This window comes from Saccoglossus kowalevskii, chromosome 20 (assembly GCF_978046115.1).
Source record: "Saccoglossus kowalevskii chromosome 20, keSacKowa6.1, whole genome shotgun sequence".
Classification (NCBI taxonomy): Eukaryota; Metazoa; Hemichordata; class Enteropneusta; family Harrimaniidae; genus Saccoglossus; species Saccoglossus kowalevskii.
In genome coordinates this window covers 14,686,225-14,974,582 of record NC_140660.1, presented here as the reverse complement: position 1 = coordinate 14,974,582, position 288,358 = coordinate 14,686,225, and the positions used below count along the sequence as shown (strand labels likewise).

The 288,358-nt window shown below is 36.7% G+C and overlaps 5 protein-coding genes and 2 long non-coding RNA genes across 7 annotated transcripts; 5 read left to right on the top strand and 2 right to left on the bottom strand.

Moving 5' to 3' along the window:
- The first annotated feature begins 61,915 nt into the window (after nt 1–61,915).
- Nucleotides 61,916–63,130, top strand: LOC146730040 (uncharacterized). Its single transcript, XR_014927866.1, has 2 exons — nt 61,916–62,018; nt 62,785–63,130. It is a non-coding gene; the product is annotated as an uncharacterized LOC146730040 (long non-coding RNA).
- A 9,217-nt stretch (nt 63,131–72,347) lies between these two features.
- On the top strand, nt 72,348–152,687 carry LOC144343544 (uncharacterized). Its single transcript, XM_085494395.1, has 13 exons — nt 72,348–72,412; nt 94,595–94,799; nt 100,723–100,852; nt 106,727–107,844; nt 107,988–108,176; nt 132,128–132,367; nt 135,273–135,442; nt 139,678–139,720; nt 142,801–142,922; nt 143,554–143,769; nt 144,422–146,324; nt 147,703–147,776; nt 150,550–152,687. The coding sequence occupies exons 2-13, from the start codon at nt 94,737–94,739 to the stop codon at nt 150,677–150,679; spliced, it is 4,398 nt and encodes a 1,465-aa protein (XP_085350521.1). The 5' UTR covers nt 72,348–72,412; nt 94,595–94,736; the 3' UTR covers nt 150,680–152,687.
- A 7,298-nt stretch (nt 152,688–159,985) lies between these two features.
- LOC100369743 (uncharacterized) lies at nt 159,986–177,286 on the top strand. Its single transcript, XM_085494182.1, has 9 exons — nt 159,986–160,073; nt 164,481–164,499; nt 166,551–167,192; nt 168,647–168,733; nt 169,285–169,485; nt 170,763–170,906; nt 173,929–174,021; nt 175,247–175,426; nt 177,110–177,286. The coding sequence occupies exons 1-9, from the start codon at nt 160,020–160,022 to the stop codon at nt 177,184–177,186; spliced, it is 1,497 nt and encodes a 498-aa protein (XP_085350308.1). The 5' UTR covers nt 159,986–160,019; the 3' UTR covers nt 177,187–177,286.
- Nucleotides 177,287–185,829: 8,543 nt separating this feature from the next.
- LOC102805834 (monoacylglycerol lipase ABHD2-like) lies at nt 185,830–217,133 on the bottom strand. The gene is made up of 7 exons (XM_085494747.1): nt 216,802–217,133; nt 201,074–201,249; nt 199,720–199,887; nt 196,250–196,433; nt 194,931–195,149; nt 193,386–193,455; nt 185,830–189,980 (listed from the first exon to the last, which is right to left on the bottom strand). Exons 1-7 carry the CDS (start codon nt 216,957–216,959, stop codon nt 189,726–189,728), a joined length of 1,230 nt encoding a protein of 409 aa, XP_085350873.1. The 5' UTR covers nt 216,960–217,133; the 3' UTR covers nt 185,830–189,725.
- A 5,902-nt stretch (nt 217,134–223,035) lies between these two features.
- Nucleotides 223,036–263,086, top strand: LOC100371592 (uncharacterized). Its single transcript, XM_085494691.1, has 15 exons — nt 223,036–223,099; nt 242,781–243,000; nt 244,282–244,439; nt 247,130–247,271; nt 249,204–249,364; nt 249,919–250,178; nt 251,243–252,114; nt 252,635–253,667; nt 254,415–254,841; nt 256,267–256,310; nt 256,972–257,137; nt 257,450–257,633; nt 258,410–258,504; nt 259,849–259,945; nt 261,315–263,086. The coding sequence occupies exons 2-15, from the start codon at nt 242,944–242,946 to the stop codon at nt 261,366–261,368; spliced, it is 3,750 nt and encodes a 1,249-aa protein (XP_085350817.1). The 5' UTR covers nt 223,036–223,099; nt 242,781–242,943; the 3' UTR covers nt 261,369–263,086.
- Nucleotides 244,281–276,888, bottom strand: LOC144364563 (uncharacterized). The gene is made up of 3 exons (XR_014927983.1): nt 276,813–276,888; nt 269,417–269,567; nt 244,281–244,554 (listed from the first exon to the last, which is right to left on the bottom strand). It is a non-coding gene; the product is annotated as an uncharacterized LOC144364563 (long non-coding RNA).
- Nucleotides 266,988–281,096, top strand: LOC146730039 (uncharacterized). Its single transcript, XM_085494692.1, has 9 exons — nt 266,988–267,141; nt 269,440–269,591; nt 271,749–271,896; nt 274,165–274,322; nt 275,432–275,700; nt 276,205–277,424; nt 278,158–278,577; nt 278,982–279,076; nt 279,429–281,096. The coding sequence occupies exons 1-9, from the start codon at nt 267,103–267,105 to the stop codon at nt 279,460–279,462; spliced, it is 2,535 nt and encodes an 844-aa protein (XP_085350818.1). The 5' UTR covers nt 266,988–267,102; the 3' UTR covers nt 279,463–281,096.
- The last annotated feature ends 7,262 nt before the right edge of the window (nt 281,097–288,358 follow it).

The window sequence follows — 288,358 nt, the reverse complement described above, 5'->3', positions numbered from 1 at the left end:
AAATATTTAAGGATACAATTGATTGACCCACCACCAAATATTTAAGAATACAATTGATTTTCAAACCATTCATCGAATACCCACCTAATATGTAAGGATACAATTGATTTTCAAACCATTCATCGAATACCCACCAAATATTTAAGGATACAATTGATTTTCAAACCATTTATTGACCCAGCACCAAATATTTAAGGATACAATTGATTTTCAAACCATTCATTGACCCACCACCAAATATTTAAGAATACATTTGATTTTCAAACCATTCATTGACCCACCACCAAATATTTAAGGATAAAATTGAATTTCAAACCATTCATCGAACACCCGCCAAATATTTAAGAATACAATTGATTTTCAAACCATTCATCAACCCGCCACCAAATATTTAAGGATAGAATTGACTTTCAAATCATTCATCGAACACTCATCAAATATTCAAGGATACAATTGATTTCCAAACCATTCATTGACCCGCCCACCAAATATTTAAGGATACAATTGGTTTTCAAACCATTCATCGAATGCCCACCAAATATCTAAGGATACATTTGATTTTCAAACCATTCATTGAACACCCACCACTAAATATTTAAGAATACAATTGATTTTCAAACCATTCATCGAATACCCACCAAATACTTAAGGATACAATTGATTTTCAAACCATTCATCGAATACCCACCAAAAATTTAAGGATACAATTGATTTTCAAACCATTTATTGACCCACCACCAAATATTTAAGGATACAATTGATTTTCAAACCATTCATTGACCCACCACCAAATATTTAAGAATACAATTGATTTTCAAACCATTCATTGACCCACCACCAAATATTTAAGGATACAATTGATTTTCAAACCATTCATTGACCCACCACCAAATATTTAAGAATACAATTGATTTTCAAACCATTCATCAACCCGCCACCAAATATTTAAGGATAGAATTGACTTTCAAATCATTCATCGAACACCCATCAAATATTCAAGGATACAATTGATTTTCAAACCATTCATTGATCCGCCCACCAAATATTTAAGGATACAATTGGTTTTCAAACCATTCATCGAATGCCCACCAAATATCTAAGGATACATTTGATTTTCAAACCATTCATTGAACACCCACCACTAAATATTTAAGAATACAATTGATTTCCAAACCATTCATCGAATACCCACCAAATATTTAAGGATACAATTGATTTTCAAACCATTCATCGAATACCCACCAAATATTTAAGGATACAATTGATTTTCAAACCATTTATTGACCCACCACCAAATATTTAAGGATACAATTGAATTTCAAACCATTCATTGACCCACCACCAAATATTTAAGAATACATTTGATTTTCAAACCATTCATTGACCCACCACCAAATATTTAAGGATAAAATTGAATTTCAAACCATTCATCGATCACCCGCCAAATATTTAAGAATACAATTGATTTTCAAACCATTCATCGAACACCCTCCAAATATTTAAGAATACAATTGATTTTCAAGCCATTCATTGACCCACCACCAAATTTTTAAGGATACAATTGATTTTGAAACCATTCATCGAACACCCGCAAAATATTTAAGAATACAATTGATTTTCAAACCATTCATTGACCCACCACCAAATATTTAAGGATACAATTGATTTTCAAACCATTCATCAACCCGCCACCAAATATTTAAGGATAGAATTGACTTTCAAACTATTCATCAACCCGCCACCAAATATTTAAGGATACAATTGATTTTCAAACCATTCATTGACCCACCACCAAATATTTAAGAATATAATTGATTTTCAAACCATTCATCGAACACCCACCAAATATTTAAGGATATAATTGATTTTCAAACCATTCATTGAATACCCACCAAATATTTAAGGATACAATTGATTTTCAAACCATTCATCAACCCGCCACCAAATATTTAAGGATAGAATTGACTTTCAAATCATTCATCGAACACCCATCAAATATTCAAGGATACAATTGATTTTCAAACCATTCATTGACCCGCCCACCAAATATTTAAGGATACAATTGGTTTTCAAACCATTCATCGAATGCCCACCAAATATTCAAGGATACAATTGATTTTCAAACCATTCATCAACCCGCCACCAAATATTTAAAGATAGAATTGACTTTCAAACCATTCATCAACCCGCCACCAAATATTTAAGGATACAATTGATTTTCAAACCATTCATTGACCCACCACCAAATATTCAAGAATATAATTGATTTTCAAACCATTCATCGAACACCCACCAAATATTTAAGGATATAATTGATTTTCAAACCATTCATTGAACACCCACCAAATATTTAAGGATACAATTGATTTTCAAACCATTCATCAACCCGCCACCAAATATTTAAGGATAGAATTGACTTTCAAATCATTCATCGAACACTCATCAAATATTCAAGGATACAATTGATTTCCAAACCATTCATTGACCCGCCCACCAAATATTTAAGGATACAATTGGTTTTCAAACCATTCATCGAATGCCCACCAAATATCTAAGGATACATTTGATTTTCAAACCATTCATTGAACACCCACCACTAAATATTTAAGAATACAATTGATTTTCAAACCATTCATCGAATACCCACCAAATACTTAAGGATACAATTGATTTTCAAACCATTCATTGACCCACCACCAAATATTTAAGGATACAATTGATTTTCAAACCATTCATTGACCCACCACCAAATATTTAAGGATACAATTGATTTTCAAACCATTCATTGACCCACCACCAAATATTTAAGAATACAATTGATTTTCAAACCATTCATCAACCCGCCACCAAATATTTAAGGATAGAATTGACTTTCAAATCATTCATCGAACACCCTCCAAATATTTAAGAATACAATTGATTTTCAAGCCATTCATTGACCCACCACCAAATTTTTAAGGATACAATTGATTTTGAAACCATTCATCGAACACCCGCCAAATATTTAAGAATACAATTGATTTTCAAACCATTCATCGAATGCCCACCAAATATCTAAGGATACATTTGATTTTCAAACCATTCATTGAACACCCACCACTAAATATTTAAGAATACAATTGATTTTCAAACCATTCATCGAATACCCACCAAATACTTAAGGATACAATTGATTTTCAAACCATTCATTGACCCACCACCAAATATTTAAGGATACAATTGATTTTCAAACCATTCATTGACCCACCACCAAATATTTAAGGATACAATTGATTTTCAAACCATTCATTGACCCACCACCAAATATTTAAGAATACAATTGATTTTCAAACCATTCATCAACCCGCCACCAAATATTTAAGGATAGAATTGACTTTCAAATCATTCATCGAACACCCTCCAAATATTTAAGAATACAATTGATTTTCAAGCCATTCATTGACCCACCACCAAATTTTTAAGGATACAATTGATTTTGAAACCATTCATCGAACACCCGCCAAATATTTAAGAATACAATTGATTTTCAAACCATTCATTGACCCACCACCAAATATTTAAGGATACAATTGATTTTCAAATCATTCATCAACCCGCCACCAAATATTTAAGGATAGAATTGACTTTCAAACTATTCATCAACCCGCCACCAAATATTTAAGGATACAATTGATTTTCGAACCATTCATTGACCCACCACCAAATATTTAAGAATATAATTGATTTTCAAACCATTCATCGAACACCCACCAAATATTTAAGGATATAATTGATTTTCAAACCATTCATTGAGCACCCACCAAATATTTAAGGATACAATTGATTTTCAAACCATTCATCAACCCGCCACCAAATATTTAAGGATAGAATTGACTTTCAAATCATTCATCGAACACCCATCAAATATTCAAGGATACAATTGATTTTCAAACCATTCATTGACCCGTCCACCAAATATTTAAGGATACAATTGGTTTTCAAACCATTCATCGAATGCCCACCAAATATCTAAGGATACATTTGATATTCAAACCATTCATTGAACACCCACCACTAAATATTTAAGAATACAATTGATTTTCAAACCATTCATCGAATACCCACCAAATATTTAAGGATACAATTGATTTTCAAACCATTCATCGAATACCCACCAAATATTTAAGGATACAATTGATTTTCAAACCATTTATTGACCCACCACCAAATATTTAAGGATACAATTGAATTTCAAACCATTCATTGACCCACCACCAAATATTTAAGAATACATTTGATTTTCAAACCATTCATTGACCCACCACCAAATATTTAAGGATAAAATTGAATTTCAAACCATTCATCGAACACCCGCCAAATATTTAAGAATACAATTGATTTTCAAACCATTCATCGAACACCCTCCAAATATATAGGAATACAATTGATTTTCAAGCCATTCATTGACCCACCACCAAATTTTTAAGGATACAATTGATTTTGAAACCATTCATCGAACACCCGCCAAATATTTAAGAATACAATTGATTTTCAAACCATTCATTGACCCACCACCAAATATTTAAGGATACAATTGATTTTCAAACCATTCATCGAATACCCACCAAATATTTAAGGATAGAATTGACTTTCAAACTATTCATCAACCCGCCACCAAATATTTAAGGATACAATTGATTTTCAAACCATTCATTGACCCACCACCAAATATTTAAGAATATAATTGATTTTCAAACCATTCATCGAACACCCACCAAATATTTAAGGATATAATTGATTTTCAAACCATTCATTGAACACCCACCAAATATTTAAGGATACAATTGATTTTCAAACCATTCATCAACCCGACACCAAATATTTAAGGATAGAAATGACTTTCAAATCATTCATCGAACACCCATCAAATATTCAAGGATACAATTGATTTTCAAACCATTCATTGACCCGCCCACCAAATATTTAAGGATACAATTGGTTTTCAAACCATTCATCAAATGCCCACCAAATATCTAAGGATACATTTGATTTTCAAACCATTCATTGAACACCCGCCACTAAATATTTAAGAATACAATTGATTTTCAAACCATTCATCGAATACCCACCAAATATTTAAGGATACAATTGATTTTCAAACCATTCATTGAGCACCCACCAAATATTTAAGGATACAATTGATTTTCAAACCATTCATCAACCCGCCACCAAATATTTAAGGATAGAATTGACTTTCAAATCATTCATCGAACACCCATCAAATATTCAAGGATACAATTGATTTTCAAACCATTCATTGACCCGTCCACCAAATATGTAAGGATACAATTGGTTTTCAAACCATTCATCGAATGCCCACCAAATATCTAAGGATACATTTGATATTCAAACCATTCATTGAACACCCACCACTAAATATTTAAGAATACAATTGATTTTCAAACCATTCATCGAATACCCACCAAATATTTAAGGATACAATTGATTTTCAAACCATTCATCGAATACCCACCAAATATTTAAGGATACAATTGATTTTCAAACCATTTATTGACCCACCACCAAATATTTAAGGATACAATTGAATTTCAAACCATTCATTGACCCACCACCAAATATTTAAGAATACATTTGATTTTCAAACCATTCATTGACCCACCACCAAATATTTAAGGATAAAATTGTATTTCAAACCATTCATCGAACACCCGCCAAATATTTAAGAATACAATTGATTTTCAAACCATTCATCGAACACCCTCCAAATATATAGGAATACAATTGATTTTCAAGCCATTCATTGACCCACCACCAAATTTTTAAGGATACAATTGATTTTGAAACCATTCATCGAACACCCGCCAAATATTTAAGAATACAATTGATTTTCAAACCATTCATTGACCCACCACCAAATATTTAAGGATACAATTGATTTTCAAACCATTCATCGAATACCCACCAAATATTTAAGGATAGAATTGACTTTCAAACTATTCATCAACCCGCCACCAAATATTTAAGGATACAATTGATTTTCAAACCATTCATTGACCCACCACCAAATATTTAAGAATATAATTGATTTTCAAACCATTCATCGAACACCCACCAAATATTTAAGGATATAATTGATTTTCAAACCATTCATTGAACACCCACCAAATATTTAAGGATACAATTGATTTTCAAACCATTCATCAACCCGACACCAAATATTTAAGGATAGAAATGACTTTCAAATCATTCATCGAACACCCATCAAATATTCAAGGATACAATTGATTTTCAAACCATTCATTGACCCGCCCACCAAATATTTAAGGATACAATTGGTTTTCAAACCATTCATCAAATGCCCACCAAATATCTAAGGATACATTTGATTTTCAAACCATTCATTGAACACCCACCACTAAATATTTAAGAATACAATTGATTTTCAAACCATTCATCGAATACCCACCAAATATTTAAGGATACAATTGATTTTCAAACCATTCATCGAATACTCACCAAATATTTAAGGATACAATTGATTTTCAAACCATTTATTGACCCACCACCAAATATTTAAGGATACAATTGATTTTCAAACCATTCATCGAATACCCACCTAATATGTAAGGATACAATTGATTTTCAAACCATTCATCGAATACCCACCAAATATTTAAGGATACAATTGATTTTCAAACCATTTATTGACCCAGCACCAAATATTTAAGGATACAATTGATTTTCAAACCATTCATTGACCCACCACCAAATATTTAAGAATACATTTGATTTTCAAACCATTCATTGACCCACCACCAAATATTTAAGGATAAAATTGAATTTCAAACCATTCATCGAACACCCGCCAAATATTTAAGAATACAATTGATTTTCAAACCATTCATCAACCCGCCACCAAATATTTAAGGATAGAATTGACTTTCAAATCATTCATCGAACACTCATCAAATATTCAAGGATACAATTGATTTCCAAACCATTCATTGACCCGCCCACCAAATATTTAAGGATACAATTGGTTTTCAAACCATTCATCGAATGCCCACCAAATATCTAAGGATACATTTGATTTTCAAACCATTCATTGAACACCCACCACTAAATATTTAAGAATACAATTGATTTTCAAACCATTCATCGAATACCCACCAAATACTTAAGGATACAATTGATTTTCAAACCATTCATCGAATACCCACCAAAAATTTAAGGATACAATTGATTTTCAAACCATTTATTGACCCACCACCAAATATTTAAGGATACAATTGATTTTCAAACCATTCATTGACCCACCACCAAATATTTAAGAATACAATTGATTTTCAAACCATTCATTGACCCACCACCAAATATTTAAGGATACAATTGATTTTCAAACCATTCATTGACCCACCACCAAATATTTAAGAATACAATTGATTTTCAAACCATTCATCAACCCGCCACCAAATATTTAAGGATAGAATTGACTTTCAAATCATTCATCGAACACCCATCAAATATTCAAGGATACAATTGATTTTCAAACCATTCATTGATCCGCCCACCAAATATTTAAGGATACAATTGGTTTTCAAACCATTCATCGAATGCCCACCAAATATCTAAGGATACATTTGATTTTCAAACCATTCATTGAACACCCACCACTAAATATTTAAGAATACAATTGATTTCCAAACCATTCATCGAATACCCACCAAATATTTAAGGATACAATTGATTTTCAAACCATTCATCGAATACCCACCAAATATTTAAGGATACAATTGATTTTCAAACCATTTATTGACCCACCACCAAATATTTAAGGATACAATTGAATTTCAAACCATTCATTGACCCACCACCAAATATTTAAGAATACATTTGATTTTCAAACCATTCATTGACCCACCACCAACTATTTAAGGATAAAATTGAATTTCAAACCATTCATCGAACACCCGCCAAATATTTAAGAATACAATTGATTTTCAAACCATTCATCGAACACCCTCCAAATATTTAAGAATACAATTGATTTTCAAGCCATTCATTGACCCACCACCAAATTTTTAAGGATACAATTGATTTTGAAACCATTCATCGAACACCCGCAAAATATTTAAGAATACAATTGATTTTCAAACCATTCATTGACCCACCACCAAATATTTAAGGATACAATTGATTTTCAAACCATTCATCAACCCGCCACCAAATATTTAAGGATAGAATTGACTTTCAAACTATTCATCAACCCGCCACCAAATATTTAAGGATACAATTGATTTTCAAACCATTCATTGACCCACCACCAAATATTTAAGAATATAATTGATTTTCAAACCATTCATCGAACACCCACCAAATATTTAAGGATATAATTGATTTTCAAACCATTCATTGAACACCCACCAAATATTTAAGGATACAATTGATTTTCAAACCATTCATTGACCCGCCCACCAAATATTTAAGGATACAATTGGTTTTCAAACCATTCATCGAATGCCCACCAAATATTCAAGGATACAATTGATTTTCAAACCATTCATCAACCCGCCACCAAATATTTAAGGATAGAATTGACTTTCAAACCATTCATCAACCCGCCACCAAATATTTAAGGATACAATTGATTTTCAAACCATTCATTGACCCACCACCAAATATTCAAGAATATAATTGATTTTCAAACCATTCATCGAACACCCACCAAATATTTAAGGATATAATTGATTTTCAAACCATTCATTGAACACCCACCAAATATTTAAGGATACAATTGATTTTCAAACCATTCATCAACCCGCCACCAAATATTTAAGGATAGAATTGACTTTCAAATCATTCATCGAACACTCATCAAATATTCAAGGATACAATTGATTTCCAAACCATTCATTGACCCGCCCACCAAATATTTAAGGATACAATTGGTTTTCAAACCATTCATCGAATGCCCACCAAATATCTAAGGATACATTTGATTTTCAAACCATTCATTGAACACCCACCACTAAATATTTAAGAATACAATTGATTTTCAAACCATTCATCGAATACCCACCAAATACTTAAGGATACAATTGATTTTCAAACCATTCATCGAATACCCACCAAAAATTTAAGGATATAATTGATTTTCAAACCATTCATTAACCCACCACCAAATATTTAAGGATACAATTGATTTTCAAACCATTCATTGACCCACCACCAAATATTTAAGAAAACAATTGATTTTCAAACCATTCATTGACCCACCACCAAATATTTAAGGATACAATTGATTTTCAAACCATTCATTGACCCACCACCAAATATTTAAGAATACAATTGATTTTCAAACCATTCATCAACCCGCCACCAAATATTTAAGGATAGAATTGACTTTCAAATCATTCATCGAACACCCATCAAATATTCAAGGATACAATTGATTTTCAAACCATTCATTGATCCGCCCACCAAATATTTAAGAATACATTTGGTTTTCAAACCATTCATTGACCCACCACCAAATATTTAAGGATAAAATTGAATTTCAAACCATTCATCGAACACCCGCCAAATATTTAAGAATACAATTGATTTTCAAACCATTCATCGAACACCCTCCAAATATTTAAGAATACAATTGATTTTCAAGCCATTCATTGACCCACCACCAAATTTTTAAGAATACAATTGATTTTGAAACCATTCATCGAACACCCGCCAAATATTTAAGAATACAATTGATTTTCAAACCATTCATTGACCCACCACCAAATATTTAAGGATACAATTGATTTTCAAACCATTCATCAACCCGCCACCAAATATTTAAGGATAGAATTGACTTTCAAACTATTCATCAACCCGCCACCAAATATTTAAGGATACAATTGATTTTCAAACCATTCATTGACCCACCACCAAATATTTAAGAATATAATTGATTTTCAAACCATTCATCGAACACCCACCAAATATTTAAGGATATAATTGATTTTCAAACCATTCATTGAACACCCACCAAATATTTAAGGATACAATTGATTTTCAAACCATTCATCAACCCGCCACCAAATATTTAAGTATACAATTGGTTTTCAAACCATTCATCGAATGCCCAACAAATATCTAAGAATACAATTGATTTTCAAACCATTCATCGAATACCCACCAAATATTTAAGGATACAATTGATTTTCAAACCATTTATTGACCCACCACCAAATATTTAAGGATACAATTGATTTTCAAACCATTCATTGACCCACCACCAAATATTTAAGAATACATTTGATTTTCAAACCATTCATTGACCCACCACCAAATATTTAAGGATAAAATTGAATTTCAAACCATTCATCGAACACCCGCCAAATATTTAAGAATACAATTGATTTTCAAACCATTCATTGACCTACCACCAAATATTTAAGAATACAATTGATTTTCAAACCATTCATCGAACACCCTCCAAATATTTAAGAATACAATTGATTTTCAAACCATTCATTGACCCACCACCAAATATTTAAGAATACAATTGATTTTCAAACCATTCATCGAACACCCTCCAAATATTTAAGAATACAATTGATTTTCAAGCCATTCATTGACCCACCACCAAATTTTTAAGGATACAATTGATTTTGAAACCATTCATCGAACACCCGCCAAATATTTAAGAATACAATTGATTTTCAAACCATTCATTGACCCACCACCAAATATTTAAGGATACAATTGATTTTCAAATCATTCATCAACCCGCCACCAAATATTTAAGGATAGAATTGACTTTCAAACTATTCATCAACTCGCCACCAAATATTTAAGGATACAATTGATTTTCAAACCATTCATTGACCCACCACCAAATATTTAAGAATATAATTGATTTTCAAACCATTCATCGAACACCCACCAAATATTTAAGGATATAATTGATTTTCAAACCATTCATTGAGCACCCACCAAATATTTAAGGATACAATTGATTTTCAAACCATTCATCAACCCGCCACCAAATATTTAAGGATAGAATTGACTTTCAAATCATTCATCGAACACCCATCAAATATTCAAGGATACAATTGATTTTCAAACCATTCATTGACCCGCCCACCAAATATTTAAGGATACAATTGGTTTTCAAACCATTCATCGAATGCCCACCAAATATCTAAGGATACATTTGATATTCAAACCATTCATTGAACACCCACCACTAAATATTTAAGAATACAATTGATTTTCAAACCATTCATCGAATACCCACCAAATATTTAAAAATACAATTGATTTTCAAATCATTCATCAACCCGCCACCAAATATTTAAGGATAGAATTGACTTTCAAACTATTCATCAACTCGCCACCAAATATTTAAGGATACAATTGATTTTCAAACCATTCATTGACCCACCACCAAATATTTAAGAATATAATTGATTTTCAAACCATTCATCGAACACCCACCAAATATTTAAGGATATAATTGATTTTCAAACCATTCATTGAGCACCCACCAAATATTTAAGGATACAATTGATTTTCAAACCATTCATCAACCCGCCACCAAATATTTAAGGATAGAATTGACTTTCAAATCATTCATCGAACACCCATCAAATATTCAAGGATACAATTGATTTTCAAACCATTCATTGACCCGTCCACCAAATATTTAAGGATACAATTGGTTTTCAAACCATTCATCGAATGCCCACCAAATATCTAAGGATACATTTGATATTCAAACCATTCATTGAACACCCACCACTAAATATTTAAGAATACAATTGATTTTCAAACCATTCATCGAATACCCACCAAATATTTAAGGATACAATTGATTTTCAAACCATTCATCGAATACCCACCAAATATTTAAGGATACAATTGATTTTCAAACCATTTATTGACCCACCACCAAATATTTAAGGATACAATTGAATTTCAAACCATTCATTGACCCACCACCAAATATTTAAGAATACATTTGATTTTCAAACCATTCATTGACCCACCACCAAATATTTAAGGATAAAATTGAATTTCAAACCATTCATCGAACACCCGCCAAATATTTAAGAATACAATTGATTTTCAAACCATTCATCGAACACCCTCCAAATATATAGGAATACAATTGATTTTCAAGCCATTCATTGACCCACCACCAAATTTTTAAGGATACAATTGATTTTGAAACCATTCATCGAACACCCGCCAAATATTTAAGAATACAATTGATTTTCAAACCATTCATTGACCCACCACCAAATATTTAAGGATACAATTGATTTTCAAACCATTCATCGAATACCCACCAAATATTTAAGGATAGAATTGACTTTCAAACTATTCATCAACCCGCCACCAAATATTTAAGGATACAATTGATTTTCAAACCATTCATTGACCCACCACCAAATATTTAAGAATATAATTGATTTTCAAACCATTCATCGAACACCCACCAAATATTTAAGGATATAATTGATTTTCAAACCATTCATTGAACACCCACCAAATATTTAAGGATACAATTGATTTTCAAACCATTCATCAACCCGACACCAAATATTTAAGGATAGAAATGACTTTCAAATCATTCATCGAACACCCATCAAATATTCAAGGATACAATTGATTTTCAAACCATTCATTGACCCGCCCACCAAATATTTAAGGATACAATTGGTTTTCAAACCATTCATCAAATGCCCACCAAATATCTAAGGATACATTTGATTTTCAAACCATTCATTGAACACCCGCCACTAAATATTTAAGAATACAATTGATTTTCAAACCATTCATCGAATACCCACCAAATATTTAAGGATACAATTGATTTTCAAACCATTCATTGAGCACCCACCAAATATTTAAGGATACAATTGATTTTCAAACCATTCATCAACCCGCCACCAAATATTTAAGGATAGAATTGACTTTCAAATCATTCATCGAACACCCATCAAATATTCAAGGATACAATTGATTTTCAAACCATTCATTGACCCGTCCACCAAATATGTAAGGATACAATTGGTTTTCAAACCATTCATCGAATGCCCACCAAATATCTAAGGATACATTTGATATTCAAACCATTCATTGAACACCCACCACTAAATATTTAAGAATACAATTGATTTTCAAACCATTCATCGAATACCCACCAAATATTTAAGGATACAATTGATTTTCAAACCATTCATCGAATACCCACCAAATATTTAAGGATACAATTGATTTTCAAACCATTTATTGACCCACCACCAAATATTTAAGGATACAATTGAATTTCAAACCATTCATTGACCCACCACCAAATATTTAAGAATACATTTGATTTTCAAACCATTCATTGACCCACCAACAAATATTTAAGGATAAAATTGAATTTCAAACCATTCATCGAACACCCGCCAAATATTTAAGAATACAATTGATTTTCAAACCATTCATCGAACACCCTCCAAATATATAGGAATACAATTGATTTTCAAGCCATTCATTGACCCACCACCAAATTTTTAAGGATACAATTGATTTTGAAACCATTCATCGAACACCCGCCAAATATTTAAGAATACAATTGATTTTCAAACCATTCATTGACCCACCACCAAATATTTAAGGATAGAATTGACTTTCAAACTATTCATCAACCCGCCACCAAATATTTAAGGATACAATTGATTTTCAAACCATTCATTGACCCACCACCAAATATTTAAGAATATAATTGAGTTTCAAACCATTCATCGAACACCCACCAAATATTTAAGGATATAATTGATTTTCAAACCATTCATTGAACACCCACCAAATATTTAAGGATACAATTGATTTTCAAACCATTCATCAACCCGCCACCAAATATTTAAGGATAGAATTGACTTTCAAATCATTCATCGAACACCCATCAAATATTCAAGGATACAATTGATTTTCAAACCATTCATTGACCCGCCCACCAAATATTTAAGGATACAATTGGTTTTCAAACCATTCATCGAATGCCCACCAAATATTCAAGGATACAATTGATTTTCAAACCATTCATCAACCCGCCACCAAATATTTAAGGATAGAATTGACTTTCAAACCATTCATCAACCCGCCACCAAATATTTAAGGATACAATTGATTTTCAAACCATTCATTGACCCACCACCAAATATTCAAGAATATAATTGATTTTCAAACCATTCATCGAACACCCACCAAATATTTAAGGATATAATTGATTTTCAAACCATTCATTGAACACCCACCAAATATTTAAGGATACAATTGATTTTCAAACCATTCATCAACCCGCCACCAAATATTTAAGGATAGAATTGACTTTCAAATCATTCATCGAACACTCATCAAATATTCAAGGATACAATTGATTTCCAAACCATTCATTGACCCGCCCACCAAATATTTAAGGATACAATTGGTTTTCAAACCATTCATCGAATGCCCACCAAATATCTAAGGATACATTTGATTTTCAAACCATTCATTGAACACCCACCACTAAATATTTAAGAATACAATTGATTTTCAAACCATTCATCGAATACCCACCAAATACTTAAGGATACAATTGATTTTCAAACCATTCATCGAATACCCACCAAAAATTTAAGGATATAATTGATTTTCAAACCATTCATTATCCCACCACCAAATATTTAAGGATACAATTGATTTTCAAACCATTCATTGACCCACCACCAAATATTTAAGAAAACAATTGATTTTCAAACCATTCATTGACCCACCACCAAATATTTAAGGATACAATTGATTTTCAAACCATTCATTGACCCACCACCAAATATTTAAGAATACAATTGATTTTCAAACCATTGATCAACCCGCCACCAAATATTTAAGGATAGAATTGACTTTCAAATCATTCATCGAACACCCATCAAATATTCAAGGATACAATTGATTTTCAAACCATTCATTGATCCGCCCACCAAATATTTAAGAATACATTTGGTTTTCAAACCATTCATTGACCCACCACCAAATATTTAAGGATAAAATTGAATTTCAAACCATTCATCGAACACCCGCCAAATATTTAAGAATACAATTGATTTTCAAACCATTCATCGAACACCCTCCAAATATTTAAGAATACAATTGATTTTCAAGCCATTCATTGACCCACCACCAAATTTTTAAGAATACAATTGATTTTGAAACCATTCATCGAACACCCGCCAAATATTTAAGAATACAATTGATTTTCAAACCATTCATTGACCCACCACCAAATATTTAAGGATACAATTGATTTTCAAACCATTCATCAACCCGCCACCAAATATTTAAGGATAGAATTGACTTTCAAACTATTCATCAACCCGCCACCAAATATTTAAGGATACAATTGATTTTCAAACCATTCATTGACCCACCACCAAATATTTAAGAATATAATTGATTTTCAAACCATTCATCGAACACCCACCAAATATTTAAGGATATAATTGATTTTCAAACCATTCATTGAACACCCACCAAATATTTAAGGATACAATTGATTTTCAAACCATTCATCAACCCGCCACCAAATATTTAAGGATAGAATTGACTTTCAAACCATTCATCAACCCGCCACCAAATATTTAAGGATACAATTGATTTTCAAACCATTCATTGACCCACCACCAAATATTCAAGAATATAATTGATTTTCAAACCATTCATCGAACACCCACCAAATATTTAAGGATATAATTGATTTTCAAACCATTCATTGAACACCCACCAAATATTTAAGAATACAATTGATTTTCAAACCATTGATCAACCCGCCACCAAATATTTAAGGATAGAATTGACTTTCAAATCATTCATCGAACACCCATCAAATATTCAAGGATACAATTGATTTTCAAACCATTCATTGATCCGCCCACCAAATATTTAAGAATACATTTGGTTTTCAAACCATTCATTGACCCACCACCAAATATTTAAGGATAAAATTGAATTTCAAACCATTCATCGAACACCCGCCAAATATTTAAGAATACAATTGATTTTCAAACCATTCATCGAACACCCTCCAAATATTTAAGAATACAATTGATTTTCAAGCCATTCATTGACCCACCACCAAATTTTTAAGAATACAATTGATTTTGAAACCATTCATCGAACACCCGCCAAATATTTAAGAATACAATTGATTTTCAAACCATTCATTGACCCACCACCAAATATTTAAGGATACAATTGATTTTCAAACCATTCATCAACCCGCCACCAAATATTTAAGGATAGAATTGACTTTCAAACTATTCATCAACCCGCCACCAAATATTTAAGGATACAATTGATTTTCAAACCATTCATTGACCCACCACCAAATATTTAAGAATATAATTGATTTTCAAACCATTCATCGAACACCCACCAAATATTTAAGGATATAATTGATTTTCAAACCATTCATTGAACACCCACCAAATATTTAAGGATACAATTGATTTTCAAACCATTCATCAACCCGCCACCAAATATTTAAGGATAGAATTGACTTTCAAACCATTCATCAACCCGCCACCAAATATTTAAGGATACAATTGATTTTCAAACCATTCATTGACCCACCACCAAATATTCAAGAATATAATTGATTTTCAAACCATTCATCGAACACCCACCAAATATTTAAGGATATAATTGATTTTCAAACCATTCATTGAACACCCACCAAATATTTAAGGATACAATTGATTTTCAAACCATTCATCAACCCGCCACCAAATATTTAAGGATAGAATTGACTTTCAAATCATTCATCGAACACTCATCAAATATTCAAGGATACAATTGATTTCCAAACCATTCATTGACCCGCCCACCAAATATTTAAGGATACAATTGGTTTTCAAACCATTCATCGAATGCCCACCAAATATCTAAGGATACATTTGATTTTCAAACCATTCATTGAACACCCACCACTAAATATTTAAGAATACAATTGATTTTCAAACCATTCATCGAATACCCACCAAATACTTAAGGATACAATTGATTTTCAAACCATTCATCGAATACCCACCAAAAATTTAAGGATATAATTGATTTTCAAACCATTCATTATCCCACCACCAAATATTTAAGGATACAATTGATTTTCAAACCATTCATTGACCCACCACCAAATATTTAAGAAAACAATTGATTTTCAAACCATTCATTGACCCACCACCAAATATTTAAGGATACAATTGATTTTCAAACCATTCATTGACCCACCACCAAATATTTAAGAATACAATTGATTTTCAAACCATTGATCAACCCGCCACCAAATATTTAAGGATAGAATTGACTTTCAAATCATTCATCGAACACCCATCAAATATTCAAGGATACAATTGATTTTCAAACCATTCATTGATCCGCCCACCAAATATTTAAGAATACATTTGGTTTTCAAACCATTCATTGACCCACCACCAAATATTTAAGGATAAAATTGAATTTCAAACCATTCATCGAACACCCGCCAAATATTTAAGAATACAATTGATTTTCAAACCATTCATCGAACACCCTCCAAATATTTAAGAATACAATTGATTTTCAAGCCATTCATTGACCCACCACCAAATTTTTAAGAATACAATTGATTTTGAAACCATTCATCGAACACCCGCCAAATATTTAAGAATACAATTGATTTTCAAACCATTCATTGACCCACCACCAAATATTTAAGGATACAATTGATTTTCAAACCATTCATCAACCCGCCACCAAATATTTAAGGATAGAATTGACTTTCAAACTATTCATCAACCCGCCACCAAATATTTAAGGATACAATTGATTTTCAAACCATTCATTGACCCACCACCAAATATTTAAGAATATAATTGATTTTCAAACCATTCATCGAACACCCACCAAATATTTAAGGATATAATTGATTTTCAAACCATTCATTGAACACCCACCAAATATTTAAGGATACAATTGATTTTCAAACCATTCATCAACCCGCCACCAAATATTTAAGTATACAATTGGTTTTCAAACCATTCATCGAATGCCCAACAAATATCTAAGAATACAATTGATTTTCAAACCATTCATCGAATACCCACCAAATATTTAAGGATACAATTGATTTTCAAACCATTTATTGACCCACCACCAAATATTTAAGGATACAATTGATTTTCAAACCATTCATTGACCCACCACCAAATATTTAAGAATACATTTGATTTTCAAACCATTCATTGACCCACCACCAAATATTTAAGGATAAAATTGAATTTCAAACCATTCATCGAACACCCGCCAAATATTTAAGAATACAATTGATTTTCAAACCATTCATTGACCTACCACCAAATATTTAAGAATACAATTGATTTTCAAACCATTCATCGAACACCCTCCAAATATTTAAGAATACAATTGATTTTCAAACCATTCATTGACCCACCACCAAATATTTAAGAATACAATTGATTTTCAAACCATTCATCGAACACCCTCCAAATATTTAAGAATACAATTGATTTTCAAGCCATTCATTGACCCACCACCAAATTTTTAAGGATACAATTGATTTTGAAACCATTCATCGAACACCCGCCAAATATTTAAGAATACAATTGATTTTCAAACCATTCATTGACCCACCACCAAATATTTAAGGATACAATTGATTTTCAAATCATTCATCAACCCGCCACCAAATATTTAAGGATAGAATTGACTTTCAAACTATTCATCAACTCGCCACCAAATATTTAAGGATACAATTGATTTTCAAACCATTCATTGACCCACCACCAAATATTTAAGAATATAATTGATTTTCAAACCATTCATCGAACACCCACCAAATATTTAAGGATATAATTGATTTTCAAACCATTCATTGAGCACCCACCAAATATTTAAGGATACAATTGATTTTCAAACCATTCATCAACCCGCCACCAAATATTTAAGGATAGAATTGACTTTCAAATCATTCATCGAACACCCATCAAATATTCAAGGATACAATTGATTTTCAAACCATTCATTGACCCGCCCACCAAATATTTAAGGATACAATTGGTTTTCAAACCATTCATCGAATGCCCACCAAATATCTAAGGATACATTTGATATTCAAACCATTCATTGAACACCCACCACTAAATATTTAAGAATACAATTGATTTTCAAACCATTCATCGAATACCCACCAAATATTTAAGAATACAATTGATTTTCAAATCATTCATCAACCCGCCACCAAATATTTAAGGATAGAATTGACTTTCAAACTATTCATCAACTCGCCACCAAATATTTAAGGATACAATTGATTTTCAAACCATTCATTGACCCACCACCAAATATTTAAGAATATAATTGATTTTCAAACCATTCATCGAACACCCACCAAATATTTAAGGATATAATTGATTTTCAAACCATTCATTGAGCACCCACCAAATATTTAAGGATACAATTGATTTTCAAACCATTCATCAACCCGCCACCAAATATTTAAGGATAGAATTGACTTTCAAATCATTCATCGAACACCCATCAAATATTCAAGGATACAATTGATTTTCAAACCATTCATTGACCCGCCCACCAAATATTTAAGGATACAATTGGTTTTCAAACCATTCATCGAATGCCCACCAAATATCTAAGGATACATTTGATATTCAAACCATTCATTGAACACCCACCACTAAATATTTAAGAATACAATTGATTTTCAAACCATTCATCGAATACCCACCAAATATTTAAGGATACAATTGATTTTCAAACCATTCATCGAATACCCACCAAATATTTAAGGATACAATTGATTTTCAAACCATTTATTGACCCACCACCAAATATTTAAGGATACAATTGAATTTCAAACCATTCATTGACCCACCACCAAATATTTAAGAATACATTTGATTTTCAAACCATTCATTGACCCACCACCAAATATTTAAGGATAAAATTGAATTTCAAACCATTCATCGAACACCCGCCAAATATTTAAGAATACAATTGATTTTCAAACCATTCATCGAACACCCTCCAAATATATAGGAATACAATTGATTTTCAAGCCATTCATTGACCCACCACCAAATTTTTAAGGATACAATTGATTTTGAAACCATTCATCGAACACCCGCCAAATATTTAAGAATACAATTGATTTTCAAACCATTCATTGACCCACCACCAAATATTTAAGGATACAATTGATTTTCAAACCATTCATCGAATACCCACCAAATATTTAAGGATAGAATTGACTTTCAAACTATTCATCAACCCGCCACCAAATATTTAAGGATACAATTGATTTTCAAACCATTCATTGACCCACCACCAAATATTTAAGAATATAATTGATTTTCAAACCATTCATTGACCCGCCCACCAAATATTTAAGGATACAATTGGTTTTCAAACCATTCATCGAATGCCCACCAAATATCTAAGGATACATTTGATATTCAAACCATTCATTGAACACCCACCACTAAATATTTAAGAATACAATTGATTTTCAAACCATTCATCGAATACCCACCAAATATTTAAGGATACAATTGATTTTCAAATCATTCATCAACCCGCCACCAAATATTTAAGGATAGAATTGACTTTCAAACTATTCATCAACTCGCCACCAAATATTTAAGGATACAATTGATTTTCAAACCATTCATTGACCCACCACCAAATATTTAAGAATATAATTGATTTTCAAACCATTCATCGAACACCCACCAAATATTTAAGGATATAATTGATTTTCAAACCATTCATTGAGCACCCACCAAATATTTAAGGATACAATTGATTTTCAAACCATTCATCAACCCGCCACCAAATATTTAAGGATAGAATTGACTTTCAAATCATTCATCGAACACCCATCAAATATTCAAGGATACAATTGATTTTCAAACCATTCATTGACCCGCCCACCAAATATTTAAGGATACAATTGGTTTTCAAACCATTCATCGAATGCCCACCAAATATCTAAGGATACATTTGATATTCAAACCATTCATTGAACACCCACCACTAAATATTTAAGAATACAATTGATTTTCAAACCATTCATCGAATACCCACCAAATATTTAAGGATACAATTGATTTTCAAACCATTCATCGAATACCCACCAAATATTTAAGGATACAATTGATTTTCAAACCATTTATTGACCCACCACCAAATATTTAAGGATACAATTGAATTTCAAACCATTCATTGACCCACCACCAAATATTTAAGAATACATTTGATTTTCAAACCATTCATTGACCCACCACCAAATATTTAAGGATAAAATTGAATTTCAAACCATTCATCGAACACCCGCCAAATATTTAAGAATACAATTGATTTTCAAACCATTCATCGAACACCCTCCAAATATATAGGAATACAATTGATTTTCAAGCCATTCATTGACCCACCACCAAATTTTTAAGGATACAATTGATTTTGAAACCATTCATCGAACACCCGCCAAATATTTAAGAATACAATTGATTTTCAAACCATTCATTGACCCACCACCAAATATTTAAGGATACAATTGATTTTCAAACCATTCATCGAATACCCACCAAATATTTAAGGATAGAATTGACTTTCAAACTATTCATCAACCCGCCACCAAATATTTAAGGATACAATTGATTTTCAAACCATTCATTGACCCACCACCAAATATTTAAGAATATAATTGATTTTCAAACCATTCATCGAACACCCACCAAATATTTAAGGATATAATTGATTTTCAAACCATTCGTTGAACACCCACCAAATATTTAAGGATACAATTGATTTTCAAACCATTCATCAACCCGACACCAAATATTTAAGGATAGAAATGACTTTCAAATCATTCATCGAACACCCATCAAATATCCAAGGATACAATTGATTTTCAAACCATTCATTGACCCGCCCACCAAATATTTAAGGATACAATTGGTTTTCAAACCATTCATCAAATGCCCACCAAATATCTAAGGATACATTTGATTTTCAAACCATTCATTGAACACCCACCACTAAATATTTAAGAATACAATTGATTTTCAAACCATTCATCGAATACCCACCAAATATTTAAGGATACAATTGATTTTCAAACCATTCATCGAATACTCACCAAATTTTTAAGGATACAATTGATTTTCAAACCATTTATTGACCCACCACCAAATATTTAAGGATACAATTGATTGACCCACCACCAAATATTTAAGAATACAATTGATTTTCAAACCATTCATCGAATACCCACCTAATATGTAAGGATACAATTGATTTTCAAACCATTCATCGAATACCCACCAAATATTTAAGGATACAATTGATTTTCAAACCATTTATTGACCCACCACCAAATATTTAAGGATACAATTGATTTTCAAACCATTCATTGACCCACCACCAAATATTTAAGAATACATTTGATTTTCAAACCATTCATTGACCCACCACCAAATATTTAAGGATAAAATTGAATTTCAAACCATTCATCAACCCGCCACCAAATATTTAAGGATAGAATTGACTTTCAAATCATTCATCGAACACTCATCAAATATTCAAGGATACAATTGATTTCCAAACCATTCATTGACCCGCCCACCAAATATTTAAGGATACAATTGGTTTTCAAACCATTCATCGAATGCCCACCAAATATCTAAGGATACATTTGATTTTCAAACCATTCATTGAACACCCACCACTAAATATTTAAGAATACAATTGATTTTCAAACCATTCATCGAATACCCACCAAATACTTAAGGATACAATTGATTTTCAAACCATTCATCGAATACCCACCAAAAATTTAAGGATACAATTGATTTTCAAACCATTTATTGACCCACCACCAAATATTTAAGGATACAATTGATTTTCAAACCATTCATTGACCCACCACCAAATATTTAAGAATACAATTGATTTTCAAACCATTCATTGACCCACCACCAAATATTTAAGGATACAATTGATTTTCAAACCATTCATTGACCCACCACCAAATATTTAAGAATACAATTGATTTTCAAACCATTCATCAACCCGCCACCAAATATTTAAGGATAGAATTGACTTTCAAATCATTCATCGAACACCCATCAAATATTCAAGGATACAATTGATTTTCAAACCATTCATTGATCCGCCCACCAAATATTTAAGGATACAATTGGTTTTCAAACCATTCATCGAATGCCCACCAAATATCTAAGGATACATTTGATTTTCAAACCATTCATTGAACACCCACCACTAAATATTTAAGAATACAATTGATTTCCAAACCATTCATCGAATACCCACCAAATATTTAAGGATACAATTGATTTTCAAACCATTCATCGAATACCCACCAAATATTTAAGGATACAATTGATTTTCAAACCATTTATTGACCCACCACCAAATATTTAAGGATACAATTGAATTTCAAACCATTCATTGACCCACCACCAAATATTTAAGAATACATTTGATTTTCAAACCATTCATTGACCCACCACCAAATATTTAAGGATAAAATTGAATTTCAAACCATTCATCGAACACCCGCCAAATATTTAAGAATACAATTGATTTTCAAGCCATTCATTGACCCACCACCAAAATTTTAAGGATACAATTGATTTTGAAACCATTCATCGAACACCCGCAAAATATTTAAGAATACAATTGATTTTCAAACCATTCATTGACCCACCACCAAATATTTAAGGATACAATTGATTTTCAAACCATTCATCAACCCGCCACCAAATATTTAAGGATAGAATTGACTTTCAAACTATTCATCAACCCGCCACCAAATATTTAAGGATACAATTGATTTTCAAACCATTCATTGACCCACCACCAAATATTTAAGAATATAATTGATTTTCAAACCATTCATCGAACACCCACCAAATATTTAAGGATATAATTGATTTTCAAACCATTCATTGAATACCCACCAAATATTTAAGGATACAATTGATTTTCAAACCATTCATCAACCCGCCACCAAATATTTAAGGATAGAATTGACTTTCAAATCATTCATCGAACACCCATCAAATATTCAAGGATACAATTGATTTTCAAACCATTCATTGACCCGCCCACCAAATATTTAAGGATACAATTGGTTTTCAAACCATTCATCGAATGCCCACCAAATATTCAAGGATACAATTGATTTTCAAACCATTCATCAACCCGCCACCAAATATTTAAGGATAGAATTGACTTTCAAACCATTCATCAACCCGCCACCAAATATTTAAGGATACAATTGATTTTCAAACCATTCATTGACCCACCACCAAATATTCAAGAATATAATTGATTTTCAAACCATTCATCGAACACCCACCAAATATTTAAGGATATAATTGATTTTCAAACCATTCATTGAACACCCACCAAATATTTAAGGATATAATTGATTTTCAAACCATTCATCAACCCGCCACCAAATATTTAAGGATAGAATTGACTTTCAAATCATTCATCGAACACTCATCAAAATATTCAAGGATACAATTGATTTCCAAACCATTCATTGACCCGCCCACCAAATATTTAAGGATACAATTGGTTTTCAAACCATTCATCGAATGCCCACCAAATATCTAAGGATACATTTGATTTTCAAACCATTCATTGAACACCCACCACTAAATATTTAAGAATACAATTGATTTTCAAACCATTCATCGAATACCCACCAAAAATTTAAGGATACAAATGATTTTCAAACCATTCATTGACCCACCACCAAATATTTAAGGATACAATTGATTTTCAAACCATTCATTGACCCACCACCAAATATTTAAGGATACAATTGATTTTCAAACCATTCATCGAATACCCACCAAATATTTAAGGATACAATTGATTTTCAAACCATTCATTGACCCACCACCAAATATTTAAGAATACAATTGATTTTCAAACCATTCATTGACCCACCACCAAATATTTAAGGATACAATTGATTTTCAAACCATTCATTGACCCACCACCAAATATTTAAGAATACAATTGATTTTCAAACCATTCATCAACCCGCCACCAAATATTTAAGGATAGAATTGACTTTCAAATCATTCATCGAACACCCTCCAAATATTTAAGAATACAATTGATTTTCAAGCCATTCATTGACCCACCACCAAATTTTTAAGGATACAATTGATTTTGAAACCATTCATCGAACACCCGCCAAATATTTAAGAATACAATTGATTTTCAAACCATTCATTGACCCACCACCAAATATTTAAGGATACAATTGATTTTCAAATCATTCATCAACCCGCCACCAAATATTTAAGGATAGAATTGACTTTCAAACTATTCATCAACCCGCCACCAAATATTTAAGGATACAATTGATTTTCGAACCATTCATTGACCCACCACCAAATATTTAAGAATATAATTGATTTTCAAACCATTCATCGAACACCCACCAAATATTTAAGGATATAATTGATTTTCAAACCATTCATTGAGCACCCACCAAATATTTAAGGATACAATTGATTTTCAAACCATTCATCAACCCGCCACCAAATATTTAAGGATAGAATTGACTTTCAAATCATTCATCGAACACCCATCAAATATTCAAGGATACAATTGATTTTCAAACCATTCATTGACCCGTCCACCAAATATTTAAGGATACAATTGGTTTTCAAACCATTCATCGAATGCCCACCAAATATCTAAGGATACATTTGATATTCAAACCATTCATTGAACACCCACCACTAAATATTTAAGAATACAATTGATTTTCAAACCATTCATCGAATACCCACCAAATATTTAAGGATACAATTGATTTTCAAACCATTCATCGAATACCCACCAAATATTTAAGGATACAATTGATTTTCAAACCATTTATTGACCCACCACCAAATATTTAAGGATACAATTGAATTTCAAACCATTCATTGACCCACCACCAAATATTTAAGAATACATTTGATTTTCAAACCATTCATTGACCCACCACCAAATATTTAAGGATAAAATTGAATTTCAAACCATTCATCGAACACCCGCCAAATATTTAAGAATACAATTGATTTTCAAACCATTCATTGACCCACCACCAAATATTTAAGGATAAAATTGAATTTCAAACCATTCATCGAACACCCGCCAAATATTTAAGAATACAATTGATTTTCAAACCATTCATCGAACACCCTCCAAATATTTAAGAATACAATTGATTTTCAAGCCATTCATTGACCCACCACCAAATTTTTAAGGATACAATTGATTTTGAAACCATTCATCGAACACCCGCCAAATATTTAAGAATACAATTGATTTTCAAACCATTCATTGACCCACCACCAAATATTTAAGGATACAATTGATTTTCAAACCATTCATCGAATACCCACCAAATATTTAAGGATAGAATTGACTTTCAAACTATTCATCAACCCGCCACCAAATATTTAAGGATACAATTGATTTTCAAACCATTCATTGACCCACCACCAAATATTTAAGAATATAATTGATTTTCAAACCATTCATCGAACACCCACCAAATATTTAAGGATATAATTGATTTTCAAACCATTCATTGAACACCCACCAAATATTTAAGGATACAATTGATTTTCAAACCATTCATCAACCCGACACCAAATATTTAAGGATAGAAATGACTTTCAAATCATTCATCGAACACCCATCAAATATTCAAGGATACAATTGATTTTCAAACCATTCATTGACCCGCCCACCAAATATTTAAGGATACAATTGGTTTTCAAACCATTCATCAAATGCCCACCAAATATCTAAGGATACATTTGATTTTCAAACCATTCATTGAACACCCACCACTAAATATTTAAGAATACAATTGATTTTCAAACCATTCATCGAATACCCACCAAATATTTAAGGATACAATTGATTTTCAAACCATTCATTGAGCACCCACCAAATATTTAAGGATACAATTGATTTTCAAACCATTCATCAACCCGCCACCAAATATTTAAGGATAGAATTGACTTTCAAATCATTCATCGAACACCCATCAAATATTCAAGGATACAATTGATTTTCAAACCATTCATTGACCCGTCCACCAAATATTTAAGGATACAATTGGTTTTCAAACCATTCATCGAATGCCCACCAAATATCTAAGGATACATTTGATATTCAAACCATTCATTGAACACCCACCACTAAATATTTAAGAATACAATTGATTTTCAAACCATTCATCGAATACCCACCAAATATTTAAGGATACAATTGATTTTCAAACCATTCATCGAATACCCACCAAATATTTAAGGATACAATTGATTTTCAAACCATTTATTGACCCACCACCAAATATTTAAGGATACAATTGAATTTCAAACCATTCATTGACCCACCACCAAATATTTAAGAATACATTTGATTTTCAAACCATTCATTGACCCACCACCAAATATTTAAGGATAAAATTGAATTTCAAACCATTCATCGAACACCCGCCAAATATTTAAGAATACAATTGATTTTCAAACCATTCATCGAACACCCTCCAAATATATAGGAATACAATTGATTTTCAAGCCATTCATTGACCCACCACCAAATTTTTAAGGATACAATTGATTTTGAAACCATTCATCGAACACCCGCCAAATATTTAAGAATACAATTGATTTTCAAACCATTCATTGACCCACCACCAAATATTTAAGGATACAATTGATTTTCAAACCATTCATCGAATACCCACCAAATATTTAAGGATAGAATTGACTTTCAAACTATTCATCAACCCGCCACCAAATATTTAAGGATACAATTGATTTTCAAACCATTCATTGACCCACCACCAAATATTTAAGAATATAATTGATTTTCAAACCATTCATCGAACACCCACCAAATATTTAAGGATATAATTGATTTTCAAACCATTCATTGAACACCCACCAAATATTTAAGGATACAATTGATTTTCAAACCATTCATCAACCCGACACCAAATATTTAAGGATAGAAATGACTTTCAAATCATTCATCGAACACCCATCAAATATTCAAGGATACAATTGATTTTCAAACCATTCATTGACCCGCCCACCAAATATTTAAGGATACAATTGGTTTTCAAACCATTCATCAAATGCCCACCAAATATCTAAGGATACATTTGATTTTCAAACCATTCATTGAACACCCACCACTAAATATTTAAGAATACAATTGATTTTCAAACCATTCATCGAATACCCACCAAATATTTAAGGATACAATTGATTTTCAAACCATTCATCGAATACTCACCAAATATTTAAGGATACAATTGATTTTCAAACCATTTATTGACCCACCACCAAATATTTAAGGATACAATTGATTGACCCACCACCAAATATTTAAGAATACAATTGATTTTCAAACCATTCATCGAATACCCACCTAATATGTAAGGATACAATTGATTTTCAAACCATTCATCGAATACCCACCAAATATTTAAGGATACAATTGATTTTCAAACCATTTATTGACCCACCACCAAATATTTAAGGATACAATTGATTTTCAAACCATTCATTGACCCACCACCAAATATTTAAGAATACATTTGATTTTCAAACCATTCATTGACCCACCACCAAATATTTAAGGATAAAATTGAATTTCAAACCATTCATCGAACACCCGCCAAATATTTAAGAATACAATTGATTTTCAAACCATTCATCAACCCGCCACCAAATATTTAAGGATAGAATTGACTTTCAAATCATTCATCGAACACTCATCAAATATTCAAGGATACAATTGATTTCCAAACCATTCATTGACCCGCCCACCAAATATTTAAGGATACAATTGGTTTTCAAACCATTCATCGAATGCCCACCAAATATCTAAGGATACATTTGATTTTCAAACCATTCATTGAACACCCACCACTAAATATTTAAGAATACAATTGATTTTCAAACCATTCATCGAATACCCACCAAATACTTAAGGATACAATTGATTTTCAAACCATTCATCGAATACCCACCAAAAATTTAAGGATACAATTGATTTTCAAACCATTTATTGACCCACCACCAAATATTTAAGGATACAATTGATTTTCAAACCATTCATTGACCCACCACCAAATATTTAAGAATACAATTGATTTTCAAACCATTCATTGACCCACCACCAAATATTTAAGGATACAATTGATTTTCAAACCATTCATTGACCCACCACCAAATATTTAAGAATACAATTGATTTTCAAACCATTCATCAACCCGCCACCAAATATTTAAGGATAGAATTGACTTTCAAATCATTCATCGAACACCCATCAAATATTCAAGGATACAATTGATTTTCAAACCATTCATTGATCCGCCCACAAAATATTTAAGGATACAATTGGTTTTCAAACCATTCATCGAATGCCCACCAAATATCTAAGGATACATTTGATTTTCAAACCATTCATTGAACACCCACCACTAAATATTTAAGAATACAATTGATTTCCAAACCATTCATCGAATACCCACCAAATATTTAAGGATACAATTGATTTTCAAACCATTCATCGAATACCCACCAAATATTTAAGGATACAATTGATTTTCAAACCATTTATTGACCCACCACCAAATATTTAAGGATACAATTGAATTTCAAACCATTCATTGACCCACCACCAAATATTTAAGAATACATTTGATTTTCAAACCATTCATTGACCCACCACCAAATATTTAAGGATAAAATTGAATTTCAAACCATTCATCGAACACCCGCCAAATATTTAAGAATACAATTGATTTTCAAACCATTCATCGAACACCCTCCAAATATTTAAGAATACAATTGATTTTCAAGCCATTCATTGACCCACCACCAAATTTTTAAGGATACAATTGATTTTGAAACCATTCATCGAACACCCGCAAAATATTTAAGAATACAATTGATTTTCAAACCATTCATTGACCCACCACCAAATATTTAAGGATACAATTGATTTTCAAACCATTCATCAACCCGCCACCAAATATTTAAGGATAGAATTGACTTTCAAACTATTCATCAACCCGCCACCAAATATTTAAGGATACAATTGATTTTCAAACCATTCATTGACCCACCACCAAATATTTAAGAATATAATTGATTTTCAAACCATTCATCGAACACCCACCAAATATTTAAGGATACATTTGATTTTCAAACCATTCATTGAACACCCACCACTAAATATTTAAGAATACAATTGATTTTCAAACCATTCATCGAATACCCACCAAATATTTAAGGATACAATTGATTTTCAAACCATTCATTGAGCACCCACCAAATATTTAAGGATACAATTGATTTTCAAACCATTCATCAACCCGCCACCAAATATTTAAGGATAGAATTGACTTTCAAATCATTCATCGAACACCCATCAAATATTCAAGGATACAATTGATTTTCAAACCATTCATTGACCCGTCCACCAAATATTTAAGGATACAATTGGTTTTCAAACCATTCATCGAATGCCCACCAAATATCTAAGGATACATTTGATATTCAAACCATTCATTGAACACCCACCACTAAATATTTAAGAATACAATTGATTTTCAAACCATTCATCGAATACCCACCAAATATTTAAGGATACAATTGATTTTCAAACCATTCATCGAATACCCACCAAATATTTAAGGATACAATTGATTTTCAAACCATTTATTGACCCACCACCAAATATTTAAGGATACAATTGAATTTCAAACCATTCATTGACCCACCACCAAATATTTAAGAATACATTTGATTTTCAAACCATTCATTGACCCACCACCAAATATTTAAGGATAAAATTGAATTTCAAACCATTCATCGAACACCCGCCAAATATTTAAGAATACAATTGATTTTCAAACCATTCATCGAACACCCTCCAAATATATAGGAATACAATTGATTTTCAAGCCATTCATTGACCCACCACCAAATTTTTAAGGATACAATTGATTTTGAAACCATTCATCGAACACCCGCCAAATATTTAAGAATACAATTGATTTTCAAACCATTCATTGACCCACCACCAAATATTTAAGGATACAATTGATTTTCAAACCATTCATCGAATACCCACCAAATATTTAAGGATAGAATTGACTTTCAAACTATTCATCAACCCGCCACCAAATATTTAAGGATACAATTGATTTTCAAACCATTCATTGACCCACCACCAAATATTTAAGAATATAATTGATTTTCAAACCATTCATCGAACACCCACCAAATATTTAAGGATATAATTGATTTTCAAACCATTCATTGAACACCCACCAAATATTTAAGGATACAATTGATTTTCAAACCATTCATCAACCCGACACCAAATATTTAAGGATAGAAATGACTTTCAAATCATTCATCGAACACCCATCAAATATTCAAGGATACAATTGATTTTCAAACCATTCATTGACCCGCCCACCAAATATTTAAGGATACAATTGGTTTTCAAACCATTCATCAAATGCCCACCAAATATCTAAGGATACATTTGATTTTCAAACCATTCATTGAACACCCACCACTAAATATTTAAGAATACAATTGATTTTCAAACCATTCATCGAATACCCACCAAATATTTAAGGATACAATTGATTTTCAAACCATTCATCGAATACTCACCAAATATTTAAGGATACAATTGATTTTCAAACCATTTATTGACCCACCACCAAATATTTAAGGATACAATTGATTGACCCACCACCAAATATTTAAGAATACAATTGATTTTCAAACCATTCATCGAATACCCACCTAATATGTAAGGATACAATTGATTTTCAAACCATTCATCGAATACCCACCAAATATTTAAGGATACAATTGATTTTCAAACCATTTATTGACCCACCACCAAATATTTAAGGATACAATTGATTTTCAAACCATTCATTGACCCACCACCAAATATTTAAGAATACATTTGATTTTCAAACCATTCATTGACCCACCACCAAATATTTAAGGATAAAATTGAATTTCAAACCATTCATCGAACACCCGCCAAATATTTAAGAATACAATTGATTTTCAAACCATTCATCAACCCGCCACCAAATATTTAAGGATACAATTGGTTTTCAAACCATTCATCGAATGGCCACCAAATATCTAAGGATACATTTGATTTTCAAACCATTCATTGAACACCCACCACTAAATATTTAAGAATACAATTGATTTTCAAACCATTCATCGAATACCCACCAAATACTTAAGGATACAATTGATTTTCAAACCATTCATCGAATACCCACCAAAAATTTAAGGATACAATTGATTTTCAAACCATTTATTGACCCACCACCAAATATTTAAGGATACAATTGATTTTCAAACCATTCATTGACCCACCACCAAATATTTAAGAATACAATTGATTTTCAAACCATTCATTGACCCACCACCAAATATTTAAGGATACAATTGATTTTCAAACCATTCATTGACCCACCACCAAATATTTAAGAATACAATTGATTTTCAAACCATTCATCAACCCGCCACCAAATATTTAAGGATAGAATTGACTTTCAAATCATTCATCGAACACCCATCAAATATTCAAGGATACAATTGATTTTCAAACCATTCATTGATCCGCCCACCAAATATTTAAGGATACAATTGGTTTTCAAACCATTCATCGAATGCCCACCAAATATCTAAGGATACATTTGATTTTCAAACCATTCATTGAACACCCACCACTAAATATTTAAGAATACAATTGATTTCCAAACCATTCATCGAATACCCACCAAATATTTAAGGATACAATTGATTTTCAAACCATTCATCGAATACCCACCAAATATTTAAGGATACAATTGATTTTCAAACCATTTATTGACCCACCACCAAATATTTAAGGATACAATTGAATTTCAAACCATTCATTGACCCACCACCAAATATTTAAGAATACATTTGATTTTCAAACCATTCATTGACCCACCACCAAATATTTAAGGATAAAATTGAATTTCAAACCATTCATCGAACACCCGCCAAATATTTAAGAATACAATTGATTTTCAAACCATTCATCGAACACCCTCCAAATATTTAAGAATACAATTGATTTTCAAGCCATTCATTGACCCACCACCAAATTTTTAAGGATACAATTGATTTTGAAACCATTCATCGAACACCCGCAAAATATTTAAGAATACAATTGATTTTCAAACCATTCATTGACCCACCACCAAATATTTAAGGATACAATTGATTTTCAAACCATTCATCAACCCGCCACCAAATATTTAAGGATAGAATTGACTTTCAAACTATTCATCAACCCGCCACCAAATATTTAAGGATACAATTGATTTTCAAACCATTCATTGACCCACCACCAAATATTTAAGAATATAATTGATTTTCAAACCATTCATCGAACACCCACCAAATATTTAAGGATATAATTGATTTTCAAACCATTCATTGAACACCCATCAAATATTCAAGGATACAATTGATTTTCAAACCATTCATTGATCCGCCCACCAAATATTTAAGGATACAATTGGTTTTCAAACCATTCATCGAATGCCCACCAAATATCTAAGGATACATTTGATTTTCAAACCATTCATTGAACACCCACCACTAAATATTTAAGAATACAATTGATTTCCAAACCATTCATCGAATACCCACCAAATATTTAAGGATACAATTGATTTTCAAACCATTCATCGAATACCCACCAAATATTTAAGGATACAATTGATTTTCAAACCATTTATTGACCCACCACCAAATATTTAAGGATACAATTGAATTTCAAACCATTCATTGACCCACCACCAAATATTTAAGAATACATTTGATTTTCAAACCATTCATTGACCCACCACCAAATATTTAAGGATAAAATTGAATTTCAAACCATTCATCGAACACCCGCCAAATATTTAAGAATACAATTGATTTTCAAACCATTCATCGAACACCCTCCAAATATTTAAGAATACAATTGATTTTCAAGCCATTCATTGACCCACCACCAAATTTTTAAGGATACAATTGATTTTGAAACCATTCATCGAACACCCGCAAAATATTTAAGAATACAATTGATTTTCAAACCATTCATTGACCCACCACCAAATATTTAAGGATACAATTGATTTTCAAACCATTCATCAACCCGCCACCAAATATTTAAGGATAGAATTGACTTTCAAACTATTCATCAACCCGCCACCAAATATTTAAGGATACAATTGATTTTCAAACCATTCATTGACCCACCACCAAATATTTAAGAATATAATTGATTTTCAAACCATTCATCGAACACCCACCAAATATTTAAGGATATAATTGATTTTCAAACCATTCATTGAACACCCACCAAATATTTAAGGATACAATTGATTTTCAAACCATTCATCAACCCGCCACCAAATATTTAAGGATAGAATTGACTTTCAAATCATTCATCGAACACCCATCAAATATTCAAGGATACAATTGATTTTCAAACCATTCATTGACCCGCCCACCAAATATTTAAGGATACAATTGGTTTTCAAACCATTCATCGAATGCCCACCAAATATTCAAGGATACAATTGATTTTCAAACCATTCATCAACCCGCCACCAAATATTTAAGGATAGAATTGACTTTCAAACCATTCATCAACCCGCCACCAAATATTTAAGGATACAATTGATTTTCAAACCATTCATTGACCCACCACCAAATATTCAAGAATATAATTGATTTTCAAACCATTCATCGAACACCCACCAAATATTTAAGGATATAATTGATTTTCAAACCATTCATTGAACACCCACCAAATATTTAAGGATACAATTGATTTTCAAACCATTCATCAACCCGCCACCAAATATTTAAGGATAGAATTGACTTTCAAATCATTCATCGAACACTCATCAAATATTCAAGGATACAATTGATTTCCAAACCATTCATTGACCCGCCCACCAAATATTTAAGGATACAATTGGTTGTCAAACCATTCATCGAATGCCCACCAAATATCTAAGGATACATTTGATTTTCAAACCATTCATTGAACACCCACCACTAAATATTTAAGAATACAATTGATTTTCAAACCATTCATCGAATACCCACCAAATACTTAAGGATACAATTGATTTTCAAACCATTCATCGAATACCCACCAAAAATTTAAGGATATAATTGATTTTCAAACCATTCATTAACCCACCACCAAATATTTAAGGATACAATTGATTTTCAAACCATTCATTGACCCACCACCAAATATTTAAGAAAACAATTGATTTTCAAACCATTCATTGACCCACCACCAAATATTTAAGGATACAATTGATTTTCAAACCATTCATTGACCCACCACCAAATATTTAAGAATACAATTGATTTTCAAACCATTCATCAACCCGCCACCAAATATTTAAGGATAGAATTGACTTTCAAATCATTCATCGAACACCCATCAAATATTCAAGGATACAATTGATTTTCAAACCATTCATTGATCCGCCCACCAAATATTTAAGAATACATTTGGTTTTCAAACCATTCATTGACCCACCACCAAATATTTAAGGATAAAATTGAATTTCAAACCATTCATCGAACACCCGCCAAATATTTAAGAATACAATTGATTTTCAAACCATTCATCGAACACCCTCCAAATATTTAAGAATACAATTGATTTTCAAGCCATTCATTGACCCACCACCAAATTTTTAAGAATACAATTGATTTTGAAACCATTCATCGAACACCCGCCAAATATTTAAGAATACAATTGATTTTCAAACCATTCATTGACCCACCACCAAATATTTAAGGATACAATTGATTTTCAAACCATTCATCAACCCGCCACCAAATATTTAAGGATAGAATTGACTTTCAAACTATTCATCAACCCGCCACCAAATATTTAAGGATACAATTGATTTTCAAACCATTCATTGACCCACCACCAAATATTTAAGAATATAATTGATTTTCAAACCATTCATCGAACACCCACCAAATATTTAAGGATATAATTGATTTTCAAACCATTCATTGAACACCCACCAAATATTTAAGGATACAATTGATTTTCAAACCATTCATCAACCCGCCACCAAATATTTAAGGATACAATTGGTTTTCAAACCATTCATCGAATGCCCAACAAATATCTAAGGATACATTTGATTTTCAAACCATTCATTGAACACCCACCACTACATATTTAAGAATACAATTGATTTTCAAACCATTCATCGAATACCCACCAAATATTTAAGGATACAATTGATTTTCAAACCATTCATCGAATACCCACCAAATATTTAAGGATACAATTGATTTTCAAACCATTTATTGACCCACCACCAAATATTTAAGGATACAATTGATTGACCCACCACCAAATATTTAAGAATACAATTGATTTTCAAACCATTCATCGAATACCCACCAAATATTTAAGGATACAATTGATTTTCAAACCATTCATCGAATACCCACCAAATATTTAAGGATACAATTGATTTTCAAACCATTTATTGACCCACCACCAAATATTTAAGGATACAATTGATTTTCAAACCATTCATTGACCCACCACCAAATATTTAAGAATACATTTGATTTTCAAACCATTCATTGACCCACCACCAAATATTTAAAGATAAAATTGAATTTCAAACCATTCATCGAACACCCGCCAAATATTTAAGAATACAATTGATTTTCAAACCATTCATCAACCCGCCACCAAATATTTAAGGATAGAATTGACTTTCAAATCATTCATCGAACATTCATCAAATATTCAAGGATACAATTGATTTCCAAACCATTCATTGACCCGCCCACCAAATATTTAAGGATACAATTGGTTTTCAAACCATTCATCGAATGCCCACCAAATATCTAAGGATACATTTGATTTTCAAACCATTCATTGAACACCCACCACTAATTATTTAAGAATACAATTGATTTTCAAACCATTCATCGAATACCCACCAAATACTTAAGGATACAATTGATTTTCAAACCATTCATCGAATACCCACCCAAAATTTAAGGATACAATTGATTTTCAAACCATTTATTGACCCACCACCAAATATTTAAGGATACAATTGATTTTCAAACCATTCATTGACCCACCACCAAATATTTAAGGATACAATTGATTTTCAAACCATTCATTGACCCACCACCAAATATTTAAGAATACAATTGATTTTCAAACCATTCATCAACCCGCCACCAAATATTTAAGGATAGAATTGACTTTCAAATCATTCATCGAACACCCATCAAATATTCAAGGATACAATTGATTTTCAAACCATTCATTGATCCGCCCACCAAATATTTAAGGATACAATTGGTTTTCAAACCATTCGTCGAATGCCCACCAAATATCTAAGGATACATTTGATTTTCAAACCATTCATTGAACACCCACCACTAAATATTTAAGAATACAATTGATTTTCAAACCATTCATCGAATACCCACCAAATATTTAAGTATACAATTGATTTTCAAACCATTCATCGAATACCCACCAAATATTTAAGGATACAATTGATTTTCAAACCATTTATTGACCCACCACCAAATATTTAAGGATACAATTGATTTTCAAACCATTCATTGACCCACCACCAAATATTTAAGAATACATTTGATTTTCAAACCATTCATTGACCCACCACCAAATATTTAAGGATAAAATTGAATTTCAAACCATTCATCGAACACCCGCCAAATATTTAAGAATACAATTGATTTTCAAACCATTCATCGAACACCCTCCAAATATTTAAGAATACGATTGATTTTCAAGCCATTCATTGACCCACCACCAAATTTTTAAGGATACAATTGATTTTGAAACCATTCATCGAACACCCGCCAAATATTTAAGAATACAATTGATTTTCAAACCATTCATTGACCCACCACCAAATATTTAAGGATACAATTGATTTTCAAACCATTCATCAACCCGCCACCAAATATTTAAGGATAGAATTGACTTTCAAACTATTCATCAACCCGCCACCAAATATTTAAGGATACAATTGATTTTCAAACCATTCATTGACCCACCACCAAATATTTAAGAATATAATTGATTTTCAAACCATTCATCGAACACCCACCAAATATTTAAGGATATAATTGATTTTCAAACCATTCATTGAACACCCACCAAATATTTAAGGATACAATTGATTTTCAAACCATTCATCAACCCGCCACCAAATATTTAAGGATAGAATTGACTTTCAAATCATTCATCGAACACCCATCAAATATTCAAGGATACAATTGATTTTCAAACCATTCATTGACCCGCCCACCAAATATTTAAGGATACAATTGGTTTTCAAACCATTCATCGAATGCCCACCAAATATCTAAGGATACATTTGATTTTCAAACCATTCATTGAACACCCACCACTAAATATTTAAGAATACAATTGATTTTCAAACCATTCATCGAATACCCACCAAATATTTAAGGATACAATTGATTTTCAAACCATTCATCGAATACCCACCAAATATTTAAGGATACAATTGATTTTCAAACCATTTATTGACCCACCACCAAATATTTAAGGATACAATTGATTGACCCACCACCAAATATTTAAGAATACAATTGATTTTCAAACCATTCATCGAATACCCACCAAATATTTAAGGATACAATTGATTTTCAAACCATTCATCGAATACCCACCAAATATTTAAGGATACAATTGATTTTCAAACCATTTATTGACCCACCACCAAATATTTAAGGATACAATTGATTTTCAAACCATTCATTGACCCACCACCAAATATTTAAGGATACATTTGATTTTCAAACCATTCATTGACCCACCACCAAATATTTAAGGATAAAATTGAATTTCAAACCATTCATCGAACACCCGCCAAATATTTAAGAATACAATTGATTTTCAAACCATTCATTGACCTACCACCAAATATTTAAGAATACAATTGATTTTCAAACCATTCATCGAACACCCTCCAAATATTTAAGAATACAATTGATTTTCAAACCATTCATTGACCCACCACCAAATATTTAAGAATACAATTGATTTTCAAACCATTCATCGAACACCCTCCAAATATTTAAGAATACAATTGATTTTCAAGCCATTCATTGACCCACCACCAAATTTTTAAGGATACAATTGATTTTGAAACCATTCATCGAACACCCGCCAAATATTTAAGAATACAATTGATTTTCAAACCATTCATTGACCCACCACCAAATATTTAAGGATACAATTGATTTTCAAATCATTCATCAACCCGCCACCAAATATTTAAGGATAGAATTGACTTTCAAACTATTCATCAACCCGCCACCAAATATTTAAGGATACAATTGATTTTCAAACCATTCATTGACCCACCACCAAATATTTAAGAATATAATTGAGTTTCAAACCATTCATCGAACACCCACCAAATATTTAAGGATATAATTGATTTTCAAACCATTCATTGAACACCCACCAAATATTTAAGGATACAATTGATTTTCAAACCATTCATCAACCCGCCACCAAATATTTAAGGATAGAATTGACTTTCAAATCATTCATCGAACACCCATCAAATATTCAAGGATACAATTGATTTTCAAACCATTCATTGACCCGCCCACCAAATATTTAAGGATACAATTGGTTTTCAAACCATTCATCGAATGCCCACCAAATATTCAAGGATACAATTGATTTTCAAACCATTCATCAACCCGCCACCAAATATTTAAGGATAGAATTGACTTTCAAACCATTCATCAACCCGCCACCAAATATTTAAGGATACAATTGATTTTCAAACCATTCATTGACCCACCACCAAATATTCAAGAATATAATTGATTTTCAAACCATTCATCGAACACCCACCAAATATTTAAGGATATAATTGATTTTCAAACCATTCATTGAACACCCACCAAATATTTAAGGATACAATTGATTTTCAAACCATTCATCAACCCGCCACCAAATATTTAAGGATAGAATTGACTTTCAAATCATTCATCGAACACTCATCAAATATTCAAGGATACAATTGATTTCCAAACCATTCATTGACCCGCCCACCAAATATTTAAGGATACAATTGGTTTTCAAACCATTCATCGAATGCCCACCAAATATCTAAGGATACATTTGATTTTCAAACCATTCATTGAACACCCACCACTAAATATTTAAGAATACAATTGATTTTCAAACCATTCATCGAATACCCACCAAATACTTAAGGATACAATTGATTTTCAAACCATTCATCGAATACCCACCAAAAATTTAAGGATATAATTGATTTTCAAACCATTCATTAACCCACCACCAAATATTTAAGGATACAATTGATTTTCAAACCATTCATTGACCCACCACCAAATATTTAAGAATACAATTGATTTTCAAACCATTCATCAACCCGCCACCAAATATTTAAGGATAGAATTGACTTTCAAATCATTCATCGAACACCCATCAAATATTCAAGGATACAATTGATTTTCAAACCATTCATTGATCCGCCCACCAAATATTTAAGAATACATTTGGTTTTCAAACCATTCATTGACCCACCACCAAATATTTAAGGATAAAATTGAATTTCAAACCATTCATCGAACACCCGCCAAATATTTAAGAATACAATTGATTTTCAAACCATTCATCAACCCGCCACCAAATATTTAAGGATAGAATTGACTTTCAAATCATTCATCGAACAGCCATCAAATATTCAAGGATACAATTGATTTTCAAACCATTCATTGACCCGCCCACCAAATATTTAAGGATACAATTGGTTTTCAAACCATTCATCGAATGCCCACCAAATATTCAAGGATACAATTGATTTTCAAACCATTCATCAACCCGCCACCAAATATTTAAGGATAGAATTGACTTTCAAACCATTCATCAACCCGCCACCAAATATTTAAGGATACAATTGATTTTCAAACCATTCATTGACCCACCACCAAATATTCAAGAATATAATTGATTTTCAAACCATTCATCGAACACCCACCAAATATTTAAGGATATAATTGATTTTCAAACCATTCATTGAACACCCACCAAATATTTAAGGATACAATTGATTTTCAAACCATTCATCAACCCGCCACCAAATATTTAAGGATAGAATTGACTTTCAAATCATTCATCGAACACTCATCAAATATTCAAGGATACAATTGATTTCCAAACCATTCATTGACCCGCCCACCAAATATTTAAGGATACAATTGGTTTTCAAACCATTCATCGAATGCCCACCAAATATCTAAGGATACATTTGATTTTCAAACCATTCATTGAACACCCACCACTAAATATTTAAGAATACAATTGATTTTCAAACCATTCATCGAATACCCACCAAATACTTAAGGATACAATTGATTTTCAAACCATTCATCGAATACCCACCAAAAATTTAAGGATATAATTGATTTTCAAACCATTCATTAACCCACCACCAAATATTTAAGGATACAGTTGATTTTCAAACCATTCATTGACCCACCACCAAATATTTAAGAAAACAATTGATTTTCAAACCATTCATTGACCCACCACCAAATATTTAAGGATACAATTGATTTTCAAACCATTCATTGACCCACCACCAAATATTTAAGAATACAATTGATTTTCAAACCATTCATCAACCCGCCACCAAATATTTAAGGATAGAATTGACTTTCAAATCATTCATCGAACACCCATCAAATATTCAAGGATACAATTGATTTTCAAACCATTCATTGATCCGCCCACCAAATATTTAAGAATACATTTGGTTTTCAAACCATTCATTGACCCACCACCAAATATTTAAGGATAAAATTGAATTTCAAACCATTCATCGAACACCCGCCAAATATTTAAGAATACAATTGATTTTCAAACCATTCATCGAACACCCTCCAAATATTTAAGAATACAATTGATTTTCAAGCCATTCATTGACCCACCACCAAATTTTTAAGAATACAATTGATTTTGAAACCATTCATCGAACACCCGCCAAATATTTAAGAATACAATTGATTTTCAAACCATTCATTGACCCACCACCAAATATTTAAGGATACAATTGATTTTCAAACCATTCATCAACCCGCCACCAAATATTTAAGGATAGAATTGACTTTCAAACTATTCATCAACCCGCCACCAAATATTTAAGGATACAATTGATTTTCAAACCATTCATTGACCCACCACCAAATATTTAAGAATATAATTGATTTTCAAACCATTCATCGAACACCCACCAAATATTTAAGGATATAATTGATTTTCAAACCATTCATTGAACACCCACCAAATATTTAAGGATACAATTGATTTTCAAACCATTCATCAACCCGCCACCAAATATTTAAGGATACAATTGGTTTTCAAACCATTCATCGAATGCCCAACAAATATCTAAGGATACATTTGATTTTCAAACCATTCATTGAACACCCACCACTAAATATTTAAGAATACAATTGATTTTCAAACCATTCATCGAATACCCACCAAATATTTAAGGATACAATTGATTTTCAAACCATTCATCGAATACCCAAGAAATATTTAAGGATACAATTGATTTTCAAACCATTTATTGACCCACCACCAAATATTTAAGGATACAATTGATTGACCCACCACCAAATATTTAAGAATACAATTGATTTTCAAACCATTCATCGAATACCCACCAAATATTTAAGGATACAATTGATTTTCAAACCATTCATCGAATACCCACCAAATATTTAAGGATACAATTGATTTTCAAACCATTTATTGACCCACCACCAAATATTTAAGGATACAATTGATTTTCAAACCATTCATTGACCCACCACCAAATATTTAAGAATACATTTGATTTTCAAACCATTCATTGACCCACCACCAAATATTTAAAGATAAAATTGAATTTCAAACCATTCATCGAACACCCGCCAAATATTTAAGAATACAATTGATTTTCAAACCATTCATCAACCCGCCACCAAATATTTAAGGATAGAATTGACTTTCAAATCATTCATCGAACATTCATCAAATATTCAAGGATACAATTGATTTCCAAACCATTCATTGACCCGCCCACCAAATATTTAAGGATACAATTGGTTTTCAAACCATTCATCGAATGCCCACCAAATATCTAAGGATACATTTGATTTTCAAACCATTCATTGAACACCCACCACTAATTATTTAAGAATACAATTGATTTTCAAACCATTCATCGAATACCCACCAAATACTTAAGGATACAATTGATTTTCAAACCATTCATCGAATACCCACCCAAAATTTAAGGATACAATTGATTTTCAAACCATTTATTGACCCACCACCAAATATTTAAGGATACAATTGATTTTCAAACCATTCATTGACCCACCACCAAATATTTAAGGATACAATTGATTTTCAAACCATTCATTGACCCACCACCAAATATTTAAGAATACAATTGATTTTCAAACCATTCATCAACCCGCCACCAAATATTTAAGGATAGAATTGACTTTCAAATCATTCATCGAACACCCATCAAATATTCAAGGATACAATTGATTTTCAAACCATTCATTGATCCGCCCACCAAATATTTAAGGATACAATTGGTTTTCAAACCATTCGTCGAATGCCCACCAAATATCTAAGGATACATTTGATTTTCAAACCATTCATTGAACACCCACCACTAAATATTTAAGAATACAATTGATTTTCAAACCATTCATCGAATACCCACCAAATATTTAAGTATACAATTGATTTTCAAACCATTCATCGAATACCCACCAAATATTTAAGGATACAATTGATTTTCAAACCATTTATTGACCCACCACCAAATATTTAAGGATACAATTGATTTTCAAACCATTCATTGACCCACCACCAAATATTTAAGAATACATTTGATTTTCAAACCATTCATTGACCCACCACCAAATATTTAAGGATAAAATTGAATTTCAAACCATTCATCGAACACCCGCCAAATATTTAAGAATACAATTGATTTTCAAACCATTCATCGAACACCCTCCAAATATTTAAGAATACGATTGATTTTCAAGCCATTCATTGACCCACCACCAAATTTTTAAGGATACAATTGATTTTGAAACCATTCATCGAACACCCGCCAAATATTTAAGAATACAATTGATTTTCAAACCATTCATTGACCCACCACCAAATATTTAAGGATACAATTGATTTTCAAACCATTCATCAACCCGCCACCAAATATTTAAGGATAGAATTGACTTTCAAACTATTCATCAACCCGCCACCAAATATTTAAGGATACAATTGATTTTCAAACCATTCATTGACCCACCACCAAATATTTAAGAATATAATTGATTTTCAAACCATTCATCGAACACCCACCAAATATTTAAGGATATAATTGATTTTCAAACCATTCATTGAACACCCACCAAATATTTAAGGATACAATTGATTTTCAAACCATTCATCAACCCGCCACCAAATATTTAAGGATAGAATTGACTTTCAAATCATTCATCGAACACCCATCAAATATTCAAGGATACAATTGATTTTCAAACCATTCATTGACCCGCCCACCAAATATTTAAGGATACAATTGGTTTTCAAACCATTCATCGAATGCCCACCAAATATCTAAGGATACATTTGATTTTCAAACCATTCATTGAACACCCACCACTAAATATTTAAGAATACAATTGATTTTCAAACCATTCATCGAATACCCACCAAATATTTAAGGATACAATTGATTTTCAAACCATTCATCGAATACCCACCAAATATTTAAGGATACAATTGATTTTCAAACCATTTATTGACCCACCACCAAATATTTAAGGATACAATTGATTGACCCACCACCAAATATTTAAGAATACAATTGATTTTCAAACCATTCATCGAATACCCACCAAATATTTAAGGATACAATTGATTTTCAAACCATTCATCGAATACCCACCAAATATTTAAGGATACAATTGATTTTCAAACCATTTATTGACCCACCACCAAATATTTAAGGATACAATTGATTTTCAAACCATTCATTGACCCACCACCAAATATTTAAGGATACATTTGATTTTCAAACCATTCATTGACCCACCACCAAATATTTAAGGATAAAATTGAATTTCAAACCATTCATCGAACACCCGCCAAATATTTAAGAATACAATTGATTTTCAAACCATTCATTGACCTACCACCAAATATTTAAGAATACAATTGATTTTCAAACCATTCATCGAACACCCTCCAAATATTTAAGAATACAATTGATTTTCAAACCATTCATTGACCCACCACCAAATATTTAAGAATACAATTGATTTTCAAACCATTCATCGAACACCCTCCAAATATTTAAGAATACAATTGATTTTCAAGCCATTCATTGACCCACCACCAAATTTTTAAGGATACAATTGATTTTGAAACCATTCATCGAACACCCGCCAAATATTTAAGAATACAATTGATTTTCAAACCATTCATTGACCCACCACCAAATATTTAAGGATACAATTGATTTTCAAATCATTCATCAACCCGCCACCAAATATTTAAGGATAGAATTGACTTTCAAACTATTCATCAACCCGCCACCAAATATTTAAGGATACAATTGATTTTCAAACCATTCATTGACCCACCACCAAATATTTAAGAATATAATTGAGTTTCAAACCATTCATCGAACACCCACCAAATATTTAAGGATATAATTGATTTTCAAACCATTCATTGAACACCCACCAAATATTTAAGGATACAATTGATTTTCAAACCATTCATCAACCCGCCACCAAATATTTAAGGATAGAATTGACTTTCAAATCATTCATCGAACACCCATCAAATATTCAAGGATACAATTGATTTTCAAACCATTCATTGACCCGCCCACCAAATATTTAAGGATACAATTGGTTTTCAAACCATTCATCGAATGCCCACCAAATATCTAAGGATACATTTGATTTTCAAACCATTCATTGAACACCCACCACTAAATATTTAAGAATACAATTGATTTTCAAACCATTCATCGAATACCCACCAAATATTTAAGGATACAATTGATTTTCAAACCATTCATCGAATACCCACCAAATATTTAAGGATACAATTGATTTTCAAACCATTTATTGACCCACCACCAAATATTTAAGGATAGAATTGACTTTCAAATCATTCATCGAACACCCATCAAATATTCAAGGATACAATTGATTTTCAAACCATTCATTGACCCGCCCACCAAATATTTAAGGATACAATTGGTTTTCAAACCATTCATCGAATGCCCACCAAATATCTAAGGATACATTTGATTTTCAAACCATTCATCGAACACCCTCCAAATATTTAGGAATACAATTGATTTTCAAGCCATTCATTGACCCACCACCAAATTTTTAAGGATACAATTGATTTTCAAACCATTTATTGACCCACCACCAAATATTTAAGGATACAATTGATTTTCAAACCATTCATTGACCCACCACCAAATATTTAAGAATACACTTGATTTTCAAACCATTCATTGACCCACCACCAAATATTTAAGGATAAAATTGAATTTCAAACCATTCATCGAACACCCGCCAAATATTTAAGAATACAATTGATTTTCAAACCATTCATCAACCCGCCACCAAATATTTAAGGATACAATTGACTTTCAAATCATTCATCGAACACTCATCAAATATTCAAGGATACAATTGATTTCCAAACCATTCATTGACCCACCACCAAATATTTAAGGATACAATTGGTTGTCAAACCATTCATCTAATGCCCACCAAATATCTAAGGATACATTTGATTTTCAAACCATTCATTGAACACCCACCACTAATTATTTAAGAATACAATTGATTTTCAAACCATTCATCGAATACCCACCAAATACTTAAGGATACAATTGATTTTCAAACCATTCATCGAATACCCACCAAATATTTAAGGATACAATTGATTTTCAAACCATTTATTGACCCACCACCAAATATTTAAGGATACAATTGATTTTCAAACCATTCATTGACCCACCACCAAATATTTAAGAATACAATTGATTCTCAAACCATTCAGTGACCCACCACCAAATATTTAAGGATACAATTGATTTTCAAACCATTCATTGACCCACCACTAAATATTTAAGAATACAATTGATTTTCAAACCATTCATCAACCCGCCACCAAATATTTAAGGATAGAATTGACTTTCAAATCATTCATCGAACACCCATCAAATATTCAAGGATACAATTGATTTTCAAACCATTCATTGATCCGCCCACCAAATATTTAAGGATACAATTGGTTTTCAAACCATTCATCGAATGCCCACCAAATATCTAAGGATACATTTGATTTTCAAACCATTCATTGAACACCCACCACTAAATATTTAAGAATACAATTGATTTTCAAACCATTCATAGAATACCCACCAAATATTTAAGGATACAATTGATTTTCAAACCATTCATCGAATACCCACCAAATATTTAAGGATACAATTGATTTTCAAACCATTTATTGACCCACCACCAAATATTTAAGGATACAATTGATTTTCAAACCATTCATTGACCCGCCACCAAATATTTAAGAATACATTTGATTTTCAAACCATTCATTGACCCACCACCAAATATTTAAGGATAAAATTGAATTTCAAACCATTCATCGAACACCCGCCAAATATTTAAGAATACAATTGATTTTCAAACCATTCATCGAACACCCTCCAAATATTTAAGAATACAATTGATTTTCAAGCCATTCATTGACCCACCACCAAATTTTTAAGGATACAATTGATTTTGAAACCATTCATCGAACACCCGCCAAATATTTAAGAATACAATTGATTTTCAAACCATTCATTGACCCACCACCAAATATTTAAGGATACAATTGATTTTCAAACCATTCATCAACCCGCCACCAAATATTTAAGGATAGAATTGACTTTCAAACTATTCATCAACCCGCCACCAAATATTTAAGGATACAATTGATTTTCAAACCATTCATTGACCCACCACCAAATATTTAAGAATATAATTGATTTTCAAACCATTCATCGAACACCCACCAAATATTTAAGGATATAATTGATTTTCAAACCATTCATTGAACACCCACCAAATATTTAAGGATACAATTGATTTTCAAACCATTCATCAACCCGCCACCAAATATTTAAGGATAGAATTGACTTTCAAATCATTCATCGAACACCCATCAAATATTCAAGGATACAATTGATTTTCAAACCATTCATTGACCCGCCCACCAAATATTTAAGGATACAATTGGTTTTCAAACCATTCATCGAATGCCCACCAAATATCTAAGGATACATTTGATTTTCAAACCATTCATTGAACACCCACCACTAAATATTTAACAATACAATTGATTTTCAAACCATTCATCGAATACCCACCAAATATTTAAGGATACAATTGATTTTCAAACCATTTATTGACCCACCATCAAATATTTAAGAATACAATTGATTTTCAAACCATTCATCGAATACCCACCAAATATTTAAGGATACAATTGATTTTCAAACCATTCATCGAATACCCACCAAATATTTAAGGATACAATTGATTTTCAAACCATTCATTGACCCACCACCAAATATTTAAGAATACATTTGATTTTCAAACCATTCATTGACCCACCACCAAATATTTAAGAATACATTTGATTTTCAAACCATTCATTGACCTACCACCAAATATTTAAGAATACAATTGATTTTCAAACCATTCATCGAACACCCGCCAAATATTTAAGAATACAATTGATTTTCAAACCATTCATTGACCTACCACCAAATATTTAAGAATACAATTGATTTTCAAACCATTCATCGAACACCCTCCAAATATTTAAGAATACAATTGATTTTCAAACCATTCATTGACCCACCACCAAATATTTAAGAATACAATTGATTTTCAAACCATTCATCGAACACCCTCCAAATATTTAAGAATACAATTGATTTTCAAGCCATTCATTGACCCACCACCAAATTTTTAAGGATACAATTGATTTTGAAACCATTCATCGAACACCCGCCAAATATTTAAGAATACAATTGATTTTCAAACCATTCATTGACCCACCACCAAATATTTAAGGATACAATTGATTTTCAAATCATTCATCAACCCGCCACCAAATATTTAAGGATAGAATTGACTTTCAAACTATTCATCAACCCGCCACCAAATATTTAAGGATACAATTGATTTTCAAACCATTCATTGACCCACCACCAAATATTTAAGAATATAATTGATTTTCAAACCATTCATCGAACACCCACCAAATATTTAAGGATATAATTGATTTTCAACCATTCATTGAACACCCACCAAATATTTAAGGATACAATTGATTTTCAAACCATTCATCAACCCGCCACCAAATATTTAAGGATGGAATTGACTTTCAAATCATTCATCGAACACCCATCAAATATTCAAGGATACAATTGATTTTCAAACCATTCATTGACCCGCCCACCAAATATTTAAGGATACAATTGGTTTTCAAACCATTCATCGAATGCCCACCAAATATCTAAGGATACATTTGATTTTCAAACCATTCATTGAACACCCACCACTAAATATTTAAGAATACAATTGATTTTCAAACCATTCATCGAATACCCACCAAATATTTAAGGATACAATTGATTTTCAAACCATTCATCGAATACCCACCAAATATTTAAGGATACAATTGATTTTCAAACCATTTATTGACCCACCACCAAATATTTAAGGATACAATTGATTTTCAAACCATTCATTGACCCACCACCAAATATTTAAGAATACATTTGATTTTCAAACCATTCATTGACCCACCACCAAATATTTAAGGATAAAATTGAATTTCAAACCATTCATCGAACACCCGCCAAATATTTAAGAATACAATTGATTTTCAAACCATTCATCGAACACCCTCCAAATATTTAAGAATACAATTGATTTTCAAGCCATTCATTGACCCACCACCAAATTTTTAAGGATACAATTGATTTTGAAACCATTCATCGAACACCCGCCAAATATTTAAGAATACAATTGATTTTCAAACCATTCATTGACCCACCACTAAATATTTAAGGATACAATTGATTTTCAAACCATTCATCAACCCGCCACCAAATATTTAAGGATAGAATTGACTTTCAAACTATTCATCAACCCGCCACCAAATATTTAAGGATACAATTGATTTTCAAACCATTCATTGACCCACCACCAAATATTTAAGAATATAATTGATTTTCAAACCATTTATCGAACACCCACCAAATATTTAAGGATATAATTGATTTTCAAACCATTCATTGAACACCCACCAAATATTTAAGGATAGAATTGATTTTCAAACCATTCATCAACCCGCCACCAAATATTTAAGAATAGAATTGACTTTCAAATCATTCATCGAACACCCATCAAATATTCAAGGATACAATTGATTTTCAAACCATTCATTGACCCGCCCACCAAATATTTAAGGATACAATTGGTTTTCAAACCATTCATCGAATGCCCACCAAATATCTAAGGATACATTTGATTTTCAAACCATTCATTGAACACCCACCACTAAATATTTAAGAATACAATTGATTTTCAAACCATTCATCGAATACCCACCAAATATTTAAGAATACAATTGATTTTCAAACCATTCATCGAATACCCACCAAATATTTAAGGATACAATTGATTTTCAAACCATTTATTGACCCACCAGCAAATATTTAAGGATACAATTGATTGACCCACCACCAAATATTTAATAATACAATTGATTTTCAAACCATTCATCGAATACCCACCAAATATTTAAGGATACAATTGATTTTCAAACCATTCATCGAATACCCACCAAATATTTAAGGATACAATTGATTTTCAAATCATTTATTGACCCACCACCAAATATTTAAGGATACAATTGATTTTCAAACCATTCATTGACCCACCACCAAATATTTAAGAATACATTTGATTTTCAAACCATTCATTGACCCACCACCAAATATTTAAGGATAAAATTGAATTTCAAACCATTCATCGAACACCCGCCAAATATTTAAGAATGCAATTGATTTTCAAACCATTCATTGACCTACCACCAAATATTTAAGAATACAATTGATTTTCAAACCATTCATCGAACACCCTCCAAATATTTAAGAATACAATTGATTTTCAAACCATTCATTGACCCACCACCAAATATTTAAGAATACAATTGATTTTCAAACCATTCATCGAACACCCTCCAAATATTTAAGAATACAATTGATTTTCAAGCCATTCATTGACCCACCACCAAATTTTTAAGGATACAATTGATTTTGAAACCATTCATCGAACACCCGCCAAATATTTAAGAATACAATTGATTTTCAAACCATTCATTGACCCACCACCAAATATTTAAGGATACAATTGATTTTCAAATCATTCATCAACCCGCCACCAAATATTTAAGGATAGAATTGACTTTCAAACTATTCATCAACCCGCCACCAAATATTTAAGGATACAATTGATTTTCAAACCATTCATTGACCCACCACCAAATATTTAAGAATATAATTGATTTTCAAACCATTCACCGAACACCCACCAAATATTTAAGGATATAATTGATTTTCAAACCATTCATTGAACACCCACCAAATATTTAAGGATACAATTGATTTTCAAACCATTCATCAACCCGCCACCAAATATTTAAGGATAGAATTGACTTTCAAATCATTCATCGAACACCCATCAAATATTCAAGGATACAATTGATTTTCAAACCATTCATTGACCCGCCCACCAAATATTTAAGGATACAATTGGTTTTCAAACCATTCATCGAATGCCCACCAAATATCTAAGGATACATTTGATTTTCAAACCATTCATTGAACACCCACCACTAAATATTTAAGAATACAATTGATTTTCAAACCATTCATCGAATACCCACCAAATATTTAAGGATACAATTGATTTTCAAACCATTCATCGAATACCCACCAAATATTTAAGGATACAATTGATTTTCAAACCATTTATTGACCCACCACCAAATATTTAAGGATACAATTGATTTTCAAACCATTCATTGACCCACCACCAAATATTTAAGAATACAATTGATTTTCAAACCTTTCATTGACCCACCACCAAATATTTAAGGATACAATTGATTTTCAAACCATTCATTGACCCACCACCAAATATTTAAGAATACAATTGATTTTCAAACCATTCATCAACCCGCCACCAAATATTTAAGGATACAATTGACTTTCAAATCATTCATCGAACACCCATCAAATATTTAAGGATACAATTGATTTTCAAACCATTCATTGACCTGCCCACCAAATATTTAAGAATACAATTGATTTTCAAACCATTCATCGAACACCCTCCAAATATTTAAGAATACAATTGATTTTCAAGCCATTCATTGACCCACCACCAAATTTTTAAGGATACAATTGATTTTGAAACCATTCATCGAACACCCGCCAAATATTTAAGAATACAATTGATTTTCAAACCATTCATTTACCCACCACCAAATATTTAAGGATACAATTGATTTTCAAACCATTCATCAACCCGCCACCAAATATTTAAGGATAGAATTGACTTTCAAACTATTCATCAACCCGCCACCAAATATTTAAGGATACAATTGATTTTCAAACCATTCATTGACCCACCACCAAATATTTAAGAATATAATTGATTTTCAAACCATTCATCGAACACCCACCAAATACTTAAGGATATAATTGATTTTCAAACCATTCATTGAACACTCACCAAATATTTAAGGATACAATTGATTTTCAATCCATTAATCGAATACCCACCAAATATCTAAGGATACAATTGATTTTCAAACCATTCATCCAATACGCACCAAATATTTAAGGATACACTTGATTTTCAAACCATTCATCAAACACCCACCAAATATTTAATGATACAATTGATTTTCAAACCATTCATTGACCCACCACCAAATATTTAAGGATACAATTGATTTCCAAACCATTCATCGAACACCCACCAAATATTTAAGGATATAATTGATTTTCAAACCATTCATTGAACACCCACCAAATATTTAAGGATACAATTGATTTTCAAACCATTCATCGACCCGCCACCAAATATTTAAGGATACAATTGATTTTCAAACCATTCATCGAACACCCACCAAATATACAAGGATACAATTGATTTTCAAACCATTCATCGAACACTCACCAAATATTTAAGGATACAATTGATTTTCAAACCATTCATCAACCCGCCACCAAATATTTAAGGATAGAATTGACTTTCAAATCATTCATCGAACACCCATCAAATATTCAAGGATACAATTGATTTTCAAACCATTCATTGACCCGCCCACCAAATATTTAAGGATACAATTGGTTTTCAAACCATTCATCGAATACCCACCAAATATCTAAGGATACAATTGATTTTCAAACCATTCATTGAACACCCACCACTAAATATTTAAGAATACAATTGATTTTCAAACCATTCATCGAATACCCACCAAATATTTAAGGATACAATTGATTTTCAAACCATTCATTGACCCACCACCAAATATTTAAGAATACAATTGATTTTCAAACCATTCATTGACCCACCACCAAATATTTAAGGATACAATTGATTTTCAAACCATTCATTGACCCACCACCAAATATTTAAGAATACAATTGATTTTCAAACCATTCATCAACCCGCCACCAAATATTTAAGGATAAAATTGACTTTCAAATCATTCATCGAACACCCATCAAATATTTAAGGATACAATTGATTTTCAAACCATTCATTGACCCGCCCACCAAATATTTAAGGATAAAATTGAATTTCTAACTTTTCATCAAACACCCGCCAAATATTTAAGAATACAATTGATTTTCAAACCATTCATTGACCCACCACCAAATATTTAAGAATACAATTGATTTTCAAACCATTCATCGAACACCCTCCAAATATTTAAGAATACAATTGATTTTCAAGCCATTCATTGACCCACCACCACATTTTTAAGAATACAATTGATTTTGAAACCATTCATTGAACACCCGCCAAATATTTAAGAATTCAATTGATTTTCAAACCATTCATTGATCCACCACCAAATATTTAAGAATACAATTTATTTTCAAACCATTCATCGAACACCCACCAAATATTTAAGAATACAATTGATTTTCAAGCCATTCATTGACCCACCACCAAATATTTAAGGATACAATTGATTTTCAAACCATTCATTGACCCACCACCAAATATTTAAGGATAGAATTGATTTTCGAATATTTAAGGATACAATTGATTTTCAAACCATTCATTGACCCACCACCAAATATTTAAGGATACAATTGATTTTCGAATATTTAAGAATACAATTGATTTTCAAACCATTCATCGACCCGCCACCAAATATTTAAGGTATATAAATTGGTGTAATAACTCCTGTGTCAGCCTTACTTGCTCGACCAACAACTACTTGTTTGAGTTGTGTAGCAACCAGTTGTCTAGGTACAGGTTGATGTGTACCAATGCCCAGTGCAGCAGCAGCAACATCTGTTTCAACACTCTGGTGAAAACGTATGGAGCCGTGCATAACCCGAAGTGGAGCACCCTGTACTTGACTATTTGGCCCAAATGGGCGAATCAAGGAAGTCGCTGACTTGCTGGGTGCATGGGTATGTGCAGGTAAGCATGTCTCAAGTCTAACGAGGCTAATCAATAGAAACAGAGTACGGAGAGTAAAACTATGCTCGATATGTCCAAGAAGCACATACTGATTTAGTCTGCTTAAGTTCAGAACTGGATGCAGCCACCAGTAGTCTTTGGAACCACAAACACTTGCGAGTAAAAGCCCGAACTTATTGCCGGATCCTTACTGTCTACCTCCAGTCGGATTGCTTCCGCTTGCGGGGAACCCCTGGTAGCTTCCAAACAGAGGGTTGTGGACAGGAGAGGTGGAAATTGCAGCGGGATCTTGTAACCGTGTAAAACCACCTGGAGATTCCAGGGGTTGGTTACACGCTGCCTTCAAGCCGGGATACACTGGCGCAATCTGTGAAAAACTACTACTCAAAAGAAATATGGATTATTTCAGTATTGCAACATCGGGGTTAATCCCGAGTAAATAACAGAATAGAAAACGTTCGAACTATGTACGTTCGCCCGCCGTGCACTCTGAAATTAATGCAGAGTTTGCTCGTAAAAGCTGGAACCAAACTACCATAGCAATCATGATTTTTATGCAATAAAATACACTTTTTACATGCATATTTTAATAAATGCCGTCGACATCCGGTAAAAACACCATGGGCCTATACTCAGGGATGTACTCAACTCGTTAAATGTCCAAAAATAGAGAGGTGGGCTTATACTCGGGGAGGGGCTTATACTCGGCGAAGTACGGTAGTTAATATTGTTTAATATAATATTTGTTTTGAAGAAAAAAAATGACTATTAAGTCAACATCATTAAAATTGAGGATGACGTGAGTTTGACCTCCTCCAAGATCTTGTTTCACTGCTTCCTTAATAGAAGCATGCTGGTAATTTGCATACTGCACATGGCCGCCTTAAGAACTATCCATCTCAATCAGGGTCCGTAATTTATTTTTTCTGCTCATAATGAAGATAAATTATGGTAGCTAAACATTGAAATTGCCACCCTGACTTAATCACTACTGAAATAAATAGTGTATTGGGAAAATATCGATTTACCGATAAACTTCAACACCGGTAGGTCCCGGTATCGGTTATGGGTAGTAAGGCACTCTAGTATCATATTTACTTCAAAGGTAATTTAAAAGTGATGATAGATTCATTGATATTGAATTACAGTACTTCTCAATTTCATCATTGCTTTCAAGCAGTCACGTTTGGCCGAACTTGACTTGTGTTTTCTCGATAATTCTAGTCTAATATGTCGTCACAAAACCGGAAATAGCAATCGTGCATAACAGAATCACGATCAACGTGTTCTAAACTTTTACGTTTTTAATATTCCAGTATTTTATATGCCAAACGTTATTCCCAAGCTTCCTAAATGACATGTTTCATAACCAGTTCATCTGTTTTTACAATAATAGCAGGACTGTTTTTTTCTGGCAAAGTGTGACACTGTGCGATCGCTAGTTTCTCACCAAAGCCAGGACACAAAAGGATAAATAGTTCATAATAAATACCATAAGCACAGTTTTCGATTTCCTCAGTGGTTAGACTGGCGCATGCGCAAAAGGTTATGCCAGTTCTCTTGTGAGATGTCGTTAAAACTCAGAAAAACACAATGAAACTTTGGCGAATCAAAAAAATACTTGGCGTGCATATGTATGGCATTGAGAATTACATATGCACCAACTTTGAAAAACATTGGACAGATCATATCAAAGTTAAGAGAGAAAAAAGACGAACGCACGCACGAGCAAAAAAACGGACAGACGGACGAAAGCCAATCTAGAAGCCTTCGTCAGACTTCGTCTGCGAAGGCTAAAAATGTGTGGTACTGGGGTCAGGGAAGGAACCAATGGATCCGGTTGGAGCATAAGATTTGGCTCCAGACCCTGCTGGTTCCACTGCTGTTGGGCCTCCCAGTCGTCAATGAAGTACAAAGGTATCTGTAGACAAACGGAAGGACTTTCGCTCGTGTTAGCACTCCACTCACTTACGCCAAAAGGTTCCCCGAACTGAACATACGATCAACACAATGAGTCTTGGAATACGCACACAGTTCTGAAAATAATCACAGACCTCTGAATCGCAGTTGGCGTACACATCTCGTGGCAAAACCCCGAATCCCAAACCCAGTGACATTTGCTATGGGGGTTACCAATCCGGGAGCTCCAGAGGCAATTGCTGCACGATTGAATCTGTTCTGGGGTACATTCTAGGAGGCGAGGACATCAACAGACTGCGCCCTTTCTCCCTGTCAATTTTGAAAACCACACTAGTAAAATGAACAAGGCATGCATGAGTGAAACAAATTTACAGTTAAAGGCTGACACAAAAAGACCCAACAACGTGGCCGAATGCGCCATCCTAGGTTTTTTTTTGCACACAAAACAGACACGGGCCCCAAAATAAGAAAAACTTATCCTACCAGCCACTACGTCTACTGTTAACAGTTCACAGCTTCTTCAGAAAACTCAGTCAAAAACCCGGAGACTGAATCGTACTGTTTTTGCTATGATTCACAAACAGAAGTGAACATAAGGCAATATGGCATCGCCTGCCTTGCCTCAGTTATGAGGTGCGCGACGTGGAAGAAAATACATTACCTAGATTTCTCTCTCAGTCATATTGCTGAATTGCAGATTAATTTCTACAGTTCAAAATAGTAATTTTTATTTGACTGAAGTCTATGGTGGGTAAATGAACTTAGTAAATTGGCGGCCAAACCATGCGACCAATCACAATAAACTTAAATGTGTATATGAGAACATTTTGTCTGGTTGTTCTGAAGAAGATTTTCCCATCCGTTTTAGAAAAAAAGTCACGTGACCGCTAAAGTTGTTATTGCTTATATCTATTGCTCATGAGTTGTACTATATGCCATAATAAATCAGATCGCCTAGACCCTCAGAAAGTGGTTAAATAGCCATTTCCTGTTAAATTTCAATCCAATATGGCTGCCGAACTATTTGACCAATCACAATTCTGAAAGTTAGGTGCACCAGTTCACATTAGGGACTTTCAGTATAGAGCATTATCAGACCATTCCGTTCAGCGGTTTTCTCAAACGGCTTGCCAAAAAAAGTTACGGAAGAAAGGAAGAAGAAGAAAAAAATGATAATAATAGGGGCATATAGCCCTTGGGCCCCTAATGAAAATGCAATCATTTCCCAGTTAGAAAATACTGTGCTGTTATGTATGCAATAAGTGTTCGGTGAGGTGAGTATCCCACTCTTAATGTTATGTAAGCCTAGGACTTTCCTTAATCATGACAGGCTCTTACAAGACAATACATTTTTGAAACACGGCTTACAGCCTTATAAGCATGACCCCTACAGGTCACACATCCTGGCTCTTTCTGGTGGTATTATGACACCAATATATTTCACATTATACGTCAACTTTTGAATTTTAAAGTTGCATTTCCACTTATGTCATACATAAGGCTTGTACCTTAAAATACGGTACTTGACTAATTGATTATCGCCATGGTGATGAACATTAATTGTTCACACGATATAAGCATTGTGTCCCCTCCAGTATCATGGAGTGTCATGACCAGTACTAAGGATTGCGTCTCTCAGTCATAATTGCAGTTTGCTTGTTTGTCAAACTGAACATTTATTAACTGTTTGCTAATAACGCAGATCTGACAAAATCTGACGAACAAAATGTAATTCACTCATTGTTTTTTTACCATATTTACTCTATTAGTGGTGCAGCAGTTGAAGAGACACATGTACTGTATTTGTACCATTACAAGTACATCTATATTTCATGTGTATAGTGTTTGATCTAGGCTGCGCCATTGCGCAATTTGCGCAAAAAAATCAAAGTTGACGCGTTATTCATAACACTGTGCGCCAGTTTGGGCGCAACATTTTTTTCCTGCCAATTTAATGAAACAATTACGTAGTTGCGTTGTTTTTACCGTAAAGAGGCTGATTGACCTTAACGACCCATTATTTACTTCGTGGCGAAATCTTTTGCGACAATAATGTCGCAAATTTCATCACGTGACCACTTCAAGTGGACCGTGTGCAATTGAAGGTCTCATGCCACTAATTAACCAATGGTTGCTCGTAGCCCTCAATTTAAATGCCCAACAAGAACCAATGAAATTTTTTAAATATTATTTTTCTCAGGTGCTCCCTGTTTGAGGGCGTAATCACCTGGGTCAGAGGTGAGACCAACATGTGGTCTTTTGTTTACTACTTAGCGGCTGTGTACCTGTGGGTTTATTCTGTGTGTTAATGGATGTTCTAATCTTGGTGTTTTTCCAGTGATTTCTCTTGGTGCAATCCAAATACAGTAGGTGTGTCTTGTTTACCTGAGATTTGCAAGAGTTTGAGCTGGCCAACATGTTAGTTTTTTTCATATGGTTGATTACTGGCATGTTGATTTCCCATTTTTGAGCCATATTTTCAACTTTCTTCGTCATTTTCATATAGCAATCTCGTCATATGTTAACATTGTCGTCTATGGAAATTCAATTAGTGGTATGAGCCCTGAAGTAACAGTTTGCCTAGGACCACCTGAGGTTGTTGTTTTAACCATAATTATGGCTCTATTCACTGGAATTTAGTCATTTTTGGCAGATCTCATCTTACATAACCAAAGTTTACTTTGACCTAATTATTATAATTTTTGACCTCTCCTGACCTTGCATAGATCTGATAATTATGAGGTTGTGTGTTCAAGCACACATTTCATGAGATCAGCTCCATTGATTTGGCAGGTATAGTGCAAAGTAACTGGGAATCTTTTTTATTTTTATTTTACCACTTTTCTTGCTTTGTATTCAACTATTTAGACACAATGGAGTAATTTTTTATCCAGAAATGTTATATTTTGCTATGCGTTTCACCCATTTCTGTCAATCTCTTATATCTTGGTTGAAGATTTTGAAAATTTGTAATTCGGTATATTTTTTGCCCTAATCTTATTAATTGGCTGTGGTTGGGCTGTGGTCTGTAAATATAAATGTTTTTATTAAACTGGTCCAAAAATGTTATTCATTCATCAATGAATTATTCATGTCACCACTAATTTCAATGGCTCTAGGAATTCTGAGAAAAATGCTTAACCCCATTTTATGGGTTTTTTGTCTTATTTTCACATTATGGCAGACAAACTTAACAATTTGTAGTGCGGTCATTTCTAATGTACCGTATTCAAAGTTTAATGAGGTCAAAATCCCAAATATTTAAATAAATTCTCAAAATTGTGTTGTGTATCTTGTCACTGACAAGAGATTTGCATACTGTCAGTATATTAGCCAAGTAGTACAACTCTTTCAATTTCACAATTATTGCTCTTTTCTCAGAATTTTTGTGAATAGTTAGCTAATTAATCCCATCTTGAGTTTATTATTGAACAGTGCATGTACCCCCCCCCCACCAATTAATCAGAAATCCTGTTGATTTGAATTTAATTTGATCAGGGATGTGTAATACAAGTATTTTATATTTAGATCCTTTTCTTGTTTGTATATTTTTATTTTTATTTCTTTTTAAATCATAAAATTGTTTCGTTGAACTACTTTTTTTCACATAAGATTTGATTAAGTATTTTATGTTGAGCAAATTCTATGTGTGGCCATGGTAAATCAAACCACTGTTGTGTTTTGGTATATCCAAGGTTGCCCGTCACAGGTCTCCGGCCTAAATGCAGATACCGTGGAATTGTTTTTTTGTTTTTAATTAATTGGAGAAATAATGAGCTGATGAATTGAGACTTTTGATTCAGTAGAATTTTTTTTTTTTTTTAAATTACAGTGATAAACTACTTTTAATTGTCATTATTCTATGTATTATTTCTAGAAATTAATTAAAATTACTAATCATGCCAAACGTTGGTCTGTACTTGTTTGTGGTGAATGAGAACATTATATTTTACAGTACTGCATCTAATAATCAGGCTTATATTCATTGCCTACCATCTATTTTGGTGTTATGCTGAGTGTGTATGTTGCCACTTTCTACAACTAATTGTCTGGGTATAGGGCGCCACCAAGTGGTAGATTTTGATAAATAACTCCCAGGGTTTAAATTTTGGGGATTTTTTTTGCATGGGAAATTACTCGTCTAATGATATTCCATCATATATAAGATCAACAAGAACTTTATTAAACCTTCCTATTTCTCTGAAGGTCTCATGCCACTAATTAACCAATGGTTGCTCGTAGCCCTCAATTTAAATGCCCAACAAGAACCAATGAAATTTTTTAAATATTATTTTTCTCAGGTGCTCCCTGTTTGAGGGCGTAATCACCTGGGTCAGAGGTGAGACCAACATGTGGTCTTTTGTTTACTACTTAGCGGCTGTGTACCTGTGGGTTTATTCTGTGTGTTAATGGATGTTCTAATCTTGGTGTTTTTCCAGTGATTTCTCTTGGTGCAATCCAAATACAGTAGGTGTGTCTTGTTTACCTGAGATTTGCAAGAGTTTGAGCTGGCCAACATGTTAGTTTTTTTCATATGGTTGATTACTGGCATGTTGATTTCCCATTTTTGAGCCATATTTTCAACTTTCTTCGTCATTTTCATATAGCAATCTCGTCATATGTTAACATTGTCGTCTATGGAAATTCAATTAGTGGTATGAGCCCTGAACAGCATGGCGAATAAAAGCCAGCGGTTGATGAATGAGGTCATCTTCGGGCATCAGTTCGTTCTATGAAAGAACATGATACCCCAGAAACAGTTTCTGAGACTTCTGAACGTTTGGAGGGCCGGATAAATATGAGATAACAGATACAACGGTAACTAGCAGTGATACTAGTTCCGATGTTAATCGGCGGCACCCACAGGTACGTAAACACAATCATAACACTGTTACGGTATTCATTGTTTTCAATGCTAATGTTATTTTAATAAATTACACTTTTACTTTGAAAATTATGACCAGCAAAAGAGCCTACTTAGTACTATACCATGTATTATCAAATCAAAGCGAAGTTGCGAAGTGTTTTGTAGGTCAACATTACATTACACGTGAAACCAAAATATAAGACTATTTTTTGAAATAATAATTATCTTTATTGCGTTCGTATCTTTATCAGGATTTTGACTAAAATGCAATACAGATGTGAATAAAGATAAACAAACAATTAAGATGAGAATAAAAATACACACAGGAAAATAAAAACTGACAAGCAAATAAAAGTAGGGAAAAAATAAATTGGGTTGTTTTTCATATTTGTGTTGGTGAATGTTTGGATTACTAATGCATGTACATGACCTTATCTTGAGATAGCTGACTATATTGTTTTCAGTTTTTCTTCTCTAGTTTTGAAACAGTTTTCTATGTATTATTGTATACACACACTAGGCTTCAGAATGCTTTAGTTGGCTATCAGAATTAATTTTATGGCGTTTTTTCAAAATATAATTCAAGAACTCTGGGTGATGTTGTGTTGTTTCTTATAAAAAACGCATAGGTCTTAAAAACTACCCAAAAACCTGTAAATTTAAAAAAAAATATTTTTATTGATCTATGCAAAATGATTTACAGACATAACAATGGTTACAATATTAGAATTTATCTTGACTCTTCCAACTTTCTTTTTCTTGCAGGAAAGGTGGTTATCCCCAAACTGTGTTAAAATAATGTAGCACCCACTGTCAGTGTCACACCAGAACCCATCCATTACCACCTGTAAAGAATTGACATTTCAATGTTATGTATAATAGTGACAAACTGTCAACACTAAGTAAAAAGCAGTGAATTGGTATCCAACAAAGTTTAACCCAGCTGATTTGATTTCTATACCCAAAAATTGAAATTATAAGTATTCCATAGTGAAATGGTGAATATATTATTTTCTCATGCATTTTGTTGCAACATTTGTTTTTGAAGTGTCTTCCCAAATTGTGTTTTGTTGCAATTTATGATAAATAAAAAAATAACTGAAATACTTGCTTACATGTAGTCTTTTCTAGCAAGCACTGGAGCTTCTGCAGCTTCCGTTTGTCAATGTTCCATTAATTGTCCCAGTAGGTAGATGTAAGTGGTCATGAAGAAGGTATTAGTAAAGGGCACTGTTCAGTACTATAAAACTTGTTTATAGGACAACAAGTGAGTGTTCAATATAATGTTGCCCAATAAAAATAAAAATATCATTTTTTATGCATTCAGGCTTATAAATGCTGGAAAATTCTTCAGACCTGTCACTAGATTGCTATATTTCACTTATGCTCCAGACAATCCTGACAACCAGTAAACTGGTTGATTTGTGCCAAGTGAACACTTCAGGGTTATGAGCACGCCATTGCTATGCCAACTTCTGGGCCCCCAGTAATTTTTCATGGCCCTTGTTCTCATACAAGAGGGGCCCCAATGGCCCCACTTAATGAATTCCTAGATCAATCACTGTGTGTAGTACCATATTTACTCTATTAGTGGTGCAGCTGTCATAGACACATGTACTGTATTTGTACCATTACATGTACATTTCAGGTGTAGTACCATATTTACTTTATTAGTGGAGCAGCTGTCATAGACACATGTACTGTATTTGTACCATTACAAGTACATTTATATTTCATGTGTAGTACCATATTTACTCTATTAGTGGTACAACTGTTGTGAGAGACACATGTACTGTATTTGTACCATTATATGTACATCTATATTTCAGGTGTAGTACCATATTTACTCTATTAGTGGAGCAGCTGTCATAAAGACACATACTGTATTTGTACCATTACAAGTACATCTATATTTTATGTGTAGTACCATATTTACTCTATTAGTGGAGCAGCTGCCATACAGACACATATACTGTATTTGTACCATTACAAGTACATCTATATTTCAGGTGTAGTACCATATTTACTCTATTAGTGGAGCAGCTGTCATACAGACACATGTACTGTATTTGTACCATTACATGTACATTTACATTTCAGGTGTAGTACTAGTACCATATTTACTCTATTAGTGGAGCTGCTGTCATACAGACACATATACTCTACCACAAAAATAAAAACAATTATACTAACTAAAGATTAATAATATCAAGAGACCAGATGCCAAACTCAGATCTTACAGTCTATTTAAAAGTGATATTATTCCAGCTAAATACCTACAACAGTTAAATAATAGACAAGATATTAGATTATTGTCTCAATTGAGACTTAGTTGTCACAAACTCAACATAAAAGACCTAAAATCCCATTGGGCCATTCCACTTTATATCTGCACCCCCCTGTTGATGTGGTCAGATTTCCAGCACTGTATGATAGGGAAAATACCCCGGAATTCCAACTGTATATGGGGAAACAATCTAAAAATCCAGACGAGTATGAAAAAAAAATTCCTGGAAATCCAGGCAGTTATGGCTACTAAATAAAATATGGCCTAGTTTATCTGAAAATGAGAGTTACTCATCATACTCTGTATGGTGGCACAAAGGAACTCATCAACACCATAAGTAGGAACTATAGTTTTGGATTTTCATTACTCTACGGTGAATGGTGATTTTGAAATAAAACTTTGTATGACTTATACACCCATGGAAATTATACCCTGTATGAAGTAAACACACAAGCTCATCCACGGGGGGGGGGGGGGGTAAAAACTGGAATGGCCCATTAGAGAACAGGATTTGTGATAAGTGTGGGAGCGACAGTATTGAAGGCGAAGTTCATTTTATTACAGACTGTAGCTATTACATTGATAAAAGGGATATTATGTACACTAAATTTACCAAGGAAATCCCACTTTCCAGTCTGAAAACAATATCAACAAGTTTATTATCCTTATACCATCCTAAACTATTATTGGAGCAGCTGTGATAGAGACACATGTACACATTGGCATAGTCAGGTTAGTGTACCGAGCCCCTTTAGAGAATTCAACTTTTAAATATTTATGCATATACTCAAAAAATAAAGGTATAACTCTGTTACTAGTCACATTGGCTTTTGATAGCGAATGAGATAATAAACAAGCAGACTTTCAACCACGCTGTATACATTGTAGTTAAACAATTAAAAATAGCACTTTTTCTCCAAAATGATAAAAATATTCACTACAATTAGAAAATTAAACTTTTAGTCACAAAATGAAATAAATATCTGTCAGGGGTTTACCGAGGTGTCTGCATAAAAAATATCAAAGCAATTGGGCTAGCCATTTTAACCTTTTTACCACCAGTTCCCTCTTTTTATCACAAATTCACAAAATAGTCCTGTTTATAGTCTGCACTTTCCTTCAGAAGATTGGTACAAAAATAGCAAAATGTTTTGAATAAAAACTGAAAATTTAATTAAATTGTGTCTGTTGGTTCCAAAATTCGGATTCACTACTAAATATATTGAAGAATATAGGAAAAAAAGTGCAGACAAATTTGGGCAATAAAGTCTCATGGTGAAATGGTTTAAGTCAAAAATAGCATTTTTTACTAATTTTTCACTCATTCATTAATTTTTTGATAATTTGCGTTAATATATTTAGAGAAATATTTTCCGCAGATACATGTATACTAACATGTTAAGTGTGGGTGATTGGTTGCAGAATGTGGGTGTCCTACATCCACCTGAATATGGTTGACTTGGCAGATATTAAATACACAAGACAGAGATAAATGCATCACATGACCATTGATTGGTTAGTGATCTGTCATTGTTACAGCGCAAATTTTACACTGTAACATTTTACATTTTCATTTTTTTTATTTAATGGGTGTCAGAATTGGATAGACAAGTCTTTATTTCATTAAATGTTTTAGTTTTTTCAATTTAATTTTATTTTCCATTCATTGCACACACAAACTCACAACTAAGACCAAACAGGTTGATATAATGTGGATTGTCTCTCATCACATAGTTGTAATTCCTTCTGATTGTTACCTGTCTGTATTTGTAAAATATGCACAGATATTTATTGTTGTATGTCTTGATTATTTCAATGTCAAGGTCAATTACAGCTACTTGATTAAATTATTATATAATTGAGTTCATCTCTGACTACCAGAATACTTTGGAACTTTTTACATTAATTACCTCAGTTATAATTTCTGAAAATTACAGTGTTTCTTAATGTGTATAAAGTTCATCCATGTTATGTAGTTGAGAAGACAGAAATAAAGTTCTACGTAAAACTGTGCAATAAACATGATATATAAAGAGAATATAAAGTCGTACGTAAAACTGTGCCATAAACATGATATCTAAACAGAATTTACGACAATATAACGATGATTTGGTGCCATACATTCTGAAGTTGTTTGGTGAGATTACAAGTTTGTATTTGTCTTTCTCATGCTAAGCACAAAAACAGTCTCAAAATTTTTGTTGGTCGGTCTTTTTGAACTCCGAATAGCATATACTGGGTCAGGACTCGAAATTAACTTTTTTTTGGTAGTCCATCTGGGCTACCACTTTTTAAATCTGGTAGCCCAAGATCAATCACTTTTTTAAAGCAGTATTTATGCCGTAAAAATAAAAAAGAATATTTTTTCTATAAACAAATGTCATGTTCAGTAAATCTTTTTGACAGGTTGATAATATTTCATATATTTTAATGTATTGGTACTAATTTCCTATAGACAGGAGAACTTAACTGAAATAAAGAGTTCATGTTTTATAGTTTCACTGCTTTCACTCATTGTGCATTGTGAAATACTGCAAATTCCAAGTTTAAAGTTTTAATGTTAGGCCAGACTTTTATTATCTCTTGTTTCGTGAACCCGCCGAATGAACAGGAGCCGAAAATGAAATAAAAAGAGAATTTTATTTCAGCGTAATTTCTCGCGCAGGCTGACTTAAATTAAATTAAAACTTAATTAATTAAAATTTAAATTGCCACAAGAAATAAATTGTCCATATAATACCCGTACCTCTTATAGGCGCCACTTTGATACATTTTCATTTCTGTCTGGCGCTAATTTGAGGTCACATTTTGGCAACTTTGTTGCAAATAGCGCTTAATTGAGGTCAGTCATTTTTCACACACTCAGAACTAAAACTACGGTAACGTAATTCTGTCTATACAATGTACCGTATTCTGCCGTAAATTCGCCCTTGGCCGTTAAACGGCAGTTCGTTTTTTAAAATAAAAGAAATCGCATTTTTTTATTAAATATTTTGGCGTAATTGGACATTTAAAGGAAACATCAATCCAAACAACATAATGATCCCGAAAGAAAAAGCTCCACAAATGTAGGAAAATGCAAATTTACAGTTTTTTATATCACTTTTCATTCTCTAGATATTCAACTTTATATCAGTATTATGTAGTCAGCCATCTTGATTCTTAAGCAAAGGATTATGGGTAAAGTATGACATCATAGAATCTGTTGTCAGATTCAGAATTTAAAAAGTGGTAGCCCCAAGAAAGAAACTGGTAGTCTGTGGACGCGGGGCTACTGCTAATTTCGAGCCCTGCGGGTATATTAGAAATGTTGCTGTGGACGTTTAACAGTTCAACAAAATGGCGTCTGAAATGAATAGTTTTATAGATACAGTATATACATACATATATAAAAAATATATGTATAATATATATACTTGAATGGTTTCTTTTGTTTTAAGTTTGTTATGTGTCTACCTCATAAAACTCATAAAAACTGTAAAGTTAACCAGGCTATATAGAGTCTTGGTTTGTCATGATAAAATTGAACTTTCATGACCTCTATATATAATTCCCAGTTGAAAATTCTTTTTTTTTTTCTATTTCCAGATTGAGCCATACAAATACAAAATGAAACATACCATAATGTTATAATTAATATGGTCTACTTTTTTAATATCTGACATTGCCTGATTAGAATTGGTTCAAGTGTTTGGTTCATAAGACATGGCAATGCCAATACACAGGCTATGTTTTTCCAGTTATCCATCATTGTCTGGTCTTGATACCCTTAAAAATTCCCCTCCTACAAATGTTAGAGTAAAATTTAAACCTCAGACAAATCTCATTCTACTATCTGTTTTTTGATAATTTTTTTCATTACCAGAAAATTTGATCTCAAATTTGTGGTAACCTTTTGCCAGTAACAGCTTTTAACTCATTTGTGATTTTTATTGGCTGGGCTGATTTCGTCACATATTAGTACTTGGCAGGTAGCTCACACTTGCATTCCAGAAAGGTGGACAAATTTGCATAGCATGTATGCAAGGGTTCCTCTACATGGTAGTTGTGTGTGGAAAAGGTAATGCACATTTTCGTTTATATCGTCTTTAAACAAAATGCTTAAATACATGCCTCTAGATATGGTAAAAGTGTCACAATGCTGTCAAAATGGCTACTATCCACAAAAATACAACTATCATTTTCACGAAAACTAAGTTGGTGATCGACCCCAACTTTTTTTAAGTCAATATCCTTATAATACCTGGAAATACAATTTATTGGAAAAAGAATGAATTCTGGATATTTGCGTTCATGAGTAGGCCACTATACACCGGCCAAGTGATCGAATGTGCGAGCTGCCAATCAGCGATAGCCGGAAGTCGTGAGACTGGGGTGCAAGAATAAGGCAAATAAAAAACATGTCAGTCTGCTGATATTCCATAAAAAGGGAATATTATTTTTGTCACGTCGATTAGTACACCTGTACGCACAATATCACGCGTGTAAGTTTACGCTACTCTTCAAAACGGTATTCTACTTCCGGGAAAGTGGTTTCGGGGGAAAAACCTCCTTAAATGTCCATAACTTCTAAATCATGTATTAAACGTGTCCTGAGACGATATCCTTATAATGCGTTCATGAATACTAGTAGGCCACTATACATCGGCCAAGTAATCGAATGTGAGAGCAGCCAATCAGCGATAGCGTTATATCTAGCGATTTCTAGCAGCAATTATAGATGACTTTCCCAGAAGTCGTGGGTCTGGGGGTGCAAGAATGAGGCGAGTACAAACATGTCAGTCTGCTGATATTCCATAAAAAGGAAATATTATTTTTGTCACGTCGATTAGTACACCTGCACGCACAATATCACGCGTGTAAGTTTACGTTACTCCTTAAAACGGTATGCGCGCGCTACTTCTACTTCCGGGAAAGTGGTCTAGGGAAAGACTTCCTTAAAATGTCTATAACTTCTAAATCATGTATTAAACGTTCCCATGGACGATCCAAGTACATATTGTGTATTGTTACAATACGGAATAATGTCATGGTTATCGCATTCAATTAAAATATGGTGTACAAATCTGTGTAAAAAGTTCCTGTTGTTAATTAGGTCACACCGTCACTGGCGTCAGGGGTGACCTCAGTGGTAAATGTCATGACACAGGAATAGTTTGTTATCTGAAAGTATGTGTATTAACTAACTAACATAAACATATATGTAGATAATTTTACACTTACCTCGTCACTCATGACGGTGTTAGCTGAGTAAATCTGCGTGAATAACTTTGAATAAAACTAAGTAGTACACCTGTATGATTCACACTCGCAGCTTGGTCTCCCACAGCAACAACGCCTAGGGTTTGATTTGTACGCCCCCAACGACCAACGGTTGTACACAAGTTGACCTCATTTAGCACACATTTGCGCCTGTATTTCGGCATTGTGAGGTTTATTTGAGTATTTTCGTATTAACAGACATTACCCCTTATGTGTGTTCAAAGTTAGTGTCGTTTGGAACCTAACTTCTAAACTTGAAAAAACGGTGGTATGTCGTCTTTCAATGGCTTACATAATTTAAAACACTCCCAATCAAAATGACATATTACGGCAATTAAAATGCCGGTATAATTATCAACACTTTATTCTGCAATTCAATTATGATTGGATGTCTCCAACTTCTTTCCTCAGAGGCCAGCGTTTCGGTGTGCATAGAACAGTCAGAATAGAGTGTTTGCCGTAAGACACAATTCAGAGACGAAGTCTTATGGGTTTTAAGGTATTATTATTCGGACGCAATTGCCGCTATTTAGCTAGCTAGCCATTTACACGATCTAAATTATAAACTACAGAGCTATTGAGAAACGATGTCTTGTTACTTTGAAATTATTATTTTTCGGGTGCAATTGCCGCTATTTAGCGAGCTATTTACACGATTTAAATTATAAACTACGGCGTTATTTAGAAACAAATTCTTATGTTGAGGAAATTAATCTATCCAAGACAATGGGCGCATTTAAACTGTGGTGTTATAATCTCTTTTATGCATTAAATGAAATTATTTCTAGTACATGTACTACCAAGCCGCGAATTGGTACAACACTGATTGCTATCACGCATATTTTTAACAAGACCCCGCCCACGTTTTGCTGTTTGATCTAGCTCTAGATGATATTTAGATAGCGCCAATGGCGTCTCGAAAAGTGTGTAATATTATAAAACGATGGTAATGTGACGTCGTGGTAATGATTGTTTTAAAGTAAACATGCAATGAAAATTGAAAGCTAAAAATATAAGTAATAATTTAATTCCAAATTATTATTATTGTCATAAAAGTCCTGCAGACTAATCGTGAAATAATTACTGTATTATTTTCTGAGACTAGAGCTTTTAATATTCAATATTGAACTAACTTTGATTTATGGCTCATATTTTCTGTTATTCTATTTTATATTTATATTTCTGTTTTTTTATGTTTTACTTTCACTCTTGCTTTGTGGTAAATCCGTGTTATACTTCTATAGTTTATACTCATAAAAGTGTTTGAATTGTGCTACTCAAATGTCGCTTTTTTTCTCATACCTCTGACTACTAAATTAATCTGAGCTCATTCCAAGTGAAGTCATACCGTAAAAACTCACCCGAACTCAACTTGTCAAATACATGTTACTAAGCGTGCAACAATGTCCGATTAGCATTGTTTCGGCTCCGCCTCTATGTTTATTTTTCCCGCTGTATTTCTGTTTTATTCGCCCTCTCGTCTTATGACGCATAAATCACCAAACTCGTTCATTATCTATTACGTATCAAGATTAGCATTGTTTCGGCTCCGCCTCTGTGTTTATTTTCCCGCTGTGTTGTTTATTCTATTCGCCCTCTCGTTTTATGACGCATAACTCACCAAACTCGTTCATTATCTATTACGTATGAAGATTAGCATTGTTTCAGTGTGGTGGAACGAGGCTCTAAGAGCTCAAAGTTCTATAACGCGCGATTGCATCTGTACAATAAATAGACAATGGAAGAAAACTCTCCACACTTCATGTCTCAGTAAAATACTGAAGGCAAGTATTTATACCGCTGCCTTCGCTTGGTAGCGAAGCGGATAAAACATACAGAGGCAGCCGAGGTATCATCCCATCCTTCATGCATCCGGCAACAATTTAGCCAGCAATTCATGTGTTTACTTAAATTGAACTTAGTCTAATAAAATAAATTTTGAGCGAGGCTGTAACTTACTGACGTAATCCGAACAACTTATATCACGGGCACTTGAAACCTGCAGCAATATACTAGTAACCCGGTGTTTCCCTGAAACCGTTTTCATAAAAAAACAAAGTAAATAACTAATCAATTAGCTTAATCTTTCGATGAGAATGAAAGCGGAGCATATGCATTAGGCCTAGCTAATACAATTCTGGTCATTATTTTTGGGAGGAGGGGGGGGGGGGTGAGGCATGAGTAGTTCGCGCCAGACACAAAATAGGTATATATTTTTAACAAGCAGTTGCCGCTGCAAGAAAATAATGGATAGGTATTTTTCTTTCCGCATCTGAGCTGTAATCTTATTGCTAGAATGTAAATATGGTTTAACGACTATATATTTCACGTAAAAGTTTGTTTTGAAGATAGATAACTTTTATGCAATTAAGTGGATTATCAGAAACATTAAATTTATTTTAGTTAACCTTATGTTTTATGTTACTTATTTATAAAATAGAGCGATGTTTTCACGTCAGTGACACACAGGTTACAGCCCTTGGCTCTTGGTATAATTGGTTTTACTGATTTATAAACAAATAAAACGTCCAAAAATGTTCATTTCAAAATTCGGCACTACAGGTATAACTTCGAGAATTATCGCTAAAATCTAAATTGTGATTACATACTGCCGATTCGTCAAATTTAAATTACGCCTAAAACCAAAATCTATAGAAATAGATTCTAGAAAACATTATAATGAATTCGCGTGGCCGTCATTGGTCAAGTCTCACTGTGACTTGCTCTACAATTCTGTAGTACGCCCTCTCACGCCGTTCTAAGAAAGGAAATCATGACATCATTGAGGGTCACCCAAGGGTCGGCCATGTTAAAAGTGAGACAGATGGACTTAACTTTCTGTTGGTGAGTAGTCTTCAATTATAGCAGTTTACTCATAAATTTGGTTTCATATTGTGTGACGTCACGGTGGATAACATGTATAGTTTTCAAAGAGTAGCAGAATTGCGTAAATATGTGGTTGCATTTGTGCTGTTGACCTCAACGAAATAACCCGGTGATGTCTGGTTTTTGTTGTAGTTCGGATCGGGCAGTGGGTCGATCACGGTGAATCGATAGTGTAGCTACTTCGTCTCATGTGCAGTCTGTCTGGTGAGGCATCGCTGTCGATACTCGTTCATTAAAGGTATTCTATCGATACTTTGTTTGAGTCGGCAACTCCTAAACTGTTTGTAGGTCATTTCTAAATCACGGCTTCTCAATCCAATCAGCTTGTTGATCGTTGTACACCGGTCTCTGTACAAGTGTATTGGACCGTGGCACAAAGTTTCCCTAGGGCTTAGCTGACTGTCTGCATTGATCTGTATAAACACCAACTTGTTCTGTTTAGTGTCATGTTTATTGATTCACATACGAGTGAAACAACACATATCCAAAATAAATATAAGCAAAAAAAACAACAACAAAACACAGTCCGGGATAGAGGAACTGTGAACAAAAAAACATTTTCTGGAGGTGGGCAATTACTAGTATTACGTCATGGATTCATGCAGGTGGGGAGGGGGGACTGGTTGTATTTGTAGCTAACATAACCTATGTGCCCCTTTCCTTTTAATTTTGTTAACATTACAAAAATATGATAATGTATAAATAATTTATAAATTAATTAAATAAGAAAATAAATTGAAATAAGAATAAGAAATATTTGTATTTGGTTAGCCACATGGTTTGGTTTGACTCTGTTCTTGGCCTGCACAGTGCAATGTTACAGTCAAACCTGTGTTAGTTACCATCTCTATATAAAAACCAACTGCCTATAGTATATTGACTACTTTAACACAGTCCCATGGTATATCTTATGAACAACATGTGTATAACAAAGACATGTCTATGTGACCACCTTTTCAGCAATATATTTTACATATTCACATTTATTAGGAACAAAAATAATAATTTACATTCTGTTTAAAAACCAGTTTTTTAACTTCTTCAATAAATTATGTCAAATGTATGAGTTATTGATTCTTAAAAAAATAACCCGACTTGAGCACCTTTCCAGTGTTCTCCCCAGAAAATTGTCTCAGGATTGTGGCTAATTTCCATGTTAATTTGCATACTAATTAGCATAATGTACACATTTTTTAAATTAATAAGATTTACTGTACACATTAGTTAAATAAAATGCCAATGCATATTTCCAAAAATATATAAGTTAATATTGTAGGTTACAATTATATATATATAGTTCATATCTGTTGTTTTGAAGAAAAAAAACTATGAAATTATCATTAAAATTGAGGTGTGAATTGGGTGGTCACTGGTTTGACTGTATGTATTTGTTCATTCTATTTTGTATCTGAAATTTACATAATATTTTATTTGTTATAAATTAGTACTGTCAGATTTCTATCTCAGCTTCTTGGTATATATTGTGGACTATGTTTTTGGATGTGGAATAATACATTCATTAATTGTTGAGCCTTTATACATTTGATACTGTTATGCTGTCAAGCATGTTAACATATTTTTGGTTACCATGAGAACAAATCTCTATGGCTCATTTGAGTAAGACTTGTGTGACAAATTTCCTATAGTGGGCATATGCTATAGCAATCTGATTAAAATCTGATGTAGTGTACGGGCTTTAATTATTTTGGCTATAAACTTATTTTAATTTTATTTTTTATTACTTTTGTTATTAATAAACCTTTTATTTTATTATTTTACTTTGATTTTGATTTTGTGATTTTTTTTTAATTCCGCCCTACCTACATCTGATCCGACGCCTATGTAAGTCCCGTTCAAATCTCGCGTAAGTAACAGCCAATCACAGCCCCCCTTTTATATAGGCTGTCGGTTGCTTACTTTTCAGTGTAGCGATACTCTACGAGCAATCTTTCTGTATATTTTGCCCACTTGAATAAACCATTAATAGAAAATTGCTAATATATTTTTATTTGCAAAAGAAATTCCACAGCATTTTACAATTTTTGTCATTACATTGAATATTTTTTTCACTTCCGACAAATGTGTACACTTCCAGATACATCTTCGCCAGCCAAGGTTCGTTCATTCAGTCATCGCCTCAATTTTACATCACTGAGCATAATTATCTAGAATGGAAGCAAAAAAATAAGTAAATCGTAATGATTAGAACACTGTAAACAGCTATAGTAAACAATGCAAACTGATTTTAAATTGTATAACGGTCACCGGCCCATGGCATCGACGCAGAAAATTGGAGCAAAAAAATATTTCCTGATCAATTGCGATGTGTTCCAATAAAAAATATTTTATTCCAGTCCAAATCAGCTCAATTACTTTAATAAAGAGTTATTGTATAATGTACAAAATGTTGATACAATTTGATGAATATTTACAGCTACGGCTTCAATACCGTAGACGATGTTGGCCCGATCGTCAACAAAACATCACCCGTCTCCAGGGCAGGCGACTGGAAAAAGACACTTGGTGTTCGGTCGAAACGGTGGAAACAAAATCGTCACTCCCAGAATAACTATGCAAAATAACGATCTAAAATCAAACCATTCGAGCCACAATATTAACATAAAAATGACTTTCCTTGCACTTGACAATCATAAACTTACCGAAAATCCGTCTTATTCTCAGTCGCTAACGTCGGTATAATCCGCCACTTTATTTGAGTGTGTTTGCCACCCGACTCCGCCCGGTGACGTCATCATGTGCGCTATAGAAGGAGGTCTGTGATTCGTTGACTAAAATCGTCGATAGTGGGTCTCGTTGAAATCTCGTTACATAGGCATCGGGTCAGATGTAGGTAGGGCGGAATTAAAAAAAATTACAAAATCAAAATCAAAGTAAAATAATAAAATAAAATAAAAGGGCATTAATAACAAAAGTAATAAAAAATAAAATTAAAATAAGTTTATAGCCAAAATAATTAAAGCCCGTACACTACATCAGATTTTAATCAGATTGATGCTATAGGATATTTCCACTATAGGCAGCTACACAGTTATTTATTACTGATGATTCTAGATACATTTTTGGTAACAGACTACATATTTCACAGTTTGTTATTCAGTCTGTATTATCAGATTTAGCCATGCATTTTTCTGTCAATCTAACGTCCATAAAATAAATTATCTGTAATACATGAAATAGTAACTGCATTATGTCACGAATGTTGACAAAATAGTCAAAGGAAAAAAGTGAAAACAAGAAACACCTCCAAAGACTAAGAAAAATCATGTTTGAAGAGTTATTTTTGATCACTCTGTTGACCCAAAAAAAGATCATCACTGATTGGCTCGTGAATTTTGTGTTCAAAAGTTTTTGACGTCTATTTTGGATCTAAATTAAGGCCTTTCACTTTTCCCAATTGCCTAAATTGCAGTATTTATGTAAAGAATCTGAACATCAGTTTTTTAATAAATCAATTTACATGAACATTTTTTTTACTTAATTTTTTTTATTTTTTTACTCACCCCTTCAGCGAAAATAGTGAAATTAAATTCAGAGAAAAAAATAAAATATTTTACAGTAAGTTAATGACAAAATGTGTTTCTTCAAAAACCAGTAAAATTTAAACCTATTAAATATCCAATTCATTTTATTTGGCTTAGTGAAATTACTGTAAAAGCTAGAATTATTTTGATAAAGTTGTATAAATGTTTGTAATTGTTAGATTGTCAAGCTTCACAGGTAGATTTCTTTTTTTTTTAAAGTTACCGATGTATAACTAAAATTCTTATTATTGTTGCTGAATTGACAAACATTCTTGAGACTTAGATCTATTCACCAACCAGTTGCTTTTGTTGACTGAGGTCAAAGGTCAAAACATTGATAGGGTCAGGTTTCCTTTTACCTTTTGTAGTTTGACTTTGTTCTCCTAAAACAGTTAAATAGACAGTGATAGAGATAGGTACATGCATGTTGTAAGAGAATAAACATACTACAGTGTGTGATCTGTTTACATGTTGGATTACTAAACACTGAGATTGCTTGATGTTGTATCTTCACTTTGTTTTTAACCTTGGATATACATAATTAGGGAATGCATAAACTTGATTTCCAGTCTGTGTCCCAAATTTTTGTTGGCTTTACTGGTATACTGTCCTCAATGATACTTGTTATTTCTGTATACTTGGACGCAGACTGGAAAAACTTGGCAGTGGTGGGATGTACCAGCCTATATTCTGTGCTGGTAATTAACATAATTTTGTATCTATGCTGTGTATCGCCAGCCAATCAGTCTGTGAGACTGCGAGTTTTCAAAATGAAATTAATATGAAATTAATAAATCAATAATGTAAACTAAAGTCAGTGATTTTTCATTGATGTATACCTTCAGGCTATGATCACTGTAACATTGTAACATTGTCAGCTGACTGTATTGTGGTGTGCTGCTGTTGTGATCATTGGTATGTGACTTGTGTCAAAATACACACATTTTGAATCCTCAGTTAATTAGAAATAAAAATAAAAGATTATCTTAGAAATTAAATCAAAATTGAGATGATGGTTTTAAACATCGCAGCAAAATCATGAACTCTGTGGCGCAATCTTGGTTACTTCAATCAGAATTCCCCCTCTCCCATAATGCATTGCACATGTTCAGTAAATACACTCCGATGATAAACTGATTTTCTCTCCCATAATGCATTGTGCATGCTCAGTAAACATGCTAAGAGAACAAACTAAATTTCTCTCCCATAATGCATTGCATATGCTCAGTGAACATGCAAAAATACTAAACCGATTTTTTCTCCCATAATGCATTGCATACGCTCAGTAAACATGCTACGATGATAAATTGATTTTCTTTCCCATAATGCATTACACATGCTCAGTAAACATGCTAAGATGCTAAATGTGATTTTTCTCTCCCATAATGCATTGCATATGTACACTAAATATGCTGCGATGCTAAATTGATTTTCTCTCCCATAATGCATTGCACATGCTCAGTAAACATGCTAAGATGCTAAACTTGATTTTTCTCTTCCATAATGCATTGCACATGCTCAGTCAATATGCTAAGATGATAAACTGATTTTCTCTCATAATGCATTGCACATCCTCAGTAAACATGCTTAGATGATAATTGATTTTATCTCCCATAATGCATTGCACATACTCAGATGCTAAATTGATTTTCTCTCCCATAATGCATTGCACATACTCAGTAAAGATGCTCAGATGCTAAATTAATTTTCTCTCCCATAATGCATTGCACATGCTCAGATGCTAATTGATTTTTTCTCCCATAATGCATTGCACATACTCGGTAAACATGCTAAGATGGTAAATTGATTTTTTTCTCCCATAATGCATTGCACATGCTCAGTAAACATGCTCAGATGCTGAACATGATTTTCTCTCCATAATGCATTGCTCATGTTCAGTAAATATGCTGCGATGCTAAATTGATTTTCTCTCCCATAATGCATTGCCCATACTCAGTAAACATGCTAAGATGCTAAATTGATTGTCTCTCCCATAATGCATTGCACATGCTCAGTAAACATGCTAAGATGCTAAATTGATTGTCTCTCCCATAATGCATTGCACATGCTCAGTAAACATGCTAAGATGCTAAACGTGATTTTTCTCTCCCATAATGCATTGCACATGCTCAGATGCTAAATTGATTTTCTCACCCATAATGCATTGCACATACTCAGTAAACATGCTCAGATGCTAAATTGATTGTCTCTCCCATAATGCATTGCACATGCTCAGTAAACATGCTAAGATGCTAAACGTGATTTTCTCTCCCATAATGCATTGCACATGCTCAGTAAATATGCTGTGATGAGAAACTGATTTGTTCTCCCATAATGCATTGCATACGCTCAGTAAACATGCTACGACGATAAATTGATTTTCTCTCCCATAATGCATTACACATGCTCAGTTAACTTGCTAAGATGCTAAACGTGATTTTTGTCTCCCATAATGCATTGCACATACTCGGTAAACATGCTCAGATGCTAAACTTGATTTTCTCTCCCATAATGCATTGCACATGTTCAGTAAATATGCTGCGATGATAAACTTATTTTCTCCCCCATAATGCAATGCATATGCTCAGTAAACATGCTCAGATGCTAAATTGATTTTCTCTCCCATAATGCATTGCACATGCTCAGATGCTAAATTGATTTTCTCTCCCATAATTTAATAATTTTCTCCCACAATGCATTGCACTTGCTCAGATGCAAGGCATGGTATCAATACAATTCTGAATGTACACAATTCAAGACATCAATTCTGTATTGACAACATTATGAGGTGTAATTTTCATTAACTACTGCAGAATACCTATTTTAGCTTGGAATTTATTTTCGGATGAAAATAAAATCCAGCGAATATACTTTTTTTCCTATATTTCACATTAAACTCATCAAAAATCAGTGAAAATAAATTCCATACAAAACGCTCAAAAAGTCTTTTCAGCGAAAATTAATTCCAGCGAAAATAAAGTATTCCACAGTATTTGAACCTTTCACAAAATTATCCTCATAAATGTTTCCATTTTCTTTTTTTAATTATTTTGTTTGTTATCAAGATCTGCGATAGATTACATGTGTGTTTATTTAATTTAAAGGGCAGTGGTCATCATGTCACGTATGCACCAGATACAGTACAGTGTCAGATATAAAGTAGAACTAGCCTTTTATGGTAAATAGTTTGAAAATAAAGCAACATATGCCCAAGACACACATGGAAATGTACAAGTCAAAATTAAATTTGTTATTAGATCTGAATATATATTGATACTTGATATAAAACCTTTGTGTGGCAATGACCGAAACTTGCATTAGCTTCATTAACTTTTGGCTGAGACTTCCCACTGCCTACCACCCAGGGTAAAAGGTCTGAACTATTAATATTTAACCTTTAGTTAGGATTTGAACTTTGTTCAGCACAGCAACCCACTAACTGACACTCAAGTGTGAAGTAATTTAAAAGTCATCAAAACATATCACTCTTGTGTGATATGTACAATGTCTCATAAATGACCAATTTAAAATAATTTGATAGGAATGTGTGAAAAATAATGAAAACAGAGCTTTTATTGTATTTGAGTTAATTGTTGAATTTACTGAACAATAGTGTTCATGCATATTTGGCATTGAAAGACTTTAGCATGCTGCTCAGCTCACTTATAGGGTTTGGTTATCCTAAATTAAGGGGTTTTCTCAAATGTTTGCATAATAGTATAACACATAAAGTGCAGCTTTTATGCATTCATAAAAATAACGCTTTCTTGTGACATTGCTCATTTATCTTATTTGAGTTATGCATTTATTCATGTCAACACAACATATACATGACACACTGCAGTGGTGATCTCAACTTACTCTGTAAAAACACAAACATTACAGTCTTGAAATGATCAGAAGGTGAGAAAGTGCCAAGATGTGTGAAGTTCAAGGGTCAAACGTCAAACATAAAGTTTACTTTCAACTTTATGGACAAAGTATAAATCATGTCATCCCATGATGCAATGCCAGAGTTTAATCAGTCGACCTATGTAAACTTTTGAGACTACCCCTCGATTTCTGCTCTTTTCATGAGCATCTGACCAGTGATGTTGCAAACACATTTTCATATAAAAGGATTAGGCTTAACAAGCAATGAGTAGCAGCTGTGTTGTTTGTTGCCTGTGTACATCAGCTGATATACAGTGGTGTGTATGGATTTACTGCCAGTGATACTGTGTTGTGTTTTGTACACTACCCTTATTTGAGGTGAATATTCTCTCACTTACTCACTACCATAGTGATTCTAACCTGCCTGTGTACATCAGCTGATATACAGTGGTGTGTATGGATTTACTGCCAGTGATACTGTGTACATCAGCTGATATACAGTGGTGTGTATGGATTTACTGCCAGTGATACTGTGTACATCAGCTGATATACAGTGGTGTGTATGGATTTACTGCCAGTGATACTGTGTTGTGTTTTGTACACTACCCTTATTTGAGGTGAATATTCTCTCACTTACTCACTACCATAGTGATTCTAACCAAAAAGACTTTTTATTCTGTGTAATGAGGTTGTATTGAAGTTGGTATACTGTTTATAACATGTAATGGCTATACTTAACAAAATTGTAAGAAAATTTATTTTTCTGTCATGTTGGCATTGTGACATTTGTATGTGTTCTCTCTAGCCATAGTTATAATTTTAGTCTGTTTGTCTGCGTATATTTGTGATTCACTTTGAGACCAGAAATATATCTTAGGATTTAAGATTTTTCAGCTGTTTTTATAATCGATCAGAACCATAAATGACAGTGATTTTTTCAGTAACCCAACCTTGCCTAGATTTTGCACACCAACTTTATATTTTTTTGTGACTAGACTATAAAGTGGTAACTGGACAGTGCTTACTTACTGTTTCTAGCTGTTTGCTTGACAAATTCTTTGCAGGAACATGTTAGTATGTACATTGTCATCATGTGTTGTTAAAATTTAAAATGCTCCTGTATGGATCAACATTCCCCCAAGCATCTTGACAACAATTCCAAGATTAATACCTACCTACATTGTATTTTTTGTTCAATGTTACGAGAAAATATTTTAACTGATTTGGTAATAAAATGTCTTTATTATAAATAGAACTACAATACTGTCTGAGTGTAACTCAACATTTAGTTTGCTTTTAAAACTGACACATATCAAAATTACGTAACGGAATCTGACTTAATTTGGTAAATACTACAATTAGTATTTGTGACAGTGGTTCACTTTAAAAATGATAAGTTTTATAGAAATGCAGAGCTAGCTTGAAAGTAAAGTTACACTCTGACTGTACTGTATGTACCATAGTGTATATGGTGTATAATCTGGTATAGGTAGTTTTAAAAGGTTGGTCAACTCATCGCAAAAAATGAAACATGTTTCTTTCCAAGTAACAACTGTCAGCTGATTAATTGTCTGTCAATAGCTGTAACTACATGACAGATTATAATTGACCAATGTTCTGTTGGTTGTGTAATTTCTGTTTTATTGCATGTGTGACTCATTTTGTATAAGGTATAAAATATAGTGTACATGTATTGATGTGTGATGTAATATGGAATGCTTGTAAACTAAAATACCGCAATAAATAAACTAATTGAACCGCATTTATATATTTACATTTGTGGTGCTCTCACTATCCATTCAACAAAAGCTAAATTTATTGATAAGACACTAAACAAAAATAAATTTGCCATAATGCCATAATGGTAGACCTGAAATTTGTGACAAAAACAGTGACTTGATGACCAGTTTGATTCAAAGGCCCTTAGTTGTTAGAACACCAAAAATGAGTCATTTGTATTGGTCGATTTAATAGAATAAAAAAAAACATCAAAATGCTTGATTCATGGTTTAAAAATAAAATATGGATGACAATATGTATTTTTTTTACATTGTTGTTTTATTTGGCATTAAATGGATTCATGATTAACTTAAAAAATTTATTTAAATTAATTTGTGAATTTTTACTGCTGCAGTTGTTTGAATTTCTCGGAAGCACATTGATCTTATTTTGAATTGAACACTGGTTTGAGCTTTTGATTGTGGATTATAATTAACTCCATGGTATAGTCCTGTATTGATAGTGTACATATGGTATGGCTGTAAACTTATAAATGTTTTTTAGACATACATTCTTGTCCATGTGTGTCATATGGAAGTATTAATTAAGACATAACACTTGTATCTATTACTCACAGCTGACTAGGGTATTGTTGACAGCAAGCTTGGTATTAAAATTAGTTTGTAGGATTACTGTTTCCATAGTTACCATGTACAATGTATGGTCCCAGTGTAAACGCTACTCTAGCAGCACTGTTACTATAGCAACCAGCTATTAATAGCATGGGTAGTTGCAGATTTCTGAATGGTTGCTTTTCTTTCTGCTTTGAGTTTTATTTTTGTGAGTGCACGTCTAAAAGTCAAGTAGGACTTTCTTCTGTTAGGTTCTTTTAATCCATCATTTTACACACAGTTTACATGACTCTGGATTCCCACGATCCCCATCCTATCTACACCAGCCATATGTCTTGACTATGACTATTCATGCATTGCTTGGCCATGATTGTTTTTTTGCTATGTCAGCATTTCCAGTTATTTGTTGCTTATATGCCTAACATAATGTACTTAGTTCTTTTTTTCTATTGGATCTCTGTTACATTGTGGCAACCATGCTTGGTACATGTCATTGAATGGTTTCTATCTTTGTGACCTACATGAAGGTCATGTGTATTTTTTGCTATTTTTGACTCTTGTGATTCATTACAGTTACCTATCTGCGCTCATTGGAATATTCAAATTTTTCTCTTAGGCCAGACTTTTATTATTTCTTGTTTCGCGAACCTGTCGAATGAACAGGAGCCGAAAATGAAATAAAAATAAAATTTTATTTCAGCGTAATTTCTTGCGCCCGCCGACCTGTGAGCGCAAAAAATGCTAAAAAAGTATTATTTTTATTTTCATTTTTTTATCGTCCGCCGCATAACAAATCCAAGTTGCATTTTCGTGGGAGTATCATGATCAAAGTACCGAAGTCTCATGCAGATGAGAAACAAGGTTATACATGGAATAAAATGTTATTTCATTTCTCCTCTCTGATCAATGATCTCACTTACAATTCTTTGAGAATCACACAAATCTAATGGAAAAAAAGAATTAATTTTATTTTTTTCCACCCTTTTCAAAATAACTGCCTTCTAAAAACTCGAGAAAGAAGGAATAAAAAAAGTCTGGCTTACAATGTAGGTCAAGGTTATCACATTCAGGGTTCTCCACGAGGGGTTTTTACAGGGCGCCGCGCCCTGTTATCTGAAATTGACGCCCTGTTTAAATTGTCAGCGCCCTGTTATATTTCCTGTGCGCCCTGCATGGTCCCATACAAAGAATTGTTTCCAAAACAGGCCAACACTCATTGTCTTCCGAAGATGATTCATCGTGCTCAGGGTAATTGGTTCATTGTGAAAATTCCGGTTTGTTATCGTAGCAGGTCACCGTGAGGTGATAACACCACCAAACAAAAAGTTACAAGTTTTTTCAACACGATTAAAAATGAACATGTGGCCCAGAAAAGTGCATTACCGTACCCATATTTTTACTGCCAGGGTGACGTCAAATATATAAAATTGTTATCGGTAAAACCATTTGTTAAACATAAGGTCTATGGTTAAAACCAAGTTCACGCCGTGACTAGGTAGCGGCAACATCGTCACCGCCGAGTGGAACAAAGGCAGCAACCGGGCAGCTATGTACTTGCATGATCGGTAAACGACCAGCGCAGCCGACGTACCATCACAGACATTGCTGATCACCAAGAAGTCCACACGAATGCTTGCTTGAACATGTAAATGTTTACATTTAAATGTCACTATTTAAAGTTGAATTTTCTTTAAATCACGATTTAAAAACCCCGGTAAAACGGCCATGCTTTCAACTCGCATCATAAGTGGAAGAAATAAATTTACTTGTGTTCTTTTGGAACAAATATTCTGATTGGTTGTTTTTCGCGTCAATGCGTGGCTTTGGCCAATCAAAAGCATCGTTACATAGTATCAGGGTGCACACAGTAAAATGAACTGTTTCCGGGTCATAGCTGTTTTCAACGAAGCAAACATCAACAAACTTTCGATTCGAATGAAAATTATAATAATCTTTTAAATATGTATTTTGTTTTTTTATACCTAATTCTATTATTTTTGATAGTAACTGTTAACTGCAGATCGAAAATCTTCTATTGTGTACATTTTATTTCGTTTGATCACCTTGGTTGTTTTTTAATGAACCAATTACGAACGTTTGTGCGACATACATTTTATTTTGCTTCGTCCAAGTAAATATAAATCATAAATATAAATTTTTGCTAATAATTAAATAAAGCATGTATGTATCTATTTGGGAAAATAAATTAACAAACTTGTTACGTTTTTTTCTGGACGCGATCATTACTTGTAAACAACTGATGTCGCCGCTTGAGGAATCGTGCAGCTAAAATCAGCTGATTGTACGTACATAATATATATTATGCATATGTAATAATATGTAGATTAATAGATTTTTTGGTTTCCATTTTTCAACATCCTTGCCAATGATGCATGTTACAAATGTGCCACGCCCACTTCACATTGGCGCGCCCTGTTTAATTTTCAAACCGTGGAGAACCCTGACATTTGAACACTTTTCAGAGAATTCTTTGTCCTTGTTCTATTTACAAGATTATAATCCAAACAACTCAGTTTATTCTGTAAACCAACTGCGTACTTGTTGAATCTCCTATATTTAATTAACCTTATTACTCTACTGGGGTCTGGCCACATTGTACCCTGTCATCTATTGCTTCCAAACGTCCTTGATGACATCCTGAATAACAATCTTTCCTTTTTAATATGACACAAGATTAATTCTAGTTAGATTTTTTATATTTAGTTAACCTTATTACTCTGCTAGGTTCTGATATTTTGTGTCCTGTGTGATTGTCATCTATTGTATTCAACTCGTCCTTGATGACATTCTGAATAACAATCTGTGAACTTCTTTTCTGACACAACCAGATTAATTCTAGTTAGATTTTTTATATTTAGTTAACCTTATTACTCTGCTAGGTTCTGATATCTTGTGTCTTGTGTGCTTGTCATCTATTGTATTCAACTCGTCCTTGATGACATTCTGAATAACAATCTGTAAACTTCTTTTGTGACACAACCAGATTAATTCTAGTTAGATTTCTTATACTTAGTTAACCTTATTACTCTGCTAGGTTCTGACATCTTGTGTCCTGTGTGATTGTCGTCTATTGTGTTCAACTCATCCTTGATGACATTCTGAATAACAATCTGTGAACTTCTTTTGTGACACAACCAGATTAATTCTAGTTAGATTTCTTATATTTAGTTAACCTTATTACTCTGTTAGGTTTCACTGTAGCAGTGTTCAGTTGAACCAGGTTTTACTGTAGCAGTGTTCAGTTAAGACAGATTTTACTGTAGCAGTGTTCAGTTAAGGCAGGTTTTACTGTAGCAGTGTTCAGTTGAACCAGGTTTTACTGTAGCAGTGTTCAGTTGAACCAGGTTTTACTGTAGCACTGTTCAGTTAAGGCAGGTTTTACTGTAGCAGTGTTCAGTTAAGGCAGGTTTTACTGTAGCAGTGTTCAGTTAAGGCAGGTTTTACTGTAGCAGTGTTCAGTTAAGGCAGGTTTTACTGTAGCAGTGTTCAGTTAAGACAGGTTTTACTGTAGCAGTGTTCAGTTAAGGCAGGTTTCATTGTAGCAGTGTTCAGTTGAACCAGGTTTTACTGTAGCAGTGTTCAGTTGAACCAGGTTTTACTGTAGCACTGTTCAGTTAAGACAGGTTTTACTGTAGCAGTGTTCAGTTAAACCAGGTTTTACTTTAGCAGTGTTCAGTTAAGGTAGGTTTTATTGTAGCAGTGTTCAGTTAAGGCAGGTTTCCCTGTAGCAGTGTTCAGTTGAACCAGGTTTTACTGTAGCGCTGTTCAGTTAAGGCAGGTTTCCCTGTAGCAGTGTTCAGTTGAACCAGGTTTTACTGTAGCAGTGTTCAGTTAAGGCAGGTTTTACTGTAGCAGTGTTCAGTTAAGGCAGGTTTTACTGTAGCAGTGTTCAGTTAAGACAGGTTTTACTGTAGCAGTGTTCAGTTAAGGCAGGTTTCATTGTAGCAGTGTTCAGTTGAACCAGGTTTTACTGTAGCAGTGTTCAGTTGAACCAGGTTTTACTGTAGCACTGTTCAGTTAAGACAGGTTTTACTGTAGCAGTGTTCAGTTAAACCAGGTTTTACTTTAGCAGTGTTCAGTTAAGGCAGGTTTTACTGTAGCAGTGTTCAGTTAAGGCAGGTTTCATTGTAGCAGTGTTCAGTTAAACCAGGTTTTACTTTAGCAGTGTTCAGTTAAGGTAGGTTTTATTGTAGCAGTGTTCAGTTAAATCAGGTTTCACTGTAGCATCGAAGCTGTGTACAGGGTGGATCATTTGAATCTGTGGGTGTAGGGATGAGAAAAACTGCAAGTGTTAGACAATTATTAAATCTTGGAGGGGGAAAATGAAAAACTATGTATGGGGTAGACCATTACAAACTCTGGGAGGCAAAATAAAAGAAAAATTGTGTGAGGGGTTGACCATTACTAACTCCAGGAGGGGAAATAGAAGAAAACACATGGAGAGGATATAAGTGGAAATTATTGTTCTTTTTCTCTGGATTTTGTGCAATACTAGGAGGATGTATTGTTGTTCTTTGAAATCATGTTATTTTCCCTCCTGCAGGATTTGTGGTTTTTCTCTGTGCAGATCCCAGAATTTCTAATTGTCATCCTCTGTGAAACAAAAGATTCACTTTGCATGGCCTGCCGAGTATGAAGAGTTTGGTCATGCATGACAGAGAAACAGACATTTAATTTTGTATTGCCTGGGGGCATGGAGTCAATCTCTTTCTATGAATGAAATAATGGTGAATACTAAGATTGGGAGATTGGAATGTTAACATTCAATGATCAGTATGTGTGGTGTCAGTGTATGGTAATGGTTGTCTATAGTATATGGTGTGAATATACTGTGAAATACTTTATTTTCGCTGAAAAGGCTTTTTGGGCCTTTTGCTTGGAATTTATTTTCACTGATTTTGGGTGAGTTTAATGTGAAATATAGGAAAAAAAGTATATTCGCTGGATTTTATTTTCACGGAATCATCTGTTCAGCGAAAATAGCGAAAATAAATTTCAAGTGAAAATAAAGTATTCTACAGTATATGTCAACTGTAGATGCACTGTGCAATGTTATGTTAGCGTTTTAGTTATGCAGGTGAGTATAATACCCATTTAGAATACTGTGAAATAATTTATTTTCACTGGAATTAATTTTCGCTGAAAAGATTTTTTGGGTATTTTGTATGGAATTTATTTTCACTGATTTTTGGTAAGTTAAATGTAGAATATAGGAAAAAAGGTATATTCGCTGGATTTTATTTTCACTGAAACACTTCTTCAGAGAAAATGGCGAAAATTAATTCCAAGTGAAAATAAAGTATTTTACAGTAATTTAATTTCAAAGGGTTCCAATTTACAACAGTACTGCACTGGCTGGTACTATGTAGTTCATTGAGAACCACAGTGCTGTGCGAAGTCAATAGTCATGATTTTAAAGTAGCAAGATGTTTTGGGGGGATTTTTCAATGTTTGTTTTTTTCAAAAATGAGAGAAATGGCACTTTTGCATTATTTTTATGTAGTGTCATATTTATTTTGCTGAAAAGAATGTGTTTCTATAGTGAAAAAATGCATGTTTTACGCTTCCTTAAACATAAGCATAACCTCTTCATTAATATTCATGACTGACAAACATAACTGAACAAAGCCGAGATAATGGCAAATGGAAGTACTTTTAATGTTTGTCATTTGTAAACACCTACAAATAACAAAGATGTGCATACTTCTAGACAAGGGAAGGCTGCACGATAGTACCCACCCAAACACTGCCACATTTCTGGGGGCTGTTTTCCCAACACATTTTCTAAAAGTTTTGCAGTGATATTAGTAAGTAAACGTCACAATATACAATCAGCTGATTTTAGCTCCATGTTTCATCACGGCTATCACGTCCACAAATGACAAACAAGTTTGTCAGATTGTTTTACCAAATAGATGCCTACATTCAATATTTAATTTTAAATTACCCAGCACATTTTCTAAAAGTTTTGAAGTGATATTAGTAAGTAAACATCACAATATACAATCAGCTGATTTTAGCTCCATGTTTCATCACGGCTATCATGTCCACAAATGACAAACAAGTTTGTCAGATTGTTTTACCAAATAGATGCCTACATTCATTATTTAATTTTAAATTAGCCACGGAAATTGTGATTTATATTTTTTTGAACAAAGCAATATAAAATTTATGTTGTTGCAGAAGCATTGGAAAAGCTGATCAAACGTAATCTACACAATTAGATTTTTGTTCAGTTAACAGTTTCTTTTAACAATTATAGCATTTTATACGAAAAATACATACTTAAAAAATAATTTTCATTCGAATTGAAGTTTGATGCTGTCTGCTTCATTGAAAACAGCTATGACCAGGAAACTGTGTGAATCCTGATACTCTGCAAAGATGCATTTGATTGGATAAAACCACGCATTGACGTGAAAAACAACCAATCATAATATTTGTTCCGAAAAAGAAAGCAGGTGAATCTATTTCCTCCACTTATGACGCGAGTTGAAAGCATGACTGTTTTACCGAGGTTTTTAAATCAAGAAAATTCAACTGATATTTGTCAAAATATAAACATGCGTGTTTAGGCAAGCATTCGTCTGTGATGGTACATCGACTACACTGGTCGTTTACTGTTTGTGCAAGGGGCTGCCTTTGTTCCGCTCGACGGTGGCGTTGTTGCCTCTACAGGGGGTGGTGTGAACTTGGTTTTAACCATGGACCTTGTGTTTTGACAAATGTTTTTTTCCCGATATTGATTTTATATATTTGATGTCACCTTGACAGTGAAAATATGAGTATGTTACTACATTTTTCTAGGCCAAATTTTATTTTTTTAATCGTATTCAAAAACTTGCAACTTTTTGTTTGGTGGTGTTATCATCTCACAGTGACATGCTTGGATAACAAGCCGGAATTTTCACATGATGGTGATGATCTGTTTTGAAACAATTCTTTGTCTGGGACCACAGGAAATACAACAGGGCGCTCATAATTTAGACAGGGCTTTAATCTCAGAAAGCAGGGCTTTAATCGCAGAAAGCAGGGCTTTAATCGCAGAAAGCAGGGCTTTAATCGCAGAAAGCAGGGCTTTAATCTCAGAAAGCAGGGCTTTAATCGCAGAAAGCAGGGCTTTAATCGCAGAAAGCAGGGCTTTAATCGCAGAAAGCAGGGCTTTAATCTCAGAAAGCAGGGCTTTAATCTCAGAAAGCAGGGCTTTAATCTCAGAAAGCAGGGCTTTAATCTCAGAAAGCAGGGCTTTAATCTCAGAAAGCAGGGCTTTAATCTCAGAAAGCAGGGCTTTAATCTCAGAAAGCAGGGCTTTAATCTCAGAAAGCAGGGCTTTAATCTCAGAAAGCAGGGCTTTAATCTCAGAAAGCAGGGCTTTAATCTCAGAAAGCAGGGCTTTAATCTCAGAAAGCAGGGCTTTAATCTCAGCGCCCTGCTAAACCCTGGAGAATTTGCTGACGACTCGGAACGTTGGCGCTGTCTTTTGCCGTTAAATGTTGTTTAATCTCGCGGCATACTGAAGTCTGGAACTGATGTAAACTGAGCCTCAGATAAAAGGGACGAAAAAACAAATACCCCGTTATGATAAACACTCAACCTCAAGCGGGAGATAAGGTTTGTTTGCGATGTGACAACAACACCGCCCACTTTGCATAATCACGGGTTATAATTAGTTACGTCACTATGTGTTATCAAGAGGGCAGTTGAAAAACTTGACATGATTATGAAAAACTCTTGATAAATCGAGTTGTAATAGTAATAAAACAGTGACCGATGTCCTGTTTTATGTTGATGTTCCAAATAACTGATTTTGAAGTTGTTAGGCTAAACAAATGTGCTAAACACGAAATAATCGCCCCCCAAAGTGGGACTTTGTTGTAATTTTGACTGAACCATGGGTCACTTTCTCACTGTTGTTGCACAACTTATTGATTTTGGAGGTCATGTGGCCATAAAACACAATATTGAAAAAAATAATATTAATCAAAACTTCAAACCAGGGTCTCCCGAAATATATATAGGTTTGATGGTTTCACGTACGCCCTTCTTAATATTTGTGGGTTGGCATTTCCCTTGCCAATAAAATATTTCGCTACCTTAACCGTCTCTATAATAAGAATATCCTTACAAGGGTCCATGAAGGGTGCACATGTACCACTGGCTAGCCCACAAGGGTCCATGAAGTGTGTACGTGCACCACTGGCTAGCCCACAAGGGTCCATGAAGGGTGTACATGTACCACTGGCTAGCCCACAAGGGTCCATGAAGGGTGTACATGTACCACTGACTAGTCCACAAGGGTCCGTGAAGGGTGTACATGTACCACTGGCTAGTCCACAAGGGTCCATGAAGGGTGTACATGTACCACTGGCTAGCCCACAAGGGTCCATGAAGGGTGCACATGTACCACTGGCTAGCCCACAAGGGTCCATGAAGGGTGTACATGTACCACTGGATAGCCCACAAGGGTCCATGAAGGGTGCACATGTACCACTGGCTAGCCCACAAGGGTCCATGAAGGTTGTACATGTACCACTGGCTAGCCCACAAGGGTCCATGAAGGGTGTACATGTACCACTGGCTAGCCCACAAGGGTCCATGAAGGGTGTACATGTACCACTGAATAGCCCACAAGGGTCCATGAAGGTTGTACATGTACCACTGGCTAGCCCACAAGGGTCCATGAAGGGTGTACATGTACCACTGGCTAGCCCACAAGGGTCCATGAAGGTTGTACATGTACCACTGGCTAGCCCACATGGGTCCGTGAAGGGTGTACATGTACCACTGGATAGCCCACAAGGGTCCATGAAGGGTGTACATGTACCACTGGCTAGCCCACAAGGGTCCATGAAGGGTGCACATGTACCACTGGCTAGCCCACAAGGGTCCATGAAGGGTGCACATGTACCACTGGCTAGCCCACAAGGGTCCATGAAGTGTGTACGTGCACCACTGGCTAGCCCACAAGGGTCCATGAAGGGTGTACATGTACCACTGGCTAGCCCACAAGGGTCCATGAAGTGTGTACGTGCACCACTGGCTAGCCCACAAGGGTCCATGAAGGGTGTACATGTACCACTGACTAGCCCACAAGGGTCCATGAAGGGTGCACATGTACCACTGGCTAGCCCACAAGGGTCCATGAAGGGTGTACATGTACCACTGACTAGTCCACAAGGGTCCATGAAGGGTGTACATGTACCACTGGCTAGCCCACAAAGGTCCATGAAGGGTGTACATGTACCACTGACTAGTCCACAAGGGTCCATGAAGGGTGCACATGTACCACTGGCTAGCCCACAAGGGTCCATGAAGGGTGTACATGTACCACTGACTAGTCCACAAGGGTCCATGAAGGGTGTACATGTACCACTGGCTAGCCCACAAAGGTCCATGAAGGGTGTACATGTACCACTGACTAGTCCACAAGGGTCCAAGAAGGGTGCACATGTACCACTGGCTAGCCCACAAGGGTCCATGAAGTGTGTACGTGCACCACTGGCTAGCCCACAAGGGTCCATGAAGGGTGTACATGTACCACTGGCTAGCCCAGAAGGGTCCATGAAGGGTGCACATGTACCACTGGCTAGCCCACAAGGATCCATGAAGTGTGTACGTGCCCCACTGGCTTGCCCACAAGGGTCCATGAAGGGTGTACATGTACCACTGGCTAGCCCACAAGGGTCCATGAAGTGTGTACGTGCACCACTGGCTAGCCCACAAGGGTCCATGAAGGGTGTACATGTACCACTGACTAGCCCACAAGGGTCCATGAAGGGTGCACATGTACCACTGGCTAGCCCACAAGGGTCCATGAAGGGTGTACATGTACCACTGACTAGTCCACAAGGGTCCATGAAGGGTGTACATGTACCACTGGCTAGCCCACAAAGGTCCATGAAGGGTGTACATGTACCACTGACTAGTCCACAAGGGTCCATGAAGGGTGCACATGTACCACTGGCTAGCCCACAAGGGTCCATGAAGGGTGTACATGTACCACTGGCTAGCCCACAAAGGTCCATGAAGGGTGTACATGTACCACTGACTAGTCCACAAGGGTCCATGAAGGGTGTACATGTACCACTGGCTAGCCCACAAGGGTCCATGAAGGGTATACATGTACCACTGGCTAGCCCACAAGGGTCCATGAAGGGTGTACATGTACCACTGACTAGTCCACAAGGGTCCATGAAGGGTGTACATGTACCACTGGCTAGCCCACAAAGGTCCATGAAGGGTGTACATGTACCACTGACTAGTCCACAAGGGTCCATGAAGGGTGTACATCTACCACTGGCTAGCCCACAAGGGTCCATGAAGGGTGTACATGTACCACTGGCTAGCCCACAAGGGTCCATGAAGTGTGTACGTGCACCACTGGCTAGCCCACAAGGGTCCAGGAAGGGTGTACATGTACCACTGACTAGCCCACAAGGGTCCATGAAGGGTGTACATGTACCACTGGCTAGCCCACAAGGGTCCATGAAGGGTGTATATGTACCACTGGATAGCCCACAAGGGACCATGAAGGGTGTACATGTACCACTGACTAGCCCACAAGGGTCCATGAAGGGTGTACATGTACCACTGGCTAGCCCACAAGGGTCCATGAAGGGTGTACATGTACCACTGAATAGCCCACAAGGGTCCATGAAGGTTGTACATGTACCACTGGCTAGCCCACAAGGGTCCATGAAGGGTGTACATGTACCACTGGCTAGCCCACAAGGGTCCATGAAGGTTGTACATGTACCACTGGCTAGCCCACATGGGTCCGTGAAGGGTGTACATGTACCACTGGATAGCCCACAAGGGTCCATGAAGGGTGTACATGTACCACAGGCTAGCCCACAAGGGTCCGTGAAGGGTGTACATGTACCACAGGCTAGCCCACAAGGGTCCGTGAAGGGTGTACATGTACCACTTGCTGGCCCACAAGGGTTCGTGAAGGGTGTACATGTACCACTGGATAGCCCACAAGGGTCCATGAAGGGTATACATGTACCACTGGCTAGCCCACAAGGGTCCATGAAGGGTGTACATGTACCACTGACTAGTCCACAAGGGTCCATGAAGGGTGTACATGTACCACTGGCTAGCCCACAAGGGTCCATGAAGGGTGTACATGTACCACTGGCTAGCCCACAAGGGTCCATGAAGTGTGTACGTGCACCACTGGATAGCCCACAAGGGTCCATGAAGTGTGTACGTGCACCACTGGATAGCTATTTTATGCAAACATCTCACACTATGGGATGTCATAGACATCTATGTGACATTCCACTCACTATATGCCTAGGTACTATGCTAGTAATATCTCATTACCTATTCAGATTTATGCAAACACCACACACTATGGGATGTCATAGACATCTATGTGACATTCCACTCACTATATGCCTAGGTACTATGCTAGTAATATATCATTACCTATTCAGATTTATGCAAACACCACACACTATGGGATGTCATAGACATTTATGTGACATTCCACTCACTGTATGCCTAGGTACAATGCTAGTAATATCTCATTACCTATTTAGATTTATGCAAACATCACATACTATGGGATGTTATAGACATCTATGTGACCTTCCATTCACTATATGCCTAGATACAATGCTAGTAATATCTCATTACTATTTAGATTTATGCAAACATCAAACACTATGGGATGTCATAGACATCTATGTGACATTCCACTCACTATATGCCTAGGTACTGTGCTGGTAATATCTCATTACCTATTCAGATTTATGCAAACATCACACACTATGGGATGTCATAGACATCTATGTGACATTCCACTCACTATATGCCTAGGTACAATGCTAGTAATATCTCATTACCTATTCAGATTTATGCAAACATCACACACTATGGGATGTCATAGACATCTATGTGACATTCCACTCACCATATGCCTAGGTACTGTGCTGGTAATATCTCATTACCTATTCAGATTTATTCAAACGCCACACACTATGGGATGTCATAGACATCTATGTGACATTCCACTCACTGTATGCCTAGGTACAATGCTAGTAATATCTCATTACCTATTTAGATTTATGCAAACATCACACACTATGGGATGTTATAGACATCTATGTGACATTCCATTCACTATATGCCTAGATACAATGCTAGTAATATCACATTACCTATTTAGATTTATGCAAACATCACACACTATGGGATGTTATAGACATCTATGTGACATTCCACTCACTATATGCCTAGGTATAATGCTAGTAATATCACATTACCTATTTAGATTTATGCAAACATCACACACTGGGATGTCATATGAGAAATTCACAGTTCATTAACCAGTGTTTTCTTTGCAGAGTTTTAACAAATTGCATGGTAGTTGTGGAACTACAAGATGGCATCACTGCTCAAATATTGATGACATCATATCACATATATTGATGACATCATATCACATATATTGATGACATCATATCACATATATTGATGACCTAGAATATGGATGAAGAGGAATTTGGTGATTGGAATCAAGATATTAATCCGGATCTCAGCAATGATCAGGTAATGTTATGGTAAAAGCCTAGTCATAATTTTTACAGAATTGGTCATAAATCGCACGACAATGTTCATTAGTTTAGTATACGTTTTTGGTATTGATTTACTAAACTGATATTTTCAAATAAAATATTTACTGAACCACACAAAGCTATATATTGATGGAAAGTCTATTTCACACTGGATATGAAATCAACAAGATAGTGTGTGATAGTGCGTGTATCACGTGATCTCTGTGTCAACACAGAAAGCCATTTTCGGTAAAAAAAATAATTGAACCAATGACTAAACGAATTTAGTGGAACATTGGCAACAAAACAGTTTTTCAGACGACGCTCACCACTATTCTGCGTTGATTTATCTACATGATAGTTGGAGAAGAAATAATAATTTATCTATCTTGAAAAAACAATGCGATCTGGTTCTTTCCGTTATTCAGAAATTAGAACGTAATTTTGAAACAAACAGGAAAATAGAAAAATCCAAGCGCCGCTTGAGAGGGGACATATAGAACATATAGAGTATCTGTGCGAAAAATTAGTATAATGCGTCCACTAGAACTCAAGATCAAAGGCCTGCAGTTGCCGTAAATCGCTGTTTTGTTTAACCGAGAAAACGACAAGAACAACTTAGCAGCAACGTATCGTCGGCTAACTCAAAATCCGTTTGTCCCTTGGATCAAAACAACTTCATAGCGACTATTCATGGTATCTGCCTGTCATAATCACGCAGATGTGTGAATATACGTGTTCGCAATTGGTTATAAAGTACGAAATTATGCTCGCGAATCCAATAGGAAACACTGTTTCATGGCGTGACAAAGCCACGTCAAAATGACGTCATGATTTACATATTCATTATTAAGTTCGAGGAGGAGACGCTCCTTTTCTGGAGGACTCATTACCATACATTGCCCATCATGGAAGATCATTCTCTGCTGCTGAACCAGTGACCGTGGCTGAACGCACCACCAGAGTCAACTACATGTAGTTTTCTTTCCAAGATTTTTTTGTTTACTACGCGAGATGTCTCGACGAAGATCTTATTATCTGATTTGAATGGCAATGAGGGGAAGAAGTCACAGCGAGTGCTGAACTGAATCGGGAGATGCGATCGCTTTAAACACACTGTGGTTTAAAGTTGTTTGTCAATCCGGCGGTGAATTTTTCAGTTTTTTTGCTTCTTTATTATTTTGTAGATTTGTAAAATAACCTGCTCGTCATAAATCGTGTTTTCCGTTTTTTTAGTTCCCAAAACTGTTGTGGCAAAATTAGTGTGATGACCCCTTTTCCATTGCGTAATACATACCGGTAGTACCAGGACAACCGCTGACGGGGACTACTGCCGGTATCTTACATTCAGTTCACTTTCTATATCAGGTATAACAAATCTAACTTCATTGAATCCGTCAAGTTATTTATTGAGAATCTGAAGATTAAGAAAAATAAATCAAGGATGCTCACACACAGACGCGTACGTTTTCTTTTACAGCTGCTTGTCTCAGGCTTTACGTGTGGCCAAGTCAGTGGGCCAAGTGTTTCACTTCCGACTCATTGTGGTCGGGGCGTCAACGAGTCCATGACACATAATTTGGTCATGAAAACTATTAAGTCTGCCATGTGCTCAAATTTTCTACTTCCATGGTCTGATCGATTAAATCGTGGAAGGTACTAACGTTCGTACCTTCCATGATTAAATTTTCATAATAATCGCTTTACATACTGTCGACATTCTTCTCCAAATTTCCTTGGATTCGTTTTCTTGCGTCCCTGTCATAGTCGACCCCCAAGACGGTTTCAAAGTCGACTGCTTGAAGAGCGAGAAATTCAACGAAATTAAATTTGTGGACGATCTTAAATGGAATGTGTGTAACTTGTACCTCGGACTACTAATACTTGTATTACTAGTCTGAGCTTGTACTGAATGCAAGAGACTGTTTATATTTGCTATGGGGGGTGACTATTATGCAAATTATCTGTTTATTATGTCTTTGGTGGATTAATTAAAACATAGCTTTCAAAACAATGACATGTGCTTTTGTTTTTAATTAACAAAAATTGATTTTTACACCCTATAAAAACATCCAATTCACTTCTTTTTCTACTGAGTGTTTGCCCCTTGTAGTCCAGCATTGAAAAATACAAAAAAGTAGAATTTTGGGTTTCAAAGCAAAAAAAAAAAAAAACGTATACAGCATCTTTAAATTGCCTTGGAGTACAGTTTATTGAAAAATGAATAAATTCTGGGTATTTTAATGTATGAGTAGGCTTCTACCTTAAGCCTACAAGAAATAAAACAATAAATAAATTAATATTAGTACAAAGTATTGCATAATTTGATATATATTGGATTTTTTTTTTGTAAGGTTACTCTACTTACGAAAGTAAAACTAGTGGGTTTTTTTAATTGTTTTTTTTTAAATATTTTTGTGCCAGGCGACTACATGACAGGGCTGTGTGGCCATCTCACTATCCAGTGGCAATTTTAATGCGCTATCCTGGCGTCAACCAGACTTGGTCAAACACAAGCCCCTGCAGACCTTAACTAAGGTTCCTCCAAAGTCACATTCGTTAGTGAATGAATCTCGTCCAGTTTGGTCTTCCCATTGAGTCTGTGGCACACTCACCCAGGGTAGGGATTGACCCTTTTGATGTTCAGCCTAAGGTTGTATTTGAACTTGGGTCTACCGATCATGAGTCTGATGCGACAACCACTGCTATCAGTGATCGGTTTATAATATTGTTTATATTTGAATATTTGATATATCATGTTGCGAAGATTACTAAAAATCATTCAATAAAATACTTCGAAAATAGAATGTTTTTGCTGTTTTAGCATGTTTGATCAATGTTTCCCATGTTGAGGATATATCTCAATTTCTCAAAATTTTGTTCAAAGACACCTTGTCAAAAAAATATTTGGAGTGTCTTCAAATATGAAAAATGATATTTTAGGCATATAGTAGTGATAATATTTTGTCTCAAAATCTAAAATTCATATTTTAATAATAATCAGAGATAAGGGATTACGGATGTAGTAGACTTAACAGTCACTATTTTATGCATTTTTTGTTTATTGTCCATTTTGATGGCATTTGTCTATCTGTATGTAATGGATGTGTTCTCCACTCAAAATAGTAACCAGTACACCAATATAGGATATGTGTTTATAACAGCAGACCCGCTCACTTTGATTTCAGGATAATCGGCTTTGAGCGCAAATGTTGACCTAATTTGCATAAGTTGGCCTACTTAGCTACGAAATGGAACGCACGCACGCCCTGTCTCTGTGATCATTCTATATTAGTACACCGTGTGTGACACATTCAAAAGTTAGCGCTCCTTAAAACTGTTATCAGAATTATTATTATAAAATTAGAGAAGGAAGGGACCAAAAGGGATGAATTTGTCTCCAATTTCCGAAGGAGCAAAACATCGATCGTGGTACGAGTCCAGCGAAAGTTCGGACTCCGACGATACTGCTATGACGACATTTATCTACATGTAGCTCAGACATTGAAAAACTAGAAGAAGCGCCAAGAAGTGCATCAGAAAGGAAATTATCATCACATGGTGACAATGATGATATCGCTGAGACTAACTTATTCGACGATCGTGGTGCTCAAGCTGCAACGAAGGGATTTGACATTGGAGGAAGACACACGGCACGGCTGGGGATCCCACTTCCAATTTAAATGTTCAAATTCCTCAGCCGAGAGCATTTTCACGTCTTTCAGGAAAACAGTTCCAAGTAAACAGGAAAATGGTGATCGTGGGAAGAGGGATCGGTAAAGGCCGACGTGTGATGGCAAAATTTGCCACGTACATGGGTTTACCAGCACCGATCCACCGGCGACCATATAAAAAACACGTCGTTGAAGTGGCAAATGGAGCTGAGAATGAACTTGGGAAGGAATTCGTAGAAGCGGCGTCGGAGCTCCTACAAATGAAATTCAAATCAAGAAATGTGTCAATCACCTCACTCCTTATACGGAGTGTCCCCGCCCAATTATGACTGTACTGCATGTTTACTTCCTGCATGGAGCTCCATGATTCCTGTATACCAGGCAGGGTTATTTTTTACTTGCTAATAGATTATGCAACCTTTGTGATAAAAATGAAGTAGAAGATGAGTATCACCTCATGATGTCATGTAAAAGATATACCCCCGAATAAAATGTTCTATTCGAAATAGCAAAAACCAAAATCCAAAACTTTAAAAATTTGCCACCAAAGACTCAATTCATAGCCTTGCTAAACAACAGTGGCCTAACACTCCCCGTAGCAAGGTACCTAAAGAAGTGTTTTGAAATAAGACAGCAACCCCAGTGACAACCTTCTCTCACTATTTGAGTTTTGCATTTTGTTTTCTATCTATCGTAGTATCATAATTTTATACTAGCTATTATCTGTAATGTATTAGCTTAGATTTTTTTTTTTTTTTTTTTTTTTTTTCTTATCTATTTTCTGTTTTGTAACCTTTTATACCTTTTTAAACTTTTGTAACCATTGCCAATCCCTCCGGGGAATGTGTAAGTGTTAATAAAATTATTAGTATTTGTAAATAATCATTCTTTCATATCCACAATATTAGTTCTATCAGGAAGTACCTAACTAATGCAACTACAAAACATTTAGTACATTCTTTTGTGACATCAAGGACCATGGAAACAGTCTCCTCTACGGCATTGCCCAGACTTGTTCAAAATACAGCGGCACGCCTCATCACAAAGACTAGGAAATTTGACCGTATCACTGAAGTTCTATACAACCTACACTGGCTTCCTGTTCAACAACGGATTAATTTCAAGATCATGTTAATCGCGTTTCGTGCAATTCACAACACCCTGCCATTCTACATATGCGAACTTGTTTCATCGTACAAACCCACCCGCAGTCTACGCTCCACAAATAAACTTCTTCTGAACGTTCCAAAAACTAATACCAAATCTGATGGTCATCAAGCCATCTGCCATGCTGCTCCTGCCTTATGGAATGAACTACATAACCCCTACATAACAAACTCTCAGGCAATATTGAAATTTTTAAGAAGAAACTTAAAACTCATCTTTTTAGACAGACTTTTGATACTCAGTAGTTTTTGATTTTATTTTGTTTGTTTATAACTTTATCTCTTTTATATTGTTAAGCGCCTATGAACATTTAATTTTGGATATATGGCGCTATATAAATGCATACTTATTATTATTATTATACTCTGTCGGACCGAGCTGTTTCTATCTCTCGTTTCCAGCTAGCACGCCTGCATATATATATTTCTTTCAAAGGGGTGACCGATATGATCATTGTCGGCAACTTAGACATTGTGTAGAAAACATGCGGTGATTCAAACTGATCACAGTTGGCCTACATTAAAAATTGCAGTGGCTGCCACAATGAACTCAGTCGTGCGGTTCCTAGTTACTAAGGAAGTAACCATAATCACTCACTTATGTCCAGTCAATAAACAACCTTTGTATGCGCAACAGATTAACTTGAACTTGAACCACACAATCTATAAAATAGAAGTATACTCTTCGCTTGAGTGTAAAATCTTTCTCAAACGTCCCAAACTGAAAATATTGGTCAGTTTGTTCAGTGGAAAGGTTATTTGCCATTTCTGCCAAATGAAAACAGACTAACTAGTGAACTACATTAGTGAGTATGCTGCGATCCCTTGGTATCACATTCGCTTTTCTACCGAAAGTGTCAAGCAAACGTGTGAGAAGGTTTTATTGTAACAATGGCTGTTGGCGAAAAATCACGGTTCAAACTGTTTTAAACGGAAACCTATTAACTTCTGCTTTAGAGGGAAAAAAACAGTCTTCTGATGATTGTTACTGATGAGTAACCACAAGCCTTAGTTAAGTGTCAAAACAGCTCTGTATATCACCTGAACATGTCACATGACTGTTTGTATTTTCTTCCAGAATGTCAACCTAGCTGAGGAGTATGATTTAGATGATTTCAGTAATGACGATGATGATGAGAAAGATGATTATTATAATAACCACTTTACACAAGTATCCAGGACAACCAACCAACACCACAACCTAACTGGTAAGTGTAGTGACACAATCCAATATGGCCTACTGGCAGCCATTTTAGTGCATTCTTCAGAAATCGAATGAAATCATGTATGAAGAGATTTTATTTTGCTCAAAGTGGACCTTGGTGCTTGAGAATTTTAGTCCTTTTGTCAAAGGTAGTCTGAAAACTGGCACTAATGGTTGACTGTTTGTGTATGCGATCCTACCTGTATCATGCTGACCTCATTCAAATTTTACAAATAAATCATACAGCACAGTTAAGGGGTGAATCATTAGAATCCTTTGGATGTGGGGACGAGAAAAACTGTGTAAGGGTTAGATCATGACCAACTTCAGGTGTGGAGATGAGGAAAGCTATATGTAAGGGATAGACCATTACAAGCTCTGGGTGTGGAGATGAGAAAAGCTATGTAAGGGATATACCATTACAAACTCTGGGTGTGGAGATGAGGAAAGCTAAGTAAGGGATAGACCATTACAAACTCTGGGTGTGGAGATGAGGAAAGCTAAGTAAAAAATAGACCATTACAAACTCTGGGTGTGGAGATGAGGAAAGCTATGTAAGGGATAGACCATTACAAACTCTGGGTGTGGAGATGAGGAAAGCTAAGTAAAGAATAGACCATTACAAACTCTGGGTGTGGAGATGAGGAAAGCTATGTAAAGAATAGACCATTACAAACTCTGGGTGTGGAGATGAGGAAAGCTATGTAAAGAATAGACCATTACAAACTCTGGGTGTGGAGATGAGGAAAGCTATGTAAAGAATAGACCATTACAAACTCTGGGTGTAGAGATGAGGAAAGCTATGTAAGGGATAGACCATTACAAACTCTGGGTGTGGAGATGAGGAAAGCTATGTAGGGGATAGACCATTACAAACTCTGGGTGTGGAGATGAGAAAAGTTATGTAAGGGATAGACCATTACAAACTCTGGGTGTGGAAATGAGGAAAGGTATGTAAGGGATAGACCATTACAAACTCCGGGTGTGGAGATGAGGAAAGCTATGTAGGGGATAGACCATTACAAACTCTGGGTGTGGAGATGAGGAAAGCTATGTAAGGGATAGACCATTACAAACTCTGGGTGTGGAGATGAGGAAAGCTATGTAAGGGATAGACCATTACAAACTCTGGGTGTGGAGATGAGGAAAATTATGTAAAGGATAGACCATTACAAACTCTGGGTGTGGAGATGAGGAAAGTTATGTAAGGGATAGACCATTACAAACTCTGGGTGTGGAGATGAGGAAAGTTATGTAAGGGATAGACCATTACAAACTCTGGGTGTGGAGATGAGGAAAGCTATGTAAGGGATAGACCATTACAAACTCTGGGTGTGGAGATGAGAAAAATTATGTAAGGGATAGACCATTACAAACTCTGGGTGTGGAGATGAGGAAAATTATGTAAAGGATAGACCATTACAAACTCTGGGTGTGGAGATGAGGAAAGTTATGTAAGGGATAGACCATTACAAACTCTGGGTGTGGAGATGAGGAAAGTTATGTAAGGGATAGACCATTACAAACTCTGGGTGTGGAAATGAGGAAAGGTATGTAAGGGATAGACCATTACAAACTCCGGGTGTGGAGATGAGGAAAGCTATGTAGGGGATAGACCATTACAAACTCTGGGTGTGGAGATGAGGAAAGCTATGTAAGGGATAGACCATTACAAACTCTGGGTGTGGAGATGAGGAAAGCTATGTAAGGGATAGACCATTACAAACTCTGGGTGTGGAGATGAGGAAAGCTATGTAAGGGATAGACCATTACAAACTCTGGGTGTGGAGATGAGGAAAGCTATGTAAGGGATAGACCATTACAAACTCTGGGTGTGGAGATGAGGAAAGCTATGTAAGGGATAGACCATTACAAACTCTGGGTGTGGAGATGAGGAAAGCTATGTAAGGGATAGACCATTACAAACTTTGGGTGTAGAGATGAGGAAAGGTATGTAAGGGATAGACCATTACAAACTCTGGGTGTGGAGATGAGGAAAGCTATGTAGAGGATAGACCATTACAAACTCTGGGTGTGGAGATGAGGAAAGGTATGTAAGGGATAGACCATCACAAACTCTGGGTGTGGAGATGAGGAAAGGTATTTAAGGGATATACCATTACAAACTCTGGGTGTGGAGATGAGGAAAGGTATGTAAGGGATATACCATTACAAACTCTGGGTGTGGAGATGAGGAAAGGTATGTAAGGGATAGACCATCACAAACTCTGGGTGTGGAGATGAGGAAAGGTATGTAAGGGATATACCATTACAAACTCTGGGTGTGGAGATGAGGAAAGGTATGTAAGGGATAGACCATCACAAACTCTGGGTGTGGAGATGAGGAAAGGTATGTAAGGGATAGACCATCACAAACTCTGGGTGTGGAGATGAGGAAAGGTATGTAAGGGATAGACCATCACAAACTCTGGGTGTGGAGATGAGGAAAGGTATGTAAGGGATATACCATTACAAACTCTGGGTGTGGAGATGAGGAAAGGTATGTAAGGGATAGACCATCACAAACTCTGGGTGTGGAGATGAGGAAAGGTATGTAAGGGATAGACCATCACAAACTCTGGGTGTGGAGATAAGGAAAGGTATGTAAGGGATAGACCATTACAAACTCTGGGTGTGGAGATGAGGAAAGGTATGTAAGGGATAGACCATTACAAACTCTGGGTGTGGATATGAGGAAAGCTATGTAAGGGATAGACCATTACAAACTCTGGGTGTAGAGATGAGGAAAGGTATGTAAGGGATAGACCATTACAAACTCTGGGTGTGGAGATGAGGAAAGCTATGTAAGGGATAGACCATTACAAACTCTGGGCGTGGAAATGAGGAAAGTTATGTAAGGGATAGACCATTACAAACTCTGGGTGTGGAGATGAGGAAAGTTATGTAAGGGATAGACCATTACAAACTCTGGGTGTGGAGATGAGGAAAATTATGTAAGGGATAGACCATTAGAAACTCGGGGTTTGGAGATGAGGAAAGCTATGTAAGGGATAGACCATTACAAACTCTGGGTGTGAAGATGAGGAATGCTATGTAAGGGATAGACCATTACAAACTCTGGGTGTGGAGATGAGGAAAGTTATGTAAGGGATAGACCATTACAAACTCTGGGTGTGGAGATGAGGAAAGCTATGTAAGGGATAGACCATTACAAACTCTGGGTGTGGAGATGAGGAAAGTTATGTAAGGGATAGACCATTACAAACTCTGGGTGTGGAGATGAGGAAAGCTATGTAAAGGATAGACCATTACAAACTCTGGGTGTGGAGATGAGGAAAGGTATGTAAGGGGTAGACCATTACAAACTCTGGGTGTGGAGATGAGGAAAGCTATGTAAGGGATAGACCATTACAAACTCTGGGTGTGGAGATGAGGAAAGGTATGTAAGGGATAGACCATTACAAACTCTGGGTGTGGATATGAGGAAAGCTATGTAAGGGATAGACTATTACAAACTCTGGGTGTGGAGATGAGGAAAGTTATGTAAGGGATAGACCATTACAAACTCTGGGTGTGGAGATGAGGAAAGTTATGTAAGGGATAGACCATTACAAACTCTGGGTGTGGAGATGAGGAAAATTATGTAAAGGATAGACCATTACAAACTCTGGGTGTGGAGATGAGGAAAGTTATGTAAGGGATAGACCATTACAAACTCTGGGTGTGGAGATGAGGAAAGTTATGTAAAGAATAGACCATTATAAACTCTGGGTGTGGAGATGAGGAAAGCTATGTAAAGGATAGACCATTACAAACTCTGGGTGTGGGGGATGAGGAAAGCTATGTGAAGGATAGACCATTACAAACTCTGGATGTGGAGATGAGGAAAGCTATGTAAAGGATAGACCATTACAAACTCTGGGTGTGGAGATGAGGAAAGTTACGTAAAGGATAAACCATTACAAACTCTGGGTGTGGAGATGAGGAAAGCTATGTAGGGGATAGATCATTACAAACTCTGGGTGTAGAGATGAGGAAAGCTATGTAGGGGATAGACCATTACAAACTTTGGGTGTGGAGATGAGGAAAGCTATGTAAAGGATAGACCATTACAAACTCTGGGTGTGGAGATGAGGAAAGTTATGTAAAGGATAAACCATTACAAACTCTGGGTGTGAAGATGAGGAAAGTTATGTAGGGGATAGACCATTACAAACTTTGGGTGTGGAGATGAGGAAAGGTACATGTACATCTAGGGAAATATTCACATGCATTCATTTCAAGGTTTGATTTAAGATTTGATTCAAGATGGCCAAATGGCAGTAATATTATTGCTTAAATTCAAGAATTTATGCAATTCAGGTACTGGATCCTTATGGACGACATCAAAAGATCGATGTCGATTAAAAACTTATTTGTTTTAGTTTGGGGGTGGGAGGTTTTAACCTCAAAAAGTTTCCATTCTACAAAAACGATTTTATTTTTTAATGAAGTCAAAAACATCTTGGTATTATTTGTAGTTTGTTTTTTTTCTATCCAATCATGGACAAAAATAATATAAAATGAAAAAAACACGTCCAAGATGAGAAAATGGTTTGGTTCGAGTGTAAATATGTGCATCAAATGAGGTCTATTTCAGGGCATGGACCTACAACCAACTGCTATGCCATACTACTGTTTGATTATCAATTTGTATTTAATGGTGAATGTAGTCTGACGCCATGACCAATATTTATCAATTAAGTTTCAGTGTGGGGGGGGGGGGAACTAAAGGAATTAAGATTGTTATCCTACATTGAACTTTTGATGTTGTCCTTGAGTAATGTGTGAATTGATTTTGTTTAGATTTCGTACATTCATTGAATAGAATAGAACCTTCATGCATATCGTTTTGTTTTCAGATTACGGTAGATTCAAAATGACCAACTTCTGAAAGTCGTTCATGGTATTTGATCTATTAAATATGGTCAAAAAATTATCATGTTTCATTTGTTTTTTAAGTGTAACACGAGTATTTTTTACTCAGTATGAAATATTTTTTGTTGTAAAAACTAGTCTAACATGTCAAAAAATAATCAAGTTACATTTATTAAGTGTTTTATAAGGATTTTTTTATTCAGTACGAATTTTTGTTGTTGTTGTTGTTGTTTTAAAAACTAGTCTAATATGCAAAAATGGGTTATTTTAGAACTATATATTTCATAAAAAAATTAATAGTATTGGGCCTTTCCAGTTTATATCTGCACCCCCCCCCCCTGTTGATGAGGTCGTATTTCCAGCACTGTATGATGGGGAAAATACTCTGGAATTCCAACTGTATATGGAGAAACAGAATCTGGAAATCCAGACAAGTATGGAAAAAAAATTCCTGGAAATCCAGGCAGTTATGGCTACTAAATAAAATATGGCCTAGTTTATCTCGCCACATACCAGTTGATGAGGTTGGATTTCCAACAGTATGACTAAAAAAACGTGGAATTCTGACTGTATATGGTAAAAAAATTGGGCCAGTATGAAATAGTTATTACTGAAATTAGATAAGGATGGTGGCACGAATGAGCTCACCAACACCGTGAATCAGGACTAGCTTGGATTTCCATTATCAAATATAAAATTTTGAACTTGGTAAATTAGCATATGATGAGTTATATTTGGAAATCCTACTCTGTATGGTGGCACAATGGAACTCATCAACACCATAAGTAGGAACTATAGTTTTGGATTTCCATTACTGTATGGTGAATGGTGATTTGGAAATAAAACTTTGTATGACTTATACACCCATGGAAATTATACCTTGTATGAAGTAAACACACAAGCTCATCAACAGGGGGGTGCAGATATAAACTGGAATGGCCCATTAATTGATTACATTTACATTTCACATACATTATACAAGTTTATTTGTTTTTTCCAGACCATACACTGCCAGATAATGATACCCCAAATGTACAAACGAGACAACATAAGACCTCATTACCATCTGATGGAGCATCAGCTGTTGCTAGGATACAAAGTGATGTGGTTGTCAATGGAGAAAAGTTGAGTGAGAATGATGTCCAGAGACTCCTGAAGGAACTGAGTGAACTGAAAATAAATAATCATAGTATAGTTACAAGAAAAGATGAGAAAGGAGCGACAAATCGGGATGCGATAAGTCCAGAAGCAATAAGTCCAGATGGGGCAGATAGTGATAAGAAAAAACGGGAGACGAGATGTGAAATTGATTGGTATGATGTGGATGATGAGAACATGTTGCTTTGTGAAGATGAACAATCTGTGGGTTTGATTACTGACAATAGAGACGCAAGCATGTTCAACGGAGACAACTGGCGACAATCAGGGAAGCATACACAGTCCTCGGCTGATGTGAAACTATACGATATATCTCCAGAGCGTGCAGAGGAAAGAATCTCTGCAATTAGACGAGAACAAAGAAAGGATAAGTCTACGGTGAAAAAAGTTCGTTTTCTGCATTCTGGGAGTTGCCTTGAACTTGAGGAAGGTGAAGTGGAGTGCTTTGAAATTAACAAGGACACACAGGATGAATCGGATGATGATGACGACGACGAAAACAATTCTTCGGGGGAAGTTGCTACTGGTGGACGAATAGGAATGAATATTAAAAATGATATTGTGGTTGATAGTAAGAAAACTGCAAATACGGATGCTTTTAAAAAAGACGAAACATCGTTAACCACGGTGAAGAAATACAGCACACCATCCATTGAGGATAGGATTTCCAAATTTAATGATGTACGAGTGACGAAAGGGAAAGATGATTCAGAAAATAAATTGAAGCATGTGCAAAAACTCCCACTTTTGACAATCAAAAATGGTAAAGGTGTCCAAGATACTAGTGACAATAATCTGTGGGATATAGTGGAGCGCTCACCAACTGTAAAAAACAATGCAAGTGTTAACATAGATAGTACAAGTAATGGAACAGAGGTTATCGAGAAAGACGAGCAGAATCTGGATAATGCAGAGCAAAGGATGTTAGAGGCTGCAGCTAAAGCTGATATACAGTACATGGTAAGGTGTTATGACTCTGTCTGTCTGTCTGTCTGTCTGTCTGTCTGTCTGTCTGTCTTAGTATTAGACTCACAGTCTTCACTATCACCATATATGGAAATACAATTAATAACACTACCAATATTGTTATGCATATTTTATAGGAATCATCGTTATCGTCTGACAGTACATTGTATAATATTCATGATGATCGAGGCAATACAATCCTACATATTGTGTGCAAGTTTGGACATATGGATTGTCTACAGTGGTTAGTGAAAAATACTTTATGCCGTGAATTGGTGTTGTTAGATAATGATGATGTACAGACACCAGCAATTGTTGCTGTTAAGGTGAGTTATAGCTCTTGTATCACAATTGGTGTTGTTAGATAATGATGACGTACAGACACCAGCAATTGTTGCTGTTAAGGTGAGTTATAGCTCTTGTATCACAATGGGTGTTGTTAGATAATGATGACATACAGACACCAGCAATTGTTGCTGTTAAGGTGAGTTATAGCTCTTGTGCCACAATGGGTGTTGATAGATAATGATGATGTACAGACACCAGCAATTGTTGCTGTTAAGGTGAGTTATAGCTCTTGTATCACAATGGGTGTTGTTAGATAATGATGATGTACAGACACCAGCAATTGTTGCTGTTAAGGTGAGTTATAGCTCTTGTATCACAATGGGTGTTGTTAGATAATGATGATGTACAGACACCAGCAATTGTTGCTGTTAAGGTGAGTTATAGCTCTTGTATCACAATTGGTGTTGTTAGATAATGATGATGTACAGACACCAGCAATTGTTGCTGTTAAGGTGAGTTATAGCTCTTGTATCACAATGGGTGTTGTTAGATAATGATGACGTACAGACACCAGCAATTGTTGCTGTTAAGGTGAGTTATAGCTCTTGTATCACAATGGGTGTTGTTAGATAATGATGACATACAGACACCAGCAATTGTTGCTGTTAAGGTGAGTTATAGCTCTTGTGCCACAATGGGTGTTGATAGATAATGATGATGTACAGACACCAGCAATTGTTGCTGTTAAGGTGAGTTATAGCTCTTGTATCACAATGGGTGTTGTTAGATAATGATGATGTACAGACACCAGCAATTGTTGCTGTTAAGGTGAGTTATAGCTCTTGTATCACAATGGGTGTTGTTAGATAATGATGATGTACAGACACCAGCAATTGTTGCTGTTAAGGTGAGTTATAGCTCTTGTATCACAATTGGTGTTGTTAGATAATGATGATGTACAGACACCAGCAATTGTTGCTGTTAAGGTGAGTTATAGCTCTTGTATCACAATGGGTGTTGTTAGATAATGATGACATACAGACACCAGCAATTGTTGCTGTTAAGGTGAGTTATACCTCTTGTATCACAATGGGTGTTGTTAGATAATGATGATGTACAGACACCAGCAATTGTTGCTGTTAAGGTGAGTTATAGCTCTTGTATCACAATGGGTGTTGTTAGATAATGATGATGTACAGACACCAGCAATTGTTGCTGTTAAGGTGAGTTATAGCTCTTGTATCACAATGGGTGTTGTTAGATAATGATGATGTACAGACACCAGCAATTGTTGCTGTTAAGGTGAGTTATAGCTCTTGTATCACAATGGGTGTTGTTAGATAATGATGACATACAGACACCAGCAATTGTTGCTGTTAAGGTGAGTTATACCTCTTGTATCACAATGGGTGTTGTTAGATAATGATGACATACAGACACCAGCAATTGTTGCTGTTAAGGTGAGTTATAGCTCTTGTATCACAATGGGTGTTGTTAGATAATGATGACGTACAGACACCAGCAATTGTTGCTCTTAAGGTGAGTTATAGCTCTTGTATCACAATGGGTGTTGTTAGATAATGATGACGTACAGACACCAGTAATTGTTGCTGTTAAGGTGAGTTATAGCTCTTGTATCACAATGGGTGTTGTTAGATAATGATGACGTACAGACACCAGCAATTGTTGCTGTTAAGGTGAGTTATAGCTCTTGTATCACAATGGGTGTTGTTAGATAATGATGACGTACAGACACCAGCAATTGTTGCATAGATTCTAGGCGTGTACAGATTTACTGAGGTCATGCTAGCCTTGCTGACAATACTAGGCATTATTGTAGAAGTCTTATAGACCTCATAAAGTGCATAGATTCTAGGTGAGTACAGATTTACTGAGGTCATGCTAGCCTTGCAGACAATACTAGGCATTATTGTAGAAGTCTTACAGACCTCATAAAGTGCATAGATTCTAGGCGAGTACAGATTTACTGAGGTCATGCTAGCCTTGCTGACAATACTAGGCATTATTGTAGAAGTCTTATAGACCTCATAAAGTGCATAGATTCTAGGTGAGTACAGATTTACTGAGGTCATGCTAGCCTTGCAGACAATACTAGGCATTATTGTAGAAGTCTTATAGACCTCATAAAGTGCATAGATTCTAGGTGAGTACAGATTTACTGAGGTCATGCTAGCCTTGCAGACAATACTAGGCATTATTGTAGAAGTCTTATAGACCTCATAAAGTGCATAGATTCTAGGCAAGTACAGATTTACTGAGGTCATGCTAGCCTTGCAGACAATACTAGGCATTATTGTAGAAATCTTATAGACCTCATAAAGTGCATAGTTTCTAGGCAAGTACAGATTTACTGAGGTCATGCTAGCCTTGCAGACAATACTAGGCATTATTGTAGAAGTCTTATAGACCTCATAAAGTGCATAGATTCTAGGTGAGTACAGATTTACTGAGGTCATGCTAGCCTTGCAGACAATACTAGGCATTATTGTAGAAGTCTTATAGACCTCATAAAGTGCATAGATTCTAGGTGAGTACAGATTTACTGAGGTCATGCTAGCCTTGCAGACAATACTAGGCATTATTGTAGAAGTCTTATAGACCTCATAAAGTGCATAGATTCTAGGTGAGTACAGATTTACTGAGGTCATGCTAGCCTTGAAGACAATACTAGGCATTATTGTAGAAGTCTTATAGACCTCATAAAGTGGATAGATTCTAGGTGAGTACAGATTTACTGAGGTCATGCTAGCCTTGCAGACAATACTAGGCATTATTGTAGAAGTCTTATAGACCTCATAAAGTGCATAGATTCTAGGTGAGTACAGATTTACTGAGGTCATGCCAGCCTTGAAGACAATACTAGGCATTATTGTAGAAGTCTTATAGATCTCATAAAGTGCATAGATTCTAGGCAAGTACAGATTTACTGAGGTCATGCCAGCCTTGAAGACAATATTAGGCATTATTGTAGAAGTCTTATAGATCTCATAAAGTGCATAGATTCTAGGCAAGTACAGATTTACTGAGGTCATGCTAGCCTTGAAGACAATACTAGGCATTATTGTAGAAGTCTTATAGACCTCATAAAGTGGATAGATTCTAGGTGAGTACAGATTTACTGAGGTCATGCTAGCCTTGAAGACAATACTAGGCATTATTGTAGAAGTCTTATAGACCTCATAAAGTGGATAGATTCTAGGTGAGTACAGATTTACTGAGGTCATGCTAGCCTTGCTGACAATACTAGGCATTATTGTAGAAGTCTTATAGACCTCATAAAGTGCATAGATTCTAGGTGAGTACAGATTTACTGAGGTCATGCTAGCCTTGCAGACAATACTAGGCATTATTGTAGAAGTCTTATAGACCTCATAAAGTGCATAGATTCTAGGTGAGTACAGATTTACTGAGGTCATGCTAGCCGTGCAGACAATACTAGGCATTATTGTAGAAGTCTTATAGACCTCATAAAGTGCATAGATTCTAGGTGAGTACAGATTTACTGAGGTCATGCTAGCCGTGCAGACAATACTAGGCATTATTGTAGAAGTCTTATAGACCTCATAAAGTGGATAGATTCTAGGTGAGTACAGATTTACTGAGGTCATGCCAGCCTTGCTGACAATACTAGGCATTATTGTAGAAGTCTTATAGACTCATAAAGTGCATAGATTCTAGGCGAGTACAGATTTACTGAGGTCATGCTAGCCGTGCAGACAATACTAGGCATTATTGTAGAAGTCTTACAGACCTCATAAAGTGCATAGATTCTAGGCGAGTACAGATTTACTGAGGTCATGCTAGCCTTGCAGACAATACTAGGCATTATTGTAGAAATCTTATAGACCTCATAAAGTGCATAGATTCTAGGTGAGTACAGATTTACTGAGGTCATGCTAGCCTTGCAGACAATACTAGGCATTATTGTAGAAATCTTATAGACCTCATAAAGTGCATAGATTCTAGGCGAGTACAGATTTACTGAGGTCATGCTAGCCTTGCAGACAATACTAGGCATTATTGTAGAAATCTTATAGACCTCATAAAGTGCATAGATTCTAGGCGAGTACAGATTTACTGAGGTCATGCTAGCCTTGCAGACAATACTAGGCATTATTGTAGAAGTCTTATAGACCTCATAAAGTGCATAGATTCTAGGTGAGTACAGATTTACTGAGGTCATGCTAGCCTTGCAGACAATACTAGGCATTATTGTAGAAGTCTTATAGACCTCATAAAGTGCATAGATTCTAGGCAAGTACAGATTTACTGAGGTCATGCTAGCCTTGAAGACAATACTAGGCATTATTGTAGAAGTCTTATAGACCTCATAAAGTGCATAGATTCTAGGCAAGTACAGATTTACTGAGGTCATGCTAGCCTTGCAGACAATACTAGGCATTATTGTAGAAGTCTTATAGACCTCATAAAGTGCATAGATTCTAGGTGAGTACAGATTTACTGAGGTCATGCTAGCCTTGCAGACAATACTAGGCATTATTGTAGAAGTCTTATAGACCTCATAAAGTGCATAGATTCTAGGTGAGTACAGATTTACTGAGGTCATGCTAGCCTTGCTGACAATACTAGGCATTATTGTAGAAGTCTTACAGACCTCATAAAGTGCATAGATTCTAGGTGAGTACAGATTTACTGAGGTCATGCCAGCCTTGCAGACAATACTAGGCATTATTGTAGAAGTCTTACAGACCTCATAAAGTGCATAGATTCTAGGCAAGTACAGATTTACTGAGGTCATGCTAGCCTTGCAGACAATACTAGGCATTATTGTAGAAGTCTTATAGACTCATAAAGTGCATAGATTCTAGGTGAGTACAGATTTACTGAGGTCATGCTAGCCTTGCTGACAATACTAGGCATTATTGTAGAAGTCTTATAGACCTCATAAAGTGCATAGATTCTAGGCGAGTACAGATTTACTGAGGTCATGCTAGCCTTGCAGACAATACTAGGCATTATTGTAGAAGTCTTACAGACCTCATAAAGTGCATAGATTCTAGGTGAGTACAGATTTACTGAGGTCATGCTAGCCTTGCTGACAATACTAGGCATTATTGTAGAAGTCTTATAGACCTCATAAAGTGCATAGATTCTAGGCGAGTACAGATTTACTGAGGTCATGCTAGCCTTGCAGACAATACTAGGCATTATTGTAGAAGTCTTACAGACCTCATAAAGTGCATAGATTCTAGGTGAGTACAGATTTACTGAGGTCATGCTAGCCTTGCAGACAATACTAGGCATTATTGTAGAAGTCTTACAGACCTCATAAAGTGCATAGATTCTAGGCAAGTACAGATTTACTGAGGTCATGCTAGCCTTGCAGACAATACTAGGCATTATTGTAGAAGTCTTATAGACCTCATAAAGTGCATAGATTCTAGGTGAGTACAGATTTACTGAGGTCATGCTAGCCTTGAAGACAATACTAGGCATTATTGTAGAAGTCTTATAGACCTCATAAAGTGCATAGATTCTAGGTGAGTACAGATTTACTGAGGTCATGCTAGCCTTGCAGACAATACTAGGCATTATTGTAGAAGTCTTATAGACCTCATAAAGTGCATAGATTCTAGGTGAGTACAGATTTACTGAGGTCATGCTAGCCTTGCAGACAATACTAGGCATTATTGTAGAAGTCTTATAGACCTCATAAAGTGCATAGATTCTAGGTGAGTACAGATTTACTGAGGTCATGCTAGCCTTGCAGACAATACTAGGCATTATTGTAGAAGTCTTATAGACCTCATAAAGTGCATAAATTCTAGGCGAGTACAGATTTACTGAGGTCATGCTAGCCTTGCTGACAATACTAGGCTTTATTGTAGAAGTCTTATAGATCTCATAAAGTGCACAGATTCTAGGCGAGTACAGATTTACTGAGGTCATGCTAGCCTTGCTGACAATACTAGGCTTTATTGTAGAAGTCTTATAGATCTCATAAAGTGCACAGATTCTAGGTGAGTACAGATTTACTGAGGTCATGCTAGCCTTGCAGACAATACTTGGCTTTATTGTAGAAGTCTTATAGACCTCATAAAGTGCATAGATTCTAGGCGAGTACAGATTTACTGAGGTCATGCTAGCCTTGCAGACAATACGAGGCTTTATTGTAGAAGTCTTATAGACCTCATAAAGTGCATAGATTCTAGGCGAGTACAGATTTACTGAGGTCATGCTAGCCTTGCTGACAATACTAGGCTTTATTGTAGAAGTCTTATAGATCTCATAAAGTGCACAGATTCTAGGCGAGTACAGATTTACTGAGGTCATGCTAGCCTTGCTGACAATACTAGGCTTTATTGTAGAAGTCTTATAGATCTCATAAAGTGCACAGATTCTAGGTGAGTACAGATTTACTGAGGTCATGCTAGCCTTGCAGACAATACTTGGCTTTATTGTAGAAGTCTTATAGACCTCATAAAGTGCATAGATTCTAGGCGAGTACAGATTTACTGAGGTCATGCTAGCCTTGCAGACAATACGAGGCTTTATTGTAGAAGTCTTATAGATCTCATAAAGTGCATAGGTGAGTACAGATTTACTGAGGTCATGCTAGCCGTGCAGACAATACTAGGCATTATTGTAGAAGTCTTATAGACCTCATAAAGTGCATAGATTCTAGGTGAGTACAGATTTACTGAGGTCATGCTAGCCTTGAAGACAATACTAGGCATTATTGTAGAAGTCTTATAGACCTCATAAAGTGCATAGGTGAGTACAGATTTACTGAGGTCATGCTAGCCTTGCAGACAATACTAGGCATTATTGTAGAAGTCTTATAGACCTCATAAAGTGCATAGATTCTAGGTGAGTACAGATTTACTGAGGTCATGCTAGCCTTGCAGACAATACTAGGCATTATTGTAGAAGTCTTATAGACCTCATAAAGTGCATAGATTCTAGGTGAGTACAGATTTACTGAGGTCATGCTAGCCTTGCAGACAATACTTGGCTTTATTGTAGAAGTCTTATAGACCTCATAAAGTGCATAGGTGAGTACAGATTTACTGAGGTCATGCTAGCCTTGAAGACAATACTAGGCATTATTGTAGAAGTCTTATAGACCTCATAAAGTGCATAGATTCTAGGCGAGTACAGATTTACTGAGGTCATGCTAGCCTTGAAGACAATACTAGGCATTATTGTAGAAGTCTTATAGACCTCATAAAGTGCATAGATTCTAGGTGAGTACAGATTTACTGAGGTCATGCTAGCCTTGCAGACAATACTTGGCTTTATTGTAGAAGTCTTATAGACCTCATAAAGTGCATAGGTGAGTACAGATTTACTGAGGTCATGCTAGCCTTGCAGACAATACTAGGCATTATTGTAGAAGTCTTATAGATCTCATAAAGTGCATAGATTCTAGGCGAGTACAGATTTACTGAGGTCATGCTAGCCTTGAAGACAATACTAGGCATTATTGTAGAAGTCTTATAGATCTCATAAAGTGCATAGATTCTAGGCGAGTACAGATTTACTGAGGTCATGCTAGCCTTGCAGACAATACTAGGCATTATTGTAGAAGTCTTATAGATCTCATAAAGTGCATAGATTCTAGGTGAGTACAGATTTACTGAGGTCATGCTAGCCTTGAAGACAATACTAGGCATTATTGTAGAAGTTTTATAGACCTCATAAAGTGCATAGGTGAGTACAGATTTACTGAGGTCATGCTAGCCTTGCTGACAATACTAGGCATTATTGTAGAAGTCTTACAGACCTCATAAAGTGCATAGATTCTAGGTGAGTACAGATTTACTGAGGTCATGCTAGCCTTGCACACAATACTAGGCATTATTGTAGAAGTCTTATAGACCTCATAAAGTGCATAGATTCTAGGTGAGTACAGATTTACTGAGGTCATGCTAGCCTTGCAGACAATACTAGGCTTTATTGTAGAAGTCTTATAGATCTCATAAAGTGCATAGATTCTAGGTGAGTACAGATTTACTGAGGTCATGCTAGCCTTGCAGACAATACTTGGCTTTATTGTAGAAGTCTTATAGACCTCATAAAGTGCATAGATTCTAGGTGAGTACAGATTTACTGAGGTCATGCTAGCCTTGAAGACAATACTAGGCATTATTGTAGAAGTCTTATAGACCTCATAAAGTGCATAGGTGAGTACAGATTTACTGAGGTCATGCTAGCCTTGAAGACAATACTAGGCATTATTGTAGAAATCTTATAGACCTCATAAAGTGCATAGATTCTAGGCGAGTACAGATTTACTGAGGTCATGCTAGCCTTGCTGACAATACTAGGCTTTATTGTAGAAGTCTTATAGATCTCATAAAGTGCACAGATTCTAGGCGAGTACAGATTTACTGAGGTCATGCTAGCCTTGCTGACAATACTAGGCTTTATTGTAGAAGTCTTATAGACCTCATAAAGTGCACAGATTCTAGGTGAGTACAGATTTACTGAGGTCATGCTAGCCTTGCAGACAATACTTGGCTTTATTGTAGAAGTCTTATAGACCTCATAAAGTGCATAGATTCTAGGCGAGTACAGATTTACTGAGGTCATGCTAGCCTTGCAGACAATACGAGGCTTTATTGTAGAAGTCTTATAGACCTCATAAAGTGCATAGATTCTAGGTGAGTACAGATTTACTGAGGTCATGCTAGCCTTGAAGACAATACTAGGCATTATTGTAGAAGTCTTATAGACCTCATAAAGTGCATAGATTCTAGGTGAGTACAGATTTACTGAGGTCATGCTAGCCTTGCAGACAATACTAGGCATTATTGTAGAAGTCTTATAGACCTCATAAAGTGCATAGATTCTAGGTGAGTACAGATTTACTGAGGTCATGCTAGCCGTGCAGACAATACTAGGCATTATTGTAGAAGTCTTATAGACCTCATAAAGTGCATAGATTCTAGGTGAGTACAGATTTACTGAGGTCATGCTAGCCTTGAAGACAATACTAGGCATTATTGTAGAAGTCTTATAGACCTCATAAAGTGCATAGGTGAGTACAGATTTACTGAGGTCATGCTAGCCTTGCAGACAATACTAGGCATTATTGTAGAAGTCTTATAGATCTCATAAAGTGCATAGATTCTAGGCGAGTACAGATTTACTGAGGTCATGCTAGCCTTGAAGACAATACTAGGCATTATTGTAGAAGTCTTATAGACCTCATAAAGTGCATAGGTGAGTACAGATTTACTGAGGTCATGCTAGCCTTGCTGACAATACTAGGCATTATTGTAGAAGTCTTACAGACCTCATAAAGTGCATAGATTCTAGGTGAGTACAGATTTACTGAGGTCATGCTAGCCTTGCACACAATACTAGGCATTATTGTAGAAGTCTTATAGACCTCATAAAGTGCATAGATTCTAGGTGAGTACAGATTTACTGAGGTCATGCTAGCCTTGCAGACAATACTAGGCTTTATTGTAGAAGTCTTATAGACCTCATAAAGTGCATAGATTCTAGGCGAGTACAGATTTACTGAGGTCATGCTAGCCTTGAAGACAATACTAGGCATTATTGTAGAAGTCTTATAGACCTCATAAAGTGCATAGATTCTAGGCGAGTACAGATTTACTGAGGTCATGCTAGCCGTGCAGACAATATTAGGCATTATTGTAGAAATCTTATAGACCTCATAAAGTGCATAGATTCTAGGCGAGTACAGATTTACTGAGGTCATGCTAGCCTTGAAGACAATACTAGGCATTATTGTAGAAGTCTTATAGACCTCATAAAGTGCATAGGTGAGTACAGATTTACTGAGGTCATGCTAGCCTTGCAGACAATACTAGGCATTATTGTAGAAGTCTTACAGACCTCATAAAGTGCATAGATTCTAGGCGAGTACAGATTTACTGAGGTCATGCTAGCCTTGAAGACAATACTAGGCATTATTGTAGAAGTCTTATAGACCTCATAAAGTGCATAGGTGAGTACAGATTTACTGAGGTCATGCTAGCCTTGCAGACAATACTAGGCATTATTGTAGAAGTCTTACAGACCTCATAAAGTGCATAGATTCTAGGTGAGTACAGATTTACTGAGGTCATGCTAGCCGTGCAGACAATACTAGGCATTATTGTAGAAGTCTTATAGACCTCATAAAGTGCATAGATTCTAGGTGAGTACAGATTTACTGAGGTCATGCTAGCCTTGCAGACAATACTAGGCATTATTGTAGAAGTCTTACAGACCTCATAAAGTGCATAGATTCTAGGCGAGTACAGATTTACTGAGGTCATGCTAGCCGTGCAGACAATACTAGGCATTATTGTAGAAGTCTTATAGACCTCATAAAGTGCACAGATTCTAGGCGAGTACAGATTTACTGAGGTCATGCTAGCCTTGCTGACAATACTAGGCTTTATTGTAGAAGTCTTATAGATCTCATAAAGTGCACAGATTCTAGGCGAGTACAGATTTACTGAGGTCATGCTAGCCTTGCTGACAATACTAGGCTTTATTGTAGAAGTCTTATAGATCTCATAAAGTGCACAGATTCTAGGTGAGTACAGATTTACTGAGGTCATGCTAGCCTTGCAGACAATACTTGGCTTTATTGTAGAAGTCTTATAGACCTCATAAAGTGCATAGATTCTAGGCGAGTACAGATTTACTGAGGTCATGCTAGCCTTGCAGACAATACGAGGCTTTATTGTAGAAGTCTTATAGACCTCATAAAGTGCATAGGTGAGTACAGATTTACTGAGGTCATGCTAGCCTTGCAGACAATACGAGGCTTTATTGTAGAAGTCTTATAGACCTCATAAAGTGCATAGGTGAGTACAGATTTACTGAGGTCATGCTAGCCGTGCAGACAATACTAGGCATTATTGTAGAAGTCTTATAGACCTCATAAAGTGCATAGATTCTAGGTGAGTACAGATTTACTGAGGTCATGCTAGCCTTGAAGACAATACTAGGCATTATTGTAGAAGTCTTATAGACCTCATAAAGTGCATAGGTGAGTACAGATTTACTGAGGTCATGCTAGCCTTGCTGACAATACTAGGCATTATTGTAGAAGTCTTACAGACCTCATAAAGTGCATAGATTCTAGGTGAGTACAGATTTACTGAGGTCATGCTAGCCTTGCAGACAATACTTGGCTTTATTGTAGAAGTCTTATAGACCTCATAAAGTGCATAGATTCTAGGTGAGTACAGATTTACTGAGGTCATGCTAGCCTTGCAGACAATACTAGGCTTTATTGTAGAAGTCTTATAGACCTCATAAAGTGCATAGATTCTAGGCAAGTACAGATTTACTGAGGTCATGCTAGCCTTGCAGACAATACAAGGCTTTATTGTAGAAGTCTTACAGACTTCAGAAAGTGCATAGATTCTAGGCGAGTACAGATTTACTGAGGTCATGCTAGCCTTGAAGACAATACTAGGCATTATTGTAGAAGTCTTATAGACCTCATAAAGTGCATAGATTCTAGGCGAGTACAGATTTACTGAGGTCATGCTAGCCTTGAAGACAATACTAGGCATTATTGTAGAAGTCTTATAGACCTCATAAAGTGCATAGATTCTAGGCGAGTACAGATTTACTGAGGTCATGCTAGCCGTGCAGACAATATTAGGCATTATTGTAGAAATCTTATAGACCTCATAAAGTGCATAGATTCTAGGTGAGTACAGATTTACTGAGGTCATGCTAGCCTTGCAGACAATACTTGGCTTTATTGTAGAAGTCTTATAGACCTCATAAAGTGCATAGATTCTAGGCGAGTACAGATTTACTGAGGTCATGCTAGCCTTGCAGACAATACGAGGCTTTATTGTAGAAGTCTTATAGACCTCATAAAGTGCATAGGTGAGTACAGATTTACTGAGGTCATGCTAGCCGTGCAGACAATACTAGGCATTATTGTAGAAGTCTTATAGACCTCATAAAGTGCATAGATTCTAGGTGAGTACAGATTTACTGAGGTCATGCTAGCCTTGCAGACAATACGAGGCTTTATTGTAGAAGTCTTATAGACCTCATAAAGTGCATAGGTGAGTACAGATTTACTGAGGTCATGCTAGCCGTGCAGACAATACTAGGCATTATTGTAGAAGTCTTATAGACCTCATAAAGTGCATAGATTCTAGGTGAGTACAGATTTACTGAGGTCATGCTAGCCGTGCAGACAATACTAGGCATTATTGTAGAAGTCTTATAGACCTCATAAAGTGCATAGATTCTAGGTGAGTACAGATTTACTGAGGTCATGCTAGCCTTGCAGACAATACTAGGCATTATTGTAGAAGTCTTATAGACCTCATAAAGTGCATAGATTCTAGGCGAGTACAGATTTACTGAGGTCATGCTAGCCGTGCAGACAATACTAGGCATTATTGTAGAAGTCTTATAGACCTCATAAAGTGCATAGATTCTAGGTGAGTACAGATTTACTGAGGTCATGCTAGCCTTGAAGACAATACTAGGCATTATTGTAGAAGTCTTATAGACCTCATAAAGTGCATAGGTGAGTACAGATTTACTGAGGTCATGCTAGCCGTGCAGACAATACTAGGCATTATTGTAGAAGTCTTATAGACCTCATAAAGTGCATAGATTCTAGGTGAGTACAGATTTGCTGAGGTCATGCTAGCCTTGCAGACAATACTAGGCTTTATTGTAGAAGTCTTATAGACCTCATAAAGTGCATAGATTCTAGGTGAGTACAGATTTACTGAGGTCATGCTAGCCTTGAAGACAATACTAGGCATTATTGTAGAAGTCTTATAGACCTCATAAAGTGCATAGATTCTAGGCGAGTACAGATTTACTGAGGTCATGCTAGCCTTGAAGACAATACTAGGCATTATTGTAGAAGTCTTATAGACCTCATAAAGTGCATAGATTCTAGGCGAGTACAGATTTACTGAGGTCATGCTAGCCGTGCAGACAATATTAGGCATTATTGTAGAAATCTTATAGACCTCATAAAGTGCATAGATTCTAGGCGAGTACAGATTTACTGAGGTCATGCTAGCCTTGAAGACAATACTAGGCATTATTGTAGAAGTCTTATAGACCTCATAAAGTGCATAGGTGAGTACCGATTTACTGAGGTCATGCTAGCCGTGCAGACAATACTAGGCATTATTGTAGAAGTCTTATAGACCTCATAAAGTGCATAGATTCTAGGTGAGTACAGATTTACTGAGGTCATGCTAGCCTTGAAGACAATACTAGGCATTATTGTAGAAGTCTTATAGACCTCATAAAGTGCATAGATTCTAGGTGAGTACAGATTTACTGAGGTCATGCTAGCCTTGAAGTCAATACTAGGCATTATTGTAGAAGTCTTATAGACCTCATAAAGTGCATAGGTGAGTACAGATTTACTGAGGTCATGCTAGCCTTGCAGACAATACTAGGCATTATTGTAGAAGTCTTATAGACCTCATAAAGTGCATAGATTCTAGGTGAGTACAGATTTACTGAGATCATGCTAGCCTTGAAGACAATACTAGGCATTATTGTAGAAGTCTTATAGACCTCATAAAGTGCATAGGTGAGTACAGATTTACTGAGGTCATGCTAGCCTTGAAGACAATACTAGGCATTATTGTAGAAATCTTATAGACCTCATAAAGTGCATAGATTCTAGGTGAGTACAGATTTACTGAGGTCATGCTAGCCTTGAAGACAATACTAGGCATTATTGTAGAAGTCTTATAGACCTCATAAAGTGCATAGATTCTAGGTGAGTACAGATTTACTGAGGTCATGCTAGCCTTGCAAACAATACTAGGCATTATTGTAGAAGTCTTATAGACCTCATAAAGTGCATAGATTCTAGGCGAGTACAGATTTACTGAGGTCATGCTAGCCTTGCAGACAATACTAGGCATTATTGTAGAAGTCTTATAGACCTCATAAAGTGCATAGATTCTAGGTGAGTACAGATTTACTGAGGTCATGCTAGCCTTGCAGACAATACTAGGCATTATTGTAGAAGTCTTATAGATCTCATAAAGTGCATAGATTCTAGGTGAGTACAGATTTACTGAGGTCATGCCACCCTTGCAGACAATACTAGGCATTATTGTAGAAGTCTTATAGACCTCATAAAGTGCATAGATTCTAGGCGAGTACAGATTTACTGAGGTCATGCTAGCCTTGCAGACAATACTAGGCTTTATTGTAGAAGTCTTATAGACCTCATAAAGTGCATAGATTCTAGGTGAGTACAGATTTACTGAGGTCATGCTAGCCTTGCTGACAATACTAGGCATTATTGTAGAAGTCTTATAGACCTCATAAAGTGCATAGATTCTAGGCGAGTACAGATTTACTGAGGTCATGCTAGCCTTGCTGACAATACTAGGCATTATTGTAGAAGTCTTATAGACCTCATAAAGTGCATAGATTCTAGGTGAGTACAGATTTACTGAGGTCATGCTAGCCTTGCAGACAATACTAGGCATTATTGTAGAAGTCTTATAGACCTCATAAAGTGCATAGATTCTAGGTGAGTACAGATTTACTGAGGTCATGCTAGCCTTGCAGACAATACTAGGCATTATTGTAGAAGTCTTATAGACCTCATAAAGTGCATAGTTTCTAGGCGAGTACAGATTTACTGAGGTCATGCTAGCCTTGCAGACAATACTAGGCATTATTGTAGAAGTCTTACAGACCTCATAAAGTGCATAGATTCTAGGTGAGTACAGATTTACTGAGGTCATGCTAGCCTTGCAGACAATACTAGGCATTATTGTAGAAGTCTTACAGACCTCATAAAGTGCATAGATTCTAGGTGAGTACAGATTTACTGAGGTCATGCTAGCCTTGCTGACAATACTAGGCATTATTGTAGAAGTCTTACAGACCTCATAAAGTGCATAGATTCTAGGTGAGTACAGATTTACTGAGGTCATGCTAGCCTTGCAGACAATACTAGGCATTATTGTAGAAGTCTTATAGACCTCATAAAGTGCATAGATTCTAGGTGAGTACAGATTTACTGAGGTCATGCTAGCCTTGCAGACAATACTAGGCTTTATTGTAGAAGTCTTATAGACCTCATAAAGTGCATAGATTCTAGGTGAGTACAGATTTACTGAGGTCATGCTAGCCTTGCAGACAATACTAGGCTTTATTGTAGAAGTCTTATAGACCTCATAAAGTGCATAGGTGAGTACAGATTTACTGAGGTCATGCTAGCCTTGCAGACAATACTAGGCATTATTGTAGAAATCTTATAGACCTCATAAAGTGCATAGATTCTAGGTGAGTACAGATTTACTGAGGTCATGCTAGCCTTGAAGACAATACTAGGCATTATTGTAGAAGTCTTATAGACCTCATAAAGTGCATAGGTGAGTACAGATTTACTGAGGTCATGCTAGCCTTGCAGACAATACTAGGCATTATTGTAGAAATCTTATAGACCTCATAAAGTGCATAGATTCTAGGTGAGTACAGATTTACTGAGGTCATGCTAGCCTTGAAGACAATACTAGGCATTATTGTAGAAGTCTTATAGACCTCATAAAGTGCATAGGTGAGTACAGATTTACTGAGGTCATGCTAGCCTTGCAGACAATACTAGGCATTATTGTAGAAATCTTATAGACCTCATAAAGTGCATAGATTCTAGGTGAGTACAGATTTACTGAGGTCATGCTAGCCTTGAAGACAATACTAGGCATTATTGTAGAAGTCTTATAGACCTCATAAAGTGCATAGGTGAGTACAGATTTACTGAGGTCATGCTAGCCTTGAAGACAATACTAGGCTTTATTGTAGAAGTCTTATAGACCTCATAAAGTGCATAGATTCTAGGTGAGTACATATTTACTGAGGTCATGCTAGCCTTGCAGACAATACTAGGCATTATTGTAAAGTCTTATAGACCTCATAAAGTGCATAGGTGAGTACAGATTTACTGAGGTCATGCTAGCCTTGCAGACAATACTAGGCATTATTGTAGAAATCTTATAGACCTCATAAAGTGCATAGATTCTAGGTGAGTACAGATTTACTGAGGTCATGCTAGCCTTGAAGACAATACTAGGCATTATTGTAGAAGTCTTATAGACCTCATAAAGTGCATAGATTCTAGGTGAGTACAGATTTACTGAGGTCATGCTAGCCTTGCAGACAATACTAGGCTTTATTGTAGAAGTCTTATAGACCTCATAAAGTGCATAGATTCTAGGTGAGTACAGATTTACTAAGGTCATGCTAGCCTTGCAGACAATACTAGGCATTATTGTAGAAGTCTTATAGACCTCATAAAGTGCATAGATTCTAGGTGAGTACAGATTTACTGAGGTCATGCTAGCCTTGCAGACAATACTAGGCTTTATTGTAGAAGTCTTATAGACCTCATAAAGTGCATAGATTCTAGGTGAGTACAGATTTACTGAGGTCATGCTAGCCTTGCAGACAATACTAGGCTTTATTGTAGAAGTCTTATATACCTCATAAAGTGCATAGATTCTAGGTGAGTACAGATTTACTGAGGTCATGCTAGCCTTGCAGACAATACTAGGCATTATTGTAGAAGTCTTACAGACCTCATAAAGTGCATAGATTCTAGGTGAGTACAGATTTACTGAGGTCATGCTAGCCTTGCAGACTCTCTAGGCATTATTGTAGAAGTCTTATAGATCTCATAAAGTGCATAGATTCTAGGCGAGTACAGATTTACTGAGGTCATGCTAGCCTTGCAGACAATACTAGGCATTATTGTAGAAGTCTTATAGACCTCATAAAGTGCATAGATTCTAGGTGAGTACATATTTACTGAGGTCATGCTAGCCTTGCAGACAATACTAGGCATTATTGTAGAAGTCTTATAGACCTCATAAAGTGCATAGATTCTAGGTGAGTACAGATTTACTGAGGTCATGCTAGCCTTGCAGACAATACTAGGCATTATTGTAGAAGTCTTACAGACCTCATAAAGTGCATAGATTCTAGGTGAGTACAGATTTACTGAGGTCATGCTAGCCTTGCAGACAATACTAGGCATTATTGTAGAAGTCTTATAGACCTCATAAAGTGCATAGATTCTAGGTGAGTACAGATTTACTGAGGTCATGCTAGCCTTGCAGACAATACTAGGCATTATTGTAGAAGTCTTATAGACCTCATAAAGTGCATAGATTCTAGGTGAGTACAGATTTACTGAGGTCATGCTAGCCTTGCAGACAATACTAGGCTTTATTGTAGAAGTCTTATAGACCTCATAAAGTGCATAGATTCTAGGTGAGTACAGATTTACTGAGGTCATGCTAGCCTTGCAGACAATACTAGGCTTTATTGTAGAAGTCTTATATACCTCATAAAGTGCATAGATTCTAGGTGAGTACAGATTTACTGAGGCCATGCTAGCCTTGCAGACAATACTAGACATTATTGTAGAAGTCTTATAGACCTCATAAAGTGCATAGGTGAGTACAGATTTACTGAGGTCATGCTAGCCGTGCAGACAATACTAGGCATTATTGTAGAAATCTTATAGACCTCATAAAGTGCATAGATTCTAGGTGAGTACAGATTTACTGAGGTCATGCTAGCCTTGCAGACAATACTAGGCATTATTGTAGAAATCTTATAGACCTCATAAAGTGCATAGATTCTAGGTGAGTACAGATTTACTGAGGTCATGCTAGCCTTGAAGACAATACTAGGCATTATTGTAGAAGTCTTATATACCTCATAAAGTGCATAGATTCTAGGTGAGTACAGATTTACTGAGGTCATGCTAGCCTTGCAGACAATACTAGGCATTATTGTAGAAATCTTATAGACCTCATAAAGTGCATAGATTCTAGGTGAGTACAGATTTACTGAGGTCATGCTAGCCTTGAAGACAATACTAGGCATTATTGTAGAAGTCTTATAGACCTCATAAAGTGCATAGGTGAGTACAGATTTACTGAGGTCATGCTAGCCGTGCAGACAATACTAGGCATTATTGTAGAAGTCTTATAGACCTCATAAAGTGCATAGATTCTAGGTGAGTACAGATTTACTGAGGTCATGCTAGCCTTGCAGACAATACTAGGCATTATTGTAGAAGTCTTATAGACCTCATAAAGTGCATAGGTGAGTACAGATTTACTGAGGTCATGCTAGCCTTGAAGACAATACTAGGCATTATTGTAGAAATGTTATAGACCTCATAAAGTGCATAGATTCTAGGTGAGTACAGATTTACTGAGGTCATGCTAGCCTTGCAGACAATACTAGGCATTATTGTAGAAATCTTATAGACCTCATAAAGTGCATAGATTCTAGGTGAGTACAGATTTACTGAGGTCATGCTAGCCTTGAAGACAATACTAGGCATTATTGTAGAAGTCTTATAGACCTCATAAAGTGCATAGGTGAGTACAGATTTACTGAGGTCATGCTAGCCTTGCAGACAATACTAGGCATTATTGTAGAAATCTTATAGACCTCATAAAGTGCATAGATTCTAGGTGAGTACAGATTTACTGAGGTCATGCTAGCCTTGAAGACAATACTAGGCATTATTGTAGAAGTCTTATAGACCTCATAAAGTGCATAGGTGAGTACAGATTTACTGAGGTCATGCTAGCCTTGAAGACAATACTAGGCATTATTGTAGAAATGTTATAGACCTCATAAAGTGCATAGATTCTAGGTGAGTACAGATTTACTGAGGTCATGCTAGCCGTGCAGACAATACTAGGCTTTATTGTAGAAGTCTTATAGACCTCATAAAGTGCATAGATTCTAGGTGAGTACATATTTACTGAGGTCATGCTAGCCTTGCAGACAATACTAGGCATTATTGTAGAAGTCTTATAGACCTCATAAAGTGCATAGATTCTAGGTGAGTACAGATTTACTGAGGTCATGCTAGCCTTGCAGACAATACTAGGCATTATTGTAAAGTCTTATAGACCTCATAAAGTGCATAGATTCTAGGTGAGTACAGATTTACTGAGGTCATGCTAGCCTTGCAGACAATACTAGGCATTATTGTAGAAGTCTTATAGACCTCATAAAGTGCATAGATTCTAGGTGAGTACAGATTTACTGAGGTCATGCTAGCCTTGCAGACAATACTAGGCATTATTGTAGAAGTCTTATAGACCTCATAAAGTGCATAGATTCTAGGTGAGTACAGATTTACTGAGGTCATGCTAGCCTTGCAGACAATACTAGGCATTATTGTAGAAATCTTATAGACCTCATAAAGTGCATAGATTCTAGGTGAGTACAGATTTACTGAGGTCATGCTAGCCTTGAAGACAATACTAGGCATTATTGTAGAAGTCTTATAGACCTCATAAAGTGCATAGATTCTAGGTGAGTACAGATTTACTGAGGTCATGCTAGCCTTGCAGACAATACTAGGCATTATTGTAGAAGTCTTATAGACCTCATAAAGTGCATAGATTCTAGGTGAGTACAGATTTACTGAGGTCATGCTAGCCTTGAAGACAATACTAGGCATTATTGTAGAAGTCTTATAGACCTCATAAAGTGCATAGATTCTAGGTGAGTACAGATTTACTGAGGTCATGCTAGCCTTGCAGACAATACTAGGCATTATTGTAGAAGTCTTATAGACCTCATAAAGTGCATAGATTCTAGGCGAGTACAGATTTACTGAGGTCATGCTAGCCTTGCAGACAATACTAGGCATTATTGTAGAAGTCTTATAGACTTCATAAAGTGCATAGATTCTAGGCGAGTACAGATTTACTGAGATCATGCCAGCCTTGCAGACAATACTAGGCATTATTGTAGAAGTCTTATAGACCTCATAAAGTGCATAGATTCTAGGCGAGTACAGATTTACTGAGGTCATGCTAACCTTGCAGACAATACTAGGCATTATTGTAGAAGTCTTATAGACCTCATAAAGTGCATAGGTGAGTACAGATTTACTGAGGTCATGCTAGCCTTGCAGACAATACTAGGCATTATTGTAGAAGTCTTATAGACCTCATAAAGTGCATAGATTCTAGGCGAGTACAGATTTACTGAGGTCATGCTAGCCTTGCAGACAATACTAGGCATTATTGTAGAAGTCTTACAGACCTCATAAAGTGCATAGATTCTAGGTGAGTACAGATTTACTGAGGTCATGCTAGCCTTGCTGACAATACTAGGCTTTATTGTAGAAGTCTTACAGACCTCATAAAGTGCATAGATTCTAGGTGAGTACAGATTTACTGAGGTCATGCTAGCCTTGCAGACTCTCTAGGCATTATTGTAGAAGTCTTATAGATCTCATAAAGTGCATAGATTCTAGGTGAGTACAGATTTACTGAGGTCATGCTAGCCTTGCAGACAATACTAGGCATTATTGTAGAAGTCTTATAGACCTCATAAAGTGCATAGATTCTAGGTGAGTACAGATTTACTGAGGTCATGCTAGCCTTGCAGACAATACTAGGCTTTATTGTAGAAGTCTTATAGACCTCATAAAGTGCATAGATTCTAGGTGAGTACAGATTTACTGAGGTCATGCTAGCCTTGCAGACAATACTAGGCTTTATTGTAGAAGTCTTATATACCTCATAAAGTGCATAGATTCTAGGTGAGTACAGATTTACTGAGGTCATGCTAGCCTTGCAGACAATACTAGGCATTATTGTAGAAGTCTTATAGACCTCATAAAGTGCATAGATTCTAGGTGAGTACAGATTTACTGAGGTCATGCTAGCCTTGAAGACAATACTAGGCATTATTGTAGAAGTCTTATAGACCTCATAAAGTGCATAGGTGAGTACAGATTTACTGAGGTCATGCTAGCCGTGCAGACAATACTAGGTATTATTGTAGAAGTCTTATAGACCTCATAAAGTGCATAGATTCTAGGTGAGTACAGATTTACTGAGGTCATGCTAGCCGTGCAGACAATACTAGGTATTATTGTAGAAGTCTTATAGACCTCATAAAGTGCATAGATTCTAGGTGAGTACAGATTTACTGAGGTCATGCTAGCCGTGCAGACAATACTAGGTATTATTGTAGAAGTCTTATAGACCTCATAAAGTGCATAGATTCTAGGTGAGTACAGATTTACTGAGGTCATGCTAGCCTTGCAGACAATACTAGGCATTATTGTAGAAGTCTTATAGACCTCATAAAGTGCATAGGTGAGTACAGATTTACTGAGGTCATGCTAGCTTTGCAGACAATACTAGGCATTATTGTAGAAGTCTTATAGACCTCATAAAGTGCATAGGTGAGTACAGATTTACTGAGGTCATGCTAGCCTTGCAGACAATACTAGGCATTATTGTAGAAGTCTTATATACCTCATAAAGTGCATAGATTCTAGGCGAGTACAGATTTACTGAGGTCATGCTAGCCTTGCAGACAATACTAGGCATTATTGTAGAAGTCTTACAGACCTCATAAAGTGCATAGATTCTAGGTGAGTACAGATTTACTGAGGTCATGCTAGCCTTGCAGACAATACTAGGCATTATTGTAGAAATCTTATAGACCTCATAAAGTGCATAGATTCTAGGTGAGTACAGATTTACTGAGGTCATGCTAGCCTTGAAGACAATACTAGGCATTATTGTAGAAGTCTTATAGACCTCATAAAGTGCATAGGTGAGTACAGATTTACTGAGGTCATGCTAGCCTTGAAGACAATACTAGGCATTATTGTAGAAATCTTATAGACCTCATAAAGTGCATAGATTCTAGGTGAGTACAGATTTACTGAGGTCATGCTAGCCGTGCAGACAATACTAGGATTTATTGTAGAAGTCTTATAGACCTCATAAAGTGCATAGATTCTAGGTGAGTACATATTTACTGAGGTCATGCTAGCCTTGAAGACAATACTAGGCATTATTGTAGAAGTCTTATAGACCTCATAAAGTGCATAGATTCTAGGTGAGTACAGATTTACTGAGGTCATGCCAGCCTTGAAGACAATACTAGGCATTATTGTAGAAGTCTTATAGACCTCATAAAGTGCATAGATTCTAGGTGAGTACAGATTTACTGAGGTCATGCTAGCCTTGCAGACAATACTAGGCATTATTGTAGAAATGTTATAGACCTCATAAAGTGCATAGATTCTAGGTGAGTACAGATTTACTGAGGTCATGCCAGCCTTGCTGACAATACTAGGCATTATTGTAGAAGTCTTATAGACCTCATAAAGTGCATAGGTGAGTACAGATTTACTGAGGTCATGCTAGCCGTGCAGACAATACTAGGCATTATTGTAGAAGTCTTATAGACCTCATAAAGTGCATAGGTGAGTACAGATTTACTGAGGTCATGCTAGCCTTGAAGACAATACTAGGCATTATTGTAGAAGTCTTATAGACCTCATAAAGTGCATAGGTGAGTACAGATTTACTGAGGTCATGCTAGCCTTGCAGACAATACTAGGCATTATTGTAGAAATCTTATACACCTCATAAAGTGCATAGATTCTAGGTGAGTACAGATTTACTGAGGTCATGCTAGCCTTGCAGACAATACTAGGCATTATTGTAGAAGTCTTATAGACCTCATAAAGTGCATAGGTGAGTACAGATTTACTGAGGTCATGCTAGCCTTGAAGACAATACTAGGCCTTATTGTAGAAGTCTTATAGACCTCATAAAGTGCATAGGTGAGTACAGATTTACTGAGGTCATGCTAGCCTTGAAGACAATACTAGGCATTATTGTAGAAATCTTATACACCTCATAAAGTGCATAGATTCTAGGTGAGTACAGATTTACTGAGGTCATGCTAGCCTTGAAGACAATACTAGGCATTATTGTAGAAGTCTTATAGACCTCATAAAGTGCATAGGTGAGTACAGATTTACTGAGGTCATGCTAGCCTTGAAGACAATACTAGGCATTATTGTAGAAATCTTATAGACCTCATAATGTGCATAGATTCTAGGTGAGTACAGATTTACTGAGGTCATGCTAGCCTTGCAGACAATACTTGGCTTTATTGTAGAAGTCTTATAGACCTCATAAAGTGCATAGATTCTAGGTGAGTACAGATTTACTGAGGTCATGCTAGCCTTGCAGACAATACTAGGCATTATTATAGAAGTCTTATAGATCCCATAAAGTGCATAGATTCTAGGTGAGTACATATTTACTGAGGTCATGCTAGCCTTGAAGACAATACTAGGCATTATTGTAGAAGTCTTATAGACCTCATAAAGTGCATAGATTCTAGGCGAGTACAGATTTACTGAGGTCATGCTAGCCTTGAAGACAATACTAGGCATTATTATAGAAGTCTTATAGATCCCATAAAGTGCATAGATTCTAGGTGAGTACATATTTACTGAGGTCATGCTAGCCTTGAAGACAATACTAGGCATTATTGTAGAAGTCTAATAGACCTCATAAAGTGCATAGATTCTAGGTGAGTACAGATTTACTGAGGTCATGCTAGCCTTGCAAACAATACTAGGCATTATTGTAGAAGTCTTATAGACCTCATAAAGTGCATAGATTCTAGGTGAGTACAGATTTACTGAGGTCATGCTAGCCTTGCTGACAATACTAGGCATTATTGTAGAAGTCTTATAGACCTCATAAAGTGCATAGATTCTAGGTGAGTACAGATTTACTGAGGTCATGCTAGCCTTGCAGACAATACTAGGCATTATTGTAGAATTCTTATAGACCTCATAAAGTGCATAGATTCTAGGTGAGTACAGATTTACTGAGGTCATGCTAGCCTTGCTGACAATACTAGGCATTATTGTAGAAATCTTATAGACCTCATAAAGTGCATAGATTCTAGGCGAGTACAGATTTACTGAGGTCATGCTAGCTTTGCAGACAATACTAGGCATTATTGTAGAAGTCTTATAGACCTCATAAAGTGCATAGATTCTAGGTGAGTACAGATTTACTGAGGTCATGCTAGCCTTGAAGACAATACTAGGCATTATTGTAGGCATTAGAAAGTGTTTTCTAGTCTAGTACATATTTCACTGATAGAGATATTTCATCTGTGTTGACAGCACGGCAAACTTGAATGCCTGCAGTGGTTGGTACTGGAAACTGGAGTAAAGAAACAACTAACAAATGAAGTCAATCAACCAGTTCTTCTACATCAAGCTGCCAGGTTTGGACAAGAACAGTGTTTACGCTGGTTGCTAGGATACATGCAGATGCAGGACCTATCCATTGATGTCACTGATCCCCATGGTAACACTGCTGCTCATCTTGCTGCCAAATATGGGCATTTATCTTGTTTACAGGTATTTGTTATTGAATAATTATCTGGCAAAATTTTGTTTAGAAATCTGTGGGAACTGGTTTGTTTGAAACGTATCTGTGCTCCTGACAGGAATGGGATTATTGAAAATAATTCTTAAATAGCTGTTTTTTTTTTTGCTTTAATATTTAAACTTTTTTTAAAATGGTAAGAAGGTCTTGTATCTCAAAATGAATCATATGTTTCCTTGTAACCCAGACATTTGATGATTAATTTGATGATTATTTTGATGATTAATTTGATGATTGATTTGATGATTGATTTGATGATTATTTTGATGATTAATTTGATGATTAATTACTAAAATTAATGAATCATTTTCAAAATAGCATACTGTAAAATACTTTATTTTCGCTTGGAATTAATTTTCGTTATTTTTCACTGAAAGAATGATTCAGTGAAAATAAAATCCAGCAAATATACCTTTTTGCCTATATTTTACATTCAACTCGGTGAAAATAAATCCCATACAAAACACTCAAAATGTCTTTTCAGCAAAAATTAATTCCAGCTAAAATAAAGTATTCTACACTATGTTCATTTCATGTTCTAATTCCTTGTTTTATGTTTATAGAGAATGACCAGCACTAGGACATCTATCATCAAAACAAATTTGAATGTTATTTCTCACATCTTCAGTTCAGTGATCATACTCTTGTAATAACCTGGAAAAAGTTTTTAAAAAAATAATTAAAATAAAAAATTAACAAAACACAATGAAGTTTTGAAAACTGTCTACCAGTTGTCAATTTTGCAGGGCAGCAGCTCAAATTTCACTACTTCAAGTTTATGCATAAATTAACACTCAGGCTAGTTATCTGTATGATTGTTGTAACACTGTTCAACCAAAAACATTGCCCCGACGGCGTTTTGAAAATAAACACATTGTCAATCATTTGTGAAAATTTCAAAACAAAAAGGTCAAAGCATCTAGGAGCTATTTTTTTTTAAGTTCTGGGATGTGCACTAAAAAGAAGCTGAGATAATTGCTAATTTGCATAACAATTCACTCAGTAAGAAGTTTGCGAATGCTAATAATTAAAATGGCTGTAACAGTTCCAAATTTAAATGTATTATCGTTAATTAAGTTAAATATAGTGCATGATATCGAGATCCCATCATCTTGCTAAGCATTCAAAATAGAGAATGTTTGCACCTGTTATCTATATTTTAAAATCGTTTTTTTGAGTATGTTCCACTATTCACAATTCTACAAAATTTCAACAGTGTATAGCCAAGACTGTTTGGATAATAAAAAGCCAAAAAAAATTTTCACTCCCAAGTGCCCAGGAACCTGCATCTCTACCTTAAAGGAGAACCTTCCAAGCCAAGGGATTGCACCAAAGAATCATGGGACACTATTGTTTATGTTATTTACAAAGTTAATCTATCTTTTGTTATCCATTGTAATTTTAATCTAGAAAGTAAATTTGGGATGAGATTAGGCTTAACTGGAAGTGCCCCTTTACCTATGTTAACCTGAAACTCTATATTTGTTTTTTGTTGTTGTCCTCATTAGCATAACTAGAGGTGCGTAGATGTGGTATTATTATACGTCTGTCACCGTAACGCCATAAGTTTCAGCATGCCATAATTTTGCGGTATTTTACAGGGTATTTTCATCCTACCATATTAGGAAATGCTAATTCCAAATATGGAATGATTACACACGTAAGTGTCTTTTAGTAATAAAAACAATCATGGCTGTCACCAAAGTTTGACCGGACTCCATACAAAGAAGTTCGCGGATTCTGTTCTAAACATTTTGAATTTCGGCGCTCCCATGGTGTATCCTTTCAAGGAAAAGATGTATAATAATAAGATTATTACGAAGATACCTCAAAGTATGCACTCATACAGTACTCCGCGCATCAACCTCATCGGTCTATACTCCTGCTGTACTGCCTTTGTGCATACTTTGAGGTATCCTCGTAATAACCTCATATTATTACATGGAATAAACAAACAAAAAATGATTTCAATGGATGTGTCGGGTATACTGTTAAACACATTGTAATAGCTGCATGTCATTTTCGTGAATTTGACTCCATGCATGAATTAACAAAATCTTATTGTGAGACTTTTTTTTTAAATAGTCAAAATTACGAATAGGTTATTTTCCGTTCAACAGTGAGATCTCACGAGTTGCATGAAAGACATGCGTCAGACATCTGCCACGAAAAATCAAACGATTTGATTTTGAACTCAAATTTCTTTATTTCATAGCTTTGACAGAGGAATATTGCGTTTGAATACCTTTACTTCATCAAAATTGATCATCATCAAATCTGGACAGCACATTATTAAGTATGGAAATATCGCCCAAAATATTTTCGTGTTTGTTGAATCCCACGCGATGTTTGATGCCACTACGATGATATGAACTCTGTTTGTCCTGTTTTTATGTTCGATTTCACGCATAACGCGTGATTCTCGCAGTGAAACTAAAATAACATGCTCACTAAAAGACATGTTTTACAGTAACGGTTACAGTAGCTGTGACTTGAGGGCGCTGCCCTATTTCTGTCAGTAATGTGATTGTTAGTTGATGCTTGAGGGCGCTGCGCCATTGTATCCATGTTATATTGCAGAAATGGGAATTTTAGCATGAAGTTATTTGCATGGAAAATGGAGCAGTTTTGCTCAGTTCAGTTTAAAAAATGAGAAAAAATGTTCAGGGGAGTCTCAACAACTATCCCAAAGTACCGTTTTTTCAGAGTTTTTGGCCTTTGTTTTCTACGGGGTGGTTGCCAGGTGGTGAAAATGCCCGGATGTTCGCTCCCGAGAATTGGAGACAAATCAGTTTCATATCACACATGCACAGTACATGTGTGCTTTGATTGAAAATAAACAAAGAATATGAAGTCAGTCATTCTTGTATTTCACAGACACTGGTTGAGTTTAATGCTGATATTACTGCCACTAATAAGAAGGGACACACGGCGTGTAAAGTTGCAGCCAATCACCACCATGATACAAGTGCACAGTTCTTAATAGTAGTAGAGTCGTGTATTACACTTGCAGAACAAGTTACTGGATTTAGGAAAGAACTCCGAGAGTAAGTACACGATTTGTTTATTTATCTCAAGAATAGTATTACAATTCGATCTTTCCTTCCTTCTTCTTTCCTCTCTCCCTCCCTCCCTCTCTCCCTCCCTCCCTCCCTCCCTCCCTCCCTCCCTCCCTCCCTTCCTTCCTTCCTTCCTTCCTTCCTCCCTTCCTTCCTTCCTTCCTTCCTTCCTTCCTTCCTTCCATCCATCCATAATAAAATAAACAATGCATACTCATTTACTTTTTATATATTATGTCCCTTTAAGGTAGCGAGAAGGTTTTGTGACGTTTTTAAATAAAACATTCTCTGTCTGTTGTCTCGTTCAGAACAGTAATTTAGGTTATATATATCAAAAGACTAAGTATAGAGGTGCAAGTTCGCACAAACTTGACAGACATTGTTTACATAATTATCACGTGACATCAAAAATGGCGAACCTTGTAAAAATGACTAAGTCCGCGATTGCGAGAGCACACTGCGGAATTTCCTGGTGAAATTTACGTCATGCATTGTCCGTAATCAAGTCCATTGAAATGCGTCTCCGATAATCAAAAGAGCTATTATTCTGATTTCTATGCAGGTTTGTTTTTTTGTCCCCAAATTATTTCATACTTGGCACCTTTAACAGATTATTATTCTGTGACAAAGCATTTTCTTTAAAAACCCAGACATATTTCGCACCATCATTATCTTTTGAACGATAACTGCGAGTTTGAATGTCCTAGTCCGAACGCACTTGATTTGGTGGCGGCCCCAATGAGTCGTTCTCGATCAAAACTTCAACTCGAGAAAAACGCGAAAAACAGTTTTGGTTAATAAAACACTGTAGATTTGCTGCATTATTATAAATATACACTAAAAATGGCCAAACATATTAACCACTGATATCATAGAACTCATAAAGAGTGTCAGATAATGAATAATTTCAAGCTCGAGCGTGAAAAATGAAGACAACTGCTGGCATTTGAGTCCGTACTCCAGGAACGTTCGGGTTTTCCATTGTTATGCAAACGAACAATGAGGGATAATCCTCTGACAAACATTACTGTCCCACTGTACACGCTGACAGTTTACAAACAAGCTAATCCTTCAAGTGTCTCTGATAAGACATCTAATAAAACGGTTTTCATTGTGAAACAAAATGGCCGATGTTTGAAAAAAAATTGCTGTGTCAGAGTGCGACACTGAGTGGCAGATTTTTCTTTGCCTCGTCTGTCAACGCTTTCTTTCTTTTCTTCGCCATTGCGTTAGAAAAAAAATTTATTAGTAAAATAGAATATTGACTTGGAAAATAAAACTCCTTTCGCACAACCTCCCGCCCGCTTCTGCTTTCCAATCACCTTTTTCTCTCGCTTTTGCGACCGCTTGTTGAATTCGACCGGACTATTTCCACTTTATTTTCGACCGCGCAAACCCCGGAATATCACCGCCCACCTGCTCGCTCGCGTGCGTGCATTTAAAATTCGGACTAACAGAATAATTTTTGAAGTTCACATTGTCTTATAATTGTCTTTCTGGTTTTTATAGATGTTGAACAGCTGACAAAAGTTCAAATACTTTTTGTTTTAATTATATATAATTATATGCACGCAACGTCGTTGGTTTCTCCATACTGAGTTTAGGAAGGGCGTCGATCAACACCGTGACAATCAGCCGAGAGAAGACAAACATTGACCGTAATTCATGGAGATCATGTTCGTAATTTGTGCGCTGAAACCCCAAATAATTAATCAAGTATTATTATTTTAATATATATTTTATTTTACATCGCAAAACTAAACCATGCCCAAAACAGAGCTAGAGTTGTTCGCGGTGAAACAACCGCATTGAAGACGATGCAACTTCAACTAGCCATTTCTTACCTTGAAATAAAAAAAAATAAAAATTCGAAGAGCATCGGGGAAAATATTAATAATCATCCTTATCAATCGCTTGCGTTGTCGTCGATTCACATAGTTTTTTGTGCCGTGACAGGCTTCAAAATTATTCGCTGAAAAACATATATTTTGACAAACTGATGGAATTTGACCTTAGTTCAAAAAGAAAATACTAGGCTAAGATACATTAGAGCTCACGCGAATCAGTTTTCTCTGCAAGTTGTGAAATAAAGTAAACCAGAGTAGCGTCGATGATTTTCAGCCCTGAAGGACTTCCGTGTGAATCCTGAGTTTTGAATTGTTCATCGACTGGCCACCAAATAGTTATGGCTATAACTAAATTTGACATGTTTTTCTTTTAAGCCCAATAAATTATTCATACATGTCAAGCTCTGTTCGTTTTTTTCAGGGCATGTGGCCGTTTTTAGTCGAAATTATTTTTTGTGGGAACACTTTTGCGGTACGTATACGGTATAGACCGAGCTCATTCAATGATCGTGACTTAATTTTAAAAATTGAATGTCAAATTTTACCAGACGTGGACCGATGTGGATTCGATATCGTTATTTTTGGAATTAATCACTAACATTTCCTCGTTTCTCTGCTCTGTCAAAAGGAGTTACCTAGGCTTTTTTCACGTAACTGTCTCATTAAAATAAAATAAAAAATATTACATCTAGAACAAGCACCCAAAACACGTAACAAGAGGTCCCAGTTCAGTTGCTTTCACGATACAAGTGTAATACAACTATTAGATTTGAAGTGTCGTACAGAATGTAATAATAGTTAATACTAGTTGTATGTTCACACTTTACTATCAAAACCACCATTTCGACCACCCATGTGCCAGTTTTCAGTGTTTGGGCGAGCGGTCTATGTTTTCAATGAGCGAGCGAGCAAAAAAAAAAACGCGATTAAAATGCGGTCGGTTTCCGGTTGGACAAGACCGCGTGGTCGGAATATAAGTGATAAGCAGTCAATGTAAAAGCGGAAGGTTGGGCGAAATGAGTACTGTATGACCATGTTTCTCTGACGAAGTCTCGACTGACAATAATGCTGACAATGGACGTTAGATAAACACGCATTGTTTGCAACTGGAAGCTTATCACCCGTTATATCAGAATCATCAACAACAGAGTATACAGATAAGATGTTATCATTTAATTCCTTCCAAAGATAAACACTATGCAAATATCCACGAAACGGCAGTTGTAGTCTTTTCTGCTAGTGTTTTAAAACACTAATTTGAGCAACGTTATTTCGCAATTTCGATCTTTTGTAAACCTGGGGTGATGTATCAAGGTCTAAAGTAACCGTTTTATCAATTTTTGAAAAATCAAGAAAAAAAGTTAAAATTTCCCTTCTCGCTACCTTAATTGTTTTCCCAATTAAACTTGCGTGGAATATATTTGTATACATGTCACCTAAATGACTTACTAGAACAAGTATACAAAAATCTCTAAAACGTTTATCTAGACCAATATTACCGTCAAGTTAATATGTTTTCATTAGATTCTTTTGGCAAGAATACTGACCCTTCCTGAAGCAGAAATAGCATTTTATGTACTGCCACTTAACAATGACAATTGACTAGTTTCTTTCAAGTGAAACGCATTTAAAGGAGTTTGAGCAAAATTCAAATTTTGCACTACTGAGCATGTTACTACACATACATGCAATGCATTATGGGATAGAAATTCAAATTTTACACTACTGAATATGTTACTGCACATACATGCAATGCATTATGGGATAGAAATTCAAATTTTGCACTACTGAGCATGTTACTGCACATACATGCGATGCATTATGGGATAGAAATTCAAATTTTGCACTACTGAGCATGTTACTGCACATACATGTGATGCATTATGGGATAGAAATTCAAATTTTACACTACTGAATATGTTACTGCACATACATGCAATGCATTATGGGATAGGAATTCAAAGTTTGCACTACTGAGCATGTTACTGCACATACATGCAATGCATTATGGGATAGGAATTCGAATTTTACACTACTGAATACGTTACTGCACATACATGCAATGCATTATGGGATAGAAATTCAAATTTTGCACTACTGAATATGTCACTGCACATACATGCAATGCATTATGGGATAGAAATTCAAATTTTGCACTACTGAATATGTTACTGCACATACATGCAATGCATTATGGGATAGAAATAAAAAATTTGCTTTACTGAGCATGTTACTGCACATACATGTGATGCATTATGGGATAGAAATTCAAATTTTGCACTACTGAGCATGTTACTGCACATACATGCAATACATTATGTCTTGATATTATACATATTAGTAAAAACAAATAAACCATCATTTTTATCTCAACAGAGTCAGACAAGAAAACATTGTACTCAGGTCCAGGCTGGATGATGTAAGTAAATTAATCTTCTTTTGATATGCATAACATTTGAAGGTTATACATCCTGGTACTTTACCCATGGTCCTTGAAGGTCATACATCCTGGTACTTTATGCATGGCCTTCGAAGGTCATACATCCTGGTACTTTATGCATGGCCTTCGAAGGTCACACATCCTGGTACTTTATGCATGGCCCTTGAAGGTCATACATCCTGGTACTTTATGTATGACCCTTGAAGGTCATACATCCTGGTACTTTACCCATGGTCCTTGAAGGTCACACATCCTGGTACTTTATGTATGACCCTTGAAGGTCATACATCCTGGTACTTTACCCATGGTCCTTGAAGGTCATACATCCTGGTACTTTACCCATGGTCCTTGAAGGTCATACATCCTGGTACTTTACCCATGGTCCTTGAAGGTCATACATCCTGGTACTTTATGCATGGCCTTCGAAGGTTACACATCCTGGTACTTTATGCATGGCCTTCGAAGGTCATACATCCTGGTACTTTATGCATGGCTCTTGAGGGTCATACATCCTCATACTTTTCAGGCATATTCAGTGGGTTTTATATTCACGGTTTTATCATTTAGATAATGTGTTCTATGCTAAATTTTACATATTCACTTGGTTTTAGTTCAGCACATTTTCCAGTCAGTGAAATAAGCAAAATTAAAACCCATTGAACCCTTTCACAGTAATTTTTAAAGTTAGTATTATTGTCATGAATAATTATTTACCAATGTTACTAAAATGAGATGTATTTAGACAGAATACTCTGCACAATATTTTGAAAGCAATCTATGAAAAGCTTCAGTTAACAGCACCCTCTATGGCAGTGAACAGCACCCTCTATGGCAATGAACAGCACCCTCTATGGCAGTGAACAGCACCCTCTATAGTAGTGAACAGCACCCCCTATGGCAGTGAACAGCACAGTCTAAAAATTAAATATTACGTTATGCTTTGATTGTACCGTGATTATGTTGCATTGTCATGAACAATGGGATGTCACACATTCTCTGCTGCCACATCTATAATCTTTGAATATCGTGTGCACACATAATAATGGCACATTGGAAATACCTGGGCAGTAATAATGGCACATTGGAAATGCCTGGGCAGTAAAAATGACACATTGGAAATGCCTGGGCAGTAAAAATGACACATTGGAAATGCCTGTGCAGAAATAATGACACATTGGAAATGCCTGCGCAGTAATAATGGCACATTGGAAATACCTGGGCAGTAATAATGGCACATTGGAAATGCCTGGGCAGTAATAATGGCACATTGGAAATGCCTGGGCAGTAATAATGGCACATTGGAAATGCCTGGGCAGTAATAATGGCACATTGGAAATGCCTGGGCAGTAAAAATGGCACATTGGAAATGCCTGAGCAGTAATAATGGCACATTGGAAATGCCTGGGCAGTAATAATGGCACATTGGAAATGCCTGGGCAGTAATAATGGCACATTGGAAATGCCTGGGCTGTAATAATGGCACATTGGAAATGCCTGGGCAGTAATAATGGCACATTGGAAATGCCTGGGCAGTAATAATGGCACATTGGAAATGCCTGGGCAGTAATAATGGCACATTGGAAATGCCTGGGCAGTAATAATGGCACATTGGAAAAGCCTCGGCAGTAATAATGGCACATTGGAAAAGCCTCGGCAGTAATAATGGCACATTGGAAAAGCCTTGGCAGTAATAATGGCACATTGGAAATGCCTGGGCAGTAATAATGGCACATTGGAAATGCCTGGGCAGTAATAATGGCACATTGGAAATGCCTGGGCAGTAATAATGGCACATTGGAAATGCCTGGGCAGTAATAATGGCACATTGGAAATGCCTGGGCAGTAATAATGGCACATTGGAAAAGCTTCGGCAGAAATAATGGCACATTGGAAATGCCTGGGCAGTAATAATGGCACATTGGAAATGTCTGGGCAGTAATAATGGCACATTGGAAATGCCTGGGCAGTAATAATGGCACATTGGAAATGCCTGGGCAGTAAAAATGGCACATTGGAAATGCCTGAGCAGTAATAATGGCACATTGGAAATGCCTGGGCAGTAATAATGGCACATTGGAAATGCCTGGGCAGTAATAATGGCACATTGGAAATGCCTGGGCTGTAATAATGGCACATTGGAAATGCCTGGGCAGTAATAATGGCACATTGGAAATGCCTGGGCAGTAATAATGGCACATTGGAAAAGCCTCGGCAGTAATAATGGCACATTGGAAAAGCCTCGGCAGTAATAATGGCACATTGGAAAAGCCTCGGCAGTAATAATGGCACATTGGAAAAGCCTCAGCAGTAATAATGGCACATTGGAAATGCCTGGGCAGTAATAAGGGCACATTGGAAATTCCTGGGCAGTAATAATGGCACATTGGAAATGCCTGGGCAGTAATAATGGCACATTGGAAATGCCTGGGCAGTAATAATGGCACATTGGAAATGCCTGGGCAGTAATAATGGCACATTGGAAAAGCTTCGGCAGAAATAATGGCACATTGGAAATGCCTGGGCAGTAATAATAGCACATTGGAAAAGCTTCAGCAGTAATAATGGCTCTCAGTCCCGTGAATCCAGGGCCAAAATCCTGGCCCAACTGAACAATATGGCAATTACTAGTTACCTGTGTTCTACTTGCTTTTCGCAAGGAACACCGGGAACCAGTGAAGAATCATAGCACGATTTGTGCCCTCGACCTGAATTTCAAATGTTGGATTGCGCCCACAGTGGCAATATCTTCTATTGCCAAATCAAGTAAACGGATAATGTTGGAATAATGACCATCTGGTTGTCAAGGCAATACAACAATGTATATTGTACAATATTGTGCACAACGCCCTCTGTTTCTTACACCTGCTAAAAAATATATGAAAAAAATGATGGCTGAATAACTGTACTCCATGATGACTGATTTTGTATAAAATAAAGTCATAATTGAAACCCCAAATTCAAGTTGGGTCAACTTATTTACTGCTATAGAGCATTGAAGAGAAAAATTAACAGATTTTTTTTAAAACTAATCTTGTTGTTTACTTTGTTGTTGATTACAGTTGAAAGGTGAATATATTGATTTAACTGGTAAATTAATAAAGCAATTAGATGACTTGTATCAAAAGAAGACGTCACATCGATCGCGATCCAGTAGTTCATCATCCTTGGAGGAGACATTGGGGTTAGTGTTTTATATGTAGGCTCTGTTCTCATTGAATGGGAGATCTGCGTGAAAGGCGCATGTCAAATGTTCGTAGCTCACATCGAAAGGCAGATTTTAGACAGGGAAATATTCTGTATGAATACACTTACTTCATCAAAATTGACAATCATCAAATATGTACAGCACATTATTAAGCATGGAAATATCCCCAAAAATACTTTCGCGTTTGTCGAATCCCACACGATGTTTGTCGCCACTACGATGCTATGACCTTTGTTTGTCCTGTTTTTACATTCAATTTCACATGTGATCGTGCAGTGAACAGAAAATGGTCTATTGTAAATTTCTCTCCATAACAAATAAGCTGGTACATGCTTATGATACTGAAGACCTGAATTTTAATCCAAAAATTTGATATTAAAATGCAAATTTAGAAGTGATGTAATAATATATTTGTTACTGACCATACATTTAATACAAATTCATTCATAAGCAATTACCTGGTCACATGACCTGTGATTTGCATGTCCATAACAATTCAAACATCTTATTTTTTGGCCAAATTACTTTATTTCAGCCGTGAATATCATTTCCAATAATTCCAACAGGGCCTATGACATTAACAGTTACCTGTCAATTTTGTTGCCAGAGCTGAAATTGCTGCATCCAAGGATCAAGCAGAAGCATTGAGGCGACGATGCGAGGAGCTTACGGAACAAGAGAACAAACTGAAGGAGAAAGAAGAAAAAGCCAAGAAAGCCTATGAGGTGACAAAAAAGAAATTAGAGTTGGCTGGAAATGAATATTCACAACATACATCAAAAGTTGATGAGAACTTTCCACTGGAACCTTTGGATGTCATGAGGTGAGATGTGTAGTACATCCATGTTGGTTTGCCATAGAGGGTGCTGTTCACTGCCATAGAGGGTGATGTCCACTGCCATAGAGGGGGCTGTTCACTGCCATAGAGGGTGCTGTTCACTGCTATAGAGGGTGCTGTTCATTGTCATAGAGAGGGCTTTCCACTGCCATAAAGGGGCTGTTAACTGAGTTTTACCATAGAAGGGGGCTGCTCACTGCCATAGAGGGGGCTGTTCACTGAGGTAGTTTGCCATAGAAGGGGGCTGTTCACTGAGGTAGTTTGCCATAGAGGGGGCTGTTCACTGAGGTAGTTTGCCATAAAAGGGGGCTGTTCACTGAGGTAGTTTGCCATAGAAGGGGGCTGTTCACTGAGGTAGTTTGCCATAAGGAGCTGTTCACTTAGTTTTTTGTTGTTGAATTATTGAAATAACACTGGTTGTACTGCTATTGTTATTAGTAGAAATGATTTTGTATATAAATGTTCATCATTTTATACCGTTTCCTGAAATTCATGCCAGGGTAATAAATTTATAAATATGTGTAGGAACAATAGTCGAAAATTGTTCGCTAGTTTGATTATTCCGCTTCTTTACATAAGCTATTCATTAAAATTTTAAAATTGCATTCAGATGACTGAGCCTTGTACTCTGTTTCAGGGGGCGACTTCGCGAAGTCAGCCATCGCATAATGATGTATCGTAATGCCAAGACAGTCCACGAGAGGGAAGTGCTGGCAGCGTCATATGACTCGTTAAGTAGTCGATCGTCATTGAGCTCACCGACGTCAGTATCTCCGGCTGTATCACCACGTACATCTATCAGTAGTCAGAATAGTCCACCTGGAACATTACCAAGATTTGCTACCCATAATGCATTGTTTTCATCACAACCAGCAGTTTGGATTAATAAACGACATTCTGATGGTCACAATGCAGTGCGGTATTTTACAGAACCGGGAAAAAGTCCGCGGAATAACGATTCAGGAATATTGAATGTTACGGATTTGAGATTAGGGAAAAAGAAAGCTATGCATTCCAGTACTGGTGATCTACCGAGTCATCCCCTCGTCAACATTCACTCTAGATATTCATCTGGGAATTCCCCTACGATCGCTTCTCACAAAGATATTGAATTTGATATACCTTGTATCGAAGTCTTTGAATCAAGAAAATGTCAAGTGCATGGAAATTTGTCGCAGGAAGTCGATCCAGATAGCGATTCCAATCTACCCATCTTGACGCCAGTTGACAGCGATTCAGTGTTCGAGGAGTATAATATCGATGGGATGTTCCCAGGAAATCATTCGGATCGACACAGTGAAACCGACATCAGTGGTAAAATGATGCAGAAGAAATTGCAGGAGTTGAGTGAAATTAGAAAGAACGAAAGTATGATCTCGGAAACAGGTCATTGTTATTCGGCAGGGAGCGAGCACAATGCACAAAACAGCGCATCACCGGTACTCAGATCAGGGTCGAGTACAAGTTCAGTGGAATCACTGGATTCGGGAAGCAAAAAGTCTAGACAGAGAGGGTCTTCTGGAAGTAACCATTCTGAAGGGCTGTATGAGGGTGTTGGCAGCAATGGAAGACCTATTCCAGAGAGTATACCTCAATGGATACTCACAAGTAATAAACCGAGGCGACCGGAGCCAATCATAGAAAAAATCGGAAGTAGCACGGAAAATTTAAAGAGGATATTTGCAAAACACATTCCGGCCCAACAGCTGGATGTCATTCGCCGAATGGATGAATGCATGAGGAAAGTACAACCATCAAACAAACGAGATGCTGTTAGTGGTGAAATAAGCGTTCGAATCGGCAAAGATGCAGTACACCTTCCGGAAAATCTGGCCCCACAGCATAATGAACAGTTGGTGGATGAAGATGCGGTGGAAAAGGACGGGAAAGGCCATGTGAAACTCACCAGACGGAATAACAAAGATCGCAGAATCAAGTTTGCTGGCTTTAAGGGTGCTGGTGCGCGTAACAGCAGCGATGAAAGCATGATTAAGGAGATACTGGAACCGATTTATGAAACGCCGCCACCGAACAGAGATGCGCATAATGCTGTTGATTGTGATGCTGAAACAGATCAGCATCCAATGAAAGTACCGAGAAAAGCTGAACGGGTGTTGGGAATCGGTGTAACAGGTGATAAGAAAAAAGATAAAAGTGGAAGGACGATGAAGGTTACTAAGAAAGATAAAACAAGCACTGTGAAAAAAAACATGGAGAGTAAACATCAGAGTAGTGCGGCAGTAGATGTGCAGCATGCTGCACATGCTGCGCATCCACGCATACCAGATCATTGTATGGATCTGAGCCAGGAAATTGATGACAGGTCAGTCAATAAAAACTCAGAACAGCTGAATACAAAGAAACGCGGTGGTAAATTATTATCTCAGTCTGCCGAGGATCCTCTGATGACGGAAACTTCACGTGGCAGTCAGGATTTAGGTACATTGGATGACAATGAAACCAGACAGAGACGTTCAGGAGTGGAGATAGATGCAAGCAATGTAACATCTAATGGTGTGGAGCGTTTACCATTTAATCTGGTAAGTGATAGCTGGCTATACAATTCACTGTTTGAGATTCCAGATTTTGACAATCTGGATATTATTACAACACAGATCATTTTGTCTCACCTAATGGTGAAAATCCATTTAACGTTTTGAACATCATACCGGCAAAATTTTGGTACAACATTTTTGTCTGTTTTTTATGTATTTTCTATATTTTTTAGCTCCGCTGTCGATTTTGTCGAGCGGATCTTATCATACATGTATGAGTGATTGTCTGTCGTCCTTGAAAACTACAAACTCTTGTTGCTTTGATACTTGGTGTACCTTGGGCAGACCTCTCTCAGATTTGTTCATTTCATGATGATATCTTCAATTCTCAGTTGTCAATTGTCAGTTTTGGTAAAAAGCGATATTTTCAACTTCTTGTTAAAAACCGCAAGTCCAATTGCTTTGATATTACATATGTAAGTACTATGGGTCAGGTAAATCTCTCTCAGATATGTTCATTTCGTGACCATATATTCAATTCTCTCATTTTGATGAATATTTTTGTAATTTTTGCTAAAAAACAATATTTTCGACTTTTTATTGACAGCAACAAGTCTGATTGCTTTGGTACTATACATATAAGTACAATGTACCTCAGGCAGACCTCTCTCAGATTTGTTCATTTTCTAATATTGTCAGTTTGCTGACAGTGGAGCTATCTCAGCTTAGAGGCTGCTTGTTTAATATTTTTAATTCAAATGAACAGAATTTGCTATTAACTACAATCTTAATCAAAATTTTCGAAAAATTGTGAAAATATTATGTGCTTTTAAAACTATGTTGATAAATATTGACTTTGGCACTCAGAGAATTAACAATAAACCAAGAAATACCATGGCAACCTACCTCAAATATATCACTTCTTATGCCGAACTCATAGTACCGTAAAACCATTTTTTTTTACTGACATTTAATTTCACTATTTTGATGTTTTGGGCAATTTTACTAGGTTTTAAGTTCATCAACTTTGCAGAGAAACAAGGAGTTATATTGTTATTCTACATGTTCACATTGATTTTATTTACCTAATTTTATTTAAACAAAAATGTCAACAAAATTACAGTGTGATTTGAAATTATTTTATTGACTAAGGATTTGGATAATGTTTGAGTACTGTAAAATTTGTATTGGAAGCCACGGTTTCTATTAAATTGGTACAATGCAACATACTGAGTGCAGCTTTTATTAGAGCATCTACACATATGAGAAATAGTGATTCTTTGGTTCTCAATTGTTTGAAAAGAATGGATGTTACTTCCATTTGACTTCTAATACAGATTTTAAATTGTGTTTTTCAAGTGATATGACGTTGTTTATAATTACTAAGCAAAACCTAAACTGTGTTTTTTTTATGTATTTTCAGTCTGATGTACCATCCGATGAATTCAACAGTTTTACATTGTCTGGTTTGGATGAAGAGGACACTGGAAAAGCTTGGTGAGAGATTCATTCATTCCTTGATTCATTCATTCATATAATCAAATAATTCATTCATTCATATTATCAAATAATTCATTCATCAATATAATCAAATAATTCATTCATTCATATAATCAAATCATTCATTCATATTATCAAATAATGCATTCATTCATATTATCAAATAATTCATTCATGTAATCAAATAATTCATTCATTCATATGATCAATTCATTCATTCATTCATATTATCAATTCATTCATTCATTCATATTATCAATTCATTCATTCATTCCTATTATCAAATAATTCATTCATTCGTATTATCAAATAATTCATTCATTCCTATTATCAAATAATTCATTCATTCATATAATCAAATAATTCATTCATTCATATAATCAAATAATTCATTCATTCCTATTATCAAATAATTCATTCATTCATATAATCAAATAATTCATTCATTCATATTATCAATTCATTCATTCATTCATATAATCAAATAATTCATTCATTCGTATTATCAAATAATTCATTTATTCATATTGTCAATTCATTCATTCATATTATCAATTCATTCATTCATATTATCAATTCATTCATTCATATTATCAAATAATTCATTCATTCATATTATCAAATAATTCATTCATTCATATTATCAAATAATTCATTCATTCATATAATCAATTCATTCATTCATATAATCAAATAATTCATTCATTCATATCAAATAATTCATTCATTTGTATTATCAAATAATTCATTCATTCGTATTATCAAATAATTCATTCATTCATTCGTATTATCAAATAATTCATTCAATCATATAATCAAATAATTCATTCATTCATATAACCAAATAATTTGTTCATACCTATTATCAAATAATTCATTCATTCCTATTATCAAATAATTCATTCATTCCTATTATCAAATAATTCATTCAATCATGTCAAATAATTCATTCATTCATATAATCAAATAATTCATTCATTCCTATTATCAAATAATTCATTCAATCATGTCAAATAATTTATTCATTCATATAATCAAATAATTCATTCATTCCTATTATCAAATAATTCATTCATTCCTATTATCAAATAATTCATTCAATCATATCAAATAATTCATTCATTCATATAATCAAATAATTCATTCATTCCTATTATCAAATAATTCATTCATTCATATAATCAAATAATTCATTCATTCATATTATCAATTCATTCATTCATTCATATAATCAAATAATTCATTCATTCGTATTATCAAATAATTCATTTATTCATATAATCAAATAATTCATTCATTCCTATTATCAAATAATTCATTCAATCATATCAAATAATTTATTCATTCATTTAATCAAATAATTCATTCAATCATGTCAAATAATTCATTCATCAATATAATCAAATAATTCATTCATTCCTATTATCAAATAATTCATTCATTCTTATTATCAAATAATTCATTCAATCATATCAAATAATTCATTCAATCATATCAAATAATTCATTCATTCATATAATCAAATAATTCATTCATTCCTATTATCAAATAATTCATTCATTCATATAATCAAATAATTCATTCATTCATATCAAATAATTTATTCATTCATATATTCAAATAATTCATTCATTCATATTATCAAATAATTCATTCATTCATATTGTTTTTTTCTAATACTGCATATTGCCGATTCTATTGGACTATGAATAATGCTGTGTGTGTCGTATACTTTTGATGAAACAATAAAGTTCTCTAAAAAACATGTGCTCTGGTTGTTTTTGTTACGTACAATTACAGTCATCACATATGTGTATATGTAGATTTGAGTTTTCGAATAACGAATACTGTCGTTTTGCCCACAAGTAAAAATGTTTTTAGTTTATGATAAATCTTAGTCCGATATAGTTTACAGTATGGAGTATTGAACAACAATATTAAAAAAAATATGTTTTTCATTCATTCATAATAGTTAATTAATGATGTGCTCTGTTAGTGTTTGATTCCAAGACAATTATCTGAGATGCTCACAAATAAAATGAGGTTATTACAAGGATACCGCAAAGTATGCATGAAGGCAGTACAGTGATAGTATCAACTGATATGCACTTATTATTATACATTTTTTTCTCCCAAGGGTACATCAAGGGAATGCCAAATCCAACACTTCTTTGTGTAGGGGTCTGGTCAAACCCTTGGGACTGAAATGTTTTTTTTTATTATTATTAGAGGTTATTTATGCATGTAATCGATGAAAGTACACATTGCAATACCACAAAATTACAGCAGGCTGTAACTTAACGGCATTGCAGTGACAGATGTATAGTAATACTAAATAGTTTATTTAATTCATTCACTAATATATTACCTGATTGATTAATTAATGATGTATAATTATACTAATTATTTTATTTCATTCATTCAAACTGGTTCCATTTCCGAGTTAACATAATCATATACATGTAATCTATATAGCGTCAGATGTCAATATCAATCACGTGTGGAACTACTTTATTCTGCTTGGAACTTATTTTTCGCTGTTTTTGCTGAATAGATGATTCAGTCAAAATAAAATCTAGCAAATATACCGTACTTTTTTTCCTATATTTGACATTCATCTCGTCAGAAATTAGTGAAAATAAATTCCACACAAAACACCCAAAAAGTCTTTTCAGCGAAAATTAATTCTAGTTAAAAATAAAATATTTTACAGTACGAGAGATTGACTTGCAGTAAGTTCTAACATGTTTTTTTGTTACGTTTAATGTAGGTATGAGAATTCAGATGAAGAGGATTCAATGGAACCAACACCCAGACCTGTTGTGAGAAAAACAGCCAATACAAACAGAGGGAAATCAACGTCCAAAGATAAAACCAATAAACACATATATTTTCTATAGAAGGACGTTTCCTGGTTGGTTTAGGGTTTAGTGTTAGGATTAGGATTAGGCAGCCAATGAGAAGCAATGTTGTATTCAAACTGGAATCATTCTGTAAACAAGGTGTTTCCTGGTTGTTTTGATAACCAAGGTGTTAGGGTTAGGCAGCCAATGAGAAGCAATCTTGTATTCAAACTGGAATCATTCTGTAAACAAGGTGTTTCCTGGTTGGTTTGATAACCAAGGTGTTAGGGTTAGGCAGCCAATGAGAAGCAATCTTGTATTCAACCTGGAATCATTTTGTAAACAAGGTGTTTCCTGGTTGGTTTGATAACCAAGGTGTTAGGGTTAGGCAGCCAATGAGAAGCAATCTTGTATTCAAACTGGAATCATTCTGTAAACAAGGTGTTTCCTGGTTGGTTTGATAACCAAGGTGTCAGGGTTAGGCAGCCAATGAGAAGCAATCTTGTATTCAAACTGGAATCATTCTGTAAACAAGGTGTTTCCTGGTTGTTTTGATAACCAAGGTGTTAGGGTTAGGCAGCCAATGAGAAGCAATCTTGTATTCAAACTGGAATCATTCTGTAAACAAGGTGTTTCCTGGTTGGTTTGATAACCAAGGTGTTAGGGTTAGGCAGCCAATGAGAAGCAATCTTGTATTCAAACTGGAATCTTTCTGTAAACAAGATGTTTCCTGGTTGGTTTAGGGTTTGGCAGCCAATGAGAAGCAATCTTGTATTCAAACTGGAATCATTCTGTAAACAAGGTGTTTCCTGGTTGGTTTGATAACCAAGGTGTTAGGGTTGGGCAGCCAATGAGAAGCAATCTTGTATTCAAACTTCCTTGGCTATTATCACCTTGGTACTTAGTGATGCCAGGTAGAATACAAGATATTCTCTGATTGGCTACCTGACCCTTATACTTTGCTGACTTGCCAATCAAAGGTGGTCGTACAAATGAGTAAAAATAGTCCTTATATACCAATCATGTCATAAAACAATGGATGTGCAGCTAACTGGAAAAAAAAAACATTTTTAAAATCAATAATATTTTACTGTGCAAAACTCTGTGCAAATAATAAGTAATGAAACTTGTAATGGAAAAAATGAATTTAGCCACCTTAGATAGATGTGCAATTTTGGTTTACATTCTAATATTTTCCCTATATAGTCACACCTGTGTATAATGACCACCCAACAGATTTCATTAAAATGGTCTTTATAGAAAGGTGGTCTTTATATGGAGGGTGGATAATTGTTTTCATTGATCATCAACTCATACATTTAATATAATGTTTTTCCAGAAGACTGTAAGATGTAATGTTATAAGAAAAAATCTTTTGAGTTGATTTAACTATAATATATTTTATCTGAGGATTTTGAAAGTTGTTTCATAAACAGAAATTATTATTTCAGAAAACAGGTTGCTTATACTTTACGACTGTCTAAAGTGGTCACTATAGGCAGGTGGTCTTTTTACCCAGGTTGATCATACCTTGAGACTGTCTAAAGTGGTCACTGTAGGCAGGTGGTCTTTATACACAGGTTGCTCATACATTGAGACTGCCTAAAAGTGGTCACTATAGGCAGGTGGTCTTTATACACAGGCTGCTCATACCTTGAGACTGCCTAAAAGTGGTCACTATAGACAGGTGGTCTTTATACACAGGTTGATCATACCTTGAGACTGCCTAAAAGTGGTCACTTTCGGCAGGTGGTCTTTATACATAGGTTGCTCATACATTGAGACTGCCTAAAAGTGGTCACTATAGGCAGGTGGTCTTTATACACAGGTTGATCATACCTTGACTTGAAACTGTCTAAAGTGGTCATATAGGCAGGTGGTCTTTTTACCCAGGTTGATCATACCTTGAGACTGTCTAAAGTGGTCACTGTAGGCAGGTGGTCTTTATACACAGGTTGATCATACCTTGAGACTGTCTAAAGTGGTCACTGTAGGCAGGTGGTCTTTTTACACAGGTTGATCATACCTTGAGACTGTCTAAAGTGGTCATTATAGGCAGATGGTCTTTATACACAGGTAGATCATACATTGAGACTGCCTAAAAGTGGTCACTATATGCAGGTGGTCTTTATACACAGGTAGATCATACATTGAGACTGCCTAAAAGTGGTCACTATAGACAGGTTGTCTTTATACACAGGTTGCTCATACATTGAGACTGTCTAAAGTGGTCATTATAGGCAGGTGGTCTTTATACACAGGTAGATCATACATTGAGACTGCCTAAAAATGGTCACTTTCGGCAGGTTGTCTTTATACACAGGTAGATCATACATTGAGACTGCCTAAAAGTGGTCACTATAGACAGGTTGTCTTTATACACAGGTTGATCATACCTTGAGACTGTCTAAAGTGGTCATTATAGGCAGTTGGTCTTTTTACCCAGGTTGATCATACCTTGAGACTGTCTAAAGTGGTCACTGTAGGCAGGTGGTCTTTATACACAGGTTGATCATACCTTGAGACTGTCTAAAGTGGTCACTGTAGGCAGGTGGTCTTTATACACAGGTTGCTCATACATTGAGACTGCCTAAAAGTGGTCACTATAGGCAGGTGGTCTTTATACACAGGCTGCTCATACCTTGAGACTGCCTAAAAGTGGTCACTATAGACAGGTGGTCTTTATACACAGGTTGATCATACCTTGAGACTGCCTAAAAGTGGTCACTTTCGGCAGGTGGTCTTTATACATAGGTTGCTCATACATTGAGACTGCCTAAAAGTGGTCACTATAGACAGGTGGTCTTTATACACAGGTTGATCATACCTTGAGACTGCCTAAAAGTGGTCACTATAGACAGGTGGTCTTTATACACAAGTTGCTCATACATTGAGACTGCCTAAAAGTGGTCACTATAGGCAGGTTGTCTTTATACACAGGTTACTCATACATTGAGACTGCCTAAAAGTGGTCACTATAGACAGGTGGTCTTTATACACAGGTTGCTCATACATTGAGACTGCCTAAAAGTGGTCACTATAGACAGGTGGTCTTTATACACAAGTTGCTCATACATTGAGACTGCCTAAAAGTGGTCACTATAGGCAGGTTGTCTTTATACACAGGTTACTCATACATTGAGACTGCCTAAAAGTGGTCACTATAGGCAGGTTGTCTTTATACACAGGTTGCTCATACATTGAGACTGCCTAAAAATGGTCACTTTCGGCAGGTTGTCTTTATACACAGGTTGCTCATACATTGAGACTGCCTAAAAATGGTCACTTTCGGCAGGTTGTCTTTATACACAGGTTGCTCATACATTGAGACTGCCTAAAAGTGGTCACTATAGGCAGGTTGTCTTTATACATAGGTTGCTCATACATTGAGACTGCCTAAAAGTGGTCACTATAGGCAGGTGGTCTTTATACACAGGTTGCTCATACCTTGAGACTGCCTAAAAGTGGTCACTATAGACAGGTGGTATATATATATGTGTAGTCACTAACACAGGTTTGACTGTAAGGTCTGTAGCCAAAATGGTATCCCTCAAAATCGAGTCGGCTTGTTGACTGCTTGGGAGGGTTGTCTTCAAGAAAAAAAAAATCTATGTGACTGTATAAGTGACTTTGTTGCACCTGCTTTATTTCGTTTTTTCGCATCGTGTGTATTATGTAAATTTCATTTTACCAAATTCCATCACTATATTAAGATGTTTTTTTTCAAGATCTCTCTGTTAACGTACTGTTTTTTGTTTGTGCCAACAGTGAATCAGCACAGCTAATTGCATATCAACTTAGAGGGCGCAACTTAGAGGGCACAAGGGATATTTTAACAAAATTTCAGAAAATTGCTGTCAAACATGTGTTATCCATTCCACCAATTACTTTAATACCAGTTCTGTCACTTCATTCATTTGTTTTATTTATTTATTTATTTAAGTTTGCGTAATTTCCTTCATTTCTATCAAAAGTTTTGGGAAACCTGTTCCATCTTCTGTATTACTACTGTGCTCGTCCGACTCGGTGTCCCAGGGTATTCGGCTCACAAAATTGTGTTTTTTACAGGGCTGGGTGCGTAGTTAAGCACGAGTGCAGAGTCAGACGAATACAGTATAATTTTTCTAAATAAAAGTAGTTTTTAAAAAATGAATTATATTACCAGCAAATAATATGGCTTTGACATCATTTTATATTAATGGTTAATAATATTTATTAACAAAATAAAATTATGCTAAAAATATAAATTTATAGAAAAAAATTATAATTCTGAAATGGTATTTTATACTACTATGTAATCTTGTGCTACATTAAAATGTATTGTAAAACAAGTATGTGTAATTTATACACAAAATGTTTATCCCACCTAAAATCCAGTGCAAATATTTTCATATTTTGTCAAATTTTCAATAAAATTTCATCATTTTGGGGTCAAATTAACTGTTCCAGGGATATTGCTTTTAGTTTTTGATCAAACATTTTGTCATTTTTTTTTATTAACACTTCATATGGGGAGGAGCAGACTACAAAATCATTTTGTAAACATTGCCAAAAGTTTACAATGGCGTTTAAATGTTTTTAAAAAAATAGTACTTAATTTGTACTTGAATTTAGTAATTTATTACTATTTTTTTTTAGATATTTTTGTACTTTTTTTTAAATTCTCACACATTAACAGAAAATATACATGTATTTATTATTATATCTGTAATATAACATAGTTATGATACTGACTTTAACTTTGAATTACAAAATAAACAAACATTGTTTCCAGAGTCTGATATATGCAAATTAGATAAAATAGTCCTATTTACAGTTGAGTCCGATATATGCAAATTAGATAAAATAGTCCTATTTACAGTTGAGTTTGATATATGCAAATTAGATAAAATAGTCTTATTTACAGTTGAGTTTGATATATGCAAATTAGATAAAATAGTCCTGTTTACAGTTGAGTCCGATATATGCAAATTAGATAAAATAGTCCTGTTTACAATTGTGTCCGATATATGCAAATAAGATAAAATAGTCAAATAGTCCGATATATGCAAATAAGATAAAATAGTCCAGTTTACAGTTGAGTCCGATATATGCAAATAAGATAAAATAGTCAAATAGTCCGATATATGCAAATAAGATAAAATAGTCCTGTTTACAGTTGAGTCCGATATATGCCAATAAGATAAAATATTCCTGTTTACAGTTGAGTCTGATATATGCAAATAAGATCAAATAGTCCAGTTTACAGTTGAGTCCGATATATGCAAATAAGATAAAATAGTCCTGTTTACAGTTGAGTCCAATATATGCAAATAAGATAAAATAGTCCGATATATGCAAATAAGATAAAATAGTCCAGTTTACTGTTGAGTCCGATATATGCAAATAAGATAAAATAGTCCTGTTTACAGTTGAGTCTGATATATGCAAATTAGATAAAATAGTCCTGTTCACAGTTGAGTCTGATATATGCAAATAAGATCAAATAGTCCGATATATGCAAATAAGATAAAATAGTCCTGTTTACAGTTGAGTCCAATATATGCAAATAAGATAAAATAGTCAAATAGTCCGATATATGCAAATAAGATAAAATAGTCCAGTTTACAGTTGAGTCCGATATATGCAAATAAGATAAAATAGTCCTGTTTACAGTTGAGTCTGATATATGCAAATTAGATAAAATAGTCCTGTTCACAGTTGAGTCTGATATATGCAAATAAGATAAAATAGTTCTGTTTACAGTTGAGTCTGATATATGCAAATTAGATAAAATACTATAGTCCTGTTTACAGTTGAGTCCGATATATGCAAATAAGATAGAATAGTCCTGTCTACTGTTGATTCCGATATATGCAAATTAGATAAAATAGTCCTGTTTACAGTTGAGTCCGATATATGCAAATTAGATAAAATAGTCCTGTTTGCAGTTGAGTCTGATATATGCAAATTAGATAAAATAGTCCTGTCTGTAGTTTAGTTGGTATATGCAAATGAGACAAAAAAAGTCCTTTTCATAATTGAGCATAATATATGGAAATGGATAAAATAGTCCTCAGTACAGTTGAGAGAAACGAAGTGATGACGCTGCCAGTGTTTGGAGTGTGCGTCGTACAATCTACCAGTGAGAGTTCTATTTCTAGAAACATACTTTCGGTTTTCTGGTCGCAAGGATCTCTGGGAAAGAGAATGAGCCTCGTTGTGGCGACAAAACATCGCATGGGAGTCGACAAACGCGAAAGATTTTTTAAAGTATTCACGCGCCTGAAATGTGCTATATACATTCGATGACATATATTTTTAATGAAGTAATTATATCTCAACGAAATATCTCTCTCTGAAACCTGAAGTTGGACATTCCAAAATTGAACTATAAAAAATAGAAATTAAAGCCCAATATTAAATTATTCGCTTTTTGCGGAAAACGTTCGATACCCGTCTTTCACGTGTTACGCGATATCTTGCAATGAACGGGAAATCACCGATTTCTTAGTCACTTATCCAACTGAATCAGATATCCCACTTTCTAAATCGAAACCCGAGCTGCTAACGAGCATGCCGTGGACATCTATACAGGACGCCGCCTACGGCAGGATAAAAGTCGCATTCATCGCACGGAAGAGGTACTGCATGTAGTATACAATACTTACGGTAGTTGAAAAAAATATACCTCACTGATGCACCTTTGATGCCAGATCATTGTTAACTCGGGGTTTAACTAATGTGTGATGGCTAAGGCTAGCCGACCGACTCACTGTTTTTGTGTCTAACTGTCTAACAGTCCTGGCTGGATTTTAAAGGAAGTAAATAGCTAGGGCCTGGATGTACAGATGAAGCCAAGTCGGAGACGGACCTCATAGCAGTCAACTTGAAAAGAAAAACCGGACCGCAGTTTTTTGAATGACAATATTCATTCCCTTGTGAAGTTGAATTCAATATTCCTACTGTGTGTCGGTGAGTTATTGTACTTCCCTGGGTTAGAATAACCCTATTTTCAGGTTTTTCCTGTTTTTCAGTCACTGGACTCGAATTTACTGTTCCAATATTTTTACGCAGTTTTGAAGCATGGGAAGTGAAAACTAGTAATCATATGATAATATCAAAATCTTTAGTGTTCATAAAAAACAATAATTTCTCCCAACAGCGTAGATTATTATAGAAAGTTAGAATATTGTTTTCGCCAGGTATCGAAGAAAACGTAATGGTATTAATTTTCTACGGAAGTGTCATGAATTAGTTTTTGCGTATCTGTTGACCGACTTGGTTAGCTGGTTACTAGTGAATGGCTGTGTTATATCTGTCATCATTTAGGCTCATGCGAGGTCCTGGACGGAACTTGACTCAGTGATTTGGAACTAATTACGATATAACCGTCGCCATCCGGACTACTATTTCTGACGTTTGGTATGCGTAGTTTATTAATATAGCGGACGATTAATCAGTAGATATGACGTGTCCAGTACTTAGTGTGATTGGCTATGTGTAAGTTCAATGTGTGAAAGTTACACCCTAGAGTCTTTAAACTTCTTTGTAATTGGTTAAGTTTTGATACGTAATAAACGGTCTAAGTCCTTGGTCACAGAGAGAGCTCCACGAGGCGAGAGAGTCTTGGTCAGTCCTGGGCAGAGTTCCGGACAAGTCAGTTCTAGGCAGAGTCTTGAACGAGGCGGTTTGCCTTGAGGCGTTCTCGATGTGGCTAAAGACTAGCTATTGATACGTACTTCGTTGTGTGTGTCTACTTGACTGTAAAGTTTAAGTGACTTTTCCGATCCTGTACCTCAAGCAGACGTGATAGAGACGCGACGACAAATTCCCCATGAAAGAAGCTTCCCCATAAAGTAAACACAAGCGGGCATTTCCGTCTACTTTGCATTTACGGTCACTTTCAATCTGAATCCAATGTGATGAACAGTATCAGTAGTGCAGCTTTGCCACTCGATAACAGAATTTGTTTTGAAATTATAAATAACGCCAGGGAGGAGAGTTTCATTGTCGGATTATTTGAACATGACAACACCGGCGTAAATGGGCGGCACAACACCGACGTAACGGGCGGCACAACACCGACGTAACGGGGCGGCACAACACCGACCTATAGGCGAGGGGTGTTGTGAGTGCATTGGCGTTCTAAACTATTTATTTATTTATTTATTTATTTATTTATTTATTTATTTATTTATTTATTTATTTATTTATTTATTTATTTATTTATTTATTTATTTATTTATTTTATCTCAGAGTAGGCGACATGTAATCTGTTTTAAATTTCAAATAAAGTTTACGTTGTTACATTGACGTTAAACGCGAAATATGGTGATTGGTTCCAACACAGTGCTAAACCGCTATGCTATGATCTCTCTGCTGTTCAAACATGTTTATGTGAATGTATATTCTCATTACTACATAATACATACATACACCCTTTAGAATTGAAGAAGGTCGGCGCGAAGGTTTGCCTTCAATGGAAAGAGTCTGTAAAGTATGTCGTGCTAATTTTGTTGAGGATGTATGTCATTTTCTGTTGATTTGTCTAGTCTACAACCCATTGAGGCGAGAGTTAATCCCAGAACATTATTCGCAAATGCTCATGGGTAGACGCTTGTTTCTAAACAATGACACGCTATGGTCATCTGACGCATGCGCGGGTGACGACTCCCCCGCTTTAAAAAGAGGCCGCACAATTATTTTTAATTTTTTTTTTCAGATACGAATCATAATACGAGCGCGTGGATACCAATCTCCTAACATGACAGAAGCAAACATAGAAATGAAACTTTCCCGAAAAAAATATAATCAAGATATCTCGAGTCGACCTCATCAAACATTTTCAACTTTATGACATGACATCACAATAGACCATTTTCCGTTCACTGCGAGATCTCGCGTTATGCGTGATATCGTATAGAAACAGCAAAAAACAAAGGCCATAGCGTCGTAGTGACGTCAAACATCGCGTGGGATTCGACAAACGCGAAAGTATTTTGGGGGACATTTCCATGTCAATAATGTGCTGTATACATTTGATGATAGGCAATTTCAATGAAGTAAGGATATCTAAACGCCAAATTCCCCTCTCAAAGATCAGCCTTCCAACTTTGAGCTATGAGAAAAGAAATTCGAGTTCAAAATCAAATCGTTCGTATTTTGCGACAGGCGTTCGGTCCGCGTATTCACGCAATACACGAAATCTCGCAGTTGAACGAACATTCACCAATACTCTGGTCATAAATTTATGAATTAATTTATCAAATTTATTAATTATCACTAAGTAGACGTTTATTTTCTGTTGTGCGGGTATATGTATATATATATATATATATATATATATATATATATATATATATTTAAATATCGTACGACATGCAATGCGAATCATTAGAAGACTGGAGCAGTAACGATGTTGTGTCTTCCCCGTATACTCATTGTTCTGATGCTGATAGATATCAGCAAGGTAAGTCTGAGTAAAGTTACGCGTGATAAAATGTCTTAATTTAATTTAATACGCGTGGATATTCGAACACGTGCTGCGCGACGACCACCGCCCTTTTAGGGGGCACATAGCGACGCACACAACGCGTGTAAAATACATTGTTCGTTTACATGAAATTGGAACACGCGCTGCGCGACGACCACCGCGCTTTAACAGTCTGTTATCTTGTATATGTTTGAATCGGACAAGTTACTTGTATAACACGTTGCTTCATAGCACACTATATACATAAATACACTATGAAGTCATTCAATGGGGGCGGCACGGGGGGGGGGGCGTCCCCCCGAAAAATGTGCTGCCACACTTGCCCCTGCAAGGGATGGTGAGCAGACCCCCCCCCCCCTGTGCAAAATTTTGTCTGTCAATGCTTCATTGCTATCGAACAATAGGCGATTTTCCGTTCACTGCGTGATCTCGCGTAAAATACGTGAAAGACGCCCGGTCCGAACGTCTGCTGCAAAAATCGAATGATTTCGTTTTGAGCTCGAATTCTTCTTTTTCTAGTTCAACTTCGAAATGAGGATTTTTCAGACGGAAATGTGGCATTGAGACCCTCTAACTTGATCAAAATTTTAAAGAAGTTAAAAATTAAAAATTGTATGTCATGTTCTACCTGTTTTCCTTTTCGGGGTAATCCCGTAAGAACCAGAAATATCACAGAAAACCGCCAAAATTGGCAATTTCGCGCTTGTATCTATATTATGATTATTTCTTCACATTTTGACATTTTGTTCGGTAACAAGGAATAAAAAATCATTTTATTTTATTGTTAAACTGTTTTGCATATATGTGCACTAACATGCTCAGTAGTGCAAAATTTGAAGTTATCTCCCATAATGCATTGTATGTTTGTGCAGAAAGATGCTCAGTATGGCTACATTTGAAGTTATCTCCCACAATGCATTGTAATATATGCAGTAACATGCTCAGTAGTGCAAAATTTTAACTTGGCTCAAACTGTCTTTAAAAAATGTGTACAGTCGCATCGTAGTTGCTGCGTGTTACTGAAGTACGATGGATCAAAATTGAAAAAAAAAGTATGATGGATCGATGGTCAGAGCCAAAACATCGACCCGCATGTACATACTGTTTTTGGCACACGTGTGCTTCCTCCACACGTAAGACTAATTCACACGCTACGACACTACTCACGCAGAGTGCCCTTGCGTGAAGCATGCTGGGAACAAGCGCCCTCTGTGACGCTACGTATTTCTCGCAAGTAGATCGATGGAGACTTGGTTTCGAAAATAAAAACGCAGATGTTCAAAAAAAAATGTGCCAACTTCCAATTTCAACTTCGTAAGAGACATGAGTAGTTCGTTTCACTCGTGATAAAAGCAATATTTCTTATTTTTATTTGATCTCTGTCTTCGTAAAACAATTATACTTATAAGCAAGTTCACTCTCTTAAAGGGCGGTAGTCGTCGCGCCGCGCATGCGCTATATATGGGTCTCAAAGATGGCGATTTTGACTGCTGCGTACTAGTACAAACCAAGAGGTTACCAAGCTTTTAATTAGGTATTTCGTTTTGGTCGCGGCGCGACGACTAGCTTCCTTTAATTATGCGACTATAAACTCAGTTTATCTAAACGAAAGAGACACTGCTCGAATCCTTGTGTCTTGCCGTGACAGTTGTGAAATGTAACTCTTTTAAGACAGCCTGGCGGAAGCGGTCGCTATTGGTTTAAACCTGTCATTTTTTTAATGTATGACATAATAGAGAACGAATTGCTTCCAACGAATAAACTGTCCGGCATTACATAGATTAGCCCTGTAGGTTGGTCTCTTTCCGCTGAACATCCAGTTCCTGCAGCCCTGAAAAGTTGTATAAACCGAGGAATCGACACTATGTGAGATGCTGTATCGGGCGATTTAAAGGAAACATCAATCCAAACAAAATAATGACCCCCCTAAAGAACTTAAATATGTCTGGTTTACCCAGCTTAGCAAAGTAAACCAGAGCACCACCAAGGTCGGAGAGAAAGTATTTAAATATTTTACTACAAAAGGAAGTATCATTATGGTAAATACGCGGAATCCAAGCTGCTGTCAAAGCTTTATTGAATGCCCATAAATTAGTAAATTAACACAACCCTCCTATATGACTTGTACAGTACATTTCGTTTAACTAAGTCTCTCCTACCACCCCCAAATAAACGGGAAAACAATATTTTCATATTTTTTAAAGAACTCATCACCAGGAGATGGTAGAGACATAATAAGATGGGTGAACTGAGAAATTATCAAAGATTTTATAATTGTAATTTTTCCAAATATAGTCAGACCCTTTCCGTACCATGGTTGCAGTATCTTCCTCGCCTTTTCAATGCGATAGTTGAAATTTACATAGGTCAATTGAGATAAATCAACAGGAATAGGAATCCCAAGAACATCGACAGCACCATCAATCCATACTAAGGGATACGGCGTGTCAATATGAAAGTCTGTATTTTTCAAAGAACCAATGCGCAACACCGTACATTTATCATAATTGGGTGATAAACCAGAAATCTTAGAAAATTCTTCAAGGATATTGAATAAAGCAATAAACGAATCATAACACTTTGGTTTCTATTGGTCCAATGAATAAACCTTTAATATTGACACAACTCCTCACCTGAATAGCTAGTACTTCTACATTATATAGGCCAGACTTTTGTTATTCCTTGTTTCTCGAGTTTTTATAAGGCATTTTTTTTAGGAGGGCGGAAAAAATAAAATAAATTCTTATTTTCCCATTAGATTTGTGTGATTCTAAAAGAATTGTAAGAATTGTTTCTCATCTGCGCGAGACTTCGGTACTTTGATCATGATACTCCCACGAAAATGCAACTTGGGTTTGTTTTGCGGCGGGCGGGAAAAAAATGAAGATAAAAATAAGTTTTTTTTAGCATTTTTCTTGCACTTACAAGTCGGCGGGCGCGAGAAATTACGCTAAAATAAAATTTTATTTTTATTTCATTTTCGGCTCCAGTTCATTCGGCAGGTTCGCGAAACAAGAAATAATAAAACTCTGGCCTAATGACAAATAAATATGGCGATAACGGACACCTTTGACCGAACGCCTTGAAAGAGCTGAAATGTATCTGAAATATTACCAAAATTAATAATACGACTATAAATACTATTATATAACCTTTACGCCACCATTTCGACGTATTTCCATTATGACGTACCTCTTTTCGTTGAGTAAAACTAGCTTTTGTCAGCGTTCCAGTGATGTAGGTTAATTTCTCGGCCACCTGAAAGGTATTTTTTGATCGCTAAATTTATGTTTTGGTTACTTACAATCATGAAATTTCAAGAAAGGCTCGCCGCCATAAATTTGTGGCCGGGTGTCAAATCCCCGGTTTATACAACTTCTCAGGACTGTGGCGGTTGAATCATCAGCGGAAGGAGGCCAACCCACTGGACTATGATTAGGGCTATACAGCAAACAACCAGTGATAGGGAAAAAAGAAACGCGGTTAGATAAATGATTCATACACAGTGTTATGACGGCAAGTAACTTTGTTTCCGTTGGGCGACAATCACAAGCCTGAGGCATAGCTATAGAAAGTTAACTATAACACGGTTTCCCAGCGTTGCCATGGAAACCATTTTGTTTTGTTGGGCATAAAGTTTACGCCAACTTAAAACTCAAAAGTGACCTGAATACAATAGACGAGTTGCGAGTAATAGCGTCACCAGTCGGTGATTACCTGCTCACGGATTTTACTCGCTGATTTTTCTGATTCCCGGCGTTCTAGTGAGCTATAAATAAACGTTAACAGGCCAAATGAAGGCTGGCATACGAAGACAAAATTGGGACGTGATTACACTAGAGCGCACACGTTTCTAGGGTTACAGCGGAACTCGAAATTTGTCTATTATTGATTCTAATCGTAAATTGTCTTAATTTGCAGCACTGTAGGGCAACTTTTGAAGTTATCTCCCATAATGCATTGCATGTATGTGCAGAAACATGCTCAGTAGTGCAGAAATTGAAGTTACAGTATCTCCCACAATACATTGCATGTATGTGCAGTAAGATGCTCAGTAGTGCAAAATTTGAACTTGGCTGAAACTGTCTCTAAAAAATGTGTACAGTCGCATCGTAGTTGCTGCGTGTTACTGAAGTACGATGGATCAAAATTGAAAAAAAAAAAGTATGATGGATCGATGGTCAGAGCCAAAACATCGACCCGCATGTACATACTGTTTTTGGTACACGCATGCATCTTCCACACGGAAGACTAATTCACACGCTACGTCACTACTCACGCAGAGTGCCCTTGTGTGAAGCATGCTGGGATCGAAGGCCTTCGACATCGTAGCTTGAAATTTGTCTATAATTCATTCTAATTATAAACTTTCTTAATTTGCAGTACTGTATTGCTGAAAATAGTAAGTACATTTTTTCTTCTATATTATCAGACGACGTCGAAGTCATTTTTTTTGTTCTTAGTCAAAAATATGACAGTTTATGCGGTGACCTTAATTTACATATAGACTGGGGTGCAAAAATACTCCCATTTTGTCATGGCTGAGAAAAAACAAACATGTCAGTTTGCTGATAGTCGATAAATAGGAATATTATTTCTGTCACGTCAATTAGTACACCCAGTAGCACAATAGTTGTGTTCACGTTACACGAAGTACGGGCTAAGATTTAAGCTGATTTAGGCTTATCTAGCATATTTGCATTTCGGCTAGACCCAATTGCGTCCACGCACAGGGAGGGCCAGTCGTTAGCACGGGCTAAGGGGCGCCATTAGTCGGTGACCTTTGGTAAGCCGCTATTTACGAACGAAAAATGAATGACACACGCGAGGTTCTATTTCTGCTGCTGGCATGTTTCGTTCTAATTTTGAAGCGACGTGCACAGGAACGCGAGAGAAGACGGACCACTTATTTGGATGCACATAAACAGTATACAACGGGCGTAACAGAATACAGCGTTTTATTAATGCATGTCGTAGACAGCGAACCAAATTTATTTTGTCCACGATTGGAGCTGCTGTACGCTCTACTACAGTGACCCGATTAGTGTGGAAGTGAGCACGGAGTAATAACTGGTGGAATAGTGTCGTTATACGAACATGGGACAATTTTCACACCCAAATGTCGCCGCAGAGGGCGCTTAGCCCTGGGCTAAGCGTTCGCGCATACTTCGTTAGCCCGTGCTAAGGTCTAGACCGCGTCTTAAATTCGGATCAGATTTAACCCGTACTTAGCATTCCTTAGCCCGTTCTAAGCGTTCACGCACGTTTTCTTAGCACGGGCTAAGGAATTTGACCTCTTAGCCCGTGCTAAGGAGCTGTGCGTGAACGCAACTAATATCACGCGTGCAATTTTACGTTACACCACAAAACGGTATTCGCGCGCATGCGAAACGCCGTATCTTCTACTTCCGTGAAGGTCGTCTACTATTAATTAGGAGTGAATTCTGGGTAAGTAAATTATACCCGGCTTGATGCCATGCACAATGATTAACGTATCCGCCAGGTATCAAGGGAAGGGTGGGTTCGACTCCCGTGGTCGTCTGGACACTCGACAGCGAAGAAAAAACAAACAAACAAAAACATTAAGATTATAAATAGCCCACTTGCTTGCTGCAGTCTATGCAGCTCTCTTGGTCGTGGTATACGTTGCGGGGCGACTATGGCCGCAACGTAATATCAAAATAGCTTAAGCGGCCAATAAGAGCTGCTAAACTGCAGCAACCCACTTGCCGGACTGATTACAGACTGAATGTAAACAAAAATAAACGATCAAAATAACGCGTTGTTATCTATACATACTATTACTGCGGGGGAGTCGTCACCTGCGCATGCGTCAGATGGTCATAGCGTGTCGTTGTTTACAAACATGAGCCTTTGCGTTTTTAGCGTGTATTGTTATCGTCGCTTAGAACTCAATTACCGCGCATGCGCAGGTGACGACCCTCCCGCTTTTAGAAGGATTCAGCTTTGCAGCTAAAAGAAATTAAGCAGGTCGATGCGCCTAGCTATTCCAAATACTGGATACGAAATTACAGAAGATCGGGTCGATCAAATCGATATTTTCAAAGAAACTCTATCTGTCAACAGAAAATATACGCCGTAATCTTATTCTTAATAATTGCCAAGAGATGCTGTATTGTCCGTTGTTACTAAATTTGCACAAAACAAAACAAAAAATCTAGGTTGCCAGTAAACTCGAAGTTCGTTCAACTGTTAATTAAAGATCGAATTACTGAATGTGGACGTTCAAAAAAAATGTATATTGCCTGTAACGCGAAGTTTTGTTAACTAGTAATTTAATGTCGAGTTACAATTTGGGCGTGGTTTCGGACAAGTTGATGTGGTTCCCAAAATATGGGCGTGTAATATGGACGTTCATAACTCGAACAATTCAGATTCTCTTTTCTATAATACTTGGTGGGCAAAAACACCATCTCCTCTGCTTTGTTTCAGTCCCTAAACCGGTGGCATTCTGGCCGCTAAATAGCGAGTACGGTTTAGATGACGTATCGGGAAATGGAAACCACGGCACAGCAACAGGCGCTGTGTTGAACGACGACGCCTACGGCAGGTGCACTGGAGCATACGAGTTCACTGGTAACGAAAACTCCTACATAGAATTCCCGAACAACTGTGCTTACGATACTGAATATTCACTTACTATGATGGCGTGGGTATATCCAACTGGAGTCGATGGTCCCATCTTCAACTACGACAACGATGGTTGGGGCGCCCACTTATGGCAAACCGACGCATCTGGCGCACCTGACGAGTTTGTACGGTTCGTGAGACGAGATCGGTCGTTTACCGATCATTTGATTGTCGAGCTTAATATGAATCAATGGAACTTGTTCGCCGCCACGTACGATTACAACACTGGTATGGCGCGGCTTTATTTGGATGGTGTCCTGAAGACGAGTTTGGACATTGGGGTAACAACATTAGCAACTGATTACGAGGCACGTATGGGGGCACGTATAGGCGATGGCAGATATTTCTCAGGCATGATAACGTGTATGCAAGTGTACGATGTAGCGTTGACTGAGTCCGAAATTATGGCTGCCAGCAGGGACCAACGATGTGGAGCTTATGCAGGTGAGAATTATTAAATTAAAGGGGGAGTCGTCACCTGCGCATGCGTCAGATGGCCATCGTGTGTCGTTGTTTCCAAACAAGCGTCTACCCACTATGAGCCATTGCGTTTTCAACGTGTGTTGTTATCGTCGCTTGGGACTCAATTCCAGCGCGTGCGCAGGTGACGACCCTACGCTTTAACACCTGCAATAAAAACTTTCCGTTTCGATTAATGTGAAATTTCCGGAGTAATTATAGCTTACAATTGCATATAACTGTTTTACATATACGTGCAGTGGCATGCTCAGTAGTGACAAATTTCAAGTTGTCTCCCATAATGCATTGCATATATTTGCAGTAACATGCTCAGTAGTTTTTTGGAGAAAACAGCCTGAAAAAAAAATGATTTTAACAAGTTAATTCAGAAACTTATATTAAGAATAATTTATAACGAAATATATTTCCTGTGCACTCATAAATAATTTTCATAATTACCGAATACAAAAGAAAAATGATAATTTGCTATGTTCTCTATATTTTTTTCTTTTATTTGTCTTGAATTATGACTGAAAGAACCTGAATAAAATTACAAACTATGCAGTGTGTTCAACAAATCATGTATGAACAAAGAAAAATACTGTATTTTTCTGGATAATGTTCAAAACGGGAACGGTATGCGCGCGCATGCGAAAGGCCGTATCTTCGACTTTCGGTCTATCATAGGTCATTAAAAACCGTAGTCGGTCAGTTTGGAAGATTGTGTTTTTCTGGAGGACGTTTATCATTGTCTAGAAGACGAACAACTACAGAACCTTACACAGCTGTCGATTTTCACGATATTGCTTTAACCTGCATGCTGTAAAACCATTTATTTTCACTAGACACTTAATTTCCACGGTTTTGCTGCTTTGATTTTAAGTTTATGTCATTGACGGGGGAAACAATGGCAGTTTTTGTCGTTTGACCTTTGTTAACACAAGGGTGAAAGAACGTGTGAGAGAACGTGAAAACACCTGCGCGTTCACTTCATACCCATCTACATAGTACGCATGCGCATCACTGAACGATGGTTCACGCATGCGCATGTAACTGAATAAATGGGTTACAATCATGACTTGTTTTACGCCCAACCTTACTTGTGTGTCAGCTGGTGTGTAGCGCGTTAGACGGAATGCGCGCATCACGCGTTTGTATTGAACGACACATTGTATTCTACTCACGAACCTCGCATAGTTGCAATATTTTTTCGTTGACAAATTTTATGCCAAAACGATGTCATATTTATGTTCCATGAAATGTAAGAAATCGAATAAATCTGATTAGATTAGATGCCGTTTATTATCGTAGCATTTTGACAAATTTGGAAAGGGCGCCCTCATTGGCTGGAGTCACCTGACGCGCGTGGTATAGTTGTACGTCGGTTGCAGCAGTTTTAGATAATGATATGGTAATTGGTATAACATTTTCTTTTACAGCATCAGTTACTGCAGCACCACCTGCTCCGATACCCTTAACTGCAGCACCAGTTATTGTAGCGCCAACTACAGAACCATCGCCCCCTGGTAGGTACGCCCTCATCGTCACGGTTTTATGATGTAAGTGACACGTACGTTGATATAGTAGCACAACAGTGTAGCAAAATCCACGACAATTCACATTTTGAGTTAAAGGGCGGTGGTCGTCGCTCCGCGCATGTGCAATGATTGACATTGAATTTCCCACAATACAATACGCTCTTCCAATGGAAATCACAAGTACTGTTTTTAACCTGAGCGCGAAATGCACTAAATACCGCCGATGACTACATCGATACCTTGGTAACGTCTCAGTTTGTACTCGTTGCTCTGCGCAGTCTTTGTTAATACGTGCCCCATATCTCGCGCATGAGTGGCGCGACAACCTCCACCCTTTAACGATTTGTAGCCAATCAGTATAATGCATATGAAATGCATATTAGTCATTTTATAACTCTCGATACTCTTGCGTGAAAACAACTTTTTGACAATATATCGGAAGTTTTGAAAAATCAGTGTAACGTTATTTGCATGTTAGCTTTAAGAATTGCAATAATGGCTTGGAATAAAATAATAAACGGTATCCATTTATAACACAGAATGTCGCACAGTGATATCCGATTTATCTGGTACGGATGATGATGCAAGAACCGAAGTGCAGTGTGAGAGTGGCGAGGTCATGACAGGCTGTAATATCTACTTACCAGGTAGTGGACACGGAACTATGGATGGCGCATATTTTGATCAAGATGGCAACGGCAATACAATTTGTGTTGCTCAAAATGGTCAAGGGGGAACAGGTATGGACATGATACAATAACAATCTTAGTTGAAGATGTGTTGTATGGTTAATTCTATTTTCTTTTGTGTATAATAATCGTTATTATTATTATACATCTGTCACCGTAACGCCATAAGTTACAGCGTGCCGTAAGTTTGCGGTATTTTATGGGGTATTTTCATCCTACCATATTAGGAAATGCAAATTCCAAATATGGAATAATTACGCGCGTACGCGTCCTCTAATAATAAAAACAGACATGGCTTCCGCCAGGGGTCCCACAATAAAGTTCGCTGATTCTGTTCTAAACTGTTTTGCATTTCGGCATCTCCATGATGTATCCTTGGGGGAAAAAGAATGTATAATAACAAGGTTATTACGAGGATGCCGAAAAGTGTGCACTCAGACAGTACACCGTCGCATTGACCTCCACTGCGCGTCGGTAGATACTTCTCGCTGTACTGTCTTCGTGCATACTTCTCAGTTTCCTCGTAATAACCTCATATTAATGCAGTGCAGATGATCGAGTTTGTTAATGGCCTGGTCATCAGGCCAATTATTTTCCCCCTTTCTGTTATCAAGAAATGCAACAACAACAAAAACAAAGTTAGGATTTTGCTTATAAACGTATTTATAAAAAAAAAATTGAAATGCTGATCATCAGCTTTCATTCAAATTCAAATATTCAATAGTGATTGGCTGAGAGCTAGGCATTGTCTACGTCCATAATGCGCGCGCATGCCTTCACATGACTTAAATTGGCAGCTACTACACCTATATCAAAAAAATAAGGCGTTTGCTGGTTGGATAATGTTGTACTATCTCATTGATATTAAATTAGAACTATTATGTAACAATACCATGGATTGGTCAATTTATAAAACGTATATTTATCTAATTCTGTAACACATTAATTAGTTGAGTTTGCGATTTGTGGGAAGAGATGCATTTTGCGCAAATGTGGGAACAATCTGTTTGTGTTTCGGCTGTTGTCATGGCAACGGCGAGGGTAGACATTTTGTCCCGATCGTTCACATACATAGAGAGTGCACGTTTGGCGTGCCTGTTAAGTAATCTGTCCAGCCAACAAGTCACAGAAGAATTAATACGTACGCGAGGACGGGCAGACAGACGGACGGACGGACGGATGGACAGACAGACCGTTGGGCGGACGTAGTGCAATTCCAGCTGGGAGGGAGCAGGATCGTCAATAGTTGTTGTTGATATCGCACATTGTGTTTGTTGTTGACAAATACTTTACAAATACCGTAATATTATTTTATGTTTACATTTAAGGCGTGTATGCGCATGCTCGTTGCTGCATTTGGCATAAGATGTCTTGCGAATACATAAAGGGTAACCAGTCAACGTCTGCTACGGATGACGGAAGTCTTGCAGAATGTCCGGCCACAATAAATTCTATGGAGCCCAAAGTAACAGGTATGATTATTTTCGTGGTTATAATTGACTAAAAAAAATGTTTCCGTTCACTGTGAGATCTCGCGTTATTCCTGAAATTGAACATCAAAACAAAGGTCATAGCGCCGTAGTAGCGTCACGGCCTCACGTGGGGTTCGATAGTGTGGTATTTTTTTAAAGATAGAAATTTACACGTTACTCAGAATGCGTTACTGTAACGCACGAACGAATCTGCATTTTGATATTAAGCTATGAACAAAGGAATTCAAATAAATATGTTTGAGTTTTTCAGCAAACGTTCAGTCCGCGTTTTTTTTTTTGCAGTGAACGGAATGTCATCGATTACTTGTGCACTTACTGGCGGGTAATGTGAGGGCGCTCACACTGATGGCAAGTCTGTTGGGATTAGCAACGACGTCAAATGATCGATGTCGGATAAAAATCTTAATTCCTTTAGTTTTTTTCCAACCCCCTTACCCCCCACTGAAACTTAATTGATAAATATTGGTCATGGCGTCAGACTACATTCCCCATTAAATACAAATTGATAATCGGACAGTAGTATGGCATAGCAGTTGGCTGTCGGGTGGGTGTAAAAAGAGTTTACAAATGCACCTCAGTTGACGCACAGATTTACACTCGAACCAAACCATTTTTCTGTTTTTTTTTTTTTCACTTTTCGGTTATTTCTGTCCATGATTAGATAGAAAAAAAATGAACTACAAATACTCCAAGATTTTTTTGACTTCATTAAAGGACGACGTCAAAAGATCAATGTCGGATAAAAAACTTATTTCCTTTAGTTTGGGGGTGGGGGCGTTTTGACCTCAAAAAGTTTCCATCCTACAAAACGATTTTTTTTAATGAAGTCAAAAAAATCTTGGAGTATTTGTAGTTCTATCCAATCATGGACAGAAATAACCGAAAAGGGAAAAAAAACAGAAAAATGGTTTGGTTCGAGTGTAAATCTGTGCGTCAACTGAGGTGCATTTGTAAACTCTTTTTACACCCACCCGACAACCAACTGCTATGCAATACTACTGTCCGATTATCAATTTGTATTTAATGGTGAATGTAGTCTGACGCCATGACCAATATTTATCAATTAAGTTTCAGTGAGGGGTAGGAGGGTTTGGAAAAAAACTAAAGGAATTAAGTTTTTTATCCGACATCGATCTTTAGACGTCGTCCCTTACTTGGTAGATTCGGCACACTTATAAAATCCCTTCACGCTAAGTTTCAATGATACAAACCTGTTCTTCATACCTATACCATGTATGATATCATAAGCACTACCATATACTTAGTACATGTACATGTACCTCTTATTGCCTGGCCTCGCTATGGGAAGTGCGCCCTCACATCAGATACCGTCCCTCAACACGGTGAGGTATGGTGCATCAGGGCAATAATTTCTCGTATCACGCTTGGCCCAGCGCGCCTGGCTTTCATAATTCAAAACAGAACGTGTCATTATAAATTACGTCATGTGTTTGAGGTCATGCCGTGGTAAAATTGTAATTATACCTATAAGGTATATAATAAAACCTTTATGGATTGGATATGGCTTTCGCTATCCTCGGTCGTACGGCTTAACTTCGCAAGCTCTACCGCTTCTGCCACACGACATCGGGCCGAACAAGCCGTAACAAATCTATAAAGAATATAACTAATTTCAAGAATGAATTAATTATATATTGTATAGACGAGAAAGTTATTTTTTTTGGAAATATTGGTTATCATAATGAAATTCTCTGTTACAGTAATAGACATGTTCGAGTTCCGCCGTTATCTTACAAGCCTGCGCGCTCCCTTGCGTAATTAGTTGATTCCGCAGAGTAAACAGTTGATAACCAATCAGAACGCCGGGAACCAGAGAAAACCATCGAGTAAATTCCGCGAACGAGAAATCAATTCCCAACTCTCGCACGGAAACCGACTGATGGCGCTATGACTCAAAACTCGATTATTGTGATCATTGAAGTTGCTCATTGCATATGTAAATTCTACAGACATGCAATATACTGTGAAACATGTTGAAAAAGCGGCATGCAATTTTAGCGAATTGTGGTAAAATGACGTAATAGCGAAATCTTGAATTAGCAAATCAGTTGTCTTGCTAAATTCGCGGAAAATACATGCTCGCGAAAAAGACATGTTTTACAGTATATCGAGTCCCATATCACTCTCCGCATAGAGGGCGTTTTATCCCAGTATGTTTCATACAAACACCTCTGCCACACACGGATTTGCATAAAATGTGCACAAATTTCGTCGGTCCTGATTTTCTAAATAATTTAAAATCGTGGCATGGCTCTTGTTATGCAAATCCATGAGTATCAGAGGTAGACCCCCCCCCCCGACTGGGGTGTCATTTCACGTTATTTTGTTTAGAAGTGGGTTGTCATTTATCAATGGTTTGGTTTAGAAGTGTGTAGCATTTATTTACTTTTTTCACAGGTCCTTATTCAAAGCCAAATACCGGAAAAGGGCGAATAAAATGCATCGCCCGGATGCGCTCACTGTTTGCGAAAGTTGTGAGCTTTTGTTTAGAAGTGGGTATATAAATAGAAAAAAAATGGTTTAGAAGTGAGTATGGTTTACGAGAGGTGGGCTGCACACCCTTACCCACTTAATGTGGAAGTAGCCCCCCCCCCCCAGGAGACCAACAAAAAAGAAGTCCCGACTTTGCCAGTCTAGCTGTGAGAAAACGCCTTCGAATATATCAAATAATATCAATATCTTCTATTGGGTAGACGCGGGTTGGTTGTTGCCCCTGGATACTGATAAGTAATGCAACATACTAGTAAATATTCTAACACTATGATAAAGACTTTTCGTTTTTGAAATTGTGATTTTTTTTTTTCGTTTTTATGGGGAAAAATACAATATTTTTACAAAGTAAAATCATATTTATTAAAGTTATTGTTCATACATGAGTTGTTAAAAACACTACATAGTTCGTAATGTCATCCAGCTTGTTTCAGTCATAATTCAAGACAAAAAAAATGCAAAATATACTAAAAATATTTATTTTTTTTAGGTTGTTCCGTACATTCAGACCTGAACAAGTATTCTGGAACAAGACCCGAAATGCCCAACGCATGTCGTGGATATAACCCAGGTGGCAGTCCAAGTAAGTGTATTGTTATTGTTTGTTAGTTTATCCTCGGGGCGGAGCTACGTCACAAGACGTTCCATGTTGCTAAGACGCGCACCACTGTACCATGTATTTCTATTTGGCTGGTTCCCGCCTCAAATGTCATGGCGTACCTGCCATTCGCAAAGGACGCCGGGAACCAGCGAAGCATGCTGAAATCACACTACGGAGCTCTCTTCGTAATACACCTTTCCTATACACTGCGCCCTCTAGTTACGAAACGCTTCTATGACGTAAATCTAATGCCATTCCAGGCATCAGTGTCGTTTTGATATGTAGTCGTCCATTAACGAGAATTTATAAAAATTATTTTTGAGAGGTTCACTATATTGAGGGGGGCAAGAGGGGTAGCTGGTACGGTTTTACTGGAAATGAAAAGGGCTTTTTACAATTTACAAGGAAAAAACAGACGTTTTTACAGTTTACAGTGAAAATTGAATTTTGCAGTGAATTGTGTCATCTAGTCGTTTTACAGTTTCGAAAATGTAATTTCCCTGGATCATTCTTTACGACTTTTTTATTTGGATGTAAATTCTTGTACATACCAAGACAAAATTACACATTTTTACAGTGTACGAAAAAAAATATTTGATTGATTACGTTGTACGTCAAGCCTGTGATTACAGAATTACGGAATTCATTTTTTCAATTTACGTTGTACGAAAAAAAAAATATTGCAATTACGTTGAACGAAAATAACCCTTGCCCCCCTCAATCTGTAATCACAGTCCCTCTAACGATAGAGGGACTGTATTATAGTACATTTACTCCATACTAAGATTTTCAATTGTTGTGTCGTCAAACCATACTTCGGATAAACATGCTGAATTCACACTACGGAACTCTCTACGTAATACAACCTTTCCTATACACTGCGCCCTCAAGTGACGGAACGCTTCTATGGCGTAAATAGATGACACGAAGGTCATTCCAGTCATAGATATTGTTTTGATATGTAGCCGTCCATTAACGAGGATTTATAAAATTGATTCTTGAGAGGGTTCACTATATTCTAGACGACAAACGACTACACAAACAAGCAAACACATTGTCGATTTTAACGACATTGCCTTCACCAATATACGTCATTTTGCCGCTAGAGGGCGCGATTTATAGAAACGGTTCATCGTGATACAATTCACACTACAGAAAATAAAACCTGGTATATATACCTTTGCAGTAACGCGTTTGATTTTTTTAGGTGTATATGCATTTGCTGCATGTTGTTCTGCTCCTGGTCTCAAATGCAGATCAGTGGGTTCCGATAAATCTGGTTCTAATGTGGGCGACACAACGACATCGACGTGTCCCGAGGGCTACATAATTACTGGATGCAATGTTCGAAGTCCTCTAATGATTACTGATGGCGCTTACATTGTTGGTACGTATCTCCTATCCCATAATGCATCTGATTGCGTCTCCTATCTCTATGACACACACACACACACATCTCTGTGCCGGTGAAAATAGGTAGATTCGAGAAAACAGCACAAAAACGATTTTGAAGTAATCCTGGACAGCCAAATTTATAAATATCCTCGGGGGCGGAGCTACGTCACAGACGTTCCATGTTGCTATGATGCGCACCACCGTAGATGCATTTCTATGGGCTCTTTTCGCGCTGCTGTGGAACGCCGGTGAAAATTCGAGAAAACAACACAAACTCAACTTTGAAGTAATCCTGAACAACCAAATTTAGATATGTTACACACGTAGGGCTAATCGTGTTATACTGTTCAGGGGAGTCTCAACCACCATCCCAAAGTATCGGTTTCTGCGAGTTTTTGGCCTTTGTTTTCACCGCCAGGGTTGCCAAGCGGTGAAAATGCCCGGATGTCCGCCCCCGAGGATCGGACATGCATGGGTAATCTTGTTACACTATCCCAAAGTACCGTTTTTGACGGACGCCCGTCCGTCATGACGAACATTTCATAAATAAACCATAAAAAAATTGTGTTCCATTCCCAAGAGATTCAAAACAATGACTCTATGAATACGGTGATCGTGTGGCGCCCTCTCGTGCCAATTCCTCTGCTTCTGCTTTACGCAATGATAAGGAGCGCGTATCGTATTGACGCTATTCTTAGATCACAGCACAAACCATAATATTTAGTATACATGCAAACAATGTTTAGAAGTATGATCGGATTGCCTACAATTCACCGAATGTGCGATATTTTCACCAAAAGTAGGGACACGTACGCAAACATATTGGCATGTCAGCGTGAAATCATTTAACTAAGTTTTCAAGACATACTAGTATGTGTATCAAAAGATAAAGATACTATTATAGCCCTCTATGTGTAGTTGAGTAACAGTAAATGAACAAACAAAAGAATACACTCAGTCACACTTATTTAACTTTTTATTTACTCAACTTTAGCCTACTTACTTTTTTTTTTATTAGTTATTCATTATTAACTTTATTACAGTTTAAACACCAAATTACAAATGTAAAATTTTCTACACGGTTGTAATAAAGCTGCTATCTTATCTTATCTTATCTTATCTTATCTACTAGTATGCATTTGCAGTGTAGGCATTGGTCCGCAAAACAATTCAATAGGCAATTTTCCGCTCACTGCGAGATCTCGCGTAATACGTGAAAGGCGTTAATCTTTCAGAGAGGAATACAGCGTTTAGATACCCTTACTTCATCGATATTGACCATCATCAAATGTGTACAGCACATTATTAGGTGCGGAACTACCCTGAATTTAGTTTTGTTGTTGTCGAATCCCACGAGATGTTTTGACATCACGTAGTCATGTGACTGTACACTAAGATGGTTTGTCTCCAATGAGCAAGTGGAAATCAATAGAAAATAGACGGGTTGATATTTATTCCACATAATTTATATTCGTGTAATAAAGCGGGAGGGTCGTCCCCTGCGCACGCGTGGGAATTGAGTCCGAAGCGACGATAACAACACGCGCTAAAAACGCAAAGGCTCATGGGTAGACGCTTGTTTGTGAACAATTACACGCTATGGCCATCTGACGCATGCGCAGGTGACGACTCCACCCGCTTTAATACTAATGCTGTGATTTCTTTAACGTTTCAGGGGATGACACTTGTGTGGCCGTTAATGGGGGAAGCAGAAGAGGCGTGTGGGCCTTGGCCAACTGTTGCAAAGGCTAAATAAGAATTGAAACAAATATTGCATAAACTAGTGTTTGTTATCGTAACCGGTGATTATTGGTGATGATATATGTAGGACAAATAAAAGTAGTGCTTATCATATCGAGCTTCGTTATTTACCTTGTATTTGTCAACGGGCTATGATGTCATACTTTACCCATACTCCTTTGCTAGAGAATCAAGATGGTGGACTACATAATACTGATGAAAAGTTGGTATATGTTGAGAATGACAAGTGATATAACAAAGAAATGTAAATTTGTGAAGCTCTTTCATATGGGAGTATTATGTTGTTTTCCAGGCTTCCCATTTGAGTGTGTTTGTGTTGTAAGTGTACACTATAGTAGTTTGAAGGGTGGTGGAGGTCGCACAATACATGTGCGAGGTAAGGGACTCATATAAACAAAGATGGCGACTTTGACTGTTGCGCAGATCAACGAGTAAAAACTGAGACGTTACTAAGCTTTAACTATGTCATTTTTTGGTGATTGGAAGGTATCGAAAAAGTCACGGTCGGTAATTAATGTACGTTGCGCCTTGGTTCGTACTCTGATTTCCATTAGAAAAGCGCATTGGATTGTGGGAAAATAAATGTTTATCAACACAAATGTCTCACATGCGCAGCAAAACGACCACCGCCCTTTAAGCCTTATAGCTGTACTATATTTATATGTAGTGTATAAAGTTGAGGTTGATACTATGTAGGTTTGTTAGAGAGCAGGTAATTGACTGGGCGACAGTTCACGTGATTACCCACAATCCTATGCGATTTGTACTACGGTAACTACTGTAAAACATGTTTAAATAGCTACATACCATTTTAGCAAATTTGACTCAATGCATGAATTAACTAAATCTTAATTTAGCTAAAGTGTCAACAATCTCATTGTGAGAGTATACTAAATTAGCGACATCTTGAATTAGCGAAATTACAGATTAGCTAAATTAGCTAAAATAACATGCTAGCGAAAAAGACTTGTTTTACAGTAATATTGCTTGGTAATTCAACTACACAGCCATCTGTAGATTACTTCATGCATTCTTTTATTCCATTTTTTAAAATGTTCTTCTTATTTTTATTTTTTCTCTAAATTGTTGAGTAGCTTGTAGTTCTGCTAGGAGTAATAGTTTATTTTGTTATCACCAAAGCAAACTTTATAACCATACTGTGAAATTCTTAGGTAACTAAGGACATCTTTTTGAATAGATGTAACAAAGGAGGCTGCATATCAGTGGACGGATGATAAAGGAAGCTACTTAAGTTGCTGATTAAGTTCCCCAAATATTGACATAGTTTTAGTTCCTCTTTAGTTCCTCTTTTACCTTTCCCAAGACATTGATCTCATTTGACATACCGGTCACGTTTTTTTCAAAATGTACTTTTGAAAAACAAATACACGAGACTTCTTGATTAATTAAGAATATTTAATAAGGTCCAAAAAGTACGCAAATCAATGTCTTTAATACTAGAAGTACAAATCATAGAGAATTATGGGTAATTTGCACAATGGAGTGGGAGTGGGACGCTGGTGAGATTATTACCCAAACTAACCTCTGTCTCCGTCCTTTGATCCCATTGCCTGTCATAATTACCTGTATGAGCATGTCCGCTTTGTCGTCTTTGGTGAAAGCGGAACAAAAGCAGAGAATTAAAGCGGGAGGGTCGTCACCTGCGCACGCGCGGGAATTGAGTCCCAAGCGATGATACCAACACACGCTAAAAACGGAAAGGCTCATTGGTAGGTTTGTAAACAATGACACGCTATGGCCATCTGACGCATGCGCAAGTGACGACTCCCCCGCTTTAAACATATCGTCACGAAAGGAAAATAACTGACAAAGGTTCACTCAAAGTACCTACACATCAACCATCAAAAGAATCTGGCAGATGACGACAATGTAAATTTTGTGATTTATTATTTATTTTTTTTTTGGAAAAAAAAAAATGCCCAGCAGTTTTCTAAATATCGGCATCCAACAATAAATAAAGATAACATTCAACCTATTATACCAAATTTGTACCAAATTTAAGCCATTCTATAACAATATTCAAGAAAAGGGCAGAAAAATTGTAATAGAAAACAACCCAGCCACCAGTCACCTATTTTGAATCAAATCATGAAACAAAATGATGTGCGGTAAAGACAAGCCAGAGAAACGGTTGATGACTTGATAAAATGTTGATTTTTGGGACATAAATGTTGACAAGTCAGTCAACCAAATAAAATGTGCCTATTTATACCCTTAGGACTTGTCTTTAGACCTACTTTGAATAAAATCTGCCCAGGCTGTTTGACATATGACAGTGGACTAACGAACGAAGGGTCGTTACCCAAAATATTAGTCCCTGTATTGGAGTTCGTCTGACGAGCACTACTAGTCTATTTGCACTCTCTATTACAGAAGTACTTCTATTAGAGAACATACGGTATATATGGTATTGCAAGGTGTAGCTCACTGGCAAGTAGTCTCACAACCACTCCAATCTCTCCAAAAATCTTGTTTAAGGTTACATCGCCATCAGTCGGTTTCCATTTGGGTTTATGTATAGCTCACTCGGTTGGTTGCCATGGTTGGCGGCGTTTTGATAAGCTATAGAATAATTACGCTGAGAAATAAAATTCCCCACGTCAACATCAACATCAACAACATTGAACGTGTTTCACGATATTGACATCGTGTTTAAACACACATAGCACAAAATGTTTACCTTTACCATTATTACCACAAGCAGGATATAGATTAATAAGATTCTGGTGAGAATACTGCAAAGTATGTGCTCAGGCAGTACAGGATAGCATTGGCGTTTCTTTGCATATAATTTGCGTTATTCTCGATATATAACTTCATAGTGTCAAATCAAAATTGGCATTATTACTTTTTTGAACATTATTAAATCAAGTTTCACAAATTAAACATAAATAAAGATAATTAATACTTTTTTACCAATGATATCCTATTAATCCTCATGGTCCTGGTTATGGATGAACAAAAAACGCTATTGCACATGTAATGTTGAAAAAATACAAAACAATATTTAAATTACAATATATGTAAATACAGATAATGCAAATAAATATAATTTATGCAAATAATATGCAAATATAAGCAACATTTATGCAAAAATAAGCAACGTTTATGCAAATAATATGCAAATATAAGCAACATTTAAGCAAATAATATGCAAATATAAGCAACATTTATGCAAATAATATGCAAATATAAGCAACATTTAAGCTAATAATATGCATAATAATAATACTAGTCATAATTTTTGACAAAATTGGTCATAAATCGCATGACAATGTTCATTATGTACAATCATGAAGCTAATGTCTCATGGTACAATGAAATAGCATTATTTTGTGTGTTAAAGTTTTTTGAGAAATGTGTCCTAATATTCCTTGAAAATTGCTATTTTTAGAACAATTCCATAGAACACAACTTTTTAAAACACAGATTTTTTAAATAATTCAGAACCACAAAAAGTACTTTCCACTAAAATACAACCAACATTTTGTCGAAAAAAAGGCTGGTTACCCCCAACTTTTTTTAGGTCAATATCCTTGTATTGCCTTGGAGTACAGTTTATTGCAAAATGAATAAATTCTGGGTATTTTAATTTATGAGTAGGCTTCTACCTTAATGCATACTGTGCGCATATGCAAACAAGCAGCCTGTCGGCTGAGATAGCTCCGCTGTTACCAATACACATTTCAATTAAAGAACTGAAGATATCATTAGAAAATGAACAATATGTATAGTATCAAAGCAATCGGACTTGCAGTTTTCAACAAGAATTCGAAAATATTACTTTTTACCAAAAAATACAAAAATAATCATTAAAATTAGAGAATTGAAGATATCATCATCAATTGAACAAATCTGAGAGAGGTCCACATGTAGTATCTATATATATGTAATATCAAAGCAATCAGACTTGCGGTATTTAACAAGAAGTCGAAAATATCACTTTTTACCAAAAATTATAAAAATATTCACCAAAATTAGAGAATTGAATATATCATCATGAAATGAACAAATCTAAGAGAGGTCTACCCAAGGTACATATACACCATGTATCAAAGCATTCAGACTTGTTGTTTCCAAGAAGAAGTCGAAAAGTAAAACATTGACACGGACGACGACGACGACTGACGATGACGGACAATCACTCATATGATAAGTATCGTGTCGCAATCACGGTAATTTTTTTTTTTTTTTTTGAATGTCACTATTGTCTCTCTTGACTTTTTTGTATGTGCAAATTGCAAGTGCTAGTGCTAGTGCGGACAATGGACAATCACTCATATGATAAGCTCCGCTCGACAAAGTCAACAGCGGAGGTAATAAAAACATGAACAATTTATATAAATGATATGCAGGCATGCCTAATCTTTGAAATAAGTAAATTTCTGCACAACTCGCTTAATAAATATAAAATTATATGCATAATTCATGCAAATAAATATGTAAATTTATTTTTTGTATGGGTCGGAAAGAATTTATAGATTTCAGATTTGTGTCATGTGATATGTAAAACAGATGTCATAAAAGAGTTAACTCTTTCACTATCAGTTCCCTCTTTCAATCACACATACACAAAATAGTCCCGTTTATAGTCTGCACTTTCATTGGGACAAAAAATAGTCATTGAAAATTTACTCAAATTTTGTTTGTTAGGGTTCAATTCCAGAAATATTGAAGAATATAAGAAAAAACTGCAGAGAAATTTGGGCAGTAAAGTCTGGTGGGGAAAAAAAACAAATTAAGTGTTACGATAGAATGTCTTTTAGGGGTCAGAAAGGACCAGGATGTGCGACCTGAAGGGGTCAGAAAGGACCGGGATGTGCAACTTTCAGGGGACGGAAAGGACCAGGATGTGCATGCATCAGTGGTCAGAAAGGACCAGGATGTGCGACCTGAAGGGGTCAGAAAGGACCGGGATGTGCAACTTTCAGGGGTCGGAAAAGACCAGGATGTGCATGCATCAGTGGTCAGAAAGGACCAGGATGTGCGACCTGAAGGGGTCAGAATGAACCAGGATGTGCAGGCTTCAGAAAGGACCAGGATGTGTGACCTTTAGGGGTCAGAAAGGACCAGGATGTGTGACCTTCAGTGGTTAGAAAAGAAACAGGATGTGTGATCTTCAGGGGTCAGAAAGGCGGTCCTACTATTTAAGGCCCGGACACGCGAGGGAGTGTCCGGGCACGCGCGGAGGTGAACAGGGGGGAATACCTAACGCGCGGGGCAGCCGCAGCAATCCTTGTACTGTATAATATTCGTTTATGCTCAAAATTTGAACCGGAGTGGCGAATTCGAGCAGCTAACCACACTTTTTATGATCGACGCCCGGGCATTCCGGCGAGTCGAGTCCGCCATGTTGTTTACTAATTTTGGTTAGCGTTTAACAATAGGACAATACCATTCGATCCATGGGGGTGACGGTACGGTAAATATCGTGAACGGTACAGAGTTCGGTAAATCTCGTGTACGGTACCAGAGGGGATATGTTCGTCCAATGTTTTTATACTTTGTAATGTAATTCAAAACAAATAAATAAAAAACGTATATTCGTAGCCATGGACAAGACTTAAAATGTAATCAACCGTTTTATTCATCCATGATTTGTACAAAGATCGTATATTTTGTAAGTGTATAAAGCATTTTCCACATTAAGCTTTCAATATAGATTCTTAAACACAAAATATCAAATATATCTTTAAGTGTAAAAATCGATTTTTTTATTGTAAATGGTAACTTCCTGTAAAAACTTAAGATGCCTTTTTTATTTCCTGTACCAGTCACCCACCCCCTGTCCCCACTCTTACAGCATGCGGTAAATTTTTTAATGTACACGCAGTTTACGGTAAACCTGGTTTATACCTCTTGTCGAAAACACAGAGTTTGGTCAATCTCGTGCACAGTATAGCGTACGGAATATGTTACGTTTCGTCCACATATTTCAAAGTGTTGACGCCGCGACACATATTCAGCTGTGATTGACACTCTATTGTACAACTACAACAGAGAGGGGAACATACACTGTCCCTAATTCAGTTCAACCACGGTCACTATTTTTTAGTAACCGTGGTTCAACCCAAGCAAGGCACGTTTTTTTTTCAAATAAACATGACATACCAAATATGATGAACTTGTGTAATTCAGAAAAAAAAGGTTGTCATTTGTTCCGGCTTGGAGCCTGATGGTAAGGGAAAATATTTACATAACCAGGGCGAGTTGCGTCGAGAGACAAAGCATTTTTTTTTTAAATCAGTGTATGACGTTGCTTTTAGTTTGAACAATTTAACTTGCCGACATGATAACACCTTCTTTTCAGAACTATTACAGAGTTATGACATTGTCTTCGGTGTGGACGAGTGAACTTGCCGACATGTTAATGTTTTTTTTTCATAACTATTACAGAGTTATGCCATTGTCTTAGGTGTGAACGATTGAACTTGCCGACGTGTTAATGTATTTTTTTCAAAACTATTAGTGTTATGCCATTGTATTCAGTGTGGACCATTGAACATACCGACGTGATAATGCCGTTCTTTGGAACTAATGGGAGGCATGCCCAATTGTACTTCCCCGTTAATATTTTAACTTGGAGTTCTGATACTGCATTATAGCGACAACGAAAAACACGTTTATCATAGCATTGTCAATTTCGAATAATTTTGAATACAAATATTTTCCACTAGGGCGGGATGTCTGTCTATTTACTGTACATGTTTTAATTTTCGTTTTAGTTGACTTGTACTTATTTTTAATAAAAATATTTTCTAAAAGGGCGGTTTGTTTACTATACATGGTTTTACAGTGCGCGCAAACAAAGCGAGACTTTCTTAGCGGCACTGTTTTGAAAACGATTTGCTACATTTTGCGACAATCTCACTTTTTCTTGCAACACTCGATTATCGATAAATTATGTTTGGTCTCGATACGTATTATGGCTGAGTGGTTGTCTGTTTTCACATTGTAACATTATAACATTATATAGACGACCCCACCACAGCCCGGCGTACCTCCATAGACTGTACGCAGGACTACCTAGATCCATGATACGATACAATATAGCACAACAATGAGAAACATGTTTTTTTCACATGAGGTAAATAATTTCCGCGTAACTACGGGAGTCTCGCCACACTTGCACAAACTTTTCCTGTCCTTGTCCTTCGACAATGTCGGCACATTCGTAGGACTGTCACCCCCATGGATCGAATGGTATTGTCCTATTGTTAAACGCTAACCAAAATTAGTAAACAACATGGCGGACTCGACTCGCCGGAATGCCCGGGCGTCGATCATAAAAAGTGTGGATAGCTGCTCGAATTCGCCACTCCGGTTCAAATTTTGAGCATAAACGAATATTATACAGTACAAGGATTGCTGCCGCTGCCCCGCGCGTTAGGTATTCCCCCCTGTTCGTCTCCGCGCGTGCTCGGACACTCCCTCGCGTGTTCGGGCGTTAAATAGTAGGACCCCAGAAAGGACCAGGATGTACAACCTTTAGGGGTCAGAAAGGACCAGAATGTGCAGGCTTCAGAAAGGACCAGGATGTGCGACCTTCAGGGATCAGAAAGGACCAGGATGTGCAGGCTTCAGAAAGGACCAGGATGTGCGACCTTCAGGGACCAGGATGTGCAGGCTTCAGAAAGGACCAGGATGTGCGACTTTTCGGGGTAAGAAAGGGACCAGGATGTGCAACTTTCAGGGGTCAGAAAGGACCAGGATGTGCAGGCTTCAGAAAGGACCAGGATGTGCGACCTTCAGGGGTAAGAAAGGGACCAGGATGTGCAACCTTCAGGGGTCAGAAAGGACAAGGATGTGCAACCTTCAGGAGTAAGAAAGTACCAGGATGTGCAACTTTCAGGGGTAAAAAGGACCAGGATGTGCAACCTTTTGAGGTCAGAAAGGACCAGGATGTGCAACCTTCAGGGGTAAGAAAGGACCAAGATGTGCATCCTTTTGAGGTCAGAAAGGATCAGGATGTGTGACCCTCAGGGGTCAGAAAGGACCAGGATGTGCAACCTTCAGGGGTCAGAAAGGAACCAGGATGTGCAACCTTCAGGGGTCAGAAAGGACCAGGATATGTGACCTTCAGGGGGTAAGAAAGGAACCAGGATGTGCAACCTTCTGGGGTCAGAAAGCAACCAGGATGTGCAACCTTTAGGGGTACGAAAGGACCAGGATATGTGACCTTCAGCAGGTAAGAAAGGAACCAGGATGTGCAACCTTCAGGGGTCAGAAAGGAACCAGGATGTGCAACCTTCAGGGGTAAGAAAGGACCAGGATATGTGACCTTCAGGGGGTAAGAAAGGAACCAGGATGTGCAACCTTCAGGGGTCAGAAAGGAACCAGGATGTGCAACCTTCAGGGGTAAGAAAGGACCAGGATATGTGACCTTCAGGGGTCAGAAAAGGAGCAGGATGTGTGATCTTCACGGGTCAGAAAGGACCAGGATGTGCAGGTTTCAGAAAGGACCAGGATGTGCAGGCTTCAGAAAGGACCAGGATGTGCGACCTTCAGGGGTCAGAAAGGACCAGGATGTGCGACCTTCAGGGGTCATGAATATTGGAATAAACTAGAAATTCATAAATAATAACCAGACATATGAACAGTTCCACAATTCGATTAGTCTGCATTAAATAAATACAACAAATTTTTTAATATTGCAAATTTCAATAAATATATACATTAATAATGCAAAACAACAGCAGTTTGCCTCAGATACATAAACGTCAGAAATTACATGTATAATCTAGAAGACTATTCTATGCTACTATAGGGCCACCACTAAACTGTGATTTGTGATTTTTTTAAATTTAATCATGTTTGCGTAGATTGTGGTTATAGAAAAATGCACAGTATGGTAAGGCTGAGAAAACAAATATCTGTTTCTCGTTTACGTGCGCATCATTTTGAACTACGCGCCTGAAATGTTTTTTTCTTCTAAATGTGCTTGTACTCGCACTTGTCTCAATTTTCCCCCATTTTAGCTGAGTATTAAAAAAAAAAAAAAACGCCTGGTCGCCTCATTTTGATATTACCATGAAACAAGAAACAGATAATTTTTTTTCCTGGCCATTCCCTTCTATTTCAAATTCTAGGCTTTGTAAGCCATTATATTATTATTATTATTATTTTATTTCCATTTCTCTAAAGAAATATACCCCACTAACCTGGGGGAACAGGTTACAATGCGAAAGTTACAGGCGTGACAATTACATTTACAGTTATTTCTAATTTGAATTCAATTCAATTAAACTCAATTAAAATTCAATCTTATAAAAATTTGCAATTTAATCAAGTTTAATTAAATTCAAATTAAATTGCATTTCTATATTATTAGATTGTAATTTAATTGAGTTTATTTAATTTTAATTGAATTACATTTCTATATAGGATTACAATTTAATAATAAAGTTTAATTAAATTAAATTAAATTGCATAACTATATAGAAGTGCAATTTATTTTAAAATCATAAATCATAAAATGTTGTTTAGAGATGGTCCTATCTGTACTACAGTCATGCAGACATCGACTCAATCTGATTAATTAAAATAAGATTCTAGTTTGGGCTTTTTTTGTGTTTTTTTTTGTTTATATAATATGATTCTTATTATTTTCCTATATATTTTTTTTTCAAATTATTTGCTGATGTTTTGTTTAAGTTTTGGTAATTGTGTTGTGGGCTTTTGCGATTACCAAAACTTAAAAAAATACCAGCAAATAAATTGAAAAAAAAACAAACACAAATATATGAAAAAAATATGAATATTAAAAAACAAAAAAACAAACAAACTAGGATCTTATTTTAATCAGACTGACATTGATTTGTGGACTTGATATAAGTTTTTCCTCCCCAAGGAATGGCAACAATGTTTGTTTTTTTATTGTTAACACAGAGCAAATGAAAATACAGCAAATAAATATATGGCAGTAAAAGTAAAAACTATACAGATGTCACAAACCACAATTAACATACAGCCTTTTTTCAGCCATTTTTGTCAAAAAAAAAAAAAAAAAAAAAATCATCAGCCCAAGTAACAGACAATACTCAATATTTGTCATCATAGAAACTAAATTAATCCCGAAACAGAAATAAAAGTAATATTTTGACACTTTCCATCAAAATTCTGACACCTGAGAAATTGTTTGTCGGCCCCACAATTTGTTTTATTTACTGTAAAATGCCTAATTTTCATTGGGTTTAAATTTCTCTGATTTACCATTTCAGGCATATTTAGTGGGTTTTAAATTCACGGTTTTATCATTTAGATTATGTATTCTATGCTAAATTATACATATTCACTGGGTTTTAATTTAGCGCATTTTCCAGTCAGCGAAATAAGCTAAATTAAAACCCTGTGAATAAATAATCTTTTAACAGTTATTTAAATAGAATTGGTCTATACTATTACATTTTTTTCAAATTTACTCAAATCGCCTTAAATTTGTATCAATATAACAAGAGTACAAGATTATGCATACAAATTTATAATAGCGTTTGAATAAAACTACAGCAATGACCTCAGAGTACAACTTAAAAATAATCTAAAGTTAATGTCTTTCATTTGTAGAATGTTTTGATCAGATCCTACTGCATGATTCGGAGTAACCTTCCATTTACATATTTTTCGGCTGACCTACTGTCACCGCCATATTGTTCCGTACACCAAAACAGCAACATTACCAGCTAAGCTGCTGACTGGTTTGTTATGCGCATCTCGAGATCATTACATGATTAGAACTGGTTAGTTTAAACCACTTTGACGAGGGTGCGCCATTTGGCTGAAGACGCTCATTCATGAGTGTTATGACACACACCAGACACACCATCGAATGTGTCCTGACATTTCATACTCTGTCAGTACATACATTTTTTGGGATAACTTTGCCATTTATATTTAGAAATTTATACGATTGAAATGAAATAAATTGAAAGGCAATCACATCGTGATCTACTATTTATATTCTCCCACTATTGATTTGATTGACTTGTTCTAATCGTGTAAAGATCCCTTGGTGCACATAGCAGACCAGACAGCAACTTAGCCGGCAATATGGCTGTTCTGATGTTCTAAACAATATGGCGGTGACAGTACATTTAACACAGCTTACAGGTCAAATAGCTCACACTGTTTGACCGTTTTCACCACCAGACTTTCTTCCCAAAATTTGTCTACACTTTTTTCTTATATTCTTCAATATTTCTGGAAATAGACCATAATTTTGGAGCCAACAGACAAAATTTGAGTCAATTTTTGCTCAAAAAAATTTTTTTTTTACAACCCAATTTTCTGAAGTGAAGTGCAGACTATAAACAAGACTATTTTGTGAATTTGCGATGAAAGGAGGGAACAGGTGGTGAAAAGGTTAAGGTAGAACCCTACTTATGAATGCAAATAACCAGAATTTGTTCATATTCCAATAAATTGTACTTCCAGGCAATATAAGGATATTGAGTTAGAAAAAGTTGTGGGTCACCAGCTTAATTTTCTGGATGGTGGCCATTTTGGCAGTATTATAACGCTTTTAGTAGGTTCTATGCCAGAGATATGAATCATGAATTATTTTACTAATCTGAGTTTTAAAAAGTATCAAAAAATGCAATTTTATTTTTTAACATTGTATTTTATGGAATTGTTCTAAAAAATATTTGAACAAATTTCTCAAAATACGAAACTGTAACACACAAATGAATGCTATTTCATGGTACAATGGAACAATAGCTTCACGATTTTACACAATAAACCGATGAACATTGTCGTGCGATTTAAGACCAACTTTCTCAAAAATTATGAGTAGGCTTCTACCTTAACAGATTATCAACGACAATAACCGAATTAAAAACAAGTGAATTTAATTAATAGATTTACATTTTTTTTAAGGAATACAAACTAACAACAAGACCACCATAGTTTAACTATGTTAACTAAGTTGTCTGTCATCAAAGTGCAAAACATATTATATACATATAATATAGTATATACAGTATACAGCTCTTTGCCTGCCATATTTTTCCCCTCAAAATTTCAGTGCAATATTTTGTATATTTTTATGCATTTTTCGCTAATTACGCTGGTTCATTTCGTAAAAGATGATTTTTATGCACTTTTCGCAAATTTCTACATTGATTTTGGACAAAATGGACATAATTGTCAATTGTATACAAGTTCTAAACAAAATATTCCAAAAATATTGTAATAAATAATAATATTTAGGTTCATTTTGTGAAAAGTTACACAATATGACCTTAGCTTCCAAAAGGTCAAAGGTCAGACACTAACAGCACTCTTTTATCATAGGTACTGAAACAGGCAGAAAAATTGCTTCCAGCAGAGCGCAGACATATGTAAATATGGTACACTTTCGTTTAGTTAAACAACCGTACAACTGTACACGTTGTTTAATCCAAAACTATAGACGTTCATTTATTACATCACAATGTAAGCCTCCAAAGAAAGCCAAAACGAACAAAAAAAACGGCATTGGCAGATGTGATGTGTACAACTATACACGTTGATCAATCGGACAACTCCTCGCATCGTTGCGTAATTTCTACAAGTGCGTCAGTGTACTCCACCACCATTCTGTCCAACCACGTCACTGTGTTGGGATGCACTATGCCGCCTTCAAAGAATCCAAGATGGCCGCCGTGTTTGGTCAGCATGAATATAGAGTTATTGGAACGCTCAATGTGAGATTTCGGAATATAGAACGTTGAGGACGGAATAATCGGATCATCTTCCGCATTTAGGACCAGTAATGGTATGTGAATCTGGAATTGAACAGAAAACTTGTTGGTTACTAGGACCTAGAAAATCAACAGACAAAACAAAGTAGCAGCAATATTTGGGCAAGCATCACAGCTGCTATTTGTCAGGTAATTTGCATACAATTTGCATATTGTGCTGCCATATTTGGCATATAATTTGTAGGTGTCTAACACATCCAAGCAACAAAACTACAAAAATGGCCATCAATTTACATATAATTAGCATAACTATGCATCAGAACTACCATATTTTGCATATAATTAGCATAACTAGGCATCAGAACTACCATATTTTGCATATAATTAGCATAACTAGGCATCAGAACTACCATATTTTGCATATAATTAGCATAACTAGGCATCAGAACTACCACATTTTGCATATAATTAGCATAACTATGCATCAGAACTACCATATTTTGCATATAATTAGCATAACTAGGCATCAGAACAACCATATTTTGCATATAATTGAAACAACTAGGCATCAGAACTACCATATTTTGCATATAATTAAAACAACTAAGCATCAAAAAGGATCCTGTAAAATACTTTATTTTCGCTTGGAATTAATTTTTGCTATTTTCACTGAAGGAATGATTCAGTGAAGATACAATCCAGTGAATATACCTTTTTTCCTATATTTTACATTGAAATTGTCAAAAATCAGTGAAAATAAATTCCATACAAGATACCCAAAAAGTCTTTTTAGCGAAAATAAAGTATTTTACAGTAATTTAAAAAAAAAATACCGGCACATTAAATACATGTCTTGTAGATATATTTATATGTTCTCCCAGTGGTTTTTTTTTTTTTTTTTATATACATGTATATTTGCTTGTGTTTATTATTATTAGTGCTGAAAACTGTGTCGTTAGGGAGTTGGTATTACAGCAGTAACCACAAATAATAGTAGAGTCTTTCTCTCGACTTGTTTTCCTGTTATTTACTGCCAAAATGTGAAACAATCTATAGACGGATGGATTTTTTGTCCTGTCAATACATGCAGTAATTTTAGAAAACAAGCTATCCTCGGGGGCAGACATCCGGGCATTTTCTACCGCCTGGCAACCTTTGCGGTGAAAACAAAGACCAAAAACTCACAGAAAACGGTACTTTGCGATGGTTGTTGAGAGTTCCCTGAACAGTGTAACAAGATTAGCCCTACGTGTGTAACATATATGAATTTGGTTGTTCAGGATTACTTCAAAGTTGAGTTTGTGTTGTTTTCACCGGCTCGACCGGCGTTCCACAGCAGCGCGCACAAAGCCCATAGAAATACGTGGTACAGTGGTGCGCGTCTTAGCAACGTAGAACGTATGTGACGTAGTTCCGCCCCCGAGGATACCTAATATATCCGAGTGTTACATTATGATCAGACCGTAGTGTAAATAATTATCGTTTAATTTTTGTACTTTTTACCAATGTTACTAAGGGCCAACACAGTGGAGCTTATGCAGGTGAGAATTATCAAATTAAAGAAGGGAGTCGTCACCTGTGCATGCGTCTGATGGCCATAGCATGTCATTGTTTACAAACAAGCGTCAACCAATGAGCCTTTGCGTTTTAACATGTGTTGTTATCGTCGCTTGGGACTCAATATCAGTGCCTGCGCAGGTGACTACCCTCCTGCTTTATGACAGAATACAATTCTGATATGTGGCAGTTTTGAAAGCAAGCTAAAATAGATTAAAGATAAATAAATGTTAAGTTACACTTTGAGCGAACTGTACAGTACAATTGTTGCCTAATCTGGTGAATTTCAGTTTGGCGTACAGTTCAATTAATTTCATTTTTGGGTAAAATGTCTTGCTGTTCAATGAATTTCATTTTAGGAGGTAAAATGCCTTGCTGTTCAATTAATTTCATTTTTGGGTAAAATGTCTTGCTGTTCAATGAATTTCATTTTAGGAGGTAAAATGCCTTGCTGTTCAATGAATTTCATTTTAGGGGGTGAAATGCCTTGCTGTTCAATGAATTTCATTTTTGGGTAAAATGTCTTGCTGTTCAATGAATTTCATTTTAGGAGGTAAAATGCCTTGCTGTTCAATGAATTTCATTTTAGGGGGTGAAATGCCTTGCTGTTCAATGAATTTCATTTTAGGGGGTGAAATGCCTTGCTGTTCAATGAATTTCATTTTAGGAGGTAAAATGCCTTGCTGTTCAATGAATTTCATTTTAGGAGGTAAAATGCCTTGCTGTTCAATGAATTTCATTTTAGGAGGTAAAATGCCTTGCTGTTCAATGAATTTCATTTTAGGGGGTGAAATGCCTTACTGTTCAATGAATTTCATTTTAGGGGGTGAAATGCCTTGCTGTTCAATGAATTTCATTTTAGGAGGTAAAATGCCTTGCTGTTCAATGAATTTCATTTTAGGAGGTAAAATGCCTTGCTGTTCAATGAATTTCATTTTAGGGGGTGAAATGCCTTGCTGTTCAATGAATTTCATTTTAGGGGGTGAAATGCCTTGCTGTTCAATGAATTTCATTTTAGGGGGTGAAATGCCTTGCTGTTCAATGAATTTCATTTTAGGGGGTGAAATGCCTTGCTGTTCAATGAATTTCATTTTAGGGGGTGAAATGCCTTGCTGTTCAATGAATTTCATTTTAGGAGGTAAAATGCCTTGCTGTTCAATGAATTTCATTTTAGGGGGTGAAATGCCTTGCTGTTCAATGAATTTCGTTTTAGGGGGTGAAATGCCTTGCTGTTCAATGAATTTCATTTTAGGGGGTGAAATGCCTTGCTGTTCAATGAATTTCATTTTAGGGGGTGAAATGCCTTGCTGTTCAATGAATTTCATTTTAGGGGGTGAAATGCCTTGCTGTTCAATGAATTTCATTTTAGGGGGTGAAATGCCTTGCTGTTCAATGAATTTCATTTTAGGGGGTGAAATGCCTTGCTGTTCAATGAATTTCATTTTAGGGGGTGAAATGCCTTGCTGTTCAATGAATTTCATTTTAGGAGGTAAAATGCCTTGCTGTACAATGAATTTTATTTCAGGGTATAACACCTTGTTGTTCATTGAATTTTATTTCAGGGTATAACACCTTGTTGTTCATTGAATTTTATTTCAGGGTACAACACCTTGTTGTTCATTGAATTTTATTTCAGGGTACAACACCTTGTTGTTCACTGAATTTTATTTCGGGGTAAAACACCTTGCTGTTGAATAAGTTTAATTTTGGGGTGAAATGTCTTGCTGTTCATTGAATTTCATTATGGGGTAAAATGCCTTGCTCCTCAATGAATTTCATTTACGGGTAAAATGCTTTGCTATTCAATGAATTTCATTTACAGATAAAAATGCTTCGCTATTCAATGACTTTCATTTCAGGATAAAATGTCTTGTTATTTATTTAATGCGAGTGCAGAAACTTTGAACTAAAAAAAAAAACTTTCATTCTTACGTTTGGTATAAACCTACTGGAACTGCACCAATTTAAAAAGTCATCTAGATTATCAAATCCTGCCATTTTTCTAGAAAAAAAAAAATATTGATATATAAAATATTGTGAGAATTTGTATTCCTGTGGATGAAACATTGAAAATTAGTATTTTCATGAATATTAATAAAGTACAAGAAAGTTTCAGTTTGTCAGTTTAATCTTTTTTCACCAACAGTTCCTTCTTTTCATCACAAATTCACAAAATAGTCCCGTTTTTAGTCTGCACTTTCCTTCAGCAGATTGGGACAAAAATAGCCAATTTTTTTGAGTGAAAACAGAAAATTTAATCAAATTTTTTTTTTGGCTTTAAAAATTAGGGTTCATTTCCAGAAATATTGAAGAATATAAGAAACAAGCAGCCTGTCGGCCGAGATAGCTCCGCTGTTATCAATGCACATTTCAATTAAAGAACAGAAGATATCATTAGAAAATGAACAATCTGTATAGTATCAAAGCAACAGGACTTGCTGTTTTCAATCACTTTTCACCAAAAATAATCATCAAAATTAGATAATTGAAGATATCACCACGAAATTAACAAATCTGAAAGAGGTCCACATGTAGTACCTATATATGCTATATCAAAGCAATTAGACTTGCGGTTTTTAACAAGAAGTCGAAAATATCACTTTTACCAAAAATTACAAAAATATTCACCAAAATTAGAGAATTGAAGATATCATCATGAAATGAACAAATCTGAGAGAGGTCTACCCATGGTACATATACACCAAGTATCAAAGCATTCAGACTTGTAGTTTTCAAGAAGAAGTCGAAAAAGTAAAACATTGACACGACGGACAATCACTCATATGATAAAGTCGACAGCGGAGCTAAAAAGCGCATACAAATTTGGCGGAGAAAGTCTGGTGGTGAAAATACACAGGCGATAGAACGTATGTGTTAATTCTCACGTGAAATATCCTGCATCCCAGCATGCATTCTCCTTCACAGAGACTATGTTTTTTTTTATCACTATGCTAGGTAGTCGCAAGGAACGTTCCACTAAGTGCAGCTCTCTGCGGCTCCCTAGGTCAGGTCATAAACCCGAAGACTCCACAAGGGGGAGTGCTGAGCATGCATTCTCCTTCACAGAGACTATGTTTTCTTTATCACTATGCTAGGTAGTCGCAAGGAATGTTCCACTAGGTGCAGCTCTCTGCGACTCCCTAGGTCAGGTCATAAACCCGAAGACTCCACAAGGGGGAGTGCTGAGCATGCATTCTCCTTCACAGAGACTATGTTTTCTTTATCACTATGCTAGGTAGTCGCAAGGAACGTTCCACTAGGTGCAGCTCTCTGCGGCTCCCTAGGTCAGGTCATAAATCCGAAGACTCCACAAGGGGGAGTGCTGAGCATGCATTCTCCTTCACAGAGACTATGTTTTTCTTTATCACTATGCTAGGTAGTCGCAAGGAACGTTCCACTAGGTGCAGCTCTCTGCGGCTCCCTAGGTCAGGTCATAAACCCGAAGACTTCACAAGGGAGAGTGCTGAGCATGCTTACCTGGTAAAACTATCATCTATATGCATCAGACTTGTCGCTTCAAATGTATTTTCAAGGTCATACTCTGGCGGTTTTTTTCCTTCTTTGAGGTAGTAAGCCTTAGCCCCTGCCCCGAACAGCATGTCTTTATTTCGTTTCAGTACCAGCTTCTGATTCTCAGTCATGGCAAAGTTGTAAAGTCTACGCAGACTTTCCCAGCGGTGCAAGAAATCTTTGCCCCTATCAAAGTGAATAGCAGAGATCATGTTAAAACATATTCTAATACATCATACCATATTAGGAAATGTGAATTCCAAATATGGAATGATTACGTACGTAAGCATCCTCTAATACTAAAAATAAACATGGCAGCCCCCAGGGTTTTACCAAACCACATACAGATTAGTTCGCTAAATCTTTGGCATTTTGGCATTCCCATGATGTACAATGTATCCTTGGAAGGAAAGAATGTATAATAATAAGGTTAAAAATACAGATTTTCACTATTTTATTTTTTCTATACACTATTTTCATGGGTGTTTGACACATGTTTGTGGAAGAGGTGCTTCAGTGATCACAGCTTTTATCAAGATTTTGCGAGCAACAGCATAAAAACAGTAAAAGTCAAAGAAATCGACTCGTAATTTTTAATGGTAACCAACAGCTTCAATCTCTTTACCACCAGACTTTCTCGATCAAATTTTTCTGTTTTCTTATATTCTTCAATATCTCTGAAAATAAATCCTAATTTTGGTGCCAGCAGACAAAATTGGAGTCAATTCTCAGTTTTTACTCAAATTTTTTTTGCTATTTTTGTCCCAATCTTACGAAGGAAAGTGCAGACTACTTTTGTATTTTGTGAATTTGTGATAAAACAAGCAGCCTCTCGGCTGAGATAGCTCTGCTGTTATCATTAGAAAATGAACAATATGTAGACTTGCTGTTTTTAACAAGAATTCAAAAATATCACTTTTCACCAAAAATGACAAAAATAATCATTAAAATTAGATAATTGAAGATATCACCACGAAATTAACAATCTGAAAGAGGTCCACATGTAGTACCTATATACATGTAATATAAAAGCAATCAAACTTGTGGTTTTTAACAAGAAGTCGAAAATATCACTTTTTACCAAAAATATTAATCAAAATTAGAGAATTGAAGATATCATCATGAAATGAACAAATCTAAGAGAGGTCTACCCAAGGTACATATACACCAAGTATCAAAGCATTCAGGCTTATAGTTTTCAAGAAGAAGTCGAACAAGTAAAACATTGACACTGACGAACAATCACTCGTATGATAAGCTCCGCTCGACAAATGTACTATACTTACAAGAAGCAGTCGTAACCCTGGCAGAGCGATAAGCCACACAAAAATTTATCCTGTCGCTCAGTATCTTCCCCAAGATATTTGAGAACGATATTAGCGCCCATACTGAAACCAGCCGCTATCATGTGTGTGTCGCTGTGTCTACTCTCAATATACGATATCATCGCAGCGTATTCCTCTGTACAACCTGCAAGTTAATTAAGATTTATAATCATATACATGTACCTCGTATTGCTCAGCCTTGTAACGCTATGGGAAGTGCGCCCTCACATCGGGCACCGTCCTTCTACACGATGAGGGACGATGCATCGGTGCAATTTTTGTCATTATTAGTAAAAAGTGATATTTTTGACTTCTTGTTAAAAACCGCAAGTCTGATTGCTTTGATATTACATATATATATATATTAGTATATATTACATATATATGTACTACATGTGGACCACTCCCAAATTTGTTCATTTCATGATGATATCTTCAATATCACACCTGGCCCCAGCACTCTTGGCTTTTATCATTCAAAACAAAGTATGTCATTCTAAATTACGCTGCGTATTTGAAGTCACGCCATGATGAAATTGGAATTACACCGATAAGGTATATAATAAAACCTTTATGGATTGGATACAGCTTTTGTTGCCCTCTGTTATTCGGCTTACGCACACCTGGAAGCTCAGGTTGCAAAAGCTGTATCCTGTCCATAATATGACAGAACTCCACACCCTCCTCTTGGCTTTCGTTGCGTATGGAAGTTATTTTCATGAGTGATGCGGTGTATCCTGCGGCCTTACAGCAGCAGAATACACCGCATCTTAAGTCTTTATTTGACCAGACCCCACACAAAAAAGTTCACTAAATCTGATCTAAACTTTTTGGATTTCGGCATTCACATAAAACAGGATGAGAGGATGTATAATAATAAGGTTATTACGAGGATACTGCAAAGTATGCATTTAGACAGTACACATTTTGGTGCATGTCGGCCGATACTCTCACTGTACTGACCTCGTGCATACTTTGTGGTATCCTCGTAATAACCTCAAATTACCGGTAGTATAAAACCATTTATATTCACTGACATTTAATTTCACTATTTTAATGTTTTGAGCATATTCACCATGTTTCAATTGCACACATTTGTCAAAGAAACAATGAGTTTTATTATTATTTTACATGTTCACGTAGATTTAATTTAGCCGATTTTACTTATCACTGAAATTGGCGAAATTAAAATCCAGGGAATAATTAATGCATCTAGCACTGGAAACAAGGAAATTTTACATTCCATAAACGCATATGCATTTGTTCCAACATTCAAAATTTACCCTTATATGGAGTGAAGTACGTTGTCAACATTAACACGTTCAAGATTATTGACATCAAATTCACTCAAACACTCTTTAATTTTTTTTCAGTGAACACAGTAATGTTATGGTACATAAATAAATAGAACTTGTTATCTCGATGACGTTGGGCTAATATGTACGCTAGTATAGGTGATTTTCCGTACAAATGCGAGATCTCGCGAGATGTATGAAAGACGCGCGTCGAACGTCTGCCGCAAAAGTCTAGTTTGATTTTGAACTAGAATTTCTTTATTTCGTAACTCGACAGAGGAATATTGCTTCCGAATACCCTTACTTAATCGAAATTGCCTATCATGAAATGTGAACAGCACATTATTATGCATGGAAATGTCCCCCAAAATACTTCGCGTTTGTCGAATCCCACGCGATGTTTGACGCCACTACGACGCTATGACCTTTGTTTGTCCTGTTTTTGTGTTCGATTTCACGCATAACGCGTGATTCTCGCAGTGAACGGAAAATAGTCTATTGGGGCAGAGGTTAAATGATTTTAGGTTGTGCTTTATGATGATATTTTTAAGTACATGGTGTTTTCAGATTCTTATGCGAGATATATTCAAGGATTCACTCGGATTCATTATATGTTTATAAAACCACATGCAAAGTAACATGATTCCATGAAATTATCAAATGAAACTACTGCTATGGTACAGATGTGATGACATGCTTATGAATCAGGGTACATTTACCTACAATGCAATGCCATGAATTATGTCACATGTGTTTGCATCGCATAAGATAGGCTGTGGTTTCAATTTCAATTTCCGATGATGAATGTTTACTCAGCAGATTAAAGGGAGGTAGTTGTCACACAATGTATGCGCAAGATATATGGGTCTCATATAAACAAAGATGGCGACTTTGACTGTTGCGCGGATCAACGAGTACAAACTGAGACGTTACCAAGCTTTAATTAGGTATTTGTTTTAAATGATTGAAAGGCATCGAACGAGTCATCGGCAGTAATTAGTACGAGTCGCACCCAGGTCAAACCTCATACTTGTGATTTCCATTAGAAGAGCGCATTGGATTGTGGGAAAATCAATGTTTATTTAATAATACAAATGTCGCACATGCGCAGCGCGACAACCACCGCCCTTTAAATCAGAGCACATTCTTCCCTGTATTCCAAATATGTTTGGAGTTGTTACTGAACACATACGTGCCAAAAAAAGGGGTTCGATTTTACAGTTGAGAGACTGTTTGGAACAGTTTTTCGTAAGTTGAGTATGCATGCTCGTCTGTCCCCAGAAATATTTTACAAAGGCGTATGTGGATACCATGGGAATATATTAAAATGCATCTTAAGTGTATGAATGTACATTAAAGTTTTCTCTATTTTATGAAAATTATGTAAAGGTAACGTTGAATTTCTACAATATGAATAACATTGAAGCAGATATAGCAAACAACTGACTGGAAGTAAATCTATGTTGATTTGACCCACATTCATGCACATACCAGGGGTAGTACATGTTGCTAAGCAACTCGGAAACTACTTATTAACATTTCTACCAACATAGTTTATGGTTAATTTTTATTTACAATTCAAAACTGTCAATGAAAGTGCATTTTTTAAAGCTTCAAATGTTTTTGTAAAATTCAGACAGCGATGCTAAAAAAGCTTTGAAATGCACATCTCAAAGTGACACACATGAAAACTAAAAACATTGAACATTTGTTGCCTATCAAATCGCAACAAAATATGATTATTTATTGAAATTATAGTTGATTCTCTGGGGTGGAGCTACCTCACAGAATGTTAAATGTTATTAAGACGCGCACCACTGTACCATGTATTTCTATGGGCTCTGTGCGAGCTGCTTTGAAACGCCGGTCGAAGAGCCGGTGAAAACAAATATAGTCAAAATAAACAGAACAATATGAACAATGAGACAATCCTGAACAACCAATTAATGTATATTGCAAATGTGGGGGGGGGGGGGTAATCTTGTTACACTGATGAAGAGACAACTAGCCCAAAGTACAGTTTTCTGAGAATCATCCACTTGCGTTGGTTTCCAGAGAGTGAAAATGTGCGGATGTCGCCCCCCCCTCCCCTCCACCCGAGAATATGCAACAATTCAAAAGAAGAAAAGCACTAACCATAGGTGAAGATTCTTGGTGAAGTTAGTTGGACACTTTTCAGAGCCCCTAAGTGATTCAGAACTGCTACCCTGTATCCATGATCACGAGCGTAGTTGACAAATGTTCGTATGTACTTGCTTTCACTGGAGTTAGCGATGCCGGGTGCCACGCATATGGTATAGTCACCTGGTAAAGACAGATATATTGATTGAGTGCCATCATTTTTCTTGGGAAAATTTTGGTGCAACAATTTGCCAGTTTTTATATAATTTTTTTTAAATATTTTTTTTTAAATAATTTTGGACAAAATGGATATAATTTTCTAGTCCTGTTCGAAATTTTGGAAAAATTATGAAAAAAAATTATACAAGTTTAAAATTTGAGAATTTTGGCTAAGATTGACTTTCATGCTCGGAAAATTGACCTTTCCACCATCAGTTTCCTCTTTTCATCACAAATTCACAAAATTGTTTGTACTTTCTATCAGAAGATTGGCTAAGATTGACTTTCATGCTCGGAAAATTGACCTTTCCACCATCAGTTTCCTCTTTTCATCACAAATTCACAAAATTGTCTGTACTTTCTATCAGAAGATTGGTACAACAATGGCAAATTTTTTTGAGCAAAAACTGTAAATTGACTCAAATTTTATTTGTTGGCTCCAAAATTAGGGTTCATTTCCAGAAATATTGAAGAATATAACATAAAAATGCAGAAAAATTTGGGCTGGAAAGTCTGTGGCTGAAAGGTTAAAGCAGAATGTTTAGAGAATTGAAACTCATCTAGCAAGATGGGGGAGGGGGGGGGGGGGTTGCAGTTTAAGCAGTTTGCTACCAATAACAAAACATCCAGAAATTCAAAATCCAGCAAGAGGGGTTGGGTTATTGTAAAGTTCTTATAAAATAACACATATGGGTCACCAAACTAAGTTTTCCACAAAATGACGACCTCAAAAATGCATGTTTTGAGTTGTTTACAATTGGTTCCTATGGCAGAAACTTTCCATCATATCTCAAAATTTTGTTTGACCTCTGCAAAAAAAAAAATATTTAGTGTTGCGAGAGCTACATACGACTGTCATGAAAAATAGAATTTTGAATATTAGTATAAAGTTTTCTATGGGATAATGTGTTTACATGGATCCCAATAGAATTGTTCCAAAATGGCTGCTTTTTGGGTTATTTTGCTCAAGTTTTTCTGAAAATACATCCTTCTTCCTCTATAAAACATGAATGACAATCACAGGACAATTTTTTAATAATTTACCATGATAAATTTTTTTCTATGTTACTTAGTATGATGTTGGTAGGATGATAGCAAACTACCTTAAAAAGCAAAATAACCAGCTAACTTAGTGAACATTGTTACCTACCTTCTTGTGGATGTGGTTCTGTCGGTTCAAATACGTCAAATGTACAAGTAGCGCCATCTGGCATTAATACGCTCCGACGTACTCCCCGAGGTACGGGGCAGTTAAAGCGACCCATCTTGCCGTAAATAAACGTCTGTAAATGACCACTTTTACCCCACAATAAAGTTGGTAAATACCTGAATATACATAACATATTGTTTTATTATTATGTTATTTCAGACATGTGACAGTTGTTTGTATTTGTAATGTTTTATTAATTTTCAAGGATTTGTGACTCCCTAGGACCTCAGCTAAAGTCAATGTGACTTCTTAAGACCAAAACGAAAGTCACTGACTCCCCAGGACCTCAGCTAAAGTCAATGTGACTTCTTAAAACCAAAACGAAAGTCACTGACTCCCCAGGACCTCAGCTAAAGTCAATGTGACTTCCTTAGTCCCCTGCAAATATCACTCTTCCTAGGACTCGAGTGAAGATCACTGTGACTCCTTAAGACCTCAGTGTTAGACAATTCGACTCCCTTAGACCCCGGTAAAAGTCACTGTAACTCCCTAGAATGCTAGTGAAGGCCACTTTGATTATGGCTCATACAGTATGTATGTCACTGTGACTCCTTAAGACCTCAGTGTTAGACAATTCGACTCCTTAGACCCCAGTAAAAGTCGCTGTAACTCCCTAGAACGCTAGTGAAGGCCACTTTGATTATGGCTCATACAGTATGTATGTCACTGTGACTCCTTAAGACCTCAGTGTTAGACAATGAGACTCCCTTAGACCCCAGTGAAAGTCACTGTAACTCCCTAGAACGCTAGTGAAGGCCACTTTGATTATGGCTCATACAGTATGTATGTCACTGTGACTCCTTAAGACCTCAGTGTTAGACAATTAGACTCCCTTAGACCCCAGTAAAAGTCGCTGTAACTCCCTAGAACACTAGTGAAGGCCACTTTGATTATGGCTCATACAGTATGTATGTCACTGTGACTCCTTAAGACCTTAGTGTTAGACAATTAGACTCCCTTAGACCTCAGTAAAAGTCGCTGTAACTCCCTAGAATGCTAGTGAAGGCCACTTTGATTATGGCTCATACAGTATGTATGTCACTGTGACTCCTTAAGACCTCAGTGTTAGATAATGTGACTCCCTTAGACCCCAGTAAAAGTCACTGTAACTCCCTAGAATGCTAGTGAAGGCCACTTTGATTATGGCTCATACAGTATGTATGTCACTGTGACTCCTTAAGACCTCAGTGTTAGACAATGCGACTCCCTTAGACCCCAGTAAAAGTCACTGTAACTCCCTAGAATGCTAGTGAAGGCCACTTTGATTATGGCTCATACAGTATGTATGTCACTGTGACTCCTTAAGACCTCAGTGTTAGACAATGCGACTCCCTTAGACCCCAGTAAAAGTCACTGTAACTCCCTAGAACGCTAGTGAAGGCCACTTTGATTATGGCTCATACAGTGTGTATGTCACTGTGACTCCTTAAGACCTCAGTGTTAGACAATGCGACTCCCTTAGACCCCAGTGAAAGTCACTGTAACTCCCTAGAACGCTAGTGAAAGCCACTTTGATTATGGCTCATACAGTATGTATGTCACTGTGACTCCTTAAGACCTCAGTGTTAGACAATGCGACTCCCTTAGACCCCTGTAAAAGTCACTGTAACTCCCTAGAACGCTAGTGAAGGCCACTGTGATTATGGCTCATACAGTATGTATGTCACTGTGACTCCTTAAGACCTCAGTGTTAGACAATGCGACTCCCTTAGACCCCAGTAAAAGTCACTGTAACTCCCTAGAACGCTAGTGAAGGCCACTTTGATTATGGCTCATACAGTATGTATGTCACTGTGACTCCTTAAGACCTCAGTGTTAGACAATGCGACTCCCTTAGACCCCGGTAAAATTCACTGTAACTCCCTAGAACGCTAGTGAAGGCCACTGTGATTATGGCTCATACAGTATGTATGTCACTGTGACTCCTTAAGACCTCAGTGTTAGACAATGCGACTCCCTTAGACCCCAGTAAAAGTCACTGTAACTCCCTAGAACGCTAGTGAAGGCCACTTTGATTATGGCTCATACAGTATGTATGTCACTGTGACTCCTGAAGACCTCAGTGTTAGACAATGCGACTCCCTTAGACCCCAGTAAAAGTCACTGTAACTCCCTAGAATGCTAGTGAAGGCCACTTTGATTATGGCTCATACAGTATGTATGTCACTGTGACTCCTTAAGACCTCAGTGTTAGACAATGCGACTCCCTTAGACCCCGGTAAAATTCACTGTAACTCCCTAGAACGCTAGTGAAGGCCACTGTGATCATGGCTCATACAGTATGTATGTCACTGTGACTTCTTAAGACCTCAGTGTTAGACAATTAGACTCCCTTAGACCCCAGTAAAAGTCACTGTAACTCCCTAGAACGCTAGTGAAGGCCACTTTGATTATGGCTCATACAGTATGTATGTCACTGTGACTCCTTAAGACCTCAGTGTTAAGACAATTTGACTCCCTTAGACCCCAGTAAAAGTCAATGTAACTCCCTAGAACGCTAGTGAAGGCCACTTTGATTATGGCTCATACAGTATGTATGTCACAGTGACTCCTTAAGACCTCAGTGTTAGACAATGTGACTCCCTTAGACCCCAGTAAAAGTCACTGTAACTCCCTAGAATGCTAGTGAAGGCCACTTTGATTATGGCTCATACAGTATGTATGTCACTGTGACTCCTTAAGACCTCAGTGTTAGACAATGCGACTCCCTTAGACTCCAGTAAAAGTCGCTGTAACTCCCTAGAACGCTAGTGTAGGCCACTTTGATTATGGCTCATACAGTATGTATGTCACTGTGACTCCTTAAGACCTCAGTGTTAAACAATGTGACTCCCTTAGACCCCAGTAAAAGTCACTGTAACTCCCTAGAACGCTAGTGAAGGCCACTTTGATTATGGCTCATACAGTGTGTATGTCACTGTGACTCCTTAAGACCTCAGTGTTAGACAATGCGACTCCCTTAGACCCCAGTGAAAGTCACTGTAACTCCCTAGAATGCTAGTGAAGGCCACTTTGATTATGGCTCATACAGTATGTATGTCACTGTGACTCCTTAAGACCTCAGTGTTAGATAATGCAACTCCCTTAGACCCCAGTAAAAGTCACTGTAACTCCCTAGAACGCTAGTGAAGGCCACTTTGATTATGGCTCATACAGTATGTATGTCACTGTGACTCCTTAAGACCTCAGTGTTAGACAATGCGACTCCCTTAGACCCCAGTATAAGTCACTGTAACTCCCTAGAACGCTAGTGAAGGCCACTTTGATTATGGCTCATACAGTATGTATGTCACTGTGACTCCTTAAGACCTCAGTGTTAGACAATGCGACTCCCTTAGACCCCGGTAAAATTCACTGTAACTCCCTAGAACGCTAGTGAAGGCCACTGTGATTATGGCTCATACAGTATGTATGTCACTGTGACTCCTTAAGACCTCAGTGTTAGACAATGCGACTCCCTTAGACCCCAGTAAAAGTCACTGTAACTCCCTAGAACGCTAGTGAAGGCCACTTTGATTATGGCTCATACAGTATGTATGTCACTGTGACTCCTGAAGACCTCAGTGTTAGACAATGCGACTCCCTTAGACCCCAGTAAAAGTCACTGTAACTCCCTAGAACGCTAGTGAAGGCCACTTTGATTATGGCTCATACAGTATGTATGTCACTGTGACTCCTTAAGACCTCAGTGTTAGACAATGCGACTCCCTTAGACCCCGGTAAAATTCACTGTAACTCCCTAGAACGCTAGTGAAGGCCACTGTGATCATGGCTCATACAGTATGTATGTCACTGTGACTTCTTAAGACCTCAGTGTTAGACAATTAGACTCCCTTAGACCCCAGTAAAAGTCACTGTAACTCCCTAGAACGCTAGTGAAGGCCACTTTGATTATGGCTCATACAGTATGTATGTCACTGTGACTCCTTAAGACCTCAGTGTTAGACAATTTGACTCCCTTAGACCCCAGTAAAAGTCACTGTAACTCCCTAGAACGCTAGTGAAGGCCACTTTGATTATGGCTCATACAGTATGTATGTCACTGTGACTCCTTAAGACCTCAGTGTTAGACAATGTGACTCCCTTAGATCCCAGTAAAAGTCACTGTAACTCCCTAGAATGCTAGTGAAGGCCACTTTGATTATGGCTCATACAGTATGTATGTCACTGTGACTCCTGAAGACCTCAGTGTTAGACAATGCGACTCCCTTAGACCCCAGTAAAAGTCACTGTAACTCCCTAGAACGCTAGTGAAGGCCACTTTGATTATGGCTCATACAGTATGTATGTCACTGTGACTCCTTAAGACCTCAGTGTTAGACAATGCGACTCCCTTAGACCCCGGTAAAATTCACTGTAACTCCCTAGAACGCTAGTGAAGGCCACTGTGATCATGGCTCATACAGTATGTATGTCACTGTGACTTCTTAAGACCTCAGTGTTAGACAATTAGACTCCCTTAGACCCCAGTAAAAGTCACTGTAACTCCCTAGAACGCTAGTGAAGGCCACTTTGATTATGGCTCATACAGTATGTATGTCACTGTGACTCCTTAAGACCTCAGTGTTAGACAATGTGACTCCCTTAGACCCCAGTAAAAGTCACTGTAACTCCCTAGAATGCTAGTGAAGGCCACTTTGATTATGGCTCATACAGTATGTATGTCACTGTGACTCCTTAAGACCTCAGTGTTAGACAATGCGACTCCCTTAGACCCCAGTAAAAGTCACTGTAACTCCCTAGAACGCTAGTGAAGGCCACTTTGATTATGGCTCATACAGTATGTATGTCACTGTGACTCCTTAAGACCTCAGTGTTAGACAATGCGACTCCCTTAGACTCCAGTAAAAGTCGCTGTAACTCCCTAGAACGCTAGTGAAGGCCACTTTGATTATGGCTCATACAGTATGTATATCACTGTGACTCCTTAAGATCTCAGTGTTAGACAATGTGACTCCCTTAGACCACAGTAAAAGTCACTGTAACTCCCTAGAACGCTAGTGAAGGCCACTTTGATTATGGCTCATACAGTATGTATGTCACTGTGACTCCTTAAGACCTCAGTGTTAGACAATGCGACTCCCTTAGACCCCGGTAAAATTCACTGTAACTCCCTAGAACGCTAGTGAAGGCCACTGTGATCATGGCTCATACAGTATGTATGTCACTGTGACTTCTTAAGACCTCAGTGTTAGACAATTAGACTCCCTTAGACCCCAGTAAAAGTCACTGTAACTCCCTAGAACGCTAGTGAAGGCCACTTTGATTATGGCTCATACAGTATGTATGTCACTGTGACTCCTTAAGACCTCAGTGTTAGACAATTTGACTCCCTTAGACCCCAGTAAAAGTCACTGTAACTCCCTAGAACGCTAGTGAAGGCCACTTTGATTATGGCTCATACAGTATGTATGTCACTGTGACTCCTTAAGACCTCAGTGTTAGACAATGTGACTCCCTTAGATCCCAGTAAAAGTCACTGTAACTCCCTAGAATGCTAGTGAAGGCCACTTTGATTATGGCTCATACAGTATGTATGTCACTGTGACTCCTGAAGACCTCAGTGTTAGACAATGCGACTCCCTTAGACCCCAGTAAAAGTCACTGTAACTCCCTAGAACGCTAGTGAAGGCCACTTTGATTATGGCTCATACAGTATGTATGTCACTGTGACTCCTTAAGACCTCAGTGTTAGACAATGCGACTCCCTTAGACCCCGGTAAAATTCACTGTAACTCCCTAGAACGCTAGTGAAGGCCACTGTGATCATGGCTCATACAGTATGTATGTCACTGTGACTTCTTAAGACCTCAGTGTTAGACAATTAGACTCCCTTAGACCCCAGTAAAAGTCACTGTAACTCCCTAGAACGCTAGTGAAGGCCACTTTGATTATGGCTCATACAGTATGTATGTCACTGTGACTCCTTAAGACCTCAGTGTTAGACAATGTGACTCCCTTAGACCCCAGTAAAAGTCACTGTAACTCCCTAGAATGCTAGTGAAGGCCACTTTGATTATGGCTCATACAGTATGTATGTCACTGTGACTCCTTAAGACCTCAGTGTTAGACAATGCGACTCCCTTAGACCCCAGTAAAAGTCACTGTAACTCCCTAGAACGCTAGTGAAGGCCACTTTGATTATGGCTCATACAGTATGTATGTCACTGTGACTCCTTAAGACCTCAGTGTTAGACAATGCGACTCCCTTAGACTCCAGTAAAAGTCGCTGTAACTCCCTAGAACGCTAGTGTAGGCCACTTTGATTATGGCTCATACAGTATGTATGTCACTGTGACTCCTTAAGACCTCAGTGTTAGACAATGCGACTCCCTTAGACCCCAGTAAAAGTCACTGTAACTCCCTAGAACACTAGTGAAGGCCACTTTGATTATGGCTCATACAGTATGTATGTCACTGTGACTCCTTAAGACCTCAGTGTTAGACAATGTGACTCCCTTAGATCCCAGTAAAAGTCACTGTAACTCCCTAGAATGCTAGTGAAGGCCACTTTGATTATGGCTCATACAGTATGTATGTCACTGTGACTCCTTAAGACCTCAGTGTTAGATAATGTGACTCCCTTAGACTCCAGTAAAAGTCACTGTAACTACCTAGAATGCTAGTGAAGGCCACTTTGATTATGGCTCATACAGTATGTATGTCACTGTGACTCCTTAAGACCTCAGTGTTAGACAATGTGACTCCCTTAGACCCCAGTAAAAGTCACTGTAACTCCCTAGAACGCTAGTGAAGGCCACTTTGATTATGGCTCATACAGTATGTATATCACTGTGACTCCTTAAGACCTCAGTGTTAGACAATGTGACTCCCTTAGACCCCAGTAAAAGTCACTGTAACTCCCTAGAACGCTAGTGAAGGCCACTTTGATTATGGCTCATACAGTATGTATGTCACTGTGACTCCTTAAGACCTCAGTGTTAGACAATGCGACTCCCTTAGACCCCAGTAAAAGTCACTGTAACTCCCTAGAACGCTAGTGAAGGCCACATTGATTATGGCTCATACAGTATGTATGTCAATGCGACTCCTTAAGACCTCAGTGTTAGATAATGCGACTCCCTTAGATCCCAGTAAAAGTCACTGTAACTCCCTAGAACGCTAGTGAAGGCCACATTGATTATGGCTCATACAGTATGTATGTCAATGCGACTCCTTAAGACCTCAGTGTTAGACAATGCGACTCCCTTAGACCCCAGTAAAAGTCACTGTAACTCCCTAGAACGCTAGTGAAGGCCACTTTGATTATGGCTCATACAGTATGTATGTCACTGTGACTCCTTAAGACCTCAGTGTTAGACAATGCGACTCCCTTAGACCCCAGTAAAAGTCACTGTAACTCCCTAGAACGCTAGTGAAGGCCACTTTGATTATGGCTCATACAGTATGTATGTCACTGTGACTCCTTAAGACCTCAGTGTTAGACAATGCGACTCCCTTAGACCCCAGTAAAAGTCACTGTAACTCCCTAGAATGCTAGTGAAGGCCACTTTGATTATGGCTCATACAGTATGTATGTCACTGTGACTCCTTAAGACCTCAGTGTTAGACAATGCGACTCCCTTAGACCCCGGTAAAATTCACTGTAACTCCCTAGAACGCTAGTGAAGGCCACTTTGATTATGGCTCATACAGTATGTATGTCACTGTGACTCCTTAAGACCTCAGTGTTAGACAATTTGACTCCCTTAGACCCCAGTAAAAGTCAATGTAACTCCCTAGAACGCTAGTGAAGGCCACTTTGATTATGGCTCATACAGTATGTATGTCACTGTGACTCCTTAAGACCTCAGTGTTAGACAATGTGACTCCCTTAGACCCCAGTAAAAGTCACTGTAACTCCCTAGAATGCTAGTGAAGGCCACTTTGATTATGGCTCATACAGTATGTATGTCACTGTGACTCCTTAAGACCTCAGTGTTAGACAATGTGACTCCCTTAGACCCCAGTAAAAGTCACTGTAACTCCCTAGAATGCTAGTGAAGGCCACTTTGATTATGGTTCATACAGTATGTATGTCACTGTGACTCCTTAAGACCTCAGTGTTAGACAATGCGACTCCCTTAGACCCCAGTAAAAGTCACTGTAACTCCCTAGAATGCTAGTGAAGGCCACTTTGATTATGGCTCATACAGTATGTATGTCACTGTGACTCCTTAAGACCTCAGTGTTAGACAATGTGACTCCCTTAGACCCCAGTAAAAGTCACTGTAACTCCCTAGAACGCTAGTGAAGGCCACTTTGATTATGGTTCATACAGTATGTATGTCACTGTGACTCCTTAAGACCTCAGTGTTAGACAATGCGACTCCCTTAGACCCCAGTAAAAGTCACTGTAACTCCCTAGAACGCTAGTGAAGGCCACTTTGATTATGGTTCATACAGTATGTATGTCACTGTGACTCCTTAAGACCTCAGTGTTAGACAATGCGACTCCCTTAGACCCCAGTAAAAGTCACTGTAACTCCCTAGAACGCTAGTGAAGGCCACTTTGATTATGGCTCATACAGTATGTATGTCACTGTGACTCCTTAAGACCTCAGTGTTAGACAATGCGACTCCCTTAGACCCCAGTAAAAGTCAATGTAACGAGGAAAAGCTGAATTTGACCTCAGTCAATTTAAATGATTTGATTGGGCATGCCAAAAAGCTGGATCCACCAATAAAAATTCCTGTAACTAAAACTTGTCTCAATTTCAAATTTTAAATAAACCAATAGATTTTGTCGTTTTATATAACGTAATACTCAACTGACAAAAAAACATGGAAACGTGTCACTTAACTTTTAGTTTCATTTACAATGAAAACGCACCACAGTATGGGCCGTTGTGTTTGATTTTGTCGAATGTAAATACAGGTTCTTAGTGGAAATTTTGCTAAGATATAATGGGGACGATGGCTGCTGGAAAAATAAACCATGGTTGACAAAGATGATAATCAATCTATAATACGTATATTTGAAAACACTATTTAATAAATGTCAAACGTTGAACATTCATTAGGTTATTATTAATCATTAACAAATTTAAAACTACATCACAGAATCATTTTTTCAATTTTCCTCAGGCGGAGAAGCAAAGTCTTTTTTTTTGGCTTTACAGTAATTTAGTATTAAATTACATGTGTACCATTATTTATTTAAAAAGCTATTTTTATACATGTACATCATGTGAACTATAAATACATGTAAAGCATTGATACATGTATCATGATTCCAGTAAGTCGGCTTTCAACCTTTTCACCACCAGTTTTCTCTTTATATCACAAATTCGGAAAAATAGTCCGACTTATAGTCTGCACTTTTCTCCAGAAGATTGGGACAATAATAGTCATATTTTTTAAGTAAACACTGAAAATTGACTAAAATTTTGTCTGTTGGCCCCAAAATTAGGGTTCATTTCTAGAAATATTGAAGAATATTATAAGAAAAATGTGTAGACAAATTTGGGAGAAATAGTCTAGTGGTGCAAAGGTTATCATCAGAACAAGCGTATCATTAAAGGCCGGCATACACTAAAGCAGATTTTAAAGAAATTCGCGATTTACAGAGGTGCGGGTGGTTACTGTAAAATACTTTATTTTAGCTGGAATTAATATTCGCTGAATAGACTTTCGGTGTGTTTTGTATGGAAAATTTTTTTCACGATTTTACGACAAGTTGAGTGTAAAATATAAGAAAAAGGTATATTCGCTGGATTTTATTTTCACTGAATCATTCCTGAATCATTTCGAAAATAGCCAAAATTTATTCCAAGCAAAAATAAAGTATTCTACAGTACATGTATTCAAATTCAGGATGCTACTGTAAATTGCTTAATTTTCACAGGGTTTAAATTTTGCTGATTTACCATATCAGGCATATTCAGTGGGTTTTAAATTCACGGTTTTATCATTTAGATAATGTGTTCTATGCTCAATTTTACATATTCACTGGGTTTTAATTTAGCGCATTTTCCAGTCAGCGAAATAAGCAAAATTATAACCCAGTGAATAATTAACCTTTTTATGGTAATCTACTTATCAAAAGATAACAAAAGGTAGTTTGTTTATTGATAATGTTACATAACAGCAATTGAAATAAATCCCAGTTCCAATAACTTTATTGTTAACATGGGCCCTTTCAAACATCCTGCTTTACTGTAAAGGGGTTAATTATTCACTGGGTTTTAATTTAGCTTATTTCGCTGACTGGAAAATGCGCTAAATTAAAATCCAGTGAATATGTAAAATTTAGCATGGAACACATTATCTAAATGACGAAATCGTGAATTTAAAACCCACTGAATATGCCTGAAACGGTAAATCAGTGAAATTTAAACCCAGTGAAAATTAGTCATTTTACAGTAGTTACCTGTAAAATACTGTAAAATACTTTATTTTCGCTGGAATTAATTTTCGCTGAAAAAGGTTTTTTGGGCGTTTTGTATGGAATTTATTTTCACTGATTTTTGATGAGTGTAATGTGAAATATAGGAAAAAAGTATATTCGCTGGATTTTATTTTCACGGAATCATCCCTTCAGCGAAAATAAATTCCAAGCGAAAATAAAGTATTCTACAGTACCTGGAATTAATTTTCCTTTGTATGAATTAGTTTATTTTCACAGATTTTTGACGATTTGAATTTAAAATATAAAAACAAAGTATATTCGTTGGATTTTATTTTCACTGAATCATTCCTTCAGCGAAAATAAATTCCAAGCGAAAATAAAGTATTCTACAGTATGTTGAGAATATTCCTAAGTAGAATTCAGGACAGCAATGCATGCTGGGATTTGAGGTGTTCAAGATAAAAAAATAAATCAGTCTAGCATGCATAACTTGCTGTCGCCGTATCTGCTGATTCAAATTTATGACTTTATTTTACTACACAGTGATAACAGAATGAGATAATGCAACTTTTATATACTGTAAAATACTTTATTTTCGCTTGGAATTAATTTTCGCTATTTTCGCTGAAGAATTGATCCAGCAAAAATAAAATCCAGCAAAAATACCTTTTTCTATATTTTATATTCAACTTGTCAAAAATCAGTGAAAATAAATTCCATACAAAACGCCCCAAATGTCTTTTCAGCGAAAATTCATTCCAGCTAAAATAAAGCATTTTACAGTAGTGTGCGATACATGACAGTACAGTCCTGAGTGTAACTTTACTCCCGAGCTGACTTTTTTAAAAAATTTGTATGATTGTCATCAATAATTTCTACAAATTGTTTTCAGTATTTATGTTATTGTTAGGACCACGTTTGAGCAGATTATGCTGCACAATTCAGATATGTGGTAGTTTTAAAAGCAAACTAAGCTAGTTTTAAGCCAGCTAAAAGCTAGGCAAATGTTGAGTTACACTCGGACCGTACTGTAAATCTAGAATCGAACCATTTGTGACTGATTTTTTTGGAAACAATCTAGATTACTGTGGAATACTTTATTTTCGCTGGAATAAATTTTCGCTGAAAAGGCTTTTTAGGCGTTTTGTGTGGAATTTATTTTCACTGATTTTTGATGAGTTTAATGTGAAATATAGGTAAAAAAGTATATTCGCTGGATTTTATTTTCACGGAAACATCCCTTCAGCGAAAATAAATTCCAAGCGAAAATAAAGTATTCTACAGTATGTTAGTTCTTTCATTTTTAATTTTAATTTTGATCTAAAATTTGAAAACCAAAGAGCCTGGAGTTAAATTGAGTTGATGAGAATTGTGATGACTAGTTTTTTTGAAATTTAAAAGACGAAGTCAGCTGTTAGCCAGCTTGGAAGTTAAATTACGCCCGTACTGTACTGTACATGTACCGAAGGGGTCAAACGCTCTTCTAAATAGGCCATTGACATCACTGTTCCAGAATGTCGGCTTTTAACCCCCCCTCCCCCCAGTCATTTTAGAATAGAGATACACTTCTCTATTAGTCCTGATAAACAATTATTATGGGATGGAAATAACATTTGATCATGACGCTCATTAACAAAATTCTCTTCTGTCTCTTTCGTTTAGATTTAAATTATAATAAAAGAATTAACCAACAAATTAACAGTAGTACTGTAGAATGCTTTATTCAAGTTTTCGCTTGGAATTAATTTTCGCTATTTTCGCTGAAGGAATGATTCAGTGAAAATAAATTCCACACTTTTTTCCTATATTTTACATTCAACTCATCAAAAATCAGTGAAAATAAATTTCATACAAAACACCCAAAAAGTCTTTTCAGTGAAAATTAATTTCAGCTAAAATAAAGTATTTTAAAGTATTTGTAAACTAATGTAATCACGTTTAAAATTGTCAGAAGTCAAAGGTTATCTTCAGAACAGGCATATCATATCATGTACGCACCTAGGCAAAGATTAAAGTTGATTTTAAGATTAAAGTTGTCTTACTATATCGTGTAAAAGGTACTACTTCAAGCGTAAATTACTATTTACTTGAAAAAAAAAAAAAAAAAAATAAATAAAAAGAAAAGGTACTTCAAGTGTTAAATGCCTGTGTAGCCATGTTTATGATGGACTGAATAAAAACCTGTTCCCTTTCAAGTCAAGTTGATGTAAACAGCTCACATTAGATTCCGGTCAAATCATTGTCAAATCACAAAAACATTGAGGATAGACCATTTCACTGTGAGATCTTGCGTCATGCTTGTAAACGAATTTAAAAATGGACAACCGAAAATCATATCGACGTACATGTAGTGGCGTAAAATATCGCATAAGATTCGACAAACTCAAAAATATTTTTGGAGTATTTTACACTCAATAATAAACAGCTCACATTAGATTCCGGTCAAATCATTGTCAAATAACAAAAACATTGATGATAGACCATTTCACTGTGAGATCTTGCATCATGCTTGTAAACGAATTTAAAAATGGACAAACGAAGGTCATATCGGCGTACATGTAGTGGCGTAAAATATCGCATAAGATTCGACAAACTCAAAAATATTTTTGGAGTATTTTACGCCCAATAATTTACTATACACATTTGATACTGGTTATCTCAATGCAATATTCCCCTTTCAATGATAAGCATTCTGATAATAAGAATCAAATCGTATAATTTTTGTGGCAAATCTTCAGGCAAAAATTTCACGCAATATACTAACGGAACGAAAAATCATTTATTTTTCTCATCTTTTGTCTCGGGAGATTATTTGATTGTAATCTATTAGCAAGAATGAAAAGTGCGACTGATTTCTTTTTTTGTGTGTGAGAAAATCACATCTAAAATTGAGCAGTTTTTACACAAGTTTTTTTTTCCAGGAAGAAAACGCAAGACCCATGCATGTGATGTAGATAAAATATGTTTAAAATATTTTATAAATTTCAATAGATGGTTGAAAACAACTTGATCAATCACAGAGTATTAACAGATACAGAGAAATTGATTGAAGGAAACCTGCAAAGACTTGTGGGAAATTAAGGCTTCCATTCTTAGGGGCGGAGCTACGTCACATAACATTCTACGTTGCTAAGACGCGCACCACTGTACCATGTATTTCCATGGGCTCTGCGCGAGCTGCTGTGTAACGCCGGCCGAAGAGCCGTTGAAAATAGCTAAAGTCTGGGAAATCGCACAAACTCAACTTTGAAGTAATCTAGAGCAACCAAATTTATATACGGTATGTTGCACACATAAGCGTAATCTTATTACACAGTTCAGAATAGTTTCAACAACCATCCCAAAGTACCGTTTTGTTTTCATCGGTTGTGATTGCCAGGCAGTGAAAATGCCTGGATGTTCTATCCCGAGAATAACCAATGAAAGCTTATCCTTTTGATTTGAATAAAGAGTTAGGGTTTTCCAGGGTAAATGTTTTATAAATATTTTATAAATTTCTATAAAAACATTCATACTTTGATATGAGGTGAACTATATCCATCAATCACAGAAAAAAAGGAGATTGCATCTGATAAAGATGATATGATCGCCTGTTTGCGATCATTTACACAACCTGAAAGTACTGTGGAATACTTTATTTTAGCTGGAATTAATTTTCGCTGAAAAGTGTTTTGGGTGTTTTGTATGGAATTTATTTTCACTGATTTTTGATTAGTTGAATGTAAAATATAGGAAAAAAGGTATATTTGCTGGATTTTATTTTCACTGAATCATTCCTTTAGCAAAAATTAATTCCAAGTGAAAATAAAGTATTCCACAGTATAAAAAGGGAACAAGAAATGTGTTAACTCTATATTTGATTTGCAAAGCATTATGGGATAGAACATTGTACCCTATAGTCTAAACGTTGGGTTTACCACGTGTATTAAATGAAGTTGAACTGTTTTGCAGAATTTTGCGCAAAAGTTCTGAAAAACACTTTTCTACGGACTTCTCATGGAAAGCCACAAATTTTTAAACATTTTTTTCAATTTTATATTGTTTCAAGTTGATATCTACATCACGTTTATTTGCAACAAACAAAGTTGCATGCAGGATAAAGTTTTCTATATGTGATTTTTTTTTATTGTGATAGCAAAAGAGAACATAATAAAAAAAAAATTATTGTTAACATGCATTTTAAGTATTGTTTTTTAATCTGTTTTTTCTTTCTTTTTTATCCCAGTTTTTGATGTTGCTAGGTGTAATACTCTCAGCACAACAAAGGCATATTCTTCATATTTATAAAATTCAAAATTCAAACAAGAGGATTCCACTCAGACTGGCCAATCGAATAACATAGAAATGTTTTCAAATTGTTTTGCTTACTGTGCCTGTTTATGGGCTGGTTAGATTAAACTGCCAGTAACAAATTGATAAATATTCATAACGATGTAGGGAATGCCCTTGTTGCGCTGAGAGTACAGAGGCTGTATTTGTATGCTGGTATTGTTTCTATTTTAATAATAATGATTTTGAGATGATAATTTTTTTTTTTTTTTTATTTAATGTGGTTGCCTGGAATTTCAGGTGTTAACCATTCTCTGTGTCTTTGTTACAAAATTATTTAGTATATTTAAAAGTAAACGTCAGTGTTTATTTTCCGATTAAAATTAATCAATGGCAAATCAGAAAAAAAGTGCCCATAGTTCATCCTGCGTTAGATCATTAGCTCCATGGTTAGTTGCACATTTGTCACATCTGTAGTTAACACACGACTATGCTCTAAAAAAAAAAAAACTATGACTACAATTTATTGGAAAAAATAAAATAATAAAAAATTAAAATCTCTGCCTACATGCACCATTATTACCAACCAATTATTTTTTTTCCACTTTATCAGAAACATATTTGTTTTATTTGACCTTGCATCATAGGAATATCTTATTTGCATAATAAAAGCGTTGAGCAACAAATGTGCGAAACAAAGGAGAGAATATACTGTCGTCGGAGAAACGAAACAGTGTGATATAAAAATGGCGGCCATCAACTCATCAACAGACGGCGAATTATCGAGAGCGGCACGCCCTGTGTAATTTAAATATGCAGCTATAATATAATACAAAATATAAGCAAAAACCCCCCCAAAAAACAAAACGAAGACAAAATATCGTCAGAAAAAAAGAACATAATTTATATCAGAAGTTGTGCATGTCATAGAGAACGGAAATGCACAGTGACGGTAAACGCAGCTCTGGATGTCAGAATATCTGGTGTCCGCACTTCGTTTACCGTCGACTGAGAGTGAATGTGGGGGGGAAACCCGTAGAATACTCACACTTCTGTCAACGTAGGGCACATTTTGATGATTTCCCGGACAAATTTGGAATGTCGGTGATAGAGACGAGGTGCTTCGGCGTAGCTATTTGAATGAAGAATCCGAACAACGATGTATATTACAACGAGAGCAACAAAGTAGAACACTGCGTCCGCCATGGTTTTCGGTAAGTAGTCGCCGATCGACAAAAACAAGGACGTCACTGTCAACCTCGCGGCGTTACGTTTCCACCTTCAGTCGTGTTCGAGTGAAAATGGGATTTAAATGTACGTATCCCCTCGATTAGACGACAACGTGGGCGGATTAATTCCACAGATACGAATGAATGACGTTTTCCCGGTGATGTCAGCTGAGCTCGAGCTCTTTCTGTCAGCTGATCAAAGGTCACCAAAGGTCATCCAGGGTAAACAACATGCTCGTAAACACGCCTGCCTTATCTGGGAACGGGTAAACCACGGTTCTATCTTTTTTTTTTTAGAAACCGTGGGTAAACGAACTACAGGAGCACACGTTTAAAAATGTATCTTTTTTTAAATCGTGAGCAGTACAAGAAAAATTGAACGGACCTGGTTTTGCAATTTTATGTAATTAATAGCGAATTATACAAAAATAAATGTGATTATGGCTCCCACGAGAGACACTCACATAATCATGAATGACATGCTCTTCCCAATCACGTTACCCTTTCTCGAAAATTCGCCTAGATTTTAGTCAATTTTTGCGTGGCGATCCCACACATTGGTCAGGTTTGAAACAAATAAATAAAATAAAAACACAGATTTTCTTTGATACTATTTTGACCAAAAACTACGTTCGAATTTCATGAAATAAACTATGTAATTTACACTCGGTGTATACGTCGCTATTAAACTTGCATACAGTATCTTGTTTATTTTTTGGTGTTTTTTTTCAATAAAATAAAATATGGGAGTGTATAAACCGCGGTTTATACACTCCATTGATATTTTACTTTACCGAAAAAACACAAAATAATAAATATGAGACTGTATGCAAGTCTGTGTGACGCGACGCGATGACCACCGCCCTTTAATCCACGACCACCGCCCTTTAATCCGCAGTAGCAATTTTCTCTAAGGAAGTTTTCACTTCATCTTTCGTCTGACAATGTCACGTGAGTTGCGCCCTCAGCGGTGCTTCAAACCCAACAGTGGAGTCTGATGCCGTCGGTCATAAACACAGTCACTTGGGGCTGAAAATCAATAAATACTAATTTTCAAAAAACAAAAAATCATCCGCTATACGTATATAAATAAACAAGTTGTGAAACACGGCACCTAGTAAATCGACACCCTGTCGTTTTCAAATTTCGATTTCTTACCTTCAAATGCGAAACAAAAATTTTAGAGGGGATCAGGTGTTACGTTAATAACCATTGTTCATAATCGCTAACTTGGTTTTATTCAAAACTGCACAAATCCCGCGTTTTCTGATGATATCCGATGATTTCATGAACGAAAATGGCCAGCAGCCAGAATCAAGGGGGATTCGCACAGAGTTCTGGTAAATCAAGGAAATACTCGCTGTTACGGCACGCCTGATTGGCTGAGTATGCGCACTTGATATTATTATTTATTGATTTTCAGCCCCCAAGTGACTGTGGTCATAAACCCCCGATTTCCGGTAAAAATAGCATGTTTACTCTGTTTTGGTGAATTTTGTTATTGTTTTTTTTTTTTTTTTTTTTTTTTTTTTTACGGAAAAGCTATATTTCAAAATGTATATATCTTAATGGAATCGACAATATTTTAGTCGGTTTTTAACGAGGAAATGTGTTTTATTGTGGTCTGTGGAAACAGCTGCTAGTATGTTTCTAAAATAGCATTTTATTCGTATTACTAGTATTTCCGCGCGTGCACAGGTGACGACCTCTTCCGTTTTAAGTAGTTATTGTGCATATGCCTCGGGGTAACGCATTAGTTAGATTTGGATGTTTAGCTAGTTACAAACAAAATCCCGGGACGGGGAACCCAGCAAAGACTCTTAGATCGGAAGCATTTTCAAATGTTTCCTCCTCTAACTACAGGAGCCCTCACCGACACGATCACTACTACACGTACGTCACAGTTGGTGAAATAGAGGGCGCAGTAACTCCCACCGTCCAGGACATCTACACAATGACGTTTCAATAGCACAGGAATTTAAAAAAGTGTCAACTTGTGGGGTAATTAAAAACATCTAGTACGACTTCACTTTCCCGGAAGCCGAAACAATTAGGTTCTATTCAGATTTCTTTCTGTCTTTGGAGCATTTTTTTAATGTACAAGTCCTCGACACAACAACGCGAATCGCTGAGAACGTGAGCAAAACCCGCTGCATTGTAGTCCTAGCTCAATATAATATTTTCGAGAGTTGCTATTTGGAGTGGCTGGTAGATTTGTTAAAAAGCTCAGATAACGAGAGAGAAAACTGTATGCAAGGTGTTGCAAGGAAAACATATTGGCACAATCAAGAAGAAGAAAAAATTCAGAAAAACACTGCGAAAAAAAATGCAAGGGTCATATGCTCTTTCAACTACCTCCAATTGGTTTCCAATGACTCCCCTCCCCTCCCCTACTAGTAAAAACTAAGATAGAGTGGAGTGGTGTATGCGTGACTGGAGCGTGTCAGTGTCACGATCGAGTCTGTAGACTAATCACACACACACACACATATATCAGAGAGCGCCATCTGGTGGTACACACCTCTTTGTTCCCAAACCCCAGAGGGCGTTTTGACTCGACTACACTGGGCTGTCACCATGTCAAAGCACAGTAAAACAAATCTTTCTTTTCTAACGTGGCGTTTCAATTAACTAACATGTATTTTTGCTAATTCAGGAAGTAGCTAAATCAGCAATAATACATTTTTTATAATAATTTGTCGGTCCTTTAGATTTTGGTGCTGTTAATTTCTGTCATTAGTACATGTACACAAATTGCGCCCTCTAGACCGTTTTCCCTGGAGAAGAGATACTGGGGTACAGAAAGACTTCTGCTTTTGTCATGGCCGAAAATATGAAAATATCAGTTTGCTGATATTCGACAATTTTTTTGTGTGTGTGACGTCGATTACATTAACAAGCACAATATCACGCGTGCATAGTCAGGTTATACCCCGGATCCGTATATGCGCGTGCATGCATAACGCCGTATTTTCGACTTTCGGTAAAGTGGCCTATGGAGCGCTTTGGACTTGTTTAGAGTAAAACCATAGTCCCTCAACAGGGACTGTTGTAAAACATACTTCTCTGGATACTCCGTGTAAGCCATCAACGCCATCGATTGAGGAAAAATTGATTGTGGACGAATTCTATATTGCTTAAAGGGCGGTGGTCGTCGCAACGCGCCCTGTTCGATATGGGACTCATAACGACGCATACAACGCGTGTAAAATACATTGTTTGTTTACATGAAATTCGAACACGCGCTGCGCGACGACTACCGCGCTTTAACATTAAGAATTAAACACTGATACATCGACAACATGTTCTATAGTACGATGACCCTCGTGGATTCCGCGCAGGAATAAACAGAATCCCAGATCCAAATAATGACCGGACTCCGAACCGGAGCCCTGCATTAGAGAAATGGTGGCACGTTTAACCCGGGGGTGGGGTGGGGGGCAGCTGGGTAGGAAGGTGCCCCTGAGTGCTCAAAAGTGAGACCATTTTTATACCTGGATAGTGACAAAATCTATACCCATATTTATACCATTTCTGTCATCACCGTTTATGCCAAATAAAACATTTACTGTATTTGCTCTATTAGAAGAGCATCTCCAATAGAAACACATATAAGCCATTTCACTGAGGAATATGCGCCCTCTTCTATTCCGTGTTAAATCTCTTTAAATTGTTAAATTATTTAATTTCCGGGTTGATGTATATATGGATCTGAGGCCGGGATCTGAGGTGGAGATACTCGATCAGATACGGACCCATAAGTATACCAAATCGGAAAAATATTACCGATATTTATACTTATTTTGACCAGCAATAAGACCCATACTTATACCTAAAATCCTAATAACAAGATCCATTCCAGGGACACGTCTCCATTAGGCAAGTTCTATGTATTGCCCCCCCCCGGCACGTTTCTAAAATATATATATATATATATATACAGAGAAATGCACTGTTAGTAACATGCATGTTGAATGCTAGGACAAGTACATACCAGAACAATAGAAGACAAGATGGTTGTTGCGTTACTGCACACAAAAGAGAGGAAAGAGCCGATTTTATGACTTAGAGATGTATACAATTTAAGAAAACTCTCGAATTTTCAAGGTGAATGTTCCGGAAAAGCACTTCACTATGAGGGAGGAATGTCCGCACGGAACAACACTGTGCAAAGGGACGATGCTCCAAACTGAAGTAAAGATTAAAAAACGAGCGTCCAAAGTGTTGTCGCTAAACAAATATAATAAGACAGGTACACAGTATGGACCAGGCGTGGGCTGAACAATCCATGCTGAAATGTGAGGTTTCTATTGGTTGAATATAATTGGAACGCCTACAAATAACTCCATTGCGCTCTGTTGATTGGCTGGTTGGTTTTTAATTAACCGTCATTAACATTTATAAATATTTATAATAATAAAAGTGAATGGGCTTGTTGTATCGATAGTAATTTCGTTGGTATCCAGGGTAAATGTGAAGGTATGCACGTTTTAAAATACGTAATTCCACAAATTCTTTTGAAAACAAGGACGAATATTTTTTGCAAGCTAACATGCCGATCGAATACCCTGCTCACATGAATCGTACATTTAACATTCAACATTGTGACCCGAACAAATGTTATGGCGGGAAATGCTGCTCTTGAAAACAGGCTTTAAATGTTTAGCCTCGCCATAACACATAACATAGCTTGAAGCGGGGAATCATCGCATATACAGGCAGCAGACGACCATAGTGTGTGGTTGTTAACAAACAAGCGTCTACCCATGAGCCTTTGAGTTTTAGCGTGCGTTGTTATCGTCACCTGGGGCTCAATTCTCGCGCGGTGACGACCCTCCCGCTTTAATTTCAACAGTATTATAACGCTTTTACCGTAGGTTCTTATGGTAGAGTTATTATGATACATCACAAATTGTAACCTGGTAACATAGGCATATATTGTTAATGATAGGGTACCTAATGTTATCCTAAAATATTTTTAAAATCTGGGTTTTAAAAAGTGTCAAAATTGCGTTATTTCTTCAACATTGTGCTCTATGGAATTATTCAATAAATATACATAACAGACCAATGAACACTGTCATGGGATTTATGACCAACTTTCTCAAAAATTATGAGTAGGCTTCTAACTTAAATGGCAGTGGTCGTCGCGCCGCGCGTGCGCGACATTTGTGTTGATAAATATTGATTCTCCCACACTCCAATGCGCTCTTCTAACGGAAATCACGAGCACAAGCTTTAACCTTGGCGCGACGCGCACTAAAACCGTCGTTGACTCCTTCGAAACCTTTAAATCATTAAAGAAATTATCTAGTTTAAGCTTAGTATCGTCTCGTTGGTCGCGTAACAGTCAAAGTCGCCATATTTGTTCATATGAGACCCATATCTCGCGCATGCGTGGCGCGACGACCGCTGCCCTTCAGCAGCATGATTCGCAGTGTACAATACTGTATTTTGAGACAGTTATCCAAATATTAGTCAAAATTGTTTTATTTTAACAAGTCTATATAACTTAAAATGCAAAATAGCATTAGTGTTATTTTTAAACCCAGATTATTTGGAATAGTTCAAAACAAAACAAAGAGTAACAAAAAGAACACAGTACGCTACATATGATTTTTTCTCAACAAATAGTGTAATATCGATGAACAAACAAGTGTATTAGTGCTAACACATTTCATCTATTAAGTGCAGCCATATTGTTTTTGTTTACGGTTTAATAATATAAAATGATGAATGCTTACAAAAAATGTGTTTCTCTTTTACGCTACAAACATCATTGCAATTACAATAAAAACTTATTAAACAATTATGAACGTACGGAACAATGGCAATTTAAAGCGAGTCGTCACCTGTGCATGCGTCAGATGGCCATAGCGTATCATTGTTTACAGACAAGCGTCTACCCATGAGCCTTTGCGTTTTTAGCGTGAGTTGTTATCGTCGCTTGGGACTCAATTCCCGCGCGTGCGCAGGTGACGACCCTCCCGCTTTAAGGAATTTACAGCAACTTAGGGTGCTTCGAAAATCATGAGGGTTATGATATGATATGTGTTTTGACAGCACAGAGCCCGACAGCGTCTAACCGATCCGCGGGTATTATTGTACATACTAACGGTAAGTTTCTTTTCTTAGCATTATTTTTGTAATTATTCATGACGTTAAACAGTATTGCTGTGCGGGCTAAACTTACAATTCACATGCCCGCCGCCGTGGGCGTAAATTCCCATCGTACCCCAGCTCACACAAGTGTTATCCCGCGTAATCTGATGGCCGCTGGCACCCGGCATGGTTTTGCTGACATGCTCAACTTAAAACAGGGCGTCGAAATTAGAACCACGCGAGAATGTCGACACGACATTTAGAATCACGCGTAACAACACTCAGGATCACCCCTCAGTTGAACGCTACCATTTTATCTCGTCGGAAATTCCTTGCACCTTTTTGTATAAATTCTATATGCATTTTTTTTGTAATTTTGAACCAAGCTGGGCGTAGTTTACTATTGAAGTCGCATTCCCATTTTTTATGATTTAAGAAACAAACAAACCTCGTTGATTCCCATAATCACCATAAGGGCCGCGGTATATGTACGAGTCGTGATGATTCTCTTATCTGGCTGGCATGGAGTCCTGATACTGAAGTTCGCTTCCTGAAATACAATAAAGTCACCTTGAGTAGTCACAGCAGTAAGAGTAAGTTTTATTGTACGGCGACGACGGTATAGTACTGTCTATGATTAAACACTACGAATCAATGTGCCAATATTTCAGGATTTTTGCCAAGCAAGACCATTTTATCATTTTTTTTTAACGGTGATCACGATACTTCGGCGTCTGAAAGGTTATGTTTTGTTATTGATATTCATGTAGCGTTGAGAAAATTATGAATATTAACAAACCGAATTGACATATGACACCGGAAAATGATATGAAGTTAAAGGGCGGTGGTCGTCGTGCCGCGTTCTGTTCGATATGGGACTCATAGCGACGTATACAACGCGTGTAAAATACATTGTTTATTTAGATGAAATTCGAACACGCGCTGCGCGACGACCACCGCGCTTTAAGACATTCAAAATAAATATAGGATCCCTGAGCTCACGCACACACACACAAATCGAGAAATGGAATTTTGAATTCTAGTAGATAATGGCAAGATGTTTTCATATTTGTTTTGCATATTTCTTTCGTGACAATTAAAATATTCCATTTCGCTCGATGAAAAGTCGTATTATGTTATCGGTATGAATCCAGATATTGAAAGAAACAACATAAAGTAGTGAGATAATATTCACATATTGTGTTTATTTTGTCATTTCTTTCCCATCATGCATCTGCACACTAACGTCACACACTCAGCAGTTACGAAACTTTATTTTTGAAACTTTTAAAGCGGGGGATTCGTTACTTGCGCATGCGTCAGATGACCATAGCGTGTCATTGTTTACAAACAAGCGTCTACCCATGAGCCTTTGCGTTTTAGCGTGTGTTGTTATCGTCACTTGGGTCTCATTTCCCGCGCGTGCGCAGGTGACGACCCTCCCGCTTTAAATTGAATACGCAAACAAAAATATCGATTAGATCAAATTATATTCATCTGTTCCAGAGTTGAAAATAAAATTTTAGAAAAGTACCGAAAAATGTGCAAGAGTTTGCAAAATGTTGTACATTTTTGGCGGGAACAATCAAAGGGTGAATGAGTTATGCATATTATTCTCGCGAGCGACACTCTAACATATTAGCCTGGAATCGAGTCTTGCATCCGAGTCACATCCTGTTGGGGCAGTGACCTCAAATCCTGGCCAACTGTATCATTTTTCGTTTGGGTCGGATAAAAAGGTTGCACTACTGAGCATGTTACTGCGCACATATGCAATGCATTATGGGATATGACCTAATATAATGATTGGCTTTAATGGAAACTATCATCACCTTGGAAACTATAAATCATATCCTACTTTGTAAAAATGTTTCCACAATATTAGTAATGAATGAACAATCTCACCATAGAAACTGGTATGAAACCGGAAACCAAGTGAACAAAATAATCATATTCCCAACTATTTGCAAATGGAGGTTTACATTATCGTGTGATAATGTAAAACTGTGACGTCACAGACACTTCTAACACAATGTAATGGTATATTGCTTATTTTAGAAGACGTAAACCATAAAATTTAATAGCGTTGGCGTAACACGAAGTCAGGTCAAGAAAGCGGTAGCTGGATGGAATGGAGACCTTGAGAATTCGGGCTGACCCGGATCGGTCAGTAGTAAAACCATTTTTCATTCAATCAATAAAGACACACACACCGTAACATGATATAGAATGTACGAAGGGCGGTGTTCTAAATAAGCAGTATCATTCAGATTTAACGAGGGTATCGTATTCTGTCCGAAAATAAAAAACTTGAGAGGATGATCAAGTTGTTACACTTCATGATGTTTGATATAATTGTCATGACAATACATTTAAAATTGGCGAATTTCTATCCAAATCTCTCCATGAATACTCCAAAATCAAGTTGTAATTTAGGCGCCTGCAGGGGCTCAGATTTAAAAAAAGTAAAGTATGCACTTGTCAGTAATCGGATTAAAACCTCTCTCAGAGGCGGCGGCACGAATTTTTGCATGGCGGGGGTGGCGAGATTGGCTCACCAATCTCTCGCCGAAGGCGCGACCATACTAAGGGGCCCGGAGTCATGCTCCACCTTAAAAAAAAATTGGAAACCTAGACCCTCTGAAACACTATTTCCGTTTTTTGAGGGGCAAATTTTGCTGACACAAAGGCGACCTTTGCCCCTCGTGCCGCCACCACCGTCACTTGACTTGCTTCATCAAAAACCGCAAGAACGTCATGCACAGTCAAGTGCTCGTTTTCGTATTTCTGGTGCGCGCCATATTCTTTCCGTCCGATGACGACACAACTTTCAGGCTCGTTCGAAAATGATTTACGATCACACCGGTTACTGGCTCGTACAGACATAAATTTACACCAAGGGACACTTACGTTATCAGTATATTATCAAATAGTAATGTGCTACTAGATACAAATTTTTAGGACTATTTCAGTCTTTACAGTAAAAGCTAGACTGAATAAAATGGTGGATTTGATGACTTACTCTGAAGTAATTGCAAATAGTATTTCGCTGAACTATCTGACATTTATCTGCAAAATCGCGCGGTGTGATGGAGAGATATATGTGATATTACTTATATAGCACGACTACTATGCAGACTACAAGACGCAAAATGGCGGTTTGATGACGTACTGGGACATAACAAATCGCGGGACACTGAAAACAAACAAATAGTCAGTAAACCGTGCATAATAACCACGTGGCGTTCAGTTGTGGACTTTAAATTAATTCAACACGGTGACCTCTTATATATAAAATAATAATACATTTCTGGGAATTGCGACGCACGTGACTGGGTTCGGCAAAATACCGCGCATGCCAGCCAGTCATTACTGCCCTATCAGCACATCATCCACCAAACTATTAAAACCGATTTATATCCACGCGAGTGTTTGCAGACCTTTTTAAATCGACTGTCCGAGACGGTAACACGTGTCGTTGCAGTTGCTGTTGCATCACTAGAAGGAGTACGTCAGACTTGTTCTGCGCAGAGCCACGTACGGGTAAGTACGATACACTACTTTCCGAACTAAACTGATTAGCTGTACTAGTAACCTGAAAAACTGCATGTGTTGACACGTCGTGGTTTCATTCCCCGGCGACGGAGCTACGTCACACAACGTTCCACGTTGCTAAGGCGCGCGCCACTGCATGATGTATTTCTATGGGATCTGTGCGAGCTGCTTGCAGGAACGCCGGTCGACTCAGAGCCGGTGAATAAGGCAAAAGTCGAGAAAACAACACAAACTCAACTTTGAAGTAATCCTGAGCAACCGAATATATATATGTTGCATATGTGGGGGGTAATCATGTTACACTGTTTAGGGGAGTCTCAACAACTATCGCAAAGTACAGTTTTCTGGGAGTTTTCGGCCTTTGTTTTTTATTCACCGTGATAGTTGCCCGGTGGTGAAAATCCCCGGACGTCCATTCCGAGAATACTCGGTATGCAGTGAGTGCGTGTCATTGTAATCAAACGCCAGACCGTTTCAATTTTTTGACATGAACCGTTTGTGACAAAATCTGTGAACTGTACTATTTGATAAGACTTTCGACTTGTTGAGTTTTCCCAGTTTTATCTGATGGGACCCTAGAAGGCTGTACCATCAGAACTGACGTGTTCTATCAAATCGATCCGTCTTCTTTCAGGTAACTAATATCTGAGTTTAATCTGACCGTATTCTTAAGCTAAATCGTTCTTATCTCTGCAATACAAATGCCCTGCATTACTAGTTGTTCTGGCGATTTACCATGCAACTTTGCGAGGCCAGAGGTCAGACAGGGCACAATACACGAATGTCTATGAGGCTAAACAGAGGGAAATTGGTTTGTGTAATAGCACGCTTATGTTTAGACGGCGTGAATTTAATTTAATTTTTACTATATATTTTTATTACTTTGTAGTTGTTTTTATTATCATTACGTATATTTTATTTTGTATTACTTTAAAGCGCGGTGGTCGTCGCGCAGCGCGTGTTCGAATTTCATGTAAATAAACAATGTATTTTACACGCGTTGTATACGTCGCTATGAGTCCCATATCGAACAGGACGCGGCACGACGACTGCCGCCCTTTAACTATCGCTACATGTCCTCAAAGTCCATGTGGGCTTCCCCCGTTACCAAAACTGCCAGCAGATAAATACTAATTTAAAATGAAATAAAGTAAAATAAAATGTATCATAAAAATATATTATAAATATTTAAAAAAACAAAATCAAGGAATTTATTTTAATCGGGCTGACTTTTGGTATTTATTTTCCAAAATTTGTTTTCCGTGACCCGAAAGTTCAAAGGGAAAACTTGGAGTGACCATACTAGTTTTAGCCTCGTATGCTAATTTTTTGGACGCGAAAATACACACATGAGCTTGCTTTAAAGCGAGAGGGTCGTCACCTGCCCATGCGCGGGAATTGAGTCCCAGGCGACGATAACAACACACGCTAAAAACGCAAAGGCTCCTGGGTAGATGCGTGTTTGTAAACAACGACACGCTATGGCCGTCTGCCGCATGCGCAGGTGACGACTCCCCCCGCTTTGAGAACCTTGGTTTCATGCATTGACCAGCTGCCAGAGCAGGGCTAATAACCAAGTCACCGTTTCTATGGAAAAAAGTTAAGCGCATATTCTTGTTATTTGCTCTATTTCATCTACTGGGTGAAACCTTCCGCGTTAAAAACTATCAAGAATTTAAAGGGAGGCGGTCGTCGTGTGCGTTCTGTTCGATATGGAACTCATAGCGACGTATACAACGCGTGTAAAATACATTGTTTATTTACATGGAATTCGAACACGCTCTGCGCTTTAACCGTGTACCCCCCTCACCCCCGAGCTGATTATAACTGAATCTGTCAAGTTGCGTAAAATATGTTAACAATTGACGTTTCAGTATAGTGACACGTACACACGTGTTCCATACATCTGTTGACACTGTAGGATTGATTGTCTTAGACTCTGCACGGATGTCCGCAATAAAGAATATCCTGTCGACACGTAACATGGAACAGAATCCTGTTTTAACATACACAGTAAAATTTGTATGGCGTTGAAGGAGTTTTGTCTGTTAAATCATATATGTGCAAAAAAAAAAAAAAAAAAAAAAAAAACGTGTATGCGTAGGATTCCAATCTGGTTGAAACGTTTTCAACTTTTTTCAACTTGTCTTTTTTCGTTTCACATGTAAATAACATAAATACAATGTAGATATGGAAATTAACTCCCCCAGAAAATGTGAAAACAATTTTATTCATATATGCTGGAATGTAAATCGCTACAATGAAATCACCGAGGTTACTGGACTCGAATTTATTATTTTAGCGTGTGCGATCTTGATGTTTCACTGGTATAACTTACGAAGAACTGGACGCTGTCCGCCTCTCACCAGTGCAAAGTTACCAATGTACCATCCCTACTAAACGACAACCAATTCCGCGGCGCTGCACCCTCGTACGACTCCTACTATGACCTCATCTCATTCGCTGCCTCTCATACCACAATTTCTGCGACCTCATCCGACTCACTGCCATCCATATATCACCCCTAATATGATCTCATCTCAAATGTATATCACAGTGGCGGCATCGGGGAATGCTACGGTCGCCCCCGAAAAAAGAATGCGCGACCACAAGCGATGGTGAGCATATCTCGCCCCATGCAATATTCCGTGCCACTGCCTCTGTATCACCCTATCTTCGGGGGCGGACATCCGGGCATTTTCTACCGCCTGGCAACCCTCGCGGTGAAAACAAAGACCAAAAACTCGCAGAAAACGGTACTTTACGATGGTTGTTGAGAGTCCCCTGAACAGTGTAACAAGATTAGCCCTACGTGTGTAACATATATAAATTTGGCTGTTCGGGATTACTTCAAAGTTGAGTTTGTGTTGTTTTCTCGAATTTTCACCGGCTCCACCGTCGCTCCACAGCAGTGCGCACAAAGCCCATAGAAATACGTGGTACAGTGGTGCGCGTCTTAGCAACGTAGAACGTCCGTGACGTAGCTCCGCTCCCGAGGATTCCATACGGTACTATACTGCTCCTCTACGCCATCATCTCGGGACACTTAAGGTAGAAGCCTAGTCGTAATTTTCTGTCAAAATTGGTCATAAATCGCATCCCAATGTTCATTAGTTTATTATGTACAATCATAAAGCTGTCTGTGGTACAATGAAATGGCATTATTTTGTGTGTTACAGTTAAACTTTTTGAGAAACGTGTCCTAATATTTTTCTGACAATTCCGATTTTTTGAACAATTCCACAGAGCACAATGTTAAGGAAAAATTGCATTTTTGACACTTTTTAAAACCTAGATTTTTTAAATAATTCAGAAAAACAAAAAATACTCCATCATTAACAATATATGATTTTTTTCAGCCTATGTCACCAGCCTAGATTTTGAGATATTGGATAATATCTCTGCCCTAGGAACTTGTGGTAAAAGCATTATGATTGTGTCAAAATGGCGACTTTCCACTGAAATACAACCATCAATTTCTCGAAAAAAAGACTATTGTCTATTGCCTTGGAGTACAGTTTATTGCAAAATGAATAAATTCTGGGTATTTTAATTTATGAGTAGGCTTCTACCTTAAAGCGCGGTGGTCGTCGCGCAGCGCGTGTTCGAATTTCATGTAAATAAACAATGTATTTTACACGCGTTGTATACGTCGCTATGAGTCCCATATCGAACAGGACGCGGGACGACGACTACCGCTCTTTAATCCTATACTCACATAAATAAGGAGTAAAATATTTGTTTGTCAAAATATGTATATATTATAATTATAAAATAGTTGAATGTTATTTGTTATGCAAGCTGACCCCGCAGCTGTACTATTCAGACAGTATGGTGTTAATACACGATACAATGTACAAACACCACGCCATTCATTGTCACGGGATATGATCTCATCCGTCCGTTTTCTTTCTATCGTATTTCCTTTCGCCGCTGAACTTTCGCTCTGTATGCAACCGAGTATTTTTCATTCCTTAGAGATATGCTGACCCCCACGCAATTATGTATAATCGATCATGTTTTGCAGCGATAGCTGGTGTTCATTTGAAAGGTTTTTTTTTCCTGACCTCTTATCTGTGACCTCTAGTAAGGGGCGTACCAGTCATCTCGTGGGGGGGGGGGATTGTCGATATGAGTACAATCAACGAATTCTCATTCGTGACCTCTAAAGGTCACATATCCCGGTACTTTTAGGGTGTAATGTTGTCCACGCTATAACGGGAAAATTTCAAACTTGTTAGTTGTTTTGTTGTTTTTGAACTTCACTGTTTGCATTTTTGTTGAAGGAAGAAATATTACTTGAGCCATTGTCATCGATAGTGAACTCGAACCTATGACAATACTGCGATCTATTTCCGGTTGTTATTTAGGAGGGACATTTGAGCATTATAAAACTCGCCCCATGAACGTAATTGTTCGACCCTTGCGTTGACGCGCACGTCGAAACCCCTAAAGTTACTTGCAGATGATTTAAGAGAGTTCGTGTGTCATGCGTTAGGGCTGAGTCAGTTAACGAGTCGGTGTCGGTGGGATGATAAAATGAAATTGCCAGTACAAGTATGTTACGTTATGCCACTTAATACATCCAGAGTGAGGCCTCTAATAATCTCCATAATGGCTGCTGTATCCAAGCAACGACATTAGAAATGACATTCGAGTAGACTACCTCAGTATGGGGCGGGTAAAAGCTGCACAAATATCACCAATAGGATATCGTTGTTACTGCCCCCCCCTCACCAACGCGTGGTTGTAACCTAGTGCGCGCACAAAGAATCAATGAGATCGTCACACTTATTTTGCGCGCGTGCGCAGTGACTGGTTCGCGACGATAACTGATAATAAAATAACTGCTTTGTTCGCTGATGTTGTTATTAAACATTATATTATACATATTAATAAAAACAACTTATTCTCAACATTGCCACAGAAGAACGCGATCTAGTGCTGATAACTTAGCGACAATCGCAAGCGGGTCGACAAAAATGTAAACATGTGACGTCACAAAACGCCGTAATCCTAGAGTGATCATGACCACAATGCAATTCGATACTTGGGCTCATTATCTCCGTGAATTCACCAGGGAACTTGAAGGGGGTCGAGTCACGAGGTGAGATGATCCGATCCAGATGTGGTTTGCTGGTGGCAGACATTCGGGTATCATAATGACAATTAAACGCAATTACCTTACTTGTAAACAACTAGACTGTACAAAATATGGCGGGGTCACGTGCTGTTTTACACGAGTTATAATCAAATTTATACAGTAGTTGAACACTTATATAGATTATTGCTACACTGGAAACTCATTGAATTAAATATAAATCCGTAATATTAAAGCACGGTGGTCGTCGCGCTGCGCATGTGCGAGATGCACAATTCAATGCGCTCTTCAAATGGAAATCACAAGTATAAGGTTTGACCTGGGCGCGACTTGCACTGAATACCGCCGGTGACTCCTTCGGTACCTTCCAATCACTTAAAATTACCTAATTAAACTTGGAAACGCTTTAGTTTGTACTCGTTGGTCCGCGCAACAGTCAAAGTCGCCATCTCTGTTTATATGAGACCCATATATCTCGCGCATGCTTGGCGCGACGACTACCACCCTTTAATGTTCATATAAATATATTTCAATTTTACCCATATGATTCGTTAAATCTGTTATCATTCTAGAATCCCACTAAATTAATTTTCAAAAAATATTTTCAATATTCGGTTTCATGTCAATAATAATGACTTGTCCGTCATGCCATGTCATGTCACCGATCGAATTATTTGGAATATTAAGAAAAATAGAAATATTATATATTAAATTAAATATTCTTGTATCGCACATCAATTGGTGATTTAATTTTCGTTTTCTGTTCTATTTTCAAGTTATTATTGTCTGAAAAAAAATCAGTCGTAACGTATTCCAATAGGTGTGTGTACTAACAACGCGTAGCTCTTTATTGATTATTGTTGTAGAAGTAAAAAAAAATAATTAAACAAAATGGCGGAATTAATGACGCACACGGACAATATTACGTTACACTGTAAAACGGTACATTTTTTTCAATGTTAACACATTCTGCGTCAAGTGATTATTTCGTTTACTGTTTGATTTTAGCAAGGGATAATATTTTTATCAGCGTTTTGTATCGGGTATTGGTGGGTGTTGCAGAGTGTTGTTACTACGACGCGAGAATTACTCTAAATTATAGTGGTCGTTTCCATATTAACTATCTTTTTGTGTTTCTATGGAAACTTTGTGATGTAGTCAACATTGGAGCTTGAACCTTGCCTGGTTGTATTGAATTCAAGACGAATCTACCTATATTTAGCTTTTCAGTGTCAAGTGACGGCAGTGGAGATAAACACCACAATAGAGTGATTATCCGAGGCGGGGAGTCGAGGTCATTAATTGCCTTTGTCGGACATTCTAAGACATTCTAATCTCGTCAAAAACAGTGCACTTGGAAAACTTTAATCAGGTTTATATCAGACTCTGAACACATTTTATGCACTGAACGAACTATTATTCTACACATTTGATGTTTGTATGTGTTCTACAAAGAAATTTATTTTCCAGATAAGGTCGCACGTCATCTATGCGATGACTGCCCGGAATGCATGTATTTAGGATGGCCAACATATTCACGGGTTGCCACAGAGCTTAATAAAATCTTCTCGCAAGTATTGTTGCCAATGAATTCAACAAATCATGGCAGAAACGAGACGCTGAATGGTTCGAGTTGTGGGCCACGCCCATATTTTAAAAACTACGCCCACTTTTGCGAAACCACGCTCAAATTTCAACTCGATGTTCAATTTCAGACTAGTAATACATCGGTACGATAAGAACTGATAACCTAAACAAGCGTGGCACGCACTACTTCAAAAGAAAATGCCGAGTTTCGAGTCTGTTGTATTACTAGTCTGAGGTTCAATTAACGATTAACAGAAATTCGAGTTACGGGCAACATATATTTTTGTTTTTGTTTAACGTCCACATTTATTAACTCGAACAAATTATTACAATTCGTGTTACTAAATTTGAACGTTAAACAAAACAAACTATATATGTTGCTCGAAATTCGATTAACTGTTATTTAAAGTTTTAGTTACAAAATAAATGGTTTTGTGATCTGTTTATCAACCTTACAGCTGATAAAATGAGACCTCCAAGGTTGATTAGAATAGGGATACTGGATAGGATATTGTCGGTATACAAGGCAGCGTAGTCGGTGTACAAGCCAGATCACTAATGCATTCGACGCTGCAGTGTAAGCCGACAGAAAAGGCCAAGAACCTTCAATGCACCCAAAAAAACGCCGCGGAACCACGGCTAAATAAGTTATAGTCTGAAGAAAAACTTACATAAAGAATCCTTACCATAGAAACGTCACTGGTGGAAATAAGAAAAAATGAAAGTTATTGAAAACACAAATTGAATCGAAATGCGAATCTCATTGAAAACAATTTAAAAACAGTTTGAAGGGCAGTAGTCTCCGCGCCGCGCATGTGCGATAAAAATGAATTTAAACAATTGGTTTTTAAAATAAAAACAGATCTCAAAAACGAAAGTGGGTTTCAAAAATCGATTTCAGAACCGAAAATAGTTATTAAAAAGGGATTACAAAATAAAAATGAATTTTCAAAATGTAACTGATTTTATTTTATAAAATGCCATATTGTGAACCACCTCGGTTGTCGTACTCCAGTGTTTTTCGCAAATAAATAATTTACTTTACTTTAAAAAAAATCCATCTACATTTAATGTCGGGAACAGTCGCCTAGGCTACAATATGTTTAAAACAAATGCGTCACCGTTCTCGTTCTACGTCACGAACTTGTTAGCGAATCATGAACGACGTGTGTCGATCACACGCGAGGAATGCAGCTTTTTACCTTGACGACAATTCTTGACATAATTTCAATAATTCAACAAAACTTCCAGCGGTAGATCAATCCTTCTGCAATCAATCCTCTCGAGTAGCAATACACGGATTTGCGACCCGCTGAGAGGATTGCGCATACTTTCGGTTTCGCGTTACCACAAAAAATGGCGGGAAAATGCTTTGACGCGTTCGTCCTTGTAGGAGTGTATGTAGCCTCGAATACATGTTTGTTTTGAGGAATGAGATTTTCATTACACTAGTATAATCGATACACAATGAGAGCGTCTGTTACTAATCGGTAATTAGAGCTCTTTAGATCACGTGATTGTGAGGATCTCATCCGCGTGTAGCCAATGAATTAGCCTGGCATGTAAAAGAGAGTGGTACCATCTCCAGCCGGACGGCATCAGACCTTATATGTTGGGTTTAGAGTACCGCGGAGGAGCAACTCAAGTTTTCAAACTTTGACCGTCGTACGTTGCGTAGTTATACAATCAAAGCGGCGAATGAACTTAGAATGGGCGTCGATGTTAGGCACAGGCACAGAATAACTGTGACTACCGAAATCTCGTAAATTATGTGACTACCGAAATCTCGTAAATTATGTGACTACCGAAATCTCGTAAATTATGTGACTACCGAAATCTCGTAAATTATGTGCTAGCTGAGTTAGGATTCTGCGAAAAAAATTGCATTTGTTTCACATACAAAATATAATCATGATAAGAACTAAGGATTACCCCCCCCCCAACAGATGCAAACGCAACTGTTTCGACTCAGGAGTATGACCAAGGGGAGATCATAATATACATTAAAGGGGCCCGGGAGATGAGTTTGAAATTTACAAGAAGAAAAATATTTACATAATAAGTGATCATTTCAACAACACAACGCTGACTAGAAATAGTATATCAGTTTCAGGATAGTCCCAACAATAACGATTGGAATTCAAAGTTGATCTACCTGTTTCATAATAAGGTTGACGAATTTTGGAGAAAAAAAAACTAAGTTAGAATTTCAACTGAAACATTGAACAATACATAAATTATTAAATTTTTCAAACTATAAGGAACTTTTTGCTTTAATTTAAAGGCAGGGGTGTCGTCACCTGCGCATGCAATAGATGGTCATAGCGTGTCGTTGTTTACAAACAAGCGTCTACCCGTGAACGCGTGCGCAGGTGACGACCCTCCCGCTTTAATTTCTTAATTTTCGGTTCTGAGAAAATCATTAACTGTTCCTGGCGTCCTTTGCGCAAAACGATTTTTTTTAACTAATTTAGGAGTATTATAGTAGTAGTAGCTATTTGATAATTGTAAATCAACATCATCGAGAAATTAAAATATAGGCACGTCGTAAATAAGAGAAACGGACAAATAACTTAGTAACACTATTACTATTCCGAATTTCCAATGGTTAATCCTAGATAACACTGAATGACAGTTTGTTACATGTATAACTGGTAAATTACGATAAAACTCGGAATAAAGTCGTTGTTATTCCTCAGCTCCTGAGAGCGAGGTTATTTGTAGATATGTTGGCGATCGCCACTGTGTCTGCGGAAGTACTATGGGAGATTGCATGATGGGAGTAAAAATTCTTTTGATCTGTAAAATAATTTTAGAAAAGTGACAACTAAAGTGACTGTGAAACAAGTCATTGTCAATGACACGTCCCCGTTCCGTTCATATTTGAGTGACATATACATTCAAAGCAGATCATGACCGAAATGCACCTGCATATGTACAACACATTGTGCTAAATCTGAACAAAATCCATCCATGCATGACTGAGATCCGGTTCTGGAATTGTGAAAATACGTGATTTTGATGCATTTTCGGCCTTAAAATGGCCATCATTCCGCTATTGTTAAGCAGATCATGAAACAAATGCACATATCTATTTGTGACATGATGTACCATGTGTGTGTGAAGTTTGAACTTGATCAATCCAGACATGTCTTGGATACGAATCCAGAACTGAATTCTTTAACAAAATGGCCGCCAGTCGGCCATTTCGAACTTGATCCGAAAAAAAAAAAGACGTGCATCAAGGTCCTATTATGTTTAATGTATGTACCAAATTTGAACAAAATCCATCGATGCATAACTGAGATACGGGTCCGGAATGGTGAAAATGTGCGATTTCAATGCATTTTCGGCCTTAAAGCGGCCCCCATTTGGCTATCGTTAATGAGATCATGAAACAAATGCACATACATATTTGTGACATGATGTACCTTGTGTGTGTGAAGTTTGAACTTGATCAATCCAGACATGTCTCGGATACGGATCCAGAACTGAATTCTTTAAAACAAAATGACCGCCAGTCGGCTATTTCGAACTTGATCCGAAAAAAAAAATGACGTGCATCAAGGTCCTATTATGTTTAATGTATGTACCAAATTTGAATGAAATCCGTCCATGCATAACTGAGATCCGGGTCCGGAATGGTGAAAATGTGCGATTTCAATGCATTTTCGGCCTTAAAGCGGCCGCCATTTGGCTATCGTTAATGAGATCATGAAACAAATGCACATACATATTTGTGACATGATGTACCTTGTGTGTGTGAAGTTTGAACTCGATCAATCCAAGCATGTCTCAGATACGGATCCAGAACTGAATTCTTTAAAACAAAATGGCCGCCAGTCGGCCATTTCGAACCCGATCCCAAAAAAAAATGACGTGCATCAAGGTCCTATTATGTTTAATGTATGTACCAAATTTGAACAAAATCCGTCCATGCATAACTGAGATCCGGGTCCGGAATAGTGAAAATGTGCGATTTTGATGCATTTTCGGCCTTAAAATGGCCGCTATTCGGCTATCGTTAATGAGATCATGAAACAAATGCACATACATATTTGTGACATAATGTACCTTGTGTGTGTGAAGTTTGAACTTGATCAATCCAGACATGTCTCGGATACGGATCCAGAACTGAATTCTTTAAAACAAAATGGCCGCCAGTCAGCTATTTCGAACTTGATCCGAAAAAAAAAATGACGTGCATCAAGGTCCTATTATGTTTAATGTATGTACCAAATTTGAACAAAATCCGTCCATGCATAACTGAGATCCGGGTCCGGAATGGTGAAAATGTGCGATTTTGATGCATTTTCGGCCTTAAAATGGCCGCTATTCGGCTATCGTTAATCGGATCATGAAAAAAATGCATGTGCATATGTCCCATATAATGTGTGATGTATGAGTGAAGTTTGAACTTAATCGGTCCATGCATGTTCGAGATACAGGTGATCACGGACGCACGGACGCACGGACGCACGGACGCACGGACGGACGGACGCACACAGGGCAAAACATAAGTCCCCGTTTTCGGACTGCGTCCGAACGGGGACTAATAAAGGTTGGTTTTAAATAAAATGAAATTTGGATGTAATAATTAAAGGAAATTGAGCTGGTTTGAAAGGACAGTAAATTTAGCCAGAATGCAAGGTCAGAATCCGGGGTCAAAATACGTCACAATACATCCATCAAGGAGGTTGCAAAGTGTCAACAACTATGGCCGGGGAGAAAAATTCATGCAAATTCTGTGCTTCAGTGACAGTTTTTGCTACTTTTTTGTACAATGCTGCCAAAAGACATGTCCTTCTAGTAAACAAAACAACCTTGGGACGTTTATCTTGAGAAATTGAGAAGACGAAAATCCCTTGGGACAGTCATTGTGAAACAATAGACATGCTTGGCCAGGGTAACAAGATTATTTTGATTAATTGAAGATGGAAACTGCTGCTTTATGGAAGAGCAAAGTTCAATGTCACTGGCAAAGTAATGACGTTTTTAGAGGGGTGACTCGCTAGAAGTATTCGCTGTGACTCCAGACTTTTCATTCGGTTTTATACAACACTTACTTGTTACTATCAAGAAGGTTTAATGTCTTGTTTGTATTTGCACAATGTGAATGAGGGGTTTATTGTCAAAATATATACAGTTACTGGTATGCCTATTGAAACTATACAAACTTCGACCAATGCACAGTTATTTCATGTGTGAAGAGAACGTTGCGATATTCTCATGGAATTGTTATATCTTCGTATCATTCCCAACGTATGTATATACTTCTGGAACTTGTAATAATTTTCTGGAAACTGCATAGAAAATCACATATTTTCTTTATTAATTGTTCATAGTTTTTATTGTTCATAATTATTTACAGTAATAACATATTTTTCCGATTGTGTGCATGACAGCTTTGCCCAATTTCAATTCCAACTACATCTCTGGAAATATCACTTGCTGTTTATCATCCATATTTTGATATCTCACAATATGTCGATTGCGTATCTGGAAATTCTAACTACTATTTCGCAAAATTTGACCAGCCTTGCTTCTACCAGTCATTTAAGTCAACTCCCATATTGTCCTTCACAGTGAAGAAGGTTAATGCAGATATATTGTAAATTACACAGAGGTAACATTACAATACATTTCCCTTCACATTCCCCTGTATTACATAACAATCTTTGAGCTGAGGCAGTTATGGTTCTATAACCATCACCAGTTTTCTTGTTGGTGGCTGAATTACTAGCGTGCTACAAATCTCTGTCGGATAGATTGCACTGACTCATTGAATGCGCAGACGACATTCTAACGTTTCATATTTCCTGACCTATTGACCTTGTCTAACTTTATTTATGTTGACTTTACACGCGTCCAGTTTTGGTGTCAATGTCATCGTGTTTAGAATAACACTGTTTTTTATTGAAAAAAAACTACTTACGATATTTGTTTTTGTTATGGACACGTGTCACTAACGACGCGATGCGCTCAACTTTTTTAGGTGCAAGCTTATTAACTTTAATTTAAAGCGTGGGAGTCGTCACCTACGCATGCGTCATTGTTTACAAACAAGCGTCTACCCATGCGTTTTTAGCTTGTGTTGTTATCGTCGCTTGGGACTCAATTGCCGCGCGTGCGCAGGTGACGACCCTTTCGCTTTAAGATATTTAATTATTATCGACACTACAAACCAAGTAATTTTGATGAATATTTATAAATTTCATAATTCAAACTGAAACGAGAGAAGTTCTATTAGCCTCGTGAATGACATTGAATAACCGAGAACGGCCTTGAATGGTCAGTCACACAATAACATTTAAAATAGATCGCTACCACTAAAAAAATGATCACAGTAAATCATTCAAAACATGTACATGAAAATTATTCATATTTAAAGTTTTTACGGGGAAAGAGGAGTGTGTTTTCAAGAAAAACATGCAAAATCATCCCAAAAGCGGCCATTTTGAAACATTTAACCTAGGAATCCATGTAAAAACCCCAATCCATATATAATTTATTTATACTGATATTCATAACAGCCATATCATTGTTGTAGCATAAGGTCAAAAAGTCACCATAACAAATGTTGGGATATGATGGAATGTTTCTGCCATGGAAAACAATCGTGAACAACACAAAACATGCATTTTTTATCATTTTTTGAGGTCGTTCAATGAAAAAAAAATAATTTCGGCGACCATTTTTTTTTTCAGAATTTTGAACATTACAGTAACCGAACCTCTCCTGCTTGATTTCGAGGATTTCTTAGTATGTTTTTTTGTTAATGGTAGGGATCTACCTTAACTAAAGGTGACCTCGCTTTAATCTTTAATCTATGTCACTCGAACATTTGCATAGAAAATTATAATGTGAATATAAACAATGACGTCATGATCTCGTCATAACAGAGTAGTGTTCATATCGTAATCTATGTTGTTATCAAGTACGATTGTGTGATTTTTTAAAGCTAAACTAAAAAACAATGTTGTTGATATTCAACTTTCGTGAACTCCTCAGTTGTATGCCATGCTAGTTGGGTCTATTATTATCTATGCACATATATCCCAAAATGCAATTCGGTACTGACGTCAATTTTTATTGAAGAGAATGAAGAGGGGATATTTTCTAAGTGAAAACATCCAGAAATACAGTTTAATGAGACAAAAAAAGCCGTTCTAATTTGTCTAAATGATAAAACAATTCCGTGATTTGGGGGAAAAAACACAAACAAACATTTTGTTTTAAAATTGGATGAAATTGCAATTTTTTCCTGATTCCGAACACCTCTCCGTACTAGTACAACATTAATCGGAAACAGCTCCGAGTCGTCTTCACGGTTCCCGAAGGTACCGTGCATGATGGGTAATCGCGCTGCACCGTGTTGCGGAAATCTCGCTTTTTTGACGGACTTGAAAAGAAACACTGCCGCATCATCGGAGCATGACCTCTGAAAGCTCAAACATTTTGCTACTTTAACGGGAACAAATTAACTATCATTTTTTCTATTACCCCCCCTATTGGTACGAGGGTAAAATGGGTGTGCCACGCACTAGGTTGATGCTTATGACATCTCATGTGAACGTAAACCCTGAGTTAAGGTTCAGGGCGTTATTTTCGAATGTCTAAGTCATTGACCTGCCTGCAATCTTGGTATATCGTCACGGTGTTTGACAACTAACAACGACAAGGCCAGCTCTGACTAGTAGAGATCGGTAGCCATAACAACTGACAATGTAAACATACATGATTTCAACATTGATATCTGTAATTGTATTCGATCCACCTATGACACAGGGCCTGGGTGTACATGCAAACATCGTAAACTCTTCCCTAATAGCACGGTAATCCATCCTCGACTGCGGGTTCAGTCAGTCGCTTCAATCACTCGTAATACTCTGGTAAGGAAACGCGCTGTTGTCATCGCTGTGACGTCATTGTGGATTATTATATAATATACAGGTAGGACACATCACTCCCGGACGGGGAGGGGGGTCACTGTCGGCCGGAGACGTGACGATCATTGAATGGGTTAGATTTGTATTAGCCAAAGAAGCATAGTATGGAGTCTAGTCGTTATTGATTATGTTTAAAGGAATTTGTAAAACTATATGTACCCTACTTTATTTAGTACATAATTTGTTGCACCCGGCATCTGAACTATTGCGATAGCTATTTATTTGCTGTTTTTTTTTTTATAAATTCACCGATAAGTAAAATTCGCTGAATTGAATCCACGTGAACATGCAATATAACAATAAAACTCATTGTTTCAAAGTACAGTTCGTGAACTTACAACCAAGTGAATATGCTCAAAACATCAAAAATTAGTTGTCAGTGAAAATAATCGTTTCACACGACACACGTGTATGTAATACGCATGCGCACTTTATAATAAATATTGTATGAGACATTATGTTTGTTATTGACAGAGAGCCGAGGTTATAGCAATTGCTAAAAACATGCTTAAAGCAGAAGGGTCGTCACCTGCGCACGCGCGAGAATTGAGTCCCAAGCGATGATAATAAGGCAGTCTCGCTGATTGGTTCAATTAGGCCTATGTAATCGTGGCATTTAGAACAGTAGTCGCGATGACGCTAAAAAAAGGAACACTTCAAGGGCAAAATCAAGTCTCACCGTCCTCTCGCTCACAGCGCGATTTTAGCAGCCATTTTGCGTCAGAAGTTCGTTTGAACCAAGCGATAATAAAATTTCGTGATATTTCAAATCAGCTATTATTTAGATGAACATATTGGGAACGAACTCGGCTTTCAGGAACAAAATGGCTGATTTGATGACGTACTAAATCTAAAACACCACGTGATGCTATGACACACTGGAAATGAACGAACTGTTAACCATTGCTCATCATTCTAACAACCATAGAAGGCTATCGGCGCAATATTATATTAAAAGCCCTTTGAACGTCAAAGTCAGCTTGTGTCACATTTCACAACCGAAATAGCATACTTTGTTACATTTTGTTTTTCCAAAATGGCGACCAATTTTGTCCAATTGATCCAACATTAACGAATACTTTCAAAAATGTTGCACTGAAATTATGGCGCGAAAAATAAAATTACGCCAAAGAAGAACTAAGCACAATGTTGAATTATTAAACTGTCGTTCTGATTTCAAGAAAATTCAAGACACATTAGTCCAGAATAAAAATCCATTCACATAAGGAGTATTAACATTTTCATCACCAGATTTTCCCGCCCAAATTTTTCTGTACATTTTCTTAAATATTCTGAAAGATTTCTGGAAATGAACCATGATTTTGGAGCCAACTGACAAAATTTGAGTCAATTTTCAGTTTTTAATCAAAAAATTTGGTTATTTTTGTACAAATCGTCTGAGGAAAAGTGCAGACTACAAACAGGATTATTTTGTGAATTTGTGATGAAAACAGGGAAATGGTGGTGAAAAAGTTAACCTGTTTACAACTGTACTTCTATCTAGGATTTGAACAACAACAGGATTTGCCGCCCAGTTCCAAGTCGACATTTCCGCGATTCCGATGTGAGAAGTCATTTGGCGATTGAAAGTCGATACATCTGAGTGAAGGACGCGTAATAATTTGAACTTTGACCCTGGGTAGCAGATAATCAGTCTCGTCCACAATATGGCGTTATCGACAGCTGCTGCTACAAATCTATTTTTAATAGCAGGGATCGTGACGGTAAGTTGTAGCAATTATTTCTCATTATATTCACAGCGCCACTCCGAAACTGTTTGGATCAAGTTCAATCGGACGAGTTTGCTTACACGGTAAGAGTAGGCGGTCTCTCATAACTTAAATCCGAGCTTCGACAGAGATTACTCGAAACGAAGCCCCGGGGCTATTACTTAGGTGGGGAAAAATTAAACATGAATACTTTCCTTTGGTTTGAATTTAAATAATTGCCCCATAGTAGATAATAATAATAACATGTTTTTTGTTCGTTGTTGAAATGTCATGGAGATAAATTGTGCAACGTGCTTAATTGAGGTTTTGTCTGTTATTGTCATTATAAATTGAAATTTTTCATTATTAGTTTTGATTTCATTTGGGGATATTATATGTGAGTAATGACCAACTTCCAATGAGTTTACTTGGTGGTAAGATGTTCTAATGCGATTTGCAGGTGGTATGGGAATGACACAACGGGGATAGGTAAATAGTAAGCAAAACATTAAATTTGGAAAGCAAATTCAGCAAATAATTGCCTAGCCTGGAATCTAGTCATTCAGAGTATCCTTCCCAGTGTACTCAAAAACGCCGGGTCTGGTGTATCACTAACGCAAATATGTTAGACGACACAGAATTCTGTCATCACTGATTGGCTGTCACCATGGCTTCAGAACGTGACCATGGGAACTCGCATGCGCAGACAGGCATGCGTAGATTTGACAATGTTTCAAGATAATAGACAACAGCTCGTCTAATTATTTGCCGTAAATAGTGAATGAAATTCCACCATGAAGCATATAAGGGTCTACATGTTGAAGTACACGGGGGGGGGACGTCGAAGAGTCATTTGTTAACAAATATATAGTTAGTTGGTTGATTCAAGTACGGAAATTCATGTACCCGTGTATTGAGTAAGAAAGTGTAAAAGTAATGTTTTGCGTACATGTGCATATGAAAATACCCCCCTCAATTTTAAATGGTAGACACCTGATCTGCTTCAAGAGAAAAGGAACAAGTCCACCGTTTACGGCAATGACTTCTTATCTAAAGTCAGTGAGCAACTTTTCGTTTCGTTGAGACACGTCCTTTCAAATAAAGGGCGGTGGTCGTCGTGCCGCGTCATAGCGACGTATACAACGCGTGTAAAATACACTGTTTGTGACATTCGAACAAGCGCTGCGCGACGACCACCGCTCTTTAAGAAATCAACAGTACTGAAGTGGCCACACAGTAAGTGTGAAAAAATGTGTGGGTGAATATATTTATTTTTTTCTTTCTGTTTTTATATAGCTACAATGTTTGCTTCCTGTGAGAGGTGACACCATCGTGATGCTACGATTGGATCACTATGCCAACTCACAAAGGCAGATATCTGGTGGTGGTAATTGCGACCCGTTTGGGGGTTCCTGTGACGTCAGAGTAACGTTCTGTCTCGCGCCACCAGGATCGTAAGTAGATTTTTATTACCTTGTCGGTGTTATCCTTGAATGATAAGGGTCAAGGTATGATGAAGGTTGTGGTTGACGTAGTTGTTGTTGTTGTCGACTTCATTGCAAAACCTTCCTGTGGTTAAAATAACGCAGAATGAACAAATTACTACTGTTAATAATAAGAACTACTATATGTTTGTAATAGACCATTTTCCGTTCACTGCCAGAATCACGCGTTATGCGTGAAATCGAACGTAAAAACAGGACAAACAAAGGTCATAGCGTCGTAGTGGCGTCAAACATCGCGTGGGATTCGACAAACGCGAAAGTATTTCGGGGACATTTCCATGCTTAATAATGTGCTGTCCACATTTGATGATAGGCAATTTCGATTAAGTGAGGGTATTCGGAAGCAATATTCCTCTGTCGAAGATCGGCCGGTCGATGTGAGTTACGAAATAAAGAAATTCTAGTTTAAAATCAAATCGTTCGATTTTTGCGGCAGACGTTCGACGCGCGTTTTTCATACATCTCGCGAGATCTCGCAATTGTACGGAAAATCCCCTATATGCTCTTCGCGACAGGTTCAGTAAACTGATATGTAGATATGAGTATAAATTAAAAAAAACACAGTGACAATGGTACTTTTCCTGCTTTTTTCCTATGCCCGAATCATCAAAGACGGCAGGGAAGAGTCATCGTCCGAATCGCACGGTTTGTTGGTGCCGATTTATTGCCGACTCCACCGACCCGTGCGAGATCAACCTGGGTAAACGCGTATTTTACGCAAATGGCCAAGTTTGATTGGATGCGCCTGTTGGAAAGGCGCCCAATCACACGTCGTGTAACATTGCGCGGTAAGCTAAAGAACAACGTGCAGCACGGTTACTTCCATCTTCGCTAGCCAAGGTCTAAGTTTATTCGGCAAAGCCTCTAAACAGACCTTGGCAGAACGACCATCAAATATGCGTATTCTAACAGCGCCCCCAGTAGTCAGTTGCGGCTAATCGTTGTCCAATCAGTTTGCGTATTACAAATCCCTCTTTGGCGTTTCATTTTAAACAAAATAGCGGCGCCCATGAATCGTGATATTTGTGATGATAAAATTGCGAAAGTTGCCCTCAAACCTCATCAGGTACAGGCAATCGACACAGTTTTGTGTGGGAAGGATGTCTTCAGAGCGACAAAAACAGGAAGTGGAATTTTGTTTTATAATTTGGTACGTCCAAGCTGATTGGGCGCCTTGTTTCGAGGCGCGCCCAATCAGATCTGACTGCTTAAGATACGCAATTAGCCTATGCGATCCCGCACGGTATCGTGTGGAGGCATATAGATCGAAGACACGGGATCGTACGATTCGGACGATGGGTTACTTCAAAATTCTCATCGTCACCGTGTGTTTAGGTTTCTATGCCAACGTTGCAGGCTGTTTGTGGCATACATCGTCAGCAAAGCGACAATATTTATGTCGACCATGTTTTTACAAAATGATAAAACAGTTAACTCTGAAAGAAAATCTCACAAACTCTCTCTACTTGACTGATCATTCAAGAGTTGAACTGTTGCACATTTTCCTGATTTGCCACTCCCTGTCCTGGTTGCAACAAACTCATCTTTTTTTCAGCTAGTAATGCCTCAATTGCATGGTTTGGTGATCGATGAGGCTTTTTATCTTGAACGACTGTGTGATCTGTTCTGCTTGGGTCGCCTGTTCAGAAAAATCGCTCTGTCTCATTCTATTCATAGTGTAATGACTGTGTTTTGTGAAAATAAAAAAGCGCCCTCTATTAATGTTGCACCTTCTAATTTATATGCAAATCGACTTACTTCATTACAAAGTCTAAAATTCACTTGTGCAAAAAATATGTCAGTAGTCATATAAGGTTATTACGAGGATACCTCAAAGTATGCACGAAGACAGTACATACAGCGGCAGTATCGACCGACGCGTAGCGGAAGTCGATGCGACAGCGTACTGTCTGAGTGCATACTTTGAGCTATCTTCGTAATAACCTTATTATTATACATCTTTTCCTTCCAAGGATACATCATGGGAATACCGAAATCCAAAAAGTTTAGAACAGAATCAGCGAACTTCTTTGTATGGAGTCCGGTCGAATCCTGGTGGCAGCCATGTTTGTTTTTATTATTAGAGGACGCTTACGCGCGTAATCGTTCCATACTTGGAATTCGCATTTCCTAATATGGTAGTATGAAAATACACCGTAAAATACCGCAAAATTACGGCACGCTGTAACTTATGGCGTTACGGTGACAGATGTATAATAATGTATATTATGTGACTTTTAAACATTTTAAAGAAGACATGTGTTCAGATAAATACGTATTTATTAATGCAATGTGGCTTCAAAAATACATTAGATCGAAAAAAACAGTTCAATTCATTCATAGAAAGTCATGCACATACCATGATTTTGGCGTGTTTTATTCAACTTATTAGATAACTGTGAATTAAACTTCCATAATATGCACACTGTTCAAACTATATTCATGAAAGCATTTTGTAATTTTTGTAAATCCTGCGATGAATCTGATTATATCCTACAGACGGTGAATTTGGAAACATTTACAGCGGGGGAGTCGTCATCTGCGCATGCGTCAGATGGTCATAGCGTGTCGTTGTTTACAAACAAGCGTCTACCCATGAGCCTCCCCGCTTTAACTGGTACTCTGATTTGCTTTTTCAGTTCCAGCTCTGGAGACTTTTCGGATTGTGAATTGAAGATCACTAGCAGTACGGTTTACAACAATAAAAATTCGTTTGATTTCCCTGACGTCATACCTAACAACAAAGAGCAACCCTTCTCAACACTGTTGTCAACATGGACGGTAAGTTGAACTAAACCTCGTTCCCAAAGTCAGTTTTCTCAGGGCAAGCAGTTACGTCGGTTTTTACACACAATCAGAAGCATAACTCGTGTTAAGTGAGCCGGGTTCCTATTTTTTATGCATGTTTGGAACCGGTACCATGTTCTGAACATTCAACCAATGAGAAGTTCAACTTGAAGTTATAGATGAAAGTATTTTCTCAATTTTCAACAACAGTGGATATGATGTCACACTTTACCCAGAATTCTTTGCTTGAGAATCAAAATGGCGGACTACATAATACTGATGCAAATTTGAATATCTAGAAAATGAAATGTGATATAAAAAATCTGTAAATTACATTCTCCTACAATTTGTGGAGCTCTTTCATTTGGAATCATTATATTGTTATATCCTATCTTGGCGTCAACAAGGTCTTGCCGAACACAAGCACATGTGACCTTTATGCATTTATTTGTGAATAAATGGCACACTCACCCGGGATAGGGGTCGACACTTTTTGGTGTTCAACTCTAGGTGGGATTAGAACTTCCGTTCGTGAGTTCAGTGCAGCAACCACTATGTTACTGGTAATTGTTGTTGCTTAGCTCATTACAGATTAATGTACGAGTTCACGGCAAACATCCAAGTCCAAATTGAAAGGTTTCAAACCAAGATATTCGTAATGCAACAAAAAAAAACAAAAAAAAAACGATTGTGTTTCCTAATTCGTTCTCTTCTCGTTCTTCTCGTGATTTTACAGCGCTACAGTCGTCACACAGCGCGTATTCAAATTCCACACGCGTTGTACACGTTGCTATGGGTCCCATAACGAACACGACGCGGTGTGACGCCTGTAGCGTTTTAAAGCGCAGCGCGTGTTCGAATTTCATGTAAACAAACAATGTCTGTCACACGCGTTGTGTGCGTCGCAAGGAGTCCCGGCCTCATCGAACAGGAAGACCACAGCCCTTTAATATATTGTATATGGTCGTTTGTGTCCAACGTCAGCGCATTTTCCTCACGCATTCTCTTTGTAGTTACAACCAATCACATACCTCATCGGTTTAAAGCGGGAGGGTCTTCACCTGCGCACGCGCGGGAATTGAGTCCCAGGCGACGATAACAACACATGCTAAGACCGCAAAGGCTCATGGGTAGACGCTAGTTTGTAAACAATGACACGCTATGGCAATCTGACGCATGCGCAGGTGACGACTCCCCCGCGTTAATAAGAACATGCAGTCCAACTTTGATGATGTTCTATTTTCACACGTCAGAGTATTATTTTTTCGGCTACTATCAAAACATACAGCGATCAGGATTATATTTGAATATTCATGAGAAAGTGTCATAAGAAAATGACCAACCAGCATTAGTTTTAGAACAAGGGCGCCGATAATCAGCTCAGATGTTGGCGTATTTTAGCGCGGCTTTCTTGTGGTAGAAACCAGGTGGCACAAAGAAGCCGGATTTTTTTTTTGACGAGACGATGCCCGCCATCTTGAATAACTGTTCGCTACCCGTCACCTTAAATAAGTATTTGCTGTATAAAAATTGTCTGTACAAGTGAATATGGTCAAGATAAACGTCATTGAGTCGCAGAATACTGCTAACGTTCATAAGGCACCAATGACATTTGCGTGAAATGGAAATCATATAATAACATGTATACCCAATATTTAATTAAGTTATGTAATGCGCGTTTTCTTGTACCAAGGCTATAACAAAACAAAAGATTGTATCTTGTGTGAGGGAGCGGGGTAGTCGCCACCTGCGCATGCGGCAAAAGGCCATAGCGTGTAGTTGTTTACAAACAAGCGTCTACCCATGAGCCTTTGCGTTTCTAACGTGCGTTGTTACCCTCGATTGGGATTCAATTCCCGCGCATGCGCAGGCTACGACCCCCCTCTGCTTTAACTTCTCAATCATATTTTCTATCTGTTCTCCCAGGGCAGTATACGTTTCAAATCTGCGGCTTACGACGTTGATGACGTGGGCGGCGATGACAAGATAGACAACTACGATCTAACGGCTAGTCTGACACCAGCTCGTACCGGTAACCAAGCAACATGGACTGATTATACTATTAGCGGTGCACGGACAAGCTCAACGTAAGTATCAACGCTAGGTGCAGACAGCTACCAAACCCGCCAAACTGGCCAATCAGGGAGGAGCTTGTTTGTTGACGTATCAAATATATTAAATATATTGACTCAATTTTGCCTAACGAAATTTGCTGATTTCGGTGTAAAAACACAATTATAGCTCAATCCTTCACATATGTACAAGTAATTTGGAGTTTTCAAATTCAGATTTCAAATCTAACCATTACATGTTTACTAAGCAAGTAATATGTGACTCCCCAGTAAATTGAAGGCTACCTAAAAACAATGTAAAACAAATCCTGACCTTGCTACATCATTTATATGCTTTTATATTTTAATCTACCCCTGTCAAATAATCCCTACCAATAATTACTTCGTGTAAGATGCCCTCTATCGACGAAGCGCTTCTATAATGACTTAAATGAATGATACGGGGGAAGTTCGACATTATATCATAACAATTATGTTTTTTAAGAGATTTAACCATATTCAAGATGGTCAATTTGAACAACATTTTCTTCACCCATGTAAATCATTCTAATGGTGCGCTATAATTCCAGCATGGATATCCAGCTCAAAGCTTACTGTGATGAAAACTATTATGGTACAAGCTGCAGTGTGTTCTGTGAACCGCATGACGACAGTACGGGACACTACGAATGCAACACAAATAACGGTGCCAAAATATGTCACGATGGGTGGACGGGCCAATCATGCCATGTGAACATCAACGAGTGTTCAAGTACACCGTGCCAACATGGCGGGACATGTGAAGATTTCGTTGACCGATATCAATGTCAGTGCGCCGATGGATATACAGGTAGGTGATTCTGTCATACCAGGCATGGTTTTAAAGATGCAGCATGAAGTAGGCATTCATATACAAAATTCATTTGGAATTGCAAACCCGGTCCACGTATACACACTGCCCCAAGACTTCCAATATACCACTTACCCGGATGTAGTAGACTGAGGTGCAGAAAGACGTCTGCTTTTGTCATAGCGGCAAATACAAACATGTCAATCTGCTGGTATTTGGTAAAAGGACAATTTTATTCTGCGTTTATTAGGCCCTGTTTCAGGCGCAGCCTTAAAAGGGGAATATAGTTACTTATTTCCGGTTTCCATCCGCCCACTTTCCTTTACATCTCTAACAGTTTCTCAGAATTTTTGCAGCATATATCGATGAAACTTGGCAGGTTCATAAACAAGTCTCTGTTGAATATACACGTAATTTTTTTTCCAGATCTTAACATTCTAAGTGGGTCTTTTTCATGATTTTCATCCAAAATTACCTCTTCCAACAACACTGAGAGAACAACTGAGCATGCTCAGAATAAATAAGTAGCTTATATTGTAATGCTAGGGTTTTCAGTACGCCATGACACATGTGGTCTAAATATAACTTTCAGTTGTCAGGGCTAGTGGATAAATGGGTGTACCATTACGGATCTCAGTGGAAACTGTAGAGGGGTGTCAGGGCTACATTTTGATGGAAATTATAGTGGTGATACTGAAACAAACCCAGGTCCTGGTAATATACAAAGACTTGAATTAACAAATAAGTCAACTTGTTATTAAATGTACATCAAAGTTTACTGAGATTTATGAATGCAGTTTCTTGAGCATGTATACATGTATGAGCCATAATTTGGTTGAAATTGTGTACTCTGAAATTTTGAACCTGGATCAATGGAACTTTTTAGTTATCAGTACAATACTAGATTAATTCAACTGTTTGCAGATGTTCCATGTATTATTTTAACATGAGTATTTTATAATTAAATGACGGGGACTGTGACGTTTTTTTTAACTCATTGTTATATTTTCAACTCAACTGATACTGCTCTTTGGTGTAATGGTTATTTATCACTTTCGTTGAAGGTGTCAACTGTGAGATTGAAATAAATGAGTGTGCCAGTTCACCATGCCAACATGATGGTACATGCATCGATCACGTGAACAGATATGAATGTGTTTGCATCGACGGTTACCAAGGAGACAGATGCCAAACGGAGATTGATGAGTGTGAAAGTCAACCATGCCAAAATGGCGGACTATGCATTGACGCTATCGCGGGTTATACTTGCGCATGTGCGTCAGGATTTAAAGGCGTTAACTGTGAAATAAATATAGATGAATGTGAAAGCAACCCATGTGAGAATGACGGAACGTGCCTTGATGAAGTTGATGGGTACACATGCTTGTGTCGATTAGGTTATGAGGGACAACTCTGTGAGAATGATGTCGATGAATGCAGCAGCAACCCCTGTCAAAACAATGGTACGTGCCACCACGAGATCGACTATTACAACTGCACATGCCTGCCTGGTATCGATGGCGTCAACTGCCAAATTGACGTGGATGAATGCGCCAGTCTGCCATGTCAAAATGGCGGCACATGCCAGGATGAGATAGACAACTTTAACTGTCTGTGTTCACTGGGATTCCAGGGCGATACCTGTCAAGTCAACATCGACGACTGCATGGCAGATGTCTGTGAGAACAACGCCACGTGCATTGATGGAGTAAACTCATTCACCTGCGCATGCGTACTTGGGTTCGAGGGTGACCTCTGTGAAATTAATATAAATGATTGTGCACTGTCGCCATGTATGAATGGCGCCATCTGTATTGATGAAATTAACACCTATACATGTGTATGCGCCCCTGGATATGAAGGAGAAAATTGTACAGTTGATATAGACGATTGCTATGGTAACCCATGTTATAACAATGCAACATGTATAGATCAGGTGCGTCTCTAATGAACTAGTTGACCTAAGATTTTCACCACCAGACCTTCTCGTCCAAATGTTTCTGCACTGTTTCTTAGATTCTTCCATATTTTGGAGCCAACAGACAAAATTTCAGTTAATTTTCAGTTTTTACTCAAAAGATTTCGCTATATTTGTCTCAATCTTCGGAAGGAAAGTTCAGACTATAAGCGGGACTTGTGAATTTGTGATGAAAAGAGGGAAAAAAGGAAAATGGCCGTTGAGATCTCGATGAAAGTGAGGGAGTCATATTTTCATATTTTTTTATCTTTATGGAAGCATGTCATTTTCAGAGTAAAACGCTATTTGAGGGGCACAGTCAAGTCTCCTGACTTTCTCGCTCTTTGCGAGATCACAGTAGCCATTTGCAATTTTAGATTCAGGAACGTACACTAGGATATGCTTGTTAGTTTCTCATTTAGTTCGAAATCTATAGAAACTGAATTTACAGCCTTGGTCATATACCGATCACAATGTTGATTATCATTTTCTCTTTCAGATCGATTCCTTCAAGTGCATGTGTCTTCCAGAATACTATGGCGACGAATGCGAACTCCTGAAGGATAACTGCTACATCAACAACTGCACCAATAATTCGACATGTGTACCTCTCAGCGCCGGGTATAACTGCGCGTGTGCAGAAGGTTACCATGGCAACTACTGCGAGCTGGAAATTGATGAGTGTCTAAGTTCACCTTGTTTGAATAATGGAGTATGTCGCGATTTCCCGGCAGGCTACGAATGTAGGTGCGTGCAAGGATTTACGGGTAACCATTGCGAGATAAACATTGATGATTGTGAGTCGTCACCTTGTCACTATGGCAACTGCACAGATGGCGTTGCTAACTACACATGTAATTGCAATAGTGGATTCTATGGGCGAGACTGCAAATACGAATTAGATGAATGTTTATCTGACCCGTGTCTCCATGGCAACTGTAGCGATGCCATTGATGGATTTACATGTGATTGCACCCCAGGGTATGATGGGAGCATGTGTGAAATCGACATAGATGAATGCTTTGCATCTCCTTGTAACAATGGAACCTGTATTGATGGAATCGATGAGTTCCAGTGTGATTGCTTCAATGGTTTTACTGGTGATTTATGTGACATTAACATCGATGAATGTCTTTCCAACCCATGTGTCAACGGCACATGCGTAGACCTGATAGACAGCTATCATTGTGAATGCATCCCTGGGTACACCGGGGACAATTGCAGCGTAGAAATAGACGAATGTGCATCGTCACCTTGTAACCATGGTAACTGCACTGATTACATCAACAGATTTACTTGCTTGTGTGCGGATGGATACATTGGTACTCTGTGTAATCAGTGTGAGGAGATTAACTGCACACATGGGGCATGTGAGAGGAACAGTTCCAGTCTCTCGTGCATTTGCGACGACGGCTATGAAGGCGTGAACTGTGACATCAACACAAATGAATGCGTCAGCAATCCATGTGTACATGGCACATGCATTGATGACGTCAATCAATATGTTTGCATTTGTCGACGTGGTTACGCAGGTAGGTTCATGTATGTCTTTTTCTTTATGTAGCTGCAATGCTTTCATGGCATTTGTCGCTGTATTATGAAATACTGTGAAATACTTTATTTTCGCTTGGAATTCATTTTCGCTATTTTCGCTGAGGGAATGATCCAGCAAATATACCTTTTTTTTCTTATATTTCACATTCAACTCGTCAGAAATCAGTGAAAATAAATTCCATACAAAACACCCAAAACACTTCCAGCTAGAATAAAGCATTTTACAGTATGTTATATGTGGTAAACTCACTGATCTATTTTGTCTAGGCAACAATGACCGAAAGAGTGATCAAAGACAACATTGGATTCTCAGATGGTGCTATAACAGTAGAATCCCATTCAGATGAAGCTATATTACTTTTATATGAACCCCAATCATATGTTGTTTTCCATGTGATGTCATCAATAGTAACATTAGTTAGAAATATAGCACCCCTGATTATATTTTTTTAAATTAGTCATAATGCATGGAACATCTATAGTTAGCTTCAGTAATATCTAGCACGAAACCGAGTTTGAGGCTCAATCAGGAGCCACCTAAGCTGGTAATTATTCTTAACTTAGACTGACAGCCTGTCTGAACCATTAACCCTATTAGCTGCTAGGTAGTTCAAACCATTAGCCCCTAGGCAGGAAGCCAGTCTTAACCAGTAATCCCTAGGCAGGAAGCCAGTCTCATTATTTATTAATATTGTAAACCGTGTCACGTTTTTGTAATATTATAGGTGTTAACTGTGATACTGAATTGGATGAGTGTGAATCTTCCCCCTGTATTCATGGCAACTGCCTGGACGAAGTCGGTGGATATAATTGTTCATGCTACTTGGGTTACTATGGAAACCAGTGTGAATTTGAAATCGACGAGTGCCAATCATCACCCTGTCAAAATGGCGGTGACTGCATGGATGCCATCAACGCTTTCAATTGCACATGCGTACAAGGATTCACTGGACTGACATGCGCAGACGACGTTGATGAATGCATTATGGGTAATCCTTGCAAAGGAAACAGAGCATGCGTGAATCTACGAGGCGGTTACAAATGTGAATGCAAAGAAGGTTTCATAGGAGATGGTTGCATGACACCCATTGAACTCTGTGATGGAACGCCGTGCATAAACGGCGCATGCGTGAATAAAGATGACACAGTTAGGTACTATCATAATACAGCGATTCATGCTTAGAGTCATGGCACTACGCCTTGATTATGGGTCTGATTAAAAGCGCCATTGTCATAACAACGTAGGCATCGCGCGCATTAGTTAAGCTTTTGAGGTTTGCGTCCAAAAAAAATGGGATGCACGTCAATCAAGAATGTTACCTCACCGGCTGATTTTGGCTGATTTTGGCATATTTTGGGGCGTGCCCATTAGTATGGTAATTAATTAATTAGATTACATAATTAATTTTCGGTTCTTTTTAACGCTGCTCATACTTACTTAATCGAGTTCCACGGTTATTAAAATCGAATATTCACCCGGCAATAGAAGTTAGACGTAACCGGACGCCGAATTCTCGTTGAGAACGAGAGTATCACGCGACTTGGTTTCATGATATTCCCGTCGTCGCGTTCGCTGTTGAAAACACCATGGCTACATAGACCAGTTCGGCTGGTTACTTTCTTGTTGTTTCGTCGGTCCGAAAGTCCTCTCCGTAATATTGTGAAGAGAAACCATGACACAATAGGAAGATACCCAGGCCAAGGAACAGTGCACGCAATCGACCGGAATGAATTGACCATGATGCACTCGATCTTCGCGAGACCTCGGCCGTGCAATTTCATTTAAGAGCGCTCCTCTATATGATAAGATATATAGACGTATTTTAGGTCATCAATACCTATATAATAGAATTACTAGTATAAAGATGGTCGATTTGATTTGACGAACTCGGACAAAATTTGCATATTGACTTTTCACATGCGTCTATGTAAAAATGTAATCTTCAGAGCAATCTGGAAATTCCAGAATATATATATATTTTTTATCTGTTTCGTTTTTATGACTCACTACATAATATTTCATTTCGTTTGACATTTACTTTATAGGGTGTAGTGGTATGTTTTGCGGGTATCTATCCAAAACCCGATACGACTTACACGCGACCTCCAAGTGACACGTGACATGACCCCGGAATAACTCATAAAGGTCACGTGCCTTGGCATGTTTTATATGTATAATACAGTTTCAGACTGCTAATAATAAATATGGTGAAATTAGTCAAAATGTTCGTTGATGATGCAAAATAAAGTCCACAAAATCAACCTTTTTTTTATTCCCAGACCCTTCCCAAATTATCATGTAAAATAGAAAAGTCAGAAATGATGTCAATTTGGTCGAAATTAAAAAAAGGAAATTATGGAAAAGTGAATAAAACTGAGCATCATACTGAACATTTTGTTATTTTGGCACTAAAAGAATCCTGAAATTTTCTGAAGATTTCTTTTAGTAATTGTGTCAAATGTTTGTTTTAGTGTTAAGTAGGTTAAAAGAAGCGAGGAAAAAAAATGGGTATGGTATCCATATAAAAATGCTGACATAGCAAACATATGTATAACAGTTATTGTGTTTTTTTTTAGATGCGGTTGCTATGACAACTACTTTGGGGAGTCATGCCAATATGGTAGGTATACACACGCATCAAAAGTATAATGGCGACATAACGTAAAATGACTAATTTTCACTGGGTTTAATTTTTACTGATTTACCATTTCAGTGGGTTTTAAATTCACGGTTTTGCCATTTAGATAATGTGTTCTATGCTAATTTTTACAAATTCACTGGGTTTTAATTTAGCATATTTTCCAGTCAGCGAAATAAGCAAAATTAAAACCCAGTGAATAATTGAGCCTTTTACAGTAGACGTCGCCATGAGCATGGCGAGATTCGTTGTAGACAATTTTACCCACACTACATTGCAGTTTCCTTTGAAAACAAAATGGCGGCAAGCGGCGTAGCGACAAGAAGTTTTGAGGCAGTAATGAGGGGATTCTTGCAACTGTAAAGGAGTTTGTAGGGCATGGCCCTTCCTCTTGGTCCCCAGTTTAAGTTTGAGAACAATGAATTACGGGTATACTAATTGCGTTATCATTCTTATTGCGATTAAACCCGTCACCGGACATGCGCTGTTTGGCGTTGTGCTGTATAATCATTATTGCATAATCAAGGACTAAAAGTTCAATGTCGACTCAATGTTCAATGTTCGTGGAACCCACGTGACAGGCATTGTATATACAAATTAGATTGACACGTTTACTGGTAACGCGTAACTCTTCATATTGCAGAATTGCCATATTATGGATATTCGGTGATGCTCATCGGTGACGTCACGGATGTGGATGGTTTTGAGAACGACATGGGCATCACCCTCATAACAGCATTGCAGGCCGACGAAGATGACGTCGTAGTCACGGTTATGGAGGACGTACGCTACATCGCCGATGAAACAAGGTTAGTCTGAATCAGGCCAGGAGTGCGTTCGCGTTGCCACCCTGGGGTGCCCCGAGTGACGTGGCAGTAGTGGCCCGTGGCAGTGAAAGGGTTCCCCGAGGAATGAGTTTACAAGGGGTCACATGCGCTATAAAGCCGTTAATTGTTCAAGTTGATCGGTTTCAACGCGACACACGAAAAGCTTACACGTGCGCGTCATGAACGCGTCGCTCATTGATTGTTTACGCATTTCCCAACTCTAGCGGTGTATCGTACATTGAATTCACAGTGCGCCCTCCTCTGTCTATTTAAAACAAGTCCTCTTTATTGTAGAACTGAACTGACAAAACTTACGTTCATAGTTCTCTATGACGACGGGTACATATCTGCTGCCAAGATCAGCGAACTATTGTCCACGTTCCCACAAGACACAATGGAACACAGGATTGGGTACAAGTTGTACGAAGGAGAGGCGGAACCGGTCACCGACCCGGTAAATGAAGATGACGATGATAGGGTGAGTGTGCGTGGCTCATCCGGGTTATATCACTTGTTATAATTTATAATCCGAGCCAGACACCTTGTCTACAGTTCATCTGGGTTTTACAGTCTATCATTAATAAAGGTATGAAATCTTGCACTTCCAAAAATGTGATAGATTACACGGCTCATCCGGGTCCTATTTCACACTATTAGTAATGAGAGAATCTGGCACCCCAACCATTTGAAATAATGCACAGCTCATCCGGGTCCTTTGTCATACTATTAGTATTGAGAGAATCTGGCACGTCCAACAATTTGATATAATGTATTGCTCATCCGGGTTCTTTGTCATACTATTAGTAATGAGAGAATCTGACACGTCCAATTATTTGATATAATGCGCGGCTGATCCTGATCCTTTGCACGTTCAACCATTTGGTATTAACCAATGAGTAATAAGAGCAACTATATATTTTTTTCATGTGTTTTCAACTTTTAATTTAACTATTGGAGCTAATAATTAAATGATTTAAATCTTCATTTAGTACGCAGATTATATATATATATATATATATATATATATATATATATATAACTATCATAACTGCTGTATTCACGCTTTAAACACGTAAAAAACACACTTTAGGTTAACATTTGCAAAATGGAGGATCTGATGAAGTACTGGGCCTAATATCACGTGGTATGAAGGTCTTTGAAAGGTTTCGTTCATATTTTGGATGAGTATGAGTACCAATTATAGTAATATTTGCCATGTCTTTGCTTGATGCCGATTTTTGATATTTTTTTCAGGGACAATTATCTGCTAATTGGTACATCATTCTTATCGTAATCATCATCTTAATCTGCATACTAATTGTCATAGTAGCTGCAGTTTTGGTTTACAGGTACAGTGATGTTATTCTTATAAATAATCACATTTGTCTACGTTGACAGAAACAAGAATCGCACGAGGGCGCACATGCAGGTTTTATTATGGAATGTTTATAATTACATGACAATATTTGCATACTCTCGAGAGTGGTTCGTGAACCATATTCATAACAATAGATTATTTATTTATAATCTCACGATATTTCCTCTTAGGTGGACTTCGGCAGATATGAGGGCTCAGCGTCAAAGTGTTGTTTGAATCCGAGCTGCCGACTACTCTGGCAGAAATAACGATTCTCCGCTGACTTCAGCGTAGGAGAAAATATTGCGGGATTATATATTTATAACATGCATATTTCCACATTCCGAAAAAGTGAAACGGTGTAGTGTTGAAAGTAGAACTATTACCGAAATAACACCGAATACAGTTATATCATTGCGCGCGTCTCGTATGCTAATTTTGTGGACGCGAAAATACACACGTGAGCTTGCTTTAAAGCGGGAGGGTCGTCACCTGCGCACGCGCGGGAATTGAGTCCCAAGCGACGATAACAACACACGTTAAAACGCAAAGGCTCATGGGAAGACGCTTGTTTGTAAACAGTGACACGCTATGGTCATCTGTCGCATGCGCAGGTGACGACTCCCCCCGCTTTAAAAAACGAATCATTGTAAACACTGACACGCTATGGTCGTTTGCCACATGCTTTAATATGGGTCAATTCCATTAGGGAAGCGAACATTATTCTCGAGGAAATAGAGTCCGAAATAATATGGAAAACGATTAAATTTTGTAATGTTGCATTGGTTTTATGATGAAATTTTGATAAAAAAAAGTATATTGTTTGTGATATACATTTTAACACCGTTAAAACGTTAACAAACCTTCCAGCGTGACAATTTTGTTTTCGATTGTATATATTTCAATAAATGGAATGTGCTGTATATGAACGCGCAGTAACATGCTTAATAACTTAAAGGGAGGTAATCGTCGCGCAACGCATGCGCGAGATATATGGGCCTCAAATAAAGATGATGACTTTGACTGTTCAGATCAACGAGTACAAACTGAGACGACCAAGCTTTTATTAGGTATTTTATTAGGTGATTAAAAGGTATCGAAGAAATCCGGCGGAAATTAGCGCAGGTCAAACCTCATACTTGTGATTGCCATTAGAAGAGCGCATTGGATTGTGGGAATTCTATGTTATCAGTACAAATGTCGCACATGCGCAGCGCGACGACCACCGCCTTTAAAGGCAAAGTTTGAATTTGGTAGAACTACGTTCGATTTTAAAATAAATGTGATAAAATAAATGCATAATTATATGTTTTTATATTCTTTGTGGTACACGAAGACGAAAAAGAGTCTGTAAGAAGCAGATAATAGAAAACGACTACGTTGACATGGACCCCATGCAAGTGGCGTTTGAAAACAAAGTTTACAGCGACCTGGTGAGTATGTCTACCTCTTGCGGGCGCTCGTCCAGTCTGAAAATTATACGAATTCTACGAATAGTAGATGTGGATGTGGCTTACCTATGTGAATGCGTGTGCCTATGGTAACGTACTACACATGAATAAAAAATAAAACTATTTAAAAATATAATACGCCAATACAGGCACGTTCAATTTGGTTTAGTGATGAATATTCATGACACAAAAAGTCACGTGTTGATATTGAGATGCCACACCAGGTTTATCATCTATGTAATCCGGCAGCCAATCAGAGACACGGAATTCTGCGCCGGCTACATACGAGTTACATAATGATTAACCAGACCAATCGTGGTGTACTATATGATGATATATTCATTTAATATATATTTAATATTCTCTAAGTTTCTCAATTAGCTTTTGTATCGTATTAAGCATCCCTTTTTATATCTAGCGCCCTCTGGCGCTTCTATGGCCTAATTGGATGAAACGCGGGTCGTTTAATGCAGGTCAGGTCGTCCATCATTCGTCCGCCCAGATTTTTTTTTTTTTTTTTACCGCATACTGGATATGGTGTGCAGCTTACACGCGTGATATTGCATTTGTGTATGCACTAATAAACGTTTTACCGAATGTCAGCAGCCTGACGCTGACGTCACGGTGTCTGTAGTTGTCGCTATAACAAAAGCAGGAGGCTCGCTACATCCGGAAAAGTGGCATACTAGTATTTACATATCCTGTCAGATGCGATACGTCGAAAGAGGGTGCAATTTACAGAAAAGCTCTATACATTAATGTTGTAGCTTCAGATTATTCGTTTTCTATCAACAATTCGCTGCTTTTTAGGGTTAATAGTTTTATTGACACCAGTTTCACCTTTTTTCCGTTTACTGCGAGATCCCGCGTTATGCGTGAAAATTAACGTAAAACAGGACAAACAAAAGTCACAGCGCCGTGGCGTCAAAACATCCTGCGAAATTCGACAAATGGGAAAGTATTTTTTTTCGGTATTTCCTGCCTCATATTTCACGAGGGTCAAGTTTTTTGAAGTAAGAATATCTCAAAGCTATATTTTTCTTTTTGAAAAATCAAAATCAAATCGTTCGATTTTCGTGGCAGACGTCCAATCCGAGCCTTTCACGCATTGAGCGAGATATCGCAGTGGACGGGAGCTCAGTTGACCGATCTATGCGTGAAGCACATTACTAGTATTATTGATGAATAAACAACATAGCAAACCGGAAATGAAGACACGCGTTTTTGTTTCGATGCTACCCACTGTGCCCCAGTATGTACAAAGCGCCCTCTATTCCCATTTGAGTCACACAGATATGTAACACAAATAACCAACGTGATATTCTAAAATATTGATTCTGTTTTTGTGCAGACGTCATCCGAAAATGTAACACAGACCAGTACATCGAAAGAGAACGAGTGTTGATTCAAAGATCCACACATTTTGCAGAAAAATCAAAGTGTTCAGAAGAAGAAGAACGAACATCTACAGCTCTTTCAACAACATGATCCGCATTGCAACCAAGACAGTTCACACTTTTATGTTGATACATTGTATCTAATTATGTAGATTACGTCTACAACAAAAGAGGTGTGGATGATACTGATATCGAAAGAGCTGTAGTTGTGCATTTTATAATGAAAATAATGTTGGATTAAAACATAAAATTTGTAGGCTTGCAACATAATGGATCAAACCATGGGACAGAGCAAGAAGTGTTAAGTGCCAATCTTTTGTCAAATTATACAGAAATGCATAATAATTGCGTTTATTCTCTCTGAACTTCACATTGGTTAACGTGTAGTTCAAGTTACTGAAACAGAGTACAGAAAACATTGAGTTACAGCCCCCATATTTTAGAAACCACGTCCACTTTTGCGAAACCACACAAAATTGTAATTTGTTGTTCAATTAACAAAACTCATTCGAGTTACGGGCAACATTCATTTTTGTTGTTGGTGAACGTCCACATTTATTAACTCGAACTTTAATCCAAACTTACGGGCAACATAGATTTTTTGTTTTGTTTAACGTTCAAATTTAGTAACTCGAGTTACGGGCAACATGTAACGTTAGAGAGAGAGAGAGATATTCACTGAATTTTAATTTTTTGCAAAGATATTCACCAGGTTTTAAATTCACATTCGATGGTTGAAATTGCATATTCACTCGGCTTTATTTTATAAAAGCCTTTAGCAATGAACACAACTTGGAACTTGTGATATGGGTGGCGTAGAGGGCGCTATACTTACCGTTTTTGTTTGGTGCTATTGCGCACTCAGGCTATTATGTTGATCTAACGTTGTCGTCATGCCAATGGAAATATTGTTCACAAATCATAGCGCTCTAGTACTGTGAGGTTACCCATCTGAAACGTTGTGTTTGAAGTGTGTGTAAACTAGACGCAGCCAAAACAAACGTCATTTCCAGTACCTTCTTCCGGTTTGCGTAAATTTGAATGCACTTGAATAAAACACGGCAATAAGCTGCATGATTCTAAATAGATCTGTGGGGATCAGACGGTATTACTATATTTGGTCATTGCGTTATATTTTACGTTTATATCATCTTTTTCGTTATTCAACGTTCGATGGTGTTCCTCGGCATGCCTCGGTTTAATTCGGCGTTTCTGGGAGCTGTTCGTGTAGGTGATTTTCCGCCCTCTGTCTTCCGTCAACAATTAATTTTTCGATTTTTTCTTGAAAATTATTAGGTTAATTTCTTTAGTACTTGGTAAGTAGGTACAATGGATGGACATTTGTTAATTTCATGATGATGTCTTCAATTCTTTATTTTTAGCAAATATTTTTGTAATTTTTGATGAAAAAATGCTATTTTCGACTTCTAACGGCTCAATTGCTTTCATACTTGGTATGTAGGTACTATGGGGGGGGGGCTTTCTGGGATTATTAACAAGATGATAACAATTGTAATTGTCATGGCAACAAAACATTCTGGGGAGAAATCGCTAATGTCTCATCGTTCAGAATATTATGCATTCTTGACGTCATGACACACATATCGTTCACAATACAATTGTACGACTGTTCAATATTTTCCCGCCAAAAAAATTAAATATAGGAACAAAATGTGTTGTAAAATATCAAAATATGTTTGGAATAAAATGTTACTAATGATATATATATGTTGCTGTTTGTACGACTTCAATATGACAAAGGTCTTGAAGCGGGAGAGTCGTCACATGCGCATGCGTCAGATGACCATAGCGTGTCATTGTTTACAAACAAGCGTTTACCCATGAGCCTTTGCGTTTTTAGCGCGTGTTTTCATCGTCGCTTGGGACTCAATTCCCGCGCGTGCGCAGGTGACGACCCTCCCGCTTTAAATAGAAAACGTCGCCTCAACGACAAAAACAAAATTTCTGAAAATGTTGTTCGTGCGAGTATTCGCGTGCATTGGATTTCGCAAATACTGTAGAATACTTTATTTTCCCTTGGAATTTATTTTCGCTGAAGGAATGATTCCGTGAAAATTAAATCCAGCGAATATACTGTTGTTCCTATATTTTACATTCAACTCGTCAAAAATCAGTGAAAATAAATTCCATACAAAACATGCCTTTTGAGCCAAAATTAATTCCAGCTAAAATAAAGTATTTTACAGTAGTCTATTCATGGAGATGCTTAATTGTTTAATGAAGATGCTTAATCGGACATTGATTTACAAAAACTTTGAGTTAAAAATGACCACTCCTATATCCGAGTAACCACGTGTACGCTCACTTTTGAGAAGCCATGCCGGAATTGTAACTCAATTTTCAATTAACAGTTAACAGAACTTCAAATTACGGGCATTATACATTTTTGTTTTTGTTGAACGTCCGCATTTAGTAACTCGAACTGTAATTGAAAGTTAACCGAACTTCCCGTTACGGGAAACATAAAACGTTAAGCAAAATAAAAAAAAAATCTATGTTGCCGGTAACTCGAAGTTCGGTTAATTTGTAAAACAAAGGCCGAAAACTCCCAGAAAACTGCTGTATTTTGGTATGGTTGTTCAGAATTGCTTCAAAGTTGAGTTTGTTTTGCTTCCTCGACTTTAGCTATATTCACCAGCTTTTCGACCGGCATTCCACAGCAGCTGCGGAGAGCCCATGGAAAAACATGGTACGAGGTGCGCATCTTAGCAACGTGGAACGTTCTCCGGTGATGTAGCTCCGCCCCCGAGGATATCGTGTCTATGGAGACCACACTGCCTGAGTGCTACCAGGTGCAATCCATCACAATGTAGGTCTGCCGGCGAGGCGTTCAATGTTCCTTGTCTTGTCGAACAATGGAGGTAACAATTTAGTCGAGTTAATGCACCCCGGAAAAATACACATTCTCACACGATAATTCACACGACTCATGCTAATGCACTCACCTTCGAGAAAAAAACACGTATTTTCGCTATAATACACGTGAATAGGAGCTAATGTACTTTTCCCGCGAGAAGCACGTTGTTTTGCGAGAATTCACCGCTAAGACATGATTGGGTGAAATATCTCTATTCATCACAGCTTTACGTATGCCATATATATATTTCAGTTCTCACGGAACACTACTGTAAACACTTTTTAATTTCGCTATTTTCCGTTGCAGATAGGTAAAATCCGCTAAATTAAATTAAATCCATCTGAACATGTAAAATAACAATAGGACATTTTGTGCGAAGTTCGTGAACATAAAACCCAGTTAAAGCGGGGGGGGGGTCGTCACCTGCGCACGCGTGGGATTTGAGTCCCATGCGACGATAACAACACACGCTAAAAACGCAAGGGCTCATGGATAGACGCTTGTTAGTAAACAATGACACCCTGTGACCATCTGACGCATGCGCAGGTGACCACTCACCCGCTTTAAATTCAAGTTGCACAATATATCCAAAAAGTGAAAATAAATGCAAGCGCCGTCACCCCATTGTCATGCCACCTCGACCCGCGTCGGAAAAATAGCACAATCGTCACCCTGAAGTTAATAGGTATTTTGTAGATGTTCGACGAACTGAACAGATTAGGCTGGAAGGAACAGTACAATAGACCATTGTTCACGCGATACGGTATTGCACGTGACTCCCGGACAAGTACACAATGAACGGCTCAATTGTACAAGTGGTGAAAGCACCGTCCCTTTGAGGGACGGTAGTGAAAGCAAGTGTAGCTACGAGGCGAAAACAACACCTTAATTCCATCGCAAAATAAATATGTGGAGTGGAGTTTCAGACACTCAGACATTTCCTCACTGAAAACAAAACTTGTATGCTGTTCGGCTATTGCAACACCATTCTGTAAACCTTTCCACCACCAGACTTTCTCGCCTTTTCTGCACTTTTTTCTTCTACTCTTCCGTATTTTCTTGAACTGAGTCCTAATTTTTGAACTAACAGGCAAAATTTGAATACATTTTCAATTTTTACTAAAAAAAATGGTTATTATTGTACTAATCTTCTCAGAAGGAAAGGGCAGACTATAAACAGGACTATTTTGTGATTGTTTTAAGTTGACATGGTCGAAGTGCGGTGTTAAAGCGGAGGGGTCTTCACCTGCGCACGCGCAGGAATTGAGTCCCAAGCGACTACAGTATAACAACACACGCTAAAACGCAAAGGCTCATGGGTAGATGCTTGCTTGTAACTTAGACTCCTATAGATATAGCAGTCTGAGTTTGTAAACAATGACTCGCTATTAACACTGACGCATGCGCGGGTGATTGCTTTAAACACTTACTACCCCGAAAACGTCACGGTACTTCAATTCATATTCATAGTTAGGTTACATCCTTCATGGTCTCCGTAATTAGTCGATGTTTATGCCTTTGAATAATCGCTTAGACGATTTTCAGTTCACTGCGAGATCTCGCGTATTGCGTGAAAGTGGCGGACCGAACGTATACCGCACTAATCGATTTGATTTTGAACTTGAAATCTTTTATTATAGCTCTATGTCGAAATGCCGATCTTTTGCGGAGGCGGAGGCACGAAATGTTGCATGACGGGCGTTATCTGAAATCTAGACCTTCTTAAACGTTATTTCCTGCAGATAGGGGGACTGTGATATGCAAATGGCGATGGCGAATCCTTGAGCTCGTGAGATCAAATCTCGCGAGTTGCGTGTAATCATAATATAACTAAACTGGCCTATACTGGCTCAGACGACAACATCGAACACAAACCCACCAACAACAACACGGCATTGGAAATAGTTTTACGTTTTTTCCCACTTTAACCTTTTCACCACCAGTTCCCCCTTTTCATCACACATTCACAAAATAGTCCCGTTTAAATTCTGCTTTTTCTTTCAGTAGATTGAACCAAAAATAGCTAATTTGTTGCCTAAAAACTGAATATTGACTCGAATTTTGTCTATTGGCTCCAAAATCAGAGTTGATTTCTAGAAATATTGATAAATATAAGACAAAAGTTTAGAAAAAATTGGGCGAGGAAGTCTGGTGGTGAAAATGCCTTCTGTGAGCCAAAGTAAACTCGTCACAAAATAAAATCTATCAATTTTGTTTCATAATTCTCCACATTTTCATCTAGGTATGTAGTCCATAGGAAATTGTAACTACCTAGTCCAAAATTATAAAAATAATTATCAAAAAATACTCACAAATATGACAAATGTTTCATAAAACAATTAGGATTAATTATGGACTATTTTAGCCTGGGCGCGTGACAAACTGAAATCGACAATCAAATTTAACTTCACGAGGCGGTATTTCAGTATCGTCAAATCCCTAAATAAAACGCAGAGTTTTAATGCATACTTTTGAAAACAACTGACTTCAGGGTGTCAGTATGTCATTACGCACCCCGGGGACAACACATGTAACAGAGCCGAACACATGAATCTACGCTAGAAGCCACCATCTAGAACCAACAATGCAACACAAAGTATTTCCATTAATACACCTAGTGGATATTCCGACAAATATTTACCGATTGCTTGGCAGAAACATTGAGGAATAATAGACAAATATTTACCGATTACTTGGCGGGAACAACGGGGGACAAAACACATAGGACATTAGGCTCGGCTACGTCACACACAGGTACACATAGCGTGCGTAGCGTTGTAGGGCCACAGACTCGCGTCGTGGATTCCTCCAATGTCACCTGAAAGTTGTTGTTTCCTCCACGCGGATACAGATTGACGACAAAGATGCGATTACTACTTGTGTTAGCGATTCTTCTATCACAGGTATGGTTTATGTATTAAACACACAGTACAACAGAGTACTGTAAAATACTTTATTTTAGCTGGAATTAATTTTCGCTGAAAAGACCTTTTTGGTGTTTTGGATGGAATTTATTTTCACTGATTTATGACCAGTTGAATGTAAAATATAGGAAAAAAAATGGTATATTCGCTGGATTTTACGTAGACTGTTTTCTAGAATAATTTTGTTTACGTTCAGTGTGATGGTGCTGATTGGGATCTCGACACAAATATTATGGTTCACAGACGATCGGGACAACAATAAAAACGTGAGAGAAAACACGCGATCAATGGAATGCATATAACGAGATAGTAAAAGAGAATGGGGTGAAGGAAAAGAAATTGTTGAACGGTCGATTAAAACAAAGAATGCATTGACTTGTGTATACAATACAAGCAAGAGCAATAGTAGCAACACAAATGTGGGGGAGGAATCGTACAGAGAAGACGGGGGAAAGGGAAACAGTTTGAATGAGGCAGTTTCGGCAACTTTGGAACGACCGATGAAGTAGTTAGGTCTCTTTAAAATAATATCCACGCCAAAGGAACCTGAAGACCACACACAGATGAACCGGCAAATGTTGGATATGAACTAGCGGTTTTGAAAATTTACAGAAACTTGGCCATACAGCACTTAGAATGTCGTTTGGTGTTCGTTGAATGTCATTGAATAGGACAGTTTCGGTAACTTTGAAACGACTAATCAAGTAATTAGGTCCACGCTAAAACACCGAAGAACTAGTAAATATCGAATATGAATTAGCAGTTTAGGAGATTGACAATAAATTATCCATACAGCATCGATATCTAGACTATGGTTTGATGTTTGCATAAATTTCTAAAGTTAAAACTTTTGAACAATTGTTACACCGTAGCCTCGTTATAACGAACACCAGTATAATTAATTTTCTGATATAATGAACACAATGCACGACTCCTGCGTATAGCAAACCCAAGGTATTATGTGCTTCATTATAGTGAACATTTTACTACATTGTATAAATAATTACAAGTCTCCCAAAGAGTTCGTTATAACGAACACCTGTAAAATTAATTTTCTGATATAATGAACACATTGCACGACTCCTGCGTATAGCAAACCCAAGGTATTATGTGCTTCATTATAGTGAACACTTTACTACATTGTATAAATAATTGCAAGTCTCCCAAAGAGTTCGTTATAACGAACACCTGTAAAATTATTTTTCTGTTATAATGAACACATTGCACGACTCCTGCGTATAGCAAATCCAAGGTATTATGTGCTTCATTATAGTGAACACTTTACTACATTGTATAAATAATTGCAAGTCTCCTAAAGAGTTCGTTATAACGAGGTTACAGTGTACTAGTATATTGGACAACGTGTGTTTGTGGAAACAACAACATAGGATAACCCCTCTGACAATAAAACATCCTGATGGAAAAATAACCGAATAAGAATTGATATTGACGTGGACTTCTAGCTTATAACAAAGCTGTGTAAAAACGACAAATGACGATTCAGACATTTTCTAGACGCGTGAGATACTCTCTTTTAACACGTACAACTTGTGGAGTCGCCCTAATTTCAGTCACTGGCTGGTGCAAATAAAACGCAATAAAGGATTTATTTTCACGATTTTACACTGCATCAAATCAAACATCAAATCACTGATTGGCTGCCTTCAGTACATTACCATGGGAACTCGCATGCGCAGATTGACCGACTGCCTGACTGACCCGTAAGGCACGCCCACAACACTCCAGACCAAATCACTTGTCCATTATTCTTAATTTTTTCAAAATCTTTCGACATAGACGGTATATAGTCTAATCAAAATGTTAACTTTGCGGTGTGATATTTGTAGGACCGTGTTAGTGATCATAACACGACTAACTGTAAACTATACTGAAAAAATGGCTGATGTAACGACGTACTCAGACATAGGTATCACGTGACACCGAATGTCCCAATACTGTAAAAAGATTAGTTATTCACTGGGTTTTAATTTTGCTTATTTCACTGACTGGAAAATACGCTAAATTAAAACCCAGTGAATATGTAAAATTGAGCATAGAACACATTATCTAAATGATAAAACCGTGAATTTAAAACCCACTGAATATGCCTGAAATGGTAAATCAGTGAAATTTAAGCCAAGTGAGAATTAGTCATTTACAGTATTATTTTAATATTGTAAATGGCTTTGTTTAATATCCATGTGGTGTGTGCCCCCCTACTATATGTATTGCTAAGATGTGGCGATGTACTAACCTAAACTAAAATGCCTTTATTAGATTATACACAGAGTGACGGCAGGGGCAACGTTGCAAATTCAATTACTGCAGTTTAATAACAATGACGATGAACTTCACAATGGAGATGACTGTGATACCTGGTCGGCCTGTGACGTACTCTTCGATTTCTGTATAGAGAAGAAAGACGCTACGTAAGTCGTGCGGGTTTTAGATGTGGAATCCATTTTGAATATCAATAGACTTTATGCATAATTGACAAAGGTCACACATCCTGGCACTTTGCATACATCCACAGGTCGCACATCCTGGTATTTCTTGAAACTTATGTGGCTTAACAGTCATTTTTTACAATAGTATACCCCAAATGCGGCTAGGGTGGATCATTTGAAACTCTTGGGAGGGGGGGGGGGGTAGCAAAACTATGCAAAATATTGTTTCCTTCACTTTGTGTTTTTTTTAATGATGAATTCGCTGTAATTTATGTTATAATTTACTCTAAGAAATAGGCGTGGATAATTTATTGATCCCAGCAAGTTTTTTTTCCATGATTATTTTTTTTTATTCTGCCATCATCCCAGAGTTTCTACTAGGCACCTCCATTGTTAAGTATAACGGCACATACTAGTATTCTGTTGGTGTCCAGAGAGGGAACAGCCAACACGCCTTTACGTGGAAAACGTTAAAAACTCGATGGATTATTTACGTTATTACATGTAATATTAGGTTTTGAGGGATGCTGAATCCAAAGAAGTACACTAAGTGAACCACAAAAAACGTGCGTTAGAGACATACCTATGCATAATTTGGTTTGCCAGTACTTAATCCATTTTTAACACCTTGGCTACTCTATTGACATTGGCTGTCTATTCTACTGATGTAGCTCTTGAGCTAGCTGATAACAGACTTTCATAATTAATTATAAGATAACACCCTGGTTTAGTATGGATTAAAGGAATAGCTTATAAGGGTGCTTTCAACCACAGGTTATTATACGAGTAGTAGGGGAATGTACCGGCGATTGACTAACTATGCCGATCACAATGTAGTTGAAGGTTAGTTTGATTTGCCAGTACTTAATCCATTTTTAACACCTTGGCTACTCTATTGACATTGGCTGTCTATTCTACTGATGTAGCTCTTGAGCTAGCTGATAACAGACTTTCATAATTAATTATAAGATAACACCCTGGTTTAGTATGGATTAAAGGAATAGCTTATAAGGGTGCTTTCAACCACAGGTTATTATACGAGTAGTAGGGGAATGTACCGGCGATTGACTAACTATGCCGATCACAATGTAGTTGAAGGTTAGTTTGATTTGCCAGTACTTAATCCATTTTTAACACCTTGGCTACTCTATTGACATTGGCTGTCTATTCTACTGATGTAGCTCTTGAGCTAGCTGATAACAGACTTTCATAATTAATTATAAGATAACACCCTGGTTTAGTATGGATTAAAGGAATAGCTTATAAGGGTGCTTTCAACCACAGGTTATTATACGAGTAGTAGGGGAATGTACCGGCGATTGACTAACTATGCCGATCACAATGTAGTTGAAGGTTAGTTTGATTTGCCAGTACTTAATCCATTTTTAACACCTTGGCTACTCTATTGACATTGGCTGTCTATTCTACTGATGTAGCTCTTGAGCTAGCTGATAACAGACTTTCATAATTAATTATAAGATAACACCCTGGTTTAGTATGGATTAAAGGAATAGCTTATAAGGGTGCTTTCAACCACAGGTTATTATACGAGTAGTAGGGGAATGTACCGGCGATTGACTAACTATGCCGATCACAATGTAGTTGAAGGTTAGTTTGATTTGCCAGTACTTAATCCATTTTTAACACCTTGGCTACTCTATTGACATTGGCTGTTGGGCTAACCGATAAGACTTTCAAAATGTAAAAATAAATTCGTATGAATATTACAAGACACATTAATCTTTGTATGACATCACTGGTGAAATATTTTGTCCCCTTGTGTGCATTCTTTATAAATCCGTTATTAATATTTGAACTAGAATTATTTATAACATACTGGACATTGTTTTGATTAAAGATTAAAGATTTTCCGTTTTCGACATTGTGAAATTCTTTCGTTTTCTTTGCAGAAAAATATGGTGAAATACAATACATATTATAGTTTTTTCTGCAATGTTTTTGTGCAATCGGGAATTATGAGAATTATCACTCAGTTCTTACGAATTATTCCTAATATATTTCTATATAAATCAGTTTCTGTCAGTCGGAATAAACGAAAGAATTTCAAAATGTCGATAATGGATAGTGTTTGACAAAAGTTCAAAGGTTAATGTATTCAAACGTCATTATTCTCTACAGGGCAGATAACAATTATAACATGGGGAGTGATTGTATGGTCTACAAATCAACTGAGAGGATTTATGAAGATGATAATGCGTTTACATTCCCATCTACAATACCAGATGGAATCAGCAACCCATTCAGCTTCACAACATCTTCTTATAACGTGAGTATCACATATATCAAATATGAATTACATTCAAATCAAATACGAATTACATTCGAGTCACAAATGAGGTACATTCAAAACACGTTGGAGTGTCAAATCAAATACGAGCCTGAGTTACATTCGAGTCACAGATGAGGTACATTCAAAAAACGTTGGAGTGTCAAATCAAATACAAATTACATTCGAGTCACAAATGAGGTACATTCAAAACACGTTGGAGTGTAAAATCAAATACGAGTTACATTCAAGTCACAAATGAGGCACATTCAAAACACGTTGGAGTGAAATAAGAATTACATTCAAATCAAATACGAGTTGCATTCGAGTCACAAATGAGGTACATTCAAAACACGTTGGACTGAAATACGATTTACATTCAAATCAAATACGAATTACATTCGAGTCACAAATGAGGTACATTCAAAACACGTTGGAGTGAAATAAGAACTACATTCAAATCAAATACGAGTTACATTCGAGTCACAAATGAGGTACATTCAAAACACGTTGGACTGAAATACGATTTACATTCAAATCAAATACGAATTACATTCGAGTCACAAATGGGGTACATTCAAAACACGCTGGAGTGTCAAGTCAAATACGAGTTACATTCAAGTCACAAATGAGGTACATTCAAAACACGTTGGAGAGAAATAAGAATTACATTCAAATCAAATACGAGTTACATTCGAGTCACAAATGAGGCACATTCAAAACACGCTGGACTGAAATACGATTTACATTCAAATCAAATACGAATTACATTCGAGTCACAAATGGGGTACATTCAAAACACGTTGGAGTGTAAAATCAAATACGAGTTACATTCAAGTCACAAATGAGGTACATTCAAAACACGTTGGACTGAAATACGAATTACACTCAAATCAAATACGAGTTACATTCGAGTCAGAAATGAGGTACATTCAAAACACGTTGGACTGAAATACGAATTACACTCAAATCAAATAGGAGTTACATTCGAGTCACAAATGGGGTACATTCAAAATACGTTGGACTGAAATACGAATTACATTCAAATCAAATACGAATTACATTCAAGTCACGAATGAGGTACATTCAAAAAACGTTGGAGTGATATACGAATCACAACTAAATCAAATACGAGTTACATTTGAATTATATTCAAACCACGTTGCAGTCACATACGAATTACATTCGAATCAAATAAAAGTCACAAGTTATAAATGAATTACATTCAAACCATTTTAGAGTGAATTAAATTCAAATCAAAAACAAAGATCAAGCACTTTACTTAACATCCACGGGTCGTACATCCTGGCAATTTACATAACATCTACAGGTCGCACATCCTGGCAATTTACATAACATCTACAGGTCACACATCCTGGCACTTTACATAACATCTACGGGTCGCACATCCTGGCACTTTACATAACATCTACAGGTCGCACATCCTGGCACTTTACATAACATCTACAGGTCACACATCCTGGCACTTTACATAACATCTACAGGTCGCACATCCTGGCACTTTACATAACATATACTGGTCACACATCCTGGCACTTTACTTAACATCTACTGGTCGCACATCCTGGCACTTTACATAACATCTACGGGTCGTACATCCTGGCACTTTACATAACATCTACAGGTCGCACATCCTGGCACTTTACATAACATCTACGGGTCGCACATCCTGGCACTTTACATAATATCTACGGGTCGCACATCCTGGCACTTTACATAACATCTACGGGTCGCACATCCTGGCACTTTACATAACATCTACAGGTCGCACATCCTGGAACTTTACATAACATCTACAGGTCGCACATCCTGGCACTTTACATAACATCTAAGGGTCGTACATCCTGGCACTTTAAATAACATCTACAGGTCGCACATCCTGGCACTTTAAATAACATCTACAGGTCGCACATCCTGGCACTTTACATTAAGGCTCATGGGTAGACGCTTGTTTGTAAACAATGACACGCCATGGCCATCTGACACATGCGCAGGTGACGACTCCCCCGCTTTAAGCCACATTCAAGTGACAATCAAGTCGCAATCAAGAAAAATATTTCTTATTCGAGTTGCATTCAAATTAGTTCAGTGTATACGGAGCATGTCTCCGTGCATACAACTATTTGTATTTGCCACCATGACAAAGAGAGAGGTCGTGTTTGCACCTCATTTCCGGCCAGCCTCAGTTTGATATGTGCATCCGGTAAAGTGTTATATATTTAATAAAGACAGTGTTGTGTTCTGTAGGGTGGAATTACATTTAAGGCCAAGGCTTACGATTGGGACTACCTTTCTAACGACCTCGTAGACAGGTATAGAGTGGAATACAGCAAAGCAGCAGCCAGGTCGTCAAGTGAGGCATCTTGGAGCCCTACAATTACGTCCAACGGTGAGGTTGGTTCATGGTAAGTTGCACCATAAATTTACAATAAATTATACGGATTCATTTGTTTAAAGGTGGAAAGGTTTCAAGCAAGGTACAGTAAAGGACAAAGAGCCGTGGTCGTTATAAACATTTTATAAATACTAGACAAAGTATACATTTTTTTAAATCAAGGTAAATGCTAAAATTCAAATTGACCAACCCGGTATTTTGACATCACCGTTAGTTTTAGATAATATTAATTATATATTTTTAAAATTATCCTAAATTTGAATGTGGGCGGTCGCAGTTGCTATGTCACGTGAAAGCATGCGCGCGCATTAAGGGCGTAGACCATGTTTCGCTCTTGAGCCAATCATCATTGAATATTTGATTTTTAATAAAAGCTGATGATCGGCTTTTACAATTCACTGTAATGACTATGTGTCATTTGTTTAGTTTTAACGGCGCCTGAAAACAGCGAGCATTTCTATGATGAGATCATATTTATTCATGTTATCAGAAAAATCCGACGCATAGATTGGGCATAAAATATGATCATTACACATGCACATGGTCTAATTATTCCCCCAACCTACCATTACAATAAATTATTTGCATGATTCATTGTCACGTGATAATGCCGAGTTCGTCATGCAATTTACCATTTTTGTTCATCCTCGTTCGTAGTTAGCCATTTTATAATCGATAGCAAATTTCTTCCAAATAAAACCCGACTTGTGTAGTCACTTGCGGCAAATGTGCGTGACAGACAATTCTATAGTCGTGGCCCCTAAAGCGATAAAGCACTTTTATGGACTAAATTGGTTAAATGAAAGCAGTTGAAAATGCCGATATCGTTTTGAATTGTAGTCGTCCATTCATTATGATTATGGTTTAGGAGAGATTTTACTATATTCCAGAGGCAAACGACTACACAACTAAACACAGTTGTCGATTTGAACGACATAGCCTTCAGCCATGACGTCATACGTCATGATGCGCTCCTTCACTAGAGGGCGCGATCTATATGGATGGTGCATTTCATCATCATGATATCATCAAACCTGAACGCGCAAAAGGCACGTTGTGTGAAATAGCTTACTAGTAATGTAAACAACTGCCATTGAGTCTTGTGTTCACACCCCCTAGGATAACCTTTAAGTTTAAAGTGTATTGTCAGAACAACTATTATGGAGCCTCGTGTAATACACACTGCGTGCCCAAGAATAGTAACCAGAACGGCCACTATGAATGTAACCCTGACACCGGAAGTAAAGTCTGCCATACCGGATGGACATCCCCTAGTACATCCTGTAAGACGAATATTGATGACTGTGCTGGAGATCCTTGTCAAAATGACGGCGTTTGCACAGACGTTGTCAATGGTTACGTATGTACCTGCGTGGCTGGATATGAAGGTAGCGTGATTTCTATTTACGATATGTCTTTCACATTTACTATGGGAGACAGTGAACCGTGACCTGCAATGTTTGTCAGACATCAAATTAAAGATGGACACCGATTGTGACAGAAAACTAAGCACTAAGAATCAATTAAACGTATCTCATATGTGGTTGGCTAAAGGGATAACCATAAAAAGCGTTGATCTGTCTTCATCGGCCATTCAGTCTACTATATTCTAAATCATGACCTAGACATGTGTGCTGTTGTTTTCATCTGTTTACAATATTCTTTGTAGAGATTTTTTGCTTAGGTGGAATAACACATTTTTTTCAAGAGTTTAGAAAAACCTCTTGATTAAAAATCTCCAATTCTTGAGTAAAATCTGAAAATTGACTAAAATTTTGTCTGCTCCGAAATAATATTCTTTTTAGAAATATTGAAAAATATAAAAAAAAAGTGCAGACAAATATGGGCTAGAAAGTTAAGAAGAGGTTAATTGTATGTTAATTATATTTCAGGTGCACAGTGCCAGACAGACACTGACGAATGTGAACCAGAGCCCTGTTTTAATGGCGGTGTGTGCATAGACCAAGTGAATGGTTTTGAATGCAACTGTCCCGATGGTTTGTCCGGATCGCAATGTCAGACTAACTATGATGAGTGTGGAAGCAACCCCTGCCAGAATGGCGGTGTCTGCATCGACAGTGTTAACTCGTACGTGTGCCAGTGTGTAGACGGATATGAAGGTGATGATTGTGACATCGACGTGGACGAATGTGAAGATGACCCCTGTCTGAATGGTCAGTGTGAGCACGGTGTGAACAGCTACACGTGTACGTGCGATGAAGGATATGAAGGCGTTGACTGCGATGTGAATATTGACGATTGCGTTGATGCAGATTGCCAAAATGGTGGCGTGTGTCAAGATGGTATTGCTGAGTACACATGTCTCTGTGCAGCTGGATATGAGGGCGTACACTGCGAAGTTGACATTGATGAGTGCGCCGAGGTGCCGTGCCAAAATGGCGGAACGTGTACTGATGGATTGCTTAGTTATGACTGCGCATGCGTGCTTGGTTATGAGGGCATCAACTGTGAACGAGAGATTGACGAATGCCATACTCACCCATGTCAAAATGGCGGAATCTGTGCAGATGCTTTCAACGGCTACTACTGCTCTTGTATGCTCGGTTTCCAAGGTTACGACTGTGAGGTCGAGATTGACGAGTGTGAACTTGGGCCATGTCAGAATGGAGGGACATGTAACGATTTGATTGGTGGATTCACATGCGACTGCCCCATTGGGTTTTGCGGAATGATCTGTGAAGTTGACCTCGACGAGTGTGCCAGCATTCCATGTCAAAATGGCGGAACTTGCATCGACGGTGTCAATAGCTATGAGTGTGCATGCGCAGAAGGGTCAGAAGGTGTACAGTGTGAAATAAACATCCAAGATTGTCCGCATGTATCTCCGTGTCAAAATGGCGGAACCTGTGTCGATGGCCTGAATGACTACACCTGTCAATGCGCACGTGGTTATGAAGGCGATGAATGCGAGCTGGATGTAGACTACTGTGCCGATTCACCGTGTGAAAATGACGGGGATTGCTTTGACGGCGAAATGGGGTACTCCTGTACCTGTCAACCTGGATTTGATGGAGCAAATTGTGCAAACGATATAGATGAGTGCGCCCTCTACAGTGTTGTGTGCGAGAACAACGGCACCTGCGTAGACGAGGTAAGCATAAAAGCATATTCCACCTTTGTGATGTTCCGTCTTCCCGACTTTTTCTTTACCTTTCTCTGTTCTGATATTTATGTGCTATACTTTCTTTGATAATGTTGAATATTCCGTGTTACTCACTCTGAAGTGAAGCCACCACACAGTCGGCTGCTAACAGGACATTAAATGCGCGAACAAAATGTTGAAACCAGCAAACTACACTTGTCGATTACACGAAATCCAAAGTTATGTATTGAATAAAGGGTCTTCTGGTCAGAAGTGTGAATGAGATTAATTTCATTGATCGACGATTATCAGAAAACTAGGAACACATACTGAAATTTGCAGAACTGAGTGATACCCCCGGCAATCACGCACACACAACCTGCCCCCGATATTTTCCAGTAAAAAATGTGTAAACTGACCTTAGACGATTAACCAATGGTACAACATAAGAGGTGTGGGATAAAAGTAAGCACCCTGCTTATTGGTTGACGAGAAAGAACGTGTAATTTATGCAATTCTTGCCCTCCATAGGCCAAAATAAGCCTCCTAAATTCAATATTTGATTATTCTGGTACATATTGATCAGGTCAGTGGTTCTTTTTACGGTGTTTTCAGTTTTGTGTCATGTTGTAGTTGAATGCCTATGTCCAAACATCACATCCGCGAGTGAACAAAATCCATACAAAGACAATGACGTCACAATCAATGTTTGACCAATCACGTCTGGGGGTTTTCCTTTCAGGTAAACTCGTATTACTGTGAGTGTGCATTTGGGTGGACGGGTACCGATTGCAGTGACGTGGATTATTGCTATGGTAACGAGTGCGAATATATCTCTACTTGCGAGATAGACGGGGAGGGCTACCGGTGCGTCTGCGATGCAGGGTACCAGGGCGTGTACTGTGAAAAGGAAATTGATGAGTGCGTGGAGAATGGTTACAAGTGTCGACATAACTCCACCTGTGTCGACAAGCTGAACGCCTATGAGTGCGAGTGTACGGACACTGGGTTCACTGGTAAGCACTGTGCCACTGACGTGGACGAATGCTTGGATGAGCCGTGCGCCAATGGTTATTGTAATAACACTGAAGGTTCGTTCGACTGTTATTGTTTCGATGGATATGAAGGAACGTATTGTAATATCACGGTTAAGGCTAAATCGGTAAGTAGAGCGTGACTTGCAGTGATGACCAACGCTATTTTGAAAGGCGGTGGTTGTCGCGCTGCGCATGTGCGACATTTATTTTCCCATAATCCAATGCGCTCTTTTAATGGAAATCACAAGTATGAGGTTTGACCTGGGCGCGACTTTATTATTTTTCGATACTTTCCAATCACCTAAAACAAGACCTAATTAAGGCTTGTTAAGGTCTCAGTTTGTTCTCGTTGATCTGCACAACAATCAAAGTCGCCATTTTTGTTTATATGAGCCCCATATATCTTGCGCATGCGTGACACGACGACTACCGCCATTTAAGACTCTGAGTTGTAATTTGCATAATTTACGTACAACTCAACACAGTGTCAAGACTACCTCTCATCTCGTATCTCGTCTCTTATCTACAGGTGTCTTATGGCATAACCATAGGTGGCGCTATTGGTGGGACCTCAGCCGTTGCCGCATTTGGTACAATTGCAACCGTTGTCGTTAAGAAATTGGGGTATGTTTGAATTATAACATGACTGACAGTTATCACCGCCATTGCGAGTTTCAACTGCATCATTATAATTTGATTTTATAGCGTACATTTGATGGATTAGCAAAAACCAGGGCCACGTGTTCTCTGTGTTCGAGTACGTCACTTAGTGTGCCATTTGTTGTATCCTAGTCCATAGTTAGATTGACGTGCCCTTCAAAAAATGGAGTTATCAGTCGCCATATAAATGTAGTGTGCTCCGGGAAACAATTGCCAACGAGCCTTATAGTTGACGTCATCGAACGTCATACCACGCACGCGCAGAAACCGCAAATTGTCAATTTAATGTATTCATGTTTTGCTTGTATCGTTTTAGCTTTTCGGCCTTCAGTAAAATATCACCAGCCTAGGACACCCGTCAGCGTCTCCAGTGACGTCACACTTCTCTGGTGTACCTTCTCCCTATGATGAATCTCGACAGTTAACGAAGTATAATCACCCGCCACCTTGGGTTTCGAACTGAAGTAGAAGTCTTGATCATCGTCTGCACATTTTGATAATTTTCACATGTTTTTATTTTACCGGTAGTTACAAGACAGGTCGAGACGAATTATAATTTTGCACTACTGGGCATTTTAGTACACATGCTGCAATGCATTATGGGAGAACAAATCGTATTTTAGGATTTACTCAAGATTAATATATATTAATATACATCTGTCACCGTAACGCCATAAGTTTTAGCGTGCCGTAATTTTGCGGTATTTTACTTGGTATCCTATCATATAAGGAAATGCGTATTCTAAATATGGAATGATTACGCGCGTATTCGTCCTCTTATAATAAAAACAAACATGGCTGCCACCAGGGTTTGACCAGACTCCACACAAATAAGTTCGCTGATTCTGTTCTAAACTTTTTGGATTCCGGCATTCTCATGATGTATCCTATGAAGGAAAAGATGTATAATAAGGTTATTACGAGGACACCTCAAAGAATTCACTCAGACAGTATGCCGTCGCATCAACCTCCGCTGCGCGTCGGTCGATACTCCCACTGTACTGTTTTCGTGCATACTTTGAGGTATCCTCGTAATAACCTCATATTAATATAATTTCGCAATATGAAGAAATAATTTCACAATAGAAATCACTGATAAAAATTTCCTATGACATTTCGGATTCTTGTTACTAGAAAAAAAGTCTGGAGACCACAATTGTGTTTTATTTACCTTATTTTATTACCCGTAATAATGAAATTATGAAAAAGATGGCATACACTAGTAATATTTCATGTCACACTAACCTCATTAAATATGACAAACAGGAGATGCTAACGATGAATGAATTGCGTAATAATAATTTAAAGCGGGAGGGTCGTCACCTGCACATGCGCGAGAATTGAGTCCTAAACGACGATAACAACGCACGCTTAAAGGCTCATGGGTAGACCTTTGTTTGTAAACACCGACACGCGCATGCACAGGTGACGACTCCGCCGTTTTAAAGTACATCGAAAGTTTCTTGTTTCTTGATACAGTAACATTGACTAATCATTCGAGTCTTTTCCATGGAAACTAATGATTGAAATGTTTAAAAATGGCCGCCATGAATGTATTTATCATAATAATCCAAATCAGCGTTTCTCGAAACACTGCCCTAACTTGTTTTACGACAACATTGTTTATTGGCTGAAAGTATAAAACAATAAAATTTAGAAAATTCTGAATATTTTCGTTGAGTATGAAACTCAGAGAACTGGTGGCGAACAAAGTATACCGACGTGGCCGGTGGTAACAAAATAGTGAATGTACTTTTCGTTCGGTAATTATTGCCTCCATCTTGTTTATATCGCATCGTCATTCCTTATTCGAACTTTGTATTTCCTAATACGGTTTCGTTGCATATATTGTATTGGAAATTTCCAATTTTGATAATATCAAACAATTTTGTACATTTTCACCAAAAAATGTGATTTTGGTAAGATGTGTTAACTGTGTGAATATTGCATGTTTAACAGAAATTATATCTATATTCTTACTGCAGTCCTTATGAGTGTATGTGGTTTTGTTCGAATGGCAAAGCCCACTGTTCCTCTTGGCTATGTAACCATGAAGGCAATGCGTGTGAAAATGGAAAAACACGTCACGTGAACCTCTCGCTCTCAATGAGATCTTGGCGGCCAATGTATTCACAAATTCCCATCATGCCTTCAACAGAAGAAATCCAGAGTCAATGTAATTTAATATGTAATTATTTCGTGTTTTTATATTTAATGCGACCTTGTACGATACTAATTTATTTGCATTATTTATATGTATTACCGAATGCAGTAAGCAATATACCTTATTTGCATATGACCTCAGAGATCTCGGCGAGAGGGACACGTGACTTGTTTCCGTCCATAGCAGTGTTCCATTCTCCGCCTCCATTGCGCCTACTCTTCCAAATACCGTGATTTCTGTTGTCAGGGGAACAGTTAACGTGATGAAGTGGGGGAAATGAATTACTATTTGGGGTGCAAAACCTAGTCTCGCTTTCTCACTTTCTCGAGATTTTAGCGGCCATTTGCGAATACGATCTGTTCGCATAAAACATGATTCGTTTTATTATTTATGAGGAAATCGACTCGACCACAGATTTTCTACAGCAGGGGTGTATTGTACCACGCTGAAAGATATGTAGCCTTGTTTTTGTAAGTTATTGCTGGAATTAGCCAGGACACACTGTTCACCAAATGTTTACCCAGTCTCGCTACTTCCGGTAAAGTCGTATACTGTAAAATACTTTATTTTAGCTGGAATTAATTTTTACTTTTTGAGTGTTTTGTATGGAATTTATTTTCACTGATATTGGATGAGTTGAATGTAGAATATAGGAAAATAGATATATTCGCTGGATTTTATTTTCACAGAATCATTCCTTCAGCGAAAATAGCGAAAATTAATTCCAAACAGAAAAAAAGTATTTTACAGTATACTGGTACCAACGTCAAGCACAATAACGGGATGCTGAATTGCCGAAGAGGGCGCACTTTAATATACATTCACTGAACAAGACCTTGGCAAAGTACAGTGCGCTCAGAATTCTTGCATGTGTTTACTATAGTAGAATTGCTTAGCAACGGTCGTCAAGAGGTCAATATATAAACAGAGATAGATAAAGGGATACGGACCTCGAGTACTTTACAAGGGATGGAATAAACGAGTTTCTAGCTATAGCGCCATCAGTCGGTTTCCGTGCGAAAATGGGTGTAGCTGGGAAAATTTTTCTTTCGCTGGTTTCACTGATGACATGGAGGTCAACACAACGGAAGGTTGGCAGATTTTGAAAGTTCCGAGTCTCAGTTGACCGCTCATCCATGTTTCCAACCCGCAGCGTAAACCATCCTCTCAAATAAAAGTGCCATATTTATTTAATCTGTATCAACCTTTGAACTTGAAAAATTACACACTATTCAGCCTAAGCTTGAAAAACTAACATGCAAATTATTTTTTGGCTATAGTGTCATATTTTCATATTTATTTGGCGGGTTATTTTGGAAGTTGAAAAACGGTCATTTTTACTCAGCGAAACACGCAGATACTAGTACTATCTTTTCAGTTCTTTATCTCTGACAAACCATCTCATTCAACTGATTATCCACGACCTACCTTCTGGCTGTTCCTTCATATCCACCCACGCCCACTCCTCTATGTTTTAAATATTCATTCAATTATGAATTCTTGCGGTGTTGCATGTTTTTGTTCTTTTTGTATTTCGGTCTTATTCTCACCCGTTACTAGGTGCGCAACTGGAATTTTATCGCATATGTCTCTAATTCGGGAGTCGAGAAATCTCCGAGTCGCGCAAATATCCGGGTTTTTTTTCACCACAACTGGTGAAAGCAACTGTCGAAAACTCTAAAAAAAAACTGTACTTTGGGCTAGTTGTTGAGACTCTCCTGAACTGCGTATTATATAGTAATTTTGTTGTTCGGGATTTGCTCATGGCTGAGTTTGTGCTAAACAAATACGTCACTGTATATTCAAAATTGAGAGAAAATTGTCTGATTTTAAAAGAATTGTGTACATACACTGAAAGTTTATATTGTGCTTCTGGGTTTAGAGGTTTTAAAAGAGCAACACATTTAATTTTTCGTTGGTTGGATATACTCTGTACACTGCACATACAATGCACAAAATAAAAAAAAGAATTGCATTAATAATGATAATGATCTTACAATTTTAAAACATTCAATTAGAAGAGTATATTTCACGTCTTTCTGTGTACGACGTCATCCGTTTATGTTTACCACGTGAACCTGTTCCTACAGAATTAGTAACTCGAATGCAGATACAACACATATTTTCAGTCATTGGCGCCCTCTAGTGACAAAGTGCCACTTTGACGTAGTCAATTCCATCGACTCGTACATTTTCATTTGCAGTCGCCCATGCATTTCAAAATGACGAAGGACCACACAACTAAAAAGATTTGTTGTGGTGGGCGACAATTGGGAGAACCATCGCAAAATGTATATAAATGCGACGTGTAATTTGAACAACGTTAACAAAGTACGTGCGAACTAGAAATCAAGACGACAGAACCAATTCATGATGGCTGTAGTTGAGCATTATAGTGGTCAGCAGCAATAAGGCAAGTCTTGTCATAGACCACGTGCAAATAGTGAAATAACCGGGTCATCATAATACTGTAAACACATTAAATATTCGCTGGTTTTTAATTTAGCTATTTTCGCCAATCAGTAAAATTATACGCTAAGTTAAATGACCTGAACATGTAAGATAACAATAAGGCTCATTGTTCGTGAACTTAAAGGGCGGTGGTCGTCGTGCAGCGCGTGTTCGAAATTCATGTAAACAAACAATGTATTTTACACGCGTTGTATACGTCGCTATGAGTCCCATATCGAACAGGACGCGGCACGACGACCGCCGCCCTATAAAAATCCGTGAAACAGTGAAGTTAAGTACCAGTGAAAATACAGAATACGCCGGCGTGTTGAAGCGAAGGAGTCGTCACCTGCGCGTACGTTAGATGGCAATAGCGTGCCACTGTTTTCTAACAAGCGTTTTTAGCGTGTGATGTTATCGTCGCAAGGGACTCAATTCCCGCGCGTGCGCAGATGACGACTATTCCGCTTTAACCACAATCGCCGTGAAAAAAAGACCCGATTGCATTTTCTTAATAACAATTACGGTGGTGTAAATAGCGCCACCATCGTCCGTATATAAACACCTTAAGTCAGTCAGTAATACGCCAGTAAAGGTTGAGTGACAGGTGATACGATTTCACTTGTTATTGCATGTGTATTTTAAACTGATTGTAAGCAGCCTGTCACGGTGAAAGGTACACGACATAATTACCAGGGCGCGCTGCATACTCACGCCACGGTAGCCATTGTTCGCAGACCATTCACCTGACGACGTACCATTGTTCTGTTCAGTGAGCCGTGTTTACCTCGGTCACGCCGTGACACTATCTATGTATAGAATTACTCCCAATACGTACCTGTAGTCATCCGTGTTCTTAATCTTTTGAGCGACCATGGAGCTAAAAAAAAACCCACCTTTGTCACCTTTCAAAAAAATTGAAACCGAACATTACCAACGAAATTGTGCTAAAAGAAATTATATGCAGCTCGGCGCAGAATGTTGCACTAATATTTGAACGCAGAAGCCAAAATTTGTTATTTTTTATAAAATTTATACCGGAATTCTATTTTCCAGAATATAACTAAGCAAATTGGAGTCTATTTGCTCCAACAATCGTAAAAATTAACAACATAAAAATGTATAAACTGCTAAACCGACGTTTCAAGTTGGCGGGACAATTTACAGTGTACAATAAACTCTATTTGGATGCGTGTATTGAAATTGACAATACTGACAATACCACACGTGTGCTTGTGACCTCAGGAATTCAGCAGCGTTGAATGCCCTAAACGCATAACCGTACTTCGCTCGTTACCAGCCTGGGGTCCCGCCCAAGATCGGATCATGTTTAAATGATTTCGAGTAACATTAATGTGACAAAATGAGCAGACGATATCGATAATCTCAACCACACCCGTTTTATTGACTATGCTGTGTCTTTTTGTTGATTCAGAAAGAATCTCAGCGTAGCCTAGGGATTGATCATTTGGAATTTTCAAGTGGCACCGTGATTTAAAATGGTTGAGTCCTTATTACATGAACAACGTCATTGCTAAGTTATTCCATCCACCTGAGCTATTAACGCGACCGTCGCAATTTAATTTATCTTTACTAATTTTTGTTAACATCGAAATAGTGGCGACGGCACCTGAGGCGGGGCGGTCCACCCAAAAATAAATGTTTGGAGCGTCGCCCCCACAAAATAAACCTGTATTTTTCTTTTAAATCCACTGCTGTGTATGTGAGCAAAATTTGCCCCTCAAATTGCAGGAAATAGCGTTTCAGAGAGTCTAGATTTCAATTTCTTCGGGCGAGCATGATGCCCCGGACGCCAGTAGTAAGGCCCCCGCCTCGGGCGCGAGGGATGGTGAGCAGACCCCCCCCCCGTGCAAAATTTTGTTCCGCCGCCTTTGCGAACGTCTTCACGAATAATGATTAGTGACGTCATTTCAACAAATGCTAAAAAAAATTGACAGTCATTTAATTTAAAAAACACTGTCACTTTAAGGATGGAGCATTAAAAACTCTAAGGAAGGAACGATGACAGAAAATTAGTGCATCATGTTTTCTCTTTTAATCGCTTTGCTTTTTTCGATGAATTTTCTGTTTTTTTCCCACTGTGTGAAATATTTTTCATATATATTTTATGAGTGTAGAATATATATATATTTTTTCGATATTCATTCCTGTGGAATTATTTTTGTTATTTGTATCGGTTCATTCCCCCCAAAATGTGCCATCATTCCCAGAGTTTCTAATAAATGATCACCCCTAACTTTTTATCGGGAATGACCGACCGAAAATGCCCGGATGCGTGACCTTTAGTGGCCGTGCCTAACGCATATTTGTCATCGTTGCAGTTGAATGCCGAGTGATAGGTATTCTACTCTCAGAGTGAACAAACCCTGGAAGTTTTAAAGGAAATTGACAACAACCACGACCCTCGCATACCCCCTCATTGTTTGTACATTGACAGTTTTGGTGTTGTTTTTTAACACTTCAACACTATGTTGTTGCGTCTATTGAACTGCTTATAATAACCTTCGCTATGTGGTCGTTCGAGAAACAAACATGTGTTCGATATTTTCTTTGCATTCTTGGCGACAAAGCGGTTCAGGCGGGAGGGGGTTAAAATAGCAGGTCACCGTGTCAACACCATGACTCGTACAAACATGATAGACAATGATCTAGCGTATCCCATCATGCATCATGCTGAATTCAGAGACGAGTCACAGAGAATTGAAAATAATTTGGACATGTATGTTTTTCCGGCTTTCTGATGCGCGCGAGAAACTAAGTACAAATAAACGCTAAATGGTGTCGATGACAGGAACTCTTGCCCCCCCCCCTCCCAACCCAACACAAAATCGGAAACAAAATATCTTTACGTATATATCGATTTGCCTACAATCATATCCAGTAACCTATTATGAAACAGCCTCCGCAGTGCCGCTTCTAAAGTTGTTAAACCACCGTGACGTATAGCGATAGATTGGTTTCTCAGCGCCCTTCAGTTCGGCAATGCGGAGCTTCTGCGCAGTGCAAGGGCGTAAGGAGCGGCATTCGCATCGCCGGTATTGTTTCGATCTTTAGTTGTCTCTTTTTATATTTTGTAAATGATAGAACAGTCAAACAGAGTTGCCTATACAAGTTCGTGACATTGCATGAATCAATTACTTCATGTTTACGTCATAGAAGCGCCCCAAAGAGCTCTAAGGGGTGTCACATCTACCCAAGCTGCTGGCGTAAAAAGTCCAAATTCGAATTGTACGGAGTATAGATGTTGATGAGAAACATGTGCTGATCTGAAAAGTCGGGTGGACACCTGTTGATTGGGAACAAACTGGAGTTGAGTCGATAAACTTTTGTTTATTTTTTTCACCACCAGTACCCTTTTTTCATCACAAATTCGCAAAATAGTCCCGTTTTGTAGTCTGCGCTTTTCTTCAGAAGATGGGACAAAAATAGCAAATTTTATTGAGTAAAACTAAAAACTGACTCAAATTTTGTCTATTGTTTCCAAAATAAGGGTTCATTTCCAGAAATATTGAGGAATATAAAAACAAAGTGCAGTAAAATTTGGACGAGAAAGAATTGAAGTGAAAAGTTACACTTTTTTTACGCAGTCAAACCCACGTGGATACTATAAAAATGGCGGATTGATACATTTAGAATGAGTCGTCAGCTGAGTCAATAATGTCACTGTTGTAGGATCGGTTTAAAATTTGAAACCTACAGCATCCACGATGTTGCTGCCTTCTATTTGATTTTAAAAAGTTGACAAATTATTGTTTTAAAAGATGCAATACTATGAATGAGAAAACGTAATTTTTAGTATTGTTGTCGTTGGTGCATCATGAACTGAAATCATTGCTCTTGTAGGCTCACATTAGAGTATTCGTTCGACGAATCAATGTAATTCTTTGGTACGCATGCGCACTGGTTGTTTTGGTACGTACAACAACAATCACTGCACGTGCGTATTAGTGGTTTTGATTTTTATCTTTTAACGAATACTCTTGCGTTTCCTGCAAACGTGACATTTTAATTTACGATAAATTTTAATCTGATTGGATCTGCAGTATGGAGTGTCGAAGAACATTATTAAAAAAGAAACATTTTTTTTTCGTTCATATTGCATTTTTGACCTTTTCGCAACAATTTCCTTTTTTTATCGCAAATTCACAAAATAGTTCCCGCGAAAGTCTGCAGTTTTCTTCAAAGATTGGGACAAAAATAGCCATTTTTTTAGTAAAAAATGAAAATTTACTCAAAATTGTCTGTTGGCTCAAAAAATCGTGGTTCTTTTCCAGAAATATTGAAGAGTATTTAAGAAAATGTACAGACAAATTTGGACGAGAAAGTCTGGTGGTGAAAGGGTTAAATATCGGGTACCCACGACTCAGTGCCGCTATGTGTAAAACTGCCTTGTTTTTCAACTTTTCAAATTGTCGTCTGCAGAAAGTTTAATTATTGTACAAGATTACAAAGGTCAAAGGGCAATCGATATAAACGTGTTAAGAGGTATGGATAGCTGGGTACAAAAATCTTTCCCTAGCGAATCATCTACTGGAGATATTCGGGATGTTTTCCTAAAGAGGGAGGGTCGTCACCTGTGCACGCACTGGAATTGAGTCCCAAGCGACGAT

Coding starts and splice junctions, on each gene's coding strand:
- LOC144343544 (XM_085494395.1), top strand. CDS start 94,737: ATGGATGAAGAGGAATTTGGTGATTGGAATCAAGATATTAATCCGGAT. Junction 94,800..100,722: donor CGGATCTCAGCAATGATCAG/GTAATGTTATGG, acceptor ATTTTCTTCCAG/AATGTCAACCTAGCTGAGGA. Junction 147,777..150,549: donor GAGGACACTGGAAAAGCTTG/GTGAGAGATTCA, acceptor CGTTTAATGTAG/GTATGAGAATTCAGATGAAG.
- LOC100369743 (XM_085494182.1), top strand. CDS start 160,020: ATGTTGTGTCTTCCCCGTATACTCATTGTTCTGATGCTGATAGATATC. Junction 168,734..169,284: donor TACAGAACCATCGCCCCCTG/GTAGGTACGCCC, acceptor TTTATAACACAG/AATGTCGCACAGTGATATCC. Junction 170,907..173,928: donor TATGGAGCCCAAAGTAACAG/GTATGATTATTT, acceptor TATTTTTTTTAG/GTTGTTCCGTACATTCAGAC.
- LOC102805834 (XM_085494747.1), bottom strand. CDS start 216,959: ATGGCGGACGCAGTGTTCTACTTTGTTGCTCTCGTTGTAATATACATC. Junction 201,250..216,801: donor TGCCCTACGTTGACAGAAGT/GTGAGTATTCTA, acceptor ATGTATATTCAG/GTATTTACCAACTTTATTGT. Junction 189,981..193,385: donor CCAGTAGGTTTATACCAAAC/GTAAGAATGAAA, acceptor GTTCAATTCCAG/ATTCACATACCATTACTGGT.
- LOC100371592 (XM_085494691.1), top strand. CDS start 242,944: ATGGCGTTATCGACAGCTGCTGCTACAAATCTATTTTTAATAGCAGGG. Junction 249,365..249,918: donor GGTGCACGGACAAGCTCAAC/GTAAGTATCAAC, acceptor CTATAATTCCAG/CATGGATATCCAGCTCAAAG. Junction 252,115..252,634: donor ATGCAACATGTATAGATCAG/GTGCGTCTCTAA, acceptor TTTCTCTTTCAG/ATCGATTCCTTCAAGTGCAT.
- LOC146730039 (XM_085494692.1), top strand. CDS start 267,103: ATGCGATTACTACTTGTGTTAGCGATTCTTCTATCACAG. Junction 267,142..269,439: donor TAGCGATTCTTCTATCACAG/GTATGGTTTATG, acceptor TGCCTTTATTAG/ATTATACACAGAGTGACGGC. Junction 278,578..278,981: donor TCACGGTTAAGGCTAAATCG/GTAAGTAGAGCG, acceptor TCTTATCTACAG/GTGTCTTATGGCATAACCAT.